Raw genomic sequence first — 223,043 nt, forward strand, 5'->3', positions numbered from 1 at the left:
GCAGGGCCTTCTGACTGCTCTTTGGCTTTCAAAAACCTCACCTTGAGTTCGGTGGCACATGCCTGTAATCCCAGCAGCTTGGGAAGCTCAGGCAAGAGGATCACAAGTTCAAAGCCAGCCCCAGCAACTTAGCAAAGCCCTAAGCAACTTAGTGAGACCTGTCAAAAAATAAAAGGGTCTGGGGATGTGGCTCAGTGGTTACACATCCCTGGGTTCAATACCTAATAGAAAAATAAAAAAACTTTCACATGCAGTACAGCTGCTACAGGGGTTGGCCTGCTATACCCTCAAGCCTCTTCCAGTGTCCAGACCACCCCCACTCCCATCTTCTCTTTAGATCTCAAGCCTGTTGTTGGGAGGGATTATCCAATCCAACTCTTTCACACTCATAAGAAAATGAAATCGTTTCTAATACTGTGGAGGGAATTGTAGGTAGTGTGTGGGGAACTCTGCACACCACATTTGGGAGATCATCAGACATTAACTGCCTAAAATCCATAGTAAACATTTGGATGGGAAAATAGCATGACCCTACGTGGGACAAGCCATGTGCATTTATCAATTTATGGAGAAAAAGAAAAGAAGGTGCTTATGAAGACAGTGAATACTTTAGCATGTATGTGGTTGAAAAATAAAGACCACAGATTCAGACTTTAAGGCTCAGTTATTTAGGAGAATTTGCATTGTGAGAAACCCAGGCCAGTCTGCAGCTAAGTAACCAACAGCCTTAATTTCTTAACTCAGAGTCGCAGGTTGACTTTCACATGCAGTACAGCTGATGCTAAGAACTGCCTTGCAGTCTGGAGGAGGAAGGGCATCATGGCACCCTAAACACAAAGAAGAAACCTCATGAGGTTAGACAATATGGAAGGGTAGATGTTAACAATTGTTAATAAAACTCTTTGATGGCGTTGCTGATAACATACATTTTCCTTCTGAACTTAAGTCTATGCTAAAGTTTTGGTTTAAAAACATCTTGTGTTTCAGTTTTTAGCTTTAATAAATACACTCATCTTGTACCATCTTTCTGACTTAGAATCATACAAATGCTTGAGATATTTTTCCTTAAGATGAAAATTTGGGGGTTGGGAGGATTACCGGGGATTGAACCCTGGGGTTCTTTACCACTGAGCTGCATTCCCACCCTTTTTGTTTTTTATTTTGAGCAGGGTCTTGCTAAATTGCTGAGGGTCTTGCGAAGTTGCTGAAACTGGCCTTGAACTTGCAATCATCCTGCCTCAGCCTCCTGAGTCACTGGGATTACAGGCATGTGCCACCACACTAAGATGAAATTCTTAATTGTACACTGCCCGTGAAGTTTTGCCGTGTAGATTACTCCTTTTTGATCAGTTCCTAGTTACATCAAGTTTCAAACCATGAGAGAAGTCAATATCAGTAACAAAGACCTCTCAGGATAGTCTGATCCTTTCACAGCTCAGAGTGTAGAAGCCCCTGGAAAACATTTTTCTTGGGGTATTTTGAGCCCTAGAGTAAAGGAGACCTCAGTGGCAGTGCCTTGAGGGCCTGTTTCCATCAGCCATTTTCTGGTCTGAAGAAAAGGAAATCTGGAGGCTCTACCAAGGGTATCTTAGGAGAAGGTGCCAATATGTTGGAGCTGCAGAGGTTTATTTGGACAATCAGTGTTCCAACGGCCAGACTTCCATAGATGAATTGTCCCCAATGTGACCTGGTGGCTCCCTCTTCTAAGTTGTAAGGGTTTGAGCTTATGCTTTTAGGAGCACTTTATTGTTCCTACTTTATGTCTGTAACATGGGTTTGCACTACCTCCCAGTGTGGGAAGCAATGAAAGAGTTTTGCCTTTCTTTTGTAATTCTTACTTTTTGACAGATACCACATGTGGCATCATTATCATGTGAACGATCAAGATGATGGTAATTTGGACATCCTGCTCTCCAATTCCATTCTTTAAACAAATCCAGTATGTTGAGAATCAGAATGATTTAATATGATCTGAGCAGTGACCAGGCTCCCTGCCTGCCCTTGGGCTGAAGCAACCCATAGGTCAATCCAGCCCCATGGTTCTTGACCAGGGACAATTTTGTCCTCCAGGAGAAATTTGGCAACATTCAAACACAATTTTTTTGTTGTCACAACTTAGGGGGGACAACTTAGGGCCCTTGGGATCTAGTGAGTACAGATCAGGGGTGCTGCTAAACAGCCTACAATACACAGGACAGCCTCCACAGTAAAGAATTATCCAACCCAAAGTGTCAATAGCACTGAGCTTCAGAAACCCCTGTCTAGCTTACAGGTAAAAGGAGATTTATTCAGTCATTTTAGAAAATCATATAGGGAAAATTTAAGAGGTAGGGAGAGGTAGCTCAGTTTGTGGTACTACCTTATGTGACAGCATTCAATTAATGTATTATACCATCTCAATAGAATTAAAAAATGGGATAATCTCAATAAATGCAGGAAAATCTATTCCATTATTATACAAAACAAAACAACTCGGGCTGGGCTATGGCTCAGTGGCAGAGCATTTGCCTTGCATTTGTGAGGCATTGGGTTCAATCCACCACATAAGAATAAACATAAGAATAAACAAATAAAGACATGCTGTCCATCTACAACTACAAAAAAGGTAAAAATAAAAATCCTCAACACACCAGAAACAGAAGATATCTTCCTCAACCTGATAAAGGACATTTATTAAAACCCTACAGTTAACATCATACTGAATGATGAAAGACATACTAACTCCTCAAGGTCAGGAATAAGACATTCAACATTATACTAAAGGTCTTAGTCAGAGTAATTAGGAAAATAGAAGAAATATAGGCACCCAAATTGAAAGGGAAGAAATAAAACTATTTGTAGATAGCATGATCTTATGTACAGAAATATCACAAGGAATCCACTAAAATGCTATTAGAATTAATAAACAAATTCAGCAAAGTTACAGAACACAATGATATACATACAATACTCAATTTTATTTCTACCAACTAACAATGAAAAATTTAAAAGTGAAGAAAACAGTTTCATTTACAGTAGCATCAAAAAGAATAAAGTGTTTAGTGTAGTGACCAGTCAAAACCTCTCCTCTCCAGGATGAAAGCCGTGAATCATTCAGAGTGGCTCCCCACAGTTTAGTGATAAGTTTAACAAAACAAATGCAACATTTGTACTCTGAAAACTATGAAAGTATTGAAAGAAATTTTGAAAGATCTAATAAATTAATGAAAAAATCCCATATTCACAAATCAGATTAAATATCATTAAGATTGCAGTACTCCCCAAATTGATCTATAGATTCACTATAGTCTGTAAGAATCCCAGATGGCTTCTTTATAAAAATGGACACCTTCATTGTAAATTCATTTGAAATTACAAGGGATCCAGAAGGGTAAAATATATATATATGAATAAACTGGAGGGCTCACATTACCTGATTTCAGAAGGTGCTACAAAACAGTAATCAAGACAGTGTAAAGTTGGTAGAAGGAGAGATTACAGATCAACTGAATAGAATTGAAAGTCAGGGGGGTGGGGGGAATGTCTATAATCAACTGATTTTTGAACAAGATACTGTCTCAGTCCATTTTGTTTTGCTATACCAAAATATCTGAAGATGGGTAATTTTTTTAAAGGAAAAAGGTTTATTTAGCTTGCAGTTGCGGAGGCCCAAGAACACGGCACCAACATCTGCTCAGCTTTGCCGACCTTCTGTCAACAGGACAACATGGCAGATGGCATCATGACAGGAGTATATTCCAGAATGAAGTATCATGTGGCAAGATGGGAAGGAAGAAGGTGAAAGAGGCCAGGCTTGCTCTTATTTTTATTTTTATTTTTTTTTTGCCATTCTTGTGGGAACTAACTCACTCCTCGAGACCCAACCCACTCTGGAAGACCAGAATTAAAGCATTCCTGAGGGCAGAGCCCTCACTGACCTAATTACCTTCCACCAGGCCTGCCTCTTAAAATTTCCACCACCTCGATACTGCCATTCTGGGGACCAAGCTTCCAGCTCATTAGCCCTTGGGGGTAACATTTAAACCATATTCAAACCATAGCAAATACCAAGTTGATTGAATGGGGAAAAAAATAGTGTTTTCAACAAATGATGCTTAAACAACTAGATATCCACATACAAAAGAATGAAATTGGAACTTTGCCTCATACTATGTGCAAAAATAGCTCAAAATGGATCAAGTATTTAAGAGCTCAAATTGAAACTCTTAGATGAATGCAGAGAAAAACCTTTATGAGCTTGATATGGCAATAGATTGATAGGTCAGATACCAAAACCACAAGCAACAAAAGAAAAAAAATAGAAATATTCAATTTCATCAAAATTAAATTTTTTGTACTTCAAAAGAAACCACCAAGAATGAGAAAAGAACCCATAGAATGGAAGAGAACATCTGCAATCATATAGCTGAGAGGTGAGAGAGGAAAAGCAGTCTTGGGGTAGTGCAGAGGGAAAGCTCTAGAAGACAACTGTGCAGCAGAGAACAACTGGTCCAGAGGGACACAGTCCTGAGAAAATCCTGACCAGGAGACTAGGACAGACACCTGCTCTCAGTATTTGCTCATTTGTAACAATGTTTTACAAATACCTAGCTGACAAATTTCTTCAGAAATGACAGAACAACCAGCAAGTATAGCCCTAGCTCTTGATAAAGAAACCAGAGAGCGACTGGGGTTGTGACTCAGTGGTAGAGCACTTACCTGGCATGTATGAGGCACTGGGTTCAATTCTCAGTACCACATATAAATAAATTAAATAAAGGTTCATCAACAAATACACACACACACACACACACACATATATATATATATATATATATATATATATATATATATGAATATAAGAAGCATATTTATTTGCAAGAATGAATCATGGAGCTTCCAAGTTTGGAGGTTTCTTACACACATCTAATTTATCCTCGGTAGAAACTTCTACCATATCTCTGACAGATCATTTAGCCTAGGATACAGGACATTTAAATCAGTGACAGAGAAATGATTTTACCAGGTTTACTATGCCTCTCCCCTCAAGCTGTTTATCCAATATTACTTCCTTAATTGAAACAGAATTTTATCTCTGCAACTTGTGCCCATTTGTCCTAACTCTTCCCTCCAGAGCCACAATCTTATTCATGCAACAATATTTGCACATTATTGCAGACTTCGTCTGTGCCTACCACACTACTGTTTTCTCTAAGCCAGTAGTTCTTGGGAGGGCATCACAATCACCCAGAGGGCTTGCTTAAATAATTTCTTGGGCCCCACCCCCAGAATTTCTGACTTAGTGGCTCTGTCAGGCTAAAGAATTTGCATTTCTTACCAGTTCCCAAGTATGCTGAAAACTAAGCTTTGAGAAATACTGCTCTAAAAAAACAACTCCCATTCCTCCATAGAATTCTTTTCATGCCACTCATCTTCATCTTAAAATGTAGCAGCCTGGGGTTGTAGCTCAGTGGTAGAGTATCTGCCCAGCATGCCAGAAGGCCCTGGGTTTGATTCCCAGCACTGTAAGGTGTGCACCAGAACAGAGTTCTCTGACCAAAGGCATCCAGGAGAGAGTGCCCACCAATGCAGAGGAAAGGACTGATGGTGCTTTGCAGGAGCAAAGACAGAGCCCCCCAACCATTAACCAGCTGAGCAGTGATGAATTCAGCTGGTATACAGGAGTTGCCTGGGGACTCCCCAAAAACAGCCATCCCCAGGAATTTAAGAGTCCCAGCCAGCCTGTTCAGTACTAGAGCAGGGCCCTTACTGAGGTTTCCAAGGGACTGTGAACCTCTCTGGCCCAAGACTTCCACCCCCAGGGAAATGCTTTGGGTGGACATCTTTGGGAATGAACTGTCTTGAACATGTCTTCCTCCAAGATGTCTCCTTCCCAGTCTCTCAATCTTTGTGACTCTTTTCCTCACTCATCTGTGCTTCCCTTAAATTTCTTCCATGATTTTGTTTTCCTGGATTATTTGCCACAGCTTTTTATTAATCTCTCCAAGACCAGATCCAAAATCTGAACCCTGAGCTGCCAGAGATGATGAGAAGCTGGTTTTCCACTGCTCTGAGAGGATTCAATGGACAGAGGCAGGCCTTGCTTGCTTGAGAACCGCCCTCTGGGCATCAGGAAGTCCCCTCGCTCACACACACACACACACACACACACACACACATACACACACCCTGAGGAAGAAAGAACTTCTGAGGGTAGCCTGGGAAAACAAGGAGACAAAAAGAGGCATTCCCACTGGCAACAGTCCATCCCCATCCCTAGGGAAAAGGAAAGTGACAAGTATTAATAGCCTACAATGTGCCAAGTACTTTGCTGTAGACTTTATGTGTTCTTGATGTCAGATGGGCAGAAATTCCCTTTATTGTTGGCCCCAAAGATTTTGTTTTTCTCTGGAAGATAATGATGTCTCACAAGACTCTAAGAAGAAAAGTAACATTTTTTAAAAAACCAAACTTAAGCACAAGCCATGGGCTGGGGATGAAGAGGATTGCCTAGCATTCTGAGGCCCTAGGTTCCAACCTAGCAGCGCAAAAAGAAAATGAAAAAAAAAAAAAAAAAAAAAGCATGAGCCATAGTACTCTCAGCCAATCCAGATCATGACCTTTCTCCTAAGCAATGATTTTGGCCTGGGAAAAAGCCAGGAACTGCTGGAGAGACAGAGGATTCTGGGAAAGGGAAATCCTTGGTAGTAACCTCCTTTGGAGAATGCCTCAGTTCCCAGGGGCCAGAGCAGCAACAGCAGCAGCAAACTGAAAATGCTAGGAAAGGTTCTCTTCCTTACTGCCTTCCTCTTGTCAATGCCTTGTTTGGCTTTTTTTCTGCTCCCATGCACCATCCAGAGACACCTCCAGAGGGTGCTTTAAGCTCATTGATGGCTGCTTCTTTGGTTTAAAGATGCCAACGTTAACCTAAGTATATAACAGGTAAGGCTCAGCGAAAGGTAGTTCTGGTCAAGGTACCATCATCCTCAGACCCAGCCCCCAGAGCTGCTCTGAATCATGGCAGCAGTGACCTTTCTCGCATCTGGAACTCCTCTGGGGAAGTTGTCCCTTTCGTGGTATATTTTCCTATATGGATAAGGTTGCCAGATTTAGCAAATCAAAATATAGGACACCCACTTAAATTTGAATTTCATATAAAAATACTCTTTAAGTATAAATTATGTCCTAAATAGTGTTTGTGGCATACTAATGCTGAAAAAAAAAAAGTTACCTGAAATCCAAATTTAACTAAGTTGTCTCACATTTTTTCCATATTTTTATTGGTGCATTATAGTTGTACATAATGGTGGGATTCATTGTCTCATATTTATATATACACAGAATATAACAATATAATTTGGCCAATATCGTTCCCCAGAATTTCTCCTTCCCTCTCCCCCTTTCTCCCCTGGTCCCTTTCCTCTACTCTACTGATCTCCCTTCAATTGTCATGAGATTCCCCCTAGCTTTCTCTAAGGTATCATACATTTATCTGGAAATTCTGGTTTGGGCTTATGCACGTGAATTTCCCCCTTTCTGTTTAATGAGTTAATGGAATGTCTACCAGGCTTATGTTACACCCCACAAAAATGAATCAAAGCAGCTCCTGCATTTAAAAATGAGTTGAGGAAAAGACATATTGACACTTATAGTATAGAAAGTACAGGAAGCAAAGAATTAGTGGAAGAAAATTGGATTTTCATGTTGGGTTTAAATTCAAAGTCCACATATGATGGCCACTAATTGTGTGTCTTCGTCAAGTTATGAACCTCTGGGCCTCTGTTGTGAAAATGTGAATAATACCACCCTGTTAAGACCAAGGAGGTCATCAAAAATGATACGCACTTCATGCCTGGCTATAGTAGGAGCTAAATAAACACTAGTCCACACCCACCCACCCTCTTTTGTGATGCTGGGCATCAAACCCAGGGTCTTTCCCAGGCTAGGCAAGCACTCTACCACTGAGTTGTATCCCCAACCTCTAGTGTTCCTTTTACAAATAAGAAATGCTATTTAATAGAGGGCACATAAAATGCCATAGTAAAAATGAGTTTTGAGAAGATCTTTACAAAGGAAGTAATGCTTCATTTTTTAAATAAAAATAATAGCTGATATCATTTATCAAATGTTCACAACATGCTAAGCATTGTCCTAAGCACCTGATAAACATGATCATGTTTTATCCTTACATTAATTCTCTGTGGTACTTACTATTACGATCTCCACCTTACAGATGGAGAAACTGAGTTAAGTAACTTGCTATAGGGCCATTAAGTGGAAGATTTAGCATTTCCACTCAGGTAGTCCCTGCTCCTCACCTCCACCTTATGCCACCTTGCATGAATTGGCCCTTGAGGTTTGAATGTATGATCACTAAGAAGAAAAGTACCATTTGTGTCTGCCCAGCTGCAGGGGCAGCTGATGTAGATGCAAAAGATGAGAAGGTGGAAGAAGAGTCCTGAGGTCCTGACACTTCCTCAAGCTCTTCCAAGTTCATCCAAGTTTTTATCACCTACCTGCTTCTCAAGGGCAGAGCTTTCTGCAAGTTAACATCTTGAAATCCAAGCCACTGGACTAGCGTTGTTGGTCATTCTGAGTACACTAAGTTGTTAATGTTCACAGGAGATTTGTCTTAAGAAGACCTTCACAAATTTTCAGTTTGCGAATTTGTAATATAATAAAGCATAATTGAGGCAGAAGGGTGACAAATGACTTCTTGACTCCAATGCGGTTTTGATTATTAATGATAATCACCATGTATTGTGTATTTACAGTGTATCAGATACTGCTAGGCAGTTTTCATATATTATCTCATTTAGCCATCATCACAACCATAGGAAAACCAAGGTCAAAGTCACATACTCAGAAAGTATTGGGCCTGATGTTCATGGGGCTCTAGTAGGGTGGAGGGTTGATTTACTCTCTAAATAAAGACTCATTTACTCAAGGTGTGTAATTAAAATCTATTTCCATGGCAAAATTACATATTGCTTATATGAGTCCCCTATAAAAGTTCAAAACCATGTTGAGGAATTACTATATTGTGAGAACCAGTCCTATTTTAGTGCCCTGTTCCACTTTTAGCTAGTTTCCCATAAATAATGAACAGGGTTGGTAGCAGTTACCAGCCCTGCAACACCTCACCTCTACCTCACAGCAAGGCCACATATCTCAAAACCAAATTCTAATCTACCTTTATCCCCCCCGATCAGCAGAGATAACCCCTTCTCTTAGCCATTCTCTTGGCTTCCCCAGTCACCCTGGGAAAAGCACAGAAAGGTCAGATTGTTTTTAATTTGTGTGACTGTTTCCAGTCCTGTGCAAGGTGCTGAGGATACAAAGGTAAATAAAGGCATGGTGTTGAGTGTGAGGGCCCTCTCAGAGAAAGATGTGAACAATCATAGTAACACAAAGAGGGACTTAACAAAAAATGTACTTGGTGCCAAAGAGAAAGAATCTGCCATTTTGGGGTTGGAATGGGACTGGGGGGGTTCATGACAGAGCCACAGAGGGGTTGATATTAGGGCTGGTCTTGGAGAATAGTTAGAAGTTTGCCTGATGAAGAAAAAGAAGGAATGACCCCATGTAGGTCCAGCCACAAAGCAGAACTGTTTGCTTGGACAATTGCAAGTGGTTGCTTTCATGACTCACATACATGACGAGAAATGTGAGGTGGGGTAGGGCGTGAAAGGAGTGGAGATGAAGTGAAAGTGGTTGGTAGGGGCCAGATTGTAAGGGTTCATCCACTGTATGAAGGCGTCTCAACTTTTAAGTCAATATTTCTTAAACGTTTCCGCTGAAGAATCCCAAAGGCAGAGGGCAGCATAGGCCTGGGAGTAGATGGCACCCAATCTTGAGCCGTGTATCCATCAGCTTTCCACCACAGTGACAAAATCCTTGAGAAAACCAATTTAAAAGGAGGAAAGATTTATTTGGGCTCATGGTTCCAGAGTTTCAGTCCCCATCTTTGTGGGCTTGTGGTATGGCAGAACATCATGAAAGAACAAGTAGTGGACCTAAGCTATTTACCTCATGGTGGCAGGAAGCAGAATGAGGGAAGGGGTCCAGGGACAAGAAACACCCTTCCAGGGTATGCCCCCAGTGACCTACTTCCTCCAACTGGACCTTACTTCCTACAGTTTCTACCAACTCCCAATAGTCCATTCAATTTTGAGTCCATAAATGGGTTAACCCATTGATGAAGTCAGAGACTTCATGAGCCAATCACTTCCCCAAAGCCCCATCTCTGATGATTGCTGCACTGGGGACCAAGACTTCAACACATGAGGCTTTGTGGAATATTCCAGATCTAAACTGTAACAAGCCCATCTCCCTTAAAAAATCTTATCTTTGAAATCGTGTAACTTTTGTATTCTATTACATATGTCTATCATTTTAATATAAAAATATTCTTCTCCTGAAACACCAAATAAAAAATTAGACTTTACCTGTTCTAAAGCTCTTCCATCCTATGTACTTCTATGGATCTCCCTTTCCCAGAAGTTGTCTAAGCCAGTTTAAGAGAGTCATAGGATTTAAGCAGGGAGTTATGTGAAAAGCTTTATCTTCTAGAAAGAGGCTTCTGGCACTAGTGCTGAGGTTGGATCAAAGGTGAGGAAAGTAAAGGGAGAGCAGTTTGGACATTCTGCAGTAATAGCCAGGCCAGATGATGGTCAAGATGAGGGAGATAAAGAAGGGAACAGATTTGAGAGACATTTAAGAAGTAGAATTGATAATAATAGAAAACTGTCCTGGGAACTGGGGAGAGAGATGGGTTAGGACTACCCCCAATGTGTTTTAGAGAATGATGCTATTAACAACAATAGGGGAAGGGAAAATAATTTAAGCACACTGAGTTTGAGGTGACTATGGAAAGAGGGGTAAAGTTATCTAGAAGGTAATGGCACATACAGGTCTGAGAGTTGGGAGAACTAATTAGGATGGAGATATAGACTCAGAAGTCATTGAATAGATGAGGCTACTCAGAGAACCTGGATAGAGAGAGGAAAGTGAGATGGAAACCCTGGAAATCATCAGTATCTAACAGCAGATTTAGGGAACAAGGGAGACTGGGCAAAGGAATGTCAAAAGGTCAGGAGCATGATATCAAAGGCACAGGTGACAAAATTTTAAAAATGGACAAACTAGACTTCATGAAAATTTAAAAATTGGTGCATCTAAAGACTATCAACAGAATAAAAGAGCAACCCATAGAATGGGAAAAATATTTGCAAGTCATAGATCTGCTAAGAGATTACTATCCAGAATATATAGAAACCCCCTAAAACTCAATAACAACCAAAAAAACAAAAACCCCACCAAATTCAAAACTGGAAAAAGGGACTTAAATAAAGGTTTCTCCAAAGAAGATACACAAATGGCCAAATAGCACATGAAAAGATGCTCAATATCATAATTACTAGGGAAATGCAAATCAAAACTGTAATGAAATACCAACTCACAGCCATTATGATAAGCTACTATCAAAAAAATAGAAAATAATAAATGTCGGTGCGGATTTGGAGAAAATAGAATGCTTTCACAGTTAGTGGAAGTGGAAAATTGTTCAGGTGTTACGGAAACAGTATGGCAGTTCCTCAAAAAATTAAACATAGGTTTACTATATGATCCTTCAGTTCCACTTCTGATCAGATACCCCAAGACATTTAAAACAGGGTCTAAAAAAGATGTCTGTACTCCCATGTACATAGCAACATATAGCACAACTAAAAGGTAGAAGCAAACAGAATACTCTTTGGTGGATGAATGAATAAGCAAATTGTGTTATAAAAATATAATGGACTCTATTATTAAGCCTTAAAAAAGATGGAAATTCTAATATATGCTACAACAAATTCTGATACATATGCTACATGAAACTTGAAGACACTATGTTAAGTGAAATAAGACAGGTACAAAAAGATAAATGCAATATGACTCTACATATATGAGTCACTTAGTCAAAATCAGAGACAAACAAGAGAACGGTTGTTTCCAGGGCTGGAGGGAGAAGGGGATGGGAGTTATTGTTTAATGGGTATAGAATTTCATTTACTAGATGAAAAAAGTTTGGAAATGGATGGTGGTTGTCATGGTTTAGCTCTGGAATGTTCTCCAAAGGCTCATGTGTTGAAGTCTTGGTCCCCAATGTAGCAATATTCAGGATGAGGCTTTGGGGAAATGCTTGAATCATGAGGGGTCTGATATCATCAATGGATTAATCCACTGATGGACTTGGGTTGAAGGGATAATTGGGAGGTGGGAGAAACCAGGAGGTGGGACCTAGTTGAAAAAAGTAGGTCACTGGGGGCATGCCATGAAAGGGTGTATCTTGTCCCTGTCCCCCCCTCTATCTCTCTCCCTCCTTCTCCCTCTCTCTCTCTCTTTCTCTATCTCTCTCCCTCCTTCCTGGCCACCATGAGGTGAGCAGTTTTGTTCCACTACTCATTCCTCACTATGACATTCTGCCTCACCACATACCCAGAAGCAATGGAGCCAGGTGACCATGGACTGAAACCATGAATCCAAGTAAATTTTTCCTCCTGTAAGTTGTGTTTTACAGATATTTTTGTCACAGTGACAGAAAGATGACAGTCAACAGTGGTGATTTATACCATTGAACTATATACTTTTAAATGGTTAATATGGTATATTTTATTTTTTTAAGTTGTAGATGGACACAATATTTATTTTATTTATTTTTATGTGGGGCTGAGGATTGAACCCAGAGTCTCACACATGCTAGGTAAGTACTCTAGCACTAAGCTACGACTCCAGACCAAGATGGTATATTTTAAGTATATTTTACCACATGAAGCATTTGGAAAAAATAAGAACAGGAGAATCTATGGCTTCTTGGAGAAGTAGCTGACTCCAGGGCTAGGGTAAGGGAGGTGCAAGATGAGCCTGTAACATCTTGTGCCAGAAGTTAGGAAGTGCTCAAAGAAAAATGGGGACAATTCCTAAGGACACGGGACTGCTTGAAGTTTCTGTCACTGGTCAAATCTTTGATATATTGAACATCAAATCAAATAATCTTAGGAAAGAATTGCAACCCACTGGCAAAGAAATCCATATCTTCATTGATACAAATAAATGGGAGTAGAGCTGAACCTGGATCATGATCCTGGTATCATGCACCTGGCCAGATTTCAGAGTCACTATGAACTAAGAACTGCTGTGTGTACCTTTTGTTTTCCTCCTTCTTGAGTTGAGAATGTCCATACAATTATCCTACACCTGGGCCAGTAATGTATGTTGGGTATATAAGAGGTAGATGGTGTGTCTCCTGACCTTACAGGTCTTCAGATTAAAGGAGTGGTACTGGTACTCAGGAGTTATGCCCAAGGTCTTTGACTTAAGGAGCTATATCCACACTGGGACCTGATTCAGATCACAAGATTCTGATTTTGAGCTGATGATGTCATGGGATGAGATTTGAAGGTCTTGGAGGAGATGAGTGTATTTTGCATTGAGTGTGATGTGAATTGTTGTTGGGGACCGCAAATCAAGTCAAGATGGCTCCTGGCAGTTTGCCAGTAGGAGTGGTTTGTGAGGCAAAGCCACCGAGCCATTAAGATGGTAGGGATTCCTTATTGGCTGATTGCTGTAACTGGATGATGCTAATTGAGTCAAGCTGTGTGTTAATCAGTTAGGTATATATACCTCTGCTGTTTTGCAATAAAGTGGCTCACGCTACCTTGGGTGCCTGCTACCTTGAGTTCCGGCTCAGTTCCCACTGAGTTCCTTCGCAATAAAGCAGTTCCCGCTTCAACCTTCAAGTTGCTTGTCACCTCCCAGTTATTTTGCCCAGCCAGACTGCGGCAAATTGTGATCAGAGGGCAGGGTGTGACAAATTATATTTTCCAAAATATCAGCTTTAACAATATTTCCATTCACAACTTATTGTGTGACTTTGAGACTTACTACATTCTTATGTGATTTATATCCCATTGAGAGATGGGTTCTATGTTCCCTCCTCTTGTCATTGGATAGGCCACTGTGATTTTTTTCAATGAATAAGTGTATGATTCAGAATACAACTTCTCTATTGTTCACTGAAATACTTAACTTGAAACCTTCAACTACCAAGTAAGTGAGTACTGAAACCACCATGTGGTGAGAAATTCAAACTAGCTCTAAGACAACATGATGAGAGAGGGTTGTCCAGCTAGCCCCTGATGCTTGAGTTCCAGCCACCATGTGACTGCAATTACATCCTGAGCCAGAAGCACCCAACTGAGCTCCTACTGAACTCCCATCCCACAGAAAAAGAGATAATTAAATGGTTGTTGTCTTACACCAACAAGTTTGAGTGATTCATTTTGTAGAAATAGATGATTGGCACAGCTTAAAATGTGAACATGTGAAGAGTCTAGGTACTGGTATATAGTGATTCTTTGTGGAATGGTCCTCCATTTTGTAGGGATAAGAGGATCTTTGCCTCTTCTCAGAGTTACTCAGGAAGTCTATACCTCTCAACTCTTCATATACAACCATTGAATTGAGCTGGAACTTCAGAAAAGGGAAGGAAGTAAAAATAATCTGAGCTTGAATTTTCTCCCTTGTCTTTCTTTAGAGCTCCCAGAAACCTTGTAGGTGCAGTTAGGAACAGCTTCAGTTTTTCACCTTTGTTCCTAGGAATAAGTGTAGCCTGGGTTTCTACTCTCTTAATCACTGATTTGTCTTGAAACTTATTGTCCACTAGAACCCTATCCAGAGAATGGCAGTAGATGGGAGGAGAGGGCATAGATTCAGTATGTGCTGTGTCCCTCTTTTCTTACCAATTTGCTCCTTCTTTTTCCTGGAGAAAATGGACTCTTTTGGGGTGCTTTGATACCAATAGTTCTGAGGTGGAATTTGTAGGAGCTAGATAGAGAGACTCAGGGGAGAATGCCAGGTTGCAAGTTTATACTTCTGAGTCACTTGAAGAGAATGTAGCATCTCTGGTATGTCAACAAGCCCAGCCAAATCCAGTGATGTTCACCAAGAGGGTTTGATGAGGGGTGGGTTAGGGAATGATAGAAAGGTAAGGTGTGAAGAGAGTTTACATTGATTAGAGAGGGCCACAGAGGAGGTCATTACCCAGTGAGGAAATCTTCCTCTGTGGAAACATTTGGGATAGTGTAGATGCAAGGATTCATGAAATTGAGAATGCCAGTCTTGATTAATAGGGGACTAGGGTCTTGGCATTAAGATTGAGAGCAAAGGACTCAGAAGAATTATAATAGTAGCAGCCATACTTAAAGACAAAATATGTATATCAATAATAAGGAAAATGATGACTGAGAGTCTGAGGCGGTTAGGCCAGAAAGAGTGAGAAAGAATGAAAATCTTTGTCTTCTCTTGATTCAATTACATAAACATTTTTTTGGAACTCAACAATGTGTCACATTCTGTGCTAGATGCTGAGGGGGCTGGATGAGTAAGACAGAATTCCTGCCCACCAGGGAGAGTCTAACGGGGAGACAGACGTGTAAACAAAGGACAATACTGTAAGATGTGTGTAATAAAAAAAGTATGTACAAGGTAGGTATGGAGGTGACATCCAGACATCCGTGGGAGTCAGGGTCAAGTTCTCAGATCCAGGAGCCATCTGTACCAAGAAAATCCAGAAAATGAACACAGAATGAGGGTGGGCATCTGGAACCCTGGGAAGAGCAGTGGGGAGGAAGAGAAGGAAGAGGAGAGATGGAGAGGATAAAAACAGACTTAGAGTGGGAAAATCGAATCGGCAGATCAAAGAAGGAGCTAGTTGTGAGGAAGTCGAATCTACATCGGAGAGTGGGCCAGAGGAAGAAACAAAAGTCGTTTACAAATTCATTGGGAGGACAACACTCTTGGTAAAAACTCGTGTGATTTGGGTAGGCACGATTTTGTTAGCTCTATTTAAAAATAAAGGCACAGACTTTCTGGTAGGAAAATGCAGAAAACTTAATTTGGTTGATTAAAGTAACAAGCTGTGATTGGGAGCCACAAACCAAGAAGGGCGATCAAACGTGGCCTCTGCTCGTCCACGTCTCTGGAAGAGAGCAAATAGTCTGTTTGCCTTTTCAGAAGCCATAAGAGAAAAGAACCCGATGGCTACAGAATCAGGTGTAAACGCTTGTTCCTTCTGTGACTGGACGGGGTGGAGGAATTGTTGCCCTGTTGCTAAGGACAAGGGAAGGGGCTGTTCCCAGTTGCCGTAGTGACAAGGTGAGAGCGTTCCCTCGGTACAGCCGCACGTTCACGAGGCAGTGTCTTCCTCTCGTTGCTATGGCGACCTAGCGGGACTGTTCTCGTCGTCCGCACCTCCCGTCGCAGTTGCTAAGACGTGGTGGAGGTAGGGGCTGTCCTCCGCTCGCCACCCGGTTGCCTTGGAGACGGCGGGTGCGCTGGCCCCGCCCCGCTCGGACTGACAGCGGTGGCCGCATCGCGCCTGCGCAGTGTTCTCTTCCCCCGCAGTCTCTGTGCGTTGAAGCCGGAGACCGCGGCGGCCTCTGCTAGGACCCACCGCCCCAGAGCCGCCGGCCGGAGCCGCAGCCTCAGCCGCAGCGCCCCCGCCGCCCGTCCCCCTCCCCAGTTGCCTCCGCCGGAGCCGCCTCGCGCACTGTGAGTCCGGGCCGAGGCGACGGACGCCGTGGGGCTGAGTCAGCGGGAGGCCCGGGCCGGGCTGGGGGAGGGGAACCGGGCTCCCCATCCCCGCCGCCCCCGCCCCCACCCCCAGCCGCGTCTGCCCCGCCGGCCTCCTTCCCTCCGTCCCTGTCTCGGGGCTCCCAGCGGCCGGTAGACAGGCCTCCCCGAGCCACTCCTCCCATGCTCTCCTTCCTCCCTCCTTCCCTCCCTCCGAACCCACCTCGGGGTCCTTACCCCCTAGATGTGGCGCTGCCGCTCCTTTGCCCTGGCCTGATATTTCCCCTAAAAACTACCTCGCCTCGCTCCTGTCCCTCCTTCGTTCTCCTTACTCCTGGGCCTGACATCTCCTGGCCTCTCTGGTTTTCCCCAGTGATTTGCCAGAGAAAGAGTGACAAGGGAGAGAGCGAGGGGAGACTTGGGGGAGGGGGACATTCTGCCTGTCCAAACCTTGAGACCCCAGGGTTCAACCCACACGCTGCAGCCCTGGCTGGTTTGGGGAAGCAGATTTGGACAGTTCTAGCTGCTGAGAGCTTGTGGGGCTTTCAGAATAGGTTTCGCGATCAGGGTTCAGACCCTTCATGATCGGCTACTGTTTAGTGAACACCGTTGCTGGAGCACGGTGGCCTCCCAGAGGGTTGAGTGACTGCCCTGGCCGCACTGTGCAGGGGAGTAGAGGTGGAAAAGGGAGGGGAGAAAAGGTTGCGTTTGGGAGCTCAAGTTCTTGTGCTTCCGGTGCGTCCTTGTGAATAACCATGTTGCAGTACTCTTTAAAATGCCTTTTTTAAAAAAAAAAATCACCTTCGAATTAGTACAACGTGAGGTTTGGAAACAGTCCATAGCAAGTGTTTACTGTTTATATTAGGGGAATGGGTAGGACTTGATTTCTGATATTCTAAATTCCATGAAGTAACCAACTGGGTAATAGTGAGTTTTGACAGCATGATCCGAGTGGAGAGGAGGAGAATTGAGGTTTCTCCATGATGTAGGTCTGTTGCCTGTACCCCTGCCTCCTACAGCTGTGAGTCTTGCTAGGAGATGCCACCTGATAAGGTTTCTAGTTTGTTTGAACAATTTTGGGTCGTTTGCTACCCATCCACTTGCAGTCCTTGATCTTGGAACAGAGGAGAGCCCCAAATTGTTTTCTTTTTCCAGAAGCTGAGCTGAAGTCAGAGTTGGTGCTCACAGCCAGGAACTCTTAATAGACATGCCTCAACTTGAGGGCTCCTAACTACTGTGTGTACCTCATTGTCAACTTTCCTTTGATTCTTTTTTTTTCTTCCAGATTTCAGTGTACTGTTAGAAGAAAATACATGTAAACAAAAGCTAGTTCTACTTTACAAGAGGCTTGGGTTTTTTACTCCAGGCTGCAAAGGAGTGGGGTGGTTCACTTCTAAAAATCTTAGTGAAGGAGTTTCTGGGGTTGCAAACAGTGAGAAATAATGATTTCACTCCTTGACTTTGCTCAATCATGGCCTATTGGCAGCCTTCTCAGAGCCACTCCCTGCCCCCATGCCCATCAGATTAGTTTACAGTAGCAAAGACGGCTGTCGCCCTAGTTTTAAACATAGAGATGAAATTCAGGAAAACTACAGCCCCCATCCAGCAGCGCAGTTTCTTCTGTTTCAAATGCCAGTCTGGGGTTTGGCGGGATGCACCTGCCTGTAGCGCAATGGGAGCTATGGGGCCTGAGAGTTAAATTCCTTCTTGTGGTCCTCTCTGTGTCACATAGCTCACCGAAATACCCGAGGAGGGCAGGAGAAGACAGCTGTGCTGGAGAGCTGCTCCTCCTGGGCTGAGTGTATTTTGGGAATCAGTGATATTACTGGGTTGGAGGGTTGTGAATTGAGCAAGAAAATGTGTCAAGGCTAGATAGATCAGGAGGATGTGAGTAAAATGTTCCCTTTCCAGTTTGCTGTGGGATGGTACCTTTTCAGAGCATCAGAGTGGTTTTTATATGGGTTAATTTGCCTTTGAAATCCATACCTGTGTTTTATGAGATAATGATGGAATGCCTTTTAAACTACTTCTCTTAGGAAATAGGACTGACACCCCTCTTATATATTGCCTATTTAGCCATTATTAAAGGTAATTGTTCAATCAGGGAGAGGAACATGATTTGAATCAAGTTAAATCTAAATCTATATAATGGATGTTATGGTTTTGTAGGACTGCATTACCTTGATTCTAAGACACACCAGAAATTTACAACAACTTTTAGGTAAAATAATGCTACCAGATCAAAATTATATAGATTCCAAGGTGAATTCTAATTTCAGAAACATTAAAACAGCCAGAAGTGGCAATCCTTGAAGGAGTTATTTGTGTGTCTTAGAATTAGAAAGAATGGTGTAGTGCTGTAGGTACTGACATACCTTCTTGAGAGTGATGGCCTTCTGTCACTTTCTGTACCATTAGAGGTGTAGTTTGAATAGGTGACTTTGCTCAGAGGGCCTGTGAAGGCAGGTTTCTTCAAGTCCTTCCTCCAAACCCATCTGCTTTGTGGGGTTGTATTTGTAAGATGATCTGCTAGAGTTAGGCATGATAGTGGCTGTTGAACAGAGGGAAGTTCCCATATGGGAATCCAACCCAGGGCCTCAATATGGTACTTTCAAGAAACCAAGCAAGTAGTTGGTAGCAGACATCTTATGAGCTATACCTGAATTTAGCCAAGTTATATTTTTCAGAAACTGAACAGAAAATACAGTTTTTATGACCAGAATACATCTGCCCAGAATTGTTAAAAGACATATTTGTAAGGATTCTAAGGTACATATCCTCCTCTTAGGATGTTATAAATCTGAGGAGGGAATCTTAGATGGTATAGCTTAATGTTCTTATTTCCAGATTTTGACATGAGACACGAAGAGTTAAGTGTCTTTCCCTGAGGTCACCAAACTAATGTAGAAAGTATGTAAAGACACCTTGCCAACTTCATACACCATGCAAATGATTGTTGGTGGTTACTAGTGTCTGAGTCAGAATTAGAGTCCAAATTTCTAGACTAGAGCTATTTTACAACACCACATTGCTTCATCTCTCATATTTAATAGTCCACAGGGTTTTAATAAAAATAATTTAGTAGTCTGTAATTAGCTGTGTAGTCGAGGGCTTGTTTTATTGTCTTAGATACTGCAAAGCCAGGCAAAATTTAGTCTCAAACTGTCTAATTAAATATTTATTCTCGCCACCTTAAAAATAATTATTTTTCCTCACACATTCCAACCTCAGAAAGGTTTTTTCTTTTTAAAATTTGCACCAACTAACAAAAAACAATGCAAAGTTGGGAATCTGAGTCTCAACTTCCTATCTGTGGGGCTGTGGCATTCCAGAGGGCCAGTGGAAAGGGACAGTGCTTGACAGGAGGAGCAAGCACCTTGGATGGCTGCAAGATTTTCTCCAGCTCCACCAGATGTAACCTTCTGTAGTTCTTGGGGGCCATGAGGACTTTTAAGCCTATCCTTGGGGAAGTGAGGCAGTCTGGCCTCTGGAGCTGACAGACCTGAGTTCAAATCCCAGCCTTTTACTTCCTGCTGTGTGACATTGGGCAGGTTATATAAACTTTGAGTGCCTGGAATAATGACCATCTGTTTTACAGGATTATTTGGAGAATTAAGTGAATGCTAATAAGAGATAGCAATCATTTTATATTTACCAAGATCTAAAGTTTTTTTAAAATAATGCTTTCAAATTTTATCTTGACTTAAATGCATCAAATTCAGTAGCCTCCATTTCTCTGGAGCCCTCTTAGTGCATTTGACATGCACAGAGAGATTTGTCCTGTGAAGACTTGGCATTTGGAGTATTATTTCTAACTGCCAAAATAGGAACAGCGTGTATATGAAATGCCCCTTTGTCTCCATGTATTCAGCTGACCTGCTTATCAGAAAGAATTGTGGAGCACGAGCAGTTGACTGTAGCAGAGGACAGACTTGGTGTGTTTTGTGTTGTGGGGGCCTTTAGTCCTTCAGTGGGGGAGGCCAGTGTGAGGCGTGATCTTAATTTGAAATGGAAAAGCTGCACAGTGCTTGCTGGTGAGGAAAGCTCCCATGGCCTTCAGTCACTTTCTCTGCCATTAGAGATGTAGTTTGAATAGGTAGGTGACTTTGCTCAGATCAGCTCTGCACACGTGAGACGTAGAGGACAGGGAAAGGAACTACTTGTCTCAGGAGGAAACCTCCTTGCAAGTGAGCAGAGGCAAAGGGAGGTCATTTTGGATAGGAACAATTATAGAAAGACTGAAAGCAGAGACTAGTGAGTAAGAAGCCAGAGCAAGCCGTTCAGGGGGGGGAATTCCTAGGTACATTTCCTTAAGTGGGAGAATGCCATGGATAAGCATCAAGGATTGAAAAGATAAATTCAGCTATTTACTTCTGGGAAGTGGGATTTATGTGTGGGGAGGGAAAAGGAGAGTCAAGGGAAAATTTTGCTTTATATGCTTCAGTGCTTGACTTGTTAAACAGGATGCATGCATGCTTTGTAATTTAGTGAAGACCAAGTAGAGTTGGTGGTGGTAATTGTTCAGTAAATATATTTTGGTACAAAATAAACAATTGCCTTGACTTGGCTCCTTCATCAGTGGAGCCCACGGGGTTAGACTGTTTCCTTCTGGCAGACCAAGCCAATGTCCACCAAACCAGGCTCTTAAGTGAAGGTAGGCTCCTCCAATGTGGCTGCTTCCTGGGCAGCCCAGAATAATTCTTGGACCACCACTTTTCCCAATCTTTTCATTCCATTTTTGAGAATAGTCTCCTCCTCTTGACCAACTGAAGCACATTACCTTTCTAATAACTATTTTTTTTAACTACTGAATAAAATATAATCTGGCCAGTTTGACCTTTATGAAAGATACGTGTCTCTAATTTATCATCAAGAGGGCTTAACCTTCCAGGGGACCCCTGGAGTGGTGGTGCCCTCTGTTACAGCTGTGGCCTAGAGCGGACCTGGCTGATACCAGCACACTTTCCACATAGCAACTTATTAAGGGCTTCTGTTAGGAATTACTGATAAACTGTAAGATCATTAAGTAATGTTGAACTTTTAATTTTGTCATGAGCTGGCTGGCTGTATTTTCTAGCCAGATGTCCTGTCTATTATAGAAAGATGACACACCTTTCATTTGGACATGTGCTTTGGGTGCTTACCCAGCGGTTAGGATGAGTTTTGCTGAGTAATTCACATTCCATCACCCAACCTCCCCTTTGGCCAAGAGTACAAATTTGTGTGATAGTTGGCCAAGGTCAATGAGGCATCTTTTGGCCAAGGATGGGCTTTCCTCTATGGAGAGTGGTCTGGCCAACACTGGCCCATGCCCTGGATCTAGTTTTCACTAGCTCCATGCCCTACCCCCTTTGCTAAACTGGCTGGATGTTGTTACCCAGCTTTTTATCAAAACATCAATATTTTGAGCTCTGGGTGTTCCATTTGCCTCAAGTAAATAAGGACTGAGCCTATCTGAAATGTTTTGATTCCATGCAAATGATTTTTTCACAAAACTGTTTCCTACATAGAAGAGATACATACTACTGTATGAGATATTTAAAATAACTGAACAAGAGCATATTTTAGATCTGCCCAGTAGTTTTGACTATATAATAAAAGCCTTAAAATTACAGAAATTGCTATTCTAGGGATATTTAGAAATCAGAGGTGTATTTAAAAATACTTGTACATATGTTATTAATACAACATGATTAATAATATGAAATATTTAAAACAATCAAAAGGGTCAGCAAATGGGGATTGGTCAGGTTCACACAAATTATTGCACAAGCATTAAGAACATTTATAGAAGTTTGTTGATAGCAGAAAATTTTATATAATCAATGAAGAAAAATGCAAAATAGTATATCAAGAATGATACCATTTTTATAAAGAAAAATATGAGGGCTGAGATTATGGCTCAGTGGTAGAGCTCTTGCCTAGCATGTGTGAGGCACTGAGTTTGATTCTAAGCACCACACGTAAATAAAATAAAATAAAGAAAAATGTGAAAATATTCTAGAAGAGCTTATGCCAAATAATGGATGACTGTCACTGAGTAATAGATTGGAAGTGAATGGCTCTTCATAATGCTTTTCAGTGTTTTCTGAGCTTTCCTGCATTAAGCAACTATAACTTTATTATTTATTAAACCAGTGACATTCAGATTCCATGTTGTAATCTCTAAGAAAATCACTAAGTATTTAGTTTGAAATGCTTATTTTGTTTCACTATTGTCATGGCTAATGGTAAATACTTCTTAGAGGTGTTTCTTTAGACAGCCTCTTCATTTCTTCTTGACGAGTGCATGCCCAAAGAATGAGTGCTTGGATGTGTGTCTTAAAAACAGAGCCCAGAAACCCCAGAGTCCATTCATCCAAATGAAGCAGTCTGTCTTGATTCAAATAAGATATTTAAAAATTAGGAAAAGAAAGCAAGTCTTAAGATAGTTTTCTTTGCCTCTTAACTTTTGCTGTTTAAATATATCAGAACCATACTGCAGATCTTTGTTTTGGGTAGCCTCTCTTTCTCCTGGATCTTTTCAGATTCTCTGGATTCCCGGTTCCCCAGGGTAGCAGGTGCCAGGGTAGCAGGTGCCACCTTGTATTTGGGTGTCTGTGTACGTATCTGAGCTCTTTTAAAGGGCTGTGCCCAGGCCTGTCAAAGCCTCCTTCCTCCTTTTCCATCAGTTACATTCTGTTTGGCTCTCAACTAGGAGGCCCCTTTTTCTTCCAAGATGATGATTGTCAGGTAACTGCCCATTGGGAAGACGCCCTGAGCAGGAATGGTCTAGGCACCTTCTCTTTGCTACTCCAGGTCTCTGGAGCTGCTCACAGTCAGAGGGGATGGCCTGGCAGCTGTCTTCCTCTCTCATCTTTCCTCTCTACACATACACTGTACATCACCTCAGAATGTTAGCGGAGTTTTTTAAGGGTAGAGACACAATAAAGCACCAAAGACATGATACTGAAATCGTGTTGTCATATAGACTAGTCACGCCACACATCCATCTTATCTTCCAGTCCCGTGGACTGACACCTGCCTTCTACCAGCAGTGGAGTCTGCCCAACTCAGCACTGGCAAAGCTTCCTCCTGAGGATCCAGAACTTGGATTTGAGGGACATATGGCCTGTCGCACAGCTCGGCCTATGCAGTAATAAATGTTTGCTAAGCAAGATCTGCCTCTTCCTCCAAATGGTTCTGACTACCCAAACACTTGTCCCAGATGGGGCGGATGCCCTCCCTGCTGCCTGGAATTATTAGTGAACAAGTTGTCAAGTATGTTTGGCTGGTGAAGCTCCACCACCAGGTGATTGTCAGAGAAACAGACATCTTATCTTGAAAGTATTGTTGTCCTGGTCACCTTGTAATATAATATAATTATAAAATATCCTAGTCACCTTGTAACGGTGTTTCCTGACTGGTAAGAAATGAAACCTTAGCTGCTTCTGAGTCAGCAAGATTATAGTTGAGCCTAACGTGCTTGTTGCCATGTGAAAGGAGCAGGTCTTGGACCACTGGATGAAAATAAATATCCCTTCCCATATGAGGAGTGTTGTGCCAAAGGCTTATCTCGGATGGTGTAAGATGTACTGTGTAGCCAGACTTTTCTGCAGCACCAGACTCTTGGCAGCCAGCCACCTGTACCCCCTTCCTTGCAGGTTATTGCCACTTGTCAAGGACGCTGATTTCATCTCTGATTTGTTCTGATTTTAGATGGGTGGCATTCACAACTGAAAGCTTCCACTTTGGGCATCCTATTAACACCTTTAAGTGACAGAACCACTGTTAAGTACAGAGATGTGTTATGCAGGCCCCAAAATAGCAAGGTACAGTGTTTTAAGACAACTTGATAAGACCGTATTTCCCAGAAAGTACAGTTTTCAGGTTTATAGGTTATTCATGTTTGCATATTGTCTTCACAAATCCTTATTTTAAGTAGACTGTCAACATATATTTGCCAAAGTCTTTTTCTGTTTTTTATTTGTAGTCGCTATGGGATGTAAAGGAAATGAGATTCAACCTCTGTCCATGAGGAGACAGTAGTCTGGAGTGGAAGATGGATGTGTGGGACGATGAGTATGTGTGACAGTACTGCATGTCAGCAACATATCTTTAGTGCCTTATTGTAGAAAGCATAATCTTTGCCCTTAAGGAACTCAGGGAACATTCTAGTGAGTGAGTTGAATATAAGGGGATGGAAACTCAATGATGGGAATGGATGCTTTGGTAATCCAGCCCAAAGAGTGGTTTCTGAGCCTGGGAGAGCCAGGGAAGGCTTAGGAGAGGGACACACACTACAGCTGGGTGTGCAGGATGATGTGGGAGCCCACCAGTGACACTTTGGGTGACAATGAGGATGTCCAGGTGGACAGAAGCTTAGGTGGGGTTGGGGATGGAGCGGTAGGTTTGGAGTCAACAACACAGAGGTGGGTTGGCTTGCCTGACAGAATCTCTCCAGAGGTTTTGGGTACAGAGTTGAAGACCATGACCCAAGGGGGGTTGTAGTGCTCCAATTTAAGTAAATTCAGAATTAACTAGAAGAAAGTCCTGATGATTGCTTAGGGTGTCAGTTCAGTAAAACACTGGAGGTGGAAGCCAGATCACAGAGGGGAAAGGAGGGAACTGGGAGAAAGAAAATAGAGATGATCGGTGGTCACCCAAGAATGGCAACAGGGCAGGGGAGGAAAGTGGCAATCAGAAGAAACGATAAGGTAGGATAAAAATTTTTGTTATAAAATTATTCTTTATCAGCAAACATACATAAAAGTATAATAAGTTTATTCAGTAAGTTTTGTAATTGTGGTTTTAAATATATATTTTATGTATTAAAATGTGCTTCATCTACGGATTTCTCTATATCAATCTACTTCATATATCTGTCACTTCAAATATCTCATTACTTCTATGATTTCCCACTGTATTGATACCAAATATGCTTCATTGTCAATCTGTTTTTGAAAATCAGGCTATTTCTAACATTTTGCACATGTAAATATCTCTGTTCTGAACATTATTGTGCAAGTGGCTTTCTTTTCTTTTGTAGGTTATTTCTCCAGGGCATATTGCTTAAAGTGGAATTAACAGAGGCAAAGACTCTGTACCATTCCATGTTATTTTCCATGGTGATCCAACCAATTTTCAGTTAGAGTTTGGTATTAACTTAAATGATTTTTTATAATAAGGAAGTCTGACCATGTTTAATGGCAGAGGGTGTATCTGCAGGTTCCTCAGCTGCAGATTTGACCAACCACAGATCAAAAATATTCCAAGGAAATTCCAGAAATTTCCAAAATGCAAAATTTAAATTTGCCATGTGCCAAGTACTATGCTGAATCCATGGAAATGAAGGGATATGTAGTCATTGCATTAAATATTATAAGTGATTGGGAGATGATTTAGTGTATAAAGGAGAATAGGATATATGCAAATAGTGTGCCATTTTTTATGAGACCTGAGCATCAATGCGTTTTGGTATCAGTGGGGAGTCCTGGAGACAATCCCCCCGCTAATACCAAAGGACAGCTGTATTTGAGGAAAGGAACCTGGTGCGAGAGAGAAAGGTAGAAAAAATGGATGATCTTTGAGATCCTAGGAAACTGGTAACACTGCAAGGAGGGGAAACTTGCCTTCCTCTCAGACTGGTGAGGGGACAGGTATGGCTCTTTCTACTTAGCCTACAGGGTGAAGTTCGGGGGTGATGACTAGGGTTCCTACTAAGGAAAAAAACCTTCATTTCCTCTAAAACAGCCAAGGCCACTGCTGATGAGGGGTGAGCGGGTGGAAGTGGGAGACTGAGGTCTTAAAGGCCTGAGTTAACCACAGTGAGAAATGAGCCTGGGTGTATGGAGATGAATAGAAGTTTTGTTGAGCATGGCTGAGGGCTAAGTTGACCCCAGAATTCATTATGGACTGAGTCTTTGAAGTCTGCTGGCCTGGAGGAGCAGCAGTGGGAGGTGGGCAGCAGGGTGGCTTGGCATGTTCAGGGCAAGCTTTCTGAGAAGGCAGAGTTTAAGATGGCAGGAAGCAGCTGGCCCTCAGGCCAGAGGTGGAGGGAGGGGCTGCAAAATAAGGACAGTACTGGTCATCAGCCCGATGAGGGGCAGAGTAATTACAGGCTCCAGTGAGAAGCAAACAGGTTTGGAACATGATGATGCGCAGCGAGGAGGTCATTGACAGAGGAAGATTTTAATTTTTTAGTTTGGCAGAGGCTGTTTTTACTTTTAATTGTTTACCTTTGTGTCAGGGTTGGATTTTCACATGGGCGTATGTTACCAGTAACATCTTTAACTTAGTGGTTCCCATCTCAGGAGGGGAGCTGGCCTTCAGGGTGCACCAGGATTGCTTTGACTCTGAATGAAGGAGAATGAAGATGGAGGAGGATCATGGATCTGCTTTGATATGGTGTTGCAACTGAGGAGCCTCCGCTTGTTGGCCAGTAGCCCCTATGATCCCAGCTTGTCACCACTACAGTGACACCAGACACCAGCCTTTATCTGGCCATAGGCCCGTAGGGTATAAAACCCAAAATGCTGGCCTTGCTAGGCTTAATGGTGGGATTTTAGATGTGCTGTTGTGTGTGTTGATTGTTTCCAACTCTCTGACCAGATGCCCTACTAAGCCATTCCTCTCTGGCCTCAGAGAGCAAAGGAGGACCATCTTTGTGTCCTCCAATTTGTGAGTTAGGTGTGGATTCCAGGCCTCTCTCATCCCCTCTACTGGGTTCTTTGTACAGTGTACAAACTGTACAACTGTATATAATCATCCTGTTTTTCTCTTGCTTGTTTTGAAATTGGCCTAAGGCCCTTGCCTCCTCTGACCCCTCTTTTTTTTTTTTTTTGGTACTGGGGCACTTAACCACTGAACCAAATCCCTACCCCTTTTTATTTAAGACAGGGTCTTTCTGAGTTGCTTAGGGCCTCACTAAATTGCTGAGGCTAGTTCTGAGCTCGCGATCCTCCTGCCTCAGCCTCCTGAGTCACTGAGGTTACAGGCATGTGCCACTGCACCTGGCTCCCTCTCCTTCTCATATTCCACCCTGACCCTGACTGATCTCCTTGTTGAGGGCTTTATTTCACCTGCTGGACTTACATTACCTTCATACTGCATAGCTGAAGCCATTTACACAGCTAACCATGCACAACAGTCACAGGGACGATAGCAGGAGACTGACACTGGGAATGTGTGGGCAGCCAGGTGTGCCATCAATGTGGGGAAATAGAAAAGCTGGGCGACCTCCTTTCCTGAGCTTTAAACCAAGTCTAAACCCTGCCTGGACATTTTTGTAAATGTCCTTTCATAAAAGCCAGGACCTAAGCAGAAGGTGGCTCCCTGCCAGTCCCTACCAGGAAGGAACAAACCCTTGCAGAGCAGGCGTGAAGCCAGGTGGGGTAAGAGCTGAGGTGCATTGTTTTGCATGTTGAATTAAATGGGCTCTTTGTAAACATAGCCTCCTGCCACTGTTCTCTTTTCTCTTAGCCATCTGAGGAGAAAATAATTAGTCCTTGGCCTATAATTAGATAAAATGAAAAAGAACACTAGAGCTGATAGGCTGCAGGGCAATAAAAAAAAAAATCTTGAACTTTAGCTGGACACAGTGGTATATACTTACAATGCTAGTGACTCAGGAGGCCGAGGCAGGAGGATTCCAATTTTGAGGCCAGCCTCAGCAACTTAACTACACCCATCTCAAAATAAAATAAGAAGTGATTGGATGTAACTCACTGGTAGAGAACATTTGTTTAGCTTGTGCAACTCCCTGGGTTTAATTCCCAGAACTGTGTGCATGTGCTCACGCGCGCGCGCGCGCGCGCACACACACACACACACACACACACACACACACACAAACAAAACAAAACAAAAAAAAATGAATCTAAACTTAGAGATGGACTTAGAGTACTGAGTTATGGGACCTTGAGCAAATCACATTCCTCTACCTCCCCCCGACTGGGAATTGAACCCAGGGGCATTCTGTCACTGAACTATATTCCCAATCCTTTTTATTTTTTATTTTGAGACAAGGCCTCACTAAGTTGCCAAGGCTGGCCTCGAACTTGTGGTCCTCCTGCCTCAGCCTGAGCAATTCACATCTTTATCTATTTCCTTTTCTGTAAAATAAGGAATCTTTATATATACTGTTTCCTCTGTTTAGAACATTCTTTCTTGGCCTTTTAGCTAACTCTCTTATATATGCTGAGTTAAAAAATGTAATTTTTTACTAATAGATTGAAAGTCTCTGCTTTAAAAATCCTGTAACCTAAGTTTGAAAATGTAGCTGAGTGGTGGAACACTTGCCTAGCAGAACAGGGCCCCAGGTTCAGTCCCCAGCACTGAAAACAAAAGCAAAAAAACACTCTCTCCTTGTATTTTTCCTGTAGAGCACATAATGTGCTTCAGCACCTGTTAATAGTTATACAGTTGCTGGCATGATTCTTTTATTACCATTCATTCATTTCACTAGCTAACCAGCTCATGAGGCAGGGACCATAACTGGCTGATTTATCCAAATAAGACCTGGCGAGAGCTGGGGCTCAAGCAATTATTGCTGAATGAATTTGTTGCTGTCAGTCCTTAGTTCTGTGAACTGGTTCCTAGGAGTGGGTAGATAGTGATTTCAATAATAAACTAAAAAGTCCTCCTATGTATCTGTAACCAATAAAAGTACCAGGAAGAGCAATCTGTTGATTTCATAACTTCCAGGTTGGGAGTGGCACTAGGAATGCCACTCCACTTGGGCTGCTGGAGGCAGGAGGCGAGCTGAGAGAAACACCCGAGAGCCTTTGACTCAAGGGTTCCCTGAATGGCAGCTGCCTGCTCCATGGGCCCCTTCCCCATGTTGGGGACTTGGGGTTTGGGAGGCATCTCTCAGATGGCTGCCAGCTCTGCAGTTACCCTCCAGGGAACACTCTTAAGCATGTTGCATCAGTTGACTCACTCTCGCTCTAATTATGTGTGTATCCATGTATTAGCTTTCCCATCAATTTAAGAACAAAAATTAAAAGATTATTCTCAAGGGCTGGGGTTGTGGCTCGGTGGTAGAGCACTTGACTAGCGTGTGCGAGGCACTGGGCTCAATCCTCAGCACCATGTATAAATAAATAAAGGTATGTGTCCAACTACAACTTAAAAAATGAATAAAAAGATTATTTTCAAATCACTAACCTGCCCATATTTTCAGAGAAAAAAAAATTTGGTGGGGAGGGCATGGTACTGGGGGTTAAACCCAGGACCTTGTATATACTAGGCAAGCGCTCTACCACTGAGCCACATTCCCAGCCCTTTTTATTTTTATTTTGAGACAGGGTCTCACTAACTTTCCCAGGCTAACCTTGAACTTGTGATCCTTGTTTCAGCCTCCCAAGTAGCTGGGATTATAGGTGTATACCACCATGCCTGGCTCAGAGACACTTCTAAGAGCAATGTGTGTTTAATGTCTTTAGTGTACCAAAACCCTCCTTTTAAATTAACAAATATAATGTAAAATTACCTTTAAAATGAAAACACTGCAGAAATAAATAAGGCAGAACATAGAAGTCCTTTATAATCTTGTCCGCAAAAGAGAATCACTGCCACTATTTTTTTAACTATTAAAACTTTTTTCTGTATGCACAATGACCACGTTTATTTTTAAAAACAAGAGGTCTTGCCAGGCACAGGTGGCACATTCCCAGTGACTCAGGAGCTGAGGCAGGAGGATCACAAGTTTGAGGCCAGCTTGGGCAACTAGCAAGGCCCTAAGCAACTTAGTGATACCTTGTCTCAAAATTTTAAAAAGATGAGGAGCTGGGGATTGTGACTCAGTGGTAAAAAGCACTTCTAGGTTCATTCCCCAGGAAGAAAAAAAGAGAGAGAGAGGGAGATCTTTACTATTTTTCATTTATATAAAAATTGAAAGAGAAAAGAGTAAATGTGAAAATTAAAACCACTTTTAATTATCCCACTCAGACAGAAGTGGTACCTAGGGGTGGCTTAGATGGGCTTTAGCACTGCCCACCCAAAGCCATCGCCAGTAAGCAGTAAGCCAAAGAATAGCTGAAGCCACCAGAAGCTAAAAGAGGAGTAAAGAGCAGACTTCCCTAGAACCTTCAGAAGGAGCGAAAACATTCCAACACTTTGGTTTTGGACTTCTGACCTCCAAGACAATGAGAGAGTACATTTCTGTTGTTTTAAGCCACTTGGTTTGTGGTAGTTTATTATGGGGAGCCATGGGAAACTCATAGAGTAGGGCATAATCAAGGTGTTGGCGGAACTGTATTTCTTCTGGAAACCTAGGAGAAAATCCATTCATTCCCTTGCCCTTTCCAGTGTCTGGAGGCGGCCCACCTTCCTTGGCTCACAGCGCTGCATCTCTCGAATTCCCTTATCACATCCCCTCCTCTGATCTGCTGCTTTCCTCTCATAAGAGGCCATAATTGTGGGGCTGGGGCTGGGGCTCAGTGGTAGAGCACTTGACTAGCATGTGCGAGGCACTGGGTTCGATTCACAGCACCACATATAAATAAATTAAATAAAGGTCATTGACAACTAAAAATATACTGAGAAAAAAAAAAAGAAGCCATAATGTGCCCACCTGGATAATCCAGGAAAATATTCCCATCCTCAGATCCTTAACTTATTCACATCTACAAAGTCTGTTTTGCCATTTAAGATAGCATATTCACAGGCTGGAACATAGGTATCTTTAGAAGCCTACAAAAAGTCTATCCCAAAAGGTAGATAGTAAAAATGGCAGATTTGTTCACCACATCCCAGTTCTGATTGGATGCTACTCCTTGAAGATTGAAAAATGGAAAATTAAAGAAAAGACTTTTTTATATCATTTACTTTTTAGATTTATTTTTGAATTACACTTTTTAATGAGGTTATATAATTTTATTTTAACTAATCAGGACTGGTTTTATTTTCCATTTATAATAGTGCTACAAAGGCAAGTTAAGTGTGGATTTCATGCTAAAAATAGCACAGATCTGTTTGTAAGCTAAAGTTTTTATCAACAATGCAGTTGAAAAAATATCTTAGCTCAAGGAAAAGCTGTAGTTATCAATCCAGCCTTAAAAACCCACTTGGCATTTGGTGCATTGTTTCAGACCAAAGGAAATACTTCTTGATGGAGAAATAGTATGCATCAACTCCATAATTTCCTCATAGTTTCCTTTTTTTTAGAGAGAGAGAGAGAATTTTTTAATATTTATTTTTTAGTTTTCGGTGGACACCACATCTTTATTTTTTAGTGGTGCTGAGGATCGAATCCGGGTCCCGCCCGTGCGAGGCGAGTGCTCTACTGCTGAGCCACAATCCCAGCCCCCCTCATAGTTTCCTTTAGGCAGAGATCACAGAAGGACCTAGATCAGCACTGGTAAAAAGATGGGGTATGAAAGTATGCTGGTAAGATAAAGTGCTCCTTTTAAACTTTTGAGGTAATAATGGGGGAAGGGGATGACTTCTGCAGTACCTCCAGTGCTTATCTGGTCAACTGAGCTGAAGAGGCCTTTGGTTTGGCTCAATAAGAACATTTTGTGGAGCCATCAATCATAATGTTGATGCCTGTGGAGAAACAAGCCACTAGTGATGAATCAAGAAGGATACAGGGCACAGGGGCTAGAGGTGATGGGCAAGTTCCTCTTAATTAGAGAGTTACATGGGGATGTATTGGTTCCCACTATAAAAGATGGAGTTGGTTTGTGGGGATGTGGGTCAGAAGGGTGGGTGGGAAGCTGAGGAGTCATCTTTTGAAACTTCCATCCAGCCTGAGGCCTGACTATGTCTGCATAGACACTGATGATTTCCTGACTGCCCCTAGGAAGTGCCTTCACACGTATACCCTTTCCCAATAGACTTCTCAGGAGGCCAGCCCTATGTCTCAGGCCAGGGAAGGAATTGTTTCCTCATCTCTCTTCCCTCTTCTACCATTTTTGGAACTCTACCTGGTAATGTTGTGAATTGCCAAAGCAAAGCTAATGCAGATAAACTACAGCACATCTCTCCACCAATGCAAAATTACATTTTTATTCCTATGCTCTGGGCCCATTCTTCCCAATGCCAACAGATTTCCCAGTGTGTTTCTATGGTAGTTGACTTTAAGGATTGGAAATTAGACTGACATAATGGCACAAGCATTTAATCCCAGTACCTTGGGAGGCTGAGGAAGAAGGATCCCAGTTTGGAGGCTAGCCTCAGCAACTTAGCAAGTCTTTGTCTCAAAATAAAAAATAAACAAATCCTGTGGATGTAGCTCAGTCATAGAGTACCCTTTGGTTTCAACCCAAAACCACAAAAAAATTAAAATAAATAAATTAATTTAATTAAAAATAAAGGTGAGGGGGAAAAAAAGAAACTTCCATCCAGAGGGAAGAGCTCAGGAGGAAGCTGCCCAGCGATAGTGGCTATTGAAGGCAGATGGAGTTACTTGAGGCAGTTTGAAAGTCTGAATCAAGACTGTCAAAAGCCAAGTCCCCATTATGTTCTTGCTTGTCTCCTTAGCTCTGGAAAATAATGATTTCTTTCTCAGATGTAAGTGAAACTTCCTCCTTGGAGAGGATGAGAAAGCATTTATTATTAATGTTTATTTTCATATTTACAGATGAAAGGCATGCTGACTTCAAAGAGGTAGATTGGGACTGGGGAAGAGAATTAATTCTCAACGTTAAAATTATCTACTAGAAAACACTCGTGCCATTTTGAAAATTTTTCTCATGATTGAATATAAAGTTGATAATTTCAAAGAGAGTTTTGACAACAAATAAAAGGATCAGAGAGGAGCCTATTAGGACAGAAATGTGTGTGTTCCTCACCACCCAACTCATTTCTAGGACAAGGCATTAGACCAAGGTGTCAATAAACAGCCACCTCCCACATGCTTGTGAGACATAGTGAGAAAGTATGGTGGACACTTGGAACTTTGCCAAATAATTACTGCTCACTTCTGCGTCAGCTGCTCTTCTTATACCACAAAGGTTTGAGACTCCAATTAATGAATTGCACTTTTAAAAGGAGCTTGTTTGGTGGAGCACACAGTTCAAGGTAAAGCACCCCAAAAGAACACATCCTCCTGGGACCACCTCTCAATGCTGCCACCACCTCCCAGGCAGCCGGCTGCTAGAGGCCAGATTCTAACCACTGGGACTGTTGCTACATGGTGTATCTCTTGGCCTGCTGATCTGAGCAGCCACAGTAATGTGACACCAATGTCTTCTATGGGACCAGCATCTGGACTTGATGGAAGAGAAGGCTCCTCCTTGACAGTTTTTGAATATAAGGACATCAGCATTTGTCTGTATCTCTCTTTTTAAATTTGCATATCTGATCATCAGAAAGAACACTGTACACATTTAGCTTCTTTCTAAATGTTGGCAGAAGAAACCAATTATCTAAGTGATCATTAGTAGCTGTGACCCATCATTAAAATTTTTTTCTGCATCCATATAGGAAGTCAGTATATTTCATTATATTTATTCCCCAAGTTGCTTTATCCTATTACAACATTCTAGAATCCAGCCTTTTGGAGATGAAGGAAAACCACAAGGTAAAAAAAAACATTTTTATTTAACACGTCTAAGCAATTGCTTGTGTTACTCTAATTTTAACACTTGTACTGAATAAAATGCTTATGCATTTATAGGAATATCACAGTGCAAGATATTGCTAGCTCAAGTACAGAGTGTTAAAAATTATCTGGTGAAGATTGATGATTGTATTAAAACTGTTGTGTGTTTATACCTCAAAAAAACAAAACAAAACAAAACAAAAATGCTTTGCCTTGGCTTAGGTTATTACTGCTCAGGCCTCTGATTGATCAGCAGTGACAGGCACAGAGATTTTGTATGCGTTCTCTGGAGCAGGGCTTCTCAGGCATAGTCCTGCCACTGGCTCACCAGGAGAGCCTTTGGAAAATAGTCCTAAGCCTCTCTGCATCTGTCCCTCTCTGGAGATGTGCTTGGGAATCTGCTTTAGTAATAATCCAGTCAGGTGATTCCTATACACCCTACATTTTGAGAACCTCTACTCTAAGGAGGGTTTCCTTCTTGAAGTACATGTGGTCAATCTTGGCTTGACAAATTTTACCCAAAGTCTAAAAGGACCTCTGCCACTCCTTAGCAGGAAAGTAATCCTGGACCTCTTTTCCTCTTCCCTTGGACCCAGGAAAGAGTTGTGCACTAGCTCAGCACTAAATACCAGGAAGTTTTGTGTTTATTACTCATTACCACCTCAACTTTTTCATAAATAGCCATTAAATCGAGAACCCTGTGTCCTGAAATGATTCAGAAGCCAACTCTAGAGTTACACCCATCTTTGCCTCTTTTGTTGTGTGATGACATTCTGAAGTTTTTCCTGACACCTTAAGAAAAGATAGCACAGAATTTCTGATGGTGGTTTTGTAAAACATCAAGAAATACCACTAAGCTCCAGAACCCTGGGAAGTCCCTGCTTGGGTGTGGTCAAGAGGAGAAATGACTCATCTCTTCATGAGCTGGTCACAGTACAGGAAGCTTTCTATATACTGGCTCCATGAGAAAAGCCATCCAGGACCTGTGTAATTCAGGAGAAAGGACAATAACATCATGAACGATGACATCAGGCTGGACTCTGGTTTGTGAGCCTTGGTGTTGACTGACTTACTGTGGTAGGAAAGTTCCTGGTGCCTCTACTTGTCCTTCTATAAAATTAGGTTATTACCTGTTCCCATTGCCCAAGCATGAGGTCAGTGTTAGGAATACTTTGAACTTCTGAGATGAAAGCTGATATAAAACTACAAAGTGAAGAGTTGTGGTAGGACTGAGTGCTGGAAGACTGCAAATGAGATGGCTATGAGAAAATCAGGATGTCTCACTCTGCTGCTGTGGGGACTCTGGGAACCTTCATTCACCTGCCTGTCTAATGAAAAGAGTATGAATGCATACACTCATGTAAGGAGAGGCAGCCTAGTGTCATGGTTAAGAGCAAAGGCTTTGGGGATCATCAACCTACTGGATCATAATCTTGAGGTTGGAGATGGAGCAGCTATAGTTTTAAGAAATTACCAAGATGATTCTAATGCACACCAAAGTTTGAAGAGCAACCTGGTCCACCAGATTACTGATGATTCCCAAAGAGGCTGTGTATTTCCATGCCTCTTCTATATGTTCATACTGTCCCCACTCCCTGAGTCCCCTTTCCCATTCAGTCCCCTCCCATGTATGCATCATACGCATGAACCCACCTCTTTCTCCAAAGCTAGATTGCATGTCACCTTTTGCCCAAAAACCTTTCCAGAGGAAGCTTTTCAAAGGAAGGAATTATTCCCAGATATGAAAAAATACCATGCAAACATCAAGGAGAATGAGGCAAATCTCCATTCCCCGGATGGAAAAGAAACCATATTTTTAGAGGAAAAAAGAGGATATTTATACTTTGATTCCGTTTTTTTAAACAGCTGTACAAGTATATTAGTATATTAGTTTGTATATGTGTGTGTTTAAAGAATACACATACCCATTAACAGGAAACTTTACTTTTTAATTTTATACACATCTGTGTTATTTGAATTTTCATACTTCTTATGGATTTTTCAAGTTTACTAACAAAGTAATTACAAAGAGTAATTGCTCAAATAGTTACCAATGTAAAAACCAATTGCTGTTATAGCTCTTGTGTATCATGTTATCATTGTGCACATCTCTTTCCACTATTCAGCTTTTTTTTTTATTTCCAATACTTGGATTAGACCCAGGAGCACTTAGCACTTTACCACTGAACTACATTATAATCCCTTTTTAGTTTATTTTGAGACAGGGCCTTAGTATATTATGGAGGCTGGCCTCAAACTTGCCCTCCTCCTGTCTTAGCTTCCTGAATTGCTGGGATTCAGGTATGCTGCTCTGTGCCCAGTCCTGACCTCCTTGGAGCTATTCATCTGCCCATCACCAGTGCCCAGCCCTGTCCCTGACACTTCATGAGTACACAGTGCTTACTTACTGGATTTAAGCAATCTAAAACACATTATGGAGAAAGTCAGTTGATCATTCTTGGGGATGATCAGTGAGGCACAGCAGATGGTCAGTTGGCATTTCTAAGTCCTAATAGAAGAGCAATAGCAGGAAGGAAATGGTTGTGGTGGTTGGACCAATATTGTCTACCACCTCCATCACAAAAAGAGTTTGACATTGGTGGTAGGAAGAAGACAACTTTGAGGTGGCAAGTGACTGTAAATGGTCTGTGGGTCACTGCCACTCACCTTGTTAAAAGTCATGACTCCAATTTTATGACCCATGTCTTCCTGCTCTATTGTAGCTCCTCCTATTATTTTTCAAAACAATAAATTCCTCATTCACTGTGTAGAATATGAAAAATGGACTCATTTTCACAGTGTCATATCCCCCTTTCAATCTCTAACTCCAGAAATCCTGCATCATGAGATTGCCTAAATGATCTCTCTGGAAGGCCCTGGCACCTTCTCAACATCTACTCTCAGCCTCACATTTGTAGATGAGACTCAAACTCTAAAGGAAACCAGTGGCAGTCAGTAACTCCTCTCCATCCTTACTGAAATAACTGTCCTAAGTCAAGCTGGGCTTTTCACCTTGACCTACTTGGGCCACACACGTGGCCTTCATCACCAACCATACACAGTCTTTGTGCCAACCTCCTGGTAGGAATCAGATGTGAATAACTTCTTAATCTCTTGATTTGGGGAAATCAGAAACTATTATGACTCCTATAACTAAAGAAGAACAACAAATAAGATATGTTTATATTTGTTATATCTAAAAGCTAGAGCAATACCTTTTGACAGAAGTGTGATTTTAGGGCTGGGGGTGTAACTCAGTGGTAAAGCACTTGCCAAGCATGCTCCAAGCCCAAGTTTGATCTCCAGTACCATAAAATAAAATGTAGTTTTTGGGGCTGGGATTGTGGCTCAGTGGTAGAGCACTTGCCTCACACGTGTGAGGCACTGGGTTCAATCCTCAGCACCACATAAAAAGTAAATAAGTCAAATAAAGTATTGTGTCCATCTATAAATAACCTTTTTTTAAAAAATGAAGTTTTAAAGCCATATTTTAGGGAAAGCAAGGCGCTGTTCTCAGTAATGTTCTTAGAAAATTTTTTAAAATACTGATTTACTATAGGAGTTGGGGATGATATTTGAAGGTAAGAAAAGGCAGGTTAGTCAATGAACATTAAGCATCTACTTTGGTTATGTTTTGGAATTAGAGAGACATGTATGAGGAGACACTACCCCGTCACTCCCCTGAATTCATGATGCAGTTTTAATATACTCTGCCATAATTATGAAACTGCTGCATATGTCCCATAAAACTAGAGTCAGATAAGAATCAGTTGCACCTACTCAGAGCATCCTTGTTGAGACACCGTATAGGCCACAAGTAGGAAGATGACTTGAAAGCCTTCCCTTCCCCACATGGAGTGTTGATTCTGTATAACGTGTTGCTTCTCTCCTGAGAAATCCAGGGTTCTGCTGTGTTTCCTACTACACATGTTGTACTTTCACACCCTTTTCCTATTTTGCCACCTTCCCCAAAGGGGCTGGCTTCTATGGAGTCATAAGGATTGCACAGCTCCCACTTTCCTTCCTCTGGAAATACCATGCATGTGCACTGGGAAGACCCTGACGAGGGGAAATGTTGAGCTTTATTAAAATAAAACCAGAAACTGATTTGCTGCAGTTCCTTTCTCATCACTTTTTAGCCAGCTATTCTATCATTAGTCACTTCAGGGCATTTGGTGTCAAATTTGCAGAGTCCCCCACCAGATTATACCCTCTCTCTAGTCAGAGCCCAAGTCCTTCTCCAGGACACAGAAAGAAGTCATTCCCAAGGATAGAAAAGCTTCCCTATGAGAAAGTACGCAGAGATCCCAGGAAAGCGCCTGGTAGACACCTCTGAGCTCTCCAGGTGGTGTCTGAGCTCGTGGTGTGTGGATGTAGCTTGCTGCCCTGTCCCTTTGCAAGGCTGAAGGCCAGCTGAGGAGCCCTCTGTCCCCTTCTCAGCCTTCCCAACTGTGATACTTGCTAGATTTAAGAAATATAATAGTTCTGATCCTTTAGCCTATTAATCACTGTAGGCCCAGTTTGGTTTGTGACCACATGTTGGGTCCAAAAATTCATAGGGGATGTATTGAGAACCATGCTCCTCTGAGTAAGGGGTGTACTTCTTTCTGGAAATAGACTGATTGAGAACATTGACATTAAGGAATGCTATCAGGATCCCCCCCCCCCGCCCCAATTTGGCTTGAGCCTAATCTTTGCCGGTAGGAGCTGTCCAACATTTCAGCATAATTTTACATCTGTCTTTTGAAAGAAATGTAAGAATGATCTATCTTGACTGTTTTGTTGTATGCTGTGATCTGAGGAAGCTCACACAGTCCAGAATCCTAGCCTCTCAGGGCTTTAGATCTGACCACTTAATGGTCAGCTGTTACTCTTCCACCACTTCCTCCTTTTTTTTTTTTTTAGATGGGGAGTGGGGTACTGGGGATTGAACCCAGAGCCACAATCCCAACCCTTTTTATTTTATTTTGAGAAAGGGTTTTGATAAATTGCTCAGGCTGGCCTCAAATTTGCTATCCTCCTGCCTCAGACTTCTGAGTCCCTTGGATTACAAGGATGTGCCACCATGTCTGACTGTTGAACATGTCTTAAGGTCACTGAGCCTTAAGAAAACTAACTTTCATTTATTTGCTCAGGTATATTTATACCAGAAAGTCAATTTAATATAGCAAAGAATGTACTTTTTCCCTATATATGCCTTGAAAATCAGAAAGATAATCAGAGCTTGCTTTGTAAGCATGAAGACAAGAGCAAATAGAGTTGGAAAACAATAAGAAGTGGTGTATCATCTATACCATGGTTGAACTTGGTTAATGCTCTCCTCTTCACTAGGTGAACATCATCTTAGTGACCAGAATACCAATTCCAACCAACCAGGATACTACTACATTGGACAGTGTTTTTTTAAAAAAACTACACACTAACATAGTTTTGCCTTCCAGTCACTTTTTTCTAGATTCCATAATAACCCTGTTTAACAATGCCATTACAATCAAATTCTACATCATACCATGTTGCAGTTTTCCAAATTTGTTGCTCTTACACTGACAAATTTTAAATCAGGGCTACCTGGTCACATCTAGGAAGACATAAGTTGTTTTTTACAATATCTCCAGATCACAGCATTTCTCCTGAGCAGTAACCCTGTTTGTATCATGTAGCTAGTTCTTAGCAGGAATAAGCAGGCACTTTCTATAAGTAAAAAATGTCATTTGATACTGGGGATTGAATCCAGGGATACTCCACCACTGAGCTATACCCTCAGCTCTTTTTATTTTATTTTAAGACAGGTCCTCACTAAGTCGCCCAGGCTGACTTCAAACCTGCAGTCCTCCTACCTCAGACTCCCAAGTCACTAGGATTATAAGTGTGCGCCACCAGGACCAAGCCAATTAGAAAATATGTTACCATGTAGGCAAAATGGTCTCGATAAAAACTACACTGCTACTGTCATGAAACCACCTATATCACACAATAGGGAAATTAATGGATGTGACTGTTATTCCAATAAAACTTTTTTACCCCCAAACAAACAGGATTTCTAGTTCATAATTTGCTGGGTCTATTTATAAGTCACGGTCACAGAGGTAACTCTTTCCTGGCTTTGCCACAATCCTCTTTTATCCTAATATTGGTGTGAAGCTTAAGTCTTCAAACAGAATTCTACTCTGCCATAACAGGTGCTGGAATGCTTAGAGAAATAGCTTGCTGAAGTCTGAGGTAGGAGCTGGTCATGGTGGTAAGAACCTCAGAAGGCTGGGGTAGGAAGAGCGAAAGTTCGAGGCCAGCTGGGCAACTTAGCAAGACATGTCTCAAAATAAAAAGGGGTGGGGAGATAGCTCAGTGCTATAGCACCCCTAGGTTCAATCCCAAATACTGCCAAAAAATAGAATGAGGTAAGGAAACTATGATTAAGCCTGGGACTTCTGCTCCAGAAAGTGAGGACCTTCTCAAAGAATAGCATTGAAAAGCCAGGAGCTCTCTGGAAGCGTCCCCCAGCCCATGCTTGGGGCAATTTGAGCACCAAAATAAATGACAATAATGCATTATAACTCTTTGAATAAAATAATAATCTCTGTTTATACTGATTCAAGGAGAAAATTGCGAAAGTTAAGGAAGAGAAAGCTCTTCCGTAAAGAGAAATGGGTGAGGAGAGAAGAGCAGTTCTCAAACTGGTTGGAGGGCAAATGAGAATGGGAGCTTTTTCAATACCTAAGCCTCTTGCTAGAGAGAAGGGCATGTGTGGTGTGTGTTGGAAAAGCTCCCCAGGAAGCGCTGATGGGCATTCTTGGGGACCGCTGATACTTGGGCCACAGAAGACAGCAGAGGAAATGTTGTGTGTTAAGCCTGCCTGACACACTCCTGCCTGCCTCCACCTTGACTCTTCCGTAATTCTTACCAGCATGTTTGGACTTCTTGGAACCTGGTGAGTTCAGAGGAAGGAGCTCCTGCCTCTTGGGTCTTCGGGTACCCTTGAGAAACATGAGACCTTAGAAAACAGGAGTTTTCTTTTCTAGCAGAGATCCCCCTACAATGCTTCCTTTTTTAAGCCCTTCAAGTGAGGAACAGAAAAAATACCTGGAAAAAAGTACCTAATGAAGGCTGGATTGTCACTTTCAAGACAGAAAAGACAAGTCCAATAACAAACTAAAGTCATGTCGTGAAGTGAGTGTTTAAAACATTTCTGTTTTGAGCAAGTGTAGATAAATGGGGAAATATACATGATACATGGTCTGTGATCCCTGGCTCCAGGATACTTATCTGTTTGTGAAGATGTTAGAAAAAAAATTAAATGGCAACATGCTGTCACAGGATATGTATGTGCTTGATCACCAAAAGAATTGAGTCAATTCATAGAATTCACAGTGGAAGAATAAAGGATCACTGAAGGGCACAGGAGTTAGAAAGGATAGAATCTCGTTTTGTGGCATCAATTGGAAGTGACCTTAGAAAATCACCTAAAAAACTAAAATCTCAAGTTGGGGCTGTGGCTCAGTGGTAGAGCACCTGCCTAGCATGTGTGAGCACTGGATTTGAACCTCAACACCACATAAATAAATAAAATAAAGATGTGTACATCTACAACTTAAAAATATATTAAAAAAAAAAACCTAAAATCTCTCCTAGTCCCGCCTTTGATCTGGCTCTTGGCCCCACTAGGACATCCCTGCAGCGTGTCATGAGCTAGAAAACCTGCCACAGTGGGGCCCCGCACCTTCCTGGGGCAGCCTGTTGTCTTTAACCAGCTCTGCTGGGAAAGTTCTTCTTCAATGGGTCCACAGCTCTTTTTCTGTTATCTTTTAACACTTTGGTCATAGCTTTACCCCTTGTGGCCTGAGAAGATAAGTCTGATCTTTCTCTTGTCCTGGTGGCCCTTGAGTAATTAGGCCACTCTCAGCCCTCTCTTGTCTCTAAATGAACTCCCCAGTTTCCCCAGCAGATCCGCCAGCTGGCCTGGACCAGCTCTGAACATGCTCTTTCCTGTGACTGTTGCTCTAAAAGTTTGCTGCCCAGGACTGAACTCAGTATTCCAGTTACAGTCTGATGAGCCCAGAGCAGAGTAATATTATCATCTTCCTCATTGTAGAAGAAGGTCTTTATAATCAGATACCTGGTTTCAAATGAGTTCCCTTCTTCCTAGCTGTGGCAAAGTTACATAAGCTCTGTGAACCTCAGTTCAGTTCTGCTAATAACTGAGGATATGCCATGTGTTAGGCACCATGCTAGACAACAGTGATACAAAAACTGAATCCCAGCCCTCCTATTGAAGTGAAAGAAGTAGATCTGGTACGTACTCTCTGTGTCGGTGGTGTGCCACACAGTGTTACAGAAGCACCTAGAAGCCTATCTAATCCAGCCCAGAAGAAGGAGTCAGGAGTCAGGAACAACCTCCCAGGGGAGCTGTCCCTTGAGAAGAGGCGAACTTTTTTTTTTTTTTTTAGTTATAGATGGACACAATATCTTGATTTTATTTATTTATTTTTATGTGGTGCTGAGGATTGAACCCAGGGCCTTACACATGCGAGGCAAGTGCTCCACCACTGAGCCACAACCCCAGCCCCACAATACGTTTATTTTATTTATTTATATGTGGTGCTGAGGATCAAAGCCAGTGCTTCACACATGCTAGGTGAGCACTCAACTACTGAGCCCCAGCCCCAGCCCAAGTTTTGATTATTTTTCAGGTTAAGATCAGAACCAAGGAAGGGAAGGCACTTCAGACAGAAGAGTAAGCAGAGACTGATGCGGTACCTTAGCGCTGGGCTGTGGAGGGAGGGGCTTGGGGTGGGGTGAACTGCGAGGGCAGGCAAGTGCCAGTCTTGGGAGGAGTGCTGGGGGCAATGGGAAGACAAGGAATTCAGTAGTCTGCAAAGAAGTGATGGGAAGCCTGTAAAATGGTGCTATCGATGCCTTCAGCACAGCCACACCTCACAGTGTCCGGATTAGGTGAGGTCAGGTGCACTGTCGGGCCCAGTCAAGGGCACTCCTTTCCCCAGCCTATAAGTGAAGCTTTCTTCCCAAGGCAATGGCAACTCACACTGTGCTTCTGCCAGTTTAAAATTCATATTTGCATACAGTGTTACAAATTGTTGTCTTTTTGCCAAATACTTGCCTCCTGTTCCTTTTTTAAGATCAAAGGCAAGACTCACCTGTATTTCTTTTGAGTGGTTCAGCTCTTATCCTAGCCTGTCACAGTGATTCAGGACCCAGCTCCTGTCAACTAGTGCTCGTAGAAATGGTGGAACATGATTGTGACCTTAAGAGGGCAACATTCAGGTACTAGTCAAGGCCAGGAGGTAGTCAGTATTAGGGGGTCGGCAGGAGGGAGTACAACAAACTGAAGCTGAGGGGTTGGGGATAGAGAAGTCAGAGAAGAGGTTGGGAAAAATGAAGTAAAGGAAACTGTGAACACAGGCCAGAAGTTTGACCTTCACACTGTACGATCTGTGAGGTACCAAGTGCCCCTGGGAGGGTAGTAGGTGGTCAAAGCAGTGGCTTGGGAAAATTTGTTGTACAATCAGAGTCAAGAAAAGTTTAGAGACTAGAGGCAATAATACTGGACAAGGATGGAAGGGACAAGATGAATGAGAAAATCAATGACTTGGTGACAACTTGGCCAAATTTAATGTGGTATTTCATGTATCACTGCAGATTTGTTAGCATTTTAATGGATAATACAGATTTAAAATATAAATTAATATATTTAATGGTAAAACATTTCATCATTTTATCATTATTAATGCTAGTATATCAATTCTGGATCTCTCTCTCTCTCTCTCTCTCTCTCTCTCTCTCTCTCTCTCTCTCTGGCACTAGGCATCTTACCAGGCCACTGCACATGGCTCAATATTTTTAAACTGTAGTTAGGAAGAAAAAATTAAGTTTTTCCACCAATTCTCACTTATTGGTTCTTAAAAATGATTCACAAGACCTTAATTTTTAAGATGTCAGAAACAGATTTCCATTTAGTTATATGAATGACTGATTTTACAAATAAGTATGTGTGTTGTGTCAGCATTATGCTTTATCCAGGTAAAACAGTCAAGAAACTAACTCAGCAATATCAAGTGAACCTCCAGCAGGTGAGTACTGCAAGGTGGCACTTAGGGCTGAAAGACATGGGAGCTCACTGCTGAGCACGGGGAGAGGCCCGAGACAGAGAAGTCTAGTGCTGGGTCTGCCAGGGAGGACAGGGGTACAAGGTCCTCAAATAGCACCGCCAGGTGAGGAGGGAGGAGGAGAGCAGGAAAAGGAACCAATGAAGAAGAGGGAGGTGAAGAGTGGAAGATTCACAACCAGGGGAAGAAGAGCATGAGGAAGAAAGAGATGTTAGAAGAAAATAACTTCCCCTTTGCTACACTTTATATGATGTGTGAAGTCTTTTCAGAGAGGTGATCACATTTGATTCTTCCAAGAAGCTGGAGACAGCAAGAAATGAGAGACAGGCAGTCCAGGTCTGGGCTGGGGAGAGAGCTTTGCCAAGAAGAGTTCAGAGCCCTCATGTGTGGGCGGCTGTGAGGAGGGTTCTTCCCAGAGGCCAGATCCAGCCAGCCCTATTCCTTTTCTTTCTCTCTCTCTCTCTCTCTCTCTCTCTCTTAGAAATTGAACCCAGGGGCACTCAACCACTGAGCCACATCCCCAGCCCTTTTTATATTTTATTTAGAGACAGGGCCTCGCTAACTTGTTGAGGCTGGCTTTGAATTCACAATCCTCTGCTTTAACCTCCCCAGCTGCTGGGATTACAGGCGAGTGCCACTACACCTGGTTATACCACATTTTCTTTACTCATTCATCTGTGGAATGACTCCTAGGTTGGTTCCACAGCTTAGTTATTGTGAACTGAGCTACTATAAAACATTGGTGTGGCCACGTCACTATAGTATGCTGATTTTAAGTCCTTAAAATTGGGTCAAATGGTGGTTCCACTCCAAGTTTTCTAAGGAATCTCCATACTGCTTTCCAGAGTTGTTGTACCAATTTGCAGTCCAGAGGGACCTTTTAAATCCAGGGAATTTGCTGGAAAGTCTGAACCACCTGGACAGAATCAGCAACAGCCTTGAACTGGTTATTCTGGTGCCTGTCGTCAAGGACTTCACTGCCTGACCACAGCCTTTCAGCCATTAATTCTCTTCCCAGTTTGATTTTTTAAAAATACATTTTATTGAGGGGCTGGGGATGTGGCTCAAGCAATAGCAAGCTCGCCTGGCATGCACGGGGCGCTGGGTTCTATCCTCAACACCACATAAAAATAAAAATAAAGATATTGTGTCCATCTAAAAAAAATTAAAAAATAAAAAATATTGAAAAAAAATATTTTTATTGAGGTTTTTTCCTTGTCACAGAAGTAATATATGTTCATCAGAAAATGGTGATTTTCATAGAAAATCCAGATAAATCTAAAAAATCCCCTACAGTCCTACCATCAGGACAGTTGCAATTTTAGAGCCCTCACGTTGTTCTCCTGTGTCTGCTTGTCTCATTGGAGCTGTGCACCTCTCTGCCCACTCACACATGTGCATTTATCATCTCCCTGGCTTCATCAGCTGGAATTGTGTTTAATAGAAGTCATAGCAAACCCTATTAACAGTGAATTGAACTATTAATGGCAACGGTGTTTTGCTTATATGAAAGGAGTCTGGAAGTAGGGAATCTAGGCTGGTAGAACAGCTCAAGGACCTGTCAAGGACATTCCAGCTCCCTTAGGCTGTGGTGGTACCCCATGGTCCCAAGGTGGCTCTTAACTCTAGGAGGCTTGGAATGCAAGTATTTTGTTTTTCTGGCCCCTCTGGTGGAGACAGGGAAGAAGGTGTTAGGATGGGTGCTGAGTCAGCCAGCCTACAGTGCCAGAGAGTCATCGTAGTCTTCTAGAATCTCTCTCCTCTAGCAGCTGCACAGTTTAGATGTAACATGATGTATTTAACAGTTCATTGTTGGACATTTTAGTTGCTAGTTTTTCGTTTATGTAAACATGCTTTGTACATAACCATAATTAGTGATTTAATATAAAATTCCTAGTAATGGAATTAAGGACAAAGAATATATATAAAATGTAAATATTTTAATATTTTCTTTGTTTATCAAATTGCCCTCCAAAAAGGCAAGGATATACTAAGTTGCCCTCTCACCCATCATGTTTAAAAGAGCCCATTTCCCCACACCCTCGACAACAGATTTTTTGTTTGTTTTGTCATTAAGCTATCACCCCACAACAGTTATCCAGTTGCTGTGGATTTGACTTTGTATTATCCCTGGCCACATTCTAAACAGCTCCCTGGCCTCTTGGAACCCAGATCAGGGACCCTGTGAGTCCCAGCCCATCCCTGTCCTTGTCCATGGCTGCCTGTCCTGGGGGCACAGGGAGGCTGGCGCAGGCCTCATCCTGCTGTGCACTGAGGAAGACTCGGGTTCTTGTTAAAGTGTACCTCACTCAGCCATCATATTTTGACAGCCCTTTCTGCTGTCCTATCTTAGTCCTTATTCAGGCCATTCTGTTTAGATTGAGATGCTCCTGGGATCCAGCCTCCACTGAAACAGCTCTCCCTGAAGCCTCACAATCCCTCTTACCTGAGCCACTTCAGGTCTCTTGTCATCTGTGTTGGTGGGCTAGGGTTGTAGCACAGTGGTAGAGCACATGCCTTGCATGTGCAAAGCAAGGGGGAAAAAGAACCTTGGGCATATCTGAAAGCAAAGGCTGAGAAGACACTATCGGTAGATTCAGCGGAAGGTGTGAATGGTGAAGAATTCATCATTGGGCTTTCCAGATATTCATTAGACATGAGAACATGGATTTCCAGATGTTGGTTAGACATGATCATCCCACCAATTCTACAGCCCAAAACAGTTCACAAAAGAAGATGTATATGTGGGTAATAAGCATGAAAATATGTTCTCCCTCACTAGTAATCAATTTTTTAGATTTTTTTTAAATACTTGTAGATGGACATCATGCCTTTATTTATTTTTTTATGTGGTACTGAGGATGGAACCCAGTACCTCACACATGCTAGGCAAGTGTTCTGCTACTGAGCTATAGCCCCAGCCCAGTAATCAAAGATATTTAAAAGAACAATATTATTTTTATTAAATCAACACTTTAAAAAATATCACTTAGTGTTGGTGAGAGCTGTTAAAATGAGCATGGAACTTCTGAAAGACAAATGAAAGTCACATTCTTTTGGGAAAGCTATTAAACTTAAAAAAAAAAAAGTGTTATGCCCTTTGCCCCAGTAATTCCTTGCTCAAGGAAACAGTCATATATTTAAACAAAAATTAAACATTTGAAGATTTTAGTTATAGGATCATTTAAATATTGAAACTATCCAACAGTTGGAGAATGACTAAAGAACAGCATAGAATATTATGCCCTATTAAATATATTTCCAGAGCTGTGGATATAGTTCAGTGGTAAAGCACTTGCCTAGCATATGCAGCACCTTGAAAAAAAATACAGGTTTTCAAATATCCTTAACTATTCTTTAATGTGTCCACTATTAGAAGCTCCTGGTCTTCACTCCACACTCAAACCTGCTCTTCCTGCAGTTTTCTCCATCTTTCCATTGACTTGGGCCAGAAACCCTGGAGTCACCCTTGACCTCCTCCTTTCACATCCCACAATCCTGTAGCAAATCCTGTCAGTTGAACATTCAAAAGGATCCTCCCTACTTCCAGGCCTTTTGTAAAGCATGAACTGAAAGAATTTGAAGAGAAAATAAAGCAATTCTGAATGCCCTGGGTTGGGTTCCTAAATCAAGGCTCAGTTTTTCTCGTCCTTGAATAAAGTTACCTAACAATTTCTTTTTCCTAGAGCAGAAGCCAATAGCCCACATAGCCTCATTGAGAACATGACATGTGAAGGCGGAGTAACAGGACTCAAAGAATGATTACAATGAATAGAAATCTATGAGGGAGGGAGGACCAGCATTTCATTTGTGGTAGGCACACTGGTGGTTAGAAATGCTGTGTATTTTCAGTGAATGACAAATAGTGTACAGCAAGGAGAACCATCAAATGTAAAGGAGTCCCCAAAACCAGGTGTGCAGAGCCTCCACTAGCACAGCATCCATGGCTGTGAGGCCAGGAGAGTAAGCCGTGCGCTGGGACCAAGAGAGACTTAGCTTATTGATATGGATGACTTCCATTGTTGAGAAGGAAATAAAATTTCTTCTTGGTTCTCATAAATTCATAATTGGGACAGACCCCTCCAACAAAAGACAGATTAGCAAGAGAAAAACAAGCAAGTTTATTAACATTTGGAGTGCACATCATGCAGGAGAAGCCTCAGGTGATGGCTTAGCATCTGACTCAGAGCATCTTCAACAAAGAACAGTGAATCTGTAGAGCCATGACAGGACAAAAGAAAGAGACTTTACTCTTCCAAAAGTGAGAAACTGGGCAAAGGTAAATACATAGGGAGAAACTCATGGAGTAAATTCTGCTTGCAGATTCCTCTGGAGGGTCTCTAGGCTGGTAAGAACTGTCTACGGTAAAAGGGAATTTATATCCTACCTTTAGTCAGAAAAGCAGGGGATAGAGAAGGCTTTTCCTCTGTTTGCTGTTTGTTAATTACCTTTAGTTCAATTTAAAAAAATGTGACTCCTCTGAAAACCTCTGTCCTTTCTGAAAGAAAACAAAATATGACTTAGTCAGTCTTAGAGCTCCCCTCATATTCAGGACACAACAAAAACCATACAGTGGGGTAAGAGGAGAATGGTAAGGACAGGGTCCTTGAGGTTCTAGTTGAGGACTTGCGAAAAATAGGGGCCTAGGTAAATCCTCAGAGCAGAACAGTCCAGGTGGGTTGCTTATTCTCCCAGGAGAGGGCAAGCAAATATTGACTAATGTGCTGTAAAAGAACATTAAAGAAACAGAGTTATGTATCTGCAGTGCAGCCTTAGGAGGCATTGAAAATAAAACAGTCTTGACTTTGGTAGGGGGAGTGACTATTCTATTTATGGCTCCAGTGCCCTCAGCAAATTCATATATCCAGCTATAGGAGTTTTTGACTCGGAGTGTCAGGATCCTATAAGGACTTATTCGAGATACCATTATTCCTTTTCTATCATGCTTTTGACTCTTTTAGTCCTTCTTTAGCTCTGGTTTAAGAGGGTATTGTGGGGATGGGGGTGTAGCTCAGTGGTAGAGCACTCGCTTAGCACGTGCGAGGCACTGGATTCGATCCTCAGCACCACATACAAATAAATAAATAAAATAAAGGTATTTGTCAGGGCTGGGATTGTGGCTCAGCGGTAGAGCGCTCCCCTAGCATGGGTGGGGCCTGGGTTCGATCCTCAGCACCACATAAAAACAAAGGTATTGTGTTGTGTCCATCTACACCTAAAAAATAAAAAAAAAAGGTGTTTGGTCCAACTACAATTAAAAAAAAATTTTTTTTAAAGAGGTTGTTGTGCACATCTGGATAGAAATTCAGACAGTTCATTCTGAATCTTGATGAATTAAGTCCAAATAATTCTGTGAATAATTGGATGATTAAAACTTTATTGCCTTGGAAGCAGAGGCAGGAGCATCATAAGTTCAAAGCCAGCCTCAGCAACTTAGGGAGGCCCTAAGGAACTTAGTGAGACCCTGTCTCAAAAAAAAAGGCTAGGAATGTGGCTCAGTGGTTAAGCACCTCTGGGTTCAGTCCCTGGTACCAAACAAATAAACAAAATAAACAAAAACTTTGTTATTCTAAAGTGCCTCTCAAACAATTTTGTTTATGTCAAAGTTTCTCTGAACTGGGCACTATAATTCTAAATTATCCTTGATGAAATTATGCCATCTAGAAATATAAGGTCACAAATGTAGGTGATAGTGTAAATGCATGTAAGAAGCAGGAGTCTGTCCTGGAGGGGCACAGATTTAGGTTTAGAATAAGACAAAAGTGCAGTTCTGGGGACAGCCAATCCAAAGAGTTGCACCTCCTATTGATTCCTGATCAAATGCCTGGGTCTTGAACTACACATCTCACCTAGCTTTATGGTTCCCACAGGATAGAAAGGTCTGGAGAGATTACTCCCAAAGCTAGACTCTCATAGGCAAAGCAAGAGAAGCCTGGGAGTTTTCATAGGGTTTATTATAATCTCCAAAAATGGGAAATAACTCAGATATCTTTCTGTGAATGAATGGATGAACTATGATACATCCACATGTGTTCCATTGCTTGGAATACTACTCAGCAATAAAAAAAAAATCTATACAGCAGTGTTGATGGAAGTCAAAGGCATTGTGCTGAAGAAAAAAAAAGCCAATCTCACATGGTTACTATATGATCCCATATATATAATATTCACAAAATGACAAAATCAGAGTGGTAGAGAACAGATCTATGTTGGGGATTGAAATCTGGAGGAGGCGCAGTCCACGGGGCAGCTTTAAGGAATTTCTTCGAGGTTATAGAACAATTCTATAATTACATGAGTCTTTACAAGTGATAAAATTTCACAGACTTTACACCAAAAAAAAAAAAAGGTGCATGTAGAAATGGGTGAAGTTCAAATAAGGTTTGTAGTATAATAATATACAAATGCCAACTTGCTGATTTCAATAACTATTACATAAGATGTTTCTGGGGGAAACTGGATGAGGATATATGGGAATGCTTTGTTCTATTTGGAATTTTGAATCTGAAATTATTTCAAAATAAAAAGTTTATGAAAATTTTAGGGGTGCAGATTTATGCAGCAGCTCTGTAGGATTCTCTTCAATTATATTAACTAGAAAAGAATATAAAATAAAGACTCTGAAGAATTATAAATTGAATATAGTTTCCAAGCACTGTGATTTCATTTGTTATAATTTTGATTTGGAAGTTATTCTCTATTATTTTAACAATACAAGTATTTTGTGTTGTTACAATACATAAAAGGAAAAAATCCTTTGGTGAGTTTCCCTCCAGGGTAAAATTAGTCTTAGACCATGGGTACAAAAGTCCCTTCTGGTGATGGAGCTTTTGTCTACCTTTTTAGCCACATCTCCTGCTCACAACATGTTTTCTGGGGTGAACTCTTTGCAGGTCTCTCCCTCTTCCCCATACATTTCCTTTCTCTTGATTCTCAGTTCAAGCAATGCTTCCTTTCTGAAGCTATCCCTAACCAAGAAGCAAAGTGGCGTCAGCAGCTTCTGGGGGTTGAAGTGAAGTGTATTGACCTTTGCTTATTTCATTCATTCATCTAGCTCTCACCCTGTCCTTGGATTCCTCAAGGGCCCAGACTGGGTCCCATTCCTTCCTCTGAGTCCTAGCACAGCACCTGGTACACAATACCGTATCTGGAGCACGCATTCCGTAAATGGCAAGTGAATGAGTGAGTGAGTGGGCATCTGAGGACCCCAAAATTCTTCCTAATCAAATTTGTTTCTTCTTCTTTTTTTTCTTTTCTTTTTTTTTTTTGTAGTACTGGGGATTGAAACCAGGGCCTTGTGCATGCAAGGCAAGTACTCTACCAACTAAGCCATATCCCTAGCCCCCCTTCTCTGTCTTAATACAGTAATTTCCAACAAAACTAAAGGTCCAAAGGGGTTCTGATTAACCACAGCTAAATAGAGCAGTAAACGAATACTTAAAACATTGTTTTTCAAATAATCAACTTAGTTAAGATTTTATTATATTAACATTTCACCCATTATTTCTTTTCATTCTTGGCACAGTGTTTTAAGCAGCTAAGCATAGATCAGAGGGTTGTGCTCACGAGGCTCCTTGACATAAGTTCTAGAACTTACATAGGGGAGGCTGTGGGTTCTGCAAGAGGATGGGAGGATATTAAGAGCACAGGCCTATGTTTAATTTCTCTTTTGCTCTAAATTTTAACTAAAGGAATCAAGCTGTTCTCCACCCTGCAGCAGCCACTCTACCCAAAATGCTGCAGCAGATATGAATGGTCTTTATAACAAGCTCTATTTTCCCTCTTCAGCATCCTCTGGGCAAATAGTTTGGGACACCCTAACTGTCTTCATGTGTAGCTTCTGTCCCCACATTTCAACAAAATCACTCAGAGCTTTGTCATTCCTTGTTATACAATCTAATGACATTCTCCACCTAAGGTCTGGCAGCTTCATTAAACAGGGCAGATGTCATCCTCCATGAAACAGGGCCCTCCCTTTCCCCTCCTTACCTTGATTGCATGCCCTAACATTCCTAAGACTTAGTCACAGGTTGTATGCTCACTTTTTCAAATAAAAGTAATAGTAAACATGTTTTCATGACCCAAATTTTCTTCCTGACATCCTGTCATCTTTAAAGGCCCAAATTAGATGCCGCCTTTCCCCAGAAACCATCTACCCACTGAGCCCCCACTCATCCTTTGCACACTGAAACATTTGAATGTCAAATGTACTTTCACTGTTGAGTACTTTATACATTTCAATCAGTAAGCTCCTTCTTGTTTTATGAATTACCCCTCTCTCTTCAGACCGTATAAGGCTCCTTAAAGATAAGACCCAGGCCTTAAAATGATCCCTTAAAAGGCTCCATGGTGCCTTGCTGGTGTTTAGCATGTTGTGACAGTGGCCAGTGAAAACTTGATTAAAAAGACTGGGGCTGTAGCTCAGTGGCAGAGCACTTGCCTAGCACATGTGACACTGGATTCCATTCTTAGCACCACATAAAAATAAACAGATCAAGGCATTCTGTCCATCTACAACTACAAAAAAATTTTTTAATTAAGCCAGTGTTGTAATAACTTAGAGAGAGATAAAGAAGAATCTATGAGATTCTTTTTTCCTCTTTCTACACCAGAGCTTTGTAAAATCAAACCGCTCTTCCTGCCACAGTGCACTGGCATGGAAAGAGCATGGGATTGGGCTCAGCTCTGACTGTGCCAGTGGTTGATCTTGAACTTAGGCAAATCACTTGACTCCTGTTTTTATTTCCTCATATAACTGGGAAGAGTTCATAATTAAGGATTTTTGAAGATGTTTGCTCTAACCCATGAGAGGGGCACTGCGCGTGGCCCTGCAGCAGGCCAGGAAAGCAGCTACATGAAAGGAGGCAAGCCCTCCATGTGTGTCCCCACTAGGGGGTGCTGACTGTCTCCATTTGAAGTTAGTCCTGCTGGACAGGCAGGTAGAGTGGACTTGGGGTCATGAGGAAGGACAGAGAATCAACACTGAATCTTAACTACGTTTGTTGTAGACATCAGGTCAGACTTTCTGGTGGACAGGCAAGAGGATAAATGAGTAGTCAGGGCCTGTCACAAGGGCAAGGAAATAAAACTGGGAGGTATCTGAGAGGGGATGAATGTGGAGTGGAAAGAAGGATGAGAGCAGAGAAGGGGCCACGTGTAGGGATAGAGGGAAGCAGGCTAAACAGCGCATGGACTCCAGGCATTTTGAGAAGGGCGAGGACATGCTGCTTAGCCCATCTGGCAGCTACAGACCGACCAGACTACTGAAGAAAGAGTTTTGAAGAAACATAAAATGACATGGCTTGTATGTGTCCCCCAAGACACAGCCATGATTTTGGAGCATGAAGGACCACGAAGGAAGCATGAGATTCTCTAGGGCTACTGAAAACAAGGAAGTCCTTCCCAACGCGTCACAGCGGCTCCTGCAGCTGCTTTTCCTCTCTGTCCTCAGGCCAGCTGCAGATGGGCCAGCTACCCAGCCCCAGAGCAGGCCAGGCAGAGAGGTGCTCCCAGCAGGTTCCACTCTGGGACCATGCTAAGCCCTGCTCTGAGGAATCTGGCAGCACCATGGTCCATGCGTCAGAGGAGGAGACATTCAAGTCTCTTGCTAAGAACCTGAGGCTTTGTGATGCATGTGGTTGTGCGGGACAGAGAATGCAGCTGGCATTCTGCTCACCCCTTCACGTAGCCAGCAGCACCTCCTCCAGATGGACACACAGAAACAAGACAAGAAAACTGCCCTTTCTGAGTCCACCTGCCATCTGACCCCACCCTGGTGACCTGTCCCTTCATTCAAGATTTACTTATCAAGAAGAACCCATAGTAACTGAAGAGAGAAATGAGTGGCATAGTTCCAAAAGTTACAAAGGGCCATGAAGATCGGGCATCGGAGAATGGAAGGCCAAGCCTGTTCCTGCTTTCTCCCTACCCAAGACCCTGGTCAGAGGGGCTGCAGGGTGCTGGAGAGAAGAATGTGAGTTAAATATGATTCTTGAAATTGCTTAGCCTCCAAGGTGATGAAGAGACTGTGGCTCCCACAGGCAGCGTCTCTTGTATTCTTGTACTCTCCTTAATGTCACCATTCAGACTCTTCAGATATGAGAACTGCGGCATGGATTCCCTCATCCACTTCCCACAGTCTCTAAGCAGAAAGTGGCAAAGCGCACAACCAAGCTCCACGCCTGCCATAAACCCTGTCTCGCCACACTGCAGGCTCCAGAAGCTACTACTGGTAGCCTTGGTTTGATGATGGATCCATGAAAGTTTGTTGGCTTAAAAGTAGGTGTTTAGCCAGGCGCAGTGGTGCACACCTATAATCCCAGCCACTCAAAAGGCTAAGGCAGGAGGATGCCAAATTCAAGGCCAGCACAGGCAGCTTAGTAAGACCCTGTCTCAAAATAAAAAGGGTGGGGATGTAGCTTAGTGTTAGCATGCCCCTGTACCCAATCCCCAGTGCCACCCCCCACTCCTCAACACACCCACATAAGTGTTTAAAGAACTTAGACTTTCAGGGAAGAACCTTTAGAAAGAAAGTGTTGCCTTTCTATCTGCCCACTTAGCCAGGCCCTACTAAATGAGATTAATTTTAGCAATAGGATTTCTGTTTACTACACTCCAGGTTTCCCTTAAGCCTGTGAGTCAGGTCAGATAGAGCAACCATCTGGTACTCTCCCTGAGCGTGGCTTCCACTAACCAGCGGATACGAGGGGAATGGCAGCATCACCAGACCAGCCTGGGGAAGCCTCTGTGAGTTCAGATTGTGTTCAGGGACACATCCAGGAACCAATGTCTGGGATCTCAGCCGGGCTTAGGATCTTGAGAAAGAGGTAAAAGACCTGAAGGTTTCATGAGAACAGAATCCTGGAAAAGCTCCAGTCCCTACCTGACCCTATAACTATCCCTTGTCCTGGATCTGCTGAAGTAGACACATGCCGGTCCCCCAGCCAACCCTGGTACTACCCCAGTTGTCCCATCTGTACCTTTAACCAATTCAGCTTTGAGCCTCTCTATGAGTCAGGTCCTTGCTCAGCCATGAGAAGAAGATGATTGGCTGCATGTGCCAGGGCTTTGTGACCCGCTGGCAGGGCTCCTCCAGCCCCTCAGAACCCTTCATCCCTGCTTTTACATATCGCTTCCATGCAACCCCAGAACAACCTGGATGTGTGAGCCAAGGGGGGAAAGGGTAGCAATTTTGCAGATTTTCCAAACAGGTGACTTCAGCCCCCCTGGGCCTGGGCTGGAAGGGGTAGCCCAGTGACAATGGGCATAGCCCCATCTCAGGAGCAGACACGTTTTGGCAGGCTTTGCAGAACTCTCTCCTCTGATCCCACAGCATCTGTTCTGGTTTCCCTGGCCGGTAAGATGACATCTACAGAGAAGACATGTGGGAAATGTGGAACTGGGGAGGGATCGTGGTCAGAGATGCAGCTTTAAGAAGCCCAAATAGCTGTTCTAGATACGAGGGGCAGATAAAAGCACAATTTTATAGTGTGTCTCCCTTTTGGACTGGCTGTTCCATATTCTCAGAGGCCCTAAGCTGACAGTGTGTCAGACACCTGCTTCTCAAACAAGTCCCCTTGGATTTTCACTGTATTCCCAGTGATGCTGAAAGCACTTAGCAAATGCTGCGTACCAGGTGCTGTGCTCAGTGCTTTGTATGCATGGCTCACTTAATCCCCAAAATAGCTCTATGATGTGGGAATTGTCACTGTCTCCATTTTATAGATGAAGAAACTGAGGCCTAAAATCAAACAGGACACAGTAGAGCCAGGAGTTGAACCTAAGTGATCTGATGATGATCCAGACCTCTAAATGCACAGACATTTTGAAGCTGGCTGGTGGGTGGCATGCCAGCCACCACCTACAGTTCTGGAATACCTGTATGCCTTTGCTAGCCACACAGGGTGGAGGCGGTGACCTGGGATCTGCAGGGGGTTCTCCAGGGCCCAACTAGAATAGGGCTAAACTTGGGATAAAGAGAGCCCTAGAGAATTAGGGAAGTTTGAGGGGCCCTACATTGTCTTTAGGACATATTTGTGGAAGATAGATTTTACAATTAGATCTCTGAAATTAGATCTAGGCTGCTGCTAAGATCATTCAATATTAGAATGTGAGATTTCAGAGTTATGCAATTTTTTTGACCATCTTTAAGATTTAGGAATAGAACTGCCTAAATAAGTGCTGCCTTGGTGTCTGGGAGGGAACTCTTCTGACTATGAAATATCAAGATTTGGTTTTTGATGACCATTTTCAAGCTCTCAGTCTACAGCAGCTCCCCTCTCCCGGTGAGAACCATAGCAACCTTTCCTTGCTGGTGACTACACCATAAGCCTGATGGTCCTAGCCCAGGAAGTGATTTTGCAAAGTCACCAGATTAAACCCCCTCAACTTCCAGTTTGCTCCATCTCCAGACATACTAGCAGGAGTCAAGTCCCTGCACAGCAGGCTTTTCCCAAAGTCAACATCTTACCTTGATCCTTAAATAGGGTTTCTAGCCAACCTGGAGGGTGTCATTCTATAACCCAGTCAGGAACTCCTCCTACTCTTGATGGTCACCATGTACCAATGGTGAGAGTGGAAACATAGACAGGAGTGGAAGGCCCTGCTAGTGCAGCCCTTAAGACAGGGCCTGCCTGATCTTGGTAGTTCCCTACCATTCTTTCAGGGAGGTGAAGAGCTCTTGGTAACAAGTGTGGGGTTTTTGTTTTTGTTTTTGTTGTTTTTTGTTTTGTTTTGGCAGAGGGCAAGGGTTGTTTTGTTTTGTTTTTTGGTACCAGAGATTGAACCCAGGGATGCTTAGCCATTGAGCCACTTTTAATTTTGAGACAGGGTCTTGCTAAGTTGCTTAGAGCCTCATTAAGTTTCTGAGGCTGGTTTTGAACTTGCAATCCTCCTGCCTCAGCCTCCCAAGCCACCAAGATTACAGGCATGCGCCACTGCACCTGGCAACAAGTGTGTTATTTTCAGATACATGGGCAAATGCTTTCTGTACCTCTGCCCAGCAACTGCCCTTATTTGAGTCCAGGCCCATGTCAATGCCCAATTCAAAAGGCCATCAGAATCTGGACCAGTTTATGAGTTCAACTTGTGGCTTTAGGGAAAAGGGAGGCTAGTTCAGTCCAGTCCAAAATATTAGAGCAGACTTCATACCCAGACCACTCCAGCTGGCCCAGCTCTGAGAGAACATGTGGACCAGGAGACTCAACTGGAGGTTTGAGACTCAGTGCACTCAACCCCCTTCCCTGACACCACTGGGTCTTGGTAGAAACCAGCTTCTTCTCTGGGGAGCCAGATCAAAGTTAGGGGCTTTCCTTTTTCTAAATTGAGCTAGGGAAAGGGGTTTGGAGGATGTGGGAAGGGGTTAAAGGAGTCTTTGTTCAGGACCTGAGTGCCACCTGCTGGTCATGTTTAGTTCCATGCACAAGGCCAAACCCAGGAAAGAGAAACTAAAAGGGCACTGCCCTCCCTAGTGAGACAAGAGGTGAGGAAGCAGGAAGGCTGGTTTCTTCATGAAGATCCAGAAAGTGTGACAGAGGGTCATTTTAGAGATCCTGGGGTGCCTTAGAAAAGTCTCTTGAGTCAATATGGACCCCAACCAGGGCAGAAAGTAGCACCACCTGTGAGAGCAAAGCTGAGCCAGTCCTCAGTCCAGACAATGGCTCCAGTCTTAGTACTAGCTGTCCCCCCTTCCCCCAAACCCTATGGGGGTGAAGCATGACTGACTAGTAGACCCTAAAGGGGTAGTCTTTTTCAGCTCCCTTTTTTCAGGCACTGTGGCCACTTTGGGACCCTAGATTCAGACTGATCAAAGGTGATCTATGCCCTCCCATCATCAAGCATTGACAAAACTGGGAGTTTCTGGCCAACCCAAGAAGACCTGAGCATTTTCCAAATAGCTATGTAGCTCTTGGTAACTCCTGATAGCAGGGTCTTCATCTGTATTCTAAACTCCAGGGAAACTGACGATTTTTCCTTGGTACCAAGAAGGAAGATGGCTAACACATACCTCCAGGGAGAGGGCAAAACGGCCCATCATCCCCACCTATGCCACTGCAACATAGGCCAGTAAATCCCAGCTAAGCCCATGTATCCAGTGAGGTCTGAGGTTCTAATGACTGGCTGTACATCAAAATTACCTAGAGTGTGAGCATAATATGTATATACCTATTATACACATCTACACTAACATTTATTATACACACATGCACACACACATTTGGGCTGCTTCTATCAAGAAGCCTTTGAAATGTATTCAATCCCAGAGAGCCCACACTCAGATTGGAGTATCTTTGAGGCTCAAATAATTTCAGTCAAAATCCACAGCAAAACCTTGGACTAGGACCACTGCCTCTGCTTTTCTTCAATAATCAAAGGTGCAGATTCTCCTACTGGTAATCCAGCAACCTAGGAGGCTGAGGCAGGAGGATCGCAATTTCAGCAATGTAGCAATTTCAGTCCAGTTTCAGCAATGTAGCAAGACTTTGTCTTAAAATAAAAAATGGCTGGGGATGTAGTTCAGAGATAGACCAAGACCAACCTTGGGTTCAGTCCCGAGTACTGGAAAAATCATCATCATCATCAGAAACAGCAGCAGCCTTTGAAACTCATACCCATTAAACAGAACAAAATCCCTAAAGGGGCTCAGGAATTCGTAGGACCACCCTAAGAACTCTCTAGTCCCCCAGAACCACCCCCAACCAGCTGAGACCCTCTGAGGCCTAGCAGAATGTCAGCCACAGCTGGTCCTGAATCATGCTGCCCCCAGAAGCCCAGGGACAAAAATGGCCCTGGGTCCTTCAAGAGAAATTAGTCTCTGAGTCTTGGAAAGCTTCCAGACATTCTGGACAGTTACCAGAATAGCCTATATCCACCGCATGCAGGCCTGGCCAGCCTCTGCAGACCCACTGCAGACCTGGCAGAGTCTGACCACTCATACTTGGGACCATTCATAAAAACCTCACTCTGATCTGCACTCTCCCTCTGTCCTGACTTCCTGTAGCAGGCCTCACCACACCTTGGGGCATTTGGTTCTATTCTCATGTGTGTCTCCCCAGTAAGATTTATAAACTCCTCGAAGATGGACGATCTTTTCAATTCCTCACAGTCCATAATGAAATAAATATGGAAATAAAATGCACTTTCTTTGACCCTCCCCATCCTGCCTCTTTCAAAGCATAGTGTCCTCTTGCTTCCATCTGCTCCCACTGCTGGTTCTTTAGGTGAGTGCCCTGAGAGCTTGGCAGTGCACTCCTAACTCTCTACCATTCCCTTCCACCAAGACTCGGTCCAAAGTTAAATGAAACAGCCTGTCCATTGAATAGCTCACACACAGGTGGAAAAAACAGAGACATCGTCAACGATTTTGAGAGAATCAGACAAATGCCACGAGGAGCTGTGTTTCAAGTGCTATAGAGCCCCACAGGGCCTCAGAGGAAGTTTCCTGGAGAGGATGGAGAAGCCAATTCCTACAGGTTGAGGGAAGGTGGGGGACTCAGGCCAGAAGCTGATGAAAGAGAAGACATGAGGACGTGTGTCACTCAACCCTTCAACAACATTACTGAACACCTTGCCTGTGGCAGGAAGAAGAATCTCTATTTCTTCTCGGGAAGCGGTCATATAAACAGTTTTGGTGTGAGGTGAAGCTCAGGGTACAGGGCAGTGGGCTCAAAGCCATTGTGTAAGAGGAGCTTCAGATGCAGTCAAAATTACTCTGGGAAATCTCTGAAATTGCCAAGTCCTAAGTCTTTAGAAGCTCCCAGGACAATAATTTGTGTTTTTCTTGGCTTCAGAGCTCTGCCTGGCCTCTGTTTCTCCGGGCAATGAAGGACAAGGCTTATTTTCAAAAGGAAGAATGACTAGAATAAATAAGAGGGTTTTCATCATGATTTTTATTCAAAAGAATTATATTAAGTTAAATGTACCTAGGCTGTTTCATGTGATAAATATGCTTAGGGTTGAGAGGGAGTGTGAGGGGAGCAAGTCCAGAGGATGCCAAGCTGGGCCCCTTCTCTACAGCACGCTTCTCACACCCGACTGTGCCTGCAGGCCTTCTGGGTATCTTGGTCCAAGGCAGATTCTGATTCAGTGGGTCTGGGGTAGGGTGCAGGAGTTGGAGTTATAATAAGCAGATGCCCATGTAGCCCCAGGGCTTTGGTCCAGGGACTGGGGAACAGTGAATAAACGGACTCTGCAGTGGGAGCAGCACCGTGGACAGGGTGAGTGGGGAGTGGCCACCAGATTCTCAATGGGGGAATGAAGTGGTAGTTAAGGCTGGAGTGGTGGGGTTCATTTAGGAGTTGGATAAGTGGTAGAGAAGGGGTCACATTCAGCTGCTTACAGGGGACTGGGTTGCCTATGGGGAAGTGGGCTATGTGTATTCATTCTTACTTCACAGAGATACTTTGTATATTATGCATGGGGGGAAATTCTTGACCCTAGAAAAATGAACTATCACAATTCTCAGAATACAAGGTCCTTTTGGTCTATGTTGTTTCTACATTTCTGATAAAGACTTAGTTACAAGAAATGGTTCCCTCTTAACAGTGACAAACAGCAGACACTTGGCCTCTCTGTGGGGATGGGGATGGGGGATAGGGAAGCAGTCCACCTGATGACCAGAGGTGGGCACCCCTACTCAGCTCCAGCTTGGTTGTGGTGCCAGAACACAGGCCCACAGTTGCCCAAAACCAGAAATCCCATATTGTTTGTATGAAGCTTCCAACTTTAAAATATTGGACACTAACTCAAAATTGTTTCCAACACTGTGAGTACTAAAGAGCTCAAGCATATGAGGTTGAAGAGGCCAACAGTGTCCTGTTTACAACTGTTGGCTAAAAGCGTTTGAAGCTGGGGTGTAGATGGCCAGGCCTACTTTTAGATGGATTCTGACCACAGCAGTGTCAGAGATGGATTGTGGGAGGGAGGAGCTGGAAAATAGAAGGCCTCTAAGGAGGCTCCTGGTAGCTTTGGCTAGAGAGAAGTCCCAGGGTGGGAACATCTAGGCATCTGGAGGAGGGAGGGTTGAGGCATGAGCAGATATGTACTGGAGGGAGAGTAGACTGGCTGGGGCAACCCGACAGGTTTCCAAATCAAGTGACTGGGGACCAGGGTGACATTCACCACAATAATAAATACAGGAACAGAAATATGCTTTAAGAGAAGGTTCTGGACAAGTGGAATTTAGGTGCCTCTGGGTTAGCCAATAGGTCATGGGAGTAGGGAGTCTGAAGTCAGAGGTAAAGCTTAATTAGCTTTCTAAAACACAGAATCTGATGAGATTACTATCACTTAATATCCTCTGATGGCTTCCCATTGACTAAATAGAAAATCCAGACTCCTCATCCTGGTAAACAAAGCCCTTCCAGATCTGTGTCTGCCAACCTCAGTGTTCCACACCCCAACACAGAAACCTGCTCCCCAGGCCTGCTGAACAACTCTGAGTTCCAGGAATAAGCTGTGTCTTTGTTCTTGTTAGGCCTTAGGCCTGCGATGCCTTTCTACCACATCCCTTTGTGTGTCTGGAAAATTCCTACTCCCGTCAGGTTCCAACATCTCTACTCTGAACCTTTAACTGACCCTGCCAAGCAGAAGTGAGCACACCCTTGTTTGTGCCATTCTTGAATTTTTATATGCTGCTTTTACTGCCCCATCTCTCCCTGCTGAAGGAATTTGCCCATCTAAACTCCTGGAATGCAGAGACCACATCTTAACTTTGTACCACATCCTAGCACAGATCCGGTGTATAGAAGACACTAGTTAAATGTTTAAAGAATAAGTGCCCCTTCTCTAGGAGGGTGAACTGCAAAGCTGGTCTGAAGGCAGTGTGTTTTCTCATTTCCCCAGGGGGTATCCAGCTCCTCCTCTGTCTGCTGCTGAAGGACAGCATGAGGCCCCAGGTCTGACCTCACCTCTGTTCTTTCTTTGCAGCTGGGGTATGGCCGTCAATGTGTACTCCACATCTGTGACCAGTGAAAATCTGAGTCGCCATGATATGCTTGCATGGGTCAATGACTCCCTGCACCTCAACTATACCAAGATAGAACAGCTCTGTTCAGGTAGGAGGTGGGGATGGGGAGCAGCTCTGCTGCAGGGAAAGGAAGCCAGGGTGTGAAGGCAGAAGAGTACAGCAAATAAGGTTTCTTGTCATTAGTATGAAGAAGAGCTGGAAAGCCAAAGTAGTCACAGTGCTTGAAGCTGAAGTCAGGAAACAAGCAGAAAAAGTGAAGAGGCAGAGAGGCGCCCATGGGGGGGTCAAAAAACAGGCCACAGGTTAACAGCACAGGGTCAGTGTAGCTGCTGTGGGTCCAGCTCTCAGCTCCTATACTGCTGGTGCAGCTCTAGGAACATCATTACATCTCTCAAGGTTTCATTTTTCTCATCTGTACAGTGGCAATCCCATCAACTATCTACCTAGGGTCACTGTTAGGATTGAGCCACATTTACACAGTGTTCAGAATGGTGGTAGCATACAGTATGCAGCAATAGTAACAAATAGGCATATTCTTAGAAAGCTGGGGGGAAATTGGCTGTGTCTAACTGGTAAGTAGTATGATTGGCCTCACCCCATGACAAGGAGAGAGATGAGGGTCCAGGTCAGGGGAGTAGACCAGCACAGGGCCTGTGGGAGTGAGAGAACAGCTGAAGGGGAGCAGCTGGGACCTGCCTCAGTCAGCCGTGCCTCTCCACAGGGGCAGCCTACTGCCAGTTCATGGACATGCTCTTCCCTGGCTGTGTGCACTTGAGGAAGGTCAAGTTCCAAGCCAAACTAGAACATGAATACATCCACAACTTCAAGGTGCTGCAAGCAGCTTTCAAGAAGATGGGTGTTGACAAAGTAGGTGCCTGCCACTCTGGGGCCCTGAGGAGCTATGTACCCAGGGAAGAAGATGGCCCACCAGCTGGAGTGATGGGCTGCTTGGGTCACTCCAGTGTGTGTGTGTGTGTGTGTTCACTCCCTCCTCCACCCAACTCTCCAAAGGAAATGCTTCCCCAGCCCAAAGCACAGTGGGACCCACCACCACTTGCCATCCCTTTCTCCTCCACAGACCCCACACCCCTAAATACTCAGGCACTGGACACCACTCCTGTTGTGTGTCTCTGGAGGGCTGCAGAAATCTCCTTGCTCACTTCCCCGCCTCAATAGTCCCAGGGCTGTGGGTCTTGAGCTTTCAGCTCACGTGCAGGCAGCAGAACCAAGAGACATCCATACACAGTCCTTCCTGAGCCGATGGGAGAAGGATGGCTTCTGGATCACTGGCCGGCCTGCCAGCCTGCCTGTCTGTTCTGGTGCCATGGGAGGGGGGCAGGTGGAGAAGGTGGGCAATGCTGCGGCCCAGGGCTGGCTTTCCTGAGAGCAGCGGTCCTCTCACAGAGGAAGGTGGCCCTGCGCAGCAGGTGGCTAAAGTGCTCTGCTTATGTGGTCTATTTCAGATCATTCCTGTAGAAAAATTAGTGAAAGGAAAATTCCAAGATAATTTTGAGTTTATTCAGTGGTTTAAGAAATTCTTTGACGCAAACTATGATGGAAAGGATTACAACCCTCTGCTGGCGCGGCAGGGCCAGGACGTAGCACCACCTCCTAACCCAGGTGATCAGATCTTCAACAAATCCAAGAAACTCATTGGCACAGCAGGTAACGTGCCCGAGCTGGGGGAGGGAGTTTGGGGGGCCAGGCCGGCAGGACTCAACAGCCAGAAGTGCCCCCAGGGCCGCCGGCCTGGCCTTACCAGCCTGGAGGAGACTGTTATCACGGAGTTCAGATGGCGCCGCCTGCTGCCTGCTTGTTGGGAATCTCAGGAAGGGGTGAGAGGGCTCCAAAACCCACTCTGAAAGCCACCTGCACCAGCACAGTGGCACCTGAGGCCCAGGGAACTTTGTTTCCTATCCTAGCATGAGCTAACTTGTTTGCCTTCAAGATCACAGGCAGCAAAGTGGCATGATTTCTCTGTCCAAGTTCATTAAGCCAAGGCCTTATACCAGCACCATAGTCCCTTCCTGTCCCTGCCCTTTGTATACACAGGGGCAGGAGTTTGCCAAGCTGGATCCTATCTCCCCCCATTCCAAGGCCCTTAGTGCGAAGTCCTCAAGAGATGAATCTCTAGAATGAGCCTTTGTCTGTGTGCTAAAGGGGCAGGGGAAGAAGCAATAGGGCCTTTGGGGGGACAGCAAGGTTGGGGAGGAAGAGAGAGGAGCAGCCCCAGCCTACATCTGACTCGTCATAGCAGAGCCGCCTCCTCTGTTTGCGCTGCTGTCCCGCCTGGGCCTGTCCCCACTCACCTGCTTGCTTTGCATTAGAAGCAGCCGCTCTATCTAGGGAGGTGAAGTGGCTAGAAAGCAAGTGGCCATAGCATGCAGGCTATGCTCGGAGGAGCTGGGGTCCCTGCCCAGCTGTGTGGCTAGAGGGTCCAGCCCAGCAGAGGGCAATAGAGCCCATCCTAAGACAGGGACCCAGGAGGTGTGGGACAGGTTTCACAGGGAGGGTGGCTTTGGGCTAGTTGCTTGTGTTAGGGGAAACCCTGAGCCAACTGCTTTCTCTTGGGTTCCTGCTGTCAGTTTAAGAGGGCCCTGAACTCTCCCAGCTCCACTTCCCTGATTCACAGCCCCAGCACCTCGGTCCTCCCTCAGGCCAGCTCTCTTTGTGCCCTGACTTCTCACACCTTCCTTTAGTTCCCTGTGGTCCCTGCTCTCCCAGGCTTGTCAAAGGGCTGCCTAGCTGCTGTAATGTCATGTGTGGCCGAGGCTCGAAGCCTAGATTTAGATGCCCTTCCTGAGTGGGGTGTGTCTGCCTGTCGCATGGGTCTGCCCCCGCAGTCCTCACACCTCGCTATCTTGTGCCATGTGAACTATAGGCTCCTGTGGCCACATCTGACTCTTTTCCTCTGGGCAGTTCCACAGAGGACATCCCCCACAGGCCCCAAGAACATGCAGACCTCTGGCCGACTGAGCAATGTGGCCCCACCCTGCATCCTCCGGAAGAATCCCCCATCAGCCCGAAATGGTGGCCATGAGACTGATGCCCAAATTCTTGAACTCAACCAACAGGTAAGTGGTATGGGAAAGGGTAGCTGAGATAGCCCTGGTACAAAGGCCAAGACATTGGGCATCAGAAGGTCAAGAGGGGGTGGGCAGGGGAGTCTGAGGCAGGGATTATAGCTTGAACATCACCTTCCACCTGAGCAGCTCCTGGACTTGAAGTTGACAGTGGACGGGCTGGAAAAGGAGCGAGACTTCTACTTCAGCAAACTGCGTGACATCGAGCTCATCTGCCAGGAACACGAGAGTGAAAACAGCCCTGTCATTTCGGGCATCATTGGCATTCTGTATGCCACTGAGGTGAGTGCTCCTTCGCCTACTACTGGCCCAGGCCTGTGGGCCACCCTAAGACCAGAAGCATGGTAGAACCAGAAGGGACGTTGGAGAACATTTACTAATAAGGAGAGAGATGAAGTCACTAGTCCAGAGTCGCATACAGCCAGTAGCAGGAAAAGCAGGACTATAATTCGGGGCTTCTGGGTGCTCAGCCCTGTCTCCTACGCCCCCATATCAAACCTGACACCTCAGCCTGACCTGCCTGGATCACTAGCCCTCTTCCTTGCCCTCTCCAGGAAGGATTTGCACCCCCTGAGGATGATGAGATTGAAGAACACCAACAAGAAGACCAGGACGAGTACTGAGGGCGGCTCCAGCCCTGGCTGACTGCACGGCTCCGTGCCTCCCCCCATGCCCACCCCCACATTATAATTCTTTTCCTCCAGCCAGTCAGCCGGCCGGGTGCTTTGTGTCAGTGCCGCAGCATTGGGGAGCCCGGCGAGGGGGGTTGGGGGATGGGGCAGGTGAGCAGGCAGAGGCCTTGTCCTGGTCCCCAGTGGCACTGGCCCAGGGAGCAGGACCCCTGCCCACTCCCCACCCCTATTTATTTCCGTTGTCTCTATGCTGTGTTGGCCAACACTTCCCAGGGTGCTGCCGCCACCCACCCAGCCAGCCACCTGCTCCCCCAACAGCCAGCAGCTGTATATTTGACAAAGTCATTGGTATATTTTTACTTACTGGATTGTCCTTGCACTTTACCTGTTCTTTTCCAGGGCTGACAGCAGGGCTGGGGGCAGCATGCCTGGCTTGGCTCCCCTTCCCCTTGGCCCAGTCCGGGGCAGGACTCACTGATTCTTATTTATTTTGTCTTTTGACTTCCCAATAGTTGAGGGGGAAGGCTGATGTGAGGAGAAGGAGGGGACTGAGGAGGCAGTGCTGTGGCCCCAGGGGTCAGGGAGAAGGGAGGGGAGCATGCGAGGGACAGCAGTGACTTCCTGGCGCTGGGCTCACTCACCCAAGACCTCTGTCCCAGCACCAAAGCCCAGTACTGCCCCAAGGCCCTCAGCTACTCCCTCCTGCAGCCTGGTTCACACCACACAGACTCTGCCTGGCCCTCACTGGACGTCTGCCTCCCACCCGCCAGCCTCCCCTCCCCTGCCCCTCGGGCACCAGCCTGCATATGTGTTCACTTTTATTTAAATAAACTTGTGTGGTAAAAAGTCTGTCCTATGTCTCCTTCAACTCAGCCACAGCCTGGGTCTCAGGGCTTGTCACCTTCCAGCTACCCCTCCTCTCTAGAAGTGACGATCATGCAGCATAGCTTCACTGCCATCAGAAGCCACCACTGGCAGCCTGGTGTGGTGGAGCACACCTGAAATCCCAGCAACTGGGGAGGCTGAGGCAGGCGGATTGCAAGTTCAAAGCCATCCTCAGCAACAGCAAAGCACTACGCAATTCAGTGAGACCCTGTCTCTAAATAAAATACAAAATAGGGTTGGGGTTGTGGCTCAGTGGTTGAGTGCACCTGAATTCAATCCCTGGTACCCTCCCCCCACCAAAAAAAAAAAAAAAAAAGAAGAAGAAGAAAAAGAAACCACCACTGGCACTGGGCTGTGACCCAGGCCCAACTCTCAATACTGGTGACAGACTTCTAAGGGAAGACATGGGGGCCCAAGCCCTTTTCCCTGAGGAGGAACAAAGTCTGGAGCCATGGCTGATGATGGCAGCCCCATCAAGTGGTGGGGGAGCTGGTCAAGGGGTGCTTTGTTCCAGTCTCCTTTGGGCAAAATTGGATTGCATGTGGGCCCCCTGCACCTGTCAAAGCTCACACACCTCACAACAGTGATGCAGCTGAGGACAGGGACTCATGTGACAGCTAGAAGGGTATAGAGAATAAGCAGTTTTAGTCTGAGCACAAAAACCCAGGAAGATAGCAATGTCCCAGTGGTTCCTTTACAGAAAAAAGCAGTAATGGGAAGAGGGAGTCAGGACACTGCCACAGCACCCACATGGCCCCAGGGTGTGCCCAGCCCAGGGCTATCACAGCCAAGGGCCTGGAAACCCAACAGGGACCAACGGTGCTGATGTCAATGTGAGCACCTTGGAGCTACCCAAACCAGCTCTGAGGTCTGAGGCCCACAGGTGACACAGGTAGTAGAAACAGACTACAATTCAGAACTCTTGACTCATGGCACAGTGCTCATCCTCAGAGCCACAGAGGTGGGCCAGAAGCTCCTCCAGTTTCAGTTCAGCCCTGGCAGATATCTCCTCGACATCGTTAGTATGCCCATGACCAAAATGTAGTTAGGCAGTCTCTTCAGTGCTCTGCCCCAAGCCCCTCCTCCCAGACCACGGTCTTTCCGCTAATGATCCCAGTAGAGCCATAAATAACCATTCCCATCTGTTCATTCCTCATTCCTTTACCTTCTGACTCCCATTCCCACATACATAGATAATTCTGGATTTGTTCTTTTTCTTCTCCAACAAGTTCCTTGCTTGCTTTTATTTGTCTTGATGATGCTTAATCCCCTTCCCTAATATTAAAAGGCTTTCCCTCCATTATTCTAGTAGGTGCTATAAAAAGGTAGGGTCATTCTTCACTATCTAATGTTCATCTTCAGGCCAAGATCATCCTGATCATAAAGTGAATGTATGTGGTAGACAGCAAGATGCCCACATCATAATCCCCAGGGCCTGCGGATATTCAAGATTACACGGCAAAGGCGATTAAGATTACAGATGGACTTGAGACTATGTACAACTGAACAACCTTAGTATAGAGATTCCTGGATTACCCAGGGGGCCCAATATAATCAAAAGTGTCATAAGGGTAGAAAAGGAAGGTAGAAAAGGTCAGAATGATATCATATCAAAGTCACTCAACCAACTCTTACTGGCTTTGAAGATCGAAGGGGCCACGAGTGAAGGCAGCCTGGAACATCTGGGAAAGCAGAACTGCCTTCTACCCTGGCGCCTCCAAGGACACACCCCTATAGTCATCTTGTTGCTGAAAGCTCCTTTCTAATCCCCAATGCCAATCCAATAACAAGGACACAGTTTTGAGAAAAAGGAAAAAAAAAGTTTATTGCTTTTCTACAAAGGAGAAACACAGGGGACTTCTATCCCAGAGGCTGTGATTCTGCCCATCAACAGGAACAGGGGGCTTTTAAAGAGGTGATTCAAAGGCTACGTTCCATGTGTTCTCTGTCTGGAATTGTAATTCACTTGTTAATTTGGGGGACAGTCATTTCTAAGATCTTCTGGTACCTTCCTCAAAGTCTGGATTACTTCATTCCCATGGTAGAAGTGCACTCAAGGAGAGATAAATCTGCTTAGGATGGGGGAAAAAAGGCAATCCTGTCTCCCCTAAGATTAGAGAGGAGCAGGGAGAGAGGAAGAGAAAGAAACACGTCCATTATAAAAATAAGTTGCAAAGCAGGCGTGGTGGTGCATGCCTATAATCCCAGTGGCTCAGGAGGCTGAGGCAAGAGGATTGCAAGTTCAAAGCCAGCCTCAGAATGGCAAGGGGCTAAGCAACTCAGTGAGACCCTGTCTCTAAATAAAACACAAAAAAGGACTGGGGATATGGCTCAGCAGTCGAGTACCCCTGAGTTTAATCCCCAGTTCAAAAAAAAAAAAAAAAAAAACAAGTTGCAGTGTCAGAGCAGCAAGGGCTATATTTAAAACATAAAGAGGACCACTGTTACAACTTCCACTTTAGTCCAGGGAAATTTGACCCAGACTTCTGTCCTCCAGAATCCTAAAATGATAAATTTGTGTTGTTTTAAGCACTAGCTTTTGACAGTTACAGAAGTAAGGAGAAACTAATGCAATGGGCATGTTACTGAATGCCTGATCCTTGTTCCCAATGCCAATTCATGCCAACTTAATAATGAGGACATGATTTTGAGTAAAAGGAAAAGGAAGGTTTATTGCTTTGCTAGCAAAGAAGAAACACAGGGAGACTCCAGTCCCAGTGGCTGTGGTTCTGCCCAGCAGGGAAAACAGAGAGCTTTTAAGGAAGCTCTTCCAAGAATTAAAACCAAGAATCAACAAATGGGATGGATTCAAACTAAAAAGTTTTTTTTTCTCAGCAAAAGAAATAATATGTGAGGTGAATAGGGAGCCTACATCCTGGGAACAATTTTTTACCCCTAACACATCAGATAGAGCTCTAATCTCTAGGGTATATACAGAGCTGAACAAGATAAGCACCAAAAAAACAAATAATCCAATCAATAAATGGGCCAAGGACCTGAACAGACACCTCTCAGAAGAGGATATACAATCAATCAACAAATATACAAAAAAAAAAAAAAATGCTCATCATTTTACCTTTTGAATATAGCCCTTGCTATATAGCAAGCAGTCAGAATATAGCCTAGCAGTCAGAGAAATGTAAATTAAAACTACTCTAAGATACCATCTCACTCCAGTAAGAGTGGCAGCCATTATGAAGACAGACAACAAGTGCTGGCAAGGATGTGGGGAAAAAGGTACACTCATACACTGTTGATGGGACTGCAAATTGGTGTGGTCAATTTGGAAAGCAGTATGGAGATTCCTTGGAAAACTGGGAATGGAACCACCATTTGACCTAACTATTCCTCTTCTCGGACTATACCCAAGGGAGCTAAAAACAGCATATTACAGGGACACAACCATATCAATGTTTATAGCAGCGAATTCACAATTGCTAAACTGTGGAGCCAACCTAGATGTCCTTCAGTGGATGAATGGATAAAAAAAAAATGTGGCATTTATACACAATGGAATATTACTCAGCAATAAAAAAGAATAAGATCATGGCATTTGCAGGGAAATGGATGGCATTAGAGAAGATATGCTAAGTGAAGTTAGCAAATCCAAAAAAAAAAAAAAATGCCGAATGTCTTCTCTGATATAAGGGGGGTGACTCAAAATGGGGTTGGGAGGGAGAGCAAGGGAGGAAGATTGCCTCTAGATAGGGAATAGGGGTGGGAGGGAAAGGGAGGGAAAAGGGGAGTAGCATGGATGGTGAAAGGAGACCCTCATCATTATACAAAATACATGTATGAAGATGTGAATTTGGTGTCAACATACCTTATATATAATCAGAGATATGATAAATTATTGTATAATGATATATTAAGAATTGTAATGCAAATAAATAAATAAAGTTTCAGATCTTTAAAAAAAAAAGAAAGAAAGAAAGAAGCTCTTCCAAGGCTACATCCAGGTGTGCCCTGGCAAGGGGTCCTAGGTGTACCCTGATATTGTGTTGAAATTCACTTGTTAATTTGGGAAATAATCACTCCTAGTTCTTCTGGAGAACAGATAACTCAAGGGACTCTTGTTCCCCAACCCCAGGTTATGGAGGGAGAGAGAGAAAGGAAGAAAACATGTTCCTTTTAAAATAAGTAGCAAGGGCTATATTCAAAAGGTAAAATGGACCACTGTGACAGGCAAACGATGCTCAGTGACCTCATTCTTCTTGTCCCTACACTGAACACCACCTAACCTCTTTAGCATAACATCTTCTGGACATGGAAACCTCATGTGGGTACCTACCTACAAGCTCGCCTCTGTAGTAATGTCTAAGGCTGCCCTTCAAACATCTAGAGCTCAGGGATGTAAAGCCACTTCTTCCCCATGTCCTCCCACTACCCCACACCAAGGTGTCTTTCCTCTGGGACACTTAAGATAATAAATGTAATTTTCTGTTCATACATTAGTCTCCCATACAGGCTTCAAGTTCCTCATGGCACAGGAGGTGTATCGCACAGCTCCACACCTAGCACAGGGCCTGACCCAGAAGGAAATGTTGCAGGATAAGTAAATGCATGGATTCTATTCCCTAAGTACCATGTTCCAACAGATAACCTGCCAGACATTTTGATGAGCAATAGAAAAAAAAAAATCCCTCCCCTACCCTTAGGTTTCTGCCATGGAGCAGCCCCTCCTTTGCATCTAAAGAAAACCAGTTCTGCTTCTCTTCCCAAAATAGGGCCTCTTCTGTTGAAACCGGAGTTTGGGGATGAGACTAGATTTCCCGCTTCACCAATTTCCTCTGCAGGTGCTGGGGATATAGCTGAGTTGGTAGAGTTCTTGTCTTGCATGCACAAGGCCCTGGGTTCAGTCTCCAGCAAGACATACAAAAAATATAATTCCTCTGGGTTCCTGTCTCACAAATTTTCATGAATAAACTCCAATGCAGGCGCAGGGGCACTTGCCTATAATTCCAACAGTTCAGGAGGCTGAGACAGGAGAATCGAGAGCTCAAAGCCCATCCCAGCAAAAGTGAGGTGCTAAGCAACTCAGTGAGACCCTGTCTCTAAATAAAATAAAAAACAGGGCTGGGGATGTGGCTCAGTGGTCAAGTGCCCCTGAGTTTAATCTGCAGTACCCCCCCACACACAAAAAAAGAATAAAATCCACACGCAATCACCAAAGGGAAGAGTAAATGGAGCAGGATTTATTTAAGCAAGAGCTAGGACTCCCACGATGCAGGAGGGGGCCTGATAGCAGAAAAATCCATTTTAATGTGCCAGCTTAGGAGTTTATATATAGTTCTGGGCAGAGCATGGAGCAACATGTATGTTAAACACCACGCATTGTAAAGTATTAAGGCTATATATATTCCTCCTTTCCATCCAAGTTCACCCCCACCTTCCTTCATATAACTTCCATCTGGGTTCACCCCACCTTGAGTTTTCCATATCTGGGACAAAGCAGTTGACTGGAAGTGTTCCCACAGAGAGCCTCAAGGTCTTCTACATTGGAAATAGGCCATGCCAGTGCTCATGAATATGTCCATGGTTAGCCTCCAGGTGTGGTTCCTGTGTCTGAATAAGATTGACCATTGATATTCTTTCTCACTGAAGGAACTGAACAAAGAGGGGGCGTTATTGTTGTCTTTTAAGTAGAGGTAAACCACTGATCTGAAAAACAAATTAATTAATAATGATCAGCCCAATTGTGTTCCTTGACAAAAGTATTTCAAGTCAGAGCCCCTTGAGGCAAAACCAGGGGAGGAGGTTCAAGAGCTGGGCATTTCCCACCTGCTTCCCCCCCCACACACACAGCCACATTTGCTTTCCAAAACAGTAGAGCATGCCATCTTCCCACTGGATTCCCAGGACCTGAAGGATAAAGTCCAGATTCGGCAGGGAAGGCCCTTGGCATAATGGCTTCAAATCTCTTTCCAACCTCATCACTTCCAAAGTCCCATTAAGCATCGTCACACTGAATTTTCTTCTAGCTTCCCACCCTCTATGCCTTTGCTTAAATTAACTGCTTAAATTAATTGGTACAACCACTATGGAAAGCAGTATGAATGGAATGGAACCACCATTTGACCCAGTTATCCCACTCCTTGGTTTATACAGAGAACTTAAAATCAGCATACTATAGCTACATCAATGTTTATAGTAGCTCAATTCACAATAACTAGAACTATGGAACCAACCTAGATGCCCTTCAATAGATGAATGGATAAAGAAAATGTGTTACATATACACAATGGAATATTACTGAGCTTTAAAGAAGAATGAAATTATGACATTTGCAGGTAAATGGATGGAGCTGGAGAATACCATGCTAAGCGAAATAAGCCAAACCCAAAAAAACCAAAGGCCAAATGTTTTCTCTGATAAGCAGATGCTTATCAGGTGTGTGGGGGTGAGTGGGGAAGAGTGAAGGAATTTTGGATTGTGTAGAGGGGAGTGACAGTGAGGGGAGGGGGTGCGGGGATGAGAAGGATGGTGGAATGGAGACAGACATCACCCTATATACATGTATGATTACACTACCAGTGTGACTCTGCACCATGTACAGCCAGAGGAAGGAGAAATTGTACTCCATTTGTGTACAATTGCCAAAATACATTCTACTGTCATGTATAACTAGTTAGAACAAATTAAAAAATAAATAAAGTGACTTAGCCTGGTACAGTGGTGCACACCTGGGTGCTTATAGTCCTAGTTACACAGAAGGCTGAGGCAGGAGAATCATTTCAGGCTAGGAGTTCAAGGTCAGCTTTGAACAAAGTGAGATCCTGTCTCAAACCAATTAACAAAGGACTCACACAATTGGAGTGTTCTCTCCACCTACCCTGATCTCCAACCCTGAAAATTCTCCCATTCCTCAGGACCTATCTCAAGTGCCGTCTCTTTCCTAAGGAGTTCATCAGTCCCTCAGTTGTGTATCCTGTTGAAAGGTATAGTCTATCATAGAATATATACTCCACCTCAGCATGGCAGGTATGCATCTCATCTTCAAACATAGGGGTCCTCCCTTTCCTGCCACATCTGTAACCTGGAATGGGCTCTGTTGATGGAAGCGAGAGCCCGCTCGTTCTCATTTCCTGGAAGGGGAACCCTGGCGCTAGCTAACCCAGTTTCCCAGAGCCAAGCAAAGGCGGGATTTCCACCAGAGTTTTTCAGGCCTCTCCACCTGGAACCCTCTCCACCTGGGGCCCTCTCCTCCTGGGCCCCTCTCCTCCTGGGGCCCTCTCCACCTGGGGCCCTCTCCTCCTGGGCCCCTCTCCTCCTGGGGCCCTCTCCACCTGGGGCCCTCTCCTCCCGGGCCCCTCTCCTCCCGGGCCCCCCTCCACCTGGGGCCCCTTCCTCCTGGGCCCCCTCCTCCTGGGCCCCTCTCCACCTGGGCCCCTCTCCTCCTGGGGCCCTCTCCACCTGGGGCCCTCTCCACCTGGGGCCCCTTCCTCCTGGGCCCCCTCCTCCTGGGCCCCTCTCCACCTGGGGCCCTCTCCACCTGGGCCCCTCTCCTCCTGGGCCCCTCTCCACCTGGGCCCCTCTCCTCCTGGGCCCCTCTCCTCCTGGGGCCCTCTCCACTTGGGGCCCTCTCCACCTGGGCCCCTCTCCTCCTGGGGCCCTCTCCTCCCGGGCCCCCCTCCACCTGGGGCCCCTTCCTCCTGGGCCCCCTCCTCCTGGGCCCCTCTCCACCCGGGCCCCCCTCCTCCCGGGCCCCCCTCCACCTGGGGCCCCTTCCTCCTGGGCCCCCTCCTCCTGGGCCCCTCTCCACCTGGGGCCCTCTCCTCCTGGGCCCCTCTCCTCCTGGGCCCCTCTCCTCCTGGGGCCCTCTCCACCTGGGGCTCTCCCCACACTCGGCCCCTCCCTCCAGCCCACGTTCTCCTTTGTTCTTCCGCAGACTTTGCCCATTAAACCCAAAGTTAATCACTAGCACAGGAATGCTAGAATGAAAAAAAAAAAAGCATTTAATTTTCAAACTCTCCCCACGTGAGAAATATTTCCATACCATCCTTCGAGCGCCACTAGAAAAATCAAGAAAAATGAAGAGTCCGTTTCCAGCTCAGCCAGCGCGGTGGCCCTCCCCGCCCCAGGTGTCCCGGGAGACACGGGGCCGGGGTGCGGCGCGGCGCCAGCGGGGACTACGAGTCCCAAGCTGCCTAGCGGCGCCGGCGGCGGCAGACGTGGCACCGCGCGCGCCCGAGCCGGCCGGAAAGCCGGGAGGTGGTCAGGCGGAGGGCCGGAGCCATGGCGGCCAGGGCGGCGGGCGGGGGGCGCTGGGAGGTGGTGAAGAAGGGCCGGCGGCCGACGGCCGGCGGCGGTGGTCGAGGCGGCGGCGGGGACCGCCGGGCGCTCGGGGAGGCGAACGGAGTGTGGAAATACGACCTGACCCGTGAGTACCCGCCCGCCGCCACCGTCCCCGGCCTACCGGGCAGGGGCGCAGGGGCAGCTCCCTGAGCCCGGGCACCAAACTCTGGCGGGCTCTCGGATCGGGAGCCCGCGGGCTGACCCCGAGGCCACCCTGCCAGATGGCTCAAGGGGAGGTGGCTGTCTTCACGGCACAGATGGGAAAACTGAGGCCCAGCGGAGTCAGCTGGCTCAGGTTTCCGTGTGGAGGGGGACTGGGTTTTGGTCTTCAGCCCCTCAGGTCTCTGCACACAACACTCCCAGCTGCCCTGGCCTTCGCTGGCCTCTCCCCGCGGAGAGGCCAGCACTGTGCTACCTCACCCCTTAAGTAACCAGCAGGTCCAGGAGGGACCGTTGGGAGGCCCACTAGTGAGAGAAATGACCCGCCACACACTCAGCACGCACCAGGAGTGCATCTGAGGGGTGGAGAACACTTGTCACTTGTTGATTATAGACTTGTCACCTCAGAACCAAGAAGGAAAAAACCTGAGCTCTAGTAACACGCACCAAAGAGGCCAATCCTCTGTATCCACACCTCTACCAGTTCCCATACACTCTAATTTGTCTAATGAAGAACTGCCTGACCTCTGTTCAAGAGCCCTGGACTGGCGTTGTGATGACCAAAAGCAGGAGGACTCCCTGCCCTGCTCCTAAGCAACCAGCAAGAGGAGTTGAGGAGACCTCCTCCTTGCAGATGAATTAGGTGCTGGTATGGTGGAGGAGACCATGGTTCCTGTGAGGTCCTAGGGACTTAAGTGTGGCCCCCTTTCTCTGCCTGTTTTCACCCCAGCTCCAATCCAGACCACAAGCACCCTTTATGAACGGGGCTTTGAGAAAATCATGAAGAGGCAAAATAAGGAACAGGTTCCACCCCCTGCTGTGGATCCTAAGAAACCTGCCAACAAGAAGCAGCTGAAGAAGGTAGCAACTGTCACCAACCAAAATCAGAAGCAGGGCCGCTTCCGCAGCCTAGAGGAGGCCATGAGAGCTGTGAGTATCCCTAGACATGAGGTGTAGAAAGATTCAGGGGCTTGAAGAGCAGAGAAGATGGGGACAGGCAGTTAGGGACCTGTGGGATTTGGGATTCTATTAATTAGGTGGAGTTCAGGAAAAGATGAAAACCCCAAGGAGATGGAATATTTGCACTCAAGAATGGAAGGGATATGGGAAATCTGTAGGGTGTACCAGGGAGGGGATAGAGAAGCTGATTCTGGTTCCCTCTCCCACGGAAGCAATAATCTTACACTTTCCATCTTGTCCTTGTTTTTTTCCTCTTTATGGCTTAAGAGCACAGGGCCATGAGATCAGCATCCTCAGCTGTCCTCGTCCACACTTTTTGTGCATGTAACATAATGACGGCATTCTACATACTTATGCTAAAAACAGAAACCTTATTGCTTCCTACTACCACATCATTTGTCCATTCCCCCCACCACCACCCTTCTTTCCTTCCACTCACTCCCAACTCACCATGGAGGCGTTTATTTTTGGCAGCTGGATGTGGCAGCTCTGCAGAAGGAACTGGACAAGAGCCAGAGTGTGTTCGTTGGAAACCCCTCTGTGTGGTTGAAGGACCTGGCCAGCTACCTCAACTACAAGCTCCAGGCTCCTCAGAGTGAACCCACACTCAGCCAGCATGCTCATGGTTAGTCTTCCCAACACCCTTAGCTCAGACAAAATCAAGAAAATTCTAGAAAGGCTATTTGTTCATAACAGAGCTCAGTGCCCCCACCATCCTGATTCATACTTGGCTGTGCAAGTGTGTGGGCTTCCTTGGGAGAGGGAGGAACATCAGCCTCAGGGACCTCTGCCCCCACTCACTGTTCTCAAGGGAGAGCACCAGCATTCTCTAGACTGGCAGGGCATTTGGTCCCAGTACTCACATAGAGGCCAACGGGCCCCAGATTATCCCTACAGCCTGGTGAGCCGAGAGCTGCGCGGGATCATCCGAGGGCTCCTGGCAAAGGCATCAGGGTCTCTGGACCTCTTTTTTGACCATTGTCTGTTCACCATGTTGCAAGAACTCGATAAGACACCAGGTGAGAGGGGCCCAGCAGAGAAATGTGCCGATTTTGACACTTTTTGGAAAGGGAGGAGATTAAGACTCAGTGGACCCAGCTTCTGGGCTTACAGCTCCCAGGAGGGGAGATTTCAGGTTTGGGAAGCCAAGTAATGTAACAGTTTAAAACGTGTGTCTCTCCAGGGGAGTCATTACATGGTTACCGCATCTGCATCCAGGCCATTCTACAAGACAAGCCCAAGATTGCCACCATGAATCTGAGCAAGGTAAGCTTTGGATGGTGTTGGGGTCACCAGGGCCAGGACTGGGGAGGCTATTCAGAATCTAATTGTTGGACTATGTAGTGAGATAGAGGGAGACCCTATAACACCAGGAATGGTGCATGATGCTGTGAGCTCTCTCTGATATGCATGAGAATGCACTATTGACCCCTTCCTGACAGTGGGAAGATTTGGCACAGAGGGTTCTGCAGCTTTCCCAGGTCTAGCCAACCAGAAAGTGCAAAGTATGGGTGAAGCCCATTCTGTGAATCAGTACACCACACTGCTATAGTGCTCCACTGTCACTTGGCTGACTCTTTTTCTCTCAGTTGACATCTCTCTTCCCACCTTACTCTGCCCTACCCTGGTGATCTCTCTTGTCCTGACCCCCCATCCCTTCTCAGTTCCTGGAACTGCTGAGGTCCCACCAGAACCGGCCAGCAAAGTGCCTGACCATCATGTGGGCCCTGGGACAAGCAGGTTTTGCCAACCTCACCGAGGGACTGAAAGGTAACAAGGAAGTGAGGAAGAAAGGGAAGGTCTTGGAGCCCGGGCACTCCCCTTGATGTGCCCAGTGGACAGGCTGAAGCCTTCTCCCTGACCTTTGTCTCTGTAGTGTGGCTGGGGATCATGCTGCCTGTGCTGGGCATCAAGTCTCTGTCTCCCTTTGCCATCTCATACCTGGATCGGCTGCTCCTGTGAGTAATGGGGGGACAGCAAGGGGAAGGCCCAGGGTGTCCACAGGATGCTGTTTCGGCAAAATGGGATGCTGTGATCCTGGTCTCCATAGATGCGAGGAAAATCAGGACAGCTCCTCCCACCTCCAAATGTGATGGTGAGGAAGGAAAGGGAGGGAACCATTAAGGGCTGGGGGAGGGGTAGTGTTTATGCCCTTTTTCCTGTATATTGTCCTAACTAGGGTCGTGGCCAAACAGCTGACCTGAGTAGTGGTCTCCAACAAGCCTGTTTCTTCCTCCCTCTGTCCTCAAGGATGCATCCAAACCTCACCAAGGGCTTTGGCATGATTGGCCCCAAGGACTTCTTCCCACTTTTGGACTTTGCCTATATGCCCAACAACTCCTTGTCACCCAGGTAGGTCTGCCCTGCTCAGCCCTGCTGTGAAGGGATCCTAGTTCAAGGTCAGGCCCAGGCACTATATTTCCATCCCTTCTCCCCCAGCTGCCCAAGATCTGAGGTTCACAGCCTAGAAGTTCAAGGGTGGATTTCAAGGAATCAGTGAATCCCCCAAATTATATAACCCTTGAGTGTGATTAGCACGTGGATATTTCCATAAGGAGAGGGCCTGTGTCTTTCAACAGATTTTCCAAGGAGTCCTGATTTAAAATATTCATAGTCATCACAAGGTCTTTAGTGACTCTCCCCTCAGCCAGGGCGTGGGCTGTGAGGCAGGCAAAAGGCTCAGTGGCATAGCTCCTTTTACAGCTGTGCCTGGACCTCCTCCCACCCCTCTGCAGCCTGCAGGAACAGCTGTGTAAGCTCTACCCCCGACTGAAGGTGCTGGCATTTGGAGCAAAGCCGGAATCTACCCTGCATACCTACTTCCCTTCCTTCCTGTCCAGAGCCACCCCTAACTGTCCGTCTGGGATGAAGAAAGAGGTAAGGAACTGGCGTCAGGCTTGTCACTTGCCCAGTTCAGCTCTGGTAGCTCCGTCTGCTGACAAAGGTCCTGTCTTCTTGGAGCCTGTATCCCAGTATTTCCTTAGTTCACTTCCACAGCCACCTGTCTACTCCCTCACACCTGCCTTTAGGAGCACAATTGTTAAAGGGTAGCATATTCAGGCCTGGGACATCTTTGGTGTCCTGTGCCTTAGAAATGAGCAATCTTTGAGTTCAGTCTCTAGCTCAGGAGCCCCTCTTCCCCCAGATAGCGTCTCTCAGAGCTTACAGGAATCTTGATCGTATTTCTACACCTGTGGGGTGGATGTGCTGCCCAGGTGGCCTCTGGGTGTTTTCCCTCTCTATCAGCCCCAACCCTCAGCAATCTCTCTTGTGTCCTCTTCTGCAGCTCCTGGGCAGCCTGACCCAGTGCCTGACAGTAGACCCCCTCAGCACCAGCATCTGGAGGCAGCTGTACATCAAACACCTGTCACAATCCAGGCAGGTGGGGGTAGGGCTCTGATCCACAGAGAAGCCTCCCAGTTCATGCTCCCCAGCCTGTGACTGGCCCATCCTTATCCTAGAAGTAAGGGGAACATTGGTCTTTGTTCTGTTAGCTCATACCACCCAGCTTCAGTAGGAGTTTTGTTGGAGTTCCCTCCCTTTCCTCCCTCTAGGGAGCTGCTTCTCTGTGGATAGGGGGTGGAAGGTCTTTCATCCTGAAGGAGCCAGGGCCACAGGGGGTTATAAGAAGGTGGGAAGGCTGAGCAGCCACCTAAATACAAGGGTGTGCTTTCCCCACAGCCTGCTGTTGGAGCACTTGCTCAAGTCCTGGGAGCGGATTCCCAAGAAGGTAAGGAGCTAAGAGGATATAGCAGGCTGGGCCTCACCTGGGTTCTGAGTTCGTGCCCTTCAGCCACTGTCTTCCTTTCCCTCTGTTCTTGGCATGAAAAGTGAAACAGGGTGGAGGCTCAGGATTCTCTAATGGGCTAGATCTCATGTTCTCAATCCAGCTTTTGTTGTCTTAAAGGTACAGAAGCCTCTGCAAGAAACCATTCAGTCCTTCAAGCTTACCAACCAGGAGCTACTAAAGAAGGGCAGCAGTAACAACCAGCATGTTGTCACCTGTGATGTGGCCTGCAAGGTGCGAGCACTCAGCTTCTCCAACCAACTAATGGTCCTACATCTCTCAGTATTCTCCGGGTTGGGCCTGGATCATACCCCTGCCCCACATGTCTTGCCCCCACCTCACCCCTGACTTGGGGCTAATGTGCAGGCCTTCCTCCTAGAAGAGGCCTGCCTAGAGGCAAGGACCAGACTCTCCCTTCTGACCACTGTTTCTTCCCGTCTCCTACCAGGGCTTGTTGCAACAGGCACGGGGCCCTCGGCCACCCTGGACCCGGCTATTGCTATTGCTGCTGGTCTTTGCCATAGGTTTCCTGTGTCATGACATCCGGTCACACAACTCTTTTCATGGTAAGCGGTGATTGGCAATCGAGAAAGAGAGAAGATGGTGGGCACAGAGCTAGATGTAGCACCCCAGTACCTACATTTGTCCTAATGTATTCTCAATGCCACCAAATGAACATTTTTCAGACTGAATTTTCTGTTTTCTGTCTAAAAATGTGACATTACCACTTCAGAGTGCACTGGTGCTTGCAGTATAGAAATAATTGTATATTCAAGACATCCGTTGACTTTAGTATTAACCTCCTTTTAATTCCTGAGGAAATTGAGGCTCAGAAATATTTAACTATTAGCTTAATATCATAGCTAGCACACAGTGGCACATACCTGTGCTAATAATTACTTGTAAGGCTAAGGCAAGGGGATTGCAAGTTTGAGGCCAGCCCAAGCAACTTAGCAAGACCCTGTCTCAAAAAATAAAAAAATGGGCAAGCTGGGCATATTAGCACATGCCTGTAATCCCAGTGACTTGGGAGGCTGAGGCAGGAGGATCTCAAGTTTAAGGCTAGCCTCAGCAACTTAACAAGACTCTATCTCAATATAAAAAATAAGGGATAGGGAATAGTCCAGTGATAGAGCACCCCTGGGTTCAATCCCCAGTACTGCCTAAAATTAAAAAATAAATAAATAAAATCACAGCTAGTAAATAGAAGGGCAAATGCTCAGACCTGAGGCTTCCTGACACCCAAGTCCAGGACTCCACCTTATGCCTGTTCCTCCTGTTCACCTGACCCAAGAGAAGATTCAGCCCCCTAGGCTCACATGCCTCCCTCCAAGCCTGCTCCAGACTAATTGAAGTCAGCTTTTCAACCCTTGAGCACTCAAAGTTCTGCCCCACTGCCCCACCTCACTTTGCCTGCCCAGGGACTTTATCTGTCTGTCATCCAAGTCCCTGCCCCTCTCAACTCCCAGCTCACCAGGGCCTCCTTTTCTCAGCCTCCCTCACTGGCAGGTTGCTTCAGTCATCTGGTTTCTTGCCTGCTGGCCAGCAAGTATATGCCAGACTTTACTCCTACAGTCTGCAAGGCTACAGGTGAGCTGCTCCCAGGGAAGATAGAGGAGTGTAAGAGGGAAGGTTTGGGGTTCAGGGTGGTACAGGTGGCTATGTGGGAATTAGCAATCAACAGGAGGTGCTGTGGTCTTCCTTTCTCAAGGCCTCCCTTTCCCTAGCAATTTTTGAGGAGCTGAACTGGCCTGCAGGAGCTAAGAACCCTCTCATCCCCTCTGTCTTCTCCACAGCTGGCTAGAGGAGACATTGCCAGCCTGTGGCTCCCACCTGCTTACCATGATACAACCCAGTTTGCAACAGGCCTGGGCCCACACCAATGCCACAGTCAGCTTCCTTTCTGCCCACTGTGCCTCCCACCTTGCCTGGTTTAGTGACAGCTTCACCAGCCTCTCTCAGAGGGTAAGCACGAAAAGAGACGGGCTGGTCTTCCCAAGAGATCTTGGGAAGATATAGCCCAATGTGGATAGGATCCTTAGGGCCAGGATGCATTGCCCTGGGTGCCCTGACCCCAGCCATTCCCCATTGTTTAGCTACAGATTCAGCTTCCTGACACCCTGCACCAGCTGCTCCATTATCTGAGGGAGCTGTTCCTGCTTCTCTACCAGAGTGTGCTGCTGCCTATTTGGCATATGCTGCTTGAGGCCCTTTCCCGAGCCCAGGAGTACTGCCATGAGGTGTGCAGGTAAAACCTTCACCCAGAGCTCGGGCAGGCCCTCCTAATGGACCTACTTTCTGTCCCCGGGGACAGTGCATCATTATTCAGTCTCATGCTGCCCTGATCCTTACATACCCGGGCCACTCTGGAATGAAGGTTGTGGGTCTAAGCTACAGCCCTGTGATTTGACACAGCTGCATGCACACATACCCCTGCCCCTAAAATATTCTGCTTTTCTCCCAGAGGTGAGGTGACCTGGGACTGCCTGAGGACACAGCTCAACGAGGCTGTCCACTGGACCTGGCTCTGCCTACAGGACATCACAGTAGCTTTCTTGGACTGGGGACTTGCCATGATATCCCAGCAATAGGCCCTGCCTTCCTGACCACTGATTCTGTCATAGGCAGGCCATCTGAGACTGCTGGAGGGTAGAAGGTGACTCTTTTAATTTGGTGCCTGAGTTCTGTCTCCTAGGCAAAGTAGCCAGTTCTGGCCCAGTTCCTCCATCTTTAGTAGGGGCTGGGCCAGAGATCTCTCAATCTGCCCACAAGTCCATGGGAGGACCCACAGGGCTTCGTGGGAGCTGTGCAATGGGCCTTCATCCTTGGGCTGGTAACCTATACTACTCTCTTGCCTCCTGCTCTCCACTGCCCTCCATCTCACTTCTAAAGCCCCAAATTCATCTCCAAAAAGATGAGACTCTCAGCAAGTTTCACAGTCTCTCTTTTCATTATCAGTCACAACCTTAGTTACAACAGAAAAAGACTAGGGGCTTCCAGACTGATCGAGCAGCACAGTGGGCAACAGCAGCTTCACCTCTGCCTGCAGCCTGCATGTGCTGACAGTGGATCTGGGGGCCTGGTGGAAATGCATCTTACCTCAGAACACCCAGAAGGCCCTTTGAGGTCTATCACTACCCGCTCCCATCAGAGTCCTACCTAACATCAACTCTCCATACCACTTCAGTGCTGGGGGCTCTGCCTCAAAGTTCAGTTTCTCCACTACCCACCCTACTATCCACCTGGAAAGCAGAGCCCAGGTAGCTGTGTGCCTTGGGCCCCAGGAACCTTCCATTAGCCTGTTGAGACAGGAGTCCACATATGGCTCCTAGGTGTGCCTACTAGGTGGAATAAAGGACACAGGTTTGATTTCTAGCTTTCCTCTCTGTGTTCTTGTACAGAAATTATAGTTATGGGAAAGACAACAAAATAGTAGTCCCCCTGCCCTCCTGAGGATTGTAGCCATTGATTGTATTTGAGCTTCTGGCAGGGAAAGTCTATATCCATCGTTCAACAAAGCTAGACACCCTTCCTCTTGTTACCCTAACTATATTGTCTGACTTGTTACTGTGATTCACATTCCAAGATTTGCCTCGATAGTTTGAATGTTTTATGAGAAAGTGAGTGAAAGATAATGACTCCAAGAGACAAACCCAGGACTTATCACCAAAGTCCCTTTCTAGTTTTTGTCTGAGACATAAATAAAAATCAGGCCCATGTTCAGTTCTTACCCAGGTTTCTTTCCTCAATGTCTCAAATCTAAGCAGTTCTTAGGGATGCCATTCTAACTTCACAGGATGATTTCTGCTTCCCTGGCACCTTGTGGTGCTTAGATACCCTTGCTTTTCCCACAGTGAGATTATAGAAAATGTGCAGATGCTTGACCCAAAGTGAGGTCATGAAGACTATAGCACTATACGCTTTTATTGCCTCTTCTCTTGGGAAGCAAACAACCCATGTGAGGCATATTCCTTGCTTACCTAGTGACAGTTAGCCATGACCATTTTTCCCAGAGAAGAGAAACATTACCCAGCAAAGAGCCAACCAAGGTGTAGGCCTGCTGGGCTGGATTGTTCAAGAGCCCCAGAACCTTGGGCATTTCCTCAATTAGGCACAAACAGGTTCCCTAAGAATAGGAAGTGCTTGTAACTAGCTGTATTCAAGGTAAGTTGGACTGGGAGGCTGGGTCAGCAACAGCACAAGCCAAGATAGCATTCCCTACCATGATAACCAGTCTAAGGCTCCTGGGCTGAGTTCTTTGAATTTAGCACCTCACAATGTTACAAGTGCTGTGCTGGCTTCTAATGTTTGTACTAGATTTACCTTATTAGATTCATGTCATTTCTGAAACTAGCCCTTGAGGTCAACATTTTTTTAGTCAATTTAGATTGTAGGAGTCCCCACAGCCTCTCTGAATGATACTGACACCTTAATAGGCAGTAGGGCAGTTTGAGTATCATTATCTCTAGTGATTGCCAACACTTGTGTGGACCTAAAAATAATACACCTCATTTCTAAACTGTCCTATTATTTTGTAAGTCTGAAAGCAAGTTTCCATGTTTCTCTGTGTGTGTGTGTAGTCCATAGCTTCGGTTTTCTGAACAGGACAGGCTGGTAGGTCACCTGACTTACTATAGACATATATGGCTAGACTCACACCTGAGGTATTATGTGTCCATTCTCAAAATGCCATCCCACTCCAGAGTGGATCTTTCCCTATTTCAAATGCCCCACTGTCAAATACACTGATGTTTTTGCGATTGGATGACTTCTGAGCATTTTAATAACTCCTAAGGGGTTTTGATTTAAGTGGATGCTTAAAGTGATCCATCCTCTTACTACATAAGCTTCACAGTTCTGTTCCCAAAGGTGCTTGAAGGCATTAAGGGACTGCTTTTCCCTATGGTATTCCATTTATATTGGGCAGTTTCTGTTGCCCTAGACTTGGAAATATAAAGGAATCTGGAGGCAGCTTCCAGGGTATGGGTGAATATTTATAGAATCTTGAATATTCTGCTATTAGTAAAAAGCGTGTATTTCCAATGTGGTGATGAGTGTTGGCATAATTTTTTACTGTGTTAGTGCACCCCAGTTACTAATTTTTAATAGTCTTAACTTCTTTAGACTATTAAAAAATGAGCAAAAGTATAGGCTCCCACCTTCTCTGCACGCGCACACACACACACACTGCCTCCCCACCAACATCTCACACCATTGTGGTACCTGCATGTGTTGATTGATTAATCTATACTGCCTCATGGTTACCACCCAAAGTACACAGCTTATACTGGGTTTCACTATTTGTTTTGTACACTCAGTAGGTTATGCTAAATGCCTAATGATATATGTCTTCCACTTTACATGCCAGCTTCACTGATCTAGAAATCCCCTGGACTTCACCTGTTCCTCCCTCCCCCTCTCCCAGAGCCACTGGCAACCTCTAGTCTTTTGGTCTGTGGCATTATGCCTTTCCACAATGCCATGACATTGATCGCTACAAATATTTATAGTTAGAATCTCTCCCACCAAAGAGATAAGATTTAGGTTCCAGGTCCCAAACATCAGACTTGAGATTCAGATGAATTGAAATCATAACTCTCATCCTGAAGCAATTGTTTCTGTGTAGGATTAGGAAATCACACTAAAAAAGGAAAAGTCAACTGGAAGTTTCTTCACTTAAATTTGAGTTTCTCATAAATTTGCCATGTTCCTATTAGACGACCTGTTCCATGATTCCTGGGCCACAGCCACTTCTTTTGATGGTTTGGCTCCATCTCTGGATACTATTGAGGGAATCTGGCATCATGAGTATTTACCCGGGGACAGATTCTACTATGGAAAAATCTGGGGCTGAAAGTGATACCTAGAAATGTTTTTCTGAGATAGGGAAAGCAAGGTTTTCTACTCTTAATCCCAAGTGCAGTAGTGTTAAAACTACAGAGAAAAGCATGGTTTAGTTTTCACATTGAGTCACATGTCACATACAGAACATCAAATACTACTGGAAGAAAATGTTACTGTCTATAGTGTCTACAAGCTAGAGTGGGAGAAAAGACCAGGCTAATAAGATCCCTGTGTGTTGATGGTGGAGAATCTCTGAAGTCAGAGATAATTTAAATTTTCTCCTCATAGTTCATTGGGCACCTGAAGAAGGCCATTAAGTGAAATCCTCTGTAAGCCAAATGAGGCCATCAAGGAAGCTGCCTGGAAAAATCCTCACCAAAGTTTAAGGCTCTGAAGTTATTTGGACTATAATATTAAAATAAAGAACCTGGGCAGCCTACTGTCATTTTATCATCATCATTATTATTACTTTATTATTAATATTTGTGTTTTTTTTGGGGGGTGGGGGCGGGTACCAGGGATTGAACTCAGAGACACTCGACTACTGAGCCACATCCCGGGCCCTATTTTGTATTTTATTTAGAGACAGGGTCTCACTGAGTTGTTTAGGGCTTTGCTTTTGCTTAGGCTGGCTTTGAATTCTCAGTCCTCCTGCCTCAGCCCCCTGAGCCACTGGGATTACAGATGTGTATCACAGCACCCAGCTGTCACTATCATTATTAAACATTGCATTGTGATGGCGTACAGTAGTAGCTCGGGAGGCTAAGGCAGGAGGATCATGGATTCAAAGCCAGCCTTAGAAACTTATTGAGACACAACTCAGCAAGACCCTCTCTCTAAATAAAATACAAAAAAGGGCTGTGGATGTGGCTCAGTGGTTAAGCCTCCTGGATTCCATCCCTGGTACCAAAAAAAAGGTGTCAACTTTCTAACCTATTGATTTTTTTTTTTTTTTTTTTTTTTTAGATAGATAGAGAGAGAAAGAGAATTTTAACATTTATTTTAGTTTTCGGCGGACACAACATCTTTTTTGGTATGTGGTGCTGAGGATCGAACCCGGGCCGCACGCATGCCAGGCGAGCGCGCTACCGCTTGAGCCACATCCCCAGCTCCCTATTGATTTTCAAAGTGTATTCAGTGGACTCTGGGGAGTCTTATGACCCTTTTAGGGATTCTGAGAATTCAGAATTATTTTCATAATAATAGTAAAATATCATTCACCTTTGTTCCAGCATTGACATGAGCTCTGCTGTGTGTGAAAACAAGTATGAATCAAGGCAGTGGCTCCAAAATATACTAATAGTCATTGTATTTCTCATCCCTAACATTTCACATTACTTTTTAAAAAGCCAGTTTCACTTAAGAATGCCCTTGATGAAGTGGTAAAATGTATTAATTAAAATGTATTAATTTTTGTAGAAAGTCTTGATATCAGGAAGTGTGAGTCCTCCAACTTTGTTTTTTTTTTTTTTTTTTTCAGTATTATTTGGCTACTTGGGAGATGTTGAAATTCTTTATGAATTTGAGGATTGTAGTTTCCATTTATACAATAAGTCGTTGGAATTTTGTTAGGGATTGTAGAGAACTTATAGATTGGGTGGTATTGTCATTTTAACAATATTAAGCCTCCTAATCCATCCACCCAGAATGTCTTTTTGTTTAGGTCTTTTAATTTTTCTGGGCAATGTTTTGTAGTTTTTAGTGTACAACTCTTCTACCTCCATGTTTATATTTATTCCAAAGCACTTTTATCATTTCGGATACTATTGTAAATGCAATCGTTTTCTTTTCAGATTGTTCGTTACTGGTGTATAGAAACACAACTGTTTATGGTAATGTGTTGTCATTCTTGTCCTCTGCTACTTTGCTGAATTTGTTTCTTAACTCTATTTTTTTTTTTTTTTTTGGCAAATTCTTTGGGGTTTTCTATGTATCAGATCATGTCATCTGTAAATGGGGTCATTTTACTTCTTCCTTTCTCATTTGGATGTCTTTTATTTCTTGTTCTTGTTTAGTTGCTCTGACTAGAACTTGGAGTGCAATGGTGAAGGTGGGCATCCTTGTCTTCCCAATCTTAGAGAGAAAGTTTTCAGTCTTTCATACTGGGATGATACAAAGCTGTGGGTTTTTCATAAATAAGAAAGTTCCCTTCCAGTTCTAGTTTTCTGTATGTTTCATCATGAAACAGTGATGGATTTTGCCAAATGCCTTTTTGCATCAACTGAGATGAGCATATGATTTTCTACTCCATCCTATCAATGTGCATTATGCTGATTGATTTTCTTGTGTGAACACCCTCACCTTACTTCAATAAGTCTCACTTGTTGTTGTCCTCTTGATAAGATGTTGGATTCAGTTTGCTACTATGTTGTTGAGGATTTTTGCAACTATTCATAAAGAATATTGATATGTAGTTGTTCCTTGTCTAGTTTTATTTATATTATTTGGCTACTTGTGAGACCTTGAAATTCCTTATCGGTGTGATATTGGCCTCACAGAATGAATTAGGAAGAATTTTTCTATTTTTAAGAAGAGTTTGAAAGGATTGATATTAATTCTTTCTTTAAATGTTTGGTAGAATTCACATTAAAATTTTCTGGTCCTGGACTTCTTTCTATTGGGAGGTTTGGGGTTACTGATTTAATCTCTTTTTATATTTCTTTTCAGGATTTTCTCTTCTGGAGTCAGTCTGGGTCATTTATTTTTTTTCCTAGGAATTTATCCTTTTTAACCTAGATTACCTAATTTTTTGTCATAGTATTTATTCTCTTTTATTTCATTTATTTATTTTTGGTACCAGAGATTGAATTCAGGGGCACTTGACCACTGAGCCACATCCCCAGCCCTATTTTGTATTTTATTTAGAGATAGGGTCTCACTGAGTTGCTTATTAACTCGATTATTTGCTGAGGCTGGCTTGAATTCTTCCTCCTGCCTCAGCCTCCCAAGCCACTGGGAGGTGCACCCTGGCTTATTCTCTTTTAATCCTTTGTATTTTTGTAAGCTTGATAGGAAGTCCCCACATTCCTTTCTGATTTTAGTTTTTGTGTCTTCTATCTTTCTTTGTCATCTTTGCTAAAGGTTGATAATTTTGTTGATCCTTTCAATGAGCCAACTTTAAGTTTTATCAGTTTCTTATTTTTTATTTTCTATTTATTTAATTTCCCTCTAACGTATTATTTCCCTCCTTCTGCTACCTTTTTTTTCCTAGTTCAAATTAGAAAAATTATAAAGTTAGGCTAATGATGTGAGATCATTTTCTCCTTTTTTAAATATAGGCATGTACTATATTAAATTTAATATAAGCATGTACTGCTATAAATTTCCCCTTGAGTACTATTTTTGCCGCATCCCATATGTTTTGATATGTTATGCTCTCATTTCCATTCACCTCTAAGAATTTTCCAATTCCCTTTGCCCATTTGTTGCCTAAGAGTTATGTTGTTTAATTTCCACATACAACAGATTATCCAGTTTTCCTTCTCTTATTGTTTTCTAGCATCATTACAATTTCAGTCCTTTGAAATTTCTTTTTTTCTTTTTTTTAGAGAGAAAGAGAGAGAATTTTTAATATTTATTTTTTAGTTTTCGGTGGACACAACATCTTATTTTATTTTTATGTGGTGCTGAGGATCGAACCCAGCGCCCCGCACATGCCAGGCAAGCGTGCTACCGCTTGAGCCACATCCCCAGCCCCCTTTGAAATTTCTTGAGATTTATTTGTTGCCTAACTGTGATCCATCCAGGAGAATGTTCTATGTGCTCTTGAATAGAATGTATGTTTGGCTGTTGTTGGATGGTTCTATGGATTTTTGTCAGATCTTGTGTGTTTGTAGTATTGATTAGATCCTCCATTTCTTTACTGAGCTTCTGTCTTGATGTTCTATTTATTGCTGAAGATGGGATACTGAAGTTTCCAACTGCTATTGAACAATTTGTATTATTTATTTATATATTTATTTTTGGTGCTGGAGATTGGCCCCAGGACCTTGTGCATGCTAAGCATGCACACTACCACTAAGCTCTACCCCCGGTCTATTTTTCTTCTTAATTTTATTCATGTTTGCTTCATCTATTTTATGATTCTAATGTTTCATGCATATCTGTTTATAATTGTCATATTTTCTTGATAGATTGGCCCTTTTATCAATATATAAAGTCTTGGAACATCATTTTTAATTGAAAGAAGAACTGACAAACCACGATTGTTTAGTGTGTACTTGGCAGACATTTTCTTCAATGAAAAAAGTGAGCCTTTCACTAGGAAGACAACTGACACTATTTGTTGCCAATAATAGACTCTGGACTTTCAAATGAACTGCAGTGTTAGAAAAATGGTATCTTCCTACATCGCCTTGTCAGCTTCCTTAAACTTAAAACTTTCTGAGTGAAATCAGTAGTGATATTCAAAATTGTGATTTTTTTTAAAATCATTTTTTAGTTGTAGATGGACACCATACCTTTATGTTTTTTTTAAATGTAGTACTGAGGATTGAACCCAGGGCCTCACACGTGTTAGACGAGCACTCTACTGCTGAGCCACAACTCCAGCTCCTTTATGTAAATGTTGAATATTGAAATTTTGATGTGGTAGCAAAGAATGTCCAGAATTACCTAAAAAGGCTATTAAAATATTATTTTCCTTTCCAACTATGTATGTGTATACAACCTTTTTTTCATATACCTCAACCAGAGCAACAAATGAGATTTAATATAGTAATACAGATGGGTAATTATGCAAAAGTATAAAGTATAAAGGTATGCAAAAGAATAAAATAATGCCACAAAATAATATCACACTGGTTATAAAGTTTTTGTTTTTGAAAATATACTTAATGTTTATTAAAATGTTGTAGAATTTTTATTGCTATTAATTTCTTAATTGATTAAATAACATTTACATTTTTCTCACCTTTCTTTCTTTCTTTTTTTTTTGGTAGTGGGGATTGAACCCAAGAGCACTTTATCACTGAGCTATAGCCCAGCCCTTTTAATTTTTTGTTTTGAGACAGGGGCCCATTAAATTGCTTAGGGCCTCTCAAGGTTGCTGAGGCTGGTCTAGGACTTGCAATCCTCCTGCCTCAGCCTTCCAAGTCACTGGAATTATAGGTGTATGCCACTGAACCTAGCTGTCACTTGTAATTTCCAATATGGTCAATGTCTATATGTATAATCCAAATAAACTAAAATCTTTTGGATTCTCAATAGTGTTTTAGAGTATAATAGAGTTTTGAGATTGCTGTTCTAGCCTAGGCAATAAGGCAGAGAAAATAAATTAGCAATATAAAATAAAATTGGTTACTCTTTTAAAGGAAACTTTTAGAACTAAAAGGAAGGTAATAAATTAGTTGGATATGAAATTTTAAAAATGTTTTCCATACTCTTGTGATAGAGAATAATGAGGTAAGGATCCACTCACAAAAGCAACAAAAACATACAAAATCCTTAAATGATTTTTAAAAGAATTTCTAGGTTTAGACAGTTTTAGATAATGAAGGGCAATGCCATAATTCTGGATTTCTAAATATAAAAACCTCAGGAGTGGCTGGGCCTGATGACACATGCCTGTAATCTCAGTACTGGGGAGGCTGAGGCAGGAGGATTGCAAGTTCAAAACCATCCTTGCTAAAAAACTCAGTGAGACACTGTCTCTCAATAAAATAAAAAATAGGGTTGGGGATGTGGCTCAGTGGTGGAGTGCCTCTGAGTCCATTCCCTGGGAAACCTGCCCTGTTCCCCAAGAGGGGGAAAAAAAAAAAAACCTCTAGGAGTGAGACCAAAGCATTAGCAGTTTTAAAAAAATACTTTTCAGTTGTCAATGGATCTGTTATTTTATTTATTTATATGCAGTGCTAAGGATCAAACCCAGGGCCTCACACATACCAGACAAGCACTCTACTACTAAGCCACAACTCTAGCCCCAACAGTAGCATTTTTTAAAGCTGTCCAAGTGATTTAAGTGTGCAGCTAAGGTTGAGAACAAGTGGTTTTGTTTTTATATTCACACAGCATACCTAAATAAGTTTCAAATAGAATTAAGAAGAAAATTTAAAAAGAAGAAAATAAAAATGAATATTTAACCTTCACTTGGAAAAGAATTTTCTAAATTTTAAAGCAATGGTAAAATATCATGAAATGAGTGTCACTTTACAAAAATTTTTAAATGTGTATATAATTCAAAGCATAATAGGTAAAAAATTTAAAAACAACAAACTAATGAAAAATACTTGTAACAAATATATGACATACATATTTAATGTTTTATATTTATACGTGACAGCAGAATGCATTAGAGCACAATTTTTCATATTTCTGGTTGTATACATAGTATATTTATATCAATTCATGCCTTCATACCTGTACTTTAGATAATAATGATCATCATAATCCACCATCATAAATAACCCCATGTCCCTTCCCTTCCCCTCCCACCCCTCTGCCCTATCTAGGTTCATCTATTTCTCCCATGCTTCCTCTCCCTATCCCACTATGAATCATCCTCCTTATATCAAAGAAAACATTTGGCATTTGGTTTTTTGGGATTGGCTAACTTCACTTAGCATTATCTTCTCTAACTCCATCCATTTACCTACAAATGCCATAATTTTATTCTCTTTTATTGCTGAGTAATATTCCATTATGTATATAAGCCACATTTTTTTTTATCCATTCATCTTTTGAAGGGCATCTAGGTTGGTTCCACAGTTTAACTATTGTGAATTGTGCTACTATAAACATTGATGTGGCTCTGTCCCTGTAGTATGCTGTTTTTAAGTCCTTTGGGTATAGATGGAGGAGAGGGATAGCTGGGTCAAATGGTGGTTCCATTCCCAATTTTCCAAGAAATCTTCATACTGCTTTCCAAATTGGCTGCACCAATTTGCAGTCCCACCAGCAGTGTATGAGTGTGCCTCCCCCGCCCCACCACATCTTTAATGTTTTAAACAAACTTCTACAAACCAGTAGGAAAAGCATTAAACATGATGAAGATATGAATAAAAGATATAATTCATAAAATAAATGAAAAAGAACAAGGACTTGAAAACAGTCCCTCTTCATTAGTCAAGAAGTACAAATATAAGATGCCACTTACTTTTGCCCATCATATTAATAATGATTTTTTTTCAACTGATAATATACTCAGTGAATGCTATGATAGAATTTGGTATGTTCCTGGGAAGTGATTTGGCAATCTTTATCAGAAGTCTGAAAAGTCTCATACTATTTGACCAAGCAATTCCATGCCTAAGATGTATCCTAGAGAAGTAAACAGAAATATATTGATATTTTCTTATGTCGTTAAAGGTATTTTGAAGCAGGACTCTTCACCGATAACCAGCGATATCAGTAGGGGATGTATTCAGAGGTGGTTAAAAAGTTTTGAAACTAGAGAGCGGTGATATTTGCACAGCATGGTGATTGCACTAAATGACACAGAATTGCTCACTTTAAAATGGTTAATTGTTCTCAGCAGCAGACTGAAGTTAACCTAAAACTACTGCCTGACCTGGATTTGCCAGGGCCTGGATTTACCTTTGCTCAAGGTAGCACAGGCAGTTTGGCCTTTGGCGGGAGCCGGAGGCCAGGTCTCCCGGCACACTCACCCCAGTGACAGTCTACGAAGCAAGGCTTTCACAAAGGAGCCGGGGTTGGTTTCTGTGTTTTAATAATCCGATAGCTTTCGATGAGCCAAGGCTTGAGGGCTGGCACTGCAGGCCAAAGAAAAATCAGCAAGTGTGAACCGGGTGGCGGTAGAGGTAGGTATCCCACAAAAGATACCTACACCCTCGGGGGCTGGGGAGTCCCAGGCCCAGCGGAAACGCGATTCCCCAAGGGCAAGAGGACCTGTGCATAAACCCATAAGGGCGACCAATGCCCCGAGCCGGGCGCTGTAGGACCGTCCCGTCCCCGACCTAAAGTGGGTCTCTGGGGTTGCGGCAGAAGAATCCTCCCTGCTTGTGAGCACTTCCGAGGGCTGGAAGTGCGGGATATCCAGCTCGCTGCCCTCGCCACGCTTGCAGCTGCTGCGGGGTGGGTGGCGCATCAGCCCCACCCGAATCCCCGCCGGCAGGGCCGCCAGGGCCCAGGGGATTCGGCACAGCCTGGACAGCCTTTTTTGTTCTGTTCAGGACGAATCGATTCCGACAAAAAGTTAGATGATTGAGAGGATGGATGTCTTCGCATCAGTAAAGTATGCATTTTGCTGGGACCCCGAAAAATGAAGGAAACTGTGGAACTAGAGAAGCAAATACGATACATCGGCTTTACGCAGTGGATTTGCGCGTCGCGACTTGGAGCCCGTGCGCCCACAAGATGGAGAAACGCAGCCCAGAAACTCAACCGTGTTACGGCTGTCTACGCGTTTGCGATCTGTAGGCAGTGCCACAGGGCGCAACATTCTGTAAAAAGCAGGGAAACGTCAGTGAAGCACATTTCCTAGGTTTCTTTCGCCTTGGGTTAGGAACTGGAGTTTGGGGCAGCGTTCTTACCCATCTCCGGATCTGTGGAACCCGGAGAAACTCCAGTCCCGGCGGGTTGCTTTGGCTGAAAATCGGGGTGGGGAACAGGCTCATTGAAAGAATATAGCCTCGGTAGCTATTAGAAGGGAACCTGCAGGCCTCCTGAGCAGCGGGGCCTTCGATAGCTCAGTTGGTAGAGCGGAGGACTGTAGTGGAAATCCTGTGGCAATCCTTAGGTCGCTGGTTCGATTCCGGCTCGAAGGACTTCGTGTCATTTTTTTTTTAACCCCAATTTAGTTCTATTACATATGGCTTCCAAGGTCGGCAATGACTTCGGTTTGGTACTTCGGATATCGGGTAAGACCGGCAGTGTTGGTGTACAGTACAGCTCGGTTAAGCGTCACATACTAATTAATATCGACGTGTGCCTCAAAGTAGAACTTTATTCTTTATGTATGATTATTATATGCCTTATTTTCAAAAGTTTGCCCCCGCTCCCATTGTTAAATAAATATCCCTAACTGCAGTTGATCTATCCATTGGTCACTGGACGCTCGAAACAACCTGTAAGGCAAAAGGAAAGCAGACAGCAGCAGCTGGGGGATTAGCTCAAATGGTAGAGCGCTCGCTTAGCATGCGAGAGGTAGCGGGATCGATGCCCGCATCCTCCACTAAAAGTTTTTTCTTTCTGCTCTTTACACTGGCTGGCGGGGAGATCGGCAGAACCTGGGTGGGTGTTTTAATATACAGTATAATGAGGGGCACGCTAAGCGGTGATCGGCTCCATATGGTTCCCTTTTATTCGCAGTGAGTCTTTTCCCGACTCCTGCTCGGTCACTTTTATCTTTCCCGCCTCTGGGAGACAGGCCGTTAACCGCCTACAGAGACTTGGCTGGAATCCTGGCCGCGCCTGTCCGCCAGAGCCCCCAAACGGCACTGGTGCAGGTACCCGCTAACGTGCGCGGAACCCTGCTTGCTGACCAATGGCAGTGCGCTTTACTGGGCGGGTAGCCAGCTGCAGCCGCGGCCAATAGGCGAGAGACTTCTTGTTTCCTGGCAGTGCGGGGTCCCGGCACCGCGGCACTCGGGTTTTGTTTGGGTCCTGGGTGGAGGACCCGGGTGCCGGGGCCCGAGGTGCCGCCTCGCTAGCGGGAGAGGGAGCGGGAGCACCGGCCCGGAGAGAGGTGAGGGGCTCTGCGTGCATTGCGGCCCCGCCCCCTTCTCGCAGCCCCTCCAGCCCGAGCCCCTCTCGAAGGCCACCCCGCCCCCGGCCTGGCCGGGACAGGCGACCCCGCCCCTGCCTGCCCAGCTGCCGGGTGGCCGTCCTCAGCCTCCTGCCCTCTGTAGCCTCACCTCTGACCCCTAGGCCGTGCCTTCCCACCCCCTCCAGTGTGTCTGTCTCAACCCTTCCCAGTTTCTCCAAACAGGGCAAGCCCGACATTGTGAGGGACCTCCCGAGTTCGGGGGTCGCGAAGCCACCCCTTGCCCCCAGGTGGGACTCTACCAGCCCAGCTTTTTTTGCAGTGTTTAGGACACCCGTTACTGACCCACAACTACCAGGGTAGCTTTTGCAGGGGTTCCAGTGTCTACAGGGCAAGAAATGGAAACAGACCCGTGCCTTAACTGGAGCTGAGCTGAGGGCTCTAGGTGAGCAGGTGGCATCTGCCCAGTTTCCTTTGGCTTGGCACAGACCACGCTTTTATAGTTTTCGTCCATAATAGGCATAGAGTAGGAGCAAAAAGAAAAAAAGAAAAGAAAAGAAAAAAGGGACGAACCAGCCCTTCAGGGCCCAGGAAAGCAACAGCAGAATTCTGGTCGGTACTTGTGAGGACACAGGAGCAAAGGGAGGGAGCCAGACATTCAAACATAAGAGTTTTGGTTCTCCTGGAATAGGTCCAGAATGGCCATCTCTAAAGATGGCCATGTGCTGTGGGGAAGTGTGTAATGGCTAGTTTTGGGAAATCTGATTTCTCAGTCTCTACTCTTTGGACTGCAAAAAAAGCTTTGCTCTAGTCTCAACACTTTAGCCATTGCGTATTTATTTGATTTGAAAACAGGGCATTATAGCAAAATGGGATCCCTTTAAGTCAGTCATAACCCTTAGCGTGCGATAGAGTATTGTTTTTCTCTTGGTCTTGCTGGAAGGTCACATTCACATTTTTTAATGAGCGAGCATTTTGCTTCACAGGACACTCCCTAAGAACAGCTCTCACTTATCCAGAGATACCCAAAAAATCTTGTTTAATTTTTGTTCTCCCTTCCTACCCCAACCCTCTTTTCCCCAGCTCTCAGGGCCAGAGTGGGGCAAGAGGATGCTTTCCCAGCCCCACCATGGAGCTGCGCTGTGGGGGATTGCTGTTCAGTTCTCGCTTTGATTCAGGGAACCTAGCCCATGTGGAAAAGGTGGAATCTGTGTCTAGTGATGGGGAAGGAGTAGGAGTAGGAGGAGGGGCATCGGCCCCCACAGTTAGCATTGCTTCTTCCCCTGACTACGAGTTCAACGTGTGGACCCGACCAGACTGTGCTGAAACCGAATTTGAGAACGGGAACAGGTATGAGGAAAGAATCGGAGGGTGGAAGGAGAAAAGGCATGTTCAGGTACCCAAATCCATGCTTCAGTTGGAGGCCATTTGACTTACTTGTTCATACCCTTCCTCTTCCAGCCCCTCCTCACCTCTTCCCCTCCTTGCTAAATAGCCATTTCCCAGTTTGGTGTGTTCCAGGGCTCCCACCATGTCCTGTCTCCAACCTCCCAAATATAATGACCTCTCTCTCCTCTGGCCCTCAGGTCATGGTTTTACTTCAGTGTCCGGGGAGGAACTCCAGGGAAACTCATCAAGATCAACATTATGAACATGAACAAGCAAAGCAAACTTTATTCCCAGGGTATGGCCCCCTTTGTGCGCACACTGCCCTACCGGCCACGCTGGGAACGCATTCGAGACCGGCCAACCTTTGAAGTAAGTTCTCCATGAAGAAGAAAGAGGACTTGGGTGCTAGTAGAGGAAAGTAAACAATAAATTCGCTCTTGGTAGAGAGTAGTAGGCAGGTGGGACCCCAGGTTACTTTTTTTTTTTTTTTTAATTTTATTTTGTAGATGTAGATGGACAGCACGCCTTTATTTTATTTATTTTTTATGTGGTGCTAAGGATCAAACTCTGCCTCACACATGCAAGGCAAACACTCTGCCACTGAGCTATAGCCCCAGCCCGAGACCCCAGGTTACTGTGTCAGCTTTCCTTACACTGCTAAGGTGAGCCCCTGCCTTTGGAAGCCCCATGGAGCTGGTTGTCTTAATGGAAAGTATCAGAGGGAGGGAAGGAAGTTGGTAGAGGTGAAAAGAGTGTAAGGTCAGTTCCTAGTGCCCCAACAGGAGCTCAGTTCTGACACAAATGGCATGTTGCTCCTCCCTCTTCTTTCTCTGCTCCTCAGATGACAGAGACACAGTTTGTGTTATCCTTTGTTCACCGTTTTGTGGAGGGCCGTGGGGCCACCACCTTCTTCGCCTTCTGCTACCCCTTCTCCTACAGTGACTGCCAGGATTTGTTAAACCAACTAGACCAGCGCTTTCTGGAGAACCACCCTACCCATAACAGGTGCCAACCCCATTCTTACTCCTGCTACACCATCCTATATCTGCACCTCTGCTATTTCTGGAATTTACCCTAAAATCTCTGCAACAAAACTTCATCAGTCTTTTCTCTGTACAGAATGTGGGACTTTGGACACCTTTGAAAAATGTGTTTCCTTGTGATATTGACTTCAGTATATCCCATCTAGTCCACTCCTTCCTGCCATTTCAAGTCTCTTACTATCCTAGTGCTCAATTATCAATTATCTGTGATTTAACCAGCACTACCATTGCTCATCTGTTCCCCCAGAGGGCAACTGTCTCTGTCTACACAAAGTATTCTATTTTAAGGAGACATTAACTGGGGAAAAAACCAATAAACTCACTGTCCTGTAGTCTGCATCCTAGCAATGCTAAACCCACCCAAATCCTAGTGTGAAGGAAAGGACTATGAGGCCAAGAGGTTAGGATGAAGGACCAGATTTTACAAATCTGGGCTGGTGATGAGGCCCACCTCTTGCTAGATCTTTTGGAACTTCTGGAATAATTATTTTTATTCCTGCAGCCCCCTGGATACCATCTATTACCACCGGGAGCTCCTTTGCTATTCTCTGGATGGACTTCGTGTAGATCTGTTAACAATCACTTCCTGCCATGGGCTTCGAGAAGATCGAGAGCCCCGCCTAGAGCAGCTGTTTCCTGATACCAGCACCCCCCGACCATTCCGTTTTACAGGCAAGAGGGTGAGTGGGGAGAGCATAAAGGCAGTTCTTTGCCCTTTTTGTAGCTCCAGACACTGTGACTAGCTTAAAGCTGTTTTCTCTAGGCATCCTGGACCTAGCTCAGCCTATAGCCTAAGGCAAGGGTGACAGCTGCTGCTTCACTTGCAGACCCAGGCAGCTGGCAGTCCAGTGGCTTTTTCTGCCTCATCCACTCCTTCCTGATGTGTGTCAGTGGAACCATAGTGTAACTGTCTGCTCTCCTCTCCACCTCAGATCTTCTTCTTAAGCAGCAGAGTACACCCTGGGGAGACTCCATCTAGCTTTGTCTTCAATGGCTTTTTGGACTTCATCCTTCGACCCGATGACCCCCGGGCCCAAACCCTACGCCGCCTTTTTGTATTTAAGCTGATTCCCATGTTGAATCCTGATGGTGTGGTCCGGGGCCACTACCGGTAAGTAGTCTCCCCATCCTTTCTGGATTGCTCCCAGTCCTCCTATATGCCATTTTTTCCTCAGTGAAAGATTGCTACCTTCTAGCTTCTCCTGTATTCCCAATCCTCTTGCGCCTTAACAAGGGCAGGCCCATCTGATGTTCCAGAGACCTGAGAGGGGAATTTCATCTAGTGGCATTCCTAGGAAGGAGCAAAACTAGGATAGGTGCAGGCCTATCTGGGTGGAGGGAGCTATCCTTAGGTTTCTCTGGTATCTTAGGTTGACATCAGGTCAGTGAGGGGTCCTGTCTGTAATTCTTTCCTAGCACAATTTCAGCCTCTCTTTGATAAGTCAATCTCTTAGTCTCCTTGTCATCCACTGGCTCAGGCCTCTAGACCTTGCTTCAGTCCCTGTTTTCCTACAGCACTGATTCACGGGGAGTGAATCTGAACCGTCAGTACCTGAAGCCTGATGCTGTCCTGCACCCGGCCATCTTTGGGGCTAAAGCTGTGCTTCTTTACCACCATGTGCACTCTCGTCTGAACTCCCAGAGTTCCTCTGAACACGAGCCCAGTCCCCGCCTCCCTTGTGATGCTCCTCTTTCTGATCTTGAGAAAGCCAACAATCTCCATAATGAAAGTCGCCTTGGACAGTTATCTGACAGTGATAACCCTGAGACCTGGATCCAGGCAGAGCCAGTGGAACAGAAGGCCAACAGTGAGTGGATTATGCCAGAACAGTCTACTGAACTTGAGGCACCAGCCCCTGACACAATTCCCCCCAAAGAGAGTGGTGTTGCTTACTATGTGGACCTGCACGGACATGCTTCCAAAAGGGGCTGCTTCATGTACGGAAACAGCTTTAGTGATGAGAGCACCCAGGTAGGAGTCCTAAGGATGTCATGTGAATGTGGGAATCATTGTAGTTATAAAATAAAGGCTAGGCCACAGAGAGGGAACATAGCCTGACAGGAAGTACTGTACAGACTGCCTCTATATGAACTTCAAAGAGCCAAGAAGAATAAGCATCGGGGCCTTGTATCATTAAATCCCATTAAATCATGCCTTTGAGTGAGGTTCATGCTGTCAGCATCATAGTCTTAAGAGTTTGGGGAACCAAGAGAAAAGGAAAATTTTGCATTATTGGAGAAAAGAAACTTAGAACTTAAAAGTGATAGAATTATATCTTCTTAACACCTAGAAATAATGTCAAACATTGAAAATTTTAAAAATGTTAATTGCTACTGACGGTTTTAGGGTTATAGTAATATCTGCTGTGTATGAGTCACATGGCCATATCTTGCCATCTCTCCTTTGCCCCTTGTCCCTTCTTTTTGTCTCTCTTTCTAAGAACATTTTTCTCCCCTCAACAGGTGGAAAACATGCTATATCCAAAGCTCATCTCCTTGAATTCAGCCCACTTTGACTTCCAGGGCTGCAATTTCTCAGAGAAAAATATGTACGCTCGAGACCGTAGAGATGGCCAATCCAAAGAGGGAAGCGGTCGTGTTGCAATCTACAAAGCCTCAGGGATAATCCACAGGTTGGGTGGAAACTGGTATTTAGTTGAGGAGATAGCTTCCCTAAAGAAAATACTCCCTATTATAGAACTTTGCTCTAGAGCATTTGCCTAGCATGCCTAGTGCTCTGGGTTCAGTCCCAGTGCAGCAAAATGAAGAAAATAATAGGCAGCTTAGGGCCTGAGGGGGCCAGGACTATCCAAGTCTTTTCAAAAGAGAGCCTTACAATCAGCAGGATTATTTTAGTCTAGGACTCTCCTTTTCTGGGATTTACTGGGTACATAGTGTGGTGCCAAGGTAAATAGCTAGTTGCTAGGGGTTGTTAGCACCTTCTACTTGTGTTCACTTTTTTCCAAGTAATTATCTTCTTAGACCACAGGGCTGGCCCCTGTAGTTGTCATGATATCCATTCAGGCAGGACACTGATAAAGGTCTTTGTGTCTTAGCTACACACTTGAATGCAACTACAACACTGGACGCTCAGTAAACAGCATCCCTGCTGCCTGCCATGACAATGGGCGTGCCAGCCCTCCTCCCCCGCCAGCTTTCCCTTCCAGATACACTGTGGAACTATTTGAGCAGGTATGAATCCTTGGCATAAGTGGGAAAGGGGAACCTCAAACCTGGAAAGACCTTCCCTCTTGTTACCTGACTCTAAGGTCCTCTACAGAGATGTTCATTGCTGTAATCATCTCACCACTGTGTTAATAGGAGCATGGCTCCTATAGACTGTAAGGGTATTGAGAGGATGAACAGAGAATCCTCTAGCACATCTGAGTCAGATTCTTTACCTCTGAGTTGATCTTTCTCATTCTGTTGGAAGGTTTATTTACTCCTGGGCTCAAAAGTACCCCCACTATTATGATCTTAGTGACTACTTATTCTAGGGCATTCAAAGGGAGTAGAAAGAGCTTCAGGTTAGAAAAGAAATTCTAACACCTTCTAATAGAATCCTTTATGTGAGCCAGAAAGCACATCTGCCCCTGCCATAATAAATGAGGTCCCAGCAGGTGTGGTTGCATACACATGTAATCCCAGCAATTTGGGAGGCTGGGGTGGGACGATCTCAAGTTCCAGGCCAGTCTCAGCAATTTATAAATTAAGGCCCTGTCTCAAAATTTAAAAAAATAAAGGACTGGGGATATAGCTCAGTGGTAAAGTACCCTGGATTCAATCCCAAGTACCAAAATTAATTAATTAATTATGGAATTAGATGTGGTAGCACATGCCCATAATCATAGTGACTGAGGCTGAGGCAGGAGGATGGCAAGTTTGAGGCCAGTCTCAGCAAATGAGTGAGACCCTGTCTCAAAATAAAAAATAAAAAGGATTGGGGATGTAGCTTAGTGAACCTGGGTTGAATCCCTAGTATCTCCCTTTATTATTAAAATGGATGAGTGTCCTAAAATAGTTAATGGTTAGGGAACATCTAGGCACAAAATTTAGGGTACCCAGTGGCCTCTTCTTCCCTTCCTTTGTGCTATGTAACCCACCCCACATAGCAGCCTGGATTAGGGGTCCAAGATGCTAAGCGAAACTGGAATCCCCCACAGGTGGGACGAGCTATGGCCATTGCAGCTCTGGACATGGCAGAATGTAATCCATGGCCACGAATTGTGCTGTCAGAGCACAGCAGCCTCACTAACCTACGGGCCTGGATGCTAAAGCATGTACGAAACACCCGAGGCCTCAGCAGCACTGTGAACATGGGCATCAGCAAGAAGAGAGGCTCTCGAACTCCACCCAAAAGTAACAAGTAAGACAAGCAGCATGGCAGGGAGAGGGCAGGAGAGTGGGCAAGGCTTTAGACCTAGGAGTTCCATGGGATTTGTATTCCTTCCCTCTTTCTAAAAGTACCACATGCTGAGAATTTTCTGGGTAAATTAGAATTAGCAAGATCATTTTTTTTTGAGATGGGATCCACTTCCCTTTCACCTACATACTTCTAAGAGACCTGAAAATCAGGCCAAGGGACTCCCTATTATAGAACTTTGCTCTAAACTTTCAAAAGTGGTGAATGATTGATTGAAGGAAGTGGAAGGGCCAGTTCCAGGGCTGTAGGGGGAATCCATTGGGAGATAAAGCTGCTCAGGACAGCCCTGCTATTAGCTGGTATGCCCCAGGTTAAATACCTCATCTATGGAGATGAATTCCTCCCTTCTTCCTTTAAATGAGTTCTTTTACCCCAAGGTGAAAGTTTTACTGAACATCAGACCCTGGGGAAAGCCCTGAGAAAGCCTGGCCCAGAGTTGATTGGCATATGCTTCTTTGCAGTGTATTGCCCATTTCCTGCTCTGAAAACACCTTGAGCCGGGCACGAAGTTTTAGCACTGGCACAAGTGCTGGTGGTAGCAGCAGCAGCCAACAGAATTCTCCACAGATGAAGAACTCCCCCAGCTTTCCTTTTCATGGCAGTCGGCCTGCAGGGCTGCCAGGCCTGGGCTCTAGCACCCAAAAGGTCAACCACCGGGTGCTGGGTCCTGTCAGAGGTAAGCCAGTCTGGGAGCCCCTGCAGCAGGTGTTCGGTTGTTTGGGACATTGCTGGGGAAAATGAGAGCTTGAAGACATACACTTGGCCCAGGACCAAGGGGTGAATCAATAAAATTAGCCTGTAGCAGAATCTACAACCTCTCCTGCGACCTTCGTGTTCCCTGCGGCATGACTCCAGAGGATGTTACATGTGGCCACGGGGAAACCTGGGGATCTGGGCTTCAGCACGTTAGGAGCTGGGGAAGTTTCCAAGGACAAAACACTAGTTGAAACAGTGCCAAACACAGACATTGAGGCTCCACATCAAAGACAATATCATTGTATTTTCTTGGGAGCAGTACAGAAGAATGTCCTTAGAATCCAAATTGCAGCACTATAAAGATGGAAGATCCTGTCGTGGTCTTTATGGGTTGAAATTGTCCTGGCTTCAGAGCTTATTCAGAAAGTGATATAAGGATTCCAACTCTTTCAAAGAAAAATGGAACAAACTACAGAAGCTTCTGTTCTAGGCTCACAAATCAAGTATCTAGCCCTTTCTATCAGTGGTCACAATGCTCAACTGCATCATTACCACTCGGTTTTGCCTGAAAGATTCTTTTTTTCCTGTGTATTTTTCCACAGAAAATTACACAGAGAAAAAGAGAAGGTAACTGGAAGTAAGCTGGATTGTGAAGGGGGAGAGATTGTAATAGGGCAACTTCCCCCAAATAACGCTATATATCATATGAGTATTGTATGTGCCATCAGGGTTACAGAAGTTGGCTAAATATGGAGGCCTGTAAGCTGGAATGAAGTGCTTTGGTGATCTTCTACCTACACCCATCCTTATTTAGCATATCCTTGCTCTCAGTTTGCAACCTAGCTTTTGAACAGATGTGATATGCACTGGGTCAGTGGCTGTAAATCTGACTGCAGAGAAGCTAGAGGGAGCAATGGCCTTTACCAGTTTTGACCATTATAATAGCAATGGCCTTTACCAGTTTTGACCATTATAGTATTCTATTCTTGAGCCAGTTGTGGTGACACACTTTTATAATCCTAGCCACTTGGGAGGCTGAGGCAGGAGAATTGCAAGTTCGAGTTCGGCCTCAGCAACCTGGTGAAGCCCTAAGGAACTTAGCAAGACCGTCTCCAAGTTTAAAAAGGGGGGCGGGGGGCTAGGGATATGGTTCAGTGGTAAAGTGTCCCTGAGTTTGATCCCCAGTGGCCCCCCAAAAATGAATTCTGATATTCAATCTCATCCAGTTTATATTCCAAACCCTGTTCTTTGAGATTCTGTCTTCATTGGTACAGACTACTTTGCATACTGTATTTGAAAGAGTATTAAACTAATATTGATATCTTATGTTTAAACTGTATTTAATAGAAAACAAGAGTTTTTCATATAATTTCATGAAGTTCTCATGAGGACCTGTGGGATGGGTGATGTTTCCATTTTTCTGATAAGGAAACTTAGGCTGTTGAAGAGTGTCCAAGATTGCAGGGCTATTAAGTGGCAGAGTTATTCCAGCTGATACATTTGCATGCTCCATTGTAACTAATTTCCCATGTTAAATCTGGATGAAATTTTTCTTCTGTTTTCTTTTCCTTTCTTTTTTGGTCAGCCTTCCCTAGCTCATAACTCAGGGTTCCTGGGTATTACTTCATCAGCATCATAAATTATCCTCTGACCACAAAGAGAAAAGGCCTTTTTTAGGTTGTCACTGGAGGATTCTAGGCAGTGTTTAGTCAGTTTTCTATTGACATCCTCCGAGTTCCCCTCCCAATGCAAAACACTTTTGAGCTCCATGAGGGTGAGGGATGTGTATTCTATTTCTCTGATATTTCACCAGATAACTAATGGAAAATATGCAGCATCAGTACTAAATAATTCCTAGCTGATTGACTTGGAACTTAACAGAGCAAACAGGACAATAAATACAACATAAAAGCATACTCACATCATAAACATCCAGGACATTTAGAGCTACTGTGGTAGATTAACACGAGTAATTAACCAAAGAATGTTCAGTTAAGAAATAGTTTTGAAGAACAAGTAGTAGATGGTTTGATAAAAACATTCCAAAAATGAGAAATGACAGTCAGGATCAGGAACAGTACTCCTGGGTAGAGAGGAACTATGAGGCTTTCAAGGATACATGCTAAAGGAAGAAGTAAGGGTGGCATTTAAGACATTGTTTTGGTAGTGGTGGGGTGATAAGTGATCTAATTCAGATTTGCTTGGATGCCTTAGGAGATAGATATATATACACACACACACACACATACACATACATGCCCTGCAGGCAGAAAAGGACTGAAGAAAAGGTGAGCCAAAGGGGTTGAAGGTCTAGGAGTGATCCACATATAGGTGCCACGTAAAAATCAAGGGAGAAGGCATGTTTCCCCAGGGAATGAGCTTAGAAGTAGAAAGAGTACCAGTACAGAGACACCCCAGGGACTTGCACAAATATTTCTAAGAATTAGGAAACTATACAATCAAAGAATCAAGATAAGTTACTAATAATACCAAACAGGGATACTGTAAGGAGTTGAAAGGTGAGATCCCAGGAATTTTGACTCTGTTCCAATGGACATTTGCTGGTACTGTGATTTTTGCTGCTTTATCTTTTAAGCATGCAAGATGGAAGACTGACCCTAGTCTGGGATAGGGGCCACATTCTGATATGCCATTTGGACATGGTATCTTCAACCAACTCTTGGGAAAACTTCTTTGTCCTGTCACTTTGTGACACTTCTGCTCCAAACATCTGGTATTTTGGCCTCTGCCACATTTAGCTATATTTTGTTTTCCCATCTAGAAAGATCATAACCCCCATATCTTAGAAATCTTAACTATAAATGAGCTACACTTTCAACCCTAAATTAGAATTGATTTGGAAAAGGATTTTTTTTGACATGTGAATTTATAAGAAAATTTCCACATAAAAATTATGTCACTCAGCCAGATGCAGTGGCACATGCCTATAATCCCAGCTATTTGGAGGTTGGGGCAGGAGGATTGCAAAGTCCAGGACAGTCTGGGAAACTTAGCAAGACACTGTCTCAAAATAAAAGGGCTTTGGTATGTAGCTAAATGGTAGAACACCTCCCTAGTATGCATGAGGCTCTGGGTTCAATCTCCAGTACCTCAAGAAAAATATATTTAACTGTACATTTAATTCACTATCCTTATTGGCTAAAACAAGTACAAGATTGGGCTATCCAGTGAATCTCAGAAAAGATCAAGGCAGCTCAACCAGGAGCTTAAGGCAGAGATTCAGGGCACTAGTTTGACAGGTCCTGTCTGGAGGCTGGGAGATAATATTTTAGAAGGCCAACTAGTAGCCAACTTGGGGCAAACAGGAATAGCCTTGGAACAGAAGGTTGTAAGTTCAGTAAACATTAGCTACGAGCATCCTCTGACTTTTGTGCCAGAATCTTCTCTACTTAGTTCTCCCTAGCCGCAAAACATGTTCTGAAGTACCACCTTCTCAGATTGCTGTGTTGATGTAGGGGAAGTAGTTGTCACTGGAGAATAGCTAATGCAGTGATGAATTGAGAGAAATCAAAAGCCTTCAAGATAACTTGCAAAAGCAGGTACAGAGCTAAAGAAGGGCCTGCTGGGGCTGGGGTGGGGGAGGTAAAACATTTTTTTCCTTATATCCATTAAATATGAATTAAAGTAGGGCAAAGACTAGGGGGAGGCAGGTGAGATACCTATGACACCCAGGTACTCACTCTCAGGGCTGTGCAGGTGCCTTCTTCACTTCTGCATTCTAGGTGCTTCACTTGTTTTATTCTAGTCCTAGCCCGGAGTTCCAGCAATAGTCTCATTCAACAATTTGGAACTTCCTTCCTGGCTCCCCAGCCTACCCAGCAGAATGCTGGTATGACAAGACAAGGTGCTAAAGTATAAAAGCAGGAGCCTTCAGATGTCACTACCACCATTGCTCTTATCCCTCCCACCTGTCATTTAAACCTGAGGTTACCAGAACTCTTTGCTGATCTCTAATGCCTTTGCTCAGCTGATAGGCAATTTTTGGTAGAGCAGCTAATGTCCAGCAGTGAGTAGAGGTTCCCTGGAGTCAACAGGACTTAGTGCCTACATTGCCATTGCCACTTCTACGTTTACCACTGTAAATTATAGTATCAAGAAATGTCTCCCAACACATCTATTTAGCATCTGGCACTGTGCCTAGCTCTTTATTAGGTAGAAGGCAAATATTTTTTGAATGAATAAAAACTTTAATTGAGAGCAAAACCCAGGCCTGTGATCATCCCAGGGATTTAATAAGATCTGGGGTATTCCATGGGGGACAGTTCTAAAGATTTTTGCAGAGATGAAACAGGGTATAGGCACAAGTCAACTAACTCCTATTCTAAATTGAGACTTTAGAACATCCATTTTAACTTTCACAAGGTGAGATCAGTTTGGCTGAACCCTCAGACCTTAGCCCTTGGACTGTCTTGCCACCCCAACATGGAACCTCTGGCTGATTCCATAAAATATCTTATAACCTCTGGACACACAGCTGATCATATATCACTCTTGCATTCAGCCTTAAGCTGCTGTTCTATAGAACCAAAACATATAGAATTGGGGCTCCTCCATTTCCTTTTTGTCTCAACAGGGACTAAGTAGGCCTAGATTACAGTAGGGGCCAAGAGTCAAAACACTAGAAACTGTGTGCGCTAACAAATTATAGGCAATCCTGGCCAGGTCTTGAGGCAGTCTTTTAAGAGAAGATTGGTTGAAATGCTACCTTTAAATACCTTATACTTTCAGAGCAAGCCTTTCCCCTAAATCAGACCTTGTCCCCATTCTAAAACCCTGATTGGGGTGGAATTCCTGAGTTACAACCTTAATATCTTTCCTATGATCCCTTCTCCATTTTGCATTGGCAATTTTTACATCATTTGCCTATTTTGCTTCACGACTTCTTAAGTGTCGTCCAGTTTATTACTATAACCAATAATGTCCCGAAGTCTCTCATCCCACCCCAAGAAAGGGGGAGAGTTCATCCCTTAACGTGGTTTCAGCATGCCTTTCTGTATAGATATTTCTCAGATTGTCTACAAATCTGTGATTTCCTCAATCAACTTCATTATTTCTGCCTACTATGCACTGACACCTACACACCTACATTATTCTGATGTTCATTTTAATCACAGCATTACCCAAGTCTTGGCCTTAGAGTATCTCTTAAGTCATTGGTGGTGGCTAATGTTTCAGGTTATTTGACTGTAGCTAAGTCTCTCTGGCTTCTGTTGTTATGTTGGTAACTCTGTGCCAACTCTCAAACAGGCCTCTAAGGTCTGGTTGTTTTTGACTCTTATATGAGTACGCACCTTGAATCTTAATTGGCACCTAGTGCCTCAGCACAACTTCACATAGCTAGAATGATTTCCATTCTGAGATCTTTGTGCTTTTTTTAAATTCTTCTATTTATTTTTTAGTTGTAGTTGGACACAGTAACTTCATTTTATTTGTTTTTGTGTAGTGCTGAGAATCAAACCTAGGGCCTCACACACTCTAGGTAAGTGCTCTACCGCTGAGCCACACAACCCCAGCCCTTCTTCTTTTTTTAATCTGGAAAACTTTCAGAAGTATTCATGATACTGCCTGTTACTATTGCTTACTGCAGCTAGACAAGATGAAGCTGAGGTCGCCTACTTCCTATATCAGAGGCTTTTCACACCCAACACGTGTTAGGGCACTGGCATGCTGGTAACTCACCAAACTTGGTTCTGGAAGTTCAAGAGTACTGGGGGCCTGGGAGGCTGGAGATATGGCTCAGTGGTGAAATGCTTGCCTAACATGCGCCAGGCCCTGGGTTCAACCTCCATTACTACAAAAAAAAAAAAAAAAAAAAAAGTATTTGGCACCAGTTTTCCCTCTGTGATGAGGAAGTACCTACTGAATCTGCAAGCCTCCTACTCCATCCATTCTCCATCTGTCCCACTGGGACCTTACCCTTCAGAACAGATAGCAGTAAGGATCCAGCCTTAGGAAGGGTTGCCCCAGAGTATAAATGTATTTTTTAAACTCCAAGCGATGATGAATCCATGAACAACAACTAGCCATTGAACAAAGGACAATGAACAATTAGTTTTAACTCTCTAATTGTCAAGGAGCCTCACAGAGACAATATTTGAGATGGGACAGGGAAGATGGTCGGTTTCACTAGAAAGGGAAAGAAATTCTAGAGGAACTACACAAATAGTAGCAGCAGGAGCTATAGCAAAGGGTATAAGAGATCAGATGGTCAGCATTGTACAAAGGATATGTGGATTGGAACAACACTGGGCAGAGTTTTGAATGGGCCATGTAAAAAGGTTTAGACTTTATCCTTTAAAAGACATTCAGTACTTCCCCTTGGCTAAGCCACAGTGATTTCTGACCAGGTCTCTGTTTTAGAAAAGTAATTTGTGGTACCTATGTGAAGGACGGATGGTAAAAAGAAAGATATTCAAGCTGAGGAAACCAATAGGGAAATAAAATTTGAGTGGAAATTAAAGATCTGTATGTATCTAGACAATGGTAAGGGAGAAGAAAGGAGGAATTCAGATGAATGCAGAGGTAGAACTATCAGGATTTGACTAAATACAAACCTAAATGTAAAGGAGGAGTAGAAAGATAAAACAGGGTTTCTAGGTTTTTCACCAAGATAAGAAGAATGAGGGAGGGAGAAACTGTTTTGGTTTGGTCATAGGGGACTTCCAGGTAGAAATGTCCAGTGGACAAGTACAGCTGGATTTCAGGAGAAAGAGCTAGAAAGAAATTTGGGAATATAAGAGTAAGTAGAACAAGAGAGACCTAAGGACAGAATGGTAGGGAACATGGACATTTAAGAGGCAGGAAGATCAATTGAAGAGGAGCAGTTAGAGGTAAGAGGAGAACCTAGGAAAGTAGTTTTAGAAGTCAAATTCAATAATTTCCTGCCAAAAGAATGAATTGGTAAGATGAAGACCAAGAAATGAATAACTGAAAATAAATTCTAGAGGTCTTTCTACCCATTGTATAGTTACTTCTGAAGAAGGGTGCTGGTCTGATGACAAGCTTACAAACACAAATTCTGACCAAGGGGAGCCAGCAGGTCAGTGAAGGCTAGCTAATAGTGCGTGACTAACCTGCTTGTGTCCTTTCCACTCAGAGCCCCGAAGCCAGGACAGGAGACGGAGGCAACAGCCACTGAACCATCGACCTCCTGCAAGCAGCCTGGCCCCATCCCCAACTCCTGCTAGTACTGGCCCAGCCTCCTCACGCAACCTGGGCTCCTGCCTCCTGCCCAATTCACTCAGTCTATCAGGTCTGTACCCACTGCCACTGAAATCTGGATTGGCCAGCTTCTTCCCTTCCCTACCACCCAGGGTTTAGACCAGGCACCCAGTTAAGCTTGAAGAAATTCCTTCAGCCACACTGCCACCTAACTTGGGCTCCCTTGACCTGATATAATACAAGGCACTCCAGCCAAGAGCACCAGTTATCCTCCTGGTACCCTAAATCTCTAAACCTGTACCTTTGTACAGGAGGCTGGGACTTACTGAAATGTCGTCTTTGTAAAATAAAATAACATTTATTGAATGTTTACATTGTGCCAGGCACTGCTATACACACTATCTAATTTAATCCTCATTTTTATAGTTGAGGAACCTGAGGACTTTTCCTACCTGCAAAGTGCCACTTACCCAAGTTCCCCGATTCCAGAAGCTGGGCAACATTAAGACAAAATTGGAGAAGAAAAAAAGCATAGGCCTTTCACCTGTCATCACTGCAGTGTCCTATCATCCACAGAAAACTTAAGCCATCTACTCTCCTTTTAAGCTATAGACCCAGATGTGTAAAGGACTGGATGGGATTGATTTCTGCCTTACCCCGAGCCACTACTCCCAACCTGTCAATTCAATGGGTAGCCCTCAATCCAGGTCTTGGATAGAGTGGACTTGATCCTCAAATGCCTAAATATATGATTGGAGTGGCCCCAAGGTCTATAAATTTATATAGTACTTAAATTTGAGTAGATTCTACTTCTAGTCAAAAGTTCTCTGCTCTCCCTCTTGGACCAGAGTGAAGCTTCACTCAAGGGTGATCTTGCCCAGCAACATATGGAGACTTTTTTGGTTGTAACAATGGAGGCAGCCTGGGGAGGAAACTGCATATAGTAGACGCTGCTCATCATCCTACAATGTGCAAAAGAGCTCCTACAACAAAGGATTACCCAACACAAAATGTCAATAGTGGAAGATTGGGAGCTGGGGGTACAGCTCAGCAGTAGAGTTCTACCTTAGCATGCACAAAGTCCTAGGTTCAATCCCCAGCACTAAAAGCGCGCGTGTACACACACGTATGTACACACACACACACACACACACACTGCCAAAGTTGAGAAACTGATCTAAAGGAAATTACCTCCTTTCTTTATAGCCCCTACCTTGATGATCAGTTTCCTCTGTTCTTTAGGGAGCAGCTGCTCACTCTTATCTTCAGGGGACAAGCCAGAGGCTGTCATGGTGATTGGGAAAGGTCTGCTAGGGGCTGGCGCTCGGATCCCCTGCATCAGGACTCGATTGCAGGTAACATTTTCTCTGGTCCCCATCATAAGAAGTCTGGCAGAACCCATCAAGGCACTGTTCATCGGGGCAGTGGGAGGGAAAATGCTCAGCCCTGCTTTACAGCCTCTACTTCCAGCCATATCATACAGCTGCTCTGGTGCCTGAGTGCTTATCTGCCCGGCCCCACCCCAATCCCCATCAGCCAGGTGTCTTGCTTGCTTCCAACCCCACTGTCCCTGCCAGATGCACCCCAACCTCAGCCTGCTAGCTTTGGCTTTCCCTGCCCGTGCCCTTAGCTTCTCCTCTCTTTCTGCCCAGACCTGCCCGAGGAGAGTTTCCGCCAGGAGGGGTCCCGGATTCCCCAGGTAACACATTTGGTTGCTGCTCCTAGGAACAGCCTTGCCACCACTTCCAAGTCAGTCCAGATCCCCATATTAGTTTAGCTAAAGTTGGGTACAGGCAGAAGCTGACTGGATGGGTGAAGCTTAAGCTGCTCTGGCAGGGGCTGAGGCCTAGAAGGACCTGAAGGAGGTCTACCAGTCCCTCATATTTCTACACAGTGCTTTTCTACTCAGGCAGGCCTTGGCCATGGTATACCCATGAAGGCTAAATGCTAGGTCCTTCTGCCACCTTTGTGCTAGTTACGTAAGACTTGAAGTACATAGTCATGGACTGAAGCTAGGAGTTCTGTTATCTTGCCTCATCCTCTCAACTAGAAACAATGCCCAGGAATTCAAGGCTCTACTACCTCTGTTGACTCCTATACTAGACTCTTATGCATGGAAACTCAAGAGGCAAACCTAGAAGCAGAAAAGCTCATGGAAGAACCCAGCCTCTTAGCCTAATCCTGTCTACACAGGCTAGGCCCAGGTTGGGCCGGGGCTCACCGCCGACTTGCAGAGGGATAAGAGGCTCTTCAGGCCCCACATCCCCTATCTCCAGGACCAGAGAAAGCAGTGAGCCAGAGCCGGGACCCCGTCCTGCTATACCAGGGTGAGCACCTAGACCCAGTTCTCTCAGCCCTCCCCTCATTTCTTCTATCCCCTCATCTTCATTTCTACCATTCCAGATCATTTTCATCCTTCCCTACTCCCTTTAACCCCAAAGACTGAATGTGCTTTCATTAAGCATCTAGTCCCTGATTTTTATTCCATCATGACCCCAGTGTTTATTTAAAAGGACTAGAAAACAACTGATAGTTACGGTCTTAAGGCCTAGGAGCTAGCTAGCAGGTTCCAGCATGTGACCTCTGTACAGCCATCAACCTGCCTCTCTTCTCTTAAAGCTACCAGCCTCTGGCTAACAGACCATAACCTTGATTCTTCTCTCTTTTCTGTTGCAGGATGCCTCAGGCCGGCCCCCCACGGCCCCGCTCTGCCCCTGCCTTTTCTCCTATTTCCTGTACTCTATCTGATGTCCCATCCCGGATTTGTTACAGCAGGGGGCCCTTGGGCCAGCCTGAGGTTTGTTTTGTCCCTAAATCTCCCCCACTCACCGTTTCTCCCCGGGTTTGATAATGCCTTTACTTCCATGCCCAGGATACGGTCCCAAAGTGGGGGAACACAGTGAGAAATATGATAGTCCCCTCCTTGGGCTGCAGATTCCATGTTACAACATAACTCTTTGGAATGCCAGCCACTATCTGAGGCCTTGCAGAGCATTACCTTGAGACGGGACAAAACAGGGACCTGTACCCCTTCCCTCCCTCCACAGCACAAGATTTCGGGACCACAAAAAATATATATCTATATTTTTGTATTGGGGGGAGGGGAGGGAGTAGAAAAGCAGCCCCTATACTGGGCCCTATTCAGTGGCAGCTTCTTGTTCCATAGGGTTAAGGAAGACTTTGAGGAAATAAAAGTTGTTTGGAAAAATCCAGGTGTAGTTTCTTTGTATGTTGTGATGGGTAGAAGGGATGAAGTGAAGTGTGAAGGCCCCTCACACCCTCCATCTTGCCTCAGACTATGTCCTGGAACCCTAGAAAAGAGGGGGAAAGACCTGAGGTAAGGAAAATGCTGCAGCTTTCCCCTGGGAATCCTGGAGGCAACTCCCAGTAAACCTGTTCCCCTTTACATCTCTGACCCAAACTTAAGGTTGGTTCCCAAGCTCCCCACCCCCACTTTCTTCTTTCTAGCTTGGGTCTACAGTACCCAACCCCTAAACCAATGACTCTGGCTTAAGAATATGGAAATAGAAGTCTACATTTTTCACCCGCTCAAAAAAAAAAAAAAAAAAAAAATTCTACCTAAATAAGAAGCCTAAACAACCCTGGAAAAGTGGCGGCTATTTAAGAACGCTTATCCTCATGGCACCTTTGCTTCTACCGTTGCCAGTGCCTCCAATACCCCCAACTTGGGCAACTTGCTACTGGAAAACCCAAGAAGATAGGGACCGAGGAAGATTGGGATATACCCCCACCCCACCCCATCCTATCCTATCCTCGCAGGGAGAAGTTTAGGAGGAAGGAGCAGGGCACTGCAAAGCACTGTACTCTGCGGATAAAGGGGCTCAATTCTGGACTGTCTCATGCTTGGCCCGACACTTTCGGATTTAAAGTTTCGAACCTTGCAGGCCCTAATGCGGTCCTCTCCACTCAGCTTTCAGGGGGCTGGGCGCTACAGCCCCGACCGTTACCTGGGGCGGAGAAAGCGCCACTTTCATTCCTGCTTCTTGGGATTGTTGACGGCCACGTAGTGATAGAGAACCACAAGCAAGAATAGCGACACGCCCAGCATGTTGGCGAAGATGGCGAGCTGAACGTCTGTGATCATCCTGCGGAGAAGGGGAGGGACTGAGCCTCGGGTCCGCACGCTTCTCGTGCTCTCTAGGGCACGTCTGGGCCCCCGCGACCCAGCCAACTTGGGGCTGGCCCGTGAGACAGCGCCTGCGTGCCTCTCACCTGACCAGCTCGACTCCGCTCCGACGCTGCCTTGGTACCAGCTGGAGGTAGGAGGCTTGGACCGGAACTCCGTAGCGTAAGCTGCAGCCCAAGCAGGTACTTCCGCCAGGCTGCGAGCTGGAACGACCTCTCTAGCCCCGCGGTCTCGTCTGCTCCCTCTGCGCGCGCAGGGGGCGGAGCAGCAGTGGGACTGACAGCTGTGCTTGTGGGCGGGGCCGCGGAAGCGTGCCTCGTGCTTTAGTGGCACAGCTGGCCGCAGCTGGGGTGGTCGGGCTCGTGGTTAGCAAAGCTGTGGTGGCCGCCTCCCTGGAGCCGAGGAGTGTATTAGGGCGAGGGTGCGGCTGCGGGGCCGGGCGGGAGACTTAGCTTGACCCGCAAGCTCTGGCCCACTTTCCTGCCCCGGCCCCCCGCACTGCTGCCCACCCTTCATTTCCCGGCCCGGCCCAGCCAGGTGCTTCCTTTGGGTCCTGCTCTCACGGTCCTCTCCCTGGCTTGGGCGGCGGGGACTGGTTGGGGACTGGTTGGGAGGCGATGCAGAAGTGCAGAAGGGGAACAGGAATGCGGCTGCTGCTGTCAACCTTTCTGACCCACATCCTACCTAGGAGACCGATCTGCCTGTAATCTGAACAGAGCCTGTCTTCTCCAGGTCCCTACTTCCACCCCACTCCTGGAGGTGGGCGTAGAAAATAGGGCGGACCCTCCCGGAATCAAAACCCAAGCTGTGGGACCTCCGCCAAGTGGGAAATCACCCCCCCGGATGTGAGGGAGGGGGTAGGGGAGGAAGGGCTGGGACAAGCCAGAGGGATCGTGGGTTCAGGGCAGAGAAAAGAGAGGTAGCTGTGGTAGACGGCCCAAGGTCTCTTGTGAGGGGAGCTGCAGCCTAGCTCTACAACCCTCTGCCCAGCTAGAACCTTCTTCTCCACCCCCACCTACTCCTGGCTTTCTCTCGGCTTCACCATAAAAGGGAACGGCATGGAGCCAGACGGGCCGGGGCCGGCTGTTGCTCTGGAGCTGTCAGGGGTAATGGAAGCCAGTTGCTTTGCGGTAGAGGGGGGCCAGGGCTCAGGGGAGGCCTATGCTTCCCTGAGCCAAAGAAAACTCTACAGGAGCTGGTATGGGACTGGAACATCTGGGACAGGGGAACAACTTGCCTCCTGTATTTACAATGAGCTGGGGTTGTACTATCCCAAAGTGCCTTCCCCAGCATAAGACTATCAGCAGTTTGTGTCCTTTGTATTCTCCCTTCACCCACTACTTCCGCCATTGATTCCTACATTCAGTTCCTGCCTTTGGTAGTTTGTAGTTTCCCTGACCTCCCTCCCCCTCTCCCCGAATCCCCCATCTACTCTTTCCCCAAAGTTTCATATGTAGAATCCCAGGCCTCCCCTCCACATAACATCGGTGAAACCCCTGATATGCTCTCCCTATGCACACCTCTGTGAGCAGGTTGTTCTCAGCTCTTCTCTGGAAGAATGAGGGTCTAGGTCTTAAATAATTACACATCATTATGCTTCCTGTCTCCTGGAAATTTGGAGCAGATTCAAGTCCAACCAGACACTTAGATCTACTGTTGAATCAGAAGTAGAGCTTCATTTTTAAAATAAGCTGTACCTCTAAGCTAACCCTGGAAGGTAAACTTCCTATACTGTACATGGCATGAGAGAGGACTTTGAGAAGTGCATCAGATTTCCCAGACTGTCCTAAAACCAACACAGGTGCATAGTATCCTAAACAATCACAGTGAATCATAAACAATCACAATTGAAGGGAGCCTTCAGGATCATTTTATAAAGAAGAAAACAGGCCCAGAAAGTAATTTGACCTAGGTTCTGCAACTGGTTAGAGATAGTATCACCTAGTTCTCCTCCCTCCTTTCTACATTCCGGGTTGGACTATGGACTCAATAGGTTGTCCCAGGGTCAGGGACAAAAGAGAAAGGATTTACCAGAAATGTCCTTCACCTCCCAGAACTTCCTGTGCTTAGGTCAGTGAGTCTTCATCAGCATTGAGTGGGGTCATTTGGCCTAATGCCTGGAAGAACCAAAATGAAAATGTTCTCCAAACTGAACTAGACTCAGCTAAGAGCTGACAAAGCTTGAAAAAAGCTTGGGTGGAAAGTATGTGGGGGCATTAGAGCTGGGAGACAATGGGGAACACTTATGGAGTTTAATCTCTATGATTCAAGGAAAGGACTTGAGACCAGGATTAGGCTCAGGTATAAGAAAGCAACAAGACCTGGGAAAAGGGGGCTATGTCCAGAGAGGCCAGTTCTTAAAGTATGATGTGTGAAGGAAGAGTTAGGTGGGAAAAGTGTGTGCTTTTTGGGAGCAGCGGACTTTGGCTCAAGACTCCCCCCAAGGTGGAATTCCCTTCTGGATTGTCAGGATGCAAGGATTCCCTTTCATCCTCCTAGTATTCAGTCCTGTGACAGAGAGTATTATATATAATAATATTTATTGCTGATGTCTCCACCTGTCCTGGCCCTGGGAATCTGAGCTTATTGCTCAGTAAATGATGGTTGCATGAATGAGTTAGTTGCCTAGTATGGCCAAGACTTCCCATTAGCACTAGATCCTTGGAAATCCCCATCTTAGAGAAGTTGTAAAATAGATCTTGTCCTACTATTCCAGGGACTTTTTTGGCATTCTTGCCAATTGCTTTGGGAATTTGTGGCTGCCAGTACTGTCATCACAAGCCACTGCCTCCATCACCACCACCACTGCATTCTTTCTAACCTTGGTTTCCATTGCAGCATGCTTGCCCATCCTCAGACTGAAGATGAGAACTGTAGTCCCCAATGAACCGAGGGCCACCAGTTTACTTGAAATCTCACAATCATTCATGTTCATGTCGGCTCCCAAGTCTTGGCTCTTAATTATAAAATTAAACAAGCCCAATACGGTGGCACACACCTATAATCCCAGTGGTTTAGGAGGCTGAGGCAGGAGGAATGTAAGTTCGAAACTAGTCTCAGCAATTTAGTGAGGCCCTAAGCAACTTAGTGAGACTCTGTCTCAAAATAAAAAATAAAATTGCCTGGGGCTGTGGCTCTGGGTTCAACCCCTGGCACACACACACACAGACACAAAATAAAACTAAACAAAATACAAAATGCAACCTAATGCAATTGTATTTCAAAGCCAACATTTTTTACTTGACACATTTAAACTATACAATGTTTTTTTTTGGGGGGGGGCGGGTACGGGGGATTGAACTCAGGGGCACTAAATCACTGAGCTACATCCCCAAGCCCTATTTTGTATTTTATTTAGAGACGGGGTTCACTGAGTTGCTTAGTGTCTCACTTTTGCTGAGGCTGGCTTTGAACTCACTGTGCTCCTGCCTTAGCCTACTGAGGTGGCTGGATTACAGGTGTGTGCCAATGCGCACAGCTGTACAATGTATTTTTTAATTAGTATTTATTTTTTAGTTGTAGTTGAACATAATACCTTTATTTTATTTATTTACTTTTATGTTTTGCTGAGGATCAAACCCAGGGCCTCTCACGTGCTAGGCGAGTGTTCCTTCGCTGTGCTACAACCTCAGCCCCTATACAATGTATTTTTTAACTCCAGGGGGCAGGAGAAGGAATGAGTGACAACTGGACAGTGACAAGATATCGGGGATGATTTTTAAGGTTTCCAGAAGCCCCCTGAAGAAGAGAAGAATGGGGAGAACAACAACAACAACAACAACAAAAAAAAACTATAGTGACAGGGCAATCTGGAGGGGAAGTGGGCTGGCTTCCTGCCAGAGCCAGAGCCAAGGCCTGAAACTAATGCAGAGTCTAGGGACAAAGCTACAACCTTCCTCTGAAGATGCTTTGAAATCAGGATCTCCTGTGAACATTTCCTTTAAGTCACCCTGTTTATTACTCTCCAAACCTCTAAGGAGCTGCCACAAATTTCCATTTATATTGGTTCCAGGATTTATTTTCACCACCCTGACTTTGCACTAACACTTCTTTCAGCCATCAAGGTTATATTTTAGACCAGAAGTCATTAGAGGTAGAGACAGATCACCCAAAGTCACACTGAAGATCTAGCGGCATCCATTCTCATGGCTTTCAATTGCCCTTCAAATCATTCCCAAAAATCTATGTCTACATTTCTTTCTTTTTTGTGTGTGTGTGTATGTGTGTGCATGTGTTGCTAGGGATTGAACCCAGGGCTTTATGCATGCAAGGTAAGCACTCTACCAACTGAGCTATATCCCCAGCCCTCTTTTTTTCTTTTATGTACCAGGGATTAAAACCAGGGGTGCTTAAACACTGAGCTACATCCAGCCCTTTTTATTTTTTTTATTTTGAGACAGGGTCTTACTAAATTACATAGGGCCTCACTAAGTTGCTGAGGCTGGTCTTGAACTTGTGATCCTCTTGCCTCAGCCTCCTGAGTCACTAGAATGACAGGCATGCACCACTGCACCCAGCTGCACCCTCCCTATTGTGACTTAAACTCTGGAATCTTCTCTGATGTCTTCTTTCATCTGTTCTCTCATTACCAAGGCAAGCATCAAGTAGTCACCACCTTCCTTTCCCCCCTGCCCATGGTCACTGTCTCCACCAGAGCCTACCTGCATCACTTTGCAATGTGAATTTTGGAAGGGGCCTTAGACAACAGACTCCTAATGGTGGCATGGGATTTGCTTAGTTATATCACTGGTTGGATGAGTGGGAATAGATTCCTGTGCCCTGACACCCTGGCTCTCATTGACATCTTTCTGTGCATGAGTATACTCCTCTACTCAAAACCTTGCAACCCAACCCCTTACCCAGCCATCTGAGCCTTCCCTTTTTCCCTAATTTGCCCACAGTCTATCTCCTGGGCTTTCATCCTGCTCCTCCCTGACACAGATAAGACCTAACATTTACTGAGCATTTACCATGTCCCAGGCACTGTTCTAAAATGCTTTACATGTATTAACTTTCTTAATCACAAACCTAGGATGGAGGGTACTATTATTATTCCTATGTTACAGAGGAGGCAGCTGAGTCAGACCACTGTCCCTGAGTCTGAAATCTCTGTCTTCCCCTTGCTTCTGTTCACTCCATCCCCACTCTGCCCAGCACTGTTCACATTCTGACTTTTCCAGCATTTCCAGCAGCTCTCCTCTGTCCATCCCCAGCAGCCAGCTGTGTCTCCCCCTCCTCTAGCCAGAACACACATCATCCCTTTGTCCTGATGATGGTCTGGTCTGTCCTGCTTTGTGGTGGTTCTGTTTGGGAGCTGTGTCTCATTTCCCAACAGTCTGAATTGCTCCTCAGTTGACAGTGATTAACCCTCAGATGTGCCTTTGCTGACTAGGTACCTCCTTGGTGCCTGGCCCAGATTCTCCTGTCTTCTAACTTCTTCTGTCTCCCACCCAGAACACCCTGGTTCAAGCACAGTGTTGTGGACCAGTGGGGTGCAGGGGTGGGGTGGCCAGGCTGACAGAACAGATATCTCACCAGGATCTTTCAAGATAAGATAAGACCTAACAAGATAAGACTTAGGGGTCTTTGAGGGCTGCAGGAAAAAACTTGCCTCCAGGCTGTGGAGTGGCTTTCTCTGGCTATACAGATAGGTCCCACTTACTACCACCACTTCCACCTACCTCCAGGTAGGGCCTGGCATTCACCAAAACAAGCCTGAGGCCTGTATTCATTTGATGCTTTAAGGAGATTCTGTCTTCTCTTTCCCACATCCCCTTCCTTACTTAAAGTAGACTGCTCTCAATTTCCAGATTTCTTTCTTCCTCTTCTGTCTTCCCAGGATTTTATACCTGCCTCAGTGGATCATTTTGTTTTTTTCTCCCTGGCCACTTCAGTCACTGACCTGGGTATATAGAGTTTAATTTACCTGTGTTAACTTGGGGCATTAACTGCCTGTGTTACTTTGGGCAGGTAACTTTCCTGTTCTGGACTTCTATGTTCATGTCTCTAAAAGGAGGCAGCTGGGCAGATGGTCAGTGAGGCCTTGCTGAGCCTGCTGGTTCATTCTTCCCTGTACAGTCCTGCTCTTCTGCTTTCCCCTCTGGGCTTCCCCTCTCTCAGTCCTCTCCCACGGGAGGCTACCCTGGCCCAGGAGAGCTGTGGCTCTGGCTCCCACACCCTGTCTCAGTCACCAGCCTTGGGCCTCCTCTCCAGCTTTGGCCCCAGCTCCATGTGGCCTGTCTGAGAGGCTGGCCCCAAGCCCGGCGGCAACTCCACATTTCTCTGTTTTTCCTTTTTTTTTCCCCCTCTCTTTCCCGGAGTTAACAAGAAGCAGATGTGGCGCAGGATGGTTGGAGAGGTGGGGGGAGGAAGGGGGAGGCTAGACCGCCAGTCAGACAGGGGGGAAGGGAGGGGAGTGAGCAGGGAGGGAGGAGGCTGGCCCGCCCCACAGTCACTCTTGCGCCTCTGTGCCTCTGCACAGCCACAGGGGCAAAGCCTTGTCACCCCCCACCCCCCAAGATCCGGTCATCAGGGAAAAGAACTGGGAGACCAGAAGAGGGCCAGCTGGGGTGAGGGGGCGGAGGCCCAGAAAGCAGCATCTGAGAAGAGCAGGGACCAGGCATAGGAGGCCAGGGGCCCAGAGAACAGACTCCCCTCAGAAGTGGAGAAGAGGAGAACGGAAGGAACCAAGGGAGGGACAGACGTGAGCCTGAGGAGGAAAGAGGTGGGGGAGAGGGGTCAGGCCCAGCGGGAGCCAAGGAGGAGGCGTGTGGCTGGGGGCTGCCGGCAGGAAGCCCGGGACAGGACTGGCCTGGAGTGCTGTCCCCTGGAGGAGCAGCATCCCCCAGAGCCCGGCAGAAGCGCCAGTGGTCAGGCCAGGATGTGCCTCTGAGGGTCACCACGGAACACCTCACCATGGCCCCCGGCACACTCTGGAGCTGCTACCTCTGCTGCCTGCTGACTGCCGCCACAAGGGCTGCCAGCTACCCTCCTCGAGGTTACAGCCTCTATACAGGGGGCGGCGGGGCCCTCAGCCCCGGAGGGCCCCAGGCCCAGAATGCTCCCCGGCCTGCCAGCCGCCACAGGTAAGAATCTGGGTCCCAGCTCAGGGCTGGAGGTGGGTGGGAAGCAGGCTAAAGGTGGGTGTGCTGGCCACCCTTCTGGTACCCACCATGCTGGGGAGAGAGTAGCCCATCCATCAGTGACCTCTCACATGCCCATGTTACTTGAGAGCCTTTTCTAGGGTCTGGATGGCCTAAGGGGGATGAGCTCCCATCTCCTCCCCACAGGGACCTGCAGTTCAGTGCCCAGGGAAACTATCCCAAGGGGCATGAGCCAGACATTTCTGCCAGCTGCCCATTGTATGCCAGTTCTGATCCTCAGCAGATCTTTTGTCCCTTTCTAGGGCTTCCTTGGCCCCATCCAGTAATCTATAATTCTGACACCACTCCTGCTCTGCTTCACTTCAGCCGGCCACAGATCAGAGGCCGGCATGAATGGGGCCAAGAGTGCAACGCTGCAAGCCCCAAGGGGGGCCGAGTTCATCAATGGCTTATTCTCTACTTAACCCTGAGCCGGACCTCGGCCTGTCCTTGTCCTCTTCCCTGAGGTGTAGTTGGAAGAGCCACATCCAGGCGATCATCTGCTGGGACCCAGCTGGCTGGCTCACGTACTGCATGACAAGCTGGGGCTTGAGACAGGGCCAGAAAGGGATATAAATGACTATGTGAATTCAGAGGTTCCCCAGGACCCCACAGCCACGAAGACTGACTTCTCTGCAGCTGTGCTTTTCCATTCTGTGCCTCTCCCCATCTTGAAAAGTCTTTATCTGCACTGGCTACACAGGAAAGTGTGTGTGTGTGTGTGTGTGGGGGGGGTGCTGCCCCTGCCAAAACTCTGGCTCTCACTGGTCTCCAAGGGCCCTACATCTTTTGACCCTCCGTCAGTCCCTCTGATAGTCCCTGGGCCCTCCTCTGGGTATGTGTTTCTGGTCCTTGGGCCCAGGTAGGGTTGTGCCTACAGGAACTGGTGTGCCTATGTGGTGACCCGGACAGTGAGCTGTGTCCTTGAAGATGGAGTGGAGACCTTCGTCAAGCCAGACTATCAGCCCTGTGGCTGGGGCCAGCCCCAGTGTCCCCGAAGCATCATGTAAGCCTCCAGTGCTGAGGAATGAGCACCTGATGGGAGGTGGGCAAGGCTGAAGGTGGCTAATGGGGAGTTTATGTAAAGCCCTTAGCAAGGGGCAGGACAGAGCTTTGGTCAGAGCCATTTCGAGGAGATGCTGGGGCAATAGCTTGCCTGATGGGAACTACAAGAACATTTCCCTTACTTGCCAATACCCAGGCCCTCCCTGACACAGGTCAAGGAGGGATGCTTAAGTTTCCAGCATGGGGCAAGGGGAAGAAAAGCAGGGATTTGGCCCTTGGCCAAAAAGCTGACAGCTGTCAACTGAGCAAGGCCACATGCTGGCCAGAAAGGGGCATCCAGCCTGAGGGAAAGGGCTTGTCCACCAGCAGCTGCCCAGGGTCACTGAAAACACAGGGAGAAGAGAGGGCTTCCTCTGCTTCTTCCAGGTACCGAAGCTTCCTCCGCCCTCGCTACCGTGTGGCCTACAAGACAGTGACGGATATGGAGTGGAGGTGCTGTCAAGGGTATGCAGGAGATGATTGTGGGGAAGGTCCTGCCCCAGCATTGGGCCCTGCACCCTCCACACCACTCCCCCGGCCCCGGCCTGCCCGTCCCAACCTCTCTGGCTCCAGTGCTGGCAGCCACCTCAGTGGACTAGGGGGAGAAGGTGAGTGTGGGAGTTTCTGGCAGGAGTAATGGGAGACAATCCTGGGGGGGAAATGTGGCGCCAAGCTACTGACAGAAAACTCTTGTGCTCAAAGTCAGAGAAGAGAGGGGCAGAAGGCAGTTAATGAGATCCCTGAGATGATTCCGTGCGCGCGGGCGCGCATGCCTGTGTGTGTGTGTGTGTGTGTGTGTGTGTGTGTGAGAGAGAGAGAGAGAGAGAGAGAGAGAATGTGTGTGAGACAGACAGACACAGAGACAGAAAGACGTGCAAACCAGACAGAGAAAAAGAAGACAGAAAGAGAATGTGCTCACACACGCCCACATGTGGCCAAGATCCTTCCTAGTTGGGAACAACTGAGGGAAGAACGGGGAATTCCTTTGAGAAGCGGTCCATGGGGAAGCCAGTTGAGACTACAAGTCCTAGCATGCACTGCACCTGACTACAGGTCCCAGGCCTCTCTATGGCCTCTGGAGACCGCAGGTCCCAGAATGCAGCAGTCTTCCCGTGGGGTGTGTGTGTGTGTGTGTGTGTGTGTGTGTGTGTGTGTGTTGGGCAAACCGGATGTACTGACTTTTCCTGCCAAAGAGATAGCAGTACTATAATTATGGAAACAGGAACTTCTAGCTAACTCTCTCACCATCTAGCCAGAGCCCAGAAGGCTTGCCACAGAGCCTCCCTCTTGTTTGTCCCAGATGACTGGGAAATGCCCAGTCATTGCTACAGTGTGATGTCCAAAGCACCTCCCCCACAGTCCCATTTTGGGCCCTTTGACAGCCGGATGAGGGAGGACAGATAATGTCATTCTCATTTCCTAGATGAAGAAACAATTTCCAAGATGTTAAGAGACACTGAAAAAGTGGAAAGGACCTGGGCTGGTGGCCAGACAGATGATCTGGATTTGAAATTTGGCATTACCATTTATTAAACCTGTAATCTGTGGCCAGTTACCTAATATCTCTGGTCTTCTGTTTCCCAGTCTATCCAACAGGAAGAGTTCGTAGTATCTACCCAGGGGAGAAGTTGCAAGGGGATAGAGTCATATTTCAAATTTGGCCTATACATTCAGTGAATGGAATTTTCTTCTCTTCTTGCCTGAATTACCTAAAGAAGAGGCAGAGCTGGCTATGCCTCTGACCCATGCTGGAACTAGGGTGAGCAGGGCCTAGGAGATAGGCCCTAAGTTCTGACGCCTCTTTGCCCTCTGCCTTCCCCTGTCTTCAGGTCCTGGAGAGTCAGAGAAGGTGCAGCAGCTGGAGGAGCAGGTGCAAAGCCTGACCAAGGAGCTGCAAGGCCTTCGGGGAGTCCTGCAGGGATTGAGTGGGCGCCTGGCAGAAGATGTGCAGAGGGCTGTGGAGACAGCCTTTAATGGACGGCAGCAGCCAGCAGATGCAGCTGCCCGCCCTGGCGTGCATGAAACACTCAATGAGATCCAGCACCAGCTGCAGCTCCTGGACAACCGAGTCTCCACCCACGACCAGGAACTGGGCCACCTCAATAACCACCACAGTGGTGGCAGTGGTGGAGGCGGTAGGGCCCCAGCCCCTGTCCCAGCCCCTCCTGGCCCCAGTGAGGAGCTGCTACGACAGCTGGAGCGGCGGCTGCAAGAGTCATGCTCTGTGTGCCTGGCTGGGCTGGATGGCTTCCGCCAGCAGCAGCAGGAGGACAGGGAGCGGCTTCGAGCACTCGAGAAGCTACTGGCCTCTGTGGAAGAGCGGCAGCGGCAACTCACAGGGCCTGCTATGGGCCGCAGGCCCCCTCAGGAATGCTGCCCTCCAGAGCTAGGCCGACGACTGGCAGAGCTGGAGCGCAGGCTGGACGTAGTAGCCGGCTCAGTAACAGTGCTGAGTGGGCGGAGAGGCACTGAGCTGGGAGGAGCTACTGGGCAAGGGGGACACCCCCCAGGATACACCAGCTTAGCCTCCCGCCTCTCTCGCTTGGAGGACCGCTTCAACTCCACTCTGGGTCCCTCAGAGGAGGAGGAGGAGGGCTGGCCTGGGGGTCCTAGGGGGCTGGGCCTCTGGCTGCCTGCTGCCCAGGGACGGCTGGAGAGGTTGGAGGGACTGCTAGCCAATGTGAGTGGGGAGTTGGGTGGGCGTCTGGATCTGCTGGAAGAGCAGGTGGCAGGGGCTGTGCAGGCATGTGGGCAGCTCTGCTCTGGGGCTCCTGGGGATCAGGACTCTCAGGTCAGTGAGATCCTCAGTGCCTTGGAGCGCAGGGTACTGGACAGTGAGAGCCAGCTGCGACTGATGGGCTCAGGTCTACACAAGGTGGGAGCAGCAGGGGAGGCCCAGCAGGCCACGCTAGAGGAACTGCAAGGGATTGTGGGCCAGCTCCAAGAGCGTGTGGATGCACAGGAGAAGACGGCTACAGAGCTCACACTGCAGCTGAATCTCACAGTGGCACAGCTGAGCCAGTTGAAGGGTCTTTTGCAGGCCCGTGGGGACGAGGGCTGTGGGGCCTGTGGCGGTGTCCAAGAAGAGCTGGGCCGTCTACGGGATGGTGTGGAGCGTTGCTCCTGCCCTCTGTTACCTCCACGGGGTCCTGGGGCTGGCCCGGGTGTTGGAGGACCAAGCCGTGGGCCTCTAGATGGTTTCAGCGTGTTCGGGGGCAGCTCTGGCTCTGCCCTACAGGCCCTGCAAGGAGAGCTCTCTGAGGTCATTCTCACCTTTAGCTCCCTCAATGACTCACTGCACGAGCTCCAGACCACTGTGGAGGGACAGGGTGCTGATCTGGCTGACCTGGGGGCCACCAAGGACAGCATCATATCTGAGATTAACAGATTGCAGCAGGAGGCCACAGAGCATGCTACAGAGAGCGAGGAGCGCTTCCGAGGCCTGGAGGAGGGACAGGCACAGGCTGGCCAATGCCCAAGTCTGGAGGGGCGATTGGGCCGTCTTGAGGGAGTCTGTGAGCGTTTGGACACTGTGGCAGGGGGACTACAGGGCCTGCGCGAGGGCCTTTCCAGACACGTGGCTGGGCTCTGGGCTGGGCTACGGGAAACCAACAGCACCAGCCAGACACAGGCAGCCCTGCTAGAGAAGCTGCTGGGGGGTCAGGCAGGCCTGGGCAGACGGCTAGGTGCCCTCAACAGCTCCTTGCTGCTCCTAGAGGACCGTCTGCAACAGATCAGCCTGAGGGACCTCACTGGTAAGGGGCAAGAAGAGGCATGGGGAGACCCTTTCCAATCCCTTTCCTTCTTCTCCCACCCCACAATAGCCCAGGCTTGATCTTCTCCCTGTTCTGTCCAGCATGAACTACAGCTCCAACCAATGTCCCAGGGGTCACAGTGTGTCCAGATATGATGCAAGGTTCTAGCTGCCTGCCTTCTCTCTGGCTGCTCAGATAGGTCTGTGGGTGGAGGTGGGATGTTGCTCTGCCAACATCCAGCATGGGCAGCAAGGGTCCCATCTCCCCATCATCCTGCAAGTCCCGCCTACTTCACCCCATCTCCCTATCCATGGAACCATCTTTCTCATCCATTGAATGCTCCCTTTAGGGCTTTCCTTCAACCTATTTTTGTCTCCATAGGGCCTTCTGGTGAGGCTGGGCCTCCAGGGCCTCCTGGTGTACAGGGACCCCCAGGCCCTGCTGGACCTCCAGGACTTCCAGGCAAGGATGGACAAAAGGGGCCTATTGGCCCACCAGGTATGTGGGCTGCGACCCCTGCTGGAGCTAGGGTTGCCACTCCCTGGGCAGCCCTTAGCTTGACATTAATTACACTCTGAGCTTGATAGAGAAGGGGAAGCGAGTAAGAAATAAGGGACTCCGAATGACTAAAAGTAGATAGAGGAAAGTGACTAGTAGCTGGCATAGTGCCTGCATTTGAATATGTTGGTCCCACTGCTGTACTGGAGACTAAGGCTGAGCCTACACAGACATCTGGGGGTGTGGAAGAAAGTCTAGAGGCAAGGACTCATGGTCCAACAGTCAAACAGAATGGACCTTACCTATCTTTCTTTTTGGTATTGGAAATTGAACCCAGGGTCGCTTAACAACTGAGCCACATCCCCAGCCTTTTTAAAAAATGTTTTATTTAGAGATAGGGTCTCATTAAGTTGCTTAGGGCCTCAGGCTGGCTTTGAACTCACAATTCTCCTGAGCCCCTGGGATTACAAGTGTGTGCTACTATGCCTGGCTATTCCTCCTTTTCTTGATCCCCCTTTTTTGCTTTGAAATTCACATAGCACCCAGAATGGCAGAAGTGACACAGCAGATGTTTGCTGAGTGATTTTGTGAGAGCTGCCCTCCTTCTCACTGCTCCTTTTTCTCTTTCCACAGGTCCCCAGGGTGAACAGGGTAAGTTCCTCTCATTAGGTGCCAGAGGGAGAGCTGATCTCTGGCTGGAGGATGGAAGTCCTCAGGCAGCCCAGATGGAGATCCCCTAGGGAAAGGGAGCCAGCTCTGGCTGAGCATCCACTCTAACACCTGCCCTACCCCCATGCAGGAGTGGAGGGGGCACCAGCAGTGTCTGTGCCTCGGGTGGCCTTTTCAGCTGCCCTGAGTTTGCCCCGGTCTGAACCAGGCACAGTCCCCTTTGACAGAGTCCTGCTCAATGATGGAGGTTACTATGACCCAGTGACAGGTAAGCTAGGGAGGGGCTGAACTGAGCGTTTGGGGGAAATGCAGGAGGCTGGGCAGTGATGTCTTCTCATTCTTACTCCTTGATATAATGCCAATCTTTTTACACTCTGACTTGGGGAGACCCCTACTCTAGGAATCTACGCTCTGGGAGGCCTTCCAGGCTACTGTCTTCCCTTCTGATCGCTATCCTTGTCCCCAGGTATATTCACCGCACCACTATCCGGACGCTATTTGCTGAGCGCAGTGCTGACTGGGCACCGACACGAGAAAGTGGAGGCAGTGCTGTCGCGCTCTAACCTGGGCGTGGCCCGCATAGACTCAGGCGGCTACGAGCCTGAGGGCCTGGAGAACAAGCCGGTGGCAGAGAGCCAGCCCAGCCCGGGTGCTCTGGGTGTCTTCAGCCTCATCCTGCCGCTGCAGGCGGGGGACACAGTCTGCATCGACCTGGTCATGGGGCAGCTGGCACACTCGGAGGAGCCACTCACCATCTTCAGTGGAGCGCTGCTCTATGGCGACCAGGAGCTTGAACAGGCGTAGGCGGGACTGGCCTGACCGCCAGGATGGTCTACACCCGCCACAGGGCCAGCAGGGCGTCGGGATCTCTGGGCTCCCGGCCTGGGTCGGGACACTCAGCCTTTGGCAATCCGCTGCACTTGGCCCCGCCACGATACAGGCGCCCACAGCGACCTCTCCCCACGCCAGGTGCGCGCCGGCTCGGGGACTTTGGCCTCCCTTTGTCCAGACTGAGTCTGACCAATGTCCCTTCCAGAATGCCCTCCAGGACCCGGACTGCGGTAAAGGAGCCGATCCTTGCACCCTTTGCTCCCTCAACCTGCGCTCTAGGCCGAATGCCCGGCTTCTGGGCTATGCCCAGCGGGCTCCGGCCCATAGCGCCATACTAAACAATTCAGGAATAAAGACACTTGGTTTTTTTCTACAAAAACATTACTGTTCTGCTCCAGTGCGTGCTCAGGGGTTGACAGGAGCACACGTGACGCGAGGAGACGGAGGCCTATGGAGGGGACCCGGGGCCCGCTCGGCTCGGCTCCGGGTGGCTCCGCCCACCTAGAGTGCGGGGCACTGGCCGCCAGGTGAGCCAGCATTTTCGGGCCCCAGCCAGCACGTCCTCCTGGTCGTGCTTATTCTCCCGCGTCCGCCAGAGGTCGCTGGGCACGAGACCTTAGAGCAGCTGGGCTGGGTTCCCCGTCACGTGACGCCCCGCAGTCCGCCTGGCTCCGGGCAGCGGAGGTGGGGTGCAGGCTGGGAAGGCCCGGGTTTCGGGGTCGGGGCGGCGGGCCCGAGCTAGCGGAGGCTGGGGCTAAGAGCTCAGGGCTGCGGCGGCCAGACCAGGCTCCACGCCATTGTCCAGGGTCAGGAGTCAGAGCTGCAGGTGCAGGACAGGGCGGGCCAGGTGGCGCATTACTAGCGCCTTTCGCGTTGTATTCTTGGGATTGCCTAGCTGCGCTCTAGAGGTTTGCATCCGCCCAGTGAGGAAACTGAGGGCGAGAAGTGGGAGGAGGTGCCATCTGCAGGGCCAGGCCACCTGCACCCCTCCCCACTGCACTTCTCCGGGGACGCCGCAGGCGCTTCCCTGAAGGAGGAGCCCCGCGCGCGGAGGAGGAGCCAGGGCAGCCCCCGGGAGCCAGAACACCATTCTCCAGGATAAGAGACAGATTCTGACAGGCACCCCGCCACGGGCAGGAGGTTCGGGGCACAGCCTCATGGAAGAGAAGCAAATTCTATGCGTGGGGCTGGTGGTGCTGGACATCATCAATGTGGTGGACAAGTACCCGGAGGAAGACACCGATAGCAGGTAGGGGCGCCCAGGCCCCTCGGAGACCCCACGGGCTGTTGGATCTCCAACAGCGCCCGGCGCCAGTGTTCCAGCAGGGACCCCGCAGTGAGGCGGTGAGGGTCCAACCTCAAAAGCCCTCTGCCAGGGAAGCCTGGGGGCTCTCAGGAGAGAGGAGAGAATGGAGGACTTTCAAAATAAGACTCAGGCTTTGTATAACGTTTGTAGCCTGTTCCCATCTCAACTGTGGGACTGTGCCCGGCACCAGGATCCCCATTTTACAAGCAAGTAGAGACTGAGGGATGAAGTGATTCGCCCAAGGGGGCGCAATTAGGAAGACGCAGAAGGTGTGGAGCCAGTTTTCCTTTTTTTTAAAACTCCAAACCTATGCACTTGCCTCTCACCAAATTTACCTCTAATTTATTTGACACACACATATCTCAACTATTTCTTAAAAATATGAGGTCGCTTGCAGTGAAAGGTATGTGCAGTTAGATTGGCATTTGAGCTTTGACTACAGCTCAGGGCTCACTAGCTCTGTGGCATCAGGGTCAGGGGAAGCTTTTTTCTAATGTTAAATCCAAAAGGAATCTACCAGAGGCCTTTTTACAAAGACAGGTGAACAACAGTGGACACATCCTCCTTAGTTGTCTGGTGGAAGTTGAAGTTGAAAAGTTATTGGACAGTTCTTATCTTTACTTTTTATTTTATTTTTAGTACTTTTAGTCATAGATGGACACAATACCTTTATTTTATTTCTTTACTTTTTTAATCTGGTGCTGAGGTTCAGAACCCACTGCCTCACATGTGCTAGGCAAGCGCTCTACCATTGAGCTACAACTCCAGCCCTTATCTTTACTCTTGATAAGGGCCACCCAGTGTCAAGCCACTGAGGTGTTTCTGAGGGGTGGAACACTGGCTTTCTCTTGGTGCAACCTACTACTCCAAGCAATGAGAATTGCTCCTTAGGTATTGGTTGTCTCAACCAAGAACTCGATGAAATGCAGTTCAGGGCTGAACTCTGGCAAGACGCTACAGCATGGACAGCTACAAGGCTGGCCAAAGCGGGAGACCAGGTTGCCCTTCTGGCTTTGAGTCCACAGAGCCCTGTCACATACACTGTTTCATACCTTCCCTGGGACCTGTGTAAGCACCAGTCAAATCCTTCTTATATATGAGGAAACTGAAGATCTGGAGAAATTCAATGATTTTTATCAGGCCCCATATTTAGTAAGTAGCAGAGCAGCGATTACAATTTATGTCTCCGACCTCCAAGTCTAGTGCTGTGGTCCTCTGCCATCTCCTGTCTTTCCTGTCCTTTTGCTGCCTCTCATCTCATGGAGTTAACCCTCTGCTTTGGGCTGCTTTGTTTGTCAGAGGTTTAGAACCCCTTGTCAGGGTGCAGAGACAGTGGGGAAGGGGCACTAGATATGCTGCTATGTAGACCTAACTCACCTACCAAAGTAGAACCCGCCCCAGGACCTGGTGCTCAGTGAGGAGTTAGCCTTCCTCTCAGGAGAACATGCAAATTCCAGCACTGCAGTTTCTCCAAGGACTGTGTCAGGACCAAGGAAGACTTGAATTGTTGTTCTCCTTAAACTTGACGCTGTGGGAGGCCAGGAGAAGGAGGGCCTGCTAGCTCCCGTGCTGATGAGGCAGCTTCAGAAAGTGAATCCTATGGGAAGTACCTCTATAAGAGACCCTTCCCTTGTTTTCTGAGCTTCTTGCCCTCTGGGTGTGCTGCCTCCCTCCCCCACCTCATCACACTGTTTCTCTATAGCCTGGCTCCTGGACTCTGCTGGGCCCCTCAGAAGAGCAAACCTGAGTTGGACCCATTCCTTCATGGTCATCTGAGCTCTGCCTGTCCCAGGAATTCTGAGGTTATGGAGCTCAGCCAGACCTGTGAAGAGTGGCCCCTACCTCCCAAGGCCTATGTCAAGGAGAACCTTCCCCAAAGTGTCTTTATGTCTGCTGAGCAGCTCCACACAAGAGTATCAGTGAGACATCGAAAGGTTGTTCAGGGTGATATCCTGTACTCCTTCTTAGAAACCTCATTGATTCTTGGGCTTAACTGATTTTTGTTTCAAAATACAGGGTAAATAATAGTGGCTTTGGAGTTGGGAAACCTGGATTCTAATATCAACTTTACCATTAACTATTTGTATAATCTTTAGCAAGTCCCATTTCCTCTAGGCTCCTCCTTTCTTTGCTTGAAAATTTCCCTAAAGCACATGGCTTGATGACTTTTTGACCCTTTACAAATTTGCATCCTCTTTTCCTCATAAGATCATATTCCCCTGAAGGGAAAGTTTTGTGTACAAGTGTACCTTAGTCCAAAGATTCGATTTCACTTATTTCTCTTAATTAGTGGTTATTTATCATTTTTGTTGTTGTTGATAATGGAAATTCTTGTATATTTTTTTTTAAAAAAATTTTAGTTGTAGATGGACAATACCTTTATTATAGTTGTGGTGCTGGGGATGGAACCAGGGCCTCCTTAATGCCAGGGTAAGCCATATCCCCAGCCCTTACAAACTTCTTAAGGAATCACAGCATGGGGTTTGCTTTCCTTTCTTGCTCATTTCATTTTATAACTGTTTTATTGTTGAAGTTGACTCTCCCGAGACAGGAGTAGATTGCACATGTGATCCCTTTGAGAGGAGGCCTTAGGAGTTGATCTGGCCATCAAGGGGGAAGCTGAAAGGATGGCCTCTTGGGAGCAACTCTGACTGGAGGAAAGGGGTCATTGTGACCAAAAAGAGGACCCAGAGTTAGTGATGGAGCCCAGTGAGTGCTTTCCTGCCCTAAGATCAGGTAAAAGCATAAAAAGTAAATGTTTTGAGCTTGAATGTAACGCAGACTTCAGGGACAGACCTGGCCCACAGCTAAGCCCCTTCCCCTGGCTGAGCCTCAGCTGCTTAGGTGCTCTCTGAGGGACAGTAGTTGGCCTTGCTTCTCCCAGGACCAGTTTACTGGTGCTGCAGGGAGGGACCTGCCTTGTGCCTTCCAGGTGTCTCTCCCAGAGATGGCAACGTGGAGGCAACGCGTCCAACTCCTGCACCGTTCTGTCCCTGCTCGGAGCCCCCTGTGCCTTCATGGGCTCGCTGGCCTCTGGCCCTGTTGCCGAGTGAGTGCAGGAGGGAGCCCTTGCTGGGGGACACTTGCCTTCAGGGTGTGGAGAGAAGGGTGTCTGAACCCTGGGTGGGTGGGGTAGAAGAAATGAATAGTGGTCACCAGAAATGAGTGGGAGTGGGTACAGTGGAGTCCAGACTCTGAGACCTATCTGAGGTGGCCGGTCCACCATTCGGGTATTAACACTGTTCCTGCAAAGATTTCTTTTCCACAGCTCGCAGCAAAGCCTACCTAGGTTTCCCCACCTTTTGCTTCCTTCCTTGCTTCCTACAGATTGTGATGGATTCCCTTTGCCCTTCTCCAGACCTTTATCTTGACTGTGCTCAAGCGAGAAGGCAGTTAGGGACACACTGTCCTCACCCTCCTCAGGGATATCCAGCACCCACGATAACAGGGTCCAGGCTTACATTTTATTTCCCCATTGAAGGGCAGGGCCAATGTTCATGTCCTTGTTGTTCACTGAAGTAGCAAGAGTGCCCTGCTCGGGACATCTCAAAGCCTCGTGCTAGAGGTAGCCGAGAATCCACACCTCCCAGCCTGCTGTGGAGGCTGCGGCCCATAAGTGGCCCACGCGCTTTCTCCATGTTGACTGCTGCAAGGACCCAAAAGCCCTTTGACCTCTGGCACTGCCGACTCAGCAAGCACATATCGGGAATGAGGCCCACACTTTGCCCACTGTGGGCATCAGGGCAGACTGCCAGGTTGCTGTCCTGTGAAGCACAGCCCTTTGAACCCTGGTTTGAAGGGGCTGTTGCCAGAGGCCAACTTCCTGAGTCGCAGCCAAACTCTCTGCCTCAAGGAACTGGCATAAAGCAAGGAGGGGGAGAGAATCTGTCCTGGAGATGGGACAGAGGGACTTGGCACCAAGGGCTCGTCACTTGTTAACCCTCTTCCGTTAGCTCCTTCCCTCCTACTTGAAGGCAGAACTGTGGCTCTTGCCTAGGACGGTGGCCTCTCCTTTATAAAGCAATCATGCTGGTTGGTGGGCCATTCCGAATTCGCCTCATGTGTTCAACAAACATTTAATGAGCACCTACTCTATGCTAGGCACTGTAGGTGCAAAAAGTTACTTGGTAAACCAAACCTTATTTACTTTGGGAAAACTACTACTTAAAGTATCCTTGAGTTGTAAGATGCCCACAACTGTCTTATCCAACTCTAATGTTACTGCAAGTCAATGAGAAAACCCAGTATGGTGCTGGATTGCTGGGCATAGCTGCGAGCTCTTGAGCACAGAATAGTGTGATTCCAAGAAGGCTCAGGAACGGTGAGGCTGGGCTCCTAATTCTTCTGCTGGTGCAGTCTTCTTGAGGGGATGTTCCTGGAAGGTATTCTAGGAAGTTGTCCTAACCAGGCCCAAACTGGAGGGGCCTCAGGCATTCAAAGCCAGCTCATTGCCCAGGGAGCGTTTAACCTGGCTTGGAGAGAACACGCAAGTGAGCAGGCCCACCAAGCAGCACCAATTCCTGGCTGGGCACTATGGAAGCCAGCATAGCATTGAGAGGAATCATGGGAGGCCTGGAAGGGACTCCAAAGAGAAGAGTTCCATGGGAGTGATCATGCAGAGGGCAGCTGGGGGGTACAAAGTATCACCTTGGTGATTAATAATTAATTCTGCCTTGGCTTGGCCCTTGCTTGAAAGGCTACAATGCCCACACCTGCTTGATTCAAACAGGATATAGGTTCTAGACCTCAAATCTACCCCCTATCTGGCTTTATGAGCAGGAGCAAATCTTCCCAACCTGAGCTGTACTGGAAGACGGAGTCAAGAGTTAGAGTTTGCTGTAGTCAGGACCTAAAAGAATGTCCTTTTGTGTTTCTCTCTCTGAGCTCCAGGCTCTGCACCCCTGCCAGGCCCTCTTGCACAGCCTGTAGCAAACTGGGATTCTTAGTTCTCTCTCAGCCCCCTCTGCTCACACCTTGCTTTTCAGGGTCCCTAGTGGCCCTGCCCTCCAGTCCCCCAAACCCTTGCCGAACTGCACCTCCCCTGGGTTACTCCACCCTGGCAGTTTTGTCCTGGATGACCTCCGTCGCTATTCCGTGGACCTACGCTACACGGTCTTTCAGACCTTGGGCTCCATCCCCATCTCCACAGTCATCATCAACGAGACCAGTGGTAGCCGCACCATCCTCCATGCCTACAGGTTTGTGCACCTGTTTGTGCTTTGCCAGATGCCGCCGCTGTCACCAAACGTCCAGGATAGGACCCTTCTTCTCTCATAGGCCATGTGCTCCAGCACCGCTTTCCCACTCCTGTGGGAGGTCCAAGCCATGTGTGGGCTCTAATCTGTGTCTCCTTGCCCTTTTTCTGGCTCGGGCTCCACCCCAAGCTTCCTGGTGGCTGACTTCAGGCGGCGAGGCATAGATGTGTCTCATGTGGCCTGGCAGAGTAGGGGGGACACCCCCTGCTCTTGCTGCATCGTCAACAACTCCAGTGGCTCCCGTACCATTGTGCTCTACGACACGTAAGGCCCCCTGGCCTCAACCTGCCACAACCCACCAATCAGTTCCCTCATTCACCACTGGGGACATCCCAGCTCCCCCGCCAATGGCTTCTCTGAATCAGAAATTGCCCCCAAGTCCAACTGTTCAGTGATTTCTGAATTGTTTTCAATTAGGGGAGAAGTGAGGTGGGAAGAGGTGGGTTCTGGTCTGCCTGGTCACTTGGCCTTGGTCAACACCGATAATGGACAGGCAGACCTGTACAAAATGTGATTGATGATGTGATTCTTTCATAATTAGTCAATCAGCAGCTTGGGTGTGGGTGTGGGGAAATTGTTCCCAGGACAGAGGGGTGGGAGATTAAATCAATCCATATTATACCAACTAGGACAGGGGACTCGGATTTTCAGAGTCAGCCCCAGGGTTGCCACCCTGGGCATGGCATCAAGAGCTGGGTTCTGTGTGTCCAAAAGGGATGAGGGGCACCCAAAAGTCCTAGCATGATGAAACCAAACACACCACACACCATTTGCAGCCATTGCTAATGGAGAGGGAAGGGAAACTGGGTCAGCAGGTCAGGACCATCTGATGTGGTGGTAAACTTGGGGATATCCCTCTGGTGTCCCACGGTCCTCAGGAGAGGTCCTGTGGGCCTTGACATTCCTTCCTCTCCAGATTCCTTCCTGAAGAATCCCAGAAGTTCAGTTTACTGAGAACCTAGTGTGTGCCAGGAACTCTTAGGGCTGGGAGGGCCCAAGCCCAGCTGCCCTGGGGTTCAGGCTCTCTATTGTCTAGCATGACCACTGGACCTGGGGAAGGGGGAGGTTATGTCAAGACAGACTTTATGATCCTTGGGGTCCATGTGTCCCAGAGTGAGTAGGTACACATATGTGTTAGAGGTGACATTAAGATTGGGCAGTCATGGTCATCTGCCCATGAAGCAACAATCTGGAGCAACTTTGATCAAGGATACAACATGAGACTCACAGAAGGGAGGGGAGGAACTTTGGGGAGAAATGTTTCTTGCCCACTGGTCTCTATCCAGACTTGTTCACACACACATCTCCAACTTCAGCAGGTGGGTTTCAATCCCATGAGGTTGGGGGTTTCAATGCCGTGGAGAGATGGGGAAGCAGCCTCAGGTCACACAGTTAGTGAAGTGGACCAAGGATTCAGCCTCAGAACACAAGGGAGGACATCAGCTGGGTGTAGGTCTCTGTCCAAGGAAGGTTGAGATAGATCTCCTCCTGGGTCTCCACATGTAGGACAGCCAAACATAAACTTTTCCTGAAGTGCCAACTCTGATCTCAGGGTTACAACAGGAAGCTGCTGAACTCAGAATAGGGTGCTCTGGGTGTTATGAACAAATTCCCAGTGCTGAAGCGCCAGAACTGAGCAGGACTAGAGTTAGCTCCCAGCAGGGTGGCCATAGGCTTTGTAGTTCAATGGGAGAGAGCTTTGCTAGGAGCTAGTGTAGTCCTTGGCACTTTTAGAGCATTCTGGGAGATGTGGTCTCCAGAGCACACAGAGCTGGCCCCTTGGCACATGTTGTAGTTGAGTTTACCCTTAGAAGTGGTACAACATCAGACTCAGAAAGGGGAACCTCAGCAAACTGGTACAGAGCTTATCCTACAGCTGAAGCTGAGAACCCTGTGCTTCTTAGCACCCTGCTCCACCACTGGCAGTGCTAGTAGGCAGAGGGCCCCTAGCAGTCGTCAGTCAGAGATCATGGCCCTAGCTGACCTTATGCCCTTTCTTCTCTATCCTTCCCAACTTGTGACACAGGAACCTACCAGATGTGTCTGCTAAGGACTTTGAGAAGGTGGATCTGACGCGGTTCAAGTGGATTCACATTGAGGCAAGCCCTGCCTTACCTGTGTTTTTAGGGGTTCAGCCTGCCAGGCCCATCCACATGTTCTGCTTCCTTCTTGGGTTCTTTGGACTATGAAGTACCTTAGAAATAAATGAATCCACCCCCCCCCCACCTCCCCTCTCCATTCTTCCTAAGGCTTGCAGGTAAGAAAACTAAGGCCCGGAAGGACTGGGTGAAGGAGGCACTGGCTCTGCTACTTTTTGTGTTATGGTGGCCTTGCCTCGTCCAGCTCTACCTCTGGCAGGAGGCTGGCTGCTTAGGGGTTGACCTATCTTACATCCGAGGAAGCAGGAATAAGAGGATTGGACCCAGATCTCAAAGAGAACTAGAACCTTCATCCAGGGGAGAAGTTTTGAAGTCTAGTCAAAGGAAACCCCAAGGAGTCCTGAGTTCCAGCCCTATCCCACTCATTTAACTTACTGTAGGTCCTTCAGAAAGCCTCTTATTCTATAGTGTTCACATCTGTGAAATGGGAGAGCTAGTTGGTAAGGTCTCCAGAGTCTATGGCAGCCCTAGAATTTTGTAACTTAGGATGAGGTTCCAGCTCAGCTTCCCCCAGCTCCTCTCCCTCCTCACCCAAAGTCCAACAGGGAGGGAGGATGAGCTGGATTGGCCAGAACTGCCTGAGCTGCCCTGTCCTGTCCCAGGGCAGGAATGTTTCAGAACAGGTAAAGATGCTGCAGCGGATAGAGCAGCACAATGCCAGGCAGCCTCCAGAGCAGAAGATCCGGGTGTCCGTGGAGATAGAGAAGCCCCGAGAGGAGCTGTTCCAGCTGTTTGGCTATGGGGAGTTGGTGAGTGCCCCTGCAGGCCCTTCTTGCCACATCCAGCTAACTCAGTTCTTAAACGGAGCTGGAGAAGCCTCTGACCTGCCTGCCACACTCAAAATGGCTGCTCTGGGGTGGCAATGTTGGAAGGGCCAGAGCTCCAATTGTAGGTTCTCCAGTGGCCAAGAAGTAGGATTTTTCTACCTCAGGTGGGTGCACAGGAATAAGTGTGCCCAGAGAGTTTGCTCACGGCCTGGAAAACCACAGGCATCTCCTCTTGGGCCTTCTGACTTTTTCTCTGCAAAATGAGGGAACTGAACTGTTCTCTGGTTTCAGGCCTCTTCCAACTCTGGGGTGTGAGTGGCAGGTTGTAGAATCCACTAGAATTGAGGGGAAGGTGGGAGGGAGACTTACACAACTGGGCAGAGCCTAGTACAAATTCAATTTAGGTAACAATCCCAGCATCAAAGCCAAAGCTGGTTGGAGATGTCTAGCTTTTGGTCCTCAGCCTTGGTGTATCATTTTAAAAAACAAATGTCTGAGCCTCACCTCCTCATTTTTTTTTTCTTTAATTGGTAGGGGTAGAACCAGCTCTTTTTTTTTTTTTTTTTTTAACAAAAACTGTTTCTGGAGATTCGATTGTGTAGTTAGTGGTGGATTTCTAGAAACCCTAGAGCTTTGTTTTACAGATGAAGAAACAGTCTCTAGAGGGCACAGTGGTGTGGGGAAAACAAAACAAAACTATTCCTGAGAACCAGGGTGCTTTGACTGGACAGGATAGATTTCACCCCAAGATGGCGTTCCAGGCTCTCTGTGGGTTTTCAATTCGTTGATCCTAGAGCAAATAGACAGGGTTTTGCCTTCACAATTCACAAGGCTATAGTCTAGCATGTTTTAAGCAAGCATAAAAACGGGACAGCAAGATGCCATGTTGGAGATTTATGTGGCCATGTTGGGGGAATCATGCTATAGCCTAGGGCCACACAGGGCTTTTGTTGGTAAGTGACTAGAGTTAGAGGTGGCTGCCAGCTTCTTTTCCACTGCCCACAGGTGTTTGTCAGCAAAGATGTGGCCAAGCACCTGGGGTTCCAGTCAGCAGTGGAAGCCCTGAGGGGCTTGTATGGTCGTGTGAGGAAAGGGTGAGTGGGGAAGCCAGAAGGGGCCTTAGGGAGTTGGTGGGGGAGCCTAGACTCCCAGGGTCTGCCCTGACAGGTCTGGAGTTGGGCCAACCCCCAGCTGAGTGGAAGTCTTACAGGGCCACCCTTGTCTGTGCCTGGGCTGAGGAGGGTGCTGATGCCCTGGGCCCTGATGGCCAGCTGCTCCATTCGGATGCCTTCCCACCACCCCGGGTAGTGGACACTCTGGGGGCTGGAGATACCTTCAATGCCTCTGTCATCTTCAGCCTCTCCCAGGGTGAGTACCCCAGCCAGCAGGGTCAGGGCTGAGGCCTACCCTTGTTAAGAACACCAGGATGACCCAGCTATTGTCCCTCCTCTAGGCAAGAGCATGCAGGAGGCACTGAGATTTGGCTGTCAGGTGGCTGGCAAGAAGTGTGGCCTGCAGGGGTTTGATGGCATCGTGTGAGAGCCATGTGGCAGGAGACACTGGCTCATCATCTCCCGTGAAGGCTGGCATCACTGGCTACCATTGCCTTCGCCCTTCTGTCTAGCCTGGCATCCAGGCTGCCCTGAACCCAGGCAGATGTGGTCAGTAGGAAGGACTCTGCTTGTGTCCTGTGTCCTTTGTCCTTCCCTTTCCCCATATCTCACCCTGCAGAGCCTCAGATCAAATAAATCTTCCCCTGAGCCAGTTTCCTCTGGCCACCTATTTGTCCTTCTTGATGTTGAAACTGCTCTGAGACTTTAACACTGTGGTCTTTCCTCTTTTTCTCCATTCCCCAAATTAACCTCCACGACTCCCAGAGGAGTTGCTGCCACAGCAGCAGGAAGCACCTGGTCTTGTTGTCAGCTGTGTGGGAGGCTCAGCTTTCCCCTGTGAAGATAGATCATCCACGAGTAGGGGAGAGGGAGAGAACTTGAGCTCTCTTGGTTGAAGAGGACATTTCATGCCACAGCCCAGCCATCCATCCAAATAACCAGAAGCCTTGAGGAAAGCCTCTGCTCTGTGCAGGTTCCACTCAGAGGCCCCAGAGCCAGGAGTCAGCATGCCAGACCACAGGCCAGGGAGCAGGAGCCAACTCTGTGGTTCTGTGGGGCCCTCATCGTCCAAAAATACCACTTCCCAGAGTCTGTCGTGTGGTGAAGGTGCAAATGTGGCCCAGATACAAAGTGTTGCTGTCCCTCTGGTAGGTCAGGTCCAAATGGTCCAAATCCTATTGTGGCCAACTCCCATACTGGAGTTGGCACAGGAATGGTGACTCCATGTAACGTGATCAAGAGCATGGGTATCAGCCTGAGCTCTGCATTTATTAGCCATGTGATACTTTATGGCCCATTATTTAACTCCAACTTCTGCAATTCCTTTTATGTCAAATGGGGCTAATTCTGCCTGGTCATAGAATTATTGTGAGGATAAAAATCAGACAACCTAAAACGTCAGAATCGTACTTGGTATATACTAAGCTCTCAATAAAATGATAGTTATTACTGATATTACTGGGGGGGTGTTGCACAGAGACAGGGTGATAGGGACCATCTGTCCTGAGCTACAGAAGGGCACAGGGCATCTGAACTCAGGGAACAGGAGGTTGTTTGGGCCCCAGGGGTAGACTGAGCCTTCTTCATGGAGTTATCTGCAGCTAGTACTAGAGACTCTGCTGTCTTGGCACCCCAGGCCCAGGCACACTGGGAAAGCTGAATTTCTGCCCCTCCAAGAGGCCTGTCTAGTTCCCAATGCCCTGTGCCTGCTGGGGATGGACTGGTGGAGAAATGGCCCAGGGGAAGAATTCATTTCATTGTTTATTTGTTGTTTGGGCCTGAAAGCTGTCCCTTAACTTACGGGGCCCCCCTAAGCTCAGAAAGACCTGCACAGAAAGACCTGCCATCCACTGGGGCCAGAAAGGGGACCCAGAGGTGGTCCTCATTCCAACGTATACACCCCCACCCTTTGAGCTTATGTTCCTTCACAGAGAACACAAGGGACACAGGCCTGTCTCCTCCAGGCTTACATCTCATCATTGTCCAGTTGAATATTATGGACCTCAAACTCATTTGGGGTGTTCTTGGACTCCTGTGTTTCTCCTGGAAGCTCTTTGCCTTCCCTTCCATTGTCCCTAGCCACTGCCTGTCCTGGGGCCTCCCCTCCAGGACCTGGGGCATCTCCTTCAGCATCTACCTGTCCCCTGGCCTCCCCTCCAGGACCTGGAGCATCTCCTTCAGCCTCTACCTGCCCCCTGGCCTCCCCTGTGGAGCCTGGGGTATCCCCTTCAGCCCCCGCCTGATGCCCAGCCTCCTGTATAGGCTCCAAGGATTCCCTTCTGGCTTCTTCCTGGCCTCCAGCTTCTTCTCTGAGACCCAGGGCTTCCAGGGTTTCTTGTTTCAGTGGGATCTTAGCCAATGGGGGCTGTCTTCCAGCAGCTTGTAGTTCCTGAGGAGCTGGAGCGAGGGGCTCTCTGGGCTCTGTATGCCCTGCATTCCCAGGGGCCTCTCCTGGGAAGTTGATGAGCTCTGCAGGGGTCATGAGCCCATCCCTATTCAGGTCCTGGGTCTCGAGCACCTTGTCCACTACCAGGATCACCTGTGGAAGCACAGAATCACCATGGAGTCTCTAGTGTCCAAAGATGTTCCCCGGAGCCTTGTCCCTTCCCAATGCCCCCCATTCCTGCCATGCAGGATCTAATCCCCCTCCCTCTTACAGGAAATCTGTAAAGAGTCATGATGAAAATATCCAAAGTGCCAAGGAGCTGGTCTCCTGGTCTCCAGCAGAGCTTACCGGGTTGATGGGAAAGTCAGCAGCCCTTGGAGCCAGAGCTGCTGTCAACATGGACAAGAGCTCCAGGCCATCCAGCTGTCCACTCTGGTCATAGTCATGGAGGGCAAAAAGGTAGAGGAGAACTGGGGAGGAGAAGCTGAGTTAGAAGAGGCCCTGAGGACGGGTGGAGAAGGCAGGAGCCAACAGGGCAGCCGGGGCTCAGTCCCAGTCTGGCTGCCCTGAGCCTCCCAGCCCAGCAGCCCAGCAGCCCCTCACCCTGTTCCCGATTCATGTGCTCTGGCTCCTCTTCCATTCTTTCTAGTCCCTTTAGGTAGTTCTGCAGAAGTCTGTTGGGAAAGTAGCAAATCAGCCCCGGCAAGGCCAGTCCCCAGGCCTGACATAGTCACCCAAGGACCCAGCCCAACCTACTCACCGGAGCTGCTCTGGGTCTGGCTGGAAGGGGTTGGACAGGGTCTGCTGCTGAGCTTCAGGGTCTGGCCTGGAGGAGAGAAGGACCAGCATTGCAGAGAGCCCAACCCGCCAGCCTTCCACCACTGTATCCCAGTAGAGTTCTCTCCCCAGAACCAAAGGGAGTTGTTCTCTCAAATTCCCAAAACCCTTGTGGGGAAGAAGGCTTCCGGACTCCTTGGATTTTGTTTTTGCAATTGCCTTGTTTAGACGTTCAGTGAAAACCCAAAGAAAGTATCAGGTGAAGGCCAGGTGCGGTGGCCTGTAATCCTGTAATCCCAGCATCTCGGGAGGCTGAGGCAGGAGGATCAGGAGTTCAGAGCCAGCCTCAGCAAAGCGAGGTGCTAAGCAACTCAGATCCTGTCTCTAATAAAATATAAAATAGAACTGGGGATGTGGCTCAGTGGCCCAGTGCCCCTGAGTTCAATCCCAGTGTCCCCTCTCCCTACAAAAAGAAAGTATCAGATGAGGTAGAGGCCAGATAAGGCCACACCTTATAGACGCAAGTCAGGGGCCTAAGAAGACAGTCCAATGAGTGGAGGACAACATGGATCATGGCAGCCTACTCCTTCATTGCTGGGAGCCAAGGAGCAGGTCTCTACCTTGGCCTGGCAGTGTCACCCAGGTTTAGATAGATAGACAGATTACAATTAACTATTTTTTCAAGGAGAGGGTGCATATGTCAAAATGTGCTCCCAGTTCTAGATGGAGCTACCTGTTTGCCCTTGTCAGTGCAGGCTTGTAATCCCAGAAAGCTGGCAGGAGTTGTTGCAGTCATTTTGGTCACAGGTGCCAGCCTTTGCCACTCTTCCTATATTTTTCTCCATACCTACCCAGTATATCCAACTGCACAGCATAAATAAATAAGACCTTCAAAAAGTGATTCTATAAAACAGAAGTGACGTGGGAATGATGTCTATTTCTTTGGTATTCCCACAAGTAGGTCTTGATTAGAGGACCAGAGCCCTTTTCCTGGCCTCTGGCTTCTTACTGGCGCTTCACCCATATTGGAGCTGAGTTCTCGGCTTCCAAAGGGCTTCAGCCAAGTGTTGAATGCCAATGTTGTGACATTCTGATAGGCACAGGACAGGTGGTTGGAGTGGGGGATTCAGAGTTCAGGGAGCCTACTCCCCAGTCCCTGCTCCCAGAGGCACCCACCACACCCTCTGAGTTCTCCCAAAACTCTTCCTGGTCCAGCCTAGGCCCTGCCCTCCTAATCCCTTACCTTGTGGCGCCATCCTTGGGAGCAGCTTGACTCAGCGGGAGCAGCAGCAGTGGCAGCATTAACGCTCTCATCTGCCAAGGTGACATCCTTCCTAGAACTGGATCTGGAAATGGAATTAGGGTGTCAGGGGACAGGGGTGTCTGCCACCATATTGGGAACCAGTTGGGTCAGACAGAAATGCCTTCTTTCCTTGCCTCTACCTGCAGTGCAGGGGACAGGACTCTTGCCCAGGGAAGATTCCTGGGTGGATCTTAGCACATGGCACTGTGTTCAAAATCCATCCTACTCCAGCTCTAGCCCATAAGAGCAGTGCTGGGGGCTAGGGGCCCCTCCCCAGAGTACATGCATTCTGTCCCTGTCAGCCTGCAGGGTGCTCAGAGAGGTACCACCTTAAGTGGCACCTAACTTTAGTTCAGGTCACTTGTTTTTGTTTATTTTGCAGTGCTAGGAATGAACCCAGGGATTTATTTTAAAAAAATGTTTTTTGACTAGTAAAGCAATCTTCTACTGAGCCACATCCCCAGCCCCAGGCCATTTAAAAAAAAATTTTTTTTGTAGTTGTAGATGGACAGAATGCCTTTATTTTATTTGTTTATTTTTATGGGGTGCTGAGGATCGAACCCAGTGTCTCAGGCATGCTGGCAAACGCTCTGCCTCTGAGCTGCAGCCCCAGCCCCCAGGCCATTTGTTTTATAGACAGAAAGGGAAAAGACAAGATTAGCTACTCAGGGAGTCATATGAAGACCAAGACCTAAACAGAGACACAGACAGGGAGACAGATTGTTAGCTTGTGCTTATTAAAAACACACTGGAAGACAAATCCAAAAAAGGCACAGACTCCTTGAAAAATTCAAACTAAGGTATAGACTGAAAGCACCAAATCAAAGTCCAACCACAGTGGCCCAGGAGTTGCTGTTTACCAAAGGCAGTTAGGAAAAGCAGATCTCAGTATAAAGGAAAAAATAAGAATTTCCCCTGAGAGCTATATTATGTAGGTTCATACACCAAAAAAAGAAGTCACTTGATTATATGGAAAGAGTCAAATTGGCGGAGCCAGGGTTGTGGCTCAGCACTAGAGTGCTTGCCTAGCTGCATGAGGCATTGGGTTCGATCCCTGACACCACATAAAAATAAGCAAATAAAATAAAGGTATTGTGTCCATCTACAACTAAAAAATAAATAAATGATTTTTAAAAAGAGTCAAATTGGATCAATTGATGAAATCAATCAATTGAAAACAAAACACAAAGCTTTCTGATTAGCTCCAGGTGTGTGTATATATTAATGTGAATTTTCCAGGAAGTAAAAACCCACCAGAGTTCAGCTCTGAAACCCTAAACCCATCGTCAGATGCTTGATGGTCAAAGCAGAGGATCAGGAACCCCCTCACATGGTACCCTACACTCTGGCTGACACTGGATTTTCCTAGAGGGAGGTTTGTTAGTGTAGTTAGCTTGAGATGAAAAGGAATGGTAGAAGGGGAAATGAGAGACAGGGTGGCTATAAAAGGGTCCCTAACTGGCAACTGACCTAGAAGACTCAATACCCATTGTGCCACACCATGAGGGCTATAGAAAAGTAGGTAGACCACTCAGAGCCACTGAAGGGCATCACCAGTCTCCCCAGCTGCTACATTCCAGAAAGAGATCGATCACATCCTTCATGGATTTATGGGTGCACATCATATTGCCAAGGTCACATGTACCCACAAGCTGCTCTGAGGGTCAGGTGACTATTATATGACCTTCTGCTGGAAATGCTAGGTCAGAAAGGACCAAGTGACCCAAGTACGCAGGCACATGCCATGAGGGATTGAACCCAGGTGCACTGAGCTACCTTTTTTATGTTTTATTTTGAGACAAGTTCTTGCTAAGTTGCTTAGGGCCTCACTAAGTTGCTAAGGCTGGCCTTGAACTTACAATCCTCCAGCCTCAGCCTCCTGAGTTACTGGGATTACAGGCTTGTACCATCATGCCTAGCTGCTCTCAGTTTTCACACAGCACAGGCATATGACTTCCCCCAAAACAGGCAATAAGCAAGACAACCTCTGGGCCCAGAGAGGCATGGCTATCTGCCACTCCAAGATTTAGCTCTACTACAAATTCCCAACTCCAATTTGGGCCTATAATAATTTCCATTGGTAAAGCCTAATCATTTCATTAGGTCCCTGGCTGATCTGTGGAGCCCTCTCTCCAGGGTGTATTTCACTTTCTCTTTCCTTTCCTGCAATAAACCTGCTCTAATCCCTGCCCTGCTGTACTTCTGTTTCTGCACCTGAGTAATTATCCTAATTTTGGGTATTGCACCCAAATACTGAGGATCATTTAGAGTTGACTCTCAACTTCTAGAAACAAGTTCATAACTTTAATTCAATTCTCCAAGAGTTCCACAACCCCTAATAAAGTCCAGAACCACTGCTAGAGTGGACATCAATTTCCTGTGAGGGGTGGAGCAGATGAACATCTGGCTCATGGGGAGATAAACGAAAATTCTACCTTTTTGAGTGACCTTGAGCAAGAATCTACAAAGCATGGAAGTCCACAAAAAGGTGAAGCCTCAGTGATGGTAGAACCTGTCTTCATTTTTCTATGGGTATGATTGGCCCAAACAGCCACAGTGAAGACACATAGTTTATTGGTGTCTCTAAGCCCCAGTCACCAAAAGAATGTTGAAACCACAGCTTCCCTAAAAGTGTTTGCCAATACCAGCTAGCACTTACAGATCCTTGGGTTTTAGTTGTTGTGCCCAGAAGGAGAAAAGGTCTTGGGCTTGCTCAAGATAGGCAGGTGGAACTGACATCTCCATATCAACATGTCACCCTCAAAGGCATATAGACCAGTAGCTGAGTGAGCCAGCAAAATGCCCAGACTGCCATGTCTTGTAGTATGATAGTAAGTGTCCCAAAGAAAGTAACTACAAAGTTGGATAAAAATAGAGTATCTTTTCAAAAGCATCGAGTTGGCAAGAAATTTTCAGTGCACAAAAGCACCGTGGAAATAGTAATCTGGGAGAAAAGAAAGCTTGACGTCAGCTTTTGCCTCAAGAGTGGCCGCCAAACTCAACCCACATGAACTTGAGCTAGCAGTTTGAGTGCTGCATGTAGCAGAGGAGATCAGCAATAAAAGTTGGGTTCACCAATATGAAGAGATGAATAGGAAATTTCCTAGGTGAAGCTGGCTCCAAAGAGCTATGTCTTCAATACAAGGGTGAACAAAAGTTTGCCATGAAGAAAGGAAGCAAAGAATCCTGCCTATCTTGACGGTGGCACCAGGTAGAGGGAGGAAAAAAATTCCCCTGAGAATTTGATTTAGCAGGGAATTGAACCCAGGAGTACTTAAACACTGAGCCCCACCCTCAGCCCTTTTTATTTTTTATTTTGAGACAGGGTCTCACTAAGTTGCTTAGAGCCTCGTTAAATTGCTGAGGCTGGCTTTGAATTCACAATCTTCCTGCCTCAGGCTTCAAGCCAATGGGATTACAGGCATGTGCCACTGCACTCGGCTTCCCTGAGAATTTGTTCTAATGTGGGTATGAGGACTGGATTAATGCAGATGTATGGTTCAGAAAACCTAGAACCATAAATAATTTATTTTGAAGGCGATTTGTTGGTAGTGGCTCCAACTGACTGACAGGAGGGACCCAACTCCAATTTGGGCCTATAATAATTTCCATTGGTAAAGTTTCAAGAAATTTGAACTCACAGCCAAAAAGTTATAAATATGAGAAGGAATAAGACATTGTGAGTGAAAGCCAGCAGAACAAGAGCAGGCAAAAGTAGGCCCGCAAAAATGAAATTGCTATATTGGAATTATCACACATGAAATATAAAGTAAGTGTATTTAATATACTTTAAGAAATTGAAGGGAAGCTTGAAACTATGAGAAAGAAATGAGATTATAAAAATGATCATGTCTGTAATCCCAGCAACTCCGGAGGCAGAAACAGGAGGATTACAAGTTCAAGGCCAGCCTCAGCAATTTGGCAAGGTCCTAAGCAATTTAGCAAGATCCTGTCTCAAAATAAAAAATAAAAAGGGCTGTAGCTCAGTGAAAAAGTGCTTTGGGGTTCAATCCCCAGTACCCAATCAATCAATCAATCAAGTAGACTTGAAGAACAAAATCAAAATTTTTAGAAATAAAAAACTAATTTAAAAAATGCAACAGGTAAGTTAAATAGATTAGACATAGCTGATATGAAAATTAATGAGCGGGCTGGGCCTGTGGCTCAGCGGTAGCGCACTTGCCTGGCATGTGTGAGGCACTGGGTTCGATTCTCAGCACCACATATAAATAAATAAATAAAGGTCTATATCAACAACTTAAAAAAATTTAACAAAAGAAAATTAATGAATTGGAAAATAGATCTGAATAAATTATTCAGAATGCAGTTTACTGAGTTAAAGATAAAATATAAAACAAAGGTTAAGCAGTATGAAGGATGGAAAAAACAATAGACAAAATTAGATAGAAGCAGTATTTGAAAAGATACTAGCTGAGACTTTTCCATAAGGTTGCAAAACACTAATACTCCAACCCAGGAAGCCCAACAATCCCACATGGACTAAATAAACAGAAAGACATCTCTGAACCTATTGTTCTTAAATTATAGAACATCAAGAAAAAGAGAAGGTAAGGTGCTTAGACTGACAGCAATTTCCCCACAGTAAGTAATGCCAAAATGCAGTATTAGAGAATTTGTATGTGTTCAGAGAGCAGGAGTCAATGCTATTTTAGAATTCTGTTCTCAACAAAATTATCTTTCAAGGCTATGGTTATAGCTCAGTGTTATAGCTCAGCTTAGCATCAATTCCCAATGTGGCAGGAAAAAAAAGTCTTCAAAGAAGTAAAATAAAAACAATTTTAGATGAACAACTTAAGGGAATTTATCATCAACATTTCTTCATCGAAGGAAGTTCTAAGGAATAATTTCTGGGAAAGGATCTTAGAAGGGAGGTCTGAAATGCAAGGAAAAATGTTAAGCAAAGGAATTAGAGAATACGTGAGTAAATCTAAACAAACAGACCATTAAGCAATGATAATTAGGTTAATAGATGGAGCAAAAAAGGTCTGAACTACAATATATAGCAATAAAACACATAAAGTGAATGAAGTTGGTTGTTTGGGAAGAGAGTGGACAGGTTGATTAATTTTATCAAACATGCAGCTTAAAATATAAAAGTAATTGCTAAGAAAAAATAGAAATGGAATGTGCAATATCACAACGAGTAGAGGAAAAAATCAATGAAATTTGTTTTTTCTGGTATTAGGGATGGCCGCATGCATATTAGGAAAATGCTGTATCATGGAACTACATTCCCAGCCCTTTGTACTTTATTCTGAGACAGGGTCTCACTAAGTTCTCCAGTCTGACCTTGAACTTATGATCCTCCTGTCTCAGTTTCCGGAGCAGCTTAGATACAGGCGTGCACTACTGAGCCTGACATGAATGGATTTTTTTTTTTTAAAAAATCAATTCAAAAGAAGGCAGGAAAATAGAAAAAAGAAATCAACAAAACAAAAAATAAAATAAGGTTGTAACAACAAACCCAAGTATATCAGTAATCATAATAAATACAGAATATATAAACTCATCAGTTTAAAAAAATAGAGATTATCTAAAGGTATACAAAATAAAGTATACTTATACCCAATTTTCAAGAAGTTAACAAAGAGTAAAGGTCCAGAAAGACTGAAAGCAAAAAGATGAAAAACAATAAAAAGGTAATACTAGTCCATAGAAAGCTGGTATAGTTTTACTGACATCAGACAAAACAGACTTTAAAATGAAAATACTTTTTATAAATAAAAGAGGACTATTCCAATGGCCCAAGAGACTGAGGCAGGAGGATCACAAGTTCAAAGTCAGCCTAAGCAACTTAGTGAGACTTGTCTCTAAGTGAAAAATAAAAAGGGTTGGGGATGTGGCTCCATGTCTAAATGCCCCTTTTTATTTTTCAACCCATTTATTCAATCCCCAGTACCAAAAAAAAAAAAAAAAAAAAGTCTAAACCTCTTTATGGTGAAAGAGACCATAAGTCAAGTTCAAGGAGACAGTGATAGCAGCTAGGGCTTGGAGGATACCTGAGTCCTCAGTGGGTGCAGCCTCAGCAGGGAGTTGAAGATTGAAATCTCCCTTGAAACCCCCACAGCCACTGAATAGAAATCCAAGAATTGCAGAGTTGTGTGCCTCCTTTCCTAGGAGGTTAGTGGGAAGGCCCTGCCTTCAATGGGCCTGAATGGCCAGGCAGCTGGATGAAACATGGGTAAATGAGCCAGAGAGATGCTTTGTATCCAGTCTGCTGGTGTGAAGGGTGGGTCAGCTGGAGGTTCCAGTCTTTATGGTGAAATGAGGGGTGCATATGAGAGGACCAGCTGGCCGGAAAGGGCAAGAAGGAGAATTCCAAAAGGTGAGGATCCTGGGCTGGACACCACAGAGGATACTATGGTGCTATCATTTAAATCTGGATATCCTCCAAAAGCTCTTGTGTTAGAGGCTTGACCCTCAGCTTGGTGCTTCAGGAGGTGGTAGAAACACTAAGAGGTGGGGCCTAATGGGAGGTTTTCAAGTGTTGGAGGTGTTTTAAGTACTGGATTGTGAGACCTGAGTCTCTTCTCTTTTGCTTCCCAGCCATGAGGCAAGCAGCTTTATTCTACCACACACTCCTTGCTATGATGTGCAGCCTTATAACAAGCCCCAAAGCAATGGCCCCAACAGAGCATGGATTGGAACCTCCAAAACTATAAGCCAAAATGAACCTTTACAAGATGGTTACCTTAGGTATTTGTTACAGTGATGGAAAGCTGAAAACCCACATGGGAAGTACCATAGATTTCACATGACAAAGACCAGAGGGGCAAGCATCCTTAGGAAGGAAAGTGTTAATGTATGTAGAATAAAAATAAACAATAACAATTTAATTTTTTTTCTGTTTTTGCAGTACATCAAACCCAGGGCCTCTACATGTTAAGCATATATATGTTCTACCACTGTTAAGCACATGCTCACATTCCCAGTCTATTTCTTTAATATTTCTTAGGCACCTACTATAAGTGAGGCACTATCTTATCAATACTAAGCTGATAATTGGGCTAGTACCACATTTCTTATTCTTCCCCCCCCCCTTTAGTCTTTAAAATATTTAATAAGAAAAGATATAAATGTTAAAACAATTAAGAGGAAAAAAAAACAGAATTTGGGTGCAGTGGCACACACCTGTAATCCCTGCTACTCAGGAGGTTGAAGCAGGAGGATTGCAAGTCATGAGCTTAAGGCCAACCTGGGAAAATTAGTGAGATCCCCATCTAAAAAGAGAGAAAGAAACAATTGCTAAGGAAGGGTGGTCTAGCCCAAAGTTCAAGGGTACAGTCCTTGACCTCAGGCTGCCTAAATTCAAGTGCAGGTTTTGGAGTTCACTAGCTGAGAGCCTTCTCCATCTCAGGTCTGTGACATCAGGCTGATGAGAGCTCTCCCCAGGGCTGTAGGGAAGAAATGAGACAAGGCCTGTAGGGAAGAAATGAGACAAGGCCTGTAAAGTATAGCACCTGTTATACAATTAGAACTTTTTCCTTCTTAAGTTCTCCTGGGCTGCTCTGCAGTGGCTTCACATATATCCTCCCTCCTTGTCTTCCCACCTGGAGCCTCTCTAATTGCTTTCTCCTCCCCATCTGTTCTCTGCTGGGACCTAGGCCCCAGGAGTCACTGGAGTAATTTACATCCTTCAGAGCTGTCAAAACTTATTATAGGCTTAGTGTACTGCCATCTGCGAGCAGCTGCCTTTCAGAAGAGACATTTGGGAACTCCAAAGACTGATTTTCTGGTGGTGGCAGTTTGGGCACAAGGGGGAAGCACCCTCCAACCCCACTGATCTACTTACTCAGGCCAACCATGATGGTTCCAAAAACATGTCCACAAAGTTTTTTATATTCCTGCCAAACCTGGAGTCTAATTCCCTTCCCCTCCCGTTGCATATGATTTGGGTTTAGTGGCTTGCCTCCAGTGAATTGTTGAAATGATGCCATGTGATGGCCAGGTCCAGGTAGTTTACACTTAGTTCTAGTTCCACCCCCCTACCCACTGCCATGTGGGAAAACTACATTGGGATAGAGATACCTGGGGAACCTAGAGCTTCCCATGGACAGTGAGCAAACCTTTACCAATTCCAATCCCCAGCCTTAAAGGTGTCCTAATAAACACTGAAAGAATAGAAATGTACTTGTCTCCAACTACCCTACCCAGACTGCACTCAAGAATAAAGTCAACAGAACCATTTTAAGCCTCTAAGCCACCCCGCCCCCTTTAAGACACCTGCATAAGAATAGCTCCAAAGAAAGGTAGAAAAGAAAGTGAGAAAAATCTATGCATCACTGTTTGTATGTGAGGGGGAAAAAAAAAAAGGAGAGGATTCCCATGGCCCAGCTAGGAGGTGAAGAGTTTATCCAATAATCTAGTCTGCCAGGGAGCAATGCCAGGGCTAGGACTATTTTCAGCCCCAAGTATGCATTCAGGGTGTCTGATTCTTGGGGGTAGAGTGGGTGGAGTCTGCAGGCTGGTGATCATTTGCAAGCATTAATAGAGCACCTGGTGGAATTCCAAAGTACACACGGACTCTCCCCTATCTTCTATTTTAAGTCATTACATTTTAAGATAGTGTGTTCACTCAAGAATTAGAATACCAACTCCATAAGGGCTGGCCTCGTGGGTGTGCAACTTGTGTAGTCACATAGGGCCTTGCTGGGTTGGGCTGGGTCCTTGTACTTAGTCTAATGCTGTGCTGTCACTGTCTTGAAATTCTCAATCATTTTTGCACCAAGACTTGCAAGTTAGATACCTGGTTCTGAGCCCCACCCACATGAATCACTAACTCTCTCCTCCTCTCAGTCCTATGCATCCCTTACATATGTAACTATCTAATATGTGTAGAGGACAGAGAATAGCTTCAGAAATAGCCGGACCCATTTTCAGCTCCCAGTTCCACTACTGACTGATTATCCTGTGACCTTGGATCAGTTAATTATCCTCACCAAACTTAAGTTACATTGTCTGCTTACTGGAGATAATATTTACCACACATAGTTGTAGCAACTACTAAGTGGATAGTAAATTTCTTCGTGCACACACTAATATAGTATTCTTTTACTGCTGTCTCTGCCTCTAGTGTATTCTTCATACACACCCATATCAGATAAATCTTCATTTGCTAACAATGTCCTTCTCCAAACTCTTCAATGGCTCCTATTTCTATTACAATCCAGAGTCCTTACCTGAGCATTCAAGGCCTTCTATAGATATCAAGTTATCTTTGATTCATCTTTCAGTGTTCTATTACCCTAACACTCTGCTTCAAAAACAGTCTCCTAAAAAACTTTTCACTTCACTTTCCAAGGCTTGGGTCCAAACTGTTCCATCATCAATCTGAAATATCCTGGACCCTTCTGACAACTTCGGCATACATTGTAGTTCACTTCAAAAACTTAAATAACTGCATGTGAACTTTTAGAGTAATATTGTTTGTGTGTGTGGTTTTTTTAAAAATTGTGTGTGTGTGTGTGTGTGTGTGTGGTGTTGCAGGGCAAACGGGGTGTCATTCATTCTAGGCAAGTGCTGTATCACTGAGCTACATTCCCAGCTCTAATGTTATATTCACTTAAGTAATGCTTCCAGCTGTGACATTTTTAGTACAAGTAATCCACCTCCATTGTTCAAAGAAAGTCAGGTTAATGCCTCATGTAATGTGTAATGAGGTTGGTATAATGTAATTTGTTCCTATTTACACATTTTAAAGCATTTACAAAAGCTTTTGTAAGCAACAGAAATAACGGAGTCCTTGAACCACTGTTTGTCAAATAAAAATGTTCCTAAGCATTTCCTATAATTATCATGTTCATGAACATAATTAGCCTAATAAACACATAAAGCCACCATAACTGTTATTTAATAGGATATAATTCAGTAAAGTTATTCACATACACACACACACACACACACACTCACATTGACCCTCCTGCCTCAGATTTTTTCAAGCTTTTGCACCAGTGCATGGGAGGAGAGCTCAGCCTTGAGGTTAGACCTCTTATTAAATCCTACCTCTGACACTGCTATGTGATCTAGGCAGGCTGCTCAACCTGTCTGAGTCCTGGGATCTTCGGTTTTAAAATGAGGCTCATATAATCTCACCAGGGTTTGGGGAGGATGCAATGAGATAATGTAGGCTAAGTGACTGGCAGCAAGCAGGTGCTCCTTAAGTATTTCAGATACTCTAGGACATGACAGGGCTCTAGGTTATCTTGTGTAACTTCCCATTCAGTGCCAACATTTTTTTCCACAGTATCCCCATGAAAAGGCCATTCAATCTCTGCCCAAATCGTCCCAGGACAGGAACCTAGCATCTCACAGGGCGTCCATTCCATTTCTAGCTAAGTCCGACTGTTAGGAAGTTAACTGAACTGAATCCTCTGATTTATCCATCCAATGCCACTGGGCCTCCCAACATCCCCACCCTTACTTGTAAGAAAGGAGAGAGTGGTCTACAGTCAAAGGTGCAGCACACCTGAGCTGGTCTGGGCCCAACCACTTCCAGCTAGAAGATAACCCTGGGCCCTTCCCAAACCTCCACCTCGCCATCTGTCAGATGAGGTGAATCTCCAGCCAGCTGCCCTCAGCCGCCAGCCGCCAGGGCTGTTGGAGCAACACCTCCCATACGCGAGGGAAAAGCTCTGGGGGCGGGCGGGGGGGATTCTGGGACCCATCAAGGGGCCTCAGGGGGCGCTTTTCAGACCCTTCCTCTACCTGCTCTCAAGGATGACCTCTTCCCAGCGGTGCCAAGAGGCGAGGGCCAGCTCCAGTTGGGTCCAAGCCGCAGGGATGCAGAGGAACTGGCTCTTAAGATCCCGACCAGAGGCAGGAGGCCGCCTGGCCCTGGCACCCGGTACCCGCCCACAGCCCGCCCGGGGCGTGGTCGGACCCACCTGCTGCGGAGGCGCTGAGCCGGGCTGGGGCTCCGGCTTCGGCTTCGTGCGAGCTCCAGGCTGCCGCGCCGCGGGTGCCTTGCCACCAGCCGCCTGCCCTCCCCCGGGCGGCTCCACGTGGCCGCTCCACGTCGCCTGCCCGCCTGGTTGCAGCCGCCGCCCAGGGCCGGGCAGAGTCCGGAGCTGCGCCAGCCGCCGCCCCGCCCGCCTCCCCTGCCCCCGCGGACCACGGAGCCCTGCGATCCCGCGGGAGGAAGGGGCGGGGTACCGGTGTCACTGAGACCAACAGACTGGTGAGGCTGGTGTGTGTGACAGACACACACACACACACACACACACACACACACACACCTAGAGAGGCAGACAGAGGGCAAGGCTGGTACTATGAGAGGGTTTAACTGTGGTCATGCCATAGGTGCAAGTGGCTCTGCTTGGGAGATGCAGATGTATGTGACAAAATAGAATGGAATAATTTACTCCTTTCATGTGTGATTGTGGCTGGTGTATGCAGCCATGGGTAAGAGGAACTTGACACAGTGGGGATATTTTGTGTCTGTGTCCAGTGTGGGCATGGGCTTGAGAGAGTATGGCCAATGTATGCTTGATCGTCTAGGTGTGTGATAGTATGGGATTCAAGCACTATATGTATCAAGGTATATCTGGGTGAACTCTTCCGGAATTGTTAGTGATGTTCAAATGACACTGAGCTGCGACTGCTGTTTCCAGTGAAGGTGTCACTGTGTAAACTGAGGAATGGCTCAGTCGCATGAGGGGAGGGTCAGGTGGAGTTGTCAGGAGAAACTATCACCACAAGGGCCATGGTGGCAGCATTGCAATTGTGTGGCTGTAGCTTTGTGATCAAAATGAGGTTGTCACCTGCTTTTGTCCTAGTGGCCAGTCCCTCTACCTAGGTTCTGCACTGCATCCTCACCCACTGACTCAAAGACTTAGTTCTTTAAATGACCTCATGTCTTGATCTTCAGCTTCCCCCTCTCCAGCAGACCTTCCATCAGCAGTCATGACAGCAGCAAGCCATTCTCACCTGTTATCCTTCCTATGGGGAGTCTTGATGGCCACTGCCTCCTTGGTTCACAATATCCACTCCTCCCTCCCTCCCTCCCTCCCTCCCTCTCTGGGCATTTCACACCCCATCTGTTCAGTGTTTATGGCTAACATAACTTCCATCATCTCTGTTATGGGTTCAGTTGTGTCCTCCAAAAATTTATATGTTGAAATCCAAACTCCTAGTACCTCAAAATGTGCCTTAATTGGGAATAGGGTCCTTGCTGATGTAATTAATTAAGATGAGGTCAGTGGGTGTGGTGGCACACACCTATAATTCTACAACTTGGGAGGCTGAGGAAGGAGGATCACAAGTTTGAGATCAACCTGGCAACTTAGGGAGACCCTGTCTCAATATAAAACAAAAAGGGTTGAGGGTGTAGGTCAGAGGCAGAGCACAGTTTAACCCATTGCCTTGAGCATGCTCAAGGCAATGGGTTAAACTGCCCTACCAAAAAATGGGAATGGGGCTTCAGAGAGTTCCCCTTCTGCAGTTCTTGCTGCACCCCTGCCCCCCGCCTTTATTGGTATCGGAGATTGAATTCAGGGGCACTTAACCACTGAGCCACATCCCCAGCCCCTTCTGTCTTTTCTGTACTGTGAGGTCAAGTAGGTGGCACTCTCTCTATATATATATTTTTTAATATTTATTTTTTTAGGTGCAGATGGACACAACACAATGCCTTTATTTATTTATTTATTTATTTTTGCCTTTATTTTTTTTATGTGGTGCTGAGGATCAAACCCGGATCCCGCCCATGCTAGGAGAGCACTCTACCACTGAGCCACAATCCCAGCCCCTTTATGTGGTGCTGAGGATTGAACCCAGGGCCTCACATGCTAGGCAAGCACTCTACCACTGAGCCACAACCCCAGCCCCAGGCACTATATTTGAAGAACAGACCATCACCAGACAGTGAACATGTTGGCACTTTGATCTTGGATTTTTCAGCCTCCAGAATTGTGAGAAATAAATTTCTGTTGCTTATAAATTTCCCCAGTTTGTGGTATTTTGTTATAGCAGCCCATAGAGACTAAGACAAACCTACGTGAAAAGGGAGATAGAGATGCAGGTAATGCTTCTACAAGCCAAGGAACACTAAGGATTGTGGGCAAACCACCAGAAGCTAGGGGAAAGGCATGCATGGAACAGATCTTCACAGCCTTCAGGAGGATCAACTGTGTTGACATCTTGATCTTGACTTCTAGCATCCAGAAGTGTTAAGACAGTAGTTTCTGTTGTTTACAATACTTTGTTCTAGCAACCCTGTAAATTAATGCATCATCTAAATGCTAATGACTAGCAAATCTCTAATTTCCATTTGTAAGTAAGAACCTACTAATTTGAGAGGTCAGTGCCATTGAAAGAAAATTTAATGTTATTCACAGTTACCCTAGAGATGAGAGGCAAGGCAAGCCATGCTTGGCTGCAAGGAGAAGCACCAGTGCTTCAGGAGGCAGGCAGAAGCAAGAAGGCAAAGGCCTCAGCCTTTATTGGGGTCTTCGTGGGAAAGGCAAGGAAGAGTAGGGGGATGTTTAGGATTAGCTAGTTTGAATAGTTCTGGAGAGCTTCAGAATGTTGGGGTTATCCCTAGTTGTGTGGCACCAGGTCCTGGGGTGATTTAGGGTAAGGGAAATATTGGTTTGGAGTGTGAGAGTTAAATAAAGGAAGTGGCTCAGAGTATGGGCTCTGGATCACAGGGGAAATGTAACAACCCTGGCCACTAGTTAGACCCTGAGATTAGTTGATGCCAAATAGAAAAATACAGAATCTAAGAAAACACGGAACAACTACCAGCACCTCAACTCTACATGTCTGAGTCTGAATGCATCCTTTTTCTCCTCAAACCTTTCCCTCTCATGGCTTCCCCATCCCAGGGCAAACATCCCTGCCTCTGTGTAGTTGCAAACCTGGGAGGGTCATCCATATTTCTCCTTCTGCCCCATCTCCAACTACTAGCACATCCTATCTTGAAGATTTATTTTTATGCTTTTTTTTTAATGGTACTGGGGATTGAACTGAAGAGCACTTTACCACTGAGATACATCCTCAGCCCCTTTTAAAAATTTTTATTTTGAGACAGATTCTCACTAAGTTGCTTAGGACCTTGCTAAGTTGCTGAGGCTGGGGAACTTGTGATCCTCCTGCCTCAGCCTTCTGAGTTGCTGGGATTTACAGGTGTGTGCCCCTGCACCTGTCTATCTTGAAGATTTTCACTCCTCTCTCTAGCTGTCCTCAAGTCTAGGCAGCCATCTTCTGTTACTGGAGTTTGGGTAACAGCCTCCCCATTGGTCTCTCTGTTTCTGTTTTTTTCTGCTTGTTTTCCTTCTTCCCCAACCCGAGTAGCCTAAGGGATTCTTTAAAAACATAAGTCTGATCTCATCAATCAACCCTTTTTAAACTCCTTTGATGGCTTTCCTCTGCCTTTAAGATAAACTCTAACTTCTTTCTGCAGCTGCTAACCACCTGGTCCTTGGCCACCCTTGTGCTCAGCTACACCAAATATCTTTTGGCTCCCTTAAGAAGTCTCTCACTTATCCCGGAGCTAGCACTCCCACCTCCCACTTGCCTGGGTAACTCCTATTCATTTTTTTGTCCCCTTCCCAATGAAACTTGGGCACCCTCCTCAGTGCCACTATGGCAGCAAGTACTTCCTTGTTCTAGCATCACTCCCTATAGTAGAGGTTCAACCCTGAGGACATATTCGAATCGTCTATATACATTGATACCTGAGATGTTCTTCAGATCAACTCTATTAGAGGTGGGATATGGGCACTGACAGTTTATACAACTCCCAAGTGATTCTCATCTGCAATCAAGGTAGAAAACCATAGCTCTTCTATGTTGCTTATTACTCTATCCCAATGAAGACAGGATCAGAATCCTTGGGATATCTATATCCAGTGCCTGGTACAGAGTGAATGATGAGTAAAGTATCTTTTGTATGACTACTATTGGCAGGGATTGTATGAGACAACAGAGTGACACTGCAGGAATGACATTAACCTGGGATTTGGATTGCCACCACTGAGCATCAAAATCCGGAGCGCGTAACAGTTTGGGGTTGTCACAGTTGGACAGTGGTTGTACCCTGTGTATGAAGGTCACTGTGAATATACTCTGCATGGCAGGGCAGAGTATCCCACAAGGATGGCTGTGCCCAGAGTGTGATTGAGTAATTGGAGAGTTCTGACCAGGATGTTTGATTTTGCTGTTGCAGGGGAAGTTTGAGGAAGGAGCCAGAGATGGCTCGCAAGATGGCAGCCGTGGGAGAGGCTGCTTGTCCTTGAGCTGCACGCTTGTAACCGCGAAGGGGACTTGGGAGGTAAGGAAGAGGGGGCCGGAGGCCATTGGCAAGTCATTGGTGCTGCCTCAGTGAGGGCAGCTACGCAGCTCACTCAGCGCCCTGGCACCGCCTCTCGTCGCTCCATTCCCAGCACAGGCGGGAGGCGGGTCTTTGAAGACCGACCAATGGTGTGAAAGGGGCGGGGCAGACGCCGAACTGCGAGCGGAAGAGTCAAGGTTCAGGATCTGGAGCCGGTCGGGAGCTTGGGAGTTGGGAGCTCCCTACCCAAGATGCTGAGTTCCTCCCTGAGCTCCCAGAACAGCACATGGACAGAAACATTCTCTCTGTTTTTGGCTCTTGGCGTTGCCCTCTACTTGGGCTACTATTGGGCGTGTGTGCTCCAGGTGGGTGCGAGCCCAGCGCTCTGAACGGTGGGTTTGGGGTACTCGGGTGTAGGGAGCCACTTCCAACCGGAATTCGAGCCTTTTGTGAAAAGTTTAATGGTTAGGTCTCGTGCCTCAGGTGAAATTTGCTTTTATCACTTAATGGAGAGTCAGTTCTTTGCCTCCCTAGATTCTCTGCATTCTCCCATGCCAGCTGATCCGGCTGGGCACCATGTGGACAGGCATTTGGGGAAAGGCAGGGTGAAAGACATCCTGAAGTGTCAAAAGAGACGTGCATACTCCGATTTCCTTTTTAGGTGGTCTGGCAGTTTTCTCATTAGCAGCACTGAATGATGGAAACAGGCCTGTGGTTTGTAGGCAATCCCAGGACCACCTCCATCAGCCCAATAAAGGCTCCCTTCCTTTGAGGGCTGTCAGACCTGATGGATAACCTTAACTGTCTATGTACATTCAGCCCTGTATTAAGTTCTCCACATATAGTGTGATGAAAAAGTATCAAGAGGCTGATTTTGATCAATTTGGGGATTTTCTTACTGAAATTTTATAAGTACAGAAAAATCTTTTGATCTTCATTAAAAATCTGTTTCAGCTAGCTGAGTCTCAACAAGAAACCTATTGATTCAAGTCCTTAAAAGAGGCCTATAGGAGCCTGGTGTGGTGGTGCTCACCTGTAATCCCAGTGGCTTAGGAGGCTGAGGCAGGAGAATCACAAATTCCAGGCCAGTCTCAGCAAATTAGTGAGGCCCTAAGAAATTTAGTGAGACCCTGACTCAAATTAAAAAATAAAAAGGATCGGGGATGTGGCTCAGTGGGAAAGGTCTTGTGCCTCATTTGGGTTCAATCCCCAATAATACCCCCCACCCTCCCACACACACAAATGTAAATAAAAGGCCTATAGGAGCTGGGCCCTGTGGCTCTTGCACCTGTTGTCACAGCTGTTGGGGCTAGGACTGAGGCAGGAGGATTGCTTTAGCTCAAGAGTTCAGACCAGCCTGAGCAACATATCAAGACACTATCTTATAAGTTTGGGCTGGATGTGTAGATCAGTGGTAGAGTGTGTGTTCTTAGCATGCTTGAGGCCCTGGACTTGATCCTCACCATGGATAATAATAATAAGCCTTCCTTAATAAAAAGTTTAAAATCCCATAGTCTCACAATACTGTTAAGCCTCACCTTACACAGCAGATTTGGAAAGATGGTCAGATCAGACCTGTCCTGAATAAAACATTTTTCTTTGCTTGCATCCAGCCACACAGCAGAGTCCTTATTCTATACTCCAAACCCTTTCTTGATTTCCAGATACTGATGCAAGGAAAGTACCATTCTGGAGAGCCCGAGGACATGGAATTTAGGCTGTCCAGCATGGTAATGGATTAGTACTGATTTATCCACAGCAGCCAATGGCATGTTACTAGGATTGAGTCAATAAACATTTTGCTAGAGATCAAGAGGCTAACTCACATAAGTCAAGCCTGGAAAATAATTTGTTGGTCTTGTTCTCTACTACTGAGCTGTGTGAGGATTTAATAAGTTGATAGCAACTCAAAATCTTGGCAATTAGGAGGTAATATAGTACAGTGACTAAATGGCTCAGTTCTAGAGTCAGAACATCTTGGATTTGAATCTTCAGCTCTGACACAAAGCTGTTGTTTGATCCAGGAGCATGCCTGTAATCCCAGCAGCTCAGGAGGCTGAGGCAGGAGAACCGAGAGTTCAAAGACAGCCTCAGCAAAATTGAGGCACTAAGCAACTCAGTGAGACCCTGTCTCTAAATAAAAATACAAAACAGGGCTGGGGATGTGGCTCAGTGGTCAAGTGCCCCAAGTTTGACTTCTGACAAGTTATTTGACTTTCAGACTCTTCACAGAGAGGGATCATAGAGCTTAAAGAACCATTATGACAATCATAAAATAAAATCATGTAAAGTGCTTATTAGCACAATGCCTAGAACATAATGAGCACTCCAGATTTTACCTACAAGTATTACTGTGATACCATAATTATTAATTCTGCCTTGCCTCTTGTTTGCTATGTGACTGGGTAAACCAGATGACCTTTGAGAATCATAACTTCTTCACTTATATCTTATCTCATAAGGTTGGCTTAAACTAGTGCATCTAGCACCCTGTGAGTCATTACTTTTATTCCAGGGTTTAAGGAGCAGGGTCCAAGTCATATCTCCCAAAAGTCACACTATTAACTTGACCTCTCTGGTTTATCTTATCATTTGCCCAGTCCCTTTTGAGCATGTGGATTTTAAGAAAAGAGAGGAATCCGAGCAAGTTCCTCTGAAATGCAATTTCTGTTACTGAGGCTGAGGCCTTTTGCCTGTTCCACATACTCCTTCTTAAGCTTTCTATGTGGCTGGGCCTTCATTCACTTGAGGCCTATTCTGAACCAAGCAGGGAAAGCGAAAGTTAGGTCAGTACTGACTAATCTCATCTGCCCCTGTTATCCCATTGCTGTGCTCTTTGTCCTGGCTGGCATGAATAAAAATATTTGTTTACATGAAGACTGTTCTTTCTGTAAAGAAAGGTCTAATAGTAGGTGCCCTGTAGAAAGAAGCCCTTCAACGTGAGCAGAGACATTAGGAACAACAGGAATATGCAGATGAGGTACTAAAATCCAGAGGGGCCTATGGCCAGAGGGCACCTCAGGAAGAAGACAGCAAGGAAAAGACTGCCAATGGTGCTACATTTTTTCAGCCCCTACTCACAACCCCAGCTCTTCCTACAGGGGATCAGCTTTATATTACCTGCTGTCTCCCAAGTGGGTTGGGAGCAGGGATAGGCTGAGCGGGGCAGTCAGCACTCAGCTGCAGCAGCTCTCAGTTTAGGGTCAATTTGGGAGAGGTGACACTCCAGGACTGGGGTTCTGTGGAATTCTGGCTGACTGTTCATGGCCATTTGTGACTAAGATGTGGTAGATATGTCACTTGACAAAGCAGGGTCCGCTAGGCTGATCTCTGGGGAGAAGGGTTACTCACCTCCTGGTACTGGGTGCCTCACAAGCTTGGGGCAAAAATCAAGGAAGATTATGGGGCAAAAATCAAGGAAGATTATGCTATGTAATTACAGAGGCCTCGCCTGGTGGCTGGACCCCAGTTTCTGGCCTTCCTGGAGCAACACTGTCCAATCACTATGGAAATTTTCTACCCCACACTGTGGTGTTTTGAGGGACGGCTACAAACCATCTTTCGAGTCCTCCTACAGTCTCAGCCCCTAGTCCCTTACCAGAGGTAAGAAGGGACAGAATGGGGTGGACATGAAGCTGCGAGTCCCTAGGGGAAACCTATCTACCTCTTTTAAAGGAAGGTAATCTTTGCTCCATTTACCTCAGTGTGTTGAGGGCACAGTGAGATTGAGTAAATGGAAGGGCTCTCTGATTGCACACCACGAGGTAATATTCAATCTCATGCCCCATTCTGGTCAGTCTTATTTTTTACATAAGCATACCTTCAAATGATGCTAGTGGGAAACTCTTGGACATGTAGGTGAGGCAGGGGATGAACTTTTGAAGTACATCAAATCCCTAGTAGTATCTTTGTGTGCCCATCTCTTCCAAACCACAGTGAAGTCCTCCAAACTCCAGATGGAGGCCAGTTCATGCTAGACTGGGCAGAGCAGCCCACCAGCAGTCACTACTCTGATCCTGCCACCCAGCCCATTGTGTTGCTGCTTCCTGGCATCAGTGGCAGTAGCCAAGAGACATACATTTTACACCTGGCAAGCCAAGCTTTAAGGGACGGCTACAGGTAAGGATGGGCACAGTTCAGGAGTTGGGGAGCCTGAGAAGTTGTAATAGGGAGAAGTCAGTCCAATCCTGATGGAGAGCTTTAGGAAGGGAGTCTTAACAGGGGTCTCTTTGAAGACTATCAAAAGGGGAGGGGATCAAAAGGGGAAGGTCTGGTTGATGTACCTATTTATGCCCCCAGAGCTGTCGTATTTAATAACCGGGGCTGCCGTGGGGAAGAACTGCTGGTGAGTACCCTCCTTCCCCATGATGGCTATGTATCTGCTCCCTTTTGAGACACTTGGCCCTGGGGCCCTACCATCCTGCCTACCTACCCTTCCTCCCTTTCCCCACCACCTCCTAAGCCCTTCCATTTTGCTGCCTTCTAGTCTCCTCCCTCCCTGTCCAATAATCCCATTTGCCCTTAGACCCACAGGGCATATTGTGCCAGCAATACTGAAGATCTAGAGACAGTTGTGAACCTCATAAAGCGCCGCTACCCCCAAGCTCCATTGCTGGCTGTGGGCATCTCTTTTGGAGGGTAATGGTTGCCTGGGTTTAAGTCAAAGGCCCAGTCTTCCCTTCTTTCCACCTCCATGTCCTTTCTTTCTCCATCCCAACTCACTCGTGCAAACCTTCTTTCATGGCCCCTTGTCCAATCCTGCAGGATACTGGTGCTGAACTACCTGGCACGAACTGGGAAGGCTGCGGGATTGGTGGCAGGACTGACTCTATCTGCATGCTGGGATTCCTTTGAGACCTCTCACTCCTTGGAGACCCCCCTCAACTCACTGCTCTTCAATGGGCCCCTCACTGCTGGGCTCTGCCAGTTTGTGAACAGGTAGGGAGGGTCTTTGCAAATAGGAGGGAGCAGAAGAGAGGGCAGGACAGCAGATGTGCCAGGCTTTCCCAATACTTGGTCAGTTCTTACCTAGGCTTTCTCATGTATGAGATAGTACAACAGGCTAAAGGCTTTGGGCCATAAGCAGGAGTCAAGATAAACCCTGATTATACTCTTTTCCAGAAATAGAAGGACAATTGAAAACGTGGTGGATGTAGACTTTGTGCTACAGGTATAATCTTTCAACCATCCTCAGCCCCAATATTACTCTACCACTGTCTTCCTCTTCTGTTATCTTAGCCCCTCCTGCCCCTACCACATAGGCCCGCACAATCCGCCAGCTTGATGAGCGCTACACATCTATAGCCTTTGGGTATAAAGACTGTGATGACTATTACCAAGCATCAAGCCCAAGAACCAAGGTCAATGCCATCCAGATCCCTGTGCTCTGCCTCAATGCAGCAGATGACCCCTTCTCCCCAGTCCATGGTGAGTAGCTTGAATCATGAAACCTTAACCTCAGAGAAAGTGGACCATGAGGTACAGGTGGAAAAACTGGGTTCTCATTAAATACCAGGTCCCTAACCTCTTTTCTGACTCCCTCCCAGCCTTACCCCTACAGGCTGCCCAGCGCTCTCCCCAGGTTGCACTGCTCATCACAGCTCGGGGTGGCCACATCGGTTTCATGGAAGGGCTGCTGCCTTGGCAGCACTGCTACATGAACCGCCTCTTGCATCAGTATGCCAGTGCCATCTTCCAGCATCCAGCAGAGCTGACTGACCTAAAGGCACTCCCACCTTCTGGGGACATAAAGAGCTGACAAGAGTACATTTGGGATCTCAGTTCAATCTTCCCTTGTTTATTAAATATCAACTCTTCTTGCCTACTGGGCTGAGGTTCATTTTTCCCTTTCTTCAAGGCCGGGGTAGACCATCCAGGAACTTACTGCTTGTTTAGCCTGGTTGGCTTAGCACTACCCACCTGAACTCAGAGGTTGCTACCTGAGTCCTCTTTTTGCCCTTTCCTGCCTTAACAGTAGGTGCCAGGCCAGTCCTTGTCTCAACAAAGACCAGGGTTATCATTTGAAGGCTGTGAGGGGAGGAGAAACAGATTGTTTCTTTAAGAAGGACGGCAGTACCTCCAGGGTCTTCAGCATCTTCACATGTTCCTGGAGGAGGACAAGCTCAACACTGGAGCCTCTGGTAGACAGAGGGAAGGAGGCAGGTAGTATTTATGATCCAGGCTTTAGACATTAGTGTCTTGGGTGGACCCACAGGTGATGAATCCAGGGCTCCCAGGACCCAGAATCACACAGGGCCACAACCAAGCTTTAACAGAGAAGGGCAAGCAGGGCCCATCAGTCTCATCAGAGGCAGCTTCAACTATGGATCCAAATGGAGTAATAGGAGTCCAGGCCTCTATTCTGCTCTTGAAGGTGGCAGTGTCCAGGCCCCTGATTCCCAGGGGCTAAAGAGGCTAAAGGAAACCTGGAAAGGCACTCTGGAGCAGCAGGATGGTCACAACAATAAGTCCGACACATAACAGGAGCAGCAGCCACACAGGAACACTCCCTGTGGGTAGAGGTGAGAGAAATGAGCAAAGGGGCTTCAGAGACTGAAGACGAAAACCTTCAACCTGTTAAGGAGGAGGCAGATGGATGGCTATAAACAAAGCAAACAAGCAGCTATTCTCTATGGGTGAGTTTCTGCTACAGCTAAAGGTGGGACAGGAACCCAAACCCCCAATGACTCACGCCTTGAGGGCAACAGGTGCAACTGGCAACGACTGTCCACAGCCACAGAGAACAGGGCAGTTTCATGGGACCCGAGAAGTTCTGGACCACGACCCTTCTCAGGTAGGAAGGCCACATCTGTAACCACAATGCCATGGGCCTCCCTCATGTAATAGAGGCGCTGAAGATAGGAAGAAAAATAGTGAGGGAAAGCCCAGTTAGAAGCGTTCCCTCTGGGAGACATTCTGCCCACCCCCACCAGGCTTCCCCTATGGATGGGCCAGATCCCTTCTGGCACTCAGGGTAGAGTAGCCAACAGTCTTCCCACAGGGCTATGCCAATGTCCACCCATTACCTGAAGAGAGAAAGCTATGTAGATAGCTACAGAGCCAGTGACCGTACCCAGGCCTAGGAAGGTGCCCGATTCACTGTAACAAACAACAAAAGGCTCATTATCTTCAGGAACTCAGGCAGGACTGTTCCCAAACTCCCCCAGGACCCCTCTGCCCAGCCAAGCCACCATTGTCTCATACCTGACACTGAGGCAGGAGATGACTTCATTGCCACAGGGCTTGGTACGAAGAGGCAAGAAGGAAGAACCATCCCAGGCTGTGAGGTAGCAAGGTGGGGGCTGGCGCAGCCGCTTGTGGGGGATCTGCACTGTGAAGAGCCGCAGCCCAGAAGGCTGGTCTGGAACCTGCCCAAACCTAGAAGCCAAGCAAGGGACTATTCAGCTCCTGGGTCTTCTTCTTCAGAGGTTTGTGCACTCCTGTCCCTAATCATGCTGGATGTTAAAACCTGGCAAGGCCACACTTCCTCCTCCTCTCATCCTGTCCTCCAGTCTTCCCTCTCCCCCACCATAGCTAGGCTATGCCTCTTTTAGCCACCGTCAGGGTCTTCATACCTGCAGGCCTGGTAGCGGTAAGGCGTGTTAGAAAAGGTAGGTCCATTTTCTTGCCAGTGCAGCTGCATCAGTAGCTGATCCTTCTGCCACACAGAGGCCTTAAGGTCCCAGCCCACAGTTACCAACTAGTTAGGAATAAAGATTCCAGAGATGGCTAGTTAGGGATCTACTTCCTGTGCAAACAGTATAAGCACCTCCTTACTCCTTTCTGCATCCCCTTCCCACACTCCACCTCACCTTGCCATCAGGCCCCAAAGCCAGGTCTTCAATATCCCCTTCATGGGCTTTGAACTCCAGAACTTTCTCCAGGCTGGGTACCTGCAGCCAAGCCACCAACCTGATTAGGCCAGATAGCAAGAGCACTATGATCCTCACCCCTCTTCTTCAATGGCCACTCACAAGTTTCCCAGAACTCATTCAGATTTTTACAATTTTGGTCTTGTTGCAACTACCATTCATCTTCCCTAAACCCCCAAAGTCACACCTTCCAGACACGAACGAAGCCATCTGTTCCTCCAGTGGCAAGCAAGGTGTTATCATGGTTGAAACACACAACTTTCTGCAGTGGATCAGAGCCGAAGTCTGTCTGCACTGCCTGCAAATTCTCAACCTTGAGCTCTCCCCCCTCAGGATGGGTCTCAGCTCCTGATTTCTTTTCTGCTGGAGTTGCCCCCTTCCTTTGTCGAAGCCCTTGCTCCTTGGAACCTGCAACACAAACAGCTTGCCAGGATCCAGCCCTCTGTATTAAATAGAATTGGTCGCTCTCTATATGGCAAGGATTTCTACAGCTTCTAGCTGCTAACATGACCTTATTTGCAGTTTCACTTCTTTAAAGACAAAGATGAAAGTGATCTTATTCATTTAACCCTTTTTCCAAAGCTCCTCACCTGCCTTCTCTGCCTTGTTGTCTTTCTGCTTATGGACCCGGAAACGCAGGAGCTGACAGTGGGCATCCTGCCCTGCTGCAAGGATATCACCCGCCAGTGCCAAGTTCATGGTAGCCCGTGTCTCCGTGTCATGGGAGTGCAGCAGGGAAGCGCTTAGGCGCCCATTAATTTTTTCTAGCTGCAGAAAGTGCTATGAGAGAGGGAACAAGGATGGGCAAATTTCAGGGGTGCCCGGAGCACATGCAAGGCAAACTTCTCTTAGTTCTTACCCTTTTTGATCACTGCACTTTCTAGTTCACAGGGTTTTTTCGAGCTGTTTATCTTTTTTTGGGGGGGGGGGGGGCCTTCCAAATTTATATAGCAAGCAGGCTGGGATAATTATCTTCAGTTTACAGACAAACAGGGTGGAACTCCAAACAGTGAAGGAACCGGGGCTGGGGATATAGCTCAGTTGGTAGGGTGCTTGCCTCGCAGGCACAAGACCTTGGGTTCAATCCCTAACACCACACACACACACACACACACACACAGAGGGAACCTAGGTAGCCTAAGGGCCAACAGCAGCGCTGGAGTCTGCTACAGGGCAGATCAACAAGAAAAAGCCCGGATAACACCCCTGGAGCTGTTCGCAAGGTGTAGCTTAGGCATTCCTGCCTAACCGGCGGGTGTGCAGCTTTTACTCCTCCTTCCGAGTCTCTCAACCGCCTGCTGAGTAAAATTCTCGGTTGAAATTCGCACGGGGGTTCCCGGTATGCCGGGTTTTCCCACCGTAAATGGGCAGGACCCGAAGCTGGGGTGCGGGCCACCCCTGCGGCCCCGGAATTGTCCCCAGCCCGCGGTGTGACCCGGTCCTACTGGCCTGGCGCTCTCACCACTCCATTCTTTATGCCGGTCTTGGCAGCGCCTCCTCCGCCCGCAGCGATGAGCAGGCCCGCGCTGGGGTCGACCTGAAGCGCGTACAACGGGAACGGGGCCCGGTAAAGCTCTGGAGCCCGGCGCCGGCCCATCCCGCCCGCCGCGATTTCACTGTCAGCCCCGAGGCACCGAGGACATGCCGCGTCCGGACTTCGGCTACTTCCCCGGCCGCTGCTGAACTTAGATCGGTCGCTGGCGGGAGGACTCCCGATCCCTTTCACACCCGCCGGGTTGCGACAACTCTAACCACCCACCACCAGCTATCTCCACTTGGGTCTGACTCTAGCTCGAAGGCGCGCACTGCGCAGGCGCCCTACCCGCGGCTTTCTCTGCGCAGGCGCACAACGTCGGTACGCGTCAGCACTAGCGGGCCGCTGAACTACAGCAGCGGAATTCCGACACGGATCGGGTTCACCGCTTGCGGTGACCACAGACCCGCCATCTTTGTGCTGGGCGCGGGAAGCAGCGGAGGCGGGCCTGGAAGAGGCTACCGAGGGTCAATAAGCCTTTAATAAACAAATCCTAGAATTACGACTCTTTACCTGAGGAGTGATCCACCGACTCATACATGCAGCTTTTATCTATTACACCAGGGAGGACGTGATTAGTCCAAGCGCACTGGCTGGAGACCGCTTGCGGCTCTTGCCTCTTATTTGAGGCGACATGGACTTGAAACGAACCTGGCTTCAAATCCCAGATTCACTTACCTCCTAATGTGTGGAAACTGTTCTCCATCCTTACCTTGTCCTATGGTTGGCAGAGTCTTCGATTCCCTTTCTCTGGGCTTCTCATTTGCACTTCTGCAGTGAAGGTGTACCCTAACAAACTTGGGGACAGCTTGGTTCCCTGGAAGGTGTCTTCCTTGCCTGACACCCCACCCTTCTGAGAGTGCCTTCGTTTTTTCATCTATGTCAGGATCCCTGTGCTCCCCTGCGAATGAACTTTAGGAATGCCCTTCCCGGCCAAGAGAAATGGGCAGTTGCATCCTCATCTCAGAGCCCCAAGTGGAATGGGCTTGGTGACTTCATCTGTGAGGATACCAGTGTCTGGTTCCACAGAGTTGAATTAAAAGTGTGAAGGGCCTGACCGAACCCTTGTGCATCTCAGGACCTAGGGACTTTTGGGTCCCTTCCCCACCTGGGATAGGACACCCGTTGTCCTTGGCCCTTCTATTTCTTTTGACATCCCTGCTTCCTACCCTAGTCTTGTAGGGAACTGGCACCCCTGTAGCTGCAGCCACCCATTCTTTGAGCTCAGAGTTGAATTAAAAGTGTGAAGGGCCTGACCTAGCCCTTGTGCATCTCAGGACCTAGGGACTTTTGGGTCCCTTCCCCACCTGGGATAGGACACCCGTTGTCCTTGGCCCTTCTATTTCTTTTGACATCCCTGCTTCCTACCCTGGCCTTGTAGGGAACTGGCACCCCTTTCTTTGAGCTCAGGACACAAATATAAGTTTCTCAGGGTCAGGCTTTATTGGATACACTGAAGGCTGAATGGGGCTTTAGGTGCCTTGGGTCCTCTTCAGCCAGGAGACAGCAAACTCCATAAGGGGTTTCCAGGGTTCAGGGCAGGAGAACAGACCTGACCTCCAGTCAACCAGCCCTTCAGGGTGTCTCGGGGGCTCCCCGAGATCTGGGGCCTGGTGGGGAGGGTGGGGGTTTGAGGGGGTGCTCCAGGGAGCCTCCGCAGTTCTGGAACTAGGATTGTGACTTTTGGAGAACAGGCTCTGGAGAGGAAGGCCTCTTTGGGGCAGGAGGCAGCTTGGGCTTCAGGGAAGCAGTGGCCTGTTTTGGTGCCTGAGGTGGAGGCCCGGAACACTGGGTGGATCTTGGAGATGGGAGGCCTGCAGACCTGTGGCTCCCGGCCTGCGAGGGTGTGCCTGGGACTGAATTTGCCTGATTCTGAGCCGCTGGGGCTCTGAGCCGCTGAGCTGCTGGGGTCTGGGCTACTGGTGCTTGATGCGGAGGAGCCTGAGTGGCCTTGCCCTGAAGCCCTACTTCTTCCCGCCTTTTTTCTGGCAACAGATGCAAGGCCCTGGCCTGGCCCTGAGGCAGGCGGAGGCCAAAGCCGATGCCTATGCGGAGTGGCCCAGATTCCTGGCCCTGTGCACAGGGCAGTAGCTGGGGGAATGCAAGCAGCCGGGGTCCAGTCCTGTACCTGGTTTTGGGGCAAGAGGGACCGCGGAGTCGCAGGCACACCAGGCATACGGGATACTCCACAACTGGGGCCTGGCCTGTTTTGCCTAGCCACAGGTGCTGCAGAAGCAGAAGCCGAAGGTCGTGGGCGATGCGGCGGTGCCCCAGGTGGACCACCAGGGCCTGGGCCAGGGCCCCTGGGTCCCTGAACTCTGCAGGGTCCTTCTCGCTTGCCACGCATCCTCCCACCACCCCAGGGGACTTGGTTTCCCTGTACTGAGGCCAGTGCCATGTCTGCTTGTTAGAGTGGACCCCTGGAGAAGGTAGGCTGGGGGAAGTGAGCGTGGAGCTAGGTAGGTCTTGCTGGCAGGAAGGAGTCTGATAACCGGAGCGGGGAGAGTTGTGTGGCTGGGAAGGAGAGGAGGAGCGGGTCAGAGGAGGAGATGGGTAGAGCTGTTGGTTGGAGGGGGAGGAGGACTGTGGAAAGGCAATAGTGCCGTAGCTCTGGTGAAAGAAAGTGGGGGAACTTGGGAGGGGAGAGGAGTAGGGGTGTGGAGCAAAGTCAGAATTTGACTCAGAAGAGTAGGAATGGAGGCCAGGACTAGGGGACAGTGGAGAAGGGGAGAAAGGGAAATAGGACTGTGTGGAAGAGGAGAAAGGTGGGTAGGGAGAGAGAGGCTGTAGGTTTCGGGTAGAGGAGTCCACAAGTTGAGAAAGGCCCTGCGGGGGGCGCCCAGGGGGCACTGCGTTCTGTAGCAGCACCTGGTCCTTATTTTGAGGCAACATTGCCTTGAATCCAACAGGGACTGGGGCCACGAGACCAAGGACAGAGACCTAGCAGAATCAGGACAAGGGTCTCTGAGGCTAGTTGTGGCTGAGAATCAAGGAAGCCTTCTGTGTGCAGTGTGGCTCCAGCCTGATGTTGCTGTGGGCATTGGCAGCAGGAGGAGACACTGAGCTCTCTGGCACCGGGTCTCGAGGTGCTCAGCGGGGAGCCTAGGTTTAAGCTTGGCTTCTCACTTCTTTGCAGTCAGCCATTGACGAGGGATGTATGGCAATGAGAAATCAGAGCTGCCTTTTGGGAACTGAGGGGCAGCGGTGACTCTCTGGATGGAGCAGAGGAAGACACAGCTCATAGGATCTGCAGAGAAGGAGACAGAGCCCATGATATGGGGTATTGGTCCATTTCTGGCTCTGCATCTGGTGAAAGAAAGTTGCGGGGCCAAGCTTCAGGCTGGACTTACCAAGACCCTAAGTCTTTGTCACCTTTAGAGTTGGAAGAACTGACAAAATACTCCCAGGGAGGTAAGAAATTGGGAGGAAAAGATGAGGGAGGAGAGAGAGAGAGGGGTGGGAGTTGGAGAAGGAGACGACTTTGGGGATGGGAACTGAGTGGAGGGTATTCTGGTTCTCTTGAGTTCTTACCAATGAGGATTCCTCTGGGCTGTTTCACAAGACACTTCAGCAAAGAGGGGACCTGGGAGAGAGAGGAGTTATCAAATGGTGAAAGGGCAATACACCTTCCTCTGCCTCCAGCATCTATCACCTTAAACTCACCCAGAATTCTGTCTGAATGTTGCCCTCAGTCCTCCTTCAGCCAGGCAGAGGTCTTCTGGTTACAGGGTTTTGTCCTCCTAATCCTGACTCAGAGATTCTGTAAGCATCCTGGTTTCCTGACAATCTGGTTCTCCTGACCGCTGGTCGCCCCTAATGCTGATGTCCTTTAGCTCAGCCTGGCCCTGGCTGAGATGGCTTACCACGCCCAGCAGCAGCAGCACTGGGGCCAGCTGGTAAAAGCCTCTGGGAGACTGGGACTTTGTCTAAGGGGCGGCGTTGCCGCCCCCAATGGGAGCTAGAGGCCCCATTCCCTAGGGATAGTTCTGCCTGGTATCAAATGCCTATGTCACAAAGGTCAGATGCTGACATCATAGAATCCTCTCCTCAAAACTCTGGGCTCTTCTCTCTCAGAGATCATGCAAAGGCTGGCCCCTGACAAAAAGTGTTAAGCAGGCAAAATATTTTGGTGTACTCAGTTTCCCCTTTACACTCCACCCCCGCAACCCCTCCCTGCCCATATACTTTACCCCTTTCGCCACTTCCTCTGTTAATTGTTCTCCCCACCTAGAAACTATCTGATTAATTGTTCTCCCCACCTAGAGACTATCTGGGAGGAGCCCTCCCTTCTACTTGCTATTTTCCTTTGCTTTCTGAGGAGTGGCTCATACTCCATATCTTTCCCCCTCTAGGATCTACTTATTCTATGTTTTAAAAACCATTTCAGGGCTGGGGTTGTGGCTCAGTGATAGAGCATTTGCTTCGCACATGTGAGGCACTGGGTTCAATCTTCAGCACTACATAAAAACAAACATTTGAAGATATTGTGTACACATGTAACTTTCTCATTTGAAGATTTTGTGTACACATGTAACTAAAAAATCATTTTAAAATATTTAATTTACACCTTTATTTAGATGTCATTCACATAGTATCCATCCATTTAACTCATGCAATTCAGTGTATTCTAGCATAGTCTCAGGATTTTACAACCATTGTCACAATCTAATTTTAGAACATCTTTATTCCCCACCCCCAAAGAAATCCCATATTCATTAATAGTCACTCACTATTTCTTACTGTCCTCAGCTCCTGAAAGCCCCAAATCTACTTTCTGTTCCTATGGATTTGTATATTCAAGACATTTTATATAAGCAAACTTTTCTGTCTGGCTTCTTTCATTTAGCATGTTTGAAAGGTTTGTTTATGTTGTATTATGTGTAATTACTTTATTTCTTTTATTGTCAAATAATATTTCTTTGTATGGATAGATCATACATTGTTTGTATATATTTGTTGTTTCTACTCTAGCAATCACAAATAATACTACTATAAATACTCTTGTAAAAATTTTGTGTGGACAGGTATTTTTGTTTTTTTGAGTCTATAACTAGAAACAAAATGACTGAGTCAGATGGTGAAGCTGTATTTAACATTATGAGGAAAGGTACCTAACCATCTTCCAAAATGACTGTGATATTTTTTGATCCCACCAGCAAAGTATGAATGATCTAATATCAACATACATTATTGCCTGTCCTTTTGATTTTAGCAATCCAAGTGGGTGTGAAGTGGTATCATATTATGGTTTTGATTTGCATTTTCCTAATGACTAATCTTATCTTTTCATGTGCTTCTGGGCTATTTATATTCAAATCTTTTGCTTATTTTTAGGGTTTTTTTTTTTGTCCTATTGTTGAATTATAAGGTTCTTCTATATTCTGTATACAGGTCCCTTATCGGATATACAATTTACAATTATTTTTTCTAATTCTGTGAGTCCTTTTTACTTTCTTAATGGGTTATCTTTTTACTTTCTCATTTGATGAACATTTTTAAAAAATTTTTGTTTATTATTTTTATATTTTGTGGTACCTGAAATTAAACCCAGAAATTAAATATGCTAGGCAAGCACTCTACCACTGAATCACCCAGCCACTCACAAAAGTTTTTAAATTTGCTGAACTCTAATTTATCTATTTTGTTTTTTGTTCTGCCATTGGGGTCTTATCTAAGAAACCATCACTTAACCCAAGGTTAAGTGATTTGCTTTGTTTTTTTCTAAGCTTTTTATAATTTTAGCTCTCACATTTAGGTCTTGACAAAGATTCTTTGATTGGCCAAATTTTAGTCAGGCTTCTGAATCTTCTAGTCTCATCTGTTCACTTCCTTATAAAATCCAACTTTAGCAAAGAACCTTGCTAAATAAGTTTAGCTAGACTCTCCCCTCTCCTTGATATCTGATCATCCTGACTATTTGGTTACTTGAATATCTCCTCACCTTCCATCATACTCCAGGTGATGTCTAGTCATCCTTGCCTGTCTTCATCAAGAATCCTGTGAGGATGGTTTAGCCAGAATTCCCTATTCCTGATGTTTCCTCTTAGTAATTTTCCCTCTGCTTACCCCACACTGTGCTTTGACTATAAATCACCACTTGCTGTATTGGAAGTTGAGTCCCAAATACTTTCTCCACTGCAAGTCCTCATTACAATGGTGTCTATACCTGTAACAGTGGTCCTGATTAAAGTCTTCCTTTCTGTGTTTTAACAGTATCATTGAATAATTTTTTCTTTAACAGTCTATGACCCATTTGTATTAATTGCTTTATATAGTGAAAGGTAGGGGTCCAACTTCATTCTTTTGCAAGTGGATATTCAGTTGTTCAAACACAATTTGTTGAAAATATTATTCTCTCCCCATTGAATGTCTTGGCATACTTGTCAAATATCAGTTGACTATTAAATTAGTTTCTTGGTGTACCTGTACCAATTTACTTGATATTCAGTGACTTAAATAACAAATTCATCATTTTACAGTTCTGTAGATTAGAAGTCTAACATGGGTCTCATTGGGCTAAAATTGCAATGGCGGGTCTGCATTCCATTCTGGCAGCTCTAAGGGAGAATCCATTTCCTTGTCTGCTATGGCTTCTAGAGTTTGCCCATTGTGATGGTTTAAATAAATACGTAAAAGGATTTCCTCCAAAGGTTCATGTGCTGGAAGCTTGGTTCCCAGTTTGGCAATATTGAGGTGGTAAAACTTTTAAGAGGTGGGACCTCTTAAAAAGGCAATTAGGTCATGGGGGAAAGGGATTCATACTGGTCTTGTGGAGTGAGTGAGTTCTTACCAGAGTAGGTTGTAGTAAAAAGACTAAGCTTGACCCCTGAATTTCTGTAGGCTTCCTGTATTACCATGTATTTTCTTCTGCATGTGTTTTTACCATTATGATTTTATCTTCCATGAGCCCCTTACCAGACACTAAACGGATGGGATCACCCAATCTTGGACCTACAGTCTCCAAAGCTGGGAGCTCAATATTCCTCTTATCTCTATGAGGTATCCAGATTCAGGTATTTTGTTATTGCCATAGAAAGTGAACTAAGACACCCACATTCCTTGATTTGTGATTCCCCTCTCACATCTTCAAAGCCAGCACCATATCTCTATGTTTGTTCTTTTATAGTCACATCTCCCTCTAACTCAAACTCTTCTGCCTCTCTCTTCAACGTTTAAGGACACTTGTAATTACAATGGGCAAAGCCAGATTATGAGGGATAATTTTGTGTGTATGTGTGTGTGGTACTGGGAATTGAATCCAGGGGTGCTTTACCACTGAGCTATCACCAGCTCTTTTTATTTTTATTTTGAGAAAGGGTCTTGCTAAGATGCTGAGGCTGGCCTCAAACTTGAGACACTCTTGCCTCAACCTCCCGAGTTGCTGGGGCCACTGGCATAGCAGAAGGATAAGCTCTTATAAGTCAGTTTATTAGCAACCTTAATTTTTCCTTCCCACATAACCGAATATATTCACAGGTTCTAGGGATAAAAACTTGGAACTTTTTGGGTGGTAGTGGTGGGGCTATTATTCTGCTTAAATCTAGGGGTTTATTTCTGGACTCTCAATTAAATTTCACTGATCATATTTGTGGTACTGGACACTGAACCCAAGATCTCAAACATGTAAGGCAAGCACTCTACCACTAAGTTACTTGGCCCTTTTTAAATTTTCATTTTGAGACAGGGTCTTGCTGAATTGCCCAATCTGGCCTGGAATGTGAGCCTTCTGCTTCAACCTCCAGAATAGCTAGGATTACAAGCATGTGTCACAGAACCTTGCTCTATCGATCTTTGTGTCTGTCTTTAAGCCAGTATTTCACTGTCTTAATTCCTGTGGCTTTGTGGTAGGTTTTGAAATTGGGAAATGTGAGTCTTCTAACTTTGCTCTTCTTTTTAAAGATTGTTTTATCTATTATGGATCCCTTGCATTTCCATAATAATTGAAGAATCAACACGTCAATTTCCACACACACACACGAAACAAAAAACTAACAAAAACCAGCTAGGATCTTGGTAGCTATACAATGAATCTATATATTTCTTTGGGGACTATTGCTATAAGAACAATGTTAAATATTCTAATTTGTGAATATGAGATGTCTTTCCATTTTTTTACATCTTTAATTTCTTTTGATGTTTTATAGTTTTCAGTGTACAGATCTTGAACTTTTGTTAAACTTTTTCTAAGTATGATATTATTATTATTTTTTAAATGTTTATTTCTTTAGTTTTAGGTGGACACAGTATCTTTATTTTACATTTATGTGGTGCTGAGAATCGAACCCACTGCCTCACGCACGCTAGGTGTACGCGCTACCACTTGAGCCACATCCCCAGCCCATAAGTATGCTATTATTGTTGTTATTATTGTCTTTCATTTTTGGGGGGGTGGGTAGGTACCAGGGATTGAACTCAGGGCACTCGGCCACTGAGCCACATCCCCAGCCTATTTTGTATTTAATTAGAGATAGGGTCTCACTGAGTTGCTAATTAGCACCTTGCCGTTGCTCAGGCTGGCTTTGAATCCTGTCTCAGTCTCCCGAGCTGCTGGGATTACAGGCGTGCACCACCATGTCCAGCTATTATTTTCTTTTTACATTATTATAAGTGAAATCATTTTCTTAATTTCATGTTTTGGATTGTTTATTGATAGCATGTAGAAATATAATTTATTTTTGTATATTGATTTTGTATTGCTGATCTTATTAGTTTGAATGATTTTTAAAATAGATTCCTTGTGGTTTTCTAGATATAGAACCATGTTATCTGTGAAAATTGCTGAAAGATTGAAGGGTTAATGTCATTAATAAAAATTCTCTTTTTTTTTTTTTTTTGGTACTGGGGATCGAACCCAAGGATACTTAAGCACTGAACCATATCCCCAGCCCTTTTTTAGGGTCTCACTGAATTGCTTGGTGCCTTGCTAGGTTATTGAGGCTGGCTTTGAACTTGTGATCCTCCTGCCTCAGCCTCCCAAACTGCTGAGAATACAGGTGTATACCACCATGCCTGACTTAAATAAAAATTCTTAATACTACTTCTTCTCCACTTTGTAGTAAATCTGAATTCAGACTATCCTGGAGAAGACCACACTACCTGGTTTCCAATGCCAAGGTTTGCCCTCAACGGGAATATGTATGTAAGTGAGGCAGTGATCATGGTGCCTGAAAAGGAGGCTTTGCTGATGTGGGTATTTCTAATGGTCTCTTTGCATGTATTCCCTGAAGCTTTCTCATCCAGGGCAATTTCTCATAGTAGAATTAGGAATGGCATGGCTTGTGTAAAATGGGAGAGGGGCACTTATGAGAGGGTGGGTGATAGGGAAAGCAAGCTGGGCAAAATTTCAGTCACATTAGTTTTAAGAAGGAAAGAATATGGAATTGGAGGCCTGGGCTTGGGACCTGGAAGGTTACCTGGGACTTGGGACTTTTAGTGCTAAAACTAAAATAGTTCCAGATAAAACTAGGACAATTGGTCACCCTAAAACTTGAGCCCTTTTGGAAAGCATTTATGCTCTAGGGATATGAGGACCTCAATTTGAAAATTATTCATGCCCATGACATAATAAATATTTGTTGTCTTTAGTGATAGGAATGTCTTTTATTATCAATAATGAGCCCTTTCAACCACACCTGAATGTGTGACTGTTGGTCAGCCTTGAGATAGCATCAGGATGGTGGTTTGTAGCCAGAGGAAACAACCATGTGATTCATAGGGTGATTTTCAGCTCTACTTTCTGATCTCTGGGGAGGAGAGAGGGACTTGAGATGCATTCAGTCACCAATGGCCAATAATTTAATCCACTATACCTATGCAATGAAATCTTCTGACCTAAACACTGGGGTTCAGAGAATTTCTGGGCTGGTGAACGCATTGAGGTGCTGGGAGGATTGTGTTCCCAGACACAGCATGGAAGTGTGCCTCAGTGGCCCCTGACTAAAGAAAAGATACAAGCAGCCCATGACCTGGTCAAACAACAGTTAGCGGAAGGACATATACAACCTTCTGTATCTCCCCATAATACTCCCATTTTTGTCATCAAAAAGAAATCTGGTAAATGGAGATTATTGCAAGATTTAAGAGCCATTAATAATGAGATGGTTATTATGGGACCTGCTCAGTCAGGGATTCCTCAGTTGTCTGCTTTGCCAAAAACCTGGTATGTTTTAGTTATAGATATTAAAGATTGTTTTTTTTCAATTCCAATTCATCCTGAGGATAGTCCACTTTTTGCATTTACTATCCCTGCACTGAATCATGAAGGTCCTGATCAGAGATATGAATGGAAAGTACTCCCTCAAGGGATGGCTAACAGCCCAACTATGTGTCAAATTTATGTTAACAAAGTAATCCAGCCACTTCGAAATCAAAATCCTGAACTACAAATATTTCACTATATGGATGATGTATTATTAGCACACAAAGCTAAAAACACATTGCTAGAATGTTATGCCACACTTACAAACTTATTAAAAAATTATAATCTAGAGATAGCAATAGATAAAGTACAATTAAATTTTCCAATTAATTATTTAGGAGTTCTATTATCCTCAACCATGGTCCGTCCACCAAAAATTCAAATACGAGTAGATCAACTCAAATCACTTAACGACTTTCAAAAGTTATTAGGAGTCATAAATAAGGCCTTATTTAGGTATACCAACAGGAGAGTTGGGACCTTTATTTGATATTCTAAAAGGTCCATCAGATCCAAATTCACCCCGAATGTTAAGGTCTGAAGCAAGAAAGGCATTAAAAATCATTGAAAGATATATGGAAAATATGCATTTGGATAGAATTGATATAAGTTTGCCTTTATTATTTATTGTACTACCAACAAAAAATATTCCTACAGGAGTATTTTGGCAAGAAGGTCCATTATTATGGATACATTTATCTTATTCTCCTAACACTATTCTTACTAGGTATCCTGAGGCTGTAGGACAATTAATACTCAAAGGAATAAAAGCAGCAAAGGGAGTGTTTGGAATTTCTCCCAATAAAATTATTACTCCATATACTATGGATCAAATTGATGAGTTAGCTAATGAGTTAAATACTTGGGCAATAATCATGTGCAAATCTAATGTTTCATTTGATAACCACTTACCATCTAATCCTTTATTGTCTTTTTGGTCATCGCATCCTGTAATTTTTCCAAAAATGACAAGAAAAACACCTATCATGAATGCTCCAAATATATTCACTGATGGGTCAAATAATGGTACAGCAGCAATAGTTACACCTGATCAAACTTTTACATTTTTAGTACCCAAACAATCAGCTCAAAAGGTAGAGCTTAATGCAGTATTACAAGCTTTTGTGATGTTTAAAGATTCTGTATTTAATTTATTTTCCGATAGTCAGTATATAGTTAATGCTATAGTATCCCTTGAAGATGCTGGTAGGATTTCCCCTTCCTCTACTGTTTTCTCTTTGCTTTCCACTATTCAAAGTCTAATCTGGGACAGAAAAGATCCATTCTTTATAGGACATATCAGGGCACATACAGGATTGCCTGGAGCCCTTAGTTTGGGCAATGATTTAGCAGATAAAACTACACATTACATACATATTTTCTCTACACTAGAAGAAGCTATAAATTTTCATAAAAGGTTCCATGTCAATGCTAATACTTTACAAAAGCGTTTTAAAATAACTAAGGAACAAGCTAGACAAATAATAAAACAATGTCAAAATTGTGTGACCTTTTTACCACAAGTTAATCTTAGAGTCAATCCTAGAGGATTGATACCTAACCATATTTGACAGATGGACGTCACACACTTGCCAGAATTTGGAAAATTAAAATATTTGCATGTTACAGTTGATACTTCTTCTGGATTTTTGATGGGCTCCCTTCATGCCGGAGAAAAAACTAAAGATGTTATAGCTCATTGCTTACAAAATTTTGCCACTGTGGGCATTCCAAAACAGTTAAAAACAGATAATGCCCCTGGTTATACTTCTACCTCTTTTAAACAATTTTGCTCATCATTTGGCATTACTCATATAACAGGAATCCCATACAATCCACAGGGACAAGGCATAGTTGAAAGAGCTCATCAAACTATTAAAATGTACTTATTAAAGCAAAAAGATGGAATTGGGAAGGGGTATATATTCCCCAAAGATAAACTTAAAATAACCCTTTTTACTCTAAACTTTTTAAATTTGGATTCATCAGGACTTAGTGCTGTGGAAAGGCATATGTGTCCAAAAAATGTGCATAAGTGCCGCAGTCCGGCTGCTGCAGCAAAATAACCGGGGGGGGGGTGACGAACAACTTGTGTACGTTGATGCAGCAGGAGTAGGAGCCGTTTATTGCAGGACAGGAGCAGTATTTATACATTCCACACAGCTTATCTAATTAGCATAAACTAGATACATCAGTCAACCAATCAGGAATCTCCACACTTAATGGCTTGTTTTTGTTACTTCTCAAACCACTCCCTCTGGCATTTTGCCAGGCACCATCCAGACTTGTTTACAGACTCTAACACATAAGCCCAAGGTACTTTGGAAGGATATTCTAACAGGACAATGGAAAGGTCCTGACCCAGTAATTGTCTGGAGTCGGGGGTCTGTATGTGTGTTTCCACAGGGAGAACAGCAGGTTTGAGAACGGCATTCATTAGCCCAATGTCTCCCTCTACGGCATCGTGGGCAAATACCTGGTATTCTACTCCTTTGATACCTAGTTTTGTTAAACCCTCCTCCAATGGGACAATTCCTTTTAAAATGTCCTGTTTGTTCACAACTGTAGCATGTTCTTGGCCTGGCATCTAAAGCCTGTTTTACTGCAGCTGCCACAATTTGCCCTTGTTCATTAATGTCTCTGGCATCTAAAGCCTGTTTTACTGCAGCTGCCACGACTTGCTCTTGTTCATTAATGTCTCTACATAATTTAATATATGTGTTTAAATCTTCATGTTTCCATGGTCTAATGATATCTCTGCACAAACGATTCGCTTGCTCATAAGCCAGATGTTTTAGTAATGGCATTGCTTGTTCTGTATTTCCAAAAACTCTGGTAGCTGTTTGAGTAAGCCTATCTACAAATTCAGCATAAGGTTCATTAGCTCCTTGTATTACCTTAGATAATTGACCTTGTAAACCTCCATGTCCTTGTAAAGTCTTCCATGCCTTAATTGCATCTACAGCAATTTGTGCATATACACCAAGTGTGCATCTCTTCCATTTTGCAGTTCCTGAAATGTGTCCTTTATGATAAACTGGAAAACAAATAAAATGTTTTCCTGAGTTCTTTGAGCTGTTATTATCAATTTATCCAACTTGTGGAAGTTTTATATTTATAGCCTTTATCCAGAATAACAGGTAGCCTGGGACTTGAAACTAGCATCTGATGTGGGGGCAGTCTTATGGGACTTTGGGCCCCTTTAACTTGTGTGATCTGATGCAAACTCAGGTAGATGGTGTCAGAATTTAATTGAATTTTTTGATACCTGGTTGGTGTCTAGAGAACTGAAGAAACTGTACAGAGAACATCATACATTTGGTGTCAGAAATATTGGAAGGAATAGAACCTCTTGTTGTCCCAGTGAAAAATGTCTAGGGTAACTCCAGTTCACACCAACTACTGCTTCCCCCGCTTCGTATTATTTACTATTTGTGTTGTAAAATTTTGTTGATCAAGTGAATGGAAGTTCTCTCAGCATTTGGCATGCAGGTTGTAAATGTGAGATTATAATGCAGTTGTTTCATTTTGCTAGTTGTTTCCTGTTGATGTTATCTATCACTCTTCTCACCCCACACCCATCTTGAGGTTTAAGAACACTGTGTTCTATTTCTTTTAAATTCTGTGTGTAGCACACTCTACCCAGAAACCTGAAAATGACTGAGGACTGATGAGTGGATGGGTTCATTGATAGTAGTCTATGAGAATTTGACCACTGCCACTTTTCATTTTCTTTTCCTTTCTTTTCTATTTGAGTTGAACATTATGATATGGTGGGGAGAGGAAAGTAGGGGCAGGTCCCTGAGTCTTTTTGGAGAAATTATATATATAAGACAGGTGCCAGACAATTACAGATAGGTAAATATTAAGAAAGGCAAAACCGATCAATTCTAGAATTTCAAACCAGCAAATGTCTAGATGCTTTTCCCAAAATTTTCTATGAGATTATTAAACTCTGCACAAGCTCTTAGAAAACAAATGAGTAATCACAATGGCCGGAGTGGATTCAAGTAAAACAACCTGGAGAGAACATGCAGCCATATAGAAGTGGCATATACGCTGTGTCTTGGGGGAAGGCAGTAGTCTTAGTTCACTTTGTGCTGCTGACAGAATACTCGAGACTGGTTTATTTATAAAGAACAGAACAACAGAGCAAAGTTATTTGTTATTTCTTCCTTATTTTGTTTTGGAGGGAGGGTACTGGGGGTTGAACTCAGGGTTACTTTACCTCTGAGCCACATCCCCAGCTTTTCCTTTTTTGGGGGGATAGAGTCTCGCTAAGTTGCTGAGGTTGGCCTGGAACTTGCAGTCCTCCTGCCTCAGCCACCCCAGTTGCTGGGATTGCAGATATATGGTACTGTGCCTAGCAGAAAACAAAGTTATTTCCTATAGTCCTGGAGCTGGGAAGGTCCAAGGCAAGGGGCTATCATCTGGCAAGGGCTTTCTTGCTGCATTATCCCATGGCAAAGGGTGGAAGGGTAACAGTGCATATGTGCTTGAGAGAGGGAGAGAAGGAAAGGAAGAGAGAGAGAGAGAGAGAGAGAGAGAGAGAGAGAGAACGAACCCAAGACAAGGCTGAGCTTCTTTATAACAAGTAAGCTCACTCCATGATAATGACATTAATCTATTCATGAGGGCTCTGCTGCCACTTAAAAGTCTCACCTCACACACTGTTGCATTGGGCATTAAGTTTCCAATGTATAAACCTTGGGGGGCCACATTCAAATCATAGCAGCAGTTGTATCTGACCATTCACCTTCCAGGATTAGAAATGTGCTCTTGGTCATGCTGACTAAAACCCAATAGCCTGAGGTAAAGTGCCAGAATGCAGTTGATAAATTGACTCCAAAAAGAGACTCAGAAAGGAAATAATTAGCAGATTTTTCTCCCTATAGTTATTTGGGAAGTTAAAATGTAATCAGCATTTGTGTGTGTGTGTGTGTGTGTGTGTGTGTGTTTTCATGCATGCATTGAACTCACGAGGCTTAATCACTGAGCCCAATCCCCAGCCCATTTTTAAATTGCTTAGGGCTTCACCAAGTTGCTGAGACTGGCTTTGAACTTTCAATCCTCCTGCCTCAGCCTCCCACGCCATTGGGATTACAGGTGTGTACCACCACGCCTGGCTAGCATGCACATTTTTTATTTACCATGTGAATCACAGTTCCAGGAACTGACTTGCTGCCTTCAATATATCAGTGTTTTCATATCGTATAGCTAGAGCTATCTGCGAGACAGAATGATACTTCATGCAGGATCCTAGAACAAGAGAAGCTGAGGAAGTATTAAACTAATAACACTAAGTGAAAAGTGTTTATTCTATTTGTCTCAACGGAAATATACAAATCCCATTGGAGAGCTCTCATGAATAGTGCCGGGATGAGTATCACCAGTTTTGCTTCTGTGACTCTTCTTCCTCTTCCCAATTTGACTGACACATTTTCTTTTTTTAATATTTATTTTTTAGTTGTAGTTGGACACAATATCACTTATTTATTTTTATGTGGTGCTGAGGATTGAACCCAGGGTCCCACACATGTGAGGTGAGCACTCTACCGCTGAGCCACAACCTCAGCCCCACCCCCAACACATTCTTTTGAACCAGCCACTCTGGAGCCTTGCTGTGTGAAAACTGAAATGTGCACACTTGAACTCTATCACAATGAGTTGCTTTTGCAGCTCATCATTGTCATTTAACTTATCCCCAGCTGCTGGTAGGCACCTAAACATGGTCCTTAATTATTTACCATATAAAGCTCCCCACATTCCTTTTATTTCCTACTTTGTAAATGAGTTTTTTAGCCTGAGGATTATAATAATCTTTATGAACTTTTATCTTATCAAGTCTTTTGACAGAATATCTTGGTGTGATTGTGAACAAGAAGGATGAACATGGGTCAGTGGGTCAAACCCTTTTTCAAAGGGACCTCCACTTAAATAGTGTCTGAGGGTTTTTTGTACCAAACATAGATGACCACTCCTGGAAGATTGGACCCAAGTTCTGGGGTGGAGATGATCCTGTCTGGCATCCCTTCATCTCCACTCCTCAGTGGACAGTCAATCCCACACCTAAATAGGACATGTGCCTGCCTTTTCCTTAGCCTGTCATAGTGGAGCTGATGGTGCAGGACTGAAACAACCAAGAAGGAATGGGGTGCTGTGGCACACACCTATAATCCCAGCAACTCCTGAGGATGAAGCAGGAGGAGCTCAAGTTTGAGGCCAGTCTCAATAACTGTCTCAAAGATAAAAAAGGGACTGGGGATGTAGCTCAGTGGTAAAGTTGCCCTGGGTTCAATTCCAGTACCAATGAAATGAAGAAGAAAGAACCCAAAAGAAGGAAGCTTGCTATCATTGCTAGAGGCCACAGTGAAAGCCAGAAGGTCCAGCTTCCCATGAGCTGGACCACACCTGAACCTTCCTCTCATGAAGTAGCTATGCCTGCCAACTTGAGAAGAGAATGCATGATACCAAAGCTGTGCTTTCACTGCTCTGCTGCCTGTGTTCTCCAGGAAGCTCACTCAGTCCAGTTGAGAGAATGTGCCCTGCTGTATTCACGCCCTGGAGACTAGAGGCAAAGCCCCAGGCTGAGACAAAGTTCTTACAGAGAACTTTATATCAAAGACCACTTCCCAGAGCCACCCACACACAGGCATCATGTGGCATTATGCCAGTAGAGAGAGTCAGGCACAGCATGGACCTGAGCTGTGCCCAGAGAGGATGTTCAGTACACAGAGCCCTTCACGATAAGCTCCGAGTCCTATCTGCCTTCTCTGCTGATTATAGCAGCACTTAAGATGTTGGAATGCTAGAAATGGCCTCTGTACCTCTTGGCATGGGAACCATTAGCTCTGTACATTAGTCTCACCCAATCCTAGTTCACTTGGGGATTTATGGACACTGTTTTTCACTGTGTAGGTTTTCCTTTCTACTCTAGCATCTTTACTATGGATGCAACCCTGATGTGAAAGGTTGAGAAGTTCCCGTTTCACTGACTATGAACTTACTGTCCTCCCAGGAACTGAACCCTCATGGTAGAGGACCTCTCTGAGGGTGTCCAGGCCACCTAGCACTGGGAGTGCACTTGGGCACTAGAAGATCTCTTTTCCTGTGGCTGCAGGTGTGACTTTAATATTGTCTTTCTTCTTATACTTTGTCCTACTAGGCTCAGCAAAGTAGGAACCAGATCTCCGTCCTTTCCTAATGGGTAAGTTCCCTTAGAGGAAAGATGCCACACCAGTTTGTCATCTGGTGAGGGTTTTGATGGCTTCCTTTATAAGTCTGTCCTCAGCACTAACTGGATTACATTTCCAGTGAGCTCTGAATGGAAGCTGGGAGAGTTTTCTGAGAAAAAGAACACTGCACCGCAGCTGAGAGAACTTGCCACTCATTCCACGGCTTCTTATCTTATTCCATGGTTGGTTAGAAAGCAAGAGTCAGACCCCCAAACTGGTGCAGTTTTCAATGAGTGGCTTTTAAAAACTGATTTGAGGGTCTTGGCATGGGCACTACTGTTGACTATCTGCTTGTTTCAAAGGTTGGCATCTGATGTCTTTGGAGTGGTTTTTGCTTCTTCTATCCAAATGCCAACCTTCTGTCCCTGAGATCCTCGTGGGCAGTTCTCCTATGATTAGAGTTCTCCCATGATTACAATCCAAAGAGGTTCTGTGCTTCTTATAGACATCCTTAGTCCTTAATGATTGCCATGTTAGTTTCATATGGCCCCTAATTTCAATAGCAAAAGGTTACCTCACACTAGGCAGGATTATTGTGCCTCTGACAAAGTGTGCAACTACGGTACAGCATTCTGGAGATGTTTCATGTCAGTCTTTTCTTTTTTCTTTATTTGGGCAATGCTGGAGTATGACAATCTTAATCTTGCTGGTCCTGCCACAGAACTGCTGGTCTAGGGAGTACTTAGAACTTCAGCCTTCTCTGGAGGCCTCCTAGGGCCATGCCCATTCTGTGGGTAGTGTTGTCGGTAGGTACACAGACTGTGCCACCAGTCTGGTCCTGCACTGTCACTCCATGGCTCAGAGCCCACACTCTTCTGGTACTGGGACTTGTACTAATTTTATAGAATAAAAGTCCTGCTGGATAGAACATTTGGCTTTTCTCATTTTCTTGGAGATATATTCCAAAGTATATTATGTACATTAAAGTGTTGGAGTTCCTAAATAAAATGGATAAATTCATAGAAAAATATAAAATACTAAATACTCTTAAGAAGAAATAAGGAACTTAAATCAATTAGAAATTAGAAAAATGGAAGCTAAAATCTCTTCCCCTACTTGCCAAAGAAAAAAAACCCAGGCCCAGTGGTTTTGCAGGTAAGTTTTACCAAACTTTCAAAGAATAGATGATTCCTATATTTTGTAAAAAGTTCTCCTAGAAAATGAAAAAAAGAACAAGAGCTACTCGGCTCATTGTATTGAAGTTAATGTAATCTTGACTCCAAAACTAAATAAGTATAAATAAAATTATAATCTTATTTCCTTTATGAAATAGTTGCAAAAAATCCTAAACAACATATTAACTAATGAATTATCAGTGTATTTTTAAAGTGAATTACAATTGGGTGGGACTTGTAACAGGAATTCAAGCAAGAATTATCATGAAAAAAATCTAATAATATAACATATGAATAGGGGAAATAATTATTGTCTCAATACAGAAAAATCCTTTGATAAATTTAGACGCCTATTTGTAATTTTAAAAAATATATTGACAAACAAGGAGTATACTTCCTTAAGCTGGTTATATACCAAAAACCTACAGTAAAGATTCTGCTTAATGGAGAAATTGTTGATACATTCCACTTAAGATTGGGTGGAGAAAAAACCACTGCCTAGGGGCCTAGGGTTGTGGCTCAGTGGTAGAGCACTTGCCTAGCACGCATGAGGCACTGGGTTCTGGGTTTGATCCTCAGCACCACATAAAAAAATAAAATAAATAAATAAAGATATTGTGTCCACCTACAACTAAAAAATAAATATTAAAAAAAAAACACTGCCTACCATCACTATCTCTGGTTAACAGTACTGGAAGCACTGGTCAATGCTCTAAAGAAAGAAAAAGAAACTAGAAGCATAAATTCTAGAAAGGGGGAGATAAATGGTCATTATTTTATCTACTTGGAAAAACCAACGGAGTCAACAGAACATTAAGACGAAAAAGAAAGTTCAGCAAAGTTGCTAGATTCAAGATAAATGTTAAAAAATTTAATAGCATTTCTCCATAGCAGCCACAATCAACTAAAAATATAAAGAATAAGATAGCATTTATACTAGCAACAAAAGCTGTGGGCAATTTTTTGGTTTACTTAAGAATACACAGATGTTCATGGAGTAAATTATGAAACTAAGAGGATGGAAATAAAGGAAGAGAACAAGGAGGAAGCTACAGGGCCCTTCATAACCTCGTTTTGGCTGTTCCACTGGTGCTGTGCTGGTTCTGTTTGTTGGCAGCAATTCCTGTGTCTGGCCCTAGCTTAGGCGGGAGGGATTAGACTCTGCAGGTAGAAGAGGAGACTTTGCACACATATTTTCAAACACCACTCCTCCTAACAAAAGAATGTACATCAAACACTGGAAAGGCTGCATATGACAGGGGAGAATAATGAGAATGCAATAGAAGGGAATGGAAGAAAGGGCGAGAGGGAGGAAGGCTGACTTTTGTATACCAAAGACAACAGTGTGCCATGAATTGATGTAGATGTTTAATTTTCTGCCCTGGAATGAAAAAAAAAATGGCATTCATCTTTTCAGTCTCCTTACTAAACATTTACATAGCACATAACCTTAACACACATCTTTTGGTTTTTGGTGTTTTATTTTATTATAAGTTATTTATATGCAGTGCTGAGAATCGAACCCAGTGCCTTGCACATGCCTATAACCCCAGTCCCCAGGCTGGGATCTTATTATACATATTGATCTACTATTAGGTTTTCTCGTTTAACATTGTATCCTGAGAGTTCTTTCATGTCACTGTAAATACAGAGGTTTGTCTGATTTGTTTTACACATTATTCCATAGTGTGGATACACCAGGAATATAATTGATCAATTTCCTACTGATGGACATTCAGGTTAGTTTTACTTATCTTTCTTTTTTCCTTTCTCTCTGTTGGCTGGATGGGTCTTTCACTATATGAGCATCCAAATTTGTACTTTACTTATATTGTCTCCCCTGGACTTCAAGACTAAGGGACCAGGAACATGCAAGATGGATTCTGCTGTAGGCAGAGTTTGTTACTTGAGGACAGGCAGGGCCACTGTGGCAGATTTTCTATGCTTCAGCTTCCTTCCTCCTACTTAGCCATATAAAGGATGCAACTCTACCAGGGTCCTAGTCTTTGCCTTCCAAGGCCTTCTTGTTTAGCAAAAGGCAGACGTGTGAGTGACCCATGGGAGGCAGAACAGCATACAGGGAGGGGAAGCCTCTTGTCTCACTAACTGTGCCCGTTTTTCATCCTAGCCCACCACTCACTGGATTTGACACTGGGCAAGTTATTTCACCTCCCCAAAATCTTAGTTTCCCTACATCTAAAATGACTATTTTTTTTCTCATAGGGCTACTCTGATAAACAACAGGATTCATATAATGTTCCTGGCACATAGTGATCTGTGAACATTGAGTTTTCAGGAAACTAGCCAATCAGGTGGGGACACAGGTTCTCTGAGGTTTTAAGTCTTCATAAATGAAGAGCAGAGCCCTGAAGAATGGGCAGCATTCCCCTGGCAGAGCTGGAGGAAAGCATTTTAGTGCACAGAAAGGTAGAAGTGAAAGTCCTGAGTTGGAAAAGGGAGGCGTGTTTGGGGGTGGGGAGTAGTGTCCTGTGGCTGGCTGGAGGGTCACATTCATTAACCAGAGGAGGAAAGGCCTTTCTAGGATGTATGCAGGTGGTCTTCTGGCACAGAGGACAGAAATCCAGGACACCTCCAGGGACTTGTGCCTCAAAGCTGAAGCTGCAGATCCACCACAAGACCACCGTTGGGGTCAGCCATGACCCCAACCTCATCTCTTCCCTCATCCTCCTGCCTTCTTCAGTATGGGCCTCCTCCCAGGCTTGGCCACTCCCAGCATTCAGCACCCCCCACCCCTCAGCAGGGTTGGGAGGCAGGCGGAGGATTTTCGCGGGGGCTGTGCTGGGTGGGCAGTTTTCCCAGAGCAAGGAGCGAAGCTGGACTGAGTTGGCGCCAGCTTCCTCAGATGTAGACATCGCTGGCTGAATGGCCAGCCTGCCCCAGCGAGCTTGAACCCAAGGACTCCCTCAGGCACTGTGTTCCTGCTCTGAGGGCTGCAGCCCTATACCTCAGGGGAGTGGCATGCCACAGAGGGAGGCCAGAGGGGCACCAGCAATGCCAGGATTGGGGCATGGCCGGGCTAAGGCCAAAGCACAGTTGCTGCCAGGCACTAACAGGAAGAGGAGCCGCCTTAGCAGGACAAGGCAGGACCTGTGGGAAGAGCCCAGCTGGAGTGACCAAAGATGGTGCAGATCTTCCCCTACCCCTCGAGGGGCCAGAGCTAGAAGCCCGGCTCGTGGCAGGGTAAGGAAATCCTGGTCCAATAGAGGGAGCCCCGGGGAGGCAGGGGTTGGAAGGCAATGAGCCTCACTCCGTGTTATTGTTCCTGCCCAAGAGTAAGGACATCAGCCCCTGAGACTCCTCAGAGCCCTGTGGGGTTGATTGGAATGAATCAGAGCTGGTCTTAACCAGAGCATAACTCAGAGAGTTCCCTTCACTTCTCTGAAGGAAACTGAGGCCCGGAGGAGGGATGTGAATTACCCAATGTCCCCAAACAGTAGTCAGCAGCAGAGATAGGACCTAGTTAGTTTGTTGTGACCCCTGGTTTGTCGCCCTTACCCCTTTACCACAGCAGCCTCTTCATCTCAAGACCTGGCTGGGTCAAGGGTCAGCCCTACTGAAAAGGGTGTGGCTCTGTGTTTCCCCTGGGCCCAAGGGCACCCCAATAAGCAGGATTCAAATTTGGGAATAATGGAGAGAACCCTGGACGCTTGGGTTCTGAGTCAAGCTTTGCCACCTGCTGCCATCTGACCCTAGCCCAGGCCTTCCCACAGCTATAAAACAGGGCGGGGCAGAGAACCACAAAGGTGGGCTGAGGTCTATCAGTTTTTGCTGTTCAGCACCCACTACTGCAGTAGGACACCCGACTTCTAGAATGCTTTTGAAGCCAGGGTCGATGGGGGTTCGGGCCAGACCTACTCACTGGGGCCCTCTGTGCAGAGTGAGGCCAGTCCTGAGAATGCAGCACGGGAGCGGAGCCGAGTAAGGACGCTGCGCCAGGCCTTCCTGGCCCTGCAGGCTGCTCTGCCTGCTGTGCCGCCTGACACCAAGCTCTCCAAGTTGGATGTGCTGGTGCTGGCCACCAGCTACATTGCTCATCTCACCCGCACTCTTGGCCATGAGCTGCCCAGTCCTGCCTGGCCACCCTTCCTGCGTGGACTCCGCCACTTGCACCCTCTCAAGGTATGTCATAGGCCCAGGGACATGGCTGGGGAGATCTCTGCCCAGGACCCTGAGGCAGGGTGGAGTAAAGGCGGGGGCACTGGATTGGGGCCCCTGCTGTGGGCAGAGCTGACATCAGGGTCAGTTTTTCCTGCTGTTGCAGAGGGAAAAGACTCAAGACTGGCTCTTGGGGTGGGACCAACCCTGTATTTCTCATGGGGTGGTAACTGGGAATGTGGTTCCTCCAAGAAGAAGGAAAGACTCTGGGGGTTCTTAGTGTCAAAGGGAAAAAGGAGCATATCCTAGGGCCGGGGCTTGGGGAAGCAAATGGCATCCAGGAAAGTCCTTGATCATCATGCGGCTTTACACCTTGCTTTACACACTGACCTCAGTGTCCTCTGAACTCCTGTTGCAGGAGAGAGCCACTCTTTGGGACAATCAAGTGGGGGGCAATAGTGCAGCATGCACTGTTTGCCATACTGTCACCTAGCTTTCCTGAACCTCAGCTTTATTCTATGTGAAATAGAAGCTAACAGGAGCTTGCCTTCTCCTCTTGAATACAAAATAAGTTTATGAATGATAAGTGCAATTAATGATAATCGCCATTGCCATGACAGACAACATGGCTGAAGTGCTAAAGCTATGCCAGGAGCTAGGCTAAGTGCTCTAGCATGCTCTTATCTCTTGACCTGTGCAAGAACAAAATGAAGACTACAGATGAGGAAGCAGAGGGAGGACAAGAGACTGGGTGTGGTTTGAGTCCAAGAGTGTCTAATTCCAGACACCTTGCTCACAGTCCCTGAGCAGGCCCCAGGATGGCACCGTAAGGAGCCGGTTGAGAAGCATACTTTGCCCTCTGAGGAAAACATCGTAAGGGGTCAACTTTATTTTTATGGAGGATACTTTCCACCCTCTCTCCCCTAAATATCATGGTCCTGAAATATCTTGAAACTTGAGGTCTTTCTTTCTTGCAAATCTAGCTAACATGCAAGATTCAGAAACAAAATGGTACAACTCCAAAATGCTAAAGGTGGTACCTGGTGCAGAGTTCTGAGATGAAAACAGGATCCTTCACTGTAAAATGGTGACCAAGTTAAGACTTTTGCATGTAGTAGATAAATATATTAAAGAATGAAGACCTGGTTAGGTCTAGAACTCTGGCAGATTGGTGAGGAAGGGAGGTGAGCCAGGGAGAAGCACCCTGTGTCCCTAGTGGGAAGGGCTGTTAGAGAGGAGGGGCTGAGTCAACATGGAGTTTTTTTAGGACTGCTTGCTCCTGCTGGAAGAAGTGAAAATGCCTGGAGGACCCCAGTTGAGAGGGAGTTCTTCCTGCCCACCAGAGGGGGCCCTTGATCTCCTCAGCCAGCTCCTCCTGTGTCTCTTGGCCAGACTCAGGGTATCTGGAAAATGTGTGGGATCCCTGGCATCAGAGCTGTGATGCCTAGGGGAAGGCATGAGGCAGGGGTGCTAGGGAAGGAGAAGCTTCAGGTGTTAAGGATTCTGGACAATGAAGGGCAGCAGAGTCACTCACCACCCATCCTGTGTCTTACAGAAGTGGCCCATGCGATCTCGTCTCTATGCTGGAGGTCTGGGATGCTCTGGCCTCGACTTCACCACAGCCATTGCCTCCTGCCAAAGAATGAGGGATGAAGAGATGGGGTCTCAAGTCTCTGGAGAGGCAGATGTTCTCCTTCTTACCAGGCCACCCTCACCAGCTCTTGGTGACAAATGACTACTATCACACTCATTCTGTTCTCCTAGACCATGCTTAGGAACCTGAGTTTTCTACCAGCACCTACCCATCTTCTCTCTAACTCTCAGCCATTGGATTTGACTCTGGCTCATCTTCCAAGGTCTAGTCTGCAGACCAAGTGAAGCAGCGGTGGAGAGTTCCCAGGAAGCACAGAATAGAGAGCCTCACCCTTGGCTCTTCTGTGGCAGCTACAAGGAAGTGGGTGAAGAATGGGTTTGACTTGGTTCAAAGTCAAGTGAGGCACCATCCCTCCTTTCTCTCCCCTAAGGCTCCTACAAATCCTCTGCACACAGGTAGAAGACAAAAATCATGGCGCAGGTGCAGAAGGAGGGGCCAGGATGGCAGCTGCCACAGGTGCTGATGGGAAAGCCAGGGGGCTTCATAGGTTCTTGGTAGCTTTAAGTGTGAAAAGACTTGGGCCCGTGTCACATAGCCAGAGGGAAAACAGAAGAAAGAAATATGCTTTTTTATATGGCACTGTGAGATGATTACCCAACGTCAAAGAGGCAGTGAGGAATTTAGGATTCTTGTCTCGGGATGCTGCGTCTCTCCAGCTGCCCCTCATCACTACATTTTCTCCCTCTCTGGGTTTTGCATCCTTCCACTGTTTCTGTTTTGACATGAGTTATATCTACAGGTTAAGACATAAAGCTTACATTGCTTACGTTCCAGTTTCTGGAGAAAGTTTTAGATAGTCTCAGCTGTTTAGTTTGAGAAGATCTTATCCCAGAGGCAACTCTGTCTTAATGGAACCAGGCAACCATTCAAGGCCCTGCCTATGCAGGATGCTGATATGCCCATTTAAATCCTCAAAGGACCTTAAAAAAAAGAATGTGCATCAACCCCCTTTCCAGGGGTCGATCCTTACAGTCTCCTCTTTCCATTATGTCAGAAACCTTACCTCAAAGGAAAACAAGACAGGTCCAGGGTCAGCGGGTTCCCAGTGCTGTTATTGTCTGAGGTTTCATTGACTCTGGAGTTATTTCTACAATCAGTCTGTAAATTAGCTCCCTAGGCCAGATTCTCCCACAGCCATCATCCCACCAGGCTGTCCCTAAGTCCTGTCTTGAGACGCCAGAAATGTGATAGCTCTGTAATGGAATTCATCACTGGTCCTGAAGAAATATTTTGAAGACTAATCACAGAGTCTACACACAGAGATGAACTTTCTAGGTCAGATGAAGCTTCAAAGCCAGCACCTGAAGTGCAGGCAGGGAAGGAACCAACTTTTTGATAAATTTCAGCATGTAGGCAGACTTAAGTCCCAACAGGGTATGGTTAGTCGCAAGCCATCACTGTCCTCATGAGTGTAAAGGTCTGGGGCAGCTGGGAAGAACTGGGGTCGGTCCTCCACAGAGCTGGCTGGGAGCAGGGACTAGCGGGCAGGAGTGACTCAGCAAGCTGGGGTGGAGGTAGGAAAGGAGACACAGTACGTCCCAGCCTGAGCCACATGGGATGTGGGAGCAGCTGGACTGTGGAGGGGAGCCATGGGAGGAGGCCTCAGCCAAGGCCGAACACATAAATCTGCCTGGAACCCTGTCTCTGCTGAGAATCCTGCAGAGCTTGTGCAGAGCTGCTTCTGGGCAGCTAGACGGGGCCAGGCAGGGGCAGAGACCAGGTGTGGGAGGGCGAGAGCAGTGTTCTTCACAAGACCATAAAAGTCCAGCTTGAGTGTTCTATTTTTAAAGCTGAATAGCAGCATCTTCCTGGTTGAGTTGGAGGGGGTAAGAAAGGTCTCCGATGAATTTCGTCCTGAAGAGTGGCACACAGTCTCTTTCTGGGCATGAAGAAACTGACTTTGGAGTTTTATTCTGGGGTTCCCTGAGACCCTGGAACTTCTAATAACTGAGTAGACTTTGATCTGGAGTTTTCCCTGCCCCACCTTGTTCGGACTCAAGCCTTTGCCTCATATTATCAGACTCTGGGTGACCATGTCACCCTGGTATAGAAGACAAAGAGGGCAAAGGGATGAACCTGGTGAGTCTGAAGAAGGGCAGGTTCCATCAGGACAGTTTCTAAGGCTGTCTCAAGCCCTTTCTAGGCAAAGTTGTTTTCCTTAGTGCCCAGGACAATCCTTTGTGGTCTGGGGGTCATCTTCCTCAGCTGGACAACCAACATAGTCAGGCCAGGGAGCCAAAGGAATGCTCAGAGGATGACTGGCCTTGCCCTCCTTGATGAGATGATGCTGGCCTTGAGGAATGTCAGGTTGCAGACCAGAATCCATGAACCACCCAGAACCAGGTGTAGCCCCTTTGCCTCTGCAGCAGAGCAGGTGGTGTTTATTCTAGGAGCTAGGGAGCATGGGTGGATGAAGCGCTAGAGGCAGCAGAGGCAGCTGAGATCCCCTAACAGCAAAAGTATGCAGGAAAGAAGCTGCTATGTTCTAATAAAACCCACTTGTTTAAGTATTATTTGTGGCTGCTTTCCTGATACCAAAGCAGAGTTGACTAACCGAGACAGACTGAAAAGCCTAAAATATTTACTCTCTGTCCCTTACAGAAACAGACTGCTGACCTCTGCTCTATCAGGTATCAAAGGTATCAGGGGTATTCAAAATCTGTTCTGGAAACCTTGGGTGGCCAAATATATTTTTATATTATAAGATGCTATTTACTGGGCTGGGGTTGTGGTTCAGTGGTAGAGCACTTGCCTGGCATGTGTGAGGCACTGGGTTCAATTCTCGGCCCCACATATAAATAAGTAAAGGTCCATCAACAACTAAAAAACAAAATTTCAAAAGGATGCTATTTACCATTTTTTACTCTTATTCTGTCATGGTGTAGTGGAATTTTCCAGAAGCTATACAATGTGATATTGCAACAGATGGAATGGAGAGACATATTAAGAAAATCCAGCTATTAAAAAAGATATTAAAGATATTTGCAAAAATATAAAACAATACCATTCTTCTCACTAAATATTTGCAACAAGGAAAATAATTATATTTCATTAAAATGTTATATATGTATATTGACATAGAATGGATTAATGGTCGTGTTATTTTAAAATAAATATTTTTAACTCTCTATTTTAATTTCTAACATGGTAACTATCAATAGGTACAACCCACAAAAGCTCCTTGTTTGGGGTTTTACTTTCTTGAGAGTGCAAAGGAGTCCTGAGACCAAAAGTTACAAAATCTGGGCTTTAGAATAAATTGATGACAGTTAAGAAAGCTCTCTCCCAGGCCCTATATCCTGAACCATCACAGCCCTACCTTCTGGCCAGAGCAGACACAGTAGATTGGTCCTGTCCTTAGAAAGGCAGAGGTCTCTGGGCACAGGGAGCAGTTGGTGGTGAGGACAGAGGCTGGTGGCCTATGAGTCCCCACAGGGAGGTTTTCTGGAGAACAAAAGTGGGGCTGCTGCCCTGGTGGGCTGAGCCATCCTGAGCCATCTCCTCCTTGTCTCTGCTGTCCAACTGCACCCTATTCATCTTCTTCTCCGGAAACAGGTCGTTGTCTGTGGGGGACATCCTGGGAACATGCAGAGCAAAGGCAGTGGAGCTGGTAAGAGTGGGCAAGGGTGGTGAAGGGACACATGTAGGAAAGCGAGAGACCCTGGTTGGGTCCCCGCTAAAAGGGAGCCCAGCCAGGCCAGTGGGGGAGCAGGGAGGAGCATAGTGCAGAGCCGGAGTGGGATAGGGCAGCAGAAAGGCCAGGCTGAGCTGAGCTGATCCCCGAGCCAGCCCAGCCTTGTGGAAGGGCAGCTGCTGGGGACAGTCCCTGTTTAGGCACATGACTAGAAAAAGGAACACTGGAGAGAGGGGATAGGAGGGGACCTGGGAGGCAAGTGGCATCTGCAGACAAGAGAAGGGGGTGGGTCATGTGACAATGGGTCCCACCTGGCTGTGGCTTCTGCAGCAAAGCCGCTTCCAACAGGACAAGGTCAGGAGGGAGAGAAATCTCAGCAGCACACGGTAATGGTCCAAGATCCAGGGGTTGGCCCTGCGTGCCTCCAAAGGCAAAGGAGCTTGTGAGTGACCTCTGGGGAATGTTCCAAGGCAGCAAGTCCTCAAAGCAAGTCCTTGGCTGTCCCTTCAGCAGAGGTCTCAGCCCTCTCCCCACCTCTGGGACCTCTGCTGGGAAGCCTGGCTGTTACCTACAACCAAGGGCTCTGAAGGGCAGAGTCCTTCCTCCCCGACTTCAGAGTTCTTGAAAGCCCCCCAGCCCCTCCTCACTGGTGATCCCCCACCCTCGATGGTAAGCAGACCCCCCCTCAAGCTCCCACACCAGCAAGTGGCCTCAAAAAAAAAAAAAAAACACTATTGTTCCTGCTTTGTTGAGGGGCCCTCAGTGAGATAAGACAGAAGAAATAAAAGAATAGGTAGAAAGGAAACCTAAAAGAAAGGCAAGGACATATAATTTGAATTTAAAGTTCCATATATTTTCCAGACCTGGCACTTCCCAAAGCAGTCTCTCTATCTATATCATCCTGAGAATGACCAGACCACCATAAGCCCCCTCAAGATCACCAGACTGATGTCATCCCATGTCTTCCCATATGACCTCTCACCAGGTTTATTTTCTTTCTTTCTTTCTTTTCTTTTCTTTCTTTCTTTCTAATATTTTTTAGTTGTAGATGGATATAATACCTTTACTTTATTATTATTATTATTATTTTTTAATAATCGAATCCAGTGCCTCACATGTGCTAGGCAAGCACTGTACTACTGAGCTCTTCAACCCCAGCCCCCAGGTTTTCTTTTAAAGGGGAGTTGGTGATGGCCCACATTTTCCCTTGAATGTGTGTTCCTTGCTTTCCTAAATAAACCTGTGCCTCCATTGACATGGGCTGAAATTCCATCACATGTGTCAAAGACCCCATTTGTCCTGAATTGAGTTCCTCGCTCTCCAGAAACTCTGAGGGACCCTCTCCTGAAGCTATCTATCTCTTCTCCTAGGACATGGGGAGTAAACATCTCTCTCCTCTTGGTTGAGCCTGATTTTCATCCTTTCCCCTGCTGTCACATCCAGGCTGGCTTGGGAAGGTGAGGATGCTGCCTCCTTGTGGGACCGGAGTCCCTGACCTAGCAGGGGATCAGCTGCCTGGCAGTGAAACAGAGGACCAGAGCCAGCTCCAAGGTTAGGAGTACCCTCCAGATGATACTATGACCAGCCAGTTAGGTTATCAGTGGGGACAGAAGCAGTAACTCAAAACCAGCCTCATTAAATACACTGACAAGTTATGAAGGGACGGAGACAACTTTTTTTTTTTAACTTAAAAAAACTACACACAAAAAAAGTGATCCAGGAATCAAAATAGAAATAGTTAAGGATGATAGGAGATGAAAAAAACAAGTTGCATAAATCAAGCTGGCCTAAATAACTTGACAGTTGTATTGAAGCTTTGGTGGTTCAAAACCTCTGGGTTGGGTCCAAGTTGGATGAAAGTAAATTCCATATCCACATCCCAGAAACCACAGCTAACTTCATGGTGACTGGCTGAGCCCCTGGAACTCTTGAGATCCTTTTGAAAATACAGGTACCCTCTTCTCATACACCCTTTGAAATGGGGTGTTGTGAGGGAGCCACCAAAATGACACAACAGGTGAGTATAAAACCATTAAAATCTTAATACACCCTGAGAAGTACTGCCAGAAGTTGAAACAAAACTCATTCATAACACTGAAGTGCAGAGATAGATGCTCCTCGACTTATGATGGGATTACATCCAGACTAAATTCATCAGAAGGTGAAAATCTCATAAACTGAAAATATATTGAATACACCCAGTCTACCAGATATCACACATAGAGTAGCAGTTGTTCCCCTTGGAAATTGTATGGTTGACTGGGAGATGTGACAAACTGTGGAACCTCATACCACTAGCCAAAGAAAAGATCAAAATTCAAATATGGTTTCTACTGAATTTGTATTTCTTTCATACCACTGCTAAATGGAATCATCATAAGTCAGGCACCATCTGTAATCAAAAAGGCATATATCAACAAAATGTATTAAAAGGGCTGGGGTGTAGCTCAGGGGTACATTGCTTGCCTTGCATGTGCAAGGCCCTGGGTTCACTCCCCAACACAGAAAAAAAAATCCTTTAGAATATATTAACCCCCCAACATACACTCAGAGCAATAAGAGATCTAAAATCAAACTGTAAATGGGCTAGAAATGTAACCAAGCATCCTTCTAAAAAGAACTCCAAATGGCAAAAGATGCTCAACTTCATTAGTAGTTAGAAAAATGCAAATTGAAATCACCAGATTCCACAAAACACCCACCAGAACATTTAATGTATGTATCTATTAAATCCAGTAAGTTCACTCCAAAGTATGAAACCCCCCAAAATGAGTGCACAATTCATCAAAAATATATACAAGAATGCTCATAATAGCATTGATTATAATAGCCCAAACTAGAGTCCTGTGTTAGCTTCCCATGGCTGCTGGGGCTGGGATTCTGCTAACCACTTTCTGCTTTGCTACCGGACACCTGGCTAAGTTCCGCCAACAGAGGGCGCTAGAGGAAGCCTTCAGACAAGAGGAGGAGAAGGAGGGACTGCTTGCCAGAGCTTCCAGAGCCTGAAGTGTCAGGGAGGTGACAGCTCTTCGTTCCTGCAGTTGCACTTCCAGCTTTTTTTCATGCTCAGAACCAGTGTTTATTGTGCCCCTTACAGATGCCGGCAACAGCTGTTACCGCACTCTTTCCTCTGAAGTCTGGGTTCCACCTCTGCAGGGCCCCTCCTCCAAAGTTTTAGGTTCCAGTAACTGTCACCTCATCCCCTTACTAACTCTACTTGCACTTGCTTCCTTCAGCTGCCACCTCTGTTTCCTTGGCATTTTCCTTTTGCCTTTTCAGTTCTTATAATAAACTACCTCGCCTTATTTTTTCAGGGCCCCGGTTTGGGGTGCCCTTTTAACCCATGGCCGGACATCTGGCTTCAGACTTTGCCTTCTCGCCCCCTCCGGGCGGTGGGGGTAATGGGCCAGGAGGGCCAGAGCCGGGCTGGATTGACCATCGGACCTAGCTAAGCTTCCCAGGCCCTCCCGGTGGTCCAGGAATCGGGCCAGGAGTTGGGCCAGGTTCGGAGGTGTGGGGGATTCCCTCATACCCTCCGCCTCACGAGTTCTGTGGAGGGATGGCATACTGTGGACCTCAGGTTGGAAAGGGCCTGATTCCCCACGGTGGCCTGGAGACCCCTCAGCCTGAGGTTGAGGTGGGAGCTGGGATGAAGAGCAACTCTGAGGGGGCCTCCCCCGAGCCCTGCATTGCTCACCCTGCTGTTGTGAAAGTGGAGAAGGAGAAGGTGGATCAGAACCCTGAGGAGTCCCAAGATATCCAAGCTTTGCAGAAAGAACTTGAGGAATTTGCCAAGCTGCTGAAGCAGAAGAGGATCAACCTGGGATATACTCAGGCCGATGTGGGGCTTACCCTGGGGGTTCTCTTTAGGAAGGTGTTCAGCCAAACGACCATCTGCCGCTTTGAGGCTCTGCAGCTCAGTTTCCAGAACATGTGCAAGCTGCGGCCCGTGCTGCAGAAGTGGGTGGAGGAAGCAGACAAGAATGAGAACCTTCAGGAGAAATGCAAAGCGGAGACCCTACTGCAAGCCCGGAAGAGAAAGCGAACAAGTTTCGAGAACCGAGTCAGAGGCAACCTGGAGAAAATGTTCCTGCAGTGCCCCAAACCCACCCTGCAGCAGATCAGCCACATTGCTGAACAGCTAGGGCTTGAGAAGGAAGTGGTCCGAGTGTGGTTCTGAAACCGGCGCCAGAAGGGCAAACGATCAAGCATTGATTATTCCCAACGAGAAGGATTTTGAGGCTGCAGCTTCTCCTTTCTCAGGGGGACCAGTATCCTTTCCTCTGGCCCCAGGGCCCCATTTTGGTACCTCAGGTTATGGAAGCCCTCACTTCACCACACTCTATTCCCCGGTTCCTTTTCCTGAGGGGGAAGCCTTTCCCTCTGTCTCTGTCACCACTCTGGGCTCTCCCATGCATTCAAACTGAGGTACCTGCCTTTCCCAGGTACGGGGGCAGAGGAAAGAGGAGCTAGGGAGAGAATCTGGAGTCCGGACCAGGGCTTTTGGGATTAAGTTCTTCATTCACTAAGGAAGGAATTGGAAGCACAAAGGGTGGGGTGAGGAGTTGGGGAACTGGTTGGAGGGAAGGTGAAGTTCAATGATGCTCTTGATTTTAATCCCCACATCACTCATACTTTGTTCTTAAATAATAAAGAAGCCTGGGACACAGTAGATAGAAAAAAAAAATAAACTACTTCTGTTAAAGTAACTGGTGCAGTTTTTATGTTCCTAATTGGACCATGATGGATAGAAGAGCCAGGGTAAGATTTTGTGGATATCTGACCTGCCTCCTGACCAGAAATACATGAAATATTGCTCCCCTTTTAAACAGGGAAACTGACCATTGCAATAAAGTCTACAGAGTCCGTACAGCCTTGCTTGGCTTGTTGTCCAGGTGTCTTGGCATGGTTACATAAATAAACCAGGGTCACATGGAGTGGAGCATGGTGGGTGTGACTGGCTGCCATGCGAACAACTGGGGTCACACCAATCTTTATGAATGTTATCTGGCTGAACACTCCTCCATACACACACACTCCTATGAAGGTCCATTGGGGCAAAACAGCATCTTTTCTAAAGTTTTCACGATCCTAAGTTGTTACAGTAACTGGCTCAAGAACACCCAACTCCAGAGGCCCCTTGCCATTACAATGGCCACCATTGTATATGTGTATTTAGTAACACCATCGTAAGGGTTGATTCATTCATCAGATTATAAATTCGTACAGAGATTGCCTCAGCAAACTAACAAGAAAGTTGTGCAACTGGAAGGCAAAAAGTTTTGTAATATGCAAGGAAAATTATATACCATGAAGGATGTTGAGGGGGGAGCGGGAGAGAGGGTGGACTAGGTTTATAATAATTCACAACGATTGGTATATAATTTTCCTAACCCAGTTAAATACATCCCTCCATAGTTCCCACCATTTAAATGTCTAAATAAACCAAAAGTACAAAAACTGCTTATTTTAAGTTCTATTTTTATTTACACTCAGAACCAGAATGTTATCTTAAGATTTCCCTAATGTATAAATTTAATTTTAATTTTAATTTTATTTTTTTTAACAATGCCTTTATTTTTATGTGGTGCTGAGGATCGAACCCGGGTCCTGTCCGCACTAGGCAAGCACTCTATTGCTGAGCCACAATTCCAGCATGTATAAATTTTAGATTGTGCCAATCTTTTGGTTCTTCTAGAGGTACTAGATAGGGCAAAAATGAACAGAAGTTTTCTCTGAGTCCCTTCAGATGACATGTTTTATCAACCCAGTTGTATTCTGTGAGCCAGTTTTCTGATTTAAAAAGAGAGAGTGTGTGTGAGACCCATTTAGCTCCCTGAAGGCACTAAGAAATTCTATTCAGGCTGGAATTTGGTGGTCTCTATTCCTGGGCAGAGTGGCCCTTATTATCCAGACTAGCCCGCTGCTGAATGTCTCATCTTTGTGTTGTCAAATATATTCAGCAGGCACTCGTAATGAGGCAGTGGTGTAGGTGGTCATCTCCAGATTCTAAGCGGATGTCCTCTTGGGTCCTGGCTGTATGGCCTGGCTGTCATATCCCTCTCAGGAAAAACAAGTGTTAGGTGCTCCTTCTTTGCTTTAAGGATTCATGTGAATTTCTCTGAAGTGACGTGGCACTGAACTCCATGCTACTGACACAGTTAAATTAGTCGTTAGTCTTATGGGGTTAAGTCATGCCAGAAACTTGGGAGTTAAAAGTAGATCAGTCTTCATGACCGTGAAGTTAAGATAACACACCAGGAGACGAGAGGTTGGAAAGTCAGCTCAGCCTTCCAAGACTGTGTGGTCAGCAAATATACCAGGAAGCCAGGACCAAGGAAAACACAGCAATTAACCCAGTTATGGATCAGGTCCACTAAGACAGAAGGATAGCCTGCCCTGCTGTGAGACGATATTAGCCTTCTCTAAAACAATATTAGGATTTCCCCCCAAGAACAAAAAGCAAGCATACATGTAGAACAGTCACTGAGGTATCGTATAGTTACTTTACCCCATTAGCATAGTGAAACTCACACCTGAGGTAGAGTCTGAAATAATAATGGGACGCACAGGACTTGAAGAGGCAGCAGAAAGAAGAGCGCAGATGTGGCTGAAACTCTATCTCCGCCTGCGGCAACAGGGAGAGACCTTGTCCTGGCCTACCTTAGAAGCACTCTAAGGCTACACTTTCTGTCCTTTGTTTGAGCCAGCCTGGGATTTCTGTCCCCCACAAGTAGGCTCCTTTGTGCTCAAGCATAGGAATAAAATGTCTTGTTCCTGCGCCAATGTGACTTTATCTGATTCTGCCAATGGAAAGCCAACAGCCCATAACATTACCAACACCTCTTACATGGGAAAGGGGAATCAAGTCTCTCCTGCTTGCTAAGGTGTGGCAGAGGCCCTGTCAGTAGCTACCCATTCGAAGGTAGCTACCGTCCTCAGAGATGATAGCTGGGTACCACTTACAACTTGTCAGTGGACTCCATTAAACACAGAGGTGGGAAGATACTGTGTGAATGCACCCTTGACCCACAGCCCTTCCCAATGCCCTCACAGGAGTCATGAAACAACCACAGTGAGTATTTTAACAGAGCTTCAGGCCATGATTTCTCTTGGGATCCACAGAGGCAAGACCATGTGGAACTTTCTGCTTTATGAGCCTGGACATGAACACCAGGATCACGGTGGAGAGAAGTCTTCTTCTCCTGAAGCTTGGGATAAAGACTGTCAACTTGAGGAGCCCTGCAGGAACTCACCTTTCAGGCCCAGTGGATCCTCTTGAAGAGGAACCCAGGCCTGCCCCACCAGTTGTTGAGTCTTGGAAGCATCACCCCATGCTAACAGATAGACGTGGAGAGGGGCTGCTCCAGAAGACACACCCTTTCTGCACACACGCATTCAGTGTGGCCTCCTTCTTCTAGTGGAGGGTCAAGGGTGGGCATATTTGTGGCTGCAGTCCACTAGGAGAAAATGGGCATCTTCTAATTCCTGGTGTGTCACCTTGGTCCAAGAGACCCTGGCAGCCTGTCCTGAATGGGAACACCCAACCATTATTGGTTAAAGAAAACTACATAAATGACTCAATACTCTGAAGAAGGGAAACTAAGCCAAATAGTGGTTTCTAATGACATAGAGCCAAGGCAAGTAACAGAAATGGACTTAATAAAAAGTAATACCAGCAACTGGCACACTAAAAAGACTTTCCTCCCCTGCACCAAACCCTCTTCCAGCAATAATAGTTCACCACTATCTCCCCACTAAGCCCACAGGGGTGTTTGAAAGGGGCTAACTACACCCCACATCTAGGCTTAAGCCCTTGATTCACTTTATTCTGAGGGAGTCAAACCTAGGATTTTGTGGTCATGGAATGAAAAGGTCCCCATCTTACTCTCCACTGCTGCTTTCCAAGCATTTCTTCTACTTCCAATTTCAAAAGCACCAGGAGCATCTTCCCCACTTTTTTTTTTTCAATGCTGGGGAAGGAACCCAGGGCTTTTTGCATGCCAGATAAACACTCTACCACTGAACTACAACCTCATCCCAGTACCAACCGCTTTAAAGTTTCTACCAACTGATCTGTCCCGCAATATTCTTTTTTTGGTGGTTACTTCTACTAATCATTCTCTGTCCTTCACTGAAGACTTGAGCAACAAAAGTGTCCTCTATTGTTACTGTTTCCATATCTCTGCCCTCTCACTCCAGGTCCCATCTCCACCTCACTTCTAAAACTGCATTGGTGCGATCATTGATGGCTGCCTTTTCCCCAAATCTCATGTTGATTTTGTTCTCTCTCTCTCTCTCTCTCTCTCTCTCTCTCTCTCTCTCTCTCTCTCTCTCTCTCTCTCCTCTCTCCTCTCTGTATTGGGGAGTGAACCCGGGGTGCTTTACCACTGAGCCACATCCCCAGCCATTTTTATTTGGAGATAGGGTCTCAACAAAGTTGCTTAGGGTCTTCCTAAGTTCCCATGAACTCACGATCCTCCTGCCTCAGACTCCCAAATCACTGGAATTACAGGTGCATACCACTGCTCCCAGTGATTTCTGTGGTCTCATTATGCTGACTTGTTTTGTTTTGTTTCTTTTTAGCATCATTTACTCTTGACCACTGATCCTTCTTAAAATGCTCCCATTCTTTAGGCTCCTCACTGGTTATTCCTTCTGAGTCTTCTTCCTGGCTCCTCCTCTACTTCTATTCTACTTCTAAATGTGAAAATAGCATAGAGAAAATGAATAAGGAGAAATTCATGATAAGAAAAGGCAAAAGGCAGATGACAACTGTATGATGGTATTTGCAGCTCAGGTCAGGGACACAGAGGGAATCTCCCTAATATTTGAAGAGCTCCTAAAAATATCAGAAAACCACCAATAACCGGATAGAAAAATGAAGAGACACAGAGGTTAGGAAAAGGATTCAGATGGCCATTAAACAATACAAAGAGGCCAGCTTATTCATCAAAAAGAGAAATATAGATCAAAACAACACTGAAATACCATTTTCACTTGTCATTATGGTTAAAGATCCAAAATTTGACAACATGCTCTGTGGGAAAAGGTCTCAACTATTGCTGTGAAATTATCATGAACAGATCTCTGAGATATTTTTAAATGAATTAGGAGAACAAAATGGTGTGCATATCATGCTACAAGAACATATGTGCTTTCTTCTATTTGCATAAAGACCCACACATAATAATGAAAAGCAGCTGCTTGTTAGAGTGGGAACTGTAATGGATAGGTGAATATGAATTATTATAATATAATAAGGTGAATATGAATCTTTTTAAGTGTATGTTTGTTGCTTATTGGGCTTTGAGCTATATGAAGGTATAAATGAGAATCAAATAACTGTGATCTAAAGAGTTTCTTGGTTTAAAAAAAAATGTGCCTCATCTTTAGAAAGAGTTAGCAGGATGTGTGGATCCTAGGCCCAGTGTTGCATGGATCAGAAATGATCATCACAGTGTGGAAGAATGTTTATGATGACAGGCTACAGCATCTCCAGACATACACTGATTTATGTGAATACTTTACCTTGAATGCATGATTTGGCTTCGTACTGATTCAAAGTTTGCCAGAGCATCAGTGAACAGGTTACCTTCTTTCACCGCCACCTTCATGGAAGCAATGGCATTAATTGGATGCTTTTAGCTGCTGAAAGAAAACACCCCAAATCAAATGACTTACACAACAAAGACAGCCATTATCTCACATGACATGGCAAAGCGGAGGCCAGGTGGTCCAAGGTTGGCTCAGAGCCTTGATAAGGTCATCACAAGTCCAGATCCAACAAGTTCATCTTTCTGCCTTGCTTTTCTCCACATGTTGATGATGTTTCTCGTTGCGGTTTCAGGCTGGCTGCAGCAATTCCAGACAATGCATGAAGACATGATTTCATCCACATTAAAGAAAAGGGGTGTTTCTTCCTATGCATTTTTTTATTAGAATAAAACAAAAACTTCCTAATACATCCTTCTGATTTATATTTAAATGATAGTTTATATGATTATTAGTCATATTATTAATTATAATAATTTGATGCTGCTAGGGAACCAACACAGGGCCTTTGATGCTAAGCAGGCAATCTACCTCTGAGCTACATTCCAAACAAATTTGTTAAGACAACAATTATTCTATATTAATAATTCTTTGACAAAAGGAAGAATCAGGCAAATTAAGATTAAAAAACCACCTGGCACTAGGCTGGGGCTAAAGCTCAGTGGCAGAGTGCTTACCTGGCATGTGTGAGGCACTGGGTTCAATCCTCAGCACCACATAAAAATAAACAAGTAAAATAAAGGCATTTTGTCCATCTACAACTACAAAAAAAAAAAAAATTTAAAGAAAAAACCACCTGGCACTGTGGCACATGCCTGTAATCCTAGCAGCTCAGGAGAATCACAAGTGGAAAGTCGGCTTCAGCAATTATCGAGGCCTTACACAACTTAGCAAGGCTCTGTCTCAAAATAAAAAAATAAAAAGAGTTGGGAATGTGGCTCAGTGATAGAGCTCAGTGGTTGAGCGCTTCTGGGTTTGTTTGATCCTTGGTACAACACACATGCACACACACACACACACACACACACAAAACCCTCTTTGGCAAACAACAATATCCAGATACTTAAGTAGCTGAGCTATGTATCCAAGATTGAATGCCATTTTATAAGATAATTCATTAGCAAGGCTTAGAGATTGATAATTGTATTCCACAAAGGATAATATGAAACTTTTGGAGCCCAAATGTCTGTAAGAAAATTCCCACAAATAACAATGAAAAGGCACTTTTATGATTACAAAAAGAAAACAGGAAGATAAGAAGACATTGCCAAGTACGAAGTTCACAAAGTTTGGAAAAGGGGTGTCCAGAACACAGATCTACTCAGCTCATGACTGGGTAAATAGCACAATTTCAGGGGTGGTGAAGCAGCCCAGATTTTCTGTATTTTCACAATGAGTCATCCCAAGAGCAGCACTATAACTTTTTTTAAAAAAATTGATGAAATTAACATGATATAAAAATTTATCATTTTAGCTGGGTGCAGTGGCACACACCTATAATCCCAGGTACTTGGGGCTAAGGCAGGAGGATTGCAAGTTCAAGGCCAGTCTCAGCAAGGAAGGTCCTAAGCAACTCAGCAAGACCCTATCTAAAAATAAAAAATTAAAAGGGCTGGGGACCTGGCTCAGTGGTAAAGCACCCAAGGTTCAATCCCCTGAATATATATATATATATGTGTGTGTGTGTGTGTGTGTGTGTGTGTATTTTTTTTTAAATCATCATTTTAGCGACTTTAAAGTGTACAATTCAGGGGCTTGCATTACATTCACAATGTTCTGCAACCGTCACCACTCTCTTCCCAGAATATTTTCATCCCCCATAAAGAAGACTTTGCCAGCCACAGTGGCACATGCCTGTAATCCCAGCAGCTCCAGAGGCTGAGGCAGGAGGTGGGAGAGTTCAAAGCCAGCCTCAGCAAAAGTGAGATGCTAAGCAACTCAGTGAGACTCTGTCTCTAAATAAAATACAAAATAGTGTTGGGGATATGGCTCAGTGGTAGAGTGCCCCAGAGTTCATACCTGGTACCCCCCCCCCCAAAAAAAAAAAAAAGAAAGGAAGAGAAACTTTTTTTTAACATTTATTTTTTGGTTTTAGTTGGAAACAATACCCTTATTTTATTTATTTTTGTATGCTAAGGATCGAACTCAGGGCCTTGCACATGCTAAGTGAGTGCTCCTTCACTGAGCCACAATCTCAGCCCAAGAAAGAGAAACTTTTAACCAACTGAATGTTGTAATTCCAGCTACTTGGGAGGCTGAGGCAGGAGGATCACAAGTTCAACACCCGTCTGGGCAATTTAGTGAGACTCTGTCTCATAATAAAATAGAGTCTTGTGCATATAAGGGCTAGAATGTAGTTCAATGATAGTGCACTTGCCTACCATATGGGAGGTACTGGATTTAATTGTTAGTACAAACAAAAACAAAACAAGGGGGGCTATAGCTGTAGCTCAGTGGTAGAGTGTTTGCCTAGCACATGTGAGACACTGGGATCCATCCTTGCACAATATAAAAATTAACAAATAAAATAAAGGCACATTGTCCATCTATATCTACAAAAATAAATAAATTAATTAATTTAAAAAAAAAAAACGCAAAACAACAACCAAACAAAAAAGGCCTTTAACCAGAAAGTGACTTCATTCCCCATTCCCTACAGCATCTGGCACTGATCTATCTTCTGTCTATGTGGATTTGCCTCTACTGGATATTTCATATAAATGGAATCATACTATATGTGAACATTAGTATCCAGTTTGTTTCACTAAGCATGAAGTTTTCAAGGTTCATCCATGTTGAAGCACCTGTGAGTATTTAATTACTCGTCACTGCCAAATAATATATCATTTTATGGACTTATCACATTTTGTTTATTCATCAGTTGATGGACATTTGGGTTGTTTTCATTTGTTGGCTATTATGAATAGGACTGTCATGAACATTGCTGTTTTATTTGAATATCTGTTCTCAATTCTTTTGAGTACACATCAAGGAGTAGAATTGATGGGCTATATGATAGTCTGTGTTTAACTTCTAGAGGAACTGCCAAAATGTTTTCTACAGTGTTTGAACCGTTTTACATTTTCACCAGCAATATATGAGGTGTCCAATTTTTTTTAGTTTCTCACCAATTATTGTTATTTTTTTGAGTTGTTGTTTTATATATGGCCACCATAGTAGGTGTTAAGAGGTATTTCTCTCTCTCTCTCTCTCTCTCTCTCTCTCTCTCTCTCTCTGTGTGTTTGAGATGGAGTCTTGCTATCTTGCCCAGGCTAGCTTGAACTCATGATCTTCCTGCCTCAGTTTCCCCAGTACCTGGGATTACAGGCAGGTGCCACCATACCTGGCTTCATTGTGAACTTGGTTAGCATTTCCCTAATGACTAATGATATTGAACATCTTTTCATGTCTTTGTGGGCATTTACATATCTTCTTCGGAGAAATGTCTGTTCAAATCTTTTGCCTGTTTTTTCATTGGGTTATTTGTCTTTTTATTGTCATAGTACAAAAGGTCTCTACATATTCTGGATACTAACTCTTTTCAGAAATATGATTTGCAAACATTTTGGCTCATTCTGTGGTTTTGTTTCACTTTCTTGAAAGAGTCCTTTGATGTAAAAAACGTTTTAAATTTTGATAAAGTTCAATTATCTGTTTTTTCTTTTGTATCTTGTGCTTTTAGAGTCTAAGCATCCATTGTCAAATCCAAGGACATGAAAATCAATCCCAATGTTTTCTTTGAAGGTTTTATAGTTTTAGTTCTTACTTTTAGATCTTTGAGCTCTTTTGAGTTAGTTTTTGTACATGATATTATGTAAGAACCCACTTTTTTTCATGTGGCCATGCAGTTGTGTTCATTTCTTGACTCTCAATTTAATTCCATGGTTCTGTGTTTATTTTATGCATTTTATACATTCCATACTGTTTTGATTACTGTAACTGTGTAGTTAAGTTTTGAAGTTGGGAAGTGTGTCTTACAAATTTGTTCATACTTTTCAAAATTATTTTACTATAATTAAAATTATTTTACTGCTATTTCATGTGAATTTTAGGATAACCTTGTCAATTTCTACAAAAGTCAATTGGGATTTTTTTTTCCCTGTGGTACTGGGGATTCAATCTGGGGCCTTGTACATGCTAGCAAGTGCTCTACCACTGAGTCATCTTGTTGAAATTTTTTTTTTAAATTAAAAAACATGTTTTTAAGTTGTTGATGGAAATTAACTTTATTTATTTATTTATTTATATGTGTTGCTGAGAATTGAACCCAGTGCCTCACAATACTAGGCAAGCACTCTACCACTGAACCACAACCCCAGTCCCAGGTTGGAACTTTAATAGTGGGTACATTGACCATGTATATCAATTGGGGAATGGTGCCATCTTATCAATATAAGTCTTCCAAATTTATCTCCTGTTCCAATATGTGAACAAGAGATAAATTTCCATTCATTTACATTGCCTTTAATTTCTTTTGATAAACTTTGTAGTTTTAGTGTTACAAGTCTTGCCTCATTTTAGTTAAACTTATTCCTGAGTATTTTATTCTTCTTAATACTATTATAATTAAAATTGATTTCTTGCAGGCTGAGGTTGTGGGTTAGTGGTGAAGTGCTTGCCTAGCATGTGCAAGGCACTGGGTTCCATCCTTGACACCACATAAAAATGAATGAATAAAATAAAGGTATAAAAAAATGTTGTACCTGGGGGCTGGGGATGTGGCTCAAGCAGTAGCGTGCTCACCTGGCACGTGGCCCAGGTTCGATCCTCAGCACCACATACAAACAAAGATGTTGTGTCCACCAAAAACTAAAAAATACAAGGCAGTTTACTGAGAGCATCTTCGCTTAATCTCTATCCCTTGCTCCACCTCACAGGTCATTCACAACCTCCATGTTTGCACATTTTGCACGAGATAAACTCATTGTCATTATGTTGCCAGGAAGATTACCATCAGCAAAATATTTGGAAAATGTGTTGTAACATCCTGTACCTGGGTTGCCAAACAGCCATTGCACCAGATTGTTTTTTGTGGCACTCTGGATAGACTTTAAACACCCTTTCAATATTTAAAAAGCAACAAAATAATAAAAACAACTCTTCCAATTAGTTTTTCTTGAAATAGAGAGTCCTGCCAGGATGGGAACACACATAATATTGTTGTAACTGTACATGCAGGACTCAGTAACCATAAGGGTGCATTTCAAAACTTTTGGATACATTTTTTTTTTTTGGAATAGCACTCAGATTTTTTAGCCGCTGTACTTTTTAGCTGTTGTATTTTATCACATATAATGCCTCTTTGTTGCATAACGATCTTTGGTGCTTCAGCTTCTCAAATTGAACAGTGGTTAATTGCAGGGTTTGTTAAGCTGTCAAAATTGACATTTGGCGCCATTTCTAGCATGCAAATAAGAATCCTTATACCTTGATCACATTCTTTCCATCTGTGATTTCATACTTCCATGAGGTGAGGAAATAAAAACAAATCAGAAGGTGTTCCCCTGTTGGCAGTTTGTTTGTGAGTCCCCCCGCCCTATCACCAAAGACATTACAAGAAATCTATAGATCGAGGTCCCCTCTGAATTATAGATGCAAAAATCATCAATAAATGTTAGCAAACTAAACCTAGCAGCTCACACACACAAAAATATTTTATACCAGGATTAAATGAGATTTATCCCAAGATTTCAACTATGGTTCAACATATAAAACACAGCACCTCTCCCATGAGCTCCCTGAGGGTTAATCCTCCCTGTCTTGCTAAATAACCTATCACTCCCCACACACTGTCATTTTCCAAAGCTGCTGAATTTTTTTACTTCTGTCATCATTTCTCTCTCCTCTTTAACCTTATGGGTCTGTGGTGTTTTTATTTCTTTATTGTTATTACAGTGGGGATTTGAGATGGAACAGATAAATACATATTCAATCTTTCATGTTTATAAGCTCTTTCATAAGCTCTTCTTTAGCCAAGTCTACAACCTAAACATAGGTTAGGAAATATATACTATTTTCTCATAAATAAATACTAACAGTTTATCTCTGGGGCAAGGTACTCTGGCCAGAAAATACAGGCACTTATCAGACACAATGAGTACTTCCATACAAACCATCAAATTTTTCTCTCTCCCTGATGACATACATGTCACATGGTTTCTGATCTGGTAGATAGAATTTCCAGGGCTGCTTGGGCTGTGGGCCAGAGTTCGTGGGTCTGACCATGGTTTTACCTGTGGGCTACTGGGGCAGGGGCAGCTTACTAACAGTGGTTATCTGGTGACTTGCAAAAGAGTTGTGAGTTTACGTATATCTATTGAGTGGCATCCCAATTTTCAAATTTATATAATTAGAAATAAAAACGCCTTTTGATTACTTATATCATAATCAACCCCTTACATGAAAACAATGTTGAAACAGTACTGAGTCCATAGGGAACATTCTCATTCTCCCTCATCATTTCTAAGGCACCTTGATCTTCAGACCCAAGTAGTCTTTGAAAAGGCAGTAGTACCCATCTTCCACAGAGAGAGGCTGCAGGGTTCGCTCTTCTTCAGGTACTACAACAAAGCCAAAAGAACACTAAGTGGTGGTTTCTAAAACTTTGGATCATACAAATGCAAATTGCAGGTTGTAACATGTCCTACACACTTTTTTTTTTTTTTTTTTTTTTTTTTTGAGTAGCAGGCATGAATTTATTGAAGGGGTAGGAAAAGGGAAAAGAGGACTCTCTCCAGGAAGAAAGTGAGTCCTCTCAGAGAGAAGGATGGTGTAGGCAACCTTTCCTGCCCTCCAGTTTTATTGGGGGGGGGGGGGGGTCCCAGGGCAGTTTCCAGAGAATCCTGTCCACCTCTTGACTTTGGATTGAGAGCAGGATGACATCAAACTTTGAAGTCCCTACCACACATGACAACTCTAGGTCACTTTGGCCCATGCTAATTTGTAACTTGTGTTCTTTTTACCTGTATTTGAAGCCTTGCATTTTTCCTGTAGATACCTGGTTGTTTGTTGAGGATGTAACACATCCTGTGGACTTAAGCCAGGTGGGGCTGAAGGTAAATTGCCTTTTTATTTATTTATTTATTTTTAAATATTTATTTTTTAGTTATCGGCGGACACAACATCTTTGTTTGTATGTGGTGCTGAGGATCGAACCCGGGCAGCACGCATGCCAGGCGAGCACGCTACTGCTTGAGCCACATCCCCAGCCCCTAAATTGCCTTTTTAAATTTTTTTTTTTTTTTTGGTTGTTGATGGTCCTTTATTTTATTTATTTATATGTGGTGCTGAGAATCAAACCCAGTGCCTCACACATGCTAGGCAGGCGCTCTACCACTGAACTGCAACACCAGCCCCGTAAATTGCTTTTTAAGAGGCCCAGAGAGAGTTAGAAGCGACGGTAATGAGGGTGCCTAGGAGAGGCACCCACCATCTAGAGAGAGGACAGTGAGGGGCTCACTGAGTGGGAGTTTTAAAAGAAATTGAGTGCCCTTGTTTTAGCCTCAATTTCCTGCCCCCTTGATCAGTTTGTCACTCTCTGAATAGTCCTCAGCAAGCTTTATTTGTGGGATCTTGATGTTTTCATTGTCAGGGAAATTGGAGTTGTGATGTCATTTCTGAGATAAGGGAGAGTCCAGGCCAGCTGGTATGGTGTGACCTGATCCTGAAACAATAGTTTTTCTTACAGGGATGTAATGAATTATGGCTGGAGGAGGTTGTGACATTCTGACTCCATCCTCCAGGGGCTTGCCTATCAGATAAGGCTTCCGGTGGTTTTCAGTGACCTTTCACTGTCCTTTCTAGTTACCTAATATCCCCCCCCCCAAAAAAAAAGACTTGGTCCTTAAAGTTTCTTAGGGTTATCAGGTTGCTTCCTGCTGAGAGAGGGTGAAGTTGCAGGGAGTGACCTAAAGCCCTTGTTTTCTGTGAGATGGAATGTGGACAGTTAAGGGTATTAAGTATCTGCAGTCCAGGGGTCCATGGTGGCAGTGGGCAGGTGACTGGATGAGGCATACAAAGGCGTACATAGGGCAGGGGTCATGTTAAGACAACAATAAACAAGACAGCAAAGCATTATTTTTTTAAAAAAAAATTTAGTATAAAAGCAATTAGTATTTCAGTCAGTCTCTAAAAACCTTGAAGACAATAATTCAGGAAAGCTTAAGGTAGCTGGGTATAGTAGTGCATACCAATAATACCAGAGTCTGGGAAGGCTGAGGCAGGAGGATCATGAATTCAAAGCCAGCCTCAGCAATTTAGTGAGGCTCTAAGCAACTCATCAAGACCTATCTCTAAACAAAATATAAAATAAGGGCTGATGATGTGGCTCAGTGGTTAAGTGCCCCTGGGTTCAATCCCTGGTACAAAAAAAAAGTAAGGTTGAGTCCATCATATCATTGATTTGTGAATGGAGACCATCTAAGGCTTAAAAAACTTAAGCAGAGTTGTTAGAAATTTATATACATTTATTTATTTTTTGTTTTGTTTTGTTTTTTGGTGGTAGGGATAGAACCCAAGGACACTGAGCCATATCCCCTGCACACACACCCCTCGCCCCGTTTTTTAGCCATTTGATTTAGTAAAATAACTTTTTAAATTAGCATTATCTAAGTTTAATAGAGGGATTCTTTTAGCCGTGTCATGTAGGCCTCTCTTGGTAAAGTCAATTAGGGCTTCCATGTGCCACATTTCATCTTTTAGACTAAACAGGGATAAGTATCTGGGCTAGAAATCCATACCAGCAAAAAACAGATCATATCTGCTATGTAGAAGGTTAGGAAGACTTGTAGTCTTGAGACCAGGCTCATATGGACTAGGGGCAAATTTGTGACTCTGGCATTCTTTTGTGACTGTCATTATTAGGCACTCCTATAGAAGAACACTCACACATCTTATGTTTGAAAACTCTGTCACTGTTCTTTTAGCCAGTTGACCCTGAGAAAACTGGTTTTATTCTGTAATATAAAACAATGCCTACCAGCCTGACACACACCCCACACACATGGTACTAGCCACCCCCATGCTTATGTGACCATTCTGGGTTGTACAAACCAGAGCTTTCTTGACTGAAGCTGTAGAATATCGTAGGAAGCTTGTTCCAGACCATGTTGATTATTTTTAGGCATGACAACCTTCTTGTGAATGGAGCTCTGATTGTCAAATATGGGCTGGCAGTGGGCTTGGTGAAGGTGGGTGTGTTCCCCAGTAGGGTTGCCAGATTTAGCAATAAAAAATGCAGGATGCCCAATTAAAACTAAATTAGATAAACAATCAATAGGCAGCCCTACTCCCCAGGCACCAAGGAAGAGCTATGATTAAGCCAGACATGAAAACCCTTTCTCATTGTCAGTAATTGATTTGGGAATTGGCTTAAAACACAGTTCTGACCAATGGGAACTTAGGGGACACCTACTGAGGCTTCTGGGAAATATTTTCCTTGCTGATTAAAAACAAGAGGGGGAGAGAGGGTGGCTAGAGCAGTGTGGGAAGTTCTTTGTACTTCCTGCCTTTAATGACATCTTGTGAAGATGTGGTGCTAGGGAATAGCAGAGGTCACTTTGTCACTAGGAGGGGGAAATCATGAGGCAGAGACTGAGCCAGAACTCTGAACTTCTGAAGGAGGCAGATATGGAATCCTCTTCTCCAGATGCTCTGTTCTGTGAAATTTCAAAAGTCTTCACTGCATGAACCACTTTCATTTGAGTGTTCTGTTTATGCTGTTGGAAGTAACTGAAAGGCTCACCTATAATCGCAATGACTCAGGAGGCTGAGGCAGGAGAATCACAATAAGACTAGCCTAGGCAACTTAGTGAGATCCTATCTCAAAAATTTAAAAAATTTAAAAAGCTTGGGGCTGGGGATGTGGCTCAAGTGGTAGCGTGCTCGCCTAGCATGCGTGAGGCACTGGGTTCGATTCTTAGTACCACAAAAAAATAAAATAAAGATATTGTGTCCATCTAAAAAACTAAAAAATAAATATTTTTAAAAAATTTTAAAAAGCTTGGGAATGTGGCTCAGTGGTAAAGAGTTTCTGGGTTCAACCCCCGGTACCAACAACAACAACAAAAAAAAAGAATAAGAGAAAGAAAAGTCTAAAAATCTAAATTATTCAGCTGTGACAGGATTTTGAAGCTCATTCAACAGGTGTAAAATGACTATGGCTAACAGACCCAGAACTCAGCCAAAGAACTTAATCCTACTCAGATAGACAAAATTATTTTATTATAAGACCTACTGGCCTACCAATGTCATAGAGGTCTTTCTCAACTTCTCACATCTTAAGAAACACGGAAAACCAGGCATGGTGGCACACGCCTGTAATCCTAGCTACTCTGGAGGTTGAGGCAAGAGGATTGTGAGTTCCAAAACAGACCTGGCAACTTAGCAAAACCCTGTCTCAAAATAATAAATAAAAAAGGGCTGGGGATATAGCCCAGTGACAGGATGTCCTTGGGTTCAATCTCCAGTACTGAAACAAACAAACAAAAAAGGCAGAAACCCTGCATAAACTTGGTGGGGCAGGGGTCAGTAAAGACTGATTCTTGCCTTCTCTGCCCTCAATGTCACTGATTTCTTTAGAGAGCTAAACTGGCAGCACAGGAAGTGCTAGCTAGGCAGCCAATTTTGTGGGACAAATGGATGTTGTTTCACAATCGTGGGTGTGAGAAGGAAAGCCTTTAACCAGAAGTTGGGGTTAGTGACCCTTGAATATTATTAGTATCTATGGCAACTTTTGATCTTAGTGTAGATCATACCCACAGTTTGTTGGTTTTATTTCTAAACATTCTAAAATGAGTAAAAGTTATCACATGTTTAATAGCACAGTTTTAATGTATGGCTAATATTTTTATTTTAAAGTGTTGTGTATAGATTATATATACACATGGCATATGTAGAACTCAGATCAAAAAGTCTCATTTCTGGGGCTGGGGTTGTGGCTCAGCGGTAAAGTTCTCACCTAGCATGTGCGAGGCCATGGGTTCCATCCTCAGCGCCACATACAAATAAAATAAAGGTATTGTGTCTAACTACAACTAAAAAGTAAATATTTATAAAGTCTCATTTTCATCTTAGTCTCTCTTTCTCCTTCTCTAGAAGCAATCATGGTTATCAGTTAGTTTCTTATGTATCCTTCCAGAGTTTTATAGGTTATGCGTATATATGTAAACATGTATGGCTCTATTTTTTAATTTTTATGCGGGGCTGAGGGTTGATAAGTGTTCCACCACTGAGCCACATCCCCAGCTCTACAGCTTTATTTTTAATATAAATTAGAGAATATAAAACACACTGGTCACATCTAGGAGATCCTGCCACATCATTATGTTTTAAATAATCTTTTTCTGGGAAAGGGATGCATAGTATTCTGATGAGTGGATGTGCTATAATGTATTGGCCCATCTCCAATTGATAGACAGTATACTGGACATGAGTCATGTTGAACACTTCTAATGTTGGTGAGAAAACTGACTCTCTATTCTCCTTTGAATCTCCACTGATGAGTTTCACACATGCCATCTCTAAACCAGAAGTGGACCCCAGAGGAAATGGGCTCAGTGCAGGGCACCCATTTTGTTGGCAAGGGTGGAGCACAAGCTTATGGCTTTGGGATTCACAGGAACTGCAAAGAAAGTTCCTGCTGCAGAAGACTCTTTGGTAGTGCTGGCACCAGCAACAGTCATAGTTGCAGGAAAGTTCTGGGAGGTGGTGCCTATGGCAGTGTGTTGTACTTGGCCCCAGTGCAGTGTTCTGGGTGTTTTACTGGTCTGCTATTTCTGTATGTGGTTTGTGGCTTTATTCATGAGGTTTAGCATTGTGCCTATTCTCCAGCCCTTCCAACAATCGTCTTTATAGTAAATAGCTTTCAACTCATTAATCAGAGCCACTTCTGCTGCTTGAAACCAAGAGCCCAGCCTAAGATAGGCATTTTCTTTTCCTTCTAACTTGTTATTTCTGTTTGCAGAAAAAAAAAAAAACTATAATGATTATCCATAAATATCTTGGTGTCTGTGTTGGGAAGTTCAATGGCATAAAATGCTAAAAGTTGAATTGCTGCATCAAAAATAATGTGATTTTGATGGCTATTGCCAAGTTGGCTTCAATGAAATACTGCTAATTTACACTCCTGTCAAAAATGTATTCCAGACTCTGATCAAACTTTTTAAAAATTTTGCCAATCTGAGAGGTGAAAATTAAATCTCATGGTGGTTTTATTTGCACTTATCTTATTAAAGGTTGAACTTTTCTTTGTCAATCCTGAGGATAGAACTCAGGGGTACTTTACCACTGAGCTACATCCCCAGCCATTTTTATTTTATATTTTGAGAAAGAGTATCACTAAATGGTTAAGGGTCTTGCTAAATTGCTGTGGCTGGCCTTGATCCTCCTGCCTCAGCTTCCTGGGTCACTGGGATTACAGGTATGTCCACCAGGCCTAGCTAGGGAGTAAAGTTTTCATATATTAAAAGACATTTGGGAGCAGGGTTTGTAGCAGAGTAGAGCGCTTGCCTTGCATGTGTGAGGCACAAGGTTCAATCCTCAGCACCACATAAAAATAAATGAATAAAATAAAGGTATGATGTCTGTCTACAAGTAAAAAAAAATATTAAAGACATTTGCATTTTCTATAAACTGTTAACCTTTTGCCTATATTTCCATTAATAAAAATAGTCTATTCTTTAGTTTTTGTGTAGTCAAATTTAGAAATCACTTATTTTATGACTTCTGAGCTTTAAGCTTAGAAATGACTTCTCTATTCAGTGATTATTAAGTAAAAATCACTTAGATTTTCTTCTACTACATTTTTGCTTAATGATTTTTTCAATTTTTAATAGTAAAAATCACTGTGTAATTTGTATGCATTTTCACAAATGTAACTACCACCACAGACAAGACACAGAATAATTCCAAAAACCCAAAGAATGTCCTTGTAGTCAAACCCTCCCTCAACCCAAGCCCCTGACAACTGACTTATGTGTAACTATATTTCTGCCTTTCTTATGTCAAATAAATTATACAGTATATAGCCTTTGATACTGGCCTTTTACTTAGAATGATATATTTGAGATTAATCCATGCTCTGTGTGTCAATATTTTGTTCCTAAGCCCAGTACAGTGGCATGTGCCTGTAGTCCCAGCTACTTGAGAAACAGAGGCAGGAGCCTGACTTGAGCCCTGGAGTTCAAGGCCAGCCTGAGAAACATAGTGAGACCCCATCTTAAACAATTTTTTATTGTTGAGTATATGCCATTGTGTGTATGCCACTGTTTGTTTGTCTAATCACCCATTGAAATAGACATCTGGATTATTTTCAGTTATTGGTGGTTATGAACAATGCTATAATAAATATTTGCATACAGGTTTTGAGTGAACATCAGTTTTCATTTCTGTATTGCAAATACCCAGAAGTGATACTGCTGGGCCACATGGAATGTAACTGCCAAACTGTTTCCAGCATTATGCTTGGACACCAGCAATCCTCCAATCCTCTTTAGCACTTGGTATGGTTAGTACTTTTAATTTTAGTCATTCTAATAAGTATATCATATTTTGGTTTTAATTTGCATTTACCTACTGACTAAAGAAATTGAGTTTCTTTCTTTTCTTTTTCTTTCAATGCTGGGAATTGAACTTACAGCATTACACATGAGTAATGTACTTTCTACCTTTAATGACATCTTGTGAAGATGTGGTGCTAGGGAATAGCAGAGGTCACTTTGTCACTAGGAGCGGGAAACCATGAGGCAGAGACTGAGCCAGAACTCTGAACTTCTGAATGAGGCAGATATGGAATCCTCTTCTCCAGATGCTCTGTTCTGTGAAATTTCAAAAGTCCTCACTGCATGAACCACTTTCATTTGAGTGTTCTGTTTATGCTGCAAATACCTACCTGCATCCATCAATATATATATATATATATATATATATATATATATATATATATATATATATATATTTTTTTTTTTTTTTTTAAGTAAGATATCAGTTCAGATCTTTTGCCCATTTCAAAAATTTGGTTGTGCTGGGCACAGTGGCACATGCCTGTAGTCCCAGGGGCTCAGGAGGCTGAGGCAGGAGGATCATGAGTTCAAAGTCAGCCTCAGCAAAGGCAAGGCTCTAAGCAACTCAGTAAGACCCTGTCTATAAATAAAATACAAAAAATAGGGCTGGGGATGTTGCTCAGTCGAGTGCTCCTGAGTTCAATCTCTAGAACACCCCCCTCAAAAAAAATTCAGTTGATAATTTTCTTACTGTTGGGTTTCAAGAGCTCTTTGTATACTGTGAACACAAATCTTTTGACACACAATTTGCAGAGATTTTATCTTCAACTGTGATTTTGCTTTTTATTCTCCGAGGAGTGTCCTTTACAAAACAAAAGTTTTGCATTTTAATGAAGTTTAATTTATCCATTTAAAAAATTTATATATTGTACTTTTGGTGCCATATCTAAGAACTCTGCCTAACCCAGGTCATAAAAGGCATACTCCTATGTTTTCTTCTAAGAATTTTACATTAAGATTCATCAGTTATTTTTTCTATAATTTGTGAAGTATAGATCAAAGTTACATTTTTTTATATAAGGATGTTCAATTCTTCCAGTACTGTTATTGAAAAGATTGCCCATAGAATTGCCATTGTACCTTTGTAAAAAAAAAATCAGTTGAACATGTGTGTGGATCTATTTCTGGATTTTCTATTCTGTTCCATTGATTTATGTGTCTATCTTTTTGTTAATTCTACACTGCATCTTAATAGATTGTCTTAAAATTAGCTAGTGTGGATCCTTAAACTTTATTATTTTCAAAATTATTTCAGCTATTCTAGTTCTTTTATTTTTGAATATAAATTTCAAAATCAGCTTTTCTCTATCTACAAAAATCTTGTTGGCATTTTTATTGGTATTGTAAATATAGTACAAGAGTATCTGGGGATTTACAGTCAACAGGCCAGGTGAGGGAAAGACAGAATTAATAAGAGGAACTTGGTCAGGTGTCAGAAGCTGGGAGAAAGAGGAACTTGACAGAATATCAAGGGTGGGGGATTTTTGCTGTATTAGCTTAGCAGAATTCTTGCTAAAACTGAGCTCAGAAGGCCGAAGATGAGGCCTAAAGAAAAGTGTTCAGAGGAGCCTAACTAAAGTATGGACAAGGAGGAAGCCTCTCATGGGAATATTTAAATCATGACGAGATACTGTCACATACCTATTAGAAGAGCTAAACAATGAGACACCATTACACACATATTAGAATAGCTAAATTCCAAAACACCAGAAACAATGGTAAAGATGTGGAAAAACCGAAACTTATTCATTACTGATGGGAATGCAAAACGGTACTTTGGAAAACAGTTTGGCAATTTTTCACAAAATTAAATGTCCTCCTATCATATAATTTAGTAATCACCCTCCCTGGTATTTAACCAAATGAGTTGAAAACATTTTACACAAAAACGTATACTTTTTTTTTTTTAAGGTACTGGGGATAACCCAGGGGTGCTTTACCACTAAACTACATTTCCAGTCCTTTTTTTTCCCCCTTTTTTATTTTGAGACAGAGTCTTACTAAGTTGCCAGGCTGGCCTAGAACCTAAGATCCCCCTGCCTCAGCTTCTCGAGTAGTAGGGATTCCAGATATGTACCACCATGTCTGGCTACACACAAATACTTATAGCAACTTTATTTATAATTGTCAAAACTCAGAAACAGCCAATATATCTCATAGCAGAAGATGGATAAATGCACTATAGTAATCCAAACAATGGAATATTATTCAATGATAAAGAGAAATGTGTTATCAAGCCACAGAAAGACATGGAGGAAATTTGAAAGCATATTGCTAAGTGAAAGAAGTCAATCTGAAAAGACCACATAATGATGATTCCAACGACATGACATTCTGGAAAAGATAAAACTATGGAGACAGAAAGAAGATTAGTAATTCTATACAGGAGCAGTAGTGCATATCTATAATTCCAGCGACTGAGGTGGGAGGATTATCAGTCCAATCAGCCTCATCAATTTAGTGAGTCCCTGTCTCAAAATAAAAAATAAAAAAGGTTGGGGATGGAGTTCAGAGGTAGAGCATTCCTCCATTCCATCCCCAATACTGCATGCAAAAAAAGATCTAGAAATGGTAGACACCTGGCAAAACCCATGGCATATATAACACAAAGAGTGAACCCTAACATAAACAAAAACAAAACCATAATGAGATTTAGTTAATAATTTAGTTAATAATAATATATCAAACACCTATTGGTCAGTTATTACATATGTACCACATTAATACAGGGTACAAACAATAGAAAAATTGTGCTCAGGGAGGAAGCAAGTCCAGCAACTCTGTACTTTCTGACCAATTTTTTTTTTTTTTTTTGGTAAACCTAAAACTGCTCTAAAAATAAAAATAAAATACAAAAAACAAATCTCACAGTTAGAACTACTTCACACCCGCTAAGATAAAAAAGATGAACAAAACAATGACGACGATATGGAGGAAACAGAAACTCCCTTACGTTGCTGGTGGGAATGTAAAATTTGCAGCCATTATGGAAAAACATCCTGGTAATGATCCAGAACAGATGGACTTGAGCAGTGGGAACATAAGGTTAAGGTAATAATTCTATGAATTAGGCCTACTCTGCCGACCTCCACATGCATTTTTTTTTTTAAAGCAATTTACCTGCAGCCCGACTTGGCTTAAGTTGACAGGATATGTTACATTCTTCCCCTAACTAGGTTATCTTTGGAAGAAATGCAGGCCCAAATGGGAAATGCTGATAAAAACATAAGTTACCCTGAAGGGGGGCACTTTTGTGACTCTTACACAAGCCAGATTGCAGAACTCATAGGCATAAGGATAATTTCCCCCCTAACCATAAAATCTGTAAGAACAGGTTTCAGTTAGAAACTGAAAGAGGGCGTCTCTATGACTGCCTAAGTTTTACAGCGGACAGATATCCAAAATGACCTAGAATTGTCTCCACAAACAGTGTAGACTTGAAAGTCTGATGTCATCTTGCTGTCAATCAAAAGTCAAGAGGTGGACATGGGTGGGACTCTTTGGAAATTTCCCTGTGACCCCAACAAAATCTGGAGGGTGGGAAGGGTGTTATAAAGCTCTGGCCTCCGGGAAACTGAGGCAACATAGAGACCCCCCCTTGAAACTCCGATTCTTGTGGTCAAATTAGAAAGATTTCAGACATGTCATTCAGAGTAACAAAAATGAGTTTTATTGAAGGGATAGGAAAAGGGAAAGGGGACACTCTTAAGGGAGAGAATGGGTCCTCTCAGGGAGGAGAGGGACAATCCATCTCTTCTGCACTGCAGTTTTATTGGGGATCCCAGAGAAATTTCCAGAAATTCCCGGCCACGTCCACCTCTTGAATTTTGACTGACAGCAGGATGACTTCTGATTTTCAAGTCCCACTGCCATGACAACTCTAGGTC

The 223,043-nt window shown here is 45.3% G+C and overlaps 11 protein-coding genes, 2 non-coding genes and 1 pseudogene across 28 annotated transcripts; 10 read left to right on the forward strand and 4 right to left on the reverse strand.

Annotated features, from left to right (window-relative positions):
- Positions 1-16,396: 16,396 nt before the first annotated feature.
- Mapre3 (microtubule associated protein RP/EB family member 3) lies at positions 16,397-66,767 on the forward strand. Of its 2 annotated transcripts, none has more exons than XM_027933509.3 (7): positions 16,397-16,572; positions 62,164-62,291; positions 62,925-63,070; positions 63,667-63,868; positions 65,123-65,277; positions 65,416-65,568; positions 65,841-66,767. In XM_027933509.3, exons 2-7 carry the CDS (start codon positions 62,171-62,173, stop codon positions 65,907-65,909), a joined length of 846 nt encoding a protein of 281 aa, XP_027789310.1. In that variant the 5' UTR covers positions 16,397-16,572; positions 62,164-62,170; the 3' UTR covers positions 65,910-66,767. The 2 variants fall into 2 exon arrangements, with proteins under 2 accessions (XP_027789310.1, XP_027789312.1); XM_027933511.3 differs by having other exon boundaries at positions 16,489-16,572; positions 63,667-63,823.
- An 8,255-nt stretch (positions 66,768-75,022) lies between these two features.
- Tmem214 (transmembrane protein 214) lies at positions 75,023-83,734 on the forward strand. The gene is made up of 17 exons (XM_027933422.2): positions 75,023-75,183; positions 75,988-76,187; positions 76,692-76,842; positions 77,102-77,236; positions 77,401-77,483; positions 77,882-77,987; positions 78,094-78,175; positions 78,468-78,569; positions 78,953-79,094; positions 79,504-79,595; positions 79,899-79,947; positions 80,125-80,238; positions 80,453-80,570; positions 81,498-81,594; positions 81,801-81,969; positions 82,101-82,252; positions 82,469-83,734. The coding sequence occupies exons 1-17, from the start codon at positions 75,039-75,041 to the stop codon at positions 82,593-82,595; spliced, it is 2,064 nt and encodes a 687-aa protein (XP_027789223.2). The 5' UTR covers positions 75,023-75,038; the 3' UTR covers positions 82,596-83,734.
- A 10,748-nt stretch (positions 83,735-94,482) lies between these two features.
- Trnay-gua (transfer RNA tyrosine (anticodon GUA)) lies at positions 94,483-94,571 on the forward strand. The gene is given in 2 exon segments: positions 94,483-94,519; positions 94,536-94,571. It is a non-coding gene; the product is annotated as a tRNA-Tyr (tRNA).
- Positions 94,572-94,905: 334 nt separating this feature from the next.
- Positions 94,906-94,978, forward strand: Trnaa-agc (transfer RNA alanine (anticodon AGC)). The gene has a single exon. It is a non-coding gene; the product is annotated as a tRNA-Ala (tRNA).
- A 394-nt stretch (positions 94,979-95,372) lies between these two features.
- Agbl5 (AGBL carboxypeptidase 5) lies at positions 95,373-113,450 on the forward strand. 5 transcript variants are annotated; one of them, XM_027933450.2, is made up of 15 exons: positions 95,373-95,491; positions 96,593-96,859; positions 97,096-97,267; positions 97,740-97,903; positions 98,444-98,621; positions 98,874-99,052; positions 99,457-99,913; positions 100,405-100,574; positions 100,998-101,133; positions 102,105-102,307; positions 102,826-103,040; positions 110,178-110,333; positions 111,485-111,597; positions 112,436-112,569; positions 112,919-113,450. In XM_027933450.2, the coding sequence occupies exons 2-15, from the start codon at positions 96,639-96,641 to the stop codon at positions 113,088-113,090; spliced, it is 2,670 nt and encodes an 889-aa protein (XP_027789251.1). In that variant the 5' UTR covers positions 95,373-95,491; positions 96,593-96,638; the 3' UTR covers positions 113,091-113,450. The 5 variants fall into 5 exon arrangements, with proteins under 5 accessions (XP_027789251.1, XP_071457537.1, XP_071457538.1 ...); XM_071601436.1 differs by lacking the exon at positions 112,919-113,450 and adding an exon at positions 111,895-111,941 and having other exon boundaries at positions 112,436-112,565; XM_071601434.1 differs by lacking the exon at positions 95,373-95,491 and adding an exon at positions 95,515-95,954.
- Ost4 (oligosaccharyltransferase complex subunit 4, non-catalytic) lies at positions 113,317-114,599 on the reverse strand. The gene is made up of 3 exons (XM_027933452.3): positions 114,476-114,599; positions 114,211-114,348; positions 113,317-113,553 (listed from the first exon to the last, which is right to left on the reverse strand). The coding sequence occupies exon 2, from the start codon at positions 114,345-114,347 to the stop codon at positions 114,234-114,236; it is 114 nt and encodes a 37-aa protein (XP_027789253.1). The 5' UTR covers position 114,348; positions 114,476-114,599; the 3' UTR covers positions 113,317-113,553; positions 114,211-114,233.
- A 6,244-nt stretch (positions 114,600-120,843) lies between these two features.
- Emilin1 (elastin microfibril interfacer 1) lies at positions 120,844-128,682 on the forward strand. Of its 2 annotated transcripts, none has more exons than XM_027933396.2 (8): positions 120,844-121,474; positions 122,412-122,537; positions 122,963-123,183; positions 124,405-126,330; positions 126,712-126,828; positions 127,462-127,479; positions 127,628-127,765; positions 127,964-128,682. In XM_027933396.2, exons 1-8 carry the CDS (start codon positions 121,305-121,307, stop codon positions 128,299-128,301), a joined length of 3,054 nt encoding a protein of 1,017 aa, XP_027789197.1. In that variant the 5' UTR covers positions 120,844-121,304; the 3' UTR covers positions 128,302-128,682. The 2 variants fall into 2 exon arrangements, with proteins under 2 accessions (XP_027789197.1, XP_027789198.1); XM_027933397.2 differs by having other exon boundaries at positions 121,394-121,474; positions 121,795-122,537.
- Positions 128,683-128,979: 297 nt separating this feature from the next.
- Positions 128,980-139,582, forward strand: Khk (ketohexokinase). 4 transcript variants are annotated; one of them, XM_027933404.2, is made up of 9 exons: positions 128,980-129,012; positions 129,448-129,577; positions 132,567-132,683; positions 134,620-134,832; positions 136,916-136,988; positions 137,651-137,797; positions 138,821-138,909; positions 139,026-139,183; positions 139,269-139,582. In XM_027933404.2, the coding sequence occupies exons 2-9, from the start codon at positions 129,486-129,488 to the stop codon at positions 139,352-139,354; spliced, it is 975 nt and encodes a 324-aa protein (XP_027789205.1). In that variant the 5' UTR covers positions 128,980-129,012; positions 129,448-129,485; the 3' UTR covers positions 139,355-139,582. The 4 variants fall into 4 exon arrangements, with proteins under 4 accessions (XP_027789205.1, XP_027789208.1, XP_027789204.1 ...); XM_027933407.2 differs by lacking the exon at positions 128,980-129,012 and adding an exon at positions 135,019-135,153 and having other exon boundaries at positions 129,019-129,577; positions 134,698-134,832; XM_027933403.2 differs by lacking the exon at positions 128,980-129,012 and having other exon boundaries at positions 129,020-129,577.
- A 1,088-nt stretch (positions 139,583-140,670) lies between these two features.
- Cgref1 (cell growth regulator with EF-hand domain 1) lies at positions 140,671-154,470 on the reverse strand. Of its 4 annotated transcripts, none has more exons than XM_071601442.1 (7): positions 154,298-154,470; positions 150,546-150,634; positions 143,334-143,436; positions 142,074-142,139; positions 141,917-141,987; positions 141,662-141,783; positions 140,671-141,466 (listed from the first exon to the last, which is right to left on the reverse strand). In XM_071601442.1, exons 3-7 carry the CDS (start codon positions 143,417-143,419, stop codon positions 140,894-140,896), a joined length of 918 nt encoding a protein of 305 aa, XP_071457543.1. In that variant the 5' UTR covers positions 143,420-143,436; positions 150,546-150,634; positions 154,298-154,470; the 3' UTR covers positions 140,671-140,893. The 4 variants fall into 4 exon arrangements, with proteins under 4 accessions (XP_071457543.1, XP_071457544.1, XP_027789209.1 ...); XM_071601443.1 differs by lacking the exon at positions 154,298-154,470 and adding an exon at positions 154,119-154,230; XM_027933408.2 differs by lacking the exon at positions 150,546-150,634.
- Positions 154,471-158,850: 4,380 nt separating this feature from the next.
- On the forward strand, positions 158,851-164,509 carry Abhd1 (abhydrolase domain containing 1). Of its 2 annotated transcripts, XM_027933398.2 has the most exons (9): positions 158,851-159,050; positions 162,128-162,288; positions 162,622-162,804; positions 162,985-163,030; positions 163,211-163,323; positions 163,450-163,623; positions 163,807-163,855; positions 163,947-164,112; positions 164,232-164,509. In XM_027933398.2, exons 1-9 carry the CDS (start codon positions 158,937-158,939, stop codon positions 164,441-164,443), a joined length of 1,218 nt encoding a protein of 405 aa, XP_027789199.2. In that variant the 5' UTR covers positions 158,851-158,936; the 3' UTR covers positions 164,444-164,509. The 2 variants fall into 2 exon arrangements, with proteins under 2 accessions (XP_027789199.2, XP_071457541.1); XM_071601440.1 differs by lacking the exon at positions 162,622-162,804.
- On the reverse strand, positions 164,461-168,371 carry Preb (prolactin regulatory element binding). 2 transcript variants are annotated; one of them, XM_027933401.3, is made up of 9 exons: positions 168,019-168,366; positions 167,147-167,336; positions 166,744-166,964; positions 166,497-166,577; positions 166,260-166,384; positions 165,889-166,062; positions 165,711-165,783; positions 165,377-165,536; positions 164,461-165,194 (listed from the first exon to the last, which is right to left on the reverse strand). In XM_027933401.3, exons 1-9 carry the CDS (start codon positions 168,151-168,153, stop codon positions 165,100-165,102), a joined length of 1,254 nt encoding a protein of 417 aa, XP_027789202.1. In that variant the 5' UTR covers positions 168,154-168,366; the 3' UTR covers positions 164,461-165,099. The 2 variants fall into 2 exon arrangements, with proteins under 2 accessions (XP_027789202.1, XP_027789203.1); XM_027933402.2 differs by lacking the exon at positions 165,377-165,536 and having other exon boundaries at positions 168,019-168,371.
- Positions 168,372-169,510: 1,139 nt separating this feature from the next.
- Prr30 (proline rich 30) lies at positions 169,511-199,950 on the reverse strand. Of its 2 annotated transcripts, XM_027933432.3 has the most exons (4): positions 199,895-199,950; positions 192,289-192,386; positions 171,622-171,673; positions 169,511-171,337 (listed from the first exon to the last, which is right to left on the reverse strand). In XM_027933432.3, the coding sequence occupies exon 4, from the start codon at positions 170,980-170,982 to the stop codon at positions 169,759-169,761; it is 1,224 nt and encodes a 407-aa protein (XP_027789233.2). In that variant the 5' UTR covers positions 170,983-171,337; positions 171,622-171,673; positions 192,289-192,386; positions 199,895-199,950; the 3' UTR covers positions 169,511-169,758. The 2 variants fall into 2 exon arrangements, with proteins under 2 accessions (XP_027789233.2, XP_027789232.2); XM_027933431.2 differs by lacking the exons at positions 192,289-192,386; positions 199,895-199,950 and adding an exon at positions 171,754-172,184.
- On the forward strand, positions 188,137-197,314 carry Tcf23 (transcription factor 23). Its single transcript, XM_027933434.2, has 3 exons — positions 188,137-189,839; positions 190,536-190,778; positions 192,310-197,314. Exons 1-3 carry the CDS (start codon positions 189,618-189,620, stop codon positions 192,487-192,489), a joined length of 645 nt encoding a protein of 214 aa, XP_027789235.1. The 5' UTR covers positions 188,137-189,617; the 3' UTR covers positions 192,490-197,314.
- Positions 198,092-200,741, forward strand: LOC114091076 (POU domain, class 5, transcription factor 1-like; annotated as a pseudogene).
- The last annotated feature ends 22,302 nt before the right edge of the window (positions 200,742-223,043 follow it).

Source organism: Marmota flaviventris, chromosome 14 (genome assembly GCF_047511675.1).
Source record: "Marmota flaviventris isolate mMarFla1 chromosome 14, mMarFla1.hap1, whole genome shotgun sequence".
Lineage (NCBI taxonomy): Eukaryota > Metazoa > Chordata > Mammalia > Rodentia > Sciuridae > Marmota > Marmota flaviventris.

Excerpts from the sequence above, each read along its gene's own strand:
- Mapre3 (XM_027933509.3), top strand. The coding sequence starts at position 62,171 with ATGGCCGTCAATGTGTACTCCACATCTGTGACCAGTGAAAATCTGAGT. Across the intron at positions 62,292-62,924 it reads GATAGAACAGCTCTGTTCAG|GGGCAGCCTACTGCCAGTTC; the intron begins GTAGGAGGTGGG and ends GCCTCTCCACAG. Across the intron at positions 65,569-65,840 it reads GCATTCTGTATGCCACTGAG|GAAGGATTTGCACCCCCTGA; the intron begins GTGAGTGCTCCT and ends TGCCCTCTCCAG.
- Tmem214 (XM_027933422.2), top strand. The coding sequence starts at position 75,039 with ATGGCGGCCAGGGCGGCGGGCGGGGGGCGCTGGGAGGTGGTGAAGAAG. Across the intron at positions 78,176-78,467 it reads TACCTGGATCGGCTGCTCCT|GATGCATCCAAACCTCACCA; the intron begins GTGAGTAATGGG and ends TCTGTCCTCAAG. Across the intron at positions 78,570-78,952 it reads AACAACTCCTTGTCACCCAG|CCTGCAGGAACAGCTGTGTA; the intron begins GTAGGTCTGCCC and ends ACCCCTCTGCAG.
- Agbl5 (XM_027933450.2), top strand. The coding sequence starts at position 96,639 with ATGGAGCTGCGCTGTGGGGGATTGCTGTTCAGTTCTCGCTTTGATTCA. Across the intron at positions 99,914-100,404 it reads TTAGTGATGAGAGCACCCAG|GTGGAAAACATGCTATATCC; the intron begins GTAGGAGTCCTA and ends TCCCCTCAACAG. Across the intron at positions 101,134-102,104 it reads CTGTGGAACTATTTGAGCAG|GTGGGACGAGCTATGGCCAT; the intron begins GTATGAATCCTT and ends AATCCCCCACAG.
- Ost4 (XM_027933452.3), bottom strand. The coding sequence starts at position 114,347 with ATGATCACAGACGTTCAGCTCGCCATCTTCGCCAACATGCTGGGCGTG.
- Emilin1 (XM_027933396.2), top strand. The coding sequence starts at position 121,305 with ATGGCCCCCGGCACACTCTGGAGCTGCTACCTCTGCTGCCTGCTGACT. Across the intron at positions 121,475-122,411 it reads CGGCCTGCCAGCCGCCACAG|GAACTGGTGTGCCTATGTGG; the intron begins GTAAGAATCTGG and ends TTGTGCCTACAG. Across the intron at positions 123,184-124,404 it reads CAGTGGACTAGGGGGAGAAG|GTCCTGGAGAGTCAGAGAAG; the intron begins GTGAGTGTGGGA and ends CCCTGTCTTCAG.
- Khk (XM_027933407.2), top strand. The coding sequence starts at position 129,486 with ATGGAAGAGAAGCAAATTCTATGCGTGGGGCTGGTGGTGCTGGACATC. Across the intron at positions 137,798-138,820 it reads TGTTTGGCTATGGGGAGTTG|GTGTTTGTCAGCAAAGATGT; the intron begins GTGAGTGCCCCT and ends CACTGCCCACAG. Across the intron at positions 139,184-139,268 it reads CATCTTCAGCCTCTCCCAGG|GCAAGAGCATGCAGGAGGCA; the intron begins GTGAGTACCCCA and ends TCCCTCCTCTAG.
- Cgref1 (XM_027933408.2), bottom strand. The coding sequence starts at position 143,419 with ATGTCACCTTGGCAGATGAGAGCGTTAATGCTGCCACTGCTGCTGCTC. Across the intron at positions 142,140-143,333 it reads CCCAAGGATGGCGCCACAAG|GCCAGACCCTGAAGCTCAGC; the intron begins GTAAGGGATTAG and ends TCTCTCCTCCAG. Across the intron at positions 141,784-141,916 it reads GCACATGAATCGGGAACAGG|TTCTCCTCTACCTTTTTGCC; the intron begins GTGAGGGGCTGC and ends TCTCCTCCCCAG.
- Abhd1 (XM_027933398.2), top strand. The coding sequence starts at position 158,937 with ATGCTGAGTTCCTCCCTGAGCTCCCAGAACAGCACATGGACAGAAACA. Across the intron at positions 162,805-162,984 it reads GCTTTAAGGGACGGCTACAG|AGCTGTCGTATTTAATAACC; the intron begins GTAAGGATGGGC and ends TTATGCCCCCAG. Across the intron at positions 163,624-163,806 it reads CTCTGCCAGTTTGTGAACAG|AAATAGAAGGACAATTGAAA; the intron begins GTAGGGAGGGTC and ends ACTCTTTTCCAG.
- Preb (XM_027933401.3), bottom strand. The coding sequence starts at position 168,153 with ATGGGCCGGCGCCGGGCTCCAGAGCTTTACCGGGCCCCGTTCCCGTTG. Across the intron at positions 166,578-166,743 it reads GCTTCGTTCGTGTCTGGAAG|GTACCCAGCCTGGAGAAAGT; the intron begins GTGTGACTTTGG and ends GCTTGGCTGCAG. Across the intron at positions 165,195-165,376 it reads GCACCTGTTGCCCTCAAGGC|GGAGTGTTCCTGTGTGGCTG; the intron begins GTGAGTCATTGG and ends CTCTACCCACAG.
- Prr30 (XM_027933432.3), bottom strand. The coding sequence starts at position 170,982 with ATGTTGCCTCAAAATAAGGACCAGGTGCTGCTACAGAACGCAGTGCCC.
- Tcf23 (XM_027933434.2), top strand. The coding sequence starts at position 189,618 with ATGCCACAGAGGGAGGCCAGAGGGGCACCAGCAATGCCAGGATTGGGG. Across the intron at positions 189,840-190,535 it reads GAAGCCCGGCTCGTGGCAGG|AGTGAGGCCAGTCCTGAGAA; the intron begins GTAAGGAAATCC and ends CCCTCTGTGCAG. Across the intron at positions 190,779-192,309 it reads GCCACTTGCACCCTCTCAAG|AAGTGGCCCATGCGATCTCG; the intron begins GTATGTCATAGG and ends TGTGTCTTACAG.